The following is a 288,358-nucleotide window of genomic DNA, read 5'->3' as shown; positions in this document are numbered from 1 at the left end:
TAATATATCAATTTTTCATCTCCAGTCACTAACCTGTCCAAAAACGGTGAGTTACGTTCACGAGAGTTCAGAGAAGTGCAAATGTCCACTCTTGCATAAGATTGGCTTCTGTCAAATCATGGGGACCCATTTTCCAAGTTTTGACACCTTTCCAAGCTGTTGCAGATGACGCTGTACTATTGAATGGGTTGAATTAAACTTCTGTGCTAGTTCTTCAACTGTTACAGCACAGTCTTTATCAAGTGTAGCCAGCAGCAAGTCATCATTAAACTCAACAGAACGTAGCGAATCACTTTAATTGTAGTCACCTGATCTGAACTTCTCAAACCATCTTCGACATTTGCTTTCACTGAAAGATTTTGCACCATAAACACCTTGAATATTTCGTGTAGTTTCTGCTGCACTATTACATTTTCAAGCTCATAAAGCATTATATGCCTAATGTGCTCCTCAGACACATTCATCTACATAAGGGTTTATTTGATTAATGACCTGAAAAAGTGGAGTTGGGTTAGTTTCTTTTATTTGTCTCAACATTTTTATACACGTCATACTACATATTTTAGTCATTAAAACCTTTTACAAAGACAGAAATGATGATGCACTTTCTGTATTAAATTTGCGGACGTCATTTATGGGGTGACCTGATATATATATGAATCACCAGTTATAAATCATAATTCTGTGATTTTCTTAAATGAAACCGAGTTCTCATCATAGAATAATATATTATCTTTAGTATTTATAAGTAAAATATCAGATTTACGTATCACACGTATTAAAAGCTTTGTTTAAAAACCTTCAAAATACACTAAGAAACTATTTATAAAAACTTCTTAGTTTACAAATAAATGTTAAACTTAGTCTTTTATGGTAAATTACACACCATGAATGTCAATTTCTAACACACCTTATGTCTCATCGTAACCCGATGTAAAATAGCTATTATATGTATGTAAAGTTATATATTTAACAAGCACACTGAAAACATTTGTGAACTAAAGTTCTAGAAATATTAATATGATATTTCCGAAAACTTATTAGTATATAAAATAATAGAATAACCTAAGTGTAGTAATATCTGCCATGTATTAGTTACCATCACTCAAACATAAGGAGCAAGTAATCAAAGTTTATTTATTTTAGAAACTGTATGAAACATTTCATACGTATGAAAACAAAACTGCCCGTTTTGCTAACTTTCATATGTATTACTACTACCTACAGATATAATGAAACTGATTTATCTTCTGTACATCACTACATAATAATTTTTGCAACTAAAACAAACTGTATATCCTTTATACATTAACTAAAACAAACTGTATATCCTTTATACATTAACTAAAACAAACTGTATATCCTTTATACATTAATTAAGACAAACTATATATCCTTTATACATTAATTAAAACAAACTATATATCCTTTATACATTAACTAAAACAAACTGTATATCCTTTATACATTAACTAAAACAAACTGTATATCCTTTATACATTAATTAAAAAAAACTGTATATTCTTTTTCATTAACTCTGACAATGATTTGGTATAAAAAAATATCTTTTTTTACATTTACATAATTTTGCAGAAAGTTAAATGTACATTCACAATATTTAAGGGTTTAATAGGAAATTATTTTCTATTTTTACGTTACTATTTTGTGTTTTTAATTTAGAACTAACATATTTGTCGTTTATATATAATTCACAAAGTTATATAGGGACATACAGAAATATCAACATTGTTTATCTCACTATTTTGAAAACTTTTGTCTGAGGTTCAAAGTCTGCTGACAACATAATAAACTTTGATATTTATAAATAGCACAAATGAAATAAGTTTTATATTAAAGATTACAAGGCGATCAGAAGGGAAGGGAAAGACATTTACTATGATTTTGTGGTCATCGATATCTTTTCATGGTAAACTGATAGAAACTTTTTGATCACATTATATCACTGATGTGGTTCTCAAAGGTTTAGTTTATATGTTGTTATTCCATAATAGAAATTGATCAACTGTAATAAAGTGTAAGTTGTGATCTCATTCAAACTAATGTTAACATATTACATAAGAACGAATTAATTATAAAGAATGTAATTAACTATCGAATTAATAATTAATTATATTCATGTTGAAACACGTATTGTATGAGTGATTGTATCATGGTTGCATAGTAACACATTCTCTACTTTATAATATTATTACGTCATCATTCATCATGGCTGCCTTTCTTGGCAGCCTAGTAACGCGCCCCTAACGACACGCCCCTGGTGTTAAAGTTTCACATCATTGCCACCTGCCATCTTAACAACGCGTACCTACAAACATGTACCTGGTAGCAACTGTAAGAAGTATGACATCTTTATCTTGGATGACATCTCCTGTACCCTCCCTGAGGCAACCAATCAGCGTGAGGCGGCATCTTTGAACAGTGAAGTGAGGAGACAACTACTCATAACAATATGTTAGCAAGAATGACACAAAAATTTAAACCGATTATAAAATGTGAGTTTTACAAAAAATTAAAGGTGTTTTGAAGATTTTATAAAATAAGCTGCAATTTTGAAACAAACAAACAAAAAGACATTAAGATCGCCAAGGAAGCCTCTTTCGTTTGATAATGTGTTTTTTCCATTCTTGCTATGGACCATCCACTGGACTGTGAACGACTTAGGCCTACACGTTTTTTATCAGTTTATTATTATATTAATTAATCTTTCCCCCATACTCATTGCATGTGTTATTAATCTGCTATTATAACTGACCTCTCACAGGCGATTTTCTCAAATGTCTAACAGTTTCAGATACTTGAATCAGGTCACTACAACTCGTCAATATTCCAAAAACAAAAACACATTTAAAACTTTAAGATGTCCTCCAGGATCTAGTTTTTCTTTTAATTGTATTTTAAAAGTATTTAACTTTTATTCCTCTAATAATGACACCAAAGTTAAGCACAATACCCTGTTTTGAGTTTCATTAAAATCTTGTAATAGGTTAAAATAGTTTTATGTTTTTTAACTTCGCGAAAAGCAACACTAGAGTTATTTATCTGCACGAGCCACTTCTAATTTAGAAATGTGACGCTAGATGGGCTAATTTTTTATCAACGAATAGTAAGATTGACCATCACATAGAACGCTCCTACGGCTGAAAGGGCAAGCATATTTGGTGTGATGGTGATTCGAACTCGCAACGCCCTAGCTACCTGGCTATGCCGCAAACAGTTTTATTACTCTAACATTAAAGTTATTACAAACACCTTAAAAACCAATGATTTGATAAATCATAAAAGGAGATAAACCCATTTCACACTTATGCTAAGTATCATTCAAACTGATTTATACAAAGCTTTTCTAAAATGACCTACAACAATAGATTCCAATACCTCAGTAACAACAGCTGTAATAAACCCGTTTCTCTATTGCTCTTTTTATATTCTCAAATATTATTTTTAAAAATAGGCATTCATTTGACAATATTACATCCATTAGAAACTGTCTTGATATTAAGCAACGTTTGAAGTACAACTACAAATATTCAAACATAGATATTTCTATGTTGTCGATAAATTTCTTGGGATTCAGGAGTTGCATTCTTAGTGTTTCCAATGGGATTTTCTATTGCAAAGAAAAGACAGAAGTTATAAAATAACTCATTGTCTTAATCAAATTAGGTTTCTGTATTCTTTTAGTTTACTATTAGAGCACTGAAAAATATTAAGTTATTTACTCAAATTACTTTCTTCCATATTAATGGCGTGCGACTCGTAATCTGAGGGTCGCGGGTTCACATCCCCGTCGCGCCAAACATGCTCGCCCTTTCAGCCGTGGGGGCGTTATAATGTGACGGTCAATCCCACTATTCGTTGGCAAAAAAATAGCTCAAGAGTTGGCGGTGGGTGGTGATGACTAGCTGCCTTCCCTCTAGTCTTACACTGCTAAATTAGGGACGGCTATCACAGATAGCCTTCGAGTAGCTTTGTGCGAAATTCCAAAACAAACAAACAAACCATATTAATGTTTCACTTTGAATCTTAAAACCTCATATTATCTTCAATTTTCACTTTACAGTTCACGTGATCATAAAAAGGAACAACTTAGAGCTGAGCACCTTTTAGTCCTTCTTAGAGTTAACAGTATTTTTTGTTTAATTTTAAACAAGATGCATTCTCTGTTTTACCAGCAAGCACGTCATTTTGAAAAGCAGAATATTATAATAAAAATAGGTTTTACTTGTTTGTTTGACATTACACTCAAAGCTATATACAATGGGTTATGTTTGCTTAACCAACCACAGGTATCGAAACCTGGTTTTTAACATTATAAGCTTTGGGACTTACCGTTTTACTACTGAATAGGAGAATAGAACCAAGAGCATAACCAAACACTTGCAAATGTTATGAAAGAGCATAAACAAGTAAGGAAAACCATAAACATAAAGTTAGATGGATGTTATTGGAGAATGAAGAATAATCCAACAATGGATTTATGAAGATGTTACAGTACAATGAACTCGCAACAAAAGATGAAATCATCACAAATATACAGAAGATTGTAGAAAACATCATGGATTCTAAAATAGCTATCAGAAAAAAAAAGTACAAAATATTGTTTAACAAATTAGAAAAAACAAAGCTACTACTGTGGAAAGAGAAGTAGCTAGCCAATATTAACAGTGTCTGGAGAGGTACAGGAAATATCTTGTCAAGTTAAACTCTTGTTGGGTTAACCAGCGTACTGTTCTTTTCAAGTAGTATCCAGAACATTTATCCACATTATTATAAATATCTCAGGTTATAACGGGACTATTACAATTTCAACGGACATGTCTCTTATTGCTGAAGATATCGTATTAGCTTATCCAGTAACGCCGTACATGATTGAAACTGTTTCTTAGAATACAGAAGGTTATTTCCATTCTCCTAAGCTTGTTTTTGTTTGTTTGTTTTTTTAAATTTCGCACAAAGCTACTCGAGGGCTATCTGTGCTAGCCGTCCCTAATTTAGCAGTGTAAGACTAGAGAGAAGGCAGCTAGTCATCACCACCCACCGCTATCTCTTGGGCTACTCTTTTACCAACGAATAGTGGGATTGACTGTCACATTATAACGCCCCCACGGCTGAAAGGGCGAGCATGTTTGGCGCGACCGGAATGCGAACCCGCGACCCTTAGATTACGAGTCGCACGCCTCAACACGCTTGGCCATGCCGGGCCCATTTCTCCTACGCCATAAAGAATATTGTTTGTTTGTTTTGAATTTCGCGCAAAGCTACACGAGGGCTATATGCGCTAGCCGTCCTTAATTTAGCATTGTAAGGCTAGAGGGAAGAAAGCTTGTCATCACCACTCACCGCCAACTCTTGAGCTACTCTTTTACCAACGAATAGTGGAATTAAGCGCCCCCACGACTGAAACAGTTAACATGTTTGGTGTGAGGGGAATTCGAATTCGCGACCCTCAGATTACGAGTCGAGTGCCTTAACCACCTGGCCTCGCCGGACACATATCATAAAAAAATTCTCATTACAAAATACTGTGAGAAGTATATATTACCCAAGGGAAAATGGTTTTCAGTTAAATGGTAGAGGCATTAACTAGCAAGCTATTCGTATTGATTTCTATCTAAAACTGGCCTCTCTCAATGTCTCAGTACGGCGCAAAAAATCGAGGTTCGATACCCATGGTGGGCACAACACAAATAGCTTATTTTATAATTCTGCGCTCATCAATGAGCATTCTAAAAGAAAATTTATTATCATAATATAGTTGGAATTATTAACAATCATCAATATCTGCCTCACACAATCAGGATGGAATGAGACACCAAAAAAAGATGCCTTGCAGAAACTAAATTCAAGTTGGAATTAAGCATGAGTGCTGATAACAACTTTAAGCATCTGCTCTAAAGGACAAAATCAAGGCAGGTGGCGCTGCTTTATCCTCTGGCTCAAAACATAGCGCTTCATCAATCTAGAAAGAATAATCCGGATTACGTCTTTCTCCGTGAAGAAAGAGTGTGTTTTTTTCTTATAGCAAAGCTACATCGGGCTATCTGTTGAGTCCACTGAGGGGAATCAAACCCCTGACTTTAGCGTTGTAAATCCATAGACTTACCGCCGTACTAGCGGGGGATGCCATGGAAAGAAGCCACATAAGCTGACACTCGCTTTATATGAGACTTTGGAGCAGTGGAAGATATTAGTTATTTCAAGTTCATCCGAAAGGGAGTTGTAACCAACAAGTAATTTATATCCACAAGTGCAAACCCCCCCAAAAATAGAAATCCATGGTTAAAAAAAAAAGGTTAGAAAATTGTGCTAAAACTCTACTAAGAGCAATTAAACAAAGGGAAATAATTATTAGTGTTGCTAATTAAATTAAACCGAAAAATATGTTTCAATTGAACTTGTGAGAAAAAAATTCAGATGGGATTAATACAAGTGCTCTGTTTTTAATGAGAAATTCGTTAATTAAGAAGATTAAAATAAAATACCTTCGCTCCGCTGTGGGGTTCAAAGAACCTCTCATGATTCACAGATGTTTCTTGTTTGTTTAGAATTAAGCACAAAGCTACACAATGGGCCGCCTGTGCTCTGCCCACCACATGTATCTAAACCAGGTTTTAAGTGATGTGAGTCCACTGGAAGGCATTCACAGAGGTTCCAAGCTCCTCCGTTAACCTTAATTACTTCTACAGCTGTTCCAAGAGTAGTTTGTATTTGAAATAAACACCTGTTCAGATATTTGCCTGTGGTGCCTAAGAATACATGCCAAGATTGGTCCCGCTAAGTTGTGAGTGAGGTTTAAAAAACAGCACCATCAGGATCAGAGGGTGAAAGGAACATACAAAACCTAATGTTAGATTCGATTTCAGAGTTTGTAAACATACTATTAGATCCATAACACTTCGAATCCCCGTAACACCAAACATGCTCGCCCTTTCAGCCGTTGGGGCGTTATAATGTGTAGGTCAATCCCACTATTTCTTGGTAAAAGTGTAGTCCAAGAGTTAGCAGTGGGTGGTGATGACTAGCTGCTCCCCTCTAGTCTTACATTGCTAAATTAGGGACGGCTAGTACAGATAGCCCTCGTGTAGCTTTGCGCGAAATTCAAAACAAACCAAGATTCATAACATGTTTTCGTGACATTCTGGGCGCGTTTCATACCCGTTGAAACCCCAAATACATTAGGGTACGGAATATGCCATATGCATCAGAACACCACCGGATCACCCTGATATCGTTCTGCTGGATCTAAAACTGTGTGAGGAGTTCGTGGACAAACACTTTATGAACACTCAAAGTAAATTAATATGGGATTTCCATTGGAAGTAATGCTAAGGTTCGTTCATGTCTTTTGTTGATTGTTAAGCACAAAGCTACACAACAGATAAAATGTGCTGTGGTCACCACGAGCAACGAAAGAAACTTTTTAGCGTTTTAAGTCTTTAGGTTTACTGCTGAGCCACTAGGAGTGGATGCTTAGGGGTAAGAAGTCAGTTTAAACAAATCTGTTTGGATCTTTCCATTGTAATTTTCCCTGTATGCAATGTGGTGTGTCAGCCAGAGATATGGGAAACAAATAGCATCTTGAGAATAATATTCGTGCGAGAAAAATTTTAGCCAAATAATTTTATGGTTAGGAGCAAAGAAAATCCTGGTACCTTGCGTAACAAGCGTTACACCTAAGAATCAAAATAAGTAGTACAATCAAATATATAATTTCTGAGGTGATAAGATAACGTTCCATTTATTGATCAACAGAATATAAATCACATTTTAGATATTATGTTAAGAACTTTAGAATATTGAAGTTAAGAACGTGAAATAGATTAAATATTGAACGACTACAAGTTCCCTGTAGTCGTGATAATTGTTTGAGTAACTTCAAAATCACAGCAGTTCAATGCAATGATTTGTTATTGTTACTTTATAACAAACTTTTGAATTGCATTGAATTTCTGTGCAATATAAACATTTGCAATAGACGTCATTGGTTTTTGTTTGGCATAAATGAAATTATTTGCAATCTCTAAAACTCGTCATGCTTTTATTTCCATATAATTCTTTGAACAGTTTGTCTACCCTCCTCCTCTCCTAATGAACTTTAAGTACTTGTGATACGAACGTCTTGTTGATAAACTAACATAGGTAGCGCTTTGCTGAATCGCGGAACATACAAACTACATTAATGCGTGTTTGTTTGTTTTGAATTTCGCGCAAAGCTATTCAAGGTTTTACATTAATGCCTTTGGTTTCTGTAAATTAAAATTATAAATTTATTAGTACGTTTACTTTTGATGTATAGGAACAGTACAACTTTGGAAGATACCAGCCAAGTAAAAGCAACAAAGAGGGAGTTGTGGCAAATAGGTAAGTTATGTGTACAAGTTCCTTGGTTTTACAAAGTGAATTGTATAAAATTCATTATCAGTGAAAGCCGTTGATAAATTTTGTAAGTTTATTTGTTATTGAATACTATTTTATGAAGCATCGCGTAAATATTCTTTAAGACATAACTTCTAGGATGTTATATAAACATATAAGGAAAAAGTCTGATAGAAACATCTGTCCTGTTTGTAATTAAGCACAAAATTACACAATGGGCTACCAGTGCTGTGCCTATCACAAGTATTGAAATCCGACTTCTAGTTTTATACGTCCGCATTACTGCTGTGCTACTGGAGAGGGGTAGCGATGTAAAAGGAGATCATTGATTACTTCTTGTACACGTACCATTAAACCTGGTCCACTTCCAAGTGTTATAAACTACCAGTAATAACAATAATAAATTCAGTAGCACAGATCTAGTAACATACGCAACACAATCCTAAAATTACGACGGTAAGATTGTAGTCCCTCGCTTAATATCGGCAACATGGATACTTATATCATACGAACTTAATTTAGACGGTACTATTACATGGGTGATGAATTTCAAACAGCGATCACTTAGCATTATGATTAAATAAAATTGAGTAACTTTTACTTTCCTGAAACAGTTCAGCGATTTTTGCCTTTAACGAGAATTTTTGCTCAGTTACACAAGCACATTTATAGAAAAGCGTACGTGTAGTTTGAAATTAATAAACATTTTAGTACCAGACATTGTGTTAAGATCGAGTATCAGATATTTGATTTCATTTTTCCGAATTTAAAATGCAATATTAAAAGGAAATCATTTAATGCACCTACATGTAAAATCAATTACAGCTTTTTTACTAGTTGAAAAATAAACTCATTCAATTTAAATTTTTTCTTTTGTTTCTCGCTTAAATTTCTATTGATCTTCACAAATAATTAAAAATGAGAAATTAAATTTCAATTTTCACACATTTTTATTAAAGCTGTAACAATCTTTCCATGTTTTATTACTATAAAAAATACAACAAACAACTGAAATTCTAGTATACAGTTTTTCATATAGAATACATAGCTGAATCTACATTAAAACAAAAACACGGTAATAACAATTTTATTAATAAAAAAAGAATTATAAAATTAACAGTAGTTAACTTCTCAAAGTTCAGATTATAAAAATATTTTTAGAAGACCAAACTTGATTGTTCATTTCAAATAACAGATGAGGGCCTGTCGATTAAAAAAAAAACTCAACCAACAAAAAAACCTTTCTCTCACAGTAACTACCTGGATACTTACAACTATATATTAAAAATATTTTATTGTTTTATTTTAGCTTTGCGCGACATTCAAAACGGACCAAAGTAAACTGTTCTTAAGTAATTTGATTATTCGTAAAATACTTGTACATGTAAACTTTTGTTCATATTTCATCCTTCCACGTTACGATAAACAGTACAATGTTAAAAAAGTACTTATTAAAAATACCACAAACTAAAATATGTCGTGTTATTAACTACGAAAGATTTATTTATAATGCAAATTTTGCTTAATGATCATTTAAACAATCATATCACTGAGGTTGATTTAACACTTATCTTTATGTGAAGTAAACGAGTTAGCTGGCTTTATCCTTAAATTACGTCCCTGATGTCTCGTCCGTAAGATTAATGGCTTATATCGATAACATTCTTAGTTCAATCCCTGCATTGTACACAATGCAGATAGCGCTTTGTGTAGTTTTGTGCTTAAACAAAATAACCCTACTACATGCATTTAATATAAGGGTCACTAGATTTCAGTCCAACTAAGACTAATTGACCTTCATAAAAATAATGTTATTTAATTTATTTTTTTTACAATATTTGATGTCATTACCATCCAGTAATTTAAAATGTGTGAATAACTGTTGAATTCTACATCTATATTCACTTTTAAACGAAGCGTTGATAGTTTATTCATTAGGCTTCTCTGTGGAATTAAAAAAAAAAGAAAAAAAAACTCCTAATGAGGTATTTCGATTAATACAAGTACAAAATCTGGCTCAATAACGGTATATGAAATTACACAATTCGCCTTAATTACATATATTACTGGCTCTTTGATTAATGACTTTTTGTTGTTAAGTTACTCAATGGGCTAACCCGAGTTTAGCGTTGTATGCCTGAAGACTTTTAGCCACTATATGGGGATGGAGGAAATCATTAAAAAAGGCCCACTGACAAACTTTAAAATGGCTTATTGTTTGCCTCGAGATTTAAAAGTTTGCCAATAAGCTGATTTTAATGCTTATTTTTCTCTATACGGCATCAAATGAGAAAAAAAAAAACCGTAATGGTTTGAAAAAAATGACATAATAATGTTATGGGTTGAGCGTTATTCAATTTTAGCTTTTTGTGAATTTATGATTCCTACTCGTTTCCAACCAAAATACAAAATCTCGCTCCACACTTTTAATAAATTATCTCTCTACGATATAGAATATAGTACAGATATTTTCAACTTAACAGCTACATTACGAACTAAAATATCACGTACGTACACTAAAATTAAACGGTTTTCGTTCTAAAGGTAAATTTATTTATTAATTTTGCTCATTTCAGATAAAATATTTTCTACCCTTTAACAATAGTGGAGAATACTTCGATCTCGGTCAAAACTGTACATATATATTTAGGCTTATGGTACACAATGCCAAATAGTTGTACTATTCTTAGTTGTATTTGTTTGGTGATAAATAAATATACTTAGCTTTATAACTACTTACAGTAAATTTAATTTTAAATAACACTGCTAAGCTGTTGTAAGAGTATTTTCTATATTTGGAATGATATTTTTTTGTTTATCTGTTTAATAAAAGAGGCATAATACCATAAATTGAAATTACTAGGTTGTAACTAGTTGGTTTCCTACAGCGTGGCCTGGCATGTCCAAGCGCGTAAGGCGTGCGACTCGTAATCCGAGGGTCGCGGGTTTGCGCCCGCGTCGCGCTAAACATGCTCGCGCTCGCAGCCGTGAGGGTGTATAATGTGACGGTCAATCCCACTATTCGTTGGTAAAAGAGTAGCCCAAGAGTTGGCGGTGGGTGGTGATGACTAGCTGCCTTCCCTCTAGTCTTACACTGCAAAATTAGGGATGGCTAGCACAGATAGCCCTCGAGTAGCTTTGTGCGAAATTCCAAAACAACTCAATCTACAGCGTATTTCTTGTGTGTTTTATTTTTCCATACCTCTAATACAAAGTCTGTGCTAAATACATCGCTATTACGTGCACGTTTTCAACAATATCAAAACGTATCTCGAAACACGATACGCGTTGTTGTTTTAGACGTTTATAACTGTATTTTTATGTTTAAACGTCAAAAACGTTATGATAAATATCTAAAACAAAATTAAGACAAAAACAATATACAAGGGCACTAGTAGGCTTTACTGCAATACATTATAACAGCAGGCACACCCTAGTTGTGGTAGCGGTTCTAGAAAATCGTCTGGCTTTCTGATGGATCGTTTGTTGGGTAGGCTTGTGAACCGCTGCCAAGTGTTTTCATGTTACTGATTTAACAAAAGCATGCGCACTACTAAACACTGCAATGTTTTTAATCCATGGATTAGCATTTTAAGTGAGAGTTTAATTGCCGCATATGGTTCACAAGTAGGGATTTTAACACGCAAATCTTACGGTGGCTTTGAACTTTTATTTCATGACAATTTTTGTTCAATATTAAAGAAAATGAAATTATATAATATAAAAATCACCAAAGCATGTAGTCCAGTCTTCCAAAAATATGGCATATTTTACTAAACATATATAATCTGTCATTATGAAAAAAAAAGTATTGCAAACGAAACCTACCCTTTCATTAATAATTATTAGTACAGCAACACTAAAGAAAAAAAAAAGTACATATCGCACGGTTTACCAATGGGTCAACGGGTACGTTTAGAGGCTTAGAATTAAAAAAATCAGGGGTTCGATTTTTAGTGGTAAACAGAGCACAAATACCCCATCGTGTAAATTTGTATAAAAAAAAACAAACCAAATGTTGATTTTCTTTGGGTTTTAGGCGCCATCTATTGGAATTACCTTTAAAAATAAATTCTCGTACAAGCGATAAAAAGCCAGAACTAAATATAACTGGAAAGCTGAATTGCTTCAACATTCTTTCGCAATTCTCTTAGAAGCTTCACTTTCAGAAGCTATTGATATAATTAAATCAAATTAAATTCCAATATTACTCTAACAAAGTAAATACAATGCAAATCACAGTATTCTGGCTGGATCTTTTGCGGGTGAGGTGTCTCACTTAGCCGCTATTACCACTATGAAAGTTTAAGATGGCCTGTTGAGGTAAAGAAAAAACAAAATCCAGACAGGGTGATAAACATTGAAAAATACAATAATTAATAGATTAAATTAAAAATGAATGCCTTAAACTGATAACTTCACTCAACTCAAAAATTAAAATAAATTGTAGCAACACACACACGCATAATTAGAAATTAAGAGAGCGAGATGTGGGTGTATCCTTCATAGCAGGCAGTGAAATGTGATATAGATGTGGGACGTTGTGAGCTTGAGCATCCACATCTCACTCTCTTAATTTCTATTTTTAATTCTATATCTAATACCACTCTTTATTTCTTTTGTGAGACTGGTGAATGGAGTTTAAGACTGGCAGACGGTGTATCCCAACCACAATGTGGATCCTATTCTGAGTCACCTCCAAAACATAGGGTATATTTTATCTCGCATTGTAGCTTGTATCCTGGGTCTTTTCAGTTGATGCAGCATTTCTTGTTTAATTTGTTTTTCTTTTGGCCTGTTTTTGAGTTATAACAAACTAATATATATCAATTAGCCAGTAAAAATAAATTTATTCAATACACATTGAGGATAAGCTATTGTATTTCAATTATCTAAAATGTACTGAAATGCATTTGCCAAATCTTTAACCCATACTAAGCATCAAAAACATAACTTTTGGTGTAACGCAACTATAGCTTTATCATATTCGATTAGTGCAATTACTTCATGTGTAGCAACAATAGGATTTCATACTTCTTTCAAAAATAATCTTTTGTATATTGTAGGTATAATTCATGGATTCATTTTCCACACTTTGTTCTGGTCTATTTATTTACACAAAACTGATTCCATAGACAAATGCACTTAACTCTTAATTCGAGTGAAAAAGTATTTACAGAAAAATTATGCTATAATTCTTCAAAACTAAATATTGGGTGGTCCATAAGTCCCTACCCATCCATATATCTTATGTATCCAGTGTATCTGTGTGCTGTCCGTCATTCTTGCTGCATAATATTATGTGATGCCATGTTCTGTGAGACCTATTCCTCAACATGGGCTTACATCGGCCATATTTCTCTGAAAAAAAAGAAACAAATGTATAATACATGCGTAATTAAATATAACATAATAACATATGGATGAGTAGGGACTTATGGGCCACCCTGTATATTTGTTATGTAATTTTTTTTTTCATTACTAAGTGTGCAAGTTTTTCTATTTAAAAAAAAAACAGGATATTTCTTAACACACTTTTTTGAGCCTTTCAGAATTGTTAGCAAAATTGCATCTTTTGGAATGAGAGGATGACATATAATAAGTTCTGTCAGTGTTCATCATGAGATTTTAACTCTCTCATCTGCTTTATTGGGTAGGCCTTTTCATCGTTGAACTGTTTGTCATCTGTACAATTAGTGTGGATTCTTATAAGGAAGTCAACAAGCTTTTCTTTGTTTCAAAAAAGCATGTCTAGAATTGTTTTGGTTTGTTGGGATTGGCAACAAATACCTTTTTAAATGAAATAAAATACATACCCAATATTCATGACTAAATTTAGTAACATTATATTCTAAATCTTTTCAATAATTAAAATGTTTCATAAAAACAAAATAATAGTTTTTAATGTTTCATTTATTGTTACTCATAAATGTGATAAACTTATATATGAGAATAAGAACAGCCACAAACAACAGCAATATGCAATAACACTTAATAATCAATACCTGTGTAGAACTTTGTACAACTGACTGGTCTGTCATTCATCACTTTCAGTAAAAATTGTTCGAAGTAAGAGAACACTAAATATTGCCTTCACACCAGCAATTGTTAATTTAAAAATTTTCTTCTGACTTGTTACCTGTAATAAAAGAAATTAAAAGTCGCATCACTTTATTTTTTTATGCTTAATATATCAAGTTGGGTTTATTTCTTACCACTAAACACAAACATAATAAAAGTTTAATTATCATATAAAAATATATCTCTATTTATTTGTAGCCATAAGCACAACATACATTATTACCCCATAAAAAAAAAAACTAAAATGAGAAAAAAACAGATAAAAGGTAAACAAGGTAGAAGCTGTAACAAGATAGATACCATGGAATTGTACTAACTAAATAAAAGTAACAGAACACAAACTAATATACTTCACTGTTTCTCAGAAAATGCACCTTTCCTCAGCAATATCAGGAATAAAACCCATTGTGAAACATACTTTTCAATATCAAAGTTAGGTTAAGCCTAGCTTACAATCTTGCCATTGTAAAACTATCCACAACTTTTACAAAAACATTAAGATTTTGAAAATGGCAAAAGCAAGGTATGAGTCTAAAAATATATGAATGTGATGGTAACATAGTTTGAGCAGAAAGTAACTATGCATATGACATTAAACAGAACTTGTAAAAATTTTATGATGAAACTTATCAAGCTTATTTATGCTATTTTGTTTTTTTGCAGTTTCCTATTGTACTGGCAAACTTAACAGTGATGTATAAAGATTGGATGTTTAAATACTGGCTTTTCTTTTGATACTGTAGTCCTCTGTGTCACATTCACTATTTATAAAGAACACAGTGAATATAACCGAAGAATATCAGATTTTACTGTAGATATAAAAAACCTCAAATTGAATATTTCTTTTTTCCTTTCACCATATTCATCATAAGCCTCAAGTTCTGTGGGTTACTTGTGTATCTAATCATTACAGAAAAGTAATGATGATCATGTAGATCTCCAAGCACTTGCAGTGAATATTAACTTCATATCATACATATTTAAATGTTTAGTTAATAATCATGTGTTTAGAATATGTTTTTTAGCAGTCCATTTCTCTCAGTTGTATTATTTTATTCTCAGGCATGGCCAGGTTGTTAAGGCACTCAACTCATAATCCGGGGTTCGCAGGCGTGAACTCCTGTACACCAAACATGCTCACCCTCTCAGCTGTGGGGGCATTGTAATGTGACAGCCAATCCAACTATTTGTTTGGTAAGAGAGTAAATCAAAAGTTGACAGTGGGTGGTGATGATTAGCTGCTTTCCCTCTAGTTTTACACTGCTAAATTAGGGACATCTAGCTCAGATAACCTTCGAGTAGCTTTGCGTGAAATTAAAAAAAAACACCACATTCTCAGTCATAATACTCTTGTCTGTGACATGGCACCAAGCTTTTCTTTTTACTTAAGAAGCTACCAAATAAATACAAGAAATAATAAAAATTGTTTAACAATTTCAAATGAAACTCAGTTACTGTGCTTTAATTACCAGAAACAATACATCTCTTCAAATCCATTTCATCATTGTAGATGCAAATCAGAGGCATCTAAAAATAGTATTAAAAATCTATCTTTTGCCTCCCCCAAGTCATTGTCTAAGAGGCCTTTCAATCAATACCAAAATCATTGGTTAAGCTGGACCATGAAACAAGATTTTCTTAAGTGCTATTATGGGTGTGTGTGTGTGTATATATGTGTGTGTGTGTGTGTATATGTGTGTATATATATAAGATAAATGTTTGAACAATATTTGAATTTAATGTAATTTTTATGATAAATTTTAGGCTTAATGATAAGCTTTGGCTACTAGAGTGAATGTTATGAAAACGTAATAAGCCAGTAAGAAAGAATCAAAAGGTATGATTAAATGCTAACCAGTATAAAGCAGTAAACATTACTGTGAAACAAAAAAACTGGAGAAGTGTAGAAAGCTCTTGTACAGAGCTGAAGCCCAAGATAACGAATGGGATCCAACACCTTCTGGCAGTTCGATAGATCTTTACTACAGAACATCAATCCTTTCTCAAAGAGGTGGAAGAAAAAACACAGAGGTTGTTTAGTGCCTTGTGCACTTGATGTGCAACTGCTTGATGTATGGAATGAAGTCAGCTTACAGTCAAATACAAGCCACAAGAACTTCCCTCAAGAAGCACAACTTCACCAAGACGGATCGATGTGAATACCTCGTTTGGTGGTAAAAATGTAAGCAGACGGTTTTAGAAAGATATTTGGTAAAACTATCTGATGTGGTCCACTTCAGTAAACGATTGAGGGCAGTCTGTAGTTGCCATTCAATAAACCTGATGCTCAACAACTAACATAAAATGTAGAAGTTGTCAATCTACAATCCATTTGCAAGTGCAGGAGAGGAGTTGTCCACTAATGGCATTTATCTTTATACTGAAAAAGTGACACTCAAAACACTGCTCTGAAAGGCTCCAAGTTGCTGTGAAAAAGTGTCGAATCTACACAAACTTGAATTGCTGGTCCATTCCAAAATTTTTGATAAAAATGGACAAATGGCCATGCAACCCACATGAGTGGAGGTCTGGCAAAATGCCAGTTGGTTGGTTGATTGGTTTGGCATTTTATGGTACAAAGCAACTAGTCTATCTGCACCAAACATCAGGTAAAAAGTTAAAATTTAAAATTATTAAAATTAATAAAAATAAATTAAGGTAAAGCAAAACAAAGTTGAATTTTTGATTTAAAAACATAAATAGCATTAAATCCAATTTTTATATTTAGTTTACAGCACTGAGAGAGAAACTATAGTAATACAAGTTGTAAAGGACTTTCTGTAGCATAACTGTAATTATCATAACTTGCCCTGGATGACTAAGAGTTAAGTTCAAAAGTCGGCATTAGTTACCTGAACTGGCCTTTCCAGTCCTAGTTTCAAGTTATTTGACGTTACGGTCATTTACTAATTTCAACATTTGGGAGTTGTAATAAGCCATGGTGGGATTAGCTGACCAGTGGATGTAGCAATGTTATCTAAGGACAGACCCCATTTATCCAACTGTGCCTGATAACGAAGGCCAAAAGGAACAATGGCAAATCATCTGTTCAGAAGAAGCATGGTCCACCGAGGAAGGAAAGCTCAATCCTAGGTGGGATGCTGTGGTTGGGATTGAAATTTTGAAGCATATAATAATGGCAGAGGAGATTCATGAGACTCTTTGTACAAACTCTGGACTGGAAAAGTGCAGAAAGCCCTAGTGCACAGCCATAGTCCCTGATGATGAATGGAGTCCAGCATCTTCAAGGCCAAGGTCCTAGCATAGCCATAGACCAGTGATCCATAGTTGAGTTTTGATCAAATAAGACACAATATGTCTTTAGCACAAAACAATGATAAGCTCCCCAAGTGGTGGAAGAAAGAACACAGAGGATGTTCAGTGTTCTTATATATTTGGCATCTAGCTGATTGTTGTGTGGTATAAAGGTCAGCTTACAGTAAAAGATAAGCCCCAAGAACTTTATATCAGGGACTGCAGGCAGCACAACTTCACAGATACAGAGTTCAGGATCTGGGTGAATACTCTGTTGGCAGTAAAAGGCCATGGAAACAGTTTTAGAGAATGAGAAGTTAAAACCACTTGCTATGTTCCACTTCAGTAAACGATTGAGGGCAGTCCGTAGCTGCCGCTCAATATTCCTCATGTTCAACGACTGACATGAGATGTGAAAGTTATCAACATAGAGCCCATTTGCAACAGTAAGAGGTAATTATTCAGTGATGGCATTAGTCTTTGTACTGAAAAGTGTGGCATTCAAAACACAGCCCTGAGAGACTCCAAGTTCCTACAGAAAAGGACAAGAAAGTGTTGAACCCACATGAACTTGGAATTGCTTATCCATTAAAATAATTTTAATAAAAATGGGCAACTTACCACATAACTCATAAATGGAGGCCTCACAAAATACCATACCTCCATGTGATATCATAAGCCTTTTCAAGGTCAAAGAATATTGATACAAGATGTTGTCATTTCAGAAAGGCTTCTCTGATTGAAGTTTCAAGTTCAATCAGGAAGTCCATGATAAAGTGCTATTGTTGGAACCCACACTGGGTGGGCGAGAGGAGGCTGTTTCATTCGAGAAACAAGACAAGCATAAACTCTCCACTCTAATGTCTTACAGACACAGTACATCAAAGCAATTGGGGATAGTTTGAAGGAATCTTAGGATCCTTCCCAGACTTAGAGAAAGGTAGAACAATAGCCTGGTGCCAGACATAAGGAAAAACATTCTCCTGCCAGATCTGGTTAAAAACAATCAGAAAAACAGCAAGAGAAGCAGGAGAAAGATGGTGCATCATTTCATAGTGTACATTGTCAGGTCTGACTGTTTAACTGCCAGACTAATGAAGGGCTAGTTTGAGCTCCACAGTGTGAAGGGACAATTATAGTCATAGAGACAATCAGCTGAAAAGGAAAGAAATGATCACTCTGTCTGAGTCTTGATGGCTAAGAAGGTGGAGGATGAAGAAGTGGTAGATACCCAGCTAAAGCTTTCTCCTAGAGTATCAGTGATTCTCCAGGTATCAACTACTTCTTGGCCATCAGAGAGCAAGATCAAGAGGGGGTGAGAATTACATTGCCTACTGACCATTCAAATCTTGACCCATATGACATTCGAACTGGTAGAAGATATGCTGGTTGTGAACTTAATCTAAGATTCCTTCTGGCTTTGACATCTTACCCATCGAGCATGTGTACGGGCCTACTGGAAAGAGATGCGGGTTGAGAGTATGGGATACCTACGAAAAGTATCCCAGGCCCATTTTTGAGCCTTCCATGCCATGTGACAGGCAGGATTCCACTACGGATGAAGATATTGTGGAAAACCTGTTGAGGTTTTAGGAATACATTGTAATATGTATAATATGGTCAGTTACTGCTGCTACACAGTTGTCTATTGATGACTTAACAGATGATGACAGGATCAGGTTCTGCAAGAGCAGTGGAAGAGGGTCATTTGGCTTGATCCAGCTTCCATCAGGACATGCGGGTTGGATGGTATCAACCATGGCCAGTCTCTCTCGAAATTATAGGAAAATGATCACTGCTTCATGGGTTATTGTCAACCCTCCGTGAAAAGTGGGAAAATAGTGAAGGGGAGCAAACTGAGAGATCAATAGCAGTAAAGGACTGACTAGGTGCAGGAAAATTAGTATAAGAACCAGTATTGAAAAGAGAAAGGTTGTGATTTGAAAGCATACACTCTATGGAGCAACTCCTCCCATGAATATCAGTACCTCCCCAAAGAAGATTGTCCATTAAAGTCCTGCAGGATTAAAAAGGGAGATGGAAACTGTTCAACAAGAGCATCAAGGGCTAACTGATCATAGGTCTCTTCAGGAGCCAGGTAGAGAGAACAAACAGTGTGATGGTATGACCAAAAGAGACAGATAGCTATGGCCTCCAAGGACGTGTCGAGTGGCAAAGACAGGGTGAGCACATGCTGATCAACCAGCAGTGCAAGGTGACTGTATCGACAGGTTTCAGAAATCTTTCCTGTAAGGAAAGATATACAGGATGGTAGGAAGCAGTCAGTGTTTTGATATCATCCAGATTAGAATGTAAACCTTGACAGTTCCCCATTGTATTCAGGTGGCCATTTTTATTTATGAGTAGGTGAATTGGGTGGAGAGCCCTTCTGTTTATGACCAAAACTTTTTTTTTATTGTATTTATTCGAGGGAGGTTTGTCAACCTTCATGGATCCTGCCCTGGGTCGATTGGGCAGGTCTTTGCTGTTGGAAGAGGATTCCAGTGACTGAGGACATGAACAAATGATCATTTTGCATATACCCAGAACCAAAGGAAGTGGATCTTGGGGTTTGCTGGAATAAATGTTAGAGACAGAGATGGGTGATGAATCAACGTTTTTAACCATGGAGGTTAAAAAGACTTTTCATACGGTTTGAGAACAATTCTCTTGGAGGCACAGAGGTGTGTAAAGCAAGATAAAACCGGTTGTTAAAATTTTTTAATCCCACCACTGGAAGTACCAATATCAGAACCTAAAATACAATTAGTGATCACTGCAGTGTAGGAATACTAGAATTCCTGGATAGAGATGAAAGCAAGAATCACATACTATGTGAAAGAATTCAACAGGTACAGGTAGTATAAGAAAAAAAAAATGGACTTACTGCATGTTTTATGTATAGACACTGGTATACTGCATTGTTCAGTACAAGTGAAAGATACTAATGTATTTGCATAACTCATTTCTTTTCTTTTGCATTTTCTGTAACAATGTATTGTAGTAATGATACGTGGACAATTTAGCAGCAATAACTTATTGTTTTGACTTGTTAGTTTCCATACTTGTTTTCAAAGCTGTGTACTTGAAAGTAATGACCTCTTAATTTGTGAAAAAAAATGTTTTCAAAGGTGTATATCATAAAGTTGTATAAAATTTAGGTAAATATGTTTTACAAAATCGCATATATATAATATATATATATATACACACACACAGAAATATAGTGCAAAATGTACATGTGAAGAGCATAAAGCATGGAAAATAAAAGCAATAAAATAAAATTTAGTGTAGATAAATCTATTATGCTATTCTGTAATGTATACAGTTTCATATCCTATTAAAAGGCTTTTGTACACTGTTTTATCATACATTGTTTCACTATGAATTTTAACCTGTGTTTAAAGTGAATAAAATGGACTTTTCACTTTGTTTTGCATTGTGTATTGCTTCATTTCTTTAATCCAGTCAGGTAAACAATTCAACTCCAAATAATGCTTTATAACATGTATTCCACTATTATGTCTTGCAAGTTTATCAGTAAACCTCTGCTATTAATAACATGAGTTATTACACATTGTTCTGTGTCAGTGGCTCTCATTTCTTCTGGTGTCACCTATACTTCAAGATCATAATTCCATTGAGTTAAGTTAGGTTTCAAATGAAATCTTAATTGGAACAGAAATTAAAGGTTACAGTAAAGCCTAGCTTAAGGGGGTGATTTGCAAATATAAAACTAAACCATCCAATATAAAGATTTAAATCTGTTTTTGCTAATTGTACAACTTTCTCTACTTAGCTACACATTCTGAATGAACAGGATAAGCCTAACATTCTAATCCTGTCCCTAGGGATATCACAAACAATTACAGACTTGGCCAGACACTTCTTTATATACACCTGCCCAACTTAAGATAATTTGTTAAATTTGCATTGGTGACTTTCTAGCACATTAGTTATATTTGAAGATGGAGCTATTTTAAGTTCTGGTTCTAGTTTTGTACTAGACACCCAACTAACATGGTGGCATTTGGCAAGTCCAAGTGGTTCTTATCACTGAATATAATTCTAACCAGTTATTTCTCAAAGTCACATGGCTATTTATACTGCATACTTGTCTCAGATAGATTTTGTCTTGCTTTTTCATTTTATTTTTTGAATTTTACACAAAGCTGCTCAACGATTATAAGTAAGCAGTAGCCATCCTTAACTCTGATGTAACACTTTGCTAGGGAACAGTGGGATTGACAATCACATTTTAAATCCCAACAGTTGAAAGAACAAACATGTTCATTAAGAGTTTTGATTTCATGACCCACATATTGAGAGACACATCCAGGGCTTGATATTAACAGTCATCCAAGATGACTAAAAACTTCCTCTGACAACTAACTTTTGTTCTGTATTGTCCAAGTACTGACTAGTGGCCTGGAACAAACCCTTACTGCAAACAGCATTACAGTCTACTGTGCACTTATCCAACCCCATGTTACGCATGTAATGTTGATTCCAATCCTTGACCAAGATCGTTGGTAAATCTGTAGCTGCTGTGATGGGTTTACTATTATACATTTATTTTAATATTGATGTTTGTTTCAGTAAAAATATAGATTTAGAAATGCATGCAACTTACACTATTAAATGTGTATTGTAATATTCCCACCTATTTACTAAATTTGTAGAAGATTCTCAAACATAAGAATTAACAATGCGTATTTGTATGTGTAAATATCAGTATTGTTGCCTTAGCTGAAATTTTTAGAAAATTTCATTTCAAACTTCTAAAAGGTTACCAACACAACAAAGAGACAATAAACAAAGTTTATATTGTTAGTTTGCTACAGCTGGTATGCTATAAGACGTAATATAACTTTGGCTGCAAAAAACTAGTGTGATTAGTAAAGAGGTAGCTAGCTACCTGTTAAGTGAACTATACCTATATAAACTTGAAAGTAGTCTTTTTTCTTAAACAGAAAAATGGGCCAAGAAATGTACAAGTTCTGTATAGAGTTCAACTGAGTGTGAATGGCTATGTGTGGTAACACATTAGTGTGCACAGCTCTGTTAGTTATATAACCATACATTGCACTGCACAATATTTGTAAGGATATATACACACATATATTGTCACAGTTGAAATGCTACCTTTTCAGTTATGCACATAAAGGCCTAAGGATAACATGAACCAGATATAATTAATCAAGTCTAGGAAACATGAAAGGCCTAGCTACTATAAGAAAAGGAGGAAAATCCATGAATTAAACAAAACATAATAATGATAACTGCAAGAAAAACGTTTTTGAAAGTTCTTGTCCATACAAAACAAAATAAAAATAAATACAATAAGGCTAGCTTTGCATCTCTCAAAGTTGATACAAACTACAAGTATGAAAGACAATAAGTATCAGCATTATGTTTGTGTACATGTGCAGCACTCGGGCATTGTGCACATATTATGGTATAGTAGTATGTGTGAAAGTTCTAATGCAAGTCTAGTCTCACTACCAGTTCTAATTTACTGTAATTGGCCAACAGGTCAAGTTGATTAGAATGAAAACACTGAACATGATTGGTTAAAATCATTATTGTGTTACATTTGACAGATCATTGTCTGTTTGTTTCCTGAAGATACTATGTGACATTAGCATAGTTTAGGTTTGTTTCTTCTAATGTGACAAAATTTCCCAGGAAACAAGGAGTCAAAAATTGAAAAAAAGAAGCAAAACTGCAAACTAAAAATAAATAACATAAAAATAAACATGTCTGCAACTGGGTCTTTGTACATCAATATTGTTGTGACTGGATCTTTGAGGGTCTGTGTTTGAGAAGACTGTTCGAATGACAACTTGGAAACTTTGAAATGTTCACCAGTTCCTTTGCCTTTGACTCAGCAGTCAGCATTACACACAGTTGAAATGATAATTATATAAGACCAGTCTGGAGATCACATGCTCACATATATGTACCTTTACTGTGTGTATATTGAAGAAATTGTTTTTAACCAACTTTGTACCACTCTATTCAAGTCCTAATAAACCATTTGTTATTGTGGTTTTGTAGCTTACATCTTGGTTTTAAATTTATAACATAACTATTCAGGTTTCTATATAAAAATGAATAGTTGTTTGTTATTAAGCACAAAGTCACATAGGGCTGTCTGTGCTCTCCCCATTATGGGAATCAGAGCCTAGTTTCTTGTGGTACAAGTCTACAGACATTGCACTGTGCTACTGAGGGGCTAAAATTTGTGAAAATAGAAATGAAAGTTTTGAATAAATTAAAAAATAAATACAATATACCTATAGGTCACAAAGTCTTTGTAGATTAAGTTTTAAATAATACCCATAACTATAGCACAAAATGCATGGTGTCATGAGATTGAATGAAGATAAACTTAAAGACAGTAAAAATGTCCACAAATAAAAAGCTACAAGTTCAACAAAACATGATGAAGGGGAAAGAACAGATTAAGATGAAAGACTATGGAAAAAAGCAAAGTTCATTTAGTCTGTCAAACAGATGAGGAGATCCCTTTTTTTTAGGTTTAAAAAGTCTTAACAGATCATGATATTTAGGTGTGCTGAATCTCCAACAGCTAATAATCAAGTATCTACATAATTAAGGATTCCAGAAATATTACACAGATTAACATTTCAAAAATGGAAAGCAAAATAATACAAGTGAAACAATTTTTATTCAAGAAAATAAAGCAGTAAAATCTTTTCATTTGATTGTCTTGCTTTTAATTCAGTACATGACTTCTACTGGTTGTAGAAGTAGAGAAAGTTATGGAAATACTCATCTTTTACATTACACCAAGATCTACGGTATTTCAAAAATCATTTGATTACTTTTCCAGGAATAGAACCTCCAAACACGTACCATACTGTACATGTATTTGTAATCATTCCTTGAAATGGGTATCCCCAATCCAGCGAGCAGATATAGGGTTAAGCTTTTATTGAATAGCAATTGCAGTATGTGACTTTTACTAAGACAAAAAGGCTACACATATTTATGGCCTTTGGAGATCTAGTTTACCACAAAAATGCTAACTATATGTAGAACTGAATGTAACTTCTAATAATTATCTAAAGATCTATTACATACTAGCTATGGAATTAATGCCATCACAGGTTTACAGATATCTAAAGGAATTTCCAAGGAAGTAAAACTATGTAAAAAACAACAACAAAAAACAGGACCCCAATAAGGAAAGACATACAGTATTGTGGCAATAATTTTAGATTTGCAACAGAAATAATTTGAAAAAAATAACAAGCCTGAATGTTTATTAGGAAGTAAAAAAGTTTTTTTTTGTCACTTGCATATGAGCATGGATATGATGAATGTTAATAATTTAGGCTTACACTGCATCATGTTTTAAAGACTTAAAAACAAAAGTTGAGTTAAGTGTGCTCTCATTAAGAGATGTACTTGATGAAGAGATTTGTAATAGTTTAGATAGATTTTCTTTCCCTTAAAATAAAAATCAATGAAATGTCTCTTAAAGTTTTCTGGTGTTTCATAAATAAAGTATTGTGCTTATATTTTGAAAATAAAACTTAAATGTTCTTTTTTTATATAAATAAAACAAAACTGTTCAGGAATGTTAGAAAGTTGAGATATGTTCATTCTTTCTTAAGTGCATTATGTTATGAAATTATTTGTAACAGCAGCAGCCAGTCAAATTTAAGAAGTTTAAAATATAGTGTTCAGTTACATTAGTTTATACTTACTGTTTTTGTAGCTTATTAAAAACTTTATTTTGAATGTTGTCTTAATATTACTCATAGAATGAATGTTAGTCTTATAGGAGTGCAATTACCTATAGTATGTTTTATGTAAAGGAGTTATGTGGCTAAGTTTTATTAAAATACTCACAAATAAATCAATTATTTTTATTAAAAACATTTGTCTTCTATGCTTTGTAAGTTTTAAAAGTAGAAATTTATTAAAAATGTACAACTTGTTAAATACAGTAAAGTTCAAATGCCTTTTAACAATATTTTAAGAACCAGAACTTCTAAATCTAAACTTGCATTACAAATAAACTGATTATGATGGTTAATAACTTAAATGATCAGCATTCATAGTCTTTACTACTACTGCTCTACAGTAATTAGTTCACATCCGACAATTCAGCTGCTAACATTTGCTACCAACGGCAGGAAAATGCTGAGAAGTTGGCACAACCAGATTTTCTGACATGTACACCAAAGATCAAAACCTGGCCCATGCACCCATATACAGTTCTCAGGATCTTCCTAAAAGACAGCAAAAGCTGACAGAATATAGTATTAAAAGTGATTAGTTATTTATACCTATTAAGTAAGAAACTAGAAACATATTAGATTTAGATTACTGTAATGGCCAGAGGTCCCCAAAGTTTTTATTTTGAGAGTTCCTTAAATTCTTGGATGACGTCTTATACTTAATGATTTAACATGGGCTATGAAAAACACACAAATTGAAATGCTTTACTTTCATTACAATTCAGTTGTTGATAAAACAAATCTCATATATAAAAATATTTTGCAATAAAGAAATTCTTGCTGAAAATATTACTTTGTTAATGGCAGAGAAGTTTTAAAGTGAATACTTCTACATGTGCTTATTAGGCACACCTGAAACTACTTCCTGAATCCAAATTTGGGGATAATGAGTAGTTGCTTGATATCTGATCACTACAAGTTTAGTGTAAATACTAAATAAATACAGTAAACTTCTGATATGTGAACTACCCACATATTGGACAGTATTCTCTGTTAAAAAAACAGCAATACACCCTACTTTGTATTGTGTATACATGTACAACTGCAATTTTAAGCTTGGATGTAATCTACAGTATCTCTTCAGGTATGTATTCAAGTGATTTAGTTGTACTAATTGCAGGGTAACATTGGTTCTCTGATAAGAAAACTGTTTCCATGAATCAAATAACATAAAATTAAGACTGTCAATTCATGTGAATTGGAGTGTTTCCTTGGTGAATATGACACGGTCATCTACTGAAATTATTTTAAGACCAATGATGAATGTAAACTCAGTATATAGTTTACTCATTCAGAAACTGAGGTCAGAGAGAAAAGTATTTTCTGAATAATTATTAAACTACCTTCTTTTCTGCTTTCAGAAATAATGAATCTGTGTGTGCTGAATTTGTAATGAGCTTTTCATTAGTACAAAAAATATATCATTTGATTTCATTCATGTGTGCTTTGTGCTGATTTAATCCTCCACTACCACCAAAATCCCAGTTCCATGCAATTAAACTTTCTAAACATGTGATAAAACATTCTACAATATATTGTATCAAAAGCCTCTCATGTTGTTTGTTAAAATGTTTCAAAAAATTATAACACTGTTCATAATACACTACCTAAAATATTTACAATAACACAAGTAATTAAACTATGAGGTATTATTGTAACACATTTCTTAATTTGATTATAACTCAAAATTATAAATTTCAATGCATATTTTCTCCAAAAATAGCTTTGATATATCTATAATATCAAAATGTTCCAAAAACCCCTCAGCAAACCAGATCATCTTACAATTGTACACATGGATTATAAGCATAGAATTCACAATAACGTTAAATACACTTCATCATTCAATTTTCTTCATGTAATTAAATACTCTAAAATAAAAATTAATAATACAATAACCAATATAACAGAATATGTAAAAATGAAAGGAATATTATCCATTTCTTCTATCTTTTTCATTGGTTTTGTTCCCAGTAATCCATCATTGATGACGACGACGAACAATTTCAGGATTGTGTGGATAGAAGAGAGTAATGAATAGTGCTAAAATGAATGAATGAATTTTATTCAATGTAATTTAAATTTTAGCATATATTACTTTACTAATGATAAAGACAAAGTATTGTTCGCTTATCTAGTTTTAACATAAATCCAAACAATAAAGCAGATAATTCAAAATATTTTTGAAATACAAAATTATAATTTTAATTATTTTAATATTTGAAGAACAAGAAATCAAGCATTATCTAAACTTGACAAAAAATAAGAAAAACCCTCCAATCCTTTACATTTCATCATCTTCTCAATTTTACAAATGTATTTTGCTTAAACAGCTTTTAAAAAGGCATACAGTACTTAATTTGATGCATTACATAATAACAGTAATCTTACACACACTGCAGAAATTAGATGCAAAACACCCCAAAAAAATTAACAAAGCCTGTTGAATAAATAAAAAAAAATTAATTAAATGGCCTCTTCATACCTGTTAAGCTCATTCCACCAATAAAAGAAAAGGTCCCAAACCAGCCAAAGCTGTTTTGTACTTTTTCAATAATAAAAGCTCCAACTAAAGATGAAAGGGCCTACAGTAACAAAGTTAAAACTTATTAAAAAAAAAAATCACATGCTTGCAATGCAAAAAATAAACAGTTATAAAATTTGCATTTTTTAAAAGATAAAGAGTATTTTATGAACTGATGATACACCATAAATATAGATATAAGAAAACACTAAAGACAGTAACATTAAAAAAATAATAATTAAAGTTACGAAAATATAAGTACAGATGTCTCACACAGACAAATTTTTCTGTAGGTTAAGACTTGCGAGCCACCCCAACTTTAATATTCAGTACATGCAAGATGAGTCACTAGTACAAAATTCCCTACAACTGAAAATACATATGTTAACACAGAACATTTAGAGAGAGAACTTGAATAAATGTATACTGCTGTACAAAATATATAAAAAGTTACATACAAAAGTTATTCAAATTAAGCTATTTCAAGCAAGTTTTAAATACATATTATAATTGTACTGACAAGTTGTTCTTATTGGCTCCTATCTTCTAACACCTCAAAATATGAAAAAAAAAAAAAAACACCAGGAAGTTGCAGTACTTACAGGTGCAGTGAAAATCAAGCCATAGTTGGTTCCTGAATATGTAGGGCCAAATGTCTGTGCTGTTGTTGTTGGGAATAGCACAAATAATCCAGAAAATGTAAAGAAAATTAGCAAAACCCACACACTAAACATTACTTTTTCTCCTTGTGGAGTAGCAATAAAGCTCATCATCAAAGCACAGAGTATTCCACAGAGACACACCATACATGTCTGAAAACAAAGAAAAATACATTAACTTCTGAACAACTAAATCAAAGATTTAACTGGACTTTTAAAGATAAACATTTATATCTAAACTTAGAATTTTCAGCTCAGTTTCATAAAAGTTCATACATCCAAGTTGCATTGTTGAAGTAAAATAATAAAACTTGAACTTTGTTCTTTGAGCTAATAATGGACAAATAAGGTAAAAGCTACCACTTTTAAAAATCTAATTCATGGTTTAATAAATGAAATATACAAGTGACTGAAGTAATAATAGTAACCATTTAAATAATTTAGTTGATCTTGGTTTATTTAGTGTTTTATACACTGCAAAATACAAGATGAAGAAAATTATTCTCATATTTTTACAAACAATCTTTGGATCATCCACAAAACAGCAGGTTTTCAGCCTTTTTTTTTTTTTTACTAAGAGTTATCAAGGCAACCCAAGTATAAGTTGTTTGTTTTTTTTTACCTTGTATGAAGTTTTGTCTTGTAATGATCCCCAAAAAATTCGACCAACAGAGTTAAACACAGATGCAATTGATCCCACTATGGCAAGGAAATGATCATCAAAGATGAAAGTTTGACCAAATGCCTGAAAAAATGAAATTAGAAAATTTGATTTTAGAAATTTGGTATTCATCTGTTAATTACTATGTTGTTTGCAATATATCTGTAGTCCTACTGTTTCTGATCAAATTAAAATTTCTGCCTCATGAACCTTCTGTAGCTAGTAACCAGGAAAGTGGATATAGAAAACACACTATTTAAACTTTCTGTTCCTGGGATAAAAGATCTAACAAATAAAAAATTTAGCTCTTACATTTAAAGTTCTACAAAATAATTTTCCAATATGTTATTTCATTTTTTGATACTCAAAATGAATAATAACTTTATAGAAAAATAATTAAAAGAAACTCAATATGTTTAAGAAAAAACACTTTTTGTGCAAGAACTAAAAGATCCATGAAACATATCTGATCAAGTCTTAAGCTGTTCCTCACTGTCATCCATAAATTTACCATTAATAAAACATTACTTCTCAAGTACTTATATATTGATAGTTGTACAAACAAAGAAATAAATGTATTTAATCATAAAACAGCTTTATTCTTCAAATGAAAATCTACCTTGATCATGAGCTTAGCAGGTGTAATTGCAATGTATTCCAAAATAAAAACAATTTGTCCTAGTCCTGTTGTTTTATATTTTAAGGAAATGCATCTTTCTTTACCTTTAACAACTAATCATTTTACTGTTAACAGTCAGAAAAATAAGTATTCCATTATAATTATGTTTTTAATGCTACAAGACTTAAAATAACAACTAATGAAAACATTCTACAAATGTTAAATGATATAAAGATGGCAGTGACAAAATGCACATGTACAAAATAGTTATGAGGTCAGTCAATTCAACTGACAGAAAGGAAAGTGATTCCATAAGATGTTTATTACAGACTAATCTTGGATTCTTTGAGTAAGAATTTTTTTAGGAACAAAAAAGTAAATATAAATATTAAAAACTACAAGGACAGTCTTCATCAAATACAAGCAATGTGTCTTTACAAAACTGAAAACCTGTTAGCTCTTCAAATTAAAGCTGTTGGATTCAAAAAGTGTTTAAAACAGATGGTTCTTCCAAAGCTTCATATCATAAAACTGTAAATAGAAAACTACCTTTCCAGGTTAAATAGCATAACTCATATGACTAGTTATTCCCATTTGAAAATAATGAAGGTTGTAGGCCTTTAGCCATAAACACACATGCACACAGTGTTGTATTCACTTTTTAAGAGTACCTTACTATATATAAAGCTGATAAAGCCCTCCTTTCTCAAGAACCAATCATATGAGAGATGCAAATATACATGAAACACAAATAGTTTAAATTTCTTGTATGATAACCTTTTCCATAAAATTAAGTGTCAACTACTTAATCTGTTCCTCTTAGTTCTCAATAAGCTTTCTCACTGGTTTACACTTTAGCTGACCATTATCTATATGTAATTTGTAGACTACAGTGCATAAAGTGATTACTTTAAGATAAAAAAGAACTTAATTTAACTTCACAAGATTTAACATTTAAACTAAAAGTTGCGACATGATGCACAAACACATGCATATTATATATGGGTCTTTTATAACCTTAATGAAAACTATACAAGCAACAAGATGAATATACTATATTTAAAGAACATACAAACCCATGTACTAAAGCTAAGTAATTTAAGATACTGATGCCTACTTTATACATTGTGTTGGTAAACTGGACACACTGTATATTAAGAGCAAAGGTAAACCAAAGCATATAAAATTCTTTGGTCTTAACAGCTTCACTTGGTGGCAAGTCACTTATAGCTTTCTTAGTTTTGTAATCCATGATATTCTTCTCCTCGTATACTGTAGTATCCTGAGCATCACTATCGCTGTTGTTTGAAGATTCAAGAAGAGCAGTTTCATCCTGAGAGAGATAATAAAATCATTTGTGGTAGATATATATAGATAAGACAAGCACTTTGATTCAAGATGAATATTAAAAGTACACTAAGATCTGCTAAAAGACAAGAGAAGCAATTTGATATTTTGATTCAAAATTAACTAATACTTAAGATACTTTGTAACCTGTTAAAAGAGCAACTGTAAAATTTCTACTAAAAACAAAACAAAGAACCCTAAGTTTATCAACCACATAGGATCTGGAAAAACACATGACATGAAAATCTTAAGACTTTCAACAATAGATACATGTAGAATATACAGTATATGAAATATCACAAATGCATTTGGGTGCTATGATTACAGACATTATCTATTATGACTTAAAGATGATAAAAAGCTGGCAATGGACAAATTATTTTGATTTCTTAAGCCTCTTATGTTTTTCTTGTTCTGTATTGAGTTTTCTTTTATAGTGTTAATGTAATTGCTTATTTACAATTAATGTATTTAGTAGCATTATAATTGTTGATTTATATATATATATATTCCAATGTATTGATTCTACAGGGTGTTCGGAAAGTCACTGTGCACTTATATATTTATTAACAGACATGTTTCAATATAGAATACAGGAGGTAAATATGAATGACAATTAAAAAAAATGTTGAAAGTAACCCCAATTGGCATCAATACAGGCCTAGATCCTTCTTATTTTGTTTCTAAACACTGCTATCAATTGCTGGCTTGAAATAGACTGAATAAAATATGATTACAAAACTGCACAGTGACTTTCTGAACACCCTGTATGATACTGTATGAATACACACAAAATGTTAATTTTTATGTTATTGATAACTCAGTTACTTTTCTAGATAAAAACAATTAAGTGAAATCATTAAATATTTAACTAATAAATTTCTGTATTAAGTCATTAAGGAAATAAATTATATAATTTATATTATGTATCAGTTTATAGTTCATTTAATACATTTGTGACCTTTCACATTAAAATTAGTAAAAAAAAAACAATATAAGAGAACAGCAAGACTTCAGGAGAAGCTTGAACTACTACACACAAGGATATGTCAGCTAACAATGCATTTCAGGAGATCAGAAAGCATACTATTAGAGTAAAAAGTAGTGAATTTAGTTATGACCCTCTTCTGTTGAGCAACAAACTTCAGTCCTTGGCTTCTGCAGATGAGGAACTATTGGAAGGAAGGAAAACAAAGGGCCAGAAAAAGATGTGGATGATAACAAGGTTATAGGAGTTATAGGTGATTCCTTGACAAGGAATCCTGATAGAATAGTCTGTGGGGTAAATAGGAAGAGAATCAGACTATACTATTGTATTATTTTGCAAACATACACATAGATTATCAAAAATCACAGTATGATTACATTCATGGATGCTTTTGTGGTTATGAACTGGATATATTTCACCCAACCCATGATGGAAGAGTTAAGAGTAAATAAAATGTTAAAATGAGAGTGCAACCATTAAGGGATGATAAAGATGGCAAGTACCTGATGATTATGAGAAGGCTGAGCTATTACATTTTGCTTTTTTCTTCAACTTTTACTAAAGAAAATTTAACTCTCTCAACACTAGCTCAGTCAATATGACTGACCATGTGATCTCTTTGTATTTGTTTAAAGTCTTTAAAGATTTAATACCTCTAACTTTCAATACAGTGTGTATATCCTCACAAAATGTGGCAGTACTTAAGTTAATGTTTTTTACATAACAAAAATCAAATTTTTTAATAAATTATTTTAATAAACTAAAATAAATAATTGTCCATTCATATACTGCATATTTGTTTTGAATAGCCTGTGCAAAATGTAGTTTTTCCTCATCTCAGAAATCTCAAATTTCCTTTATGTAATTCCTAAAACCTCCTAAATAAATTTCAAAAAAAGAGAACTCTCAGCAAATCCTGAAAGAGAGAATGGACACGCAGGAGGTATGATTTTCCATTCATTAGCTTTGTAACCACACATAACTGAAAGCTATAAAAATTATGGTTTACACGAACAATCAATTTTATAATAAGCAAGTTACATTTAATTTTGTACTTTTTCGAGGGGTGGTGGATAAAACAGAGAAGCCAAGAGAAAAGGTCATTTGTGTCACACATGGGAAAGTTAAGAATTTTTTTTAAATATTGCCTTGTAGAATTAGGAACTTAACACTTATATACTACTAAAATATGGATTATTAATTAAAATTTTATGCAATACTAATTGGTATAATGTAAATAAAAAAACAGTAGAAAACTTTGTCATATGTAGTATACGATAAATGGGGCAAGAGGGTTAAAAGACGTCTACAATAAATAAAGAATACCCACTGTTCAACCTCTGTGTAAGTAACACTTGTTATTTCTCTCAATTGAATGATGTAGTTAGGAAATTTATGTAAAATGTAGTGTATTGAGTAAAACTTTAAAGTAAAGCACACGTGAGCACATTTCCTATAACATTTTACGTGATAATTTGTTGATCATATTAAGTAGCATGAAGAAGAATATTGTTGGTCTAATTCAGCTTATTTTGATTGCTCAGAATGAAACATTTGATTCTTTTGATCTTTTGTTATTATGTAAAAGAAATTAAGTTTATATAACTACATATTACAGAAACACGTCACAACATACCGAGAGAATTTCAGTAGGTGGACTGAAGAGAATAATGCACCCTATTAGTTCTATTGCAGCATACACACCTCCTAATAAAAGAAACATCTTAGGAACACGATCTAATATTTCTGCATCTTCAAAATACCTATCAAGTGAGAACAAAAACACCAAAAAACAGCAATTTGTAAATATTCTTCAACATAAAAAAATGAACATTATAAGAATTAGTACCATTCTGTTTTCTTAAGGCTAAATATCTCACCAGGTAAACAGTTTGTGTTAAATATGTCTAAACTTTAAAATTTTATACAGCTCAGTATAAACAAAACCCTATAGTATATTGGCAAAAACCTGATTTTGAGGCCTCTTCAAGATAGAAAAAAGGACAATCACTTTTTTCTTTTTATCTATGAAATAGATATGAAAAATTTGTTCAAGCTGTGTTTTCTGGTACATTTCTCCAGTAGCTGATATCATAGATGTAACAGAATTTTTAATAGTTGCTAGATGGGGTAATTAGATTGTAATCCAACATCCGTAAAACTTGTTGGTAGAGATGTTTTTTTGTTACATATGATTTACATATTTTAACACTTTCCCTCTCCATAACAAAAAACAGCATCCAATTTCTTCAACTAGTTTGGTGAAAGAATGCTTATTAACATAACTGTATAGACATAAGTTGGGCATCTGTGTCTTAACTTTAATTTTCCTTTGGAAAATCTTATTTCTTATATAAATGTATTAAACTTTTAACTAAGTTGGATCAGTTAAGAAACTTATGAGAACATTGAGCCATTTTGCAACTATCTGCCTCCATTAAAATGATGAAAATATCCTCTTGAAAGATTTTATTTTAATGCTTCATTTCCTATTGCAGATCACAGATGTTTATGTTGGAAATGGTAGAAATTTAGCAAAGACATGCATAACGTAAAAAGGATGTTAAAAGTAGTCAAACACTGCTTTTTTTCTACTCATGAAAAATCTTGATCATAATATCAATTAGAAATTATCCAAAATAATATACAGAACTAAAAATAATGTCAAAAGAAAAACTGTGGAAAATTCTTTAATCCAAAGACTGCCAAACTTCAATGCCTCCGAAGCTCACTTTATATTGAAAAGCTGAACACCTTTCTTACATCATATGTCATTTAGATATTCAGAGCTTCCATTATAAACAGTGTGTCTCACAAACAAGTGGACTGAAGAGAACACAAGTGTTAAAATTTGGTTGTACACAAGTTTGGTGTGTTGTTCTGTAACAGTGGGATTATACTTTATTTCACAAGTTTAGAAAAGCAGAAAATGAAGACTTCTTCTTATGGTTATTTCAAGTTTGACAGAATGCTCATATTCACAGTTGTTACATACATTACAAATATTACACTACTACTACAATTTGAAACAACATTTATTCAAGTATCATGAATAATATATTTGAAAGTTGTAATAAGATCTCGAATTATTATTAGACAAACATTAATGAGGTTATGTCATTTTATCATCTACTCAATTTGACATAATTCATGGATAGCATGATATTTGTAACTTGCTTGTATGTCATGGAGAGGAGAAGTCTTAAAGGATATAAATCATAAGCAAAAGTTACCTGGTACCAAACTCTCTGCTTGCCCCTTCTAGCCATGAAAAACACTATTACACATTTATGGTACTGGTTACCACAGAAACATGTCAAACACAAATATAAATAAATAACATCTTAAATTTACTTGGCATCTAAATTAATTATAATCATGTTTCACCAGCTTTAAATATACATTCACATAAAATCTTTATATATATATCCATTTTTTTCATGTATAACAGACAAAGTTATTACAAATAAAGGGTTGTGTTTTGTTCAATCACAGGGAAGGGTATTTCAAAAATAGTAGGTTCTCTTTCGAGATTTGGCTGTCACACAATTACTTGAATTTAATCATTGCACAAAATGAATCTGTAAATAACTAAATATTATTTTTGAAACATCTTTAAAAATATGCAAAAATCTACTATCAAAATTAAAATTAAACCTTAACACACTTAATATTTTTTTTACAGTCATGTAAAATAGATGTGATTGTGGCTTCACTGTTACTGTAGAGATTTAACTAATTTTAACTGAAACAAAAGTAAAATTTCAGTTTTTTGTTTGCACTCAAACTTTAATAAAAGTTGACTTCATAGAATAAGATGAACTTCTTACAGTTGTTTATGAAAAAGAATAAATGGTTTGATTCTTTATCCAGCTTACCCATCGTTTTCGGGCGACTTGTTTTCTGGATTAAGAAAACCTGTCTGAATCTGATTGAAAATTAAAGCTCCAAGTCCAAAGCCACCAACAACAATCCCATTTACAAGACCTTTTCTATGAGGAAACCACTAAATGATAAGAAAAGCTGTATTAGATAAAATATTTTAAGTAATTCACTAAATGAAATAGCTGATCTGACTTCTATTTTTCACAAGCATTATTAGCTATGCTACTAAGATACCTATAACATACATAATTATGAAATATAAACTGATTAACAAATCAGTTACACTAATATCTACCCTAGCTCAAAAACTTTCAAAGTTATCAAATTTCTGCATCTTCACTTTTTTAAAACATAAATAAGCATTGATTACATTTATATAAAATGAAAGTAAAATAGCTTTAGATATAACATTTTACAGGAATTAATTCACCTTCATTCCATTAGCAAGTGGAGCAACATAGGCAAATCCAAGACCACAACTGGATAAAAAACCATAGACAGCAGCCGTTGCAACAAAACCAGATTTTATAGCAAATGTTGAAAGTGCGATGCAGCTGCTACAGATAAAAATGATGAAATGAAATATAGATGTGTATGGAATAAATAACTACTTAACCTTGTTGAAAACTTTATACAGCTGCTGAAAGTTTCATCAAAAGATTGAACTTTTGTTGTTATTTTTATAAATTACCAATTTTATTGCCATATTATCAATCATTTGCTCAAATTTAAGTCTTGTTAAAATATAATCTTGATTGACCTTTACCACTGAACAAATACATTCAATGCCAGTTTCTCTCTTGAAGAAATAAAATTTGTTTCTCATAAAGGTCGAAAACTTAAAAAGGTATAAATAATCAATTTAGAAAAAAAATTGAATGTTTTCCCTTACTATTTGATTATGAAAACTCAGCTAGTTGTAAAAGGCTTACAAAGTTTGTGATGTACTGAGAATTTATAATGATACATGCAACTTAATCATATCATAAACTCTAACAAATAAAATTAAGTTAATGTAGCAGCAAAATACTAAACTAGAAACATTTAAAAAATTTATTTTAGAAAAATGATATAAGCATTTTTCTTGCCTGAAATTATATTTTAGATAAATACCTCTCCATAAACATGACAGATGTAACCTCTTGCTTTTGCCAAGAAATTATTTTCCACATTCAACTGCAGCAGTCTGTCATGAAATCAGCAACAGGAAGGAAATATAACCTCTATGCACAGTAAACCATGTGAGCTTATGCCTTAAAAAAAATAAATCATTTTTGATGAGGTCAAAGAAATATAAAACTGAAGTAGGGAGGATGGGTGAGAGACTCTGTGGAGAGGAGAGTATCTATTTAAAGTACATTTTCAGCTAAGGAAAATGTTAACTTCAGAAATACTACTCATCTTTCTGTATAACTGATATAGAATCCCACAGTGATATAACAGTAGAAAGACTAGTTTAGATAATGAAATTTAAGACAATGTACTTACTAAAAATAGTGTCAAGAAAACAGAAAATCTATGGAGCATGTCATCCAATTAGGGGATGTGAGCTAGTGACGAATACTTGGTAGGAATCTGAATCCATCTCTTGCAAGAAATACAGTTCACACATTAAAAGTGGTAGAGAAATAAGTACTATCAAAAGAACCTCCTGTGTGGTGCTAAAATGTTGCATAAATGGATGAAATGTAAAGATTGCTCAACTGGTCAGTATATATCAGATGGTCAGCAGAGCAATATGGCAGTAAGCCAGACCATATTAAAATAAGAAATGCATAAAATACTTACTAGAATAAGCAAATTCCATGAAGAATGATACCAAATCTGAATCTAGAGGTGAACACAAAATCTATGCAGCTGTCATGAATGCTGAGAAAGATGTGGTTCATAGTGATTTGATTGGTTGGTTGTTTGGTGTTTTATGATGCAAAACAACTTGGCTATCTACATCAAACAACCAGTAAAAAATAAAAAATAAAGTTATTAAAATTTATAAAAAGGAGTCATCTTAAAAAGTCCAATTTTTGAATGAAACAGCATTAAAAGGCCAATGGCCCTTAAAAAATTAAAAACATTTGTGAAACTTGTCATTCCCAATGACACTGTCCAGCATCAGGGAGTAAACCTGTGGACAGAACATCTAAAATGGTGCCATCGTTCAGTCATAACAACGGCATGATGTTAAAATGTGGACTATTGTAACTTGAGTGTCACACAGTCCACATATTGGTGTACAAGTCTCAGATAAAAGAAAATGACGAGGATTAAAAACCATAACCAATGCGTAATCTACTAAGGGCAACTTCCTCTTTCTGATCCTTATGGAAACAAGATGGCTAAAGTCTAACAGAGGATTTTATTTGGAAAAGCTTGTTATGATGTTGCTCACTCCAAGTTGACTGCAAACCGGTGCAGAGCCGAGCCTTTAATACTGGACCATAGTCTATGTATGAAACAGGCACGACAGTCATAGCACCAGAGCAGGCAGACTTAGCACAACTTCACCTACATAGTTGCAGACTGAAACTGTGGAATATCTACGAATGGTATCCCAGTCCTGTTTTTGACCATTCTGTGCCATGTACCAGGTAGGCAGGATTCCACCACATGGAAAATGTTGAAATTTTGGGTAAAGATTGAGCAACTGCTTTGACAATACAGTCAGTTACTACTGCCACACAGTCATCTATCAATGCCTTACATATGACAGCAGGATCAAGTTCCGAGAGAGCAGTGAAAGAGGGCCAGTTGGGCTGGTCCAGCTTCTGCACGGGGCATGGGGGTTGGGTAGCACTGACCTCCACAGAGGGGATTATGTCCATTAAAGTCCCTCAGGGTTAAAAAAGAAGACGACAACTGTTCAACAAAAGCATCAATATCTGACTGACCATAGAGCTCTCCAGGAGTCAGGTAGATAGAACAGACAGTGATGATGTGACCCAAGGAAACAAAGATGGCTAAAACCTCCAAGGGTGTATTGAGTGGCAGAGAAAGAGCTGGCACATACTGGTCAACCACTAGTTCCACACCTCCATGCACTCATCCATTATACAACCTGTAATTGTGGTATAAAGGAAACTGCCAAAAGGTGACAACCATAGCTATAAGTTAGGTTGGTTGGTTTGGCATTTTATGGAACAAAGCAATTAGGCTATCTGCACCAAACATCTGTTAAACAGTTAAAATTAAAATTATTAAAATTCATAAAAATAAATTAAGGTAAAACAAAACAAAGTTGAATTTTTGATTTAAAAACATAAATAGCATTAAATCCAATTTTTATATCTAGTTTACAGCAGTAAGAGAGAAACTACAGAAATACAAGTTGTAAAGGACTTCTGTAGCATAATTCTAATTATTATAACTTACTAGGATGACTAAGAGTTAAGTTCAAAAATCAGCATTAGTCACCTGAAGTTATCCTTTCCAGTCCTGGTTGAGTTATTTGACGTTATAGCCATTTTCTAATTTAAAATTGAACTAGACGTACTTTGATTCTTAAAAGGGAATCACATTAAAAAAAAAAGTCTAATGTATAAATTAAAAAACTTAAATAGCATTAAAAAGATTAATGGCCTTTATAAAACTAAATATATCACCAAGGTGGACAGTGTCACCATCACCAATAACACTGTCTAACATTATGGACAAACTTGGGACATAACATGTTTAAAATGGTGCCATTGTTGACAGTCATAACAATGGCTAGAAAGTAAAATGTGGCTTATTGTGACCTGAGTGTTACACAGACTACGCAATGATGCATCAGTTCCAGATAAAAGAAAACGATGATTTAAAAAACTGTGACCAATGCAAAGTCTAGTCAAAACAACTTCCTCTTTCCGATCCTTACAGAAGCAAGATGGCCAAAGTCCAATATAGGGTTTTATTTGAAAAAGCTTGTTTTCACTTTGCTCACTCCAAGTCGACTGCCAGCTGGCATGGAGCCGAGCCTTGAATACAGGACCATAGTCCAAGTATGGGACAGGCACAGTGGTGATAGTGACAGAGCAGATAGACTTAGCTGCGGTGTCAGCAAGCTCGTTCCTGCAAATACCAACATAGCCCAGTATCCAGAAAAACTGGACAGAAGTAGATGTTAAAAAAAAAAAAGGGCCAGTTGGTTTTTAATATCGGCGAGAACAGAGTGTGAACCAATGTGAAGCAATTCCAGGGCCACTAGAGAACGAAGCAAGTCGGTATAAATAGTACAGTTTGAGTACTGCTAAGCATCTATGTGATCCAGGGCAAGAGAAATGGCATACAATTCCGCAGTGAACACAGAAGCTGTAGAGGGGATTCTGCACGCAGCCTTCAAACCACAACAAACCATGGTAGAACCACCACAGTCACCTGAGTTCAAACTATCTGTATAAATAGGAATGGAAGGATGGTTCAAAAGATGTTCAGCAAATAACAGATGGTATTTCCAATCAGGAGTATCTGCTTTTCTCAGATGACTTAAAGAAAGGTCACATTTGGGAACTGTAATAAGCCATGGTGAGATGGGCTGACCAGTGAATACAGCAATGTTATTCAAGGACAGACCCAATTCATCAAACTGAGCCTGGATATGAAGGCCAAAAGAGCAATGACAGATCATCTGTTCTGAAAAAGTATGGTCCACTGAGGAAGGTAGACACAACCCCAGGTGGGTGGCTTTGGTAAGAAACAATGTTTCAAAGCATATAGTAACAACAGTTGCAAACAGCAGAGGTGCAGAGAAGCTCTGAACTGGGGAAGTGCAGAAAGCCCTGGTGCAGAGCCGAAGTCCTTGATGATGAATGGGGTCCAGCATCTTTAAGGCCAAGATCCTGACAGAGCCACAGACCAGTGACCCAGTCTAGTTTCAATCGAATAAGAGCATGATGTATCTTCAGCATAGAATATCAATCCACTTCCCAAGTGGTGAAAGAGAGGAGGATGTTCAGTGCTCTTGTACAATTGACCTATAGCTGTTTGATGTGTGGTATAAAGGTCAGCTTACAATCAAAGATAAGCCCCAAGAACTTTGTCTCAGGGACCAGAGGCAGCACAACTTCACCAATATGGACTTCAGGATCTGGGTGAATATTCCATTGGTGGAAAATGTGAATGCAAACAGGTTGAGAGAGAGAGAGAGAAGTTAAAGCTGTTTGCTGTGGTCTACTTCATTAAATGATTGAGAGCACTCTGTAGCTGCTGCTCAATATACCTCATGTTCGATGACTGACATGAGATATGAAAATCACCAACAACAGTAAGAGGGAGTTGTTCAGTGATGGCATTAATCTTTATAATGAAAAGTGTGACACTCAAAACACAGCCCTGAGGACTCCAATTTACTGAAGAAAAGAACAGAAAAGTGTCAAACCAACATGAAATTGGAATTGCCTGTCCATTAAAAAATGTTTAATAAAAATGGGCAAATGGCCAAGTAACCCATATATATGGAGGTCTCCCAAAATGCCATACCTTCATGTTGTATCATAAGCCTTCTCCATGCCAAAGAATATTGATACAAGATTTGCTGTTTGAGAAAGGCATCTCTGATTGATGTTAGAGGTCAAAATCAGGTGGTCCATGGCAGAGAGCTGTCATCAAAACCCACACTGGGCGAGTGAGAAGGGGTTGTTTGATTTGAGGAACCAAACAAGACAAGCAATAACCATCCTCTCCTAGGTCTTACAGAGATAGTTCGTCAAAGCAATTGGACAGTAGTTTGAAGGAATCTTGGGATCCTTCCCAGGCATAGAGAAAGGTAGGACAACAGCCTAGTGCCAGGCATCAGAAAAAACATTCTCCTGCCAAAACTGGTTAAAAACAATCAAAAGAATAGCAAAAGAAGCAGGACATAGATGGCATAGCATTTCATAGTGTACATCATCAGGCCCAACCAATGTACTGCCAGACCAATAAAGGACCATTCTGAGATCCACCAGTGTAAAGAGACGACTGTAGTCATAGTGACAATCAACTCAAAAGGAAAGAGGTGACTGCTCTCCCTGAGTCTTGATGGCTAAGAAGGTGGAGGAAGAAGCAGAAGCACTAGATACTCAGCAAAAGCTTTCACCAAGAGTATCAGCAATGCTCTGGGTATTAGTTACTTCCTGGCCATCAGAAAGCAAGATCAAGAAAGGGACAGAATTATATTGCCCACTGAACTTTCAAATCTTGTCCCATTTGACTTTGGAACTGGTGGTAGAAGATTTGCTGGTTGTGAAATTAATCCAAAAATCCTTCTGGCTTTCATGTCTTACTCACTGAGCATGTGCACGAGCCTGCTGGAAAGTGATGCAGCACAAGAGTGTGGGATACCTAAGAAAAGTATCCCAGGCCTGTTTATGAGCCTTTGGTGCCATGTGGCAGACAGCACTTCACGAGAGATGAGGATATCATGGAAAACATGTCAAGGTTATAGGAATACACTGAACAGCTGCCTGTATAATACAGTCAGTTACTGCTATCACACAGTCATCTGTTGATGGCTTCCTGCAAGAGCAGTGGAAGTTTGCTTGATCCAGCTTCCATTGGGACATGCAGGTCAGATGGCATCAACCATGCCCACTCTCTCTCAAAATTATAAGAAAATGATCACTGCCTTGTGGGTTATTGTTAACCCTCCCTGAAAAGTGGGAGAACAGTGAAGAGGAGCAAATGAAGAGATCAATAGCAGTAAAGAACAGACTAGGAGCATGAAAATAAGTACAAGAATCACTATTGAAAAGAGAAAAGTTGTGATCAGAGAGCCAACCTCACAAATAAGTTGGAGACTTTCTTTAAAATACAATGATCTATAATGATACAAGGTAGAGTATCATACAATTGATTGAGTACAGAACTACAAAATGGCCACCTTCATTCCATCTATCTCATGAAAGCATACTCAGACTAACATTGTAAGTCCATAAACTGATTGCTGACTCATCTTTAAATAGGATCCAATTGAAAACATATGAATCTAGATCAAACTTGAAAGGAAAACTTGGAATTAAAATTTCCAATTCTTGTAGGCAAACCAAAGGAAGCAACAAATAAAAGGATAAAGTTTAATGTGAAGAAATGAATCCAAAATGCTGACTCTATTCAGCCATAGCCCAGAAAAAAAAAATCATTTGAGAAAATTATCAATCTTGAACCAAGGACTGATAAGAAATTGGTTCAATTATAAATCAATGACATGATAATCAAGTACCCACCTTTTTGGGAACAACATAACGGTGTTACTCCAGCATTCATAACCTGGAGAAACAGTTCACCCTGATCCAAGTGCTGAAGATAAAAGGGATCTGAGGGGAAGTAGAAAAAGAAGATTGTAGAAATAGTGAAAGCTCAGGAGACCTGTTTTACCCAATAGCATTTTACAAAAGGAGCCCACAGTTCCACAAAGCATAGGTACATGGCTTTCATCAGACTGCAAGTGAGGGATAGCTCCAGAAGTAAGCAACATCTGTAATCCTTGACAGATATCCCTCTAAGAAAGAAGGATGTCAGAAAGTACTGAAAGGATAAGGAGCAGAAAAGGAAGTGATCATACTTGTCAGGACCCTTGAACCAAGCAAAGTAGAAAATGAGCAGAGATAATTACTGATGAGCAACAGTAATTATCTTACTGTTACAGTCTTACTTTTCAAAGGATAAAGAAATTTCTAAAAATACCATTATAAACAAAACGTGCCAAAGTATTTTGACCAAGCAAATCCAAGAAATAAAGAAACTAAGTTCACTGAGACATTGCAGATTTTGAAAAATTTGTGACCAAGATGAAAAACAAACAAGTGTGGTTTTCTCTTCGTGAAGCTGTCCAGGTTGCAATGTAGAGCCTTTAAAAGGTGAAGTGTGAAAAGAATAAAAGCAAAACAAGATGAAGAAAAGCAGACCAAGGATAAGAAATTGGGACAACAAACAAGAAGATGATGATCCTAAAGATAAGAAAAGAGAATCAATGAACTAAAGTTCAAGAAAAGACAAAAAATTACAACGAAAAATCATAAATTAAGATTCTTAAGGTTTGAGAGGACCAGAAAGCTAGGGTTTGGTATATAGGTAAGACAAAAAGGAATTGTTATGAACACAAAATACCAAGAAAGAAATCAAAAGACTTTCAGAGGAAGAAGCTTTATGCAGCAAGGTGCTCATCTGACAAAACAGTGAAGTTTGATCATCACTCCCACAACACACACACAGCCTCAGAGTAAAGAGCACATTTTCTTTGGTAACCAAAGGCAAATATGTAATATTCATAAGATGTACCTCAAAATTAAATCTAGTGTAGCTTTGAAGGAAGCAATAAACAACTGAGAATAAAAGGGAAAATGTCATACCTTTAGAAACAACACAGCAAAGCACAGAGCTTCCTTATAAAAGAAATATAACCATGTGGACAGCAACTGCCTGTTGTAAAAATACAGGTTTAGAGGATGACATTTTGAAAGCTACAATGTTTAGTCTAAATCTGTGTATGGTATTGTCAGTCTTTATTCTAGTGGATACTATAAATACCAACAACACCATACAAACAAAGACACAAGATGGAAGATTTTTGAAATATCGTACTCGAGACGTGTTTTTACAACAGGCAGTTGTTGTCCATTCAATCAAAATTTCTTCAAGAATACTCTGTCTAAACAATCTAATAAAAAATACAAAGATTTCTGTTTCTTGTTTTAAAAGGAAGAAACATTAGCAGATTGCAAGAACAATAGCATAACATTATCCAAATACTAGTATTAAAAAAAAACTGTTAGAGATCTCAAATCAAAGAACAGATTTGAACCAACTTTCTAGTGCATAACAGCAGTAAAATAACTGTCATTGTGCTTCCAATCATTACTGAAAACAGTAAAAGGTGACTTGTTTTAGAATGGCAGGACCTTGCAAAGTGGTAGAAATGAAGATGGTTTAACTCATAGTTAAGCTGATATACAGAAACTTATTTTTTAAATATTAATTTTAAGCAGGTCAGATGTGTATATGTTGGCCTTTGTCATTGATGTAATAATGAATTAGAAATTAACTGTCAAAACCTCGGCACCTAGTGGATAACAAATGTGTATTATTAAAATCATATAAATTCAAGGGCATGCATCCCAATGTTCTGTAATTTGATTTAAAAAAATGAAATTAATACAAAGAAATGTAAGAATTCAAATTAAAAGTTCTATCTGAATGTTTAAAACTTAGGATTTTTTTTCTCAAAATTGAACTGTAAAAAAACAATTCTTGTTATTTTTAAATTTTATGTCATGTTATTTCATAAAAAAAATTGTTTCACAATCAATCCTCTACTTTGTGCTTTTAAAAAATTAATAAGCAGGGTTCTCAAAACCTTTCATGAAAGTCAGGCTGTTTACTCACAGGGCTGTAATATTAGTGTACATAGTTCTTGTGATACCTGTTCAAATCTATTCATACATGAGCAAAGTAGTTCAAAAAGTAATGTCACAGCTGTTAGTTTGGATTAAAGTATGGTTTTATTTCTGTGATAATTAATAATAAACTGTTTTATTTTATTTCATATGCACAAATGAGGGTCAATATTTGCATTATTATGCATTTGATGCTCTTGACTATCAACAATGGTTGGGTTATAACAAATACCAAATACAATACATATGGAAACTAGAAATTTAGGTAATAATTGAAGGTAAGAGAGATTATTCAAAATGCAACTTGCATTTATGATTATCCTTCAGAAGATCATCTTGCACTTGGTCTGAGTATGAGTGTATTTTCTTATAGCAAAGCCACATTGGGCTATCTGCTATATCCACCTAGTGGAATTCAACCCCTGATTTTAGCACTGTAAATCTTTAGACTTACTGCTGTACAAGCAGGGGACCAGTCCGAGTCAAACTGACTTTCATATTTCAAAGTTAAATTTTTAGGACAAAAACTTCAACTGCAAACTACTTTGAAATAGAACTATGAACGTTTCCAAATTTAGACAAAATAGTTGAAAGCCATGTAATACATGTCATAACTATAATAAGGTAGATTTTATCTACATTACTTTCATACTTACATATGTTAGGCTTTCCATATTTCATGTTATTTGACTTATCTAGATGGATTATTTCTATCCAACCATTTTTTAGTAACATAAAAACACCTGTAAGTCAATACAATAGGCTAAAGTCATTAAGAGATAAACATATATCATAAAAGTATTTGATGTCCTGTGACCAAATACAAAATAAATAAAAAAGGAAAGTTTACCTGAAAATTAAGCAGCCAATGAAGCATGTAACACGAGCACCATATCTGTGTTCCAGCACTCCTCCAAATGGCATCATGAGTCCCTGACCAAATATCATAACAGAATTAATCCACACTGACTGACTGTAGGAGACGCTTTCATCTACTTTGCTCTTTATATAAGACATCATGTAAGTGTTCATATTACCAAAAGTGTAAAATGTTCCCAATGTAAGATGTATGAGGAAACTTCCACATACTGCTAAATAACCATAAGATTTGAACATCATGGATTTTTTTTGGTCAACAACACCTAAAAAAAAAGAAAACAAATGTAATAAATGTAAGTGTACATATTTTACTGAAATATACAAAACACTTTTACAATAGCCAAACATAATTATGGACAAAAACATGCCTTAAAACAAATGTAAATACAAATAAGTAAATATGCTATGCTATTTAGAAAACTGGCCAAAAAGAATACTAAATGAAACAATCCATAACCAGTTTCTGCACACAAATAAAGCATGTAAATTAACAAAAACCACAAATAGGCTTTATGTTTTTTAAAGTTTTTATTTGTATTTTTCTATCCTTTCCATAAGAGGAAAGAAAAAAAAATGTTCACATAACTTCATTTACCATCCAATTTTTCACACTTAACAGCAAGAATTATAGAATTAGGGGACACAAATATAGATTTAGGCAAGATAAAAGCTGTCTTCAGGTAAGACAATTTTTATTTTTCAAATAGAGTGGTTGGCCACTAGAATGGGTTGCCTTTGAATCTTGTGGAGACAGTAAACTTAAGTTTAAAAAGAAAGCTTGATGGATTTATGAAAGATATAGGTTTGCTTTAAATTTTTAAGTTTTAGTTTAGTAGCTTAGAGGATGGGACAACTGAAATGGGCCAATAGGTTCCTTGTTGTCCCTAAACATTATGTTAACTAGCAACTGGCCACAACAAAAATTTGTATGTAAAGAAAATGCTTTAAAATTTTAAAATGTTGTCTTAAATTATTTGAACAGTTTCTTCCAGATACATACACAAGTCACAGTAGCAGCTGAAATGTGTACTGGAGTTAAAATTTATCACGTCTAATTTAAATTAAAAAAAAATCCTGATCTTAAATTGCCAATACTAGAATAAACAACACTTTATTTGTAAAATGGGAATAACCATTCTATCAATATTATTTGGCACATCCTAATTATTCATCCAGATGTTAAAGTAATTTTTTCTGCCAATGAATTATAAATATGCATTCTATTGAAAAATGACAGTTTAAAATATTACTTGTATTATACACTTACAAGGTTACTGATGAAGGATTTAATATCATCATAATACTTCCATATGGTGGAAGCTAAATAGCCTCACAGCTAGAAACACATGCTAAAAAACAAGTTAACTGGCCTGATTCAAGGTATCAGTTCAAAGATAAAAAAGGGGGTCTATTTAACCTTTAGAGGGCTCTAATACAAAGATGTCATTAAGAAGTGGGGCCCAGCAGTTTCCTTCAGCAATTTTTATCTGTAATCTTCCTTTTTGTTGTTTAAATGTAACTTACAGCTTTCATCATTTAAAATTAATAGTTCATTATACAACTTTTTAACACATCAGTAATCTTCCATGCATAAAATATGTCTGCTACCCTGTTCTATTTAACAAAGTACTGTGTCATTTCACGTCTTTAAAAAACAGTTTTCTGCATACAGTTTTATTCATTTTATCATAAAGGGCTCTCTACGAATTAGGCTTTAGAAGTACTAACTGTTCAAATAACAGTGGTCATCAAGACAGATAAATCCAAGCCTGATCTTGTTCAACCAAATGTAACTTCACTTTTAGGAAAAGAAAACATTAAACAAAATCATACTGTCAATTAATATGTACTCATGCTACAATTATTCTTTTTTTTTTTTAAAGTTTCCAACATTTGCAAGTTATTGTTATTAAAAAATTATAGTAACATTTTAATACAAACATTTTGAATAGAACACTTTCAATGACTTCCTGTGGTAGGTTTTATCGCCTACATAAATTTTACTTTTTAGTATAAAATTACTGATGATTAAAATGTAAGACTCAAAAGCCAAAAAAAAAATTTACCTTGAAACTAGATCTAGTCCATTTATTTAACCAAAGTTTAGTGAGTAGTACCAGCTCCATCTTTTATTTTTCAACTTTGACTTATTTAGCACTACTACGCTAAGAAAATTGCAAATTTAAAAAAACAACAAAACAACTGATATTGCCCTCTGGGAAACTGGCAACTATACTTTAAAAAAAAACAAGTAAATGCACCTCTCATATTACACCAGTTTCATTTTAATTGCTAAACTATTTTCTGAAGGGGAACTTTACCCTCTCTTACCTCTACAAAGAATTCTCCCTATGACCCCCCATAATGAAAAGGGCCCCTTCTCTGGTTTTATTCTAATGCCTTCCTACCATAAAAATTGATGAGACTCTTGTTGGTGGTGGTGATTATGATAATTTCCTTACTTAATTCATTGGTTTGGAGAAAGCAATAAATAAACATAACAAGGGTATAATCTTTTAAATTGTGTTACTGGACACAAGAAACAAGATTGTGGTAATTGTGGCTTGCAGTTACAGAGCTTCTGACTAGAACAGGTTTTCTCATCCTGGTTAAATATTTCATGGTTACTATTTGTAGAACCCAACACAGACTATTTACTTTAGATCTTTTCTTCATTTAAGACTACCACTATTCAAGACTAAAATTAAGTAACCAGTACATTCTGAAAAGGCAGACATAATAAGTGAAAATATATCAGTAATGTTCAAAAAGATAAAAATAAATTTTACAAAATGGTGAAATTTAGACATCAGCCTTTTCTGAAATGGATGGATATGAAAAAATATTAACATGTCAAATTAATCCACAATACCATATACACATGCAGAGAACTTGACAGCAGATCCCAGGATTTAAATCAGTAATTACTATGTGCATAACAGGAAGCATAATAACTCGGACAGGTTTTAGGGATAGAGAAGAATACCATGTCAAACAGAGACGAGACTAACAAGTTAGACAGCTTGGATTAGCATTACAAAACTCTGAGTTCTCAAAGGCTTTATTTGGACTACTTAAATTAAAATTAATTGCAGTAAAAAGAATTTTTTACATTAAAGCAGAAATAATTTGTATAATAAGAATAACACAATGTAACAAAATTTTTTACTTTTTCTTGTTCCTGGTCAGAAAGTGAAATTTCCCAATTGCTTATGCCTAAAGTAAAGGAAAAAGACCTATTTTTCTCTTCAAACTTTGCTTTTGTGACCTGGAAGCATATAAGGAAAACATGATGGGAGACTGTATTTGGGGGCTGATACGTGAAAGTGATTTGCATTACTGTCCTAAATCTCGAAAAACTACTCACTTCTAAACATTTTTGTAGAACTTTAGTATAAATACATGTAAATCTTGATTCATATGTTGTTTTATTTAGACCTTATGTAAATGAAAGTGTGCAAATTTGCCAGTTTTTACATAGATCACAGGTTAATTTCTAAATTTCGTTATCCGGGTCACAGAAACAAAGTTTGAAGGGAATGATGGCCATTCTCTATACTTTTACAAGATATGCAATTAAGAACTAACACATACTATCCAGGAACAAAATTTGTGTTACATAGTGTAATCAGTAAAATGCATTATTCATTTCTTACATGAAAGTTAGAAGGTCAAATGAAAAAATTGGTATTAGAAATGGAAACTTTAATAACCAATATTATTGAGTTATTAAACCCTAAAATTACTGGGAAGGTCCATATTAACTTCAGTGAACTTTTTAAAATGCATTTTCTAAACTATTTAAGTATCAAGTTGCTTGCAAGTCCATGAATATATTGATTAAGTACCTAATAAAATAGAATGTGCCATATGAAATTCAAAAGCAAAATGCAGTAAATTTAAATTTATCCCACTAATTTATGCTGGGTTTTTCTATGTAATTTATAAGAAATTAAATCATTTCATCTACTTTTTTACCCAGTTATTTAAAATAAGTGCTGTAACAGGTAAAAACACAAAACCACTCAATATGATGGTAAATTATTTGTAAATAAATTTGCAATTTAAAAATCAAATAAAAAAGTAAGAAAATGAATGTTGTAAGGATTAAAACAATTCTTCAAGGACACAAACAAACAAAAAAAAGAAAGATGATGTTGATCAAAAATAGAATGAGTACTTTGGAGATTTTTGTCTGGCTTGTCAATCATTATTACATGATTCATAGCAAAGGATATGTTCAGGCAGCTTACACACTGTAAAAGCACAAGTTTCTAATGATAAACTACATGGTAAAAAAATCCAGGAAATATATTCACCTTACAAAGAGTTAAAGGGTTTCCTCACTGTCAGTGGAAATGCTAATTTACCTACATACTTTTGGTTTCAGGCTCAGAAACAATTATAGGTGTTCAAGAGCATGTTTCTAGCAATAAAACAAATACAAAAACAAAAAAAACTACTTGTTCAATGGGCAAATAACAAATTTTGCCATTCATTGGGCAACATGTCTTTTTATGCCAATTAGGGTCCACCCTTAAAAATTATTCTTAGTGGTGTAGTGTTTTGTGCCAACCAAATCCTAATCATTTTCCAACCCTCACATGTGCACATATAGGTTGAATTTCAACAAGATACAATTCACAAAATGCATTATTTATGTAAATTTTAAGTCATAATTTGAAATATATATTCTATTATTTTTAAATACACAATCTGAAATATGCAAATATATTTATATATATCTGCACATCTAAAGCTTATTTTACAAATCCATGCATTATAATCATGCCAAGGGAAAGAGTAAAGGGGAGACCTACTACTCCAACTCCACTATACCATTGGTAATTCTTTTCAATCAAATATCTAACAATTTAAAAAAAAAAAGAATTAAATTATTAATAAATCTTTACACACCACAAGGAATAAAAGCTTAACTGAAAACAGAGAAGAAAATGCAATATGTGCTAATCCAACTTTCACTGATAACATTACCAAATTATTAGTCAATGAGAAAAATAACAGTCTCTAGCTTGTGATTCATAACAATACGAAAAAAAAAAAAAAAAACAGTTGCATATTATTACGTTAGTGCATTTCAAGACTATGTTATATCCATAAACATCATGCAAAGCTACAAAATGTTCCACTCTCAATGTAAACCAAAGATTAATGAGAAAAAAAAATGGTGTTTGTAGCAACTCTATAAAGTGCTACAATTATAAATTGTAATAATACTTTTTTTTTTCATAAAATATGTTTGCAAACAATAACGAAGAAACTACAATGGATCACTTTCACACTCAATCCATTAAAATTTTATACTCAACTCAATTTAACATTGAAGTCTGTATATAAGATTTAAGTAATTTTTGGTTTATAGACTTTAGTTTGATCATTACATGGTTAATAAGGGCATGATGCATAAAACAGTTCAGTACAAATACTGCATTTGCTATCACTCACTTCAACTAGCAATTACTATTATTAGTATTACTATTAGTACTAAAGAGCTTAGAAGAACACCTGGAATTTAGAAATACCTGTAAATTTTAAGTTAACACAAAAACTATAATATAAAAGAGTAGTAACACTGTAACGCACAATTTATAGTCTTAAGTTTCTTTATATATATATAATTCATCAGCTAACTCAAAATTAGTTGCATCAAACATGTATTTTTCCATATCTATCTTTCTACATTTAGTATCGTCGAGTTTGACAGATTTTCTATTATTTACATGTACGTCTAGCAACGTTCACATCCACTTCCCCAGCCATTAATTACACACATACTTCTTTGTTTTGTTGTTTTTTCACAACATTTGTACCGTAGCCGTGTTGTAACAGTTCACGCTAGGTATCTTGCGAGCCAATCAAACAAATTGTGGTAAAGATAACAATTTCCAACTTGAACTGATGTTCATTATTGATATTAAATAAATAAAGATTTATTGTAATTATAGTTCGAAATAGATTTGCATTATACCTTCCACACTGACCACAGACCATATATATTTTTGCGTGACTGCAAACATTACATTTTTAATTTCGTTGGTTCATCTATCAATCAATATTAATTTAATCTTAAAATAAATTTGAGATATTTTATTAGGTAAAGCAACATAAAATGTCTCAAAACATACGCTAGAAAACAAAGTTTCTCCCTCTCTCGGGATTTGGAGATATAATCATATGTACCTTAGAGGGTCGGGTGCGCTTTGACCTCTTCCTCCTTCCTTTACTTACATGATCATGCAGTGTAGTTTGGTATGACTGTCTACTGCCTTAGGGTCAGAGTGGGCTGAATTTCTCTGACCCTTTCCAGAGCAATGACCATGTACTGGTTTCATACATTTATAGATATTATTTGCCCTATCGGTAGGAAGTCTAGTTTGATGGTGGCCTCTTTTTTTTTTATCCCTTATATATATCCCCCGTTAGTACAGCCGTAAGTCTACGGATTTACAACGCTAAAATCAGAGGTTCGATTCTGCATTTTCTGTTTTCCAAGAAGTTAGATAACCAGCGAATAATTTCACGCGGTAGTTCCATTTCTTGCATACGGAACCATAGACCATTGTGTCATGCAGTGTCGAATGCTTTCTCAAGAAACAAAGCTTGTGGAAGTTTAGAAAAATGTTTGAAGTTGAAACATGTCTACCTTGTATGGTGTATTATACTTAAATATTTTTATTTTATTTTTATAATATAACACATTGGTTAACAAATATCCATTAATGTATTTGAAAAATTTCCCTTTCCTAAACAAAACGGATAATATTAGGGTTAAGAATGGACTTTACATGAAAACCTAAAAACTTCATTAATTTAACTTTCTTTATGTTACTAATAAGCGTAGCAACAGCAAAGGGAAGTTGTACAGTAAAGTGCTCCCGATAACACAGGGACTTACACTACTAGAAACCGAGTTTCGATATTCATGGTGGGCATAACACAAATAACCCTTTGTGTAGCTTGGTGCTTAACCAACATAACAGTGAAGTTGATGCCAGATTAATGTTATAGAATATTATTATTTTATTTAAAATATTAGTCAAGTTCACGTTCGTAAACTTCCGCTCTTTTATTTTCACCCAGTAACACCATAGCTTATCCATAATTCTGACGACTTGTAGCGCTATAAATCGGCCTTTTATATCAATGACAGGCAGAGTATACGTAGTCTATTCTGTAGCTTTTAGCTTTGACAGCAAACAAATACTTTTAAATCTAGAATAGCCCCCCCCCCGTGCTAGTACAGTGGTAAGACTACAGATTTATAACGCTAAAATCAGGGGTTCGGTTCCCCGCGGTGGACTCAGCAGATAGCCCGATGTGGCTTTGCTATAAGAAAACATACACACAAACCTAGAAAAATAAAGTATTTAAAAAATTGATTACAAAATCTTCTCTTGACCTGTATTATAGTAGCATCAAATTCAAAAAAGGCGCACTCTTCGGTAACAAAATGATAATATAATATTTTATTCTTAGTCTGAGTTTAGTGCTTATTTTTTAAAAAGTTCTCTCTGATCTTAGAGTTTTCTGGTAGGATATCGAAGGCAAGTTTACAATTTGTAATGTGTAAGGAATTCGATCCCCATCTGTGGACATAGCATATAGCCTAATGTAGTTTTGTTCTGAAACAAACAAACTTTTGAATTTTGGAATTCCATATTAGTAGCTCCATTTGTTTTAGAGTAAAGCTACACGAAGCTATCTGTTATCAGAGAATCGAAACCCGAATATTTAATTTTCATAACATCAGACTGTTCTACATTATTGGTAAAGTCTGCTTCTTTAGATTTTTGACTTCAGTTATTTAGGTAAGGATATCAAATTATCACTTAAGATGTTTAAAGAGAGTATTTCCATACGAATGGTTTGTTGAGTTTAAGTTGTGATCTTTTCTTTGATATACGAATTGCAAACAGAGCAAAACTGTCTGTTTTGTATTTGTTATTGAGATAATTAAGTGTCTCGAAATAATTATGATGCCATCTTCGAAGCTTTAATATTGATGTGCAAGACTGGTGCATCTTCGGTGATTTTTATTTCGCTTATAACCTTTTATAAGTAAGTATTCTATATTGATGAGCTACATTAGTACCAGTAGCAAAACATTTTTGTTCGAAATATTTTCTTAAGAGTAGTTTGTAAAACATATTTTATGACCTCGAGTCTTATCTGTTGGTTTGCGTTTTTTCCTGTCCAGAATTATAACGTTTAAATATAACCTAAATTTGATATACAGGCAGATTCCTAGTAGTGTACATTTGGTTTACTTTAATCGAACCAGTCATGTCTTTGACTATGGTGAGCGAGCGTTTATTTTACGTCTTGTGTGTGTCTTTTTCTTATTGCAAAGCCACATCAGGCTATCTGCTGAGTTGTCACGTCTTCCTAAAGAATATTGCAGTTAGATTCGTTTCTGATTTCACAGTTTAGCTTAATATTCTTGGAAAATTTTTCCGGTTGAATAAAGTCGATCTTAAATTTAATTTACTTGGAACAAGAATAGTATTATTCTTAGAAGTACCATAAACCATTGAGTTATGTCACCTATAAGATACCTCCATAAAGTACAACCCTTTGTTGTTTGCTGCTGAGAAAAATAATATACCCAAAATAGTAGGTTATCGTGAACATTTAATTTGTTTCGAATTTCGCACAGAGATACACGAGGGCTATCTGCGCTAGCCGTCTCTAATTTTGCAGTGTAAGACTAGAGGGAAAGCAGCTAGTCATCACCACCCACCGCCAACTATTAGGCTACTCTTTTACCAACGAATAGTGGGGTTGACCGTCACATAATAACGCCCCCACGGCTCAAAGGGCGAGCGAGTTTGGTGTGACGGGGATTCGAACTCGCGACCCTCAGATTACAAGTCGAGTGCCTTATCCATCTGGCTATGCTGGGCCTATCCTGAACATCAGATTTTCGTAGTTCCATTATAAGGCAGATGTGGGCAAATCGAAAAGTTTGGGTGAAACTTAAATAAAAATAATCCTTGTTTGCTGGCATAAGACTCAGGCCAGACATTTAAGCATTATGTTGATTATGTAACATAGTGTTTCTTCTGTCAAAAGCCATGTTTGGTTGATTGTGTAACACAGTGTTTCTTCTGTCAGAAGCCATGTTTGGTTGATTGTGTAACACAATGTTTCTTCTGTCAGAAGCCATGTTTGGTTGATTGTGTAACACAATGTTTCTTCTGTCAGAAGCCATGTTTGGTTAGAAGACAATAGGATTTTTTTTTGTTTTTTTCATGTTCTTCCATTTGACTATTACATCCTGTGCTAAAGTTTTCAATAACTCCACTTATCAGAGGGGCAAATCTATAGTTTTAAGTGTTGCTGCTAGCTTTTTTTTTTTTTTTTTTTTTGTAAATAGTCATATTATATTAGCGTTATATTATTTCGGAAATAATTGCCAATAATGTAACGACAAGATTAATATATAAAATGTAGTTTCTCGAGGTCCAAAACTTGCTATATAACATTTCCATAATTTTTTCTAGATCACAAACTTTGTTTGACTTAAGTTTAGATACTTTTTGTTGTGGTATTTTCAAACTGATTTCCTTTAAAATGACAAGATAGGTCCACAAAACATCAAAAGAGTTGACCAAGATATTTCTTACGAAGTAATTCCGAGTTCTCTGAGTTACTGAACTAAAGAGAAAGAAATAGACAGACTAGTTACAACTAAAAGTTCACAATAAACAATCTTTGTACAATGTATGTGCTTTCTTTATACAACAGGCAGTCGCTTTTACTGGATCTAGTCTACTTTCTCTCCAAGTTGCCTTGACTAAAATATTATTCCAGATTGGTTGAATTTTATTATATTTAGTTCAAATGGTAATGTCAGACTTATTCAGAGTGGTTGTGTTACCTATATGACTGGTTATTCTCATTCATACATAAGGGAAGTTTTAACGCCAAGTCACCATCTGACTTACCACTGGTGAACACTGTTGTCTATTTTCATGTACAAAGGCCAACTGTAAAGCCATGCCTTTGTGATCAGACCAGGTTTTATCTCAAAAGGATCACAAAAAAAGTAGTTAGTACGAAAGCAACCTAACGATTTTTTGACACATTTTATGAGCAAACTATAAATATACCTGACTGATAGACAAATCTCAAAAATTCTTCTTAAAACAAGGAAGGAGAAAACGCATGTTATTCCCGCATACTATGTTTTTCTTCCCCTTCTCACTCCAGGCACTTTCTTAAGCCAAAATTAACTGTAAAGTTTACAACCAATGTATATTTATACAAGTGCATGCCCCGATCAAGAAGTTCTATAACCTTATCACTTACAGACGACATATTCTCCACAGTCTTTTAAAATACACAGTTTTTCACATTATAAGACATAATATCGTATCTTAACACACGAATTAATACCTTAGTGTGAAACCTTTAAAAATGACACAATATATACGGTAATCAATAAGTATGTGTCGCCAGAGAAACAGTTTACACAAAATAATGTGATAAAAAGTACAAAAAATCACAACAAAGATCCTTTAACAATGACATGATGTCACAACACAGTGGGCCAGGTAGTTAAGGTACTTGACTCGTAATTCGAAGGTCGTAGGTTCGAATCTTCGTCACACCAGACATGCTCGCCCTTCCCCCTAGTCTTACACTACTAAATTAGGGACGACTAGTGCAGATAACCCTCGTGCAGTTTCGCGTGAAATTCAAAAACAAACAAACAAAACACTGTACATTATAACCTTTAGACATAAGTCAAATGAAAAGTAAACCCTTTAATTACAGTGCAAATTAATCTAAAACATACGTTAAAATTCAAACCCTTTGAATACAAATAAAGAATAATCCAACAGAAAGACACGAAGAAATTCGTCAACTAAAATATTACAATACATCAACCACAAAAATAATATTAAATGAATTCTTTATAATAAAATATTTACATGAAATGGTATTTTCAGATAAAACTAATTACCCTTAGAATACCAACTTGTTGACTAATATTAAAAATAAATTGTTGGACTGAATTTTGAATGTACATCTATAAAAAAAAGTCGTTTATGTGTGTGTTTTTTATAGCAAAGCCACATTGAGGTATGTGCTGAGTCCATCGAGGGGAATCGAACCGCTGATTTTGGCGTTGTAAATTCGTAGACTTAGCACTGTACCAACGGGGAACTGAAAGGTCGTAACCTGCGCACTTTGACCATATAATAACTATAGGGTTCTCTACTTTTTCTAGCACGTGTTATGTGAAAATTGCAAATACTCCTGAATAATTAATAAATTCCGGAAAAATTCCACATCAAGACAAGAAAGTAAGAAATGTATGCATACCACACTGTCATACTGAATCTTCAGATATTTTTCTATATCAAAATACAGAAAAGAATCCATAGTCTACTTCAATGTTCCAACAACTGCGTCCGGTATGGCCAGGTGGTTAAGGCACTCGACTCCTAACCCAAGGATGGCGGTTTCGAATCCCCGTCGCACCAAACATGCTCGCTCTTTTAGCCGTGGGGGCGTTATTATGTGATGGTCAATCTCACTATTCATTGGTAAAAGAGTAGCCAAAGAGTTGGTGGCGAGTGGTGATGATTAGTTGCCTTCCCTCCAGTTTTACATTGCTTAATTAGGGACGGCTAGCGCAGATAGCCCTCGCGTAACGTTGCGCGAAATGCAAAAAACAAACAAACCAATAGCTGTTCACCGGCATACACAAATATGAAACTGGAGTATTATAAATATTTCTAATATAATTCCAAAATAACCACATTAAATATATTTAAATCCTCGTCAGTGAATATTAGGTTTTCTATGTTTTACTTTTATGTTTTTATGTATTTGAGATTTTTCAACTTGGTGGCAGAAAGATTTTGTGTTTACGGTGGTTGATATTTCTTTTCACGTTTAAAATATTTACTTGGAATCTAGTTATTTAAAAGATCATTGTCAGTTCCTTACAATAAACTCCAACAGTCTGAAAGTGATTTTCTTTTTTTTACCCTCAGCATCTCAGTCAGTCTTCTCTAATATTCGGATCATTTGCCAATAGTGTATTTTTCATAATAATCAGACCACCTACTAGAACCAAATCAAATTTGTTTTTGCTAGTTTGACTTGTCCACTACTAGGAGATAATTATTAAGATCTAACGTTGGTGAATATTTTGTGTTAATGTGAAAATACTTCATGTTTTTTTTTTTTTTTGCTTTATAAGAAATTAAAAATATTTACTCATTCTATGGTTTAAATGATCGATCTAAGAAAACTGAAACAAATATATTTTTAATATTAACTTTGCTCTTTTCTCATTAGTCGTACACATCTACTAAAATGTGAATATTCTGTTGGAGATTAACAATGATCAACATTTTTAAGCTTCAACACAATAAAACAATATTTGGGTGACACCATATTTCAATAATTTTGCACCAATATCATTACCCCTCCTCCACCTAAACAAAAATATGTTCTCTCTTTGTGGAATGAAATACCTCTTTATTCACAATAAAGTGTAAAGTTTTCTGGAAAAAAATTTGGAACATGAAATTATCATTATGACCCATGTCTGTCTCATAAACAATATCTACATCTTGCGAATTCCTATGGTCTTGTAACCGTGTAAGTTTATTTTAAAAACATTGCAATAAAGTACCGCATACGAAAAGGGTGGTATTATTTTTAAACTCTTTATGCATTTTGGGAAGACTCCCCTGTTTATAAAAGATTATTATTTATTAGCATTTATTTACGAATTACAGCTATTGTCTGAGTTAATGCCCTTTTATCTTCCTAGTTTCATTTTGTTAAGAACAGTATATACACTTTTTTGGGGGGTGATGGTGAATATAACAACAGATACATAAATGATAAGTGGCCATCTACTAATCACATACTGTTTGATACTTTAGTTTGAAAATAATTCTGATTCTCATGATCCATACTTTTGTATGACTCACTTCCAATATTTCATCTGCCAAGAAGTTCAGATTTCATTACATGTCGGTTATGCTGATTACGTTAATGAAACCCAGAATCTGGCGAAACAACTCATCCTTATTTGCCTCTTTATTTTTATTTATTTTTAGCAATCAAATTATTTTCGCATTTCTTTTTTCTTGATTTCAAGTATGGATGACATTATATTCTTTGAGTTTAGAAATATGTCTTGTCACTTCTTTCAGTTTTACTTTTATATCTGAGCCTATTTTGTTAAAATTTTTATTAGATGTTTTTGACTTCATTTTAAACTAGTTCCAATCAGGTTGAAAAGACATTATAGTATTCACTGTATTTATTCTCTATGATTTGACTTATATTACCACTTCTAATGCATGTTTCTGGCATTAATTGTTGTACAATGTTTTATCATGCTTTAAGAGGAAATAATACTCATTCGAATATACGCTAGCATAGCGAATATATATCAATATCATCCATCTATCGCACAGAAAATGTTCACGATTTTTCATCAGAGAACACTTAATAACATTACATGCACTTGACAGAACAATAGACATATTATATTGGGAAAGTCTGGTTTAAAGGCAAGTTAACTATGTTTTCTGCCAAAAGATGCTTTAGCTTTTCCACTCATGGTCATATTAGTCACTCAAGATGGGAAACTTCAGATTTTGGGGTGAATCAAAATTTTCACCAAACTCACAGTTTTGTATCTCGACGCATTTCACCAGCTCAACCTTCGAATCATCTGTGGTGAGGTGTGGCCTTGTAGTTAGTGTATCAGAATGCAAATTGGGTGGTTCAAGGTTCAAGCTCGGTATACTGCTGAACAAACTCTACACTTAGAGTTGTCGGCATCATTTCAAAGTTCCACTCAGTTTTGATATTCAGCGTTAAAAGCAGTGAGTACCGACGAGTGGTTGCCCTCCCTTTGGTTAGCAGATCTAAATTAGACACGTTAGTGCCTAAACCTTTGTATCTCTAATCTGATTGACTAATAACATGTGTAGTATAAGAGGCCGTTAAAGTTTAAAATAACAACTACCAAATTTTTCTGGTCAAAAGTAAATTAATTACAAGACCCGAACTAAATCAGTAGCTCATACTGTATGGCAGTTTTATCACTTAGTTGTTACTGCTAGACTTAGGAATTTGGTTCAAGGAACAATGTACTGCCTAAGATTTAGATAAGGAAAGCTTTAGCCATTTTCAAACAAACAGGTCGTTGTGTTTTTGTTTTTACAGGAATATTTTATTTTCTAAATATTTGTTACACAACCGTATTTGTTTTTTATAATACTTCTGCACACAGAAACATATATATATATTTATCCATCAGTTTTTGAGGCAGATAAAATATACAAAAATAACTTTTTAATGACTACATGTATGAAGAAAACAAATATTTGTTTTATTTATGACAAAGCTACCAAGACTGTTTGTCGTCATGTTTAATTTTGAAGTACTTACAAGAGGGAAGGCAGCCATTCACCATTTACACTAAAGGATGAATCATCATTCCTGTAACTCATTTTTCCTTCTTTTTAATTTTCAAATGCTTCTCCCAAAACACCTGGTTTACAGAAGTACTCCAAGCAAATATTCATAAAGGATGAGATAGTCCAAACATCTGACACAAAATTCTATAAACTTTTGGAGATTAAAAATAAATGTTCATAGATAGTTTTCATCCCTATGAATGACATCTAGCTTCATTTCTTTATTTTTCAAAATGTCCTGAATGAAATGTTTCACGACAAAAGAAAAGCATTTCTGATAGCTTCATATTTGTCTTTATTTAAATCACTTGTACTCTTTCATCTTCTCGAGGAGCTTTTCCATGTTAATTTTTTTTATCTAGCCTCCTTAAGCCTTCTCTCATTCGTTTAATTTTTTGAAGCAACCATTTTGTAGTAGAACAAGCTGCTAAAAAATTAAGATGTTATTAAGCACCATCACCTTAAGTACTTATGCTGGAACATGATTCTTCAGAGAAAACCTAAGCATGAGTATGCATCAGAGTTTCTGAAAACAAATATTGTTTATTTTATAGCTAGCCACCGAAGACAACAATTTTTTACCCCAAGATTTAAATAATATGAGCACTTAAATGGAATACTGTTCTGAAAACAACAAAACTTTCAGGTCTAAAAACATACATAAGTGAACTAACTTAATTCTTTGGTCTCGCTTAAGGTTTGATTATACTTTGTAAATATGAGTAGCAATAGTGATCTCCGCTAGTACAACGGTATGTCTATGGATTTACAACGCTAAAATCAAGGGCTCGATTCCCCTAGGTGGGCTCAGCAGATAGCCTGATGTGGCTTTGCTATAAGAAAACACAGAGTATCAATAGTATTAAATAAAGCCTTAATAAAAGCTTAATTATTAATGATTCTTATAAAACAGTGGTATTAGGCTTATTATATCTTTAAATGATTCATTCTTTATAAGTTATTTTAGGTATAACAACCACAACATGACAATTAGATTCACATTTTTAGCCTTAACAATGAAACATGCTTATTTATGTTACAAGTATGGTACGTTGTCAAGACTGGAAATGTTGGCCGTTATTGCCACACAATAAACTTTGGATTCGACCTTTAAATAACTGAATCTAAATGCATGAAGATGACAATAGTAATTGTTCAAAGTTTTAAGATAACAATTTACGAGGCTACTAGTATTCTTTTGTTGTTATTGTATTAACTCAGATAAAAATACTATATTTGTGTTTTAGTTATAGGCTATCACTTTAAGTTTATATTGCTTTAGAAATGTTATTTGCCATTTGTGTAATAAAGATTTTTTTTTTAATTTTCCAAAATATTGATGCTTATGACATAGCATTTTTAATATATTTATTCTTGACTAAATTAAGAATTCCTTGTAATGAATTAATTGTTGTAATTCTCAAAAGAACAGCCGGAACCAAGGGTGGTGTAGCACCGCTAACTTTTATGTATTTGACTTATATAGTAACAGTAAATTATATTATTATATTGTGTTTTTGGTGGGGTATGTCCCAGACCTCCCTGGAATAAGCTGCCTTTGACAATATGGACGTGGTTTTAAGCAGCTAATACTTTCAATCTCTCATTGTAACACCTGCAGGTTTAACCAAGCTCCCTCGCTTTGCAACTTCTTCACCATTGTTATATGCACGTTGTCAGAAACGTTAGGACTGTAGAAACAAGATACTTGAAAAACTACTAATATATTTAACTTAGAGTTTTTGAAACGGTTACAAAAGAAAACAGAGTTCATTTTAACAAAATTAGAAATAGTGCAACACAAATTCAATTATTGAATGTTGAAATCACAGCAAATCAAACTATTCTACAAATATTATCGTCGCAGTACCAGAATTTATAAGTAACTTTAAAAAATGAAATTCGATTGCTACAGTATTCACATTTAATTCGGTTAATTGAACAAAAAGTTCGCAAAAATTAAACTGACGCATTTTAAAAAACTCAAAGAAAATAAGTTTTAGTTAATTCTGAGGGCCCGACATGACCAAGCGTGTTAAAGCGTTCGACTCGTAATCCGAGGATCGCGGGTTCGAATCCCGGTTGCACCAAACATGCTTGCCCTTTCAGCTGTAGGGGCGTTATAATGTGACGATCAATCCCACTATTTGTTGGTAAAAGAGTAGCCCAAGAGTTAGCGGTGGATAGTGATGACTAGCTGCCTTCCCTCTAGTCTTACACTGCTAAATTAGGGACGGCTAGCGCAGATAGCCTTCGAGTAGCTTTGCGCGAAATTCAAAAACAAACAAAACAAACTTAATTCTTAAATGACTCAGAAAAAGTAATTCATAATTTTTTAAACTATACAATGCAACAAAATTTTTACTTTTTCTTGTTCGTGGGCAGAAAGTGTTATTTCCCAATTGCTTATGCCTAAAGTAAATGGAAAAGACCTATTTTTCTGTTCAAACCTTGCTTTTGTGACCTGGGTAATGAAATTTCCAAATTTACCCATTTTCCAAAACATTTCAGATATCTTGATCTACAAAGTCGAATGCCGAGCTTTTGACGTCTCGGCTCAAGGAGTGAGGTTTCTTAGATGAAAGTGTGCAAGTCGCAAGTTAGAAGAAGCGTCACCGACATTTTTCAAGCTTCTTCACTCGTCAAGATGAGCTCTGCTTCTGCCACAATGCATCCGGTCTGTGCGAGGCAGTTGGAATTGCCTGTAACCCGAACGAGTGGCGCCTCTTCATTGATAGCTCATCCAGAACCCTCGAAGCTGTGCTGCTCTATAACGGGAATTATTCGTTTCTTCCCCTGGCTCATTCGGTGCACCTCAAAGAAGAACACAACAGCGTCAAGACCTCGCTAGAAGCCTTAAAGTATGATGAGTATGGCTGGGAGGTTATCAGAGACTTCAAAATAGTGGAATTTCTGATGGATCTCCAAGGAGGCTTTACCAAGTTTCTCTGTTATCTTTGCCTTTGGGACAGCATAAACAACGCAGCGCACTATAACAAAAAGCACTGGCCACAACGTACCCAGTTTTCTGTGGAGAGGCACAAATGTCACGTGTGAACCACAAGTGAACCTCCAGAAGGTGTTGTTCCCACCATTACACATAAAATTGGGTCTTATGAAACAATTTGTCACAGCTCTTGATAAGAAGTCTGCAGCCTTCAAGTACATTCGAGACTTCTTCTCTAAGCTGTCTGAGGCAAAGGTCAAAGCTGGTGTCTTTGTTGGACCACAAATAAAGAAAATCCTAGAGTGCACAGAATTCCCCAAGAAGCTCAGTAGGAAAGAAAAAAACTTGGGGCAACTTTGTCGCAGTGGTTCGGGGCTTCTTAGGCAATCACTAGGCCGAAAACATGTGGAACTGGTTGAGGCTCTAATGAAGAACTACGACAAAATGGGCTGCAGGATGTCCCTGAAAGTCCATATCCTTGACGCTCATGTTGATAAATTCAAGGAGGACATGGGAGCATACTGAGAGAAGCAAGGCGAGCGCTTCCACCAAGATATACTGGACTTTGAACGCCGCTACCAAGAAGCGTAAAACGAAAACATGATGGGAGACTATATTTGGGGACTGATACGTAAAAGTGATTTACATTACAGTCGCAAATCTCGAAAAACTACTCACTTCTAAACATTTTTGTATAACTTTAGTATAAATACATCTAAATCTTGATTCGTATGTTGTTTTATTCAGACCTCATGTAAATGAAAATGTGTAAATTTGCCAGTTTTTACATAGAAAATAGGTTAATTTCTAAATTTCATTATCCAGGTCACAAAAGAAAAGTTTGAAGAGAATAATGGCCATTTTCTTTACTTTTACAACATAAGCAATTAAGAAATAACACATACTATCCAGGAACAAAATTTGTGTTACATAGTGCTATCTTTTAAATCAATATTTCTCAACCATTGCCACAGACTGTCGTCGGCCGTCACAACTATCTTGCCATTACGCGGGATTTCATACAAACATACAAAAACGCACACAATATTCATAGACACGTTTTCAAAAATTTTTGCTGTACTTGCATATTTAGTGGTTCGCGACAGTTTAGGAAGGCAACAAGCCAGTTTCTGGTATCGAAAAGGTTAAGGAATAAGTTACATTCCTGGTATATTAATTTGATTTTCAGATACATTAATTCAATGTAGTTTTTTCAATCAACAGCATCGACTACAAATGGAATAAGTTTATCTCTTTGTTAAAGTAAGTATGGTACTGTCAAATGGCCGGATTGCATGCTTCTATAGTTAGGAAATAATATACCTTTACTCCTATATATTCAGGAGTTGGAGATAACAGTCGCTTTAAAACGAGAACTTTTTTTAAGTGGGGCTAAGTGGTTATAAGATAGATACAAGTAACTCACAACTGGTAAAACATTCACTGCACTGGCTTCCTCGGAGCAATAGAGATTTCACCTGCCAGTGGCAAATTTAGGTAGGGGATTCAGTTCTGTGGTCTTAATGGAGGCCCAATGACAATTTTATTCTAAATAAAATAACATGGAATGTATAGCCCACAAGAAAATATTACCCCCTGGACCCCCACAACCTTAAATTCGCCTCTGTCACTAGAACAGAAATACGGTAGATGCAGGATATAGACATTCAACCTTGAGAGAGTACTTGGTTCCTTCAGTAGTAACTATCTGAAAGAAAGAAGGTATGACAAGGTTCTGTGTTGATTTTAGACGGATGAACATGGTAACTCGCATTGATTTAAACAATGCCTGAGCGCTATCCTCTCCATGACAAGCCAGCAAGCTCGGTTAGATAAAAACACTGGTGACAATAACATGGCCCGGCATGGCCAAGCGTGTTAAGGCGTGCGACTCGTAATCTCAGGGTCGCGGGTTCGCATCCCCTTCGCGCCAAACATGCTCGTCCTTTCAGCCGTGGGGACGTTATAATGTGACGGTCAATCCCACTATTCGTTGGTAAAAGAGTAGCTCAAGAGTTGGCGGTGGGTGGTGATGACTAGCTGCCTTCCCTCTAGTCTTACACTGCTAAATTAGGGACGGCTAGCACATATAGTCCTCGAGTAGCTTTGTGAGAAATTCAAAAACAAAAAACAAACAGACAATACAATTAGGGTGATATTATCACAATTGAAAATGAAATGGAATGTGAATAGGGTATGCTAGTTGTACGTTCATAACTCCTAAATGCACACAAATTATGACAAAGAAAGAAATGCTGCAAGTTGTTGTATTCCTTAAACAATATCATCATTACATGTATGGTAGAAGGTTCACCATCCAGGTGGAATATGCTTCGCTTCAGTAGCTAATGAGCCTTAGAAATCCAGAAGATATGGAATAACAATGTTGCAAAAATATGGTTTTATCATAGTGCATTGATCAGAAGTGAAGATGAATTATCTCATCATATAGTGAGATCATATCGATTTGTGCAATCTCCTAATCCTGAATACCATGTGAGAATTTAGACCACAGCAATTTCCACTATGGCAATGGAAAGTCATGCAGTAGGAAATTATACTATTGAATATATGCCATTATTAACACTCGAAAGAGCAAATAAGGAATTCTAGCCTAATATGGGTGCTTATTGTTTTGCAGTAAGGTAAAGCCCGCGTATTGCAGCATGAATGCATGTAACCTGTGATGTTTGAATGGTCAAATATAAGTTCAGGAAGGTTTGATGCATCTCCACTATAAACCACTAATGAGTGGTTCTCAGATCTATAAGGCAAGAGATTCTCCTGAAGTTACATAAGAATCAAGACTGTAGGGCATGAGGTGAGTCTTCTGGCTTTATTTTAGTCGGCATATTCAATGCTGATGTGTATACTGTACAATGCGGATCTCTCAGAGAAAGAACTGACTAATAAGGAATTGTTGGGTCTCTTCTGAAGAGATTGACCTTGAAAACGCTAGTCCACTCCCATAGATTGAGGGGAATTATTAATACATATTTAATTAAAAGCAAAAATGCAAAACCCTATAACCTTAGCACTTTTGAAAGGCGGATTTTTGTTCACTATTTTGTCCTTGATGAAGAAGGGCCCAATTATTGAAAGTAGTTTTGTTATGCAATTTCGTATTTTTTTACCTTTAATAGATTTGTGAACATACATATTTTCCTAACATCATGAATTAATACATACTAGTCGCCATTGGCTATTTTATGAAGAGGATCAAACTTATTCATTGCTCAATACGTCAGCACAGTCCATTACTGATTTGTTGATGGAGCACTGGATAACTTGGTTCAGAGCACCAGAAGAAATACGTATAGATCAAGGAGACTACTTTAACAACCAAGTGTTCTCTAAGTTGAGTAAAAATATACACTTCACCTTACCACCCTTAGTGTAATGATTTGGTAAAAACAATGGGCAATATAGATTACCACGTGGATGCTTGCAAAATTTTATAATCCTGGCTGAACCAACTGTAATTAAAACTTGATAGATACGATGATGTCATGCAGATTAAATAAACAGAGATATGCAGACTGTTCGAGAAATATGTTTATATTTAGGCAGGAAATACTACTCATTGCTGATGTGACATATGATCATTTCCATAAAAAGATATGCCCAATGTTTACAGGAAAATGTGGAGTGACTGAGGTCTACAATGGTCAATATACACAAGTTAACCCAAATCAACTAGAAAAAATCACTTGAAGAGAAAGATGTCAAGATGTCAAAAATGGATTTACACTGCGGAGATTTGGTATGGTTATGTTATATGGTGGTTTCACCAAAGAATACTTTGTACTCTGGCACATTGGTTCATTGATGTACAAGTTACAGTGAAAGTGAAGGATCCAAAAGTGCATGGAACACACCAAAAAGCTCTGTCCATGTGACATACGATCATCTTTTATAAGTCTGAAGTTGAAATCAGTACTATTTCAAATCATATAAATTCATCCAATGAGGAAAAAGAGTTAAAGACATTTATCTGGCCGCATGTAATAAGCCATTTGAATAGTCACTGGAGACTGACAGTTCTGACATCTGTCACGTCTACTTCAATCAGCTTCACCATCAGTATGGGAGGAATTAATCAATCAACATCAGTTAGAAGGTAAGATGTTTGAAAGACAACAGACTGAAAAGACACGCTTGCTTTCTTACACATCAAGTGGCAGCGTAAGCCACAAAGTATGCATACAATTCTCACCTATGTACCTGGAAAATATCCCCATTCACCAAGCAGAAAGGAAGTTGTTTCCTCTGAGTGTCTATTAAGATACTGTAGTAAAAGCTGAATCATTAAATTTAGCTGATTAAACTTTTAGTTTGCTCCGATTTTGCCAGTGATATCTGAAATGAAAAGTGAGCCAAGTTTAATCTATTATTATTGAAGTAATACTTGCAAAAGCTGGGGACAATCTATTATAAATTATCAACGTATTTGACAACATCCAGTGGTAATATAAATATATAATAGATATACATGTGTGTAATCTTACATGTATGAACATTACACAGTCATTCGCGAGTGTTGTATAACACAAATGAATTAATTACATAAAGAATATAACAGTAAGAAACAAGGTCATAGAATCAAAGCATTTTATCAAACCTTGAGAATTTATGAATATGAGGCTAACTATGATAGCTGAATTGAAATGTATTATTTGGAAACACAGTGCATCTGCTATTTTTATTAATGCTATAAAGAACAGGTTTTAATTCTGAAAGTGAAATATTCAGCAGGTAACAAATTTTCATGGAAAAGATAAAAGTAACAGAAGATTAACATTAAGTCTGAGAGAGAGAGAACAGTTTTATCTTGTGTTTCTCATAAAAATCTATGTAAAAATCATGTTAAAATATTCACGAATAAATGAAATTATCAGCAGCAAATTAAGTTAAGAGACAGAAGCTTAAATATTATGATGTACCTAGTGTTTTATTTGGTTCTGATAGGAATATTTCCAATTATACAGATTAAAATGTTTAAACAAGCAAATAGATTTCTAAGTATTTTCTTAGCATTATTTTAGTAGAAAGTGCAGTATTAAAACAATGCAGCTCGTAAGTATATTGTCATAGTGAAAGCTTTGTAAATTATAACAAAAACTAAATTTGTAATTGAAGAAAGGTTCCAAACAAAAGAGAACAGGATTGGTGAAGGAAAAGTCATAGGTAAATAAATGGTGCCACCCAACCCGAGTCAGTTTGATTGTGTAGGAACATGTCCCAGTCTCGATAAATGGTGTCACCCAATCCGAGTCGGTTTGATTGTGTAGGAACATGTCCCAGTCTGGATATTCTTTTCTTGTTATGGGAACCAGTCATTATCTACTTGCTAACTAGGTAGAAAAAGAAGTATAGGGCTATCCTGGAGGGTACTTAGTGTGTTCCAGTTATCTGGCTGGAACAACAGAGGACAACGCAGCTACACTTATCTCGTTAATTTGTTATGTACAGACGCTTAGAGGTTGGAAAGTTCTCAGGTTTTCCAGATTGAAGAGTACTCGTATGCCATGTGTTTCAGCAGGAGCAACAGTGGAAAGCATGGCTACAGATAGTTTGTCAATCTGAGAAAGCCTGTGGATCAAGAAGTTTTCAGATAGCCAGTATATGTCTTTTATCGATGATATAATGAACGAACACAAGCAAGTCTCTTTGCCTTTGTAATTAAGTAAAAAGCAACACAATGGGCTACTCATGATCTGCCCACCACGAGTATCTAAAGCATTATTAGAAACCTGCTTTCTAATGTTATAACCTCGCGGACATACTGCATAAATAAATCCAGAAAGCCGTTGCGTTGTTTTCCTTATAATTACCTAGCTTAACCTTTGTCCATTTACCGTTCTCTAACAGATAGTATCTACTTTGCCCATAGTAATATTGTTGCAATTTCACAAATTGTGCAGAACAGGTAAACGGCAGCAATGTCCTTCACTAACCGATTAGATAATACACACAGTCACTATACGTTACATGAGAACGACCAATCATAGGTAAATCAAATATTTTCTGTTAATACGTTATATCAAGTCTCTAACGTGAATTAGTGTACAGGAAAAGTCTATTTAAGCATGCAAACTGTGTTTCACTTTAACTGTTCTATCTAGTTCTATTTTCTTGCTCACAAACTGCATAATTTAGGTAAACCTAGATTTACTTTGTAATTTTATTGTTAGATCTTCCTGTTATAAAGTGATCCATCTTGTAATCATGCAGAAATAAGTTGCACCTGAGAACACCACACATACACTCATAAGCAGTAATGCCAATCTCTAAAATATTTTTACATTCTAAAGGTAGATCTTAGCTGATAAAAATATGTATTCGGTTAGCTATGATAAGATGCGTTGAAAATTTTAGTCTAGAATGATAACATTTTGAAAGTCCATCTTCATAAGAGAAAAGAAGACTGTTAATAAGTTTTGTAAATTTTACTTAACAGATTTTAAAAGCAGCTCATTCTTAATTATTGAAATAGTATATTTATTATGTATTTTCTATTTATTTTATGTACGTTAAATTATTTGTATTTTAGAAAAATGTAGTCAAAATATACATAACTAGTAATACTTTATACATTCTCCACTCTATATTGCAATACTTAGATCTTTGGCGTTTCTTGAAATACCACAGTACAAGGAGCCCAAGTTTACTGGTAGTATACAGGCAATAAAACAAACTTTAAACGATTCTTAAACTCTAGTGTTCAATTATAATTACATTTTTTATTCTCCACTTTATTTTAATTTTACAGTGAATTTGGTTAATGCAACAGCAACAGACGTTTCTTTTATGTTTAAGGTTACACATGGGCCCCAAATATGGTCCAGCCAAAGTAAAACATTTTGCAATATAAAATTTTTTCAGGGTTGTGTTTACACAAATTCCATCTCATTGAATAAATATTCAAATAAAACAACATATACTGTTACGTACCTGCTTTTTTATTAACGTATTTTGGGATTGATTTAAGCACTTAATTATTTGAGTTTAGTGAGGATACAAAAACAGTTATTGTTTTTTTCCTACAAAGCTGCAGAACTGGCTATTTGCACTATTGTCCACCACAGGGAATATATTCCCGGATTTTAGCAGCTGATCTGAAACTTAAATAAGATTAAGGTCGAATGTGTGTGTGTGTGTGTTTTCTTATAGCAAAACCACATTGGGCTATTTGTTGAGCCCACCGAGGGGAATCAAACCCCTGATTTTAGCGTTGTAAATCCATAGACTTACTGATGTACAAGCGGGGGTCAAGGTCGAATGAAGAAGGATGTTAGCGTTGTAAGACCTTTAACTTACCGCAAACCACTGAAAGATTAAATCGCACTTGCTTATGTAAGAATTGAACAGAACAAGGTGTCAAAGTTTCTATTTTGTCCAAACATAAAAACACACAATTTGTATAAATTATAACAATATTCAGGTAGCCAGCACATAAACATCATGAAACAAGAAGTGATAACACAAACTTCACGTATAAAAACTTGTCTGATCATCCATAAAGTTCTAAAATGCCAAATTCTAAGAAACAAATAGTTTAAAATCGAAATTAAGTACACAATGTTGGCTTTCATTCAGGGCAGCCCAGCACTTATTATTTCACATTATAAATACAAACTCGTAAAATCTTATCTTACAGGCACGGATTTTATAAATGGCTATATGGTTGGAAATATGACTAGGATATCTGTGGAAGATGTTCCACACTTATTTCTGAGCTCTTCATGCCTTTTGGCTGTCAGGTGTCCATCTTGAATGAAGATCATAAAGAGAAAACGTAACTCCTAAAAACATCATGAAAACATGCTTGATAACTTACTTCTTCAATGGATAGAGGGACCACAGTGTGAAAGTACGACTAATAGAAATACAAAAGGCAAAGGCTTTCAAGATGTAGTCGGGACAAGAGTATGTTGATCAAACAGAATTGTTACACCATTATGAATCCATCTCCCTTCCTTCTGAATAATTAATACTGTCAAATGTTCACAGTAGCAACAGATTTCTAGAGAATATACACATAGAATGATAAGAATTGACCAAATCCTTATTGTCTTATCAAACAGAACTAAAACCTTGACAATTCTGTTGCAACAGCGTGATAAGTTTTACCTACCCTGTTGAGTAAATCTACATGAGGACCTTTCATTTTGACTTGCAACCACGTTTCTTTATATTAAGTTTATAGACCTCTATGGATATACTATCAGTTTAACTGGATAAAAGAGAGTGAGAACAAAAACAAATACTGATCTTACAGTTTGTAAACAATGAAACTGGTCCACATTACTTCATAGAGATAGTGGTAGGAACAGAGATCGTATTGAAGGATACTTATCCACTTGTTTATTCATGGGGGCAAGAGTGTGTGCAAGTGATTGGAGAAAGACTAAACACTGAATAAATATATCGGTTTGCACTCTTATTAAGACAGTGCAGTGCTTTTTAACTGCTTTGAAAGAGGTGTTACCATGTTCTTTGCCTACTCATTTAAATACTTGTTGAAGAATCCGCAAGCAATTGCGGCCCTATGTTCCTAGATGGAATCTAATGGAACATCTACTATATCACTTCTGGTTCTCATGTGCATAATGTCTAAAGGTGTGATTCTAACTGGTTTATCTAACTCCACTAGCATAAATCGAAACCAACTTATAATTAAAATCAGTATGCTATTGCTACGGGGACTCGCAAACATGCCCCCCACACATTTGTAAAAAAGAAAAAAAAGTGCTATGAGATTAAATCTGGAAGCAATTTGGTATGCAATGTAGCTTTAAAATTGCACACACATCTTATGAAAAGCCAACAGATCATCATTCTGTTGTAACAATGTACGTGGAACTAGATTTAAATCAGCACAATTGTTTTACATAACAAAAACAGGGGGTTCTGCAGCTTCCCTCGTATGTGGATAGTAAACTAAGTTGTTTCTGGTTGTTTACCAGACAATATTTCTCAGTGGCGGCACCAAGGGGGCTTGAGCCCACCAAATATTATCATCTACATATATTCATGGTAAATTATTTACCATCTATACTTCATATTGATGGCATTTTGGGAAGCCCCTCCACAGTTTACCTCATTTTTTATTATTTATTACTTTTTATTATTGGTGTTTTTATTATGAAATGAACAAAGTAATGGTCAGTTACTCTAGAGGCCCATAATTCATCATAAACATAATGATGTAATTACAACGCCACTTGTATTAAAAGTTGGTCCATTACAACTTCTTGGATGCTGGTGTACACTTCTGGGAGAATATTCCTTCTTTATTCTTTCCTTGATGGCACTTATTTCGAATAAATAAATTCAAGCAACATCATAAAGCCAGATTATTCCATAACTCACGGCCTGGCATGTCCAGGTGGTTAAGGCATTCGACTCGTAATCCGAGGATCGCTGGTTCGAATCCCTGTCACACCAAACATGCTCGCCCTTTCAATCGTGGGGGCGATATAATGTGAAGGTCAATCCCACTTGTTGGTAAACGAGCAGCTGAAAAGTTGACGGTGATGACTGTCTTCCCTCTAGTTTTACACTACTAAATTAGGGAGGGCTAGCGCCGGTAGCCCTTGAGTAGCTTTGCGAGAAATTAAAAAAAAAAAGTTCAAGATGAGTGACTAATTAGATAGCCTTTATTTAACACTTTGGTAGCCCAAAAGTTGACGATGGGTGGTGCCAGCCAGTTGCCTTCTCTTTGATTGGTTCCATTTTTGTAAGATTACAATTATCGTAGACAGTAGTAATCTAAATGTTTAAATTTTATTACTCAACTGCTAACGAGCGAGATTAACACTAAAAAAGTAATCGATTAATTTTGCCCAGCTCTACCTGGATCTTACTTGACATGTCAGCTTCTACACTGTTTGAAGTAATTACTTAAGCTAAAACGAATTTTACAGTCGACGAAAATAATATACTTTGTATTACCATAAAGGACAGAAGAATTGTATAATGTTAAGTCAGACCAGTCCTTGAGTGGTACACTCGATAATTATGTTGTGCCACATTTGTAATTATGTAAATTTTACTACTAAAAATTATCCATCCTAATTAATAAAATAATCTATATTCATTAAGCTTTAAACTGTTATATTCTTAATGAAGTTCACATTTTAATTTGCACTTTCTATATAGATGAAATGTGTGAACACAGAGAAATCTGAATATAAAACGTAATTGTGCATTGTTTTCTTCAACTACTACATTGTTATTTCACACACCTTTCAATGGATTTGATGCACAAAAACTTCTTTCATGTTTCTTAACGCTGGAGAATAATCAATTTTAAACACCTACAGTTCACTTTTTCCCCATTGAAACACTCATTTTAGGTAAATTAATCCCAATACTGTAAAAGTGCCACGAAAATTTCAGAATGTTACTGATTTATACTCCTACTGACTCGTTCTTTTGCATACACACATTTCGTATTTACGAACTGGATGTTTTAAGTTCTTTAGAAATTGAGCACGTTGATTCTATCTTCTACTGAGGAAGGTGACCACATAGTTTTTTCTTTCTTTCATCTCTTAACATTGTTATTTAATTCACTATATACTAAATTATAAGATTACTTTTCAGTTAATATATTTTAATTTCATTACTTTCACTGTTTCAATAATGCAGTTTTTGTTTTAAACAATTTTGGTATGAGACTTAACCCACACCGGTAATTTTAACTAGTATTCTTATTAAAGATATAGGATTATCAACGACAGAACAAAATTAAAGTGAAATAATGTTTGTAATCTTTAATTATTTTGAAATACAGGAAATACTGATGAATTTCAGTTTACAGCAAGTTAAATTAGAAAGCTTTTCTTTAGGACTTTTGTTCTATTTCAAATATATTTCATCTTGGTCTTACATAATTGAATCTCCTTCCTCTTTTTAGGTAAAACAACAACAAAAGATACACCAATTTCTAGTAAATTGTGCAAGTGTTTTTCCTTTTTTCTTATAAAACTTTTTCCGAATAGTAATTTTTCAAATACCAAGTAGAGGCATGCACTGATGGATGGACATTATTCCTGCTTTGATGAAGTAGGTTTTTAGTATTAAGAAAGCTAATACTTTCAGCAAAATATATATCTTGCTTTTCATTATTTATTCACACATTATTATAAATTGTGCATGATGACCTCTGGGAACCATTGTAATCATATGTTCACTTTCCAATGGATTAGAAAAAGTGGAAGGTCTCTCTCAAATCTTGTGGCTACTTAATTGGTTGTAAAGAATACTGATAGGCATTACTAAGGGTTAAATACATAACAATGATAACTAAGTAGTCCATAAAGATTATGTTTCTCCAAATGGTACAACTACCAGAATGAAAGTAGTTTTGCTAGAAATCAATAGGCATTGGCTGATGTACACAGAAATAGTCTAATAGTCTTTTTTTTTTTTTTTTTCAATATATTTCACTAAGTCACTAGTTTCCAAGCTGTGAGGTATCTCACATGGTGGGGAAGGGGGTGTAACAGTATTTTGCTATGAGAACCCAATAATAATAATTTAGAAAAAATTTAACACTTAAATTTTACTACTTATAGTTAAGATAAACCAATTAAAGAGAAGCAAAGAAACTTCAGTATTTGCTGCTATTATTCTTTGTGAAAGTTATTCAGTATGAAGGAGGGAGGTCTCAAGAAAAATAATCCTGAGTTGAGGTACCACTACATAAAGTTTGGAAACCACTAAGTTAAGTGATCCACTCATTTATTCAACACATTTTTTCTCTTTTTTCCTCCTGTGGAAACCTGTTCATTTAGATACCAAACAATTTCAACTTTCAAATTATTCTTTTGTTGTGTCCTTCATACAAGAGTGATTTTGGCATCATTTCTGGATAACTGCAAGCCTGAAGTATAGTTTTAATATTTTCAACCTAACTGGCACCTTATGTAACAACATAGACAAAATAGCAAGACAAGAGACTTGTATGATTCAGACAGACATTTTTACTTTATAACAGTTGATCAGAAAAAGAACAACCAATCAACAGCATCTACCACCTATGCAGCTGCTCTTGAAGTGTGAAGCATGTTCCATGTCTTATCATGACTCAACCTTTGAGCCTTCCAATTCACAGGTTGGTAACAAACAGCCCAGCCTAAAGTCAGCAATTTTAACAGCACCAAATTTGCCATAGTAGTGACCTCAATATTCAGAACACATTACATGCCTTTCTATAAACTTATTTTAACTTTAATATTAATAATTTTTTAAATTACTGATCATACTTTTCAACATTCTTCAAAATTTCTGTCAAGTTTTCCAAATTTTCTACAATATTCTTCTGACTTTTACATGTTTTTTCTGGCAATTTCTCAGGATTTTACACACATTTGATTTTTAATGATGCTCATGGATACTATACTTAGGTTCTCAAACAATAACAGAATATATCTGTACGTCCCATTTTATCTACAGACATGGACCAATTTTAGCAAAATAATAAGGAATAACATTCTACATATATACACAGAGTTTCATTAAAATCCAATCTTTTTTAACTGAGCTATAGAGAAAAGGTATATGAAGAACTGATCCCCATGTTAACATGAATTTTTCTAATTTTCTTTTCTTTGATTTTCCAAAAACCAATCACTTACTAAGCTGGGTCATAGTCCAAATGCATACACACCTGTCAACAGTATTTAGTCATGAAGATGCAAGTTTAAGGAGTTGGGTAGATTGTGTTTCTCTTGCAAAAGATAGAAGTGTTCATTCTGGTATACAGCAACAGGCCATACAAAAAGTACTATGGCATATCAGAACCTAGCTGGTTTAAAATGTAAAAAAATATTGAGTCTGAAAAAAATGCTTGTTTGGAACTTTTCAAAAACACTTGACAATCCTTATGTAAAGGGTGATGATTATCTTCAGTTCTGAATGACCCTTGTCCTTACAGCTTTACAAAGTCAAGGAAGCTTATTTTTAGCTCAGACTTCAAGAGATGTCACATTACAGAAGTCCAATAATGATGCCAATCATAGTCCCTTTTCATCCCTGGCAGTGCTCATTACTGGAACTGATCTCACTGGTTTGTTGAAGCAGGTGTCTCAGCAAGGTAACCTTATTTGTTGAGTTCCAATGGGATTTCCTTATAAACCTCCTCTGTTCTGCAAAATTTTCTTCACAACAGAAATACCATCATGACTACAATCACACCTGCTATACTTAAGCAGTGAGTAAGCCTTTTTGAGGCTTCCTTGGCCATTTTTACAGAAAGATCTCAAACACAGTAGCAAAAATTGGTTTATGGAACTAACAAACCAGATATTATAGTGTAATACATGTTCCAACTACTGTGTTTTGTGGGAGATCTTAAATGGAATTATGGGTTTTACTCCATCACAGCTCAGAAACTAGTGTGAATTCAGCCATTCTCATAGATAGTTCAAATTCAAATGTCATAAGGAGTGTAAATCTCTGTTCAGTTTATATATAAAAAGGAGTACCAGAAAGTTTTGCTTGGGAATCAGAATGAAAAATGTTTCCTTGACTTTCAAACTGGGCATTAAAACCTCCCAAGTCCAATAAATAATCAAATTTCACTTTTTTCTGCTTATTAATAGTCAGAGTTCCACATCTGAATTGAACTAAGCCTTACTAATAGATCCAGTATTTAAACAGTAATTCATTCAGTTTTAGCACATGTTTATTTCACAAAAAAATTAGTTTTCTAATTAAAGAAATGGATCATAAATAAATATAAAACTATTGATAAAATCAAGGAACTATTGCAGGAAGTTTAATATGCCTGATAATCTTAGAGCATTTATCTGACCTAATTTACACTATTATACAAAAGTTCAAAAACACTGTATGCTTGTAATATATAATTTAAAGGATGGGGGAGAGATTATTTACAGTTAATTGTGAAGTGTCAATAAAAAACAATCATGCACAATATTCCCAATTTTAGGATCAGTGACAAACACTGGCATTAAAGAAACAATTTTGTGTTCAGATTTCATATTTATCACTAGAAAATAAGTTATTATAAATCCAGATTCCAATGTGTTATTTGAAATACAGAGACAATTTTCATCTTTGACATGGCTACTACCGGCATTTTCTTTTTAAAAATGTATCTCTGTGTAATCAGCAACCTTTACTTTTCAGTCAGTTACCACCACAACAGAAAACTAATAAACATAAATACAAATAGTAAATTAAAACTACTTTTACAAGAGGTGTTGATGTATGCGAATACTGAATGGTTTACTATTACAAAAACTGTACATATAATGCTAAAATTAACCCAATATGCATTTACATCCTAAAGTGTGTGTGTATGTATGCAACATGTGTGTATAGAATAAACATGATTTTATATGCCACTTTTGATAGTAACATAATTTTAGAACAAAATTCCAGGTTAAAGCTAGTCATAGGATGACTAACAACATTGCTTTCTGATGCTTTTTTTCTGTACAAAAAATTCACGCTATACATCAGGTATATTAATTTTTTTTTTTTAATTTCTATCAAATATTCATATACATTTTTTGAAAGTGAAAACTGATAACAAAAAGAAAAAAAATATATCTTTTATTAATGTGTAAATAGTTGAAGTTTATTTACAGTTACCTTTGGTTAGTGATTTATTTTCCCAAAATCTCGAGTTGTCTTGACTTGATTTATGTACCATTTCAATCTGACTTCTTCTCATTCACTAAAGGAAAATAAATTTCCAAACAGACTCTTACCAAAAAAATAAAAATTTCTTAAATTAAAACATTACTAATATTTGCATTCAGACCTTCAATAATGAGCTTAATACACTATATCAAAATAATTAGATGTTTTGTAAGCTGTAATAAAAACTAATTTATTAGATTAAAACAGATAATTTCAACTTGCAACAGTACTTCATAATATCTCCTAATTAAAATAGTTTCAGTTTAACCTTGTTTGAACAGACTTTAGAAATTTCTTAAAAATAGGAATAATTAATTATATTACTAAAAATAGGTCTGGTATCATGTAAAAACTTTTTAAAATTTAAACAATGTCAGAAATGCCTTTTCAAACAGTCTATAGATACTCTTTGAAACTAAAATGTGTGATGTTAGATTTAAGATATTTATTGAAGCTAAAACAATTATTATTAGAATTACATTTTACCACAATTTTTTGTTGAAATTGTGTGAAACAAGACGAGCTAATTAAATTTTATCAATGTTACATAAAAGTGTTACAAAATTGACCAAAAATGTCAAAAACAACTGTTAGAACTGAATCATATGTCAATAAGTATAATTAAAGTTATGCTAGAACTGAGGGGAAGTGCCAAAGATGTGTTAGCACTGTTGCAAACAAGCCTGAATTGTCTAATGATTAAAACTTCAGATAGAAAATAAGTACATGTGAGATAAAAATGTATGTTGTATACACATGTAAAACAATAAGACTACAACAACAAATTTAAGTAACAAATTACAGACTGCAATTATTACACTTGTATTACAGATATATATATATTTTAAAATATTTAAAGGAACTAAAACAAAAACTAATGAAATTTTACATCTGAAAGATTAAAATTATTTATAAAGTATTCAAAATCAGTAATAAAGGTAATGTACGCTGAAGAAGTGGCTGATGGATTAAATTATCTTTTTTAAGTAGGTAAAGAAGTTACCATTTTGAGTTCACTTTGCATTACTTCAACTACACGAATGCTAATAACATACAATTTTTATGTTAGTAAGAAATATCCATGTTTTATACATAATAAAAATTATTCATTTTACTGATTTACACAAATTGATATCACGTTAAAAATACATTTGTTGCATAACTTGATGATTAAATAATAATTACAAAATCATGCATTTGCATTATTTAAGGAAGGGAATACTGATTAATAAATACAAAATTACCAACATGGCTTTTACAACTATTCTTAACTTCAATACTACTAATGTTTTAACAGATCATTAGTAACAGTTTTATATTTAGATTTTTAGCTACTTGCCCCTGGGGCTGCTGAGTTAGTTTTTGTTTTGATTTTTTACTGGCTAAAAACAATTTTTGTGGCCCAACACTACATCACACATGTATGTATGTATGTATGTATGTATGTATGTATGTATTATATATATAATAACATTTAGTTTTATGAAACTTCTCATTTTATCTGCAATCTGGGAAACAGATGACATGTGCAGATTGTGCCATTTTTTCAGTCATTTTCCAAGTCAGATGAGACTTCCACTCCATTCTAATTTTTTGTCTTCTGTTTTTTTTTTATCAATATCCTTGTTTATTTCAGCACTTTCTTGATGGATTGTTGTTGCTTGAGCACTGAAAATCTGAAGTTTAAAAGATTAGCCATATTGAAGGAAAGAACCCCACTTGCATTGTATCACTGCTTAGGACCAGATTATGACTGAACAAGTAGGATGACTGGCTGAAAACTTTGGGTTACTTCAATTTTCCAGGATTGAAGATAAGAAGTTAAAAAAAAAAAAGAAATGAAAAAGTTTTTTGGTTTTTTCCACCCTTTACCATTTTAGGATACTGGCTCATTTTACCAAGTTTATAAAATGGTAGTTTTATGTTTGACTACCACTAGTTCAAAAAAGTAATTGGACCAGTCAGGCTTATGATGTTATCTTGCTCCAGGCCAAACTATAATTTCTGAAAGCCACAGCCTTGTGGGCCTTTGTAAATAGCAAACCATGAGCAGATAATTCAAAGCCTTAAACTATTAATATTACTACTACTAAAATACTTTGGATATTTTATTTTTAATTAAACTTTCAAGAACAATTAATCTCAGAATTAAAAATAAATAACAATGGTGGTTGTAAACACGTTACTTTGATTTCATTCTTGGACATTCCTGATATAAACTGTTACCAAAAACAGGATAACACCATCCTTAGTAGTACACCCGTTTACCCACTCAACTAAACTAATACATTGGATAACAAGTGTGACAAGCTCCTATGGACAGATAAAATGTGTAAAGAAGGTTATTGGATGTAGCAACTTATTTCAGGCAACCATTTCATAAACAGACTAGGTGTAAAGTACTACAAAAGAAAGAAAGATTGGTGAATGAGCCAATGAAAAATACTGCCTAGATGCCCAAAAGTACTCTCCCCAGTTCATCTGAACTGTGAAATGTGTTGTGGGACGAAATTGCAAATATATCACAGAATTTTATTAAGAGTTCATGCGTGCACAATATAGATTCATCACAGACAGAATTTCACAGAGATGGATTTTAGTGTTTAAATTGTTTATCACAGAATAAGCTTTCCTGGTGCCTTCAACTTAAAATCAGGTGAAAAAATTAATAAAAAAACACCTTGCAGAAAGTTGAATCTTGATACAAATTGTTTTCTTTCCAAGATGAATGACAGTTCATCTACCAGATGTAACCAACAGTTAGTAACAAACATTAGAACAGAGTTCAGGACTGATGCTAAAATTATACCACTTCATAGCACAGAAACAAAATATTTTTCTCAATGTGTGCTGCCCTAAACTTAAGAGTGTACCTGTATATATATATATATATATATACAAATGCAAATATTAAATATGCATTTATTTTACAATTTACTATGAACTTGTGTTTAAAATCTCTTATTTTCTCAAAAACTTTTTCACTACTTTTCTTCACAGACATTAACAAAGTAAACCACTTCCTTATACACAAGATACACACATTAACTTCCTTCCAAGCAAATATTTTGTTCTGAAAGAAACTGATTAACAATAGATGATTATCAGCACATTTTCTTAGCAAAGTTCAGATTAATACACAAAAAAGCACCTCAGTTTCTACAAATAATTGATATGGTAACTGATCACCCTTGAACAAATGTCAGAAAGAAAAATACAACTAATAATAAGACTATCCTAAATGATTTAGTTAATTTTCTATCTTTGTAAACATGCATAGTTTGCTCCAATTTCTTGTATATGTAGCTACTGAGGCATAAATGTTAGGTCGCCTATAAAAAGCCATTATTACACATTTAGTTTATTATAAGTCAACTTACACAACTAGTCACTTTATCAGAACCAACAACACATTTGTAGAACACCTTAAAATGTAAAATAGACCATTGCTTGATGTGTTGGAGACTGTTTAAGCTTTATAGTGGTCGTCATGTGATGGTTCATTTAGATAATAAAAAACAGTAACAAAGGTTTCTTCAACTTTAAAACCACACTCCTCCATAAACAGGTTAAAACTAAACAAAACCCTTACTTGACATTTTGAGGAGTTTATATCATGCTGACTGCAGGTTGTTATTGGAGCAAAAGATGGTCCAACCAAACAGTGAGAGGTTTTGATAAAGTGGCCAATCAGCATAATTTTCATATAAATAGTGTAAAGAAAGAAAAGTTAACATCATTCTTAGGAAATGATGCAAGAAAGATATAAAAGAACAGAATTCATGTTTGTATCTCAGAAAAGCTGGTATGGATATTAACACTTTTATTCAGGTTAACCTAAAGATGATCTAGAAAGGTCAAAACATTGTTCTCTGGTTATCAATAAAAGTTTTAATACCCATACCAACCATTCCGAGATACATTTTTTATTTCAAGGGGGTTTCTCATCATCAAGGAATTCACGTTTCTTTATCTGTTAATCCACCTTCCTGATTCTATTCAGGTGTCAGAGTTAAAATAACCTTACCAGATGATATCAACAAAGAGTTGAAGTATTCTTGAACTCCATTAATTCCCAAACGGTTGCATTCTTCAAAAGCTTGATTTGCATGAGTAATATGTTCTTGGGACAGCTCATACAGAATAAACTATTGGTAGAAAGGTTTGTGTGGTTAAAAGATTCATACATAAGACAATATTAGTAACAAACTCTCTATCAAACAGTCTTTGTAAAATGATATTGAAGAAGTAAGAAATAGTCATTCTTGTATTCACTGTCTTATTAAATTGGAGTTATAGGATTTTTAACTAAAATAAAATCACTAAAACATACACACACATGTATGTATGATTAACAACAGTTATCACAGTTTTTAATTTGTGCCAACAATATTGAATAGCAGAGACGTTAAAGCTGTTCATGATGCACAACATAAAACATTCCAACTCAAAAGAAATAAAAAGCATTTAAAAAGATACTTATTTCCTTTTTCCCACTTACTATACATACTAAAATGATGGAAACAACACATACCATTCAAACTCTTACAAATAAATTTAAAAAACATTAAATTAAAAATGTTTCCACATTTTTATACTGCAAAGAAACAAATTTATTTTACTCTTACATTCTATATAAAACTATATAAAACATTCAACAATCATCTACTGTTAGCTACCCTTACTGAGATTTAAGTGTAAGCTTGAAATATTCAAAAACTGCAAGCACTTAAGTTTCTTCATGAGTTACCACTTTGCTTAGATCCAGTTTAGTAACCAACTTCATTTTATGTATTTTGCATTGTTAATTATTTTTATACAAGATGTGAAAAACCAATTTCTAACTTTATTGGCACCACATCAAAGGATAAATTTAAGGATATGCTCACTGCATTTTATCATTGGAATATCATTTTAAATGGTGATGTCAATACTAATACGTTAGCTATATTCACAAAGTTAATTGTTTAATGGATAAATAAACTCATTTTCCCACCATCCAATTTATCAGCATTCTGAACAAATTATTGTTGAATTTGAGCTCAAACAAAGGTTACTGTTTTGTTTGTTTTTTTAATTTCATGCAAAACTACTTGAGGGCTATCTACGCTAGCCATCCCTAATTTAGCAGTGTAAGACTAGAAGGAAGGCAGCTAGTTATCACCACCCACTGCCCACTCTTGGACCACTCTTTTACCAATAAATAGTGGGATTGACTGTAACATTATAATGCCCCCACAGCTGAAAGGGTGAACATGTTCAGTGTGATGGGGATTCGAACCTGCAATCCTCAGATTATGAGATGAACATCTTAACCCACCTGGCCATGCCAGGTTGGGTTACTGTTTTGAGTATCGCTAGTTGTAACTACAGAAAAAGCAAATTTGTTATTCACAAAATATTCAGGCCCAAATTTACTTTTTAATTACTGTAAAGGAGTTTATCTATCAAACAGAATATGTTTCAGGGAAAAATGAAGTTGATGAGCAGGTCATTTATGCTATATTTCCCCATATTCAAGATATAACTGAAATTTTCTGATCCTGAGAAATGGTATGGGATTAAATAAACAAAAACTGTTACATTTTGATATTTCATCTACAAGAATAAAATCAGAGCTACAAACCTCTTTCCACAAAGAAGCACAATATGGCAATATTTGAACTGCTTGATGATAAAGCTGATGGACCTGTAGCCACAAATAACATGAAAATAAAAAAATATTACACATGCAGTTCTTCACCACAGAAAAATCTCGCAAATTATTACAACACACTGACAAGTAAAGTTAAAAGTGTTAAAATTAATATTTTTACTAACATTTTGAAAGTACATGTTGTCATCTGAGGAGATATTCCAGTTCTTTTGGATGTGCCAGTTATAGTCATTAGTGTTTCTTTCAAAATATAGTTACAATAAAAGGTTACACAAGTACACTGAAAACATACAACAAATTTCAATGACAGGATAGTGACTTTAAACATGGACTTCCTGATTCAATCTAGTTCACAAATATTGAGACCATTTCCAGCGTATACGTTATGGACAACATAGGTTTAAAAACACTTAAGATTCCTGCTGCACATACCTTGTAATAAAATTGTTTAAAATACTCTTATGTTTTCTGGGAAAATATCAGAAAACAAAAAGTTATTTGTTTATATACAGTCATTGATTCAACAAGCATAGAAATCAACTTCACTAAAGTGCCTACAGACTAAGCCCTGATTGCAGTAATTAAGTCTTATACAGTTTGTATAACCATATTATTCATACTTCACTACAGTTACACATGAAAATTTTCAATATAATCTAGCTATCTGTTATTCTTCAAAATTATGGGTTGTATTTTTCAGAGCTCAAAGCAGATTGAATTCGCTTTGGAACAAATTGGATTCAGATTTACTTCCATATAAAAAAAAGATACTAAGTTTCACATACTACTTCATAGCTTACTAAGACAATGTTTATACAATACTTGCCTACTATTACCTTGTGTTTTTAAATAATTGAGCTTGATAGTCAGATTATATACAAGTTTAATTCAACAAAAAAATTTTAATTACTCCTTGAAGAAACATAAAACTTGTTTTGGAAATATCCAACATTTTAAACTACTTTTCAATTTAAAAGAAAGTAATTTTTATGAAAATTTCAAAAACTATTTCATATGTAAATTTTATACTAGTACACTTAAATATTATCCTCATGGTTCATAACACTACCCAGTGTGAAATAAAGTTCTCTTAATGCCACTGTTTAAAATATTTCTTCCAGTTTCATTTACTGATAAAACATTTCTCTTCAGAAGGTGTCAAATGAATTATTTTTTGAATTTGTAGAAGTGATAATCAGCAATCTGATAATGATTAATTCTATTTTTGTCATAAAAGTTTGAATAAGATATTTTATTCCCCTTAAAAATATAGCATTATTATGATTACAACAGAGATTTCTTAATCACACAGGTACAGTGAATACGTAATGAAACATGTGCTTTTTTAAATTGATAAACTGTTAAAGCTGATGTTTTTTGATGCATGTAATGTCACACTTATGCTCAATCTGTTACCAAAATGAATAGTCTATTGGATCCACTCATTTGAAACATTACATTAATCATGAGTATAGTAGAGATTCACAAAGTAGAAATTTAGTAAAAATATCAAGTTGCATTGAATAGACTGGATATAAAAACTGCTGCAGAAGTTATTCACAGCTACACTACATTTTCAGAAAAAACCCCAAAAAACTCAGCCTAAATTTGGCATATTTTAAGTAGACAAATGGATATAGGCAGGCAATGCATAAGAGGTATTTTTACATACAGATGCCTTGTAGCAGTTTTCTAGTAATCATCTAGCAATTGTTGCTTCTGAAATCATATAATATTTTAAGCATTTTGCTGAAGACTGGCTTGCAAGTTAAATCTTAAGAGAATTGCTCAATACTCTTCTCTCTACAGGCATTGAATTACATACTGGCTCCAATCATGGTGAATTAGGGTGGGAAAGAAGGTTATTATAAAATGTATATTAAAGAAAATGTGCAATGCTGACGTTTTGGTGATATATAATTCACAACAGTTATAGTGGATTAATCCAACTTCTGACAGCATGTAAATAAATTTTTCCAATCAGCATGAGACTTAATATTCACTGAAAAATGATAAACTGATTTAAAAGATACCATTTATTTAACACAGCATTTTAGTCTGTAATATTTTATTAATGCTATAAAACTTTAGTCTTTCAAAACATGTTCTATTTTTCAAAATTCTTTAACACAATAGATAAAATATCATCATATTCAAACACTGAGATCTAAATATCTCACAAAAATATTTTGTGATATTCTATACTAATATTTGAATACCTCCTCAATCTTCCAATAGCAGAGGCAATGTTATTGAAGCCAATTATTTAAAACACTTCATAACATCACAGAGTAAGAGTACATTCTAAGTTTTCATAGTGTAAAAACATAGAATAGCTTTTATAGGTATTCCACAGTTTTGTTTAGAAACTTTATAAAGCATTTCATATATTCCCCAAAAAACCAAAAGGGCCTGAAACAACAAGAAACCCTCAAGTAGGGTCATGATTTACCTTCTTGTTGTTTTATTATTTTCATACAAAGCTAAACAAGATAGATTAATAAGAGATAGCTCTTTGAAGCCCCTGGAGCTCCTGGACTTTGAGCATTTTGTATTAGAAAAAGATGCATGATGTCACTTTTAAATTTCTCTACGTACGAATAAAAATCACTTTTCTGAAATACAATGCTGTAAACTATACCCTAATCAAGAAAAAAAAAAAAGCAAACAGTCTATCAATTACCACATGAAACAAAGTTTTATAACATGGTTACTTAATTTCTTCTAAGCTAAAGCTAAGATAAAGATAAACTTTTTCATATTTGATAGTTGCATTATAATTGCAAATAAGTCTCTACAACAACTTTAGTAAGTTATTTCAACAATAAAAGTTAACTAAAATCAAATAACTTTGGACAAATTCACATATTTGCTTTAAGTGTTATTTTTCTCTCCTTTAATTGAACCTGATGTAAAACAAATACAGAAGAAATAATTGTTTATTTACTTCATGGTTTCAAGCTCAACTGAATTACATAGATTATTTCAATTTGCTACTAAATGGAATTCAGTTATATGGTTAAAAAATAATCAGACCTGAGCCCACTATCAAACTGGTGTTGTTATAAGTCTTTGTGGTCATTGATGAGAAGAAAAAAGCAATGAAAATTATAACTAAGCAAAGATTTCCAAAAATACAATACAACTTAACGAATATGCTAACTCAATTCCAACTGTAATTTTTATTCGGAGAGTAATTAATATTTACACTTCCCATCTGCTCCAGTAAGGCTTGTCAAACTACGAAAAAAGCTGCAAATATGTTTTTAATACATGCCTGTTGCTTTTTTATTACCTCAAACACTTTAAGAACAATATTTTTTTTTATAAAGCAAAAACCCTAAAATACAAAAAAGGGAAACATCTAAAACTACTTAAATTGAAAGCACTAATTTGAAAGCTGGGATTACTTTCTTTAAGACTGTTTTTCCTAATACGGATGTGTAAGTTTCTAAACCTTTAAGATATTACTTAAAAATTCTTTGTTGACTGCATGCTTTCAAATAGCCCAGATATATCATGGTTTTGTTTTTTGTATGTTACATAAAAATAACTTCTTTAGTTGCTACGCTTCTTTATTTTGGCAATTTCATTTCAATTTGTATTTTGATAAAAATTCCCATAATTTGAAACTATGGAGCTTGACAGTGAATTCTACCCCTACATGAACCAAGATTAGTGTGGAGTCCTTTCAGAACAACTGTACACAATTTCTAAAAGGATTATAGATGTAAATTTTATAAATAAGATACTAAGACAAAACTATTTATTTATATCATATTTTATAACAAACGTTTTTTTACAACGAAAGGGGCTAGCGTATAATATCATTAGTCCTGCAACTGTATTTACTGCTAATGAATGTGAATGAAACGTGGCTTGCAGGTCAACTGTTACAGGGGTGTTAAATAATGGCTTATTTACTATGTATACTGTATCTTTTCATATCATCATAAATTGTAAATTTAAAAACATTCAAAGTTTGGTAATATGTTCGAATCACTTGCAAATACCACCATATCTGAAACACAAGTTATAACTTTTTATAAACATAAATGGAAAAATGTCTAGTATAATTCCATTAGGATAAAAATAAAAGTATATTTGCATGGGTGCGTATACATCAAAATACAAATTTATTTTTCTATTTGTATACTATTCAAGTACAGTGCGAGTTTATTTAGGCCATTTTTCATTCATTATTATAAGTAATGATGCTAAATAATACCTTCTAATCCATAATTTGTTTCAAGTTTAACTGTTACACACTTCAGTAAACATTTCCTTTGTAAGATATGTTGTTAACTTTCATTCATTTCTTTCAATAATTCACATTCTCGCTATGCCTAATGAACCTATTTAATATCTTAATTACTCAGAGAAGGAACAACATTGTAATAAACCATTAATAGTGTTTTAGTAATTGCACACTGTTTTTTCCACTAAAATGACCCAAGAAAGAAATTCTTAAACAGCAAAAATGAGATTTTACACTGAAAAAGTAACATTATGGAAATTAAAAATTCTTTAAAAATACTAAAAGTAATGGTTAAAAGTTTCAATTCTGGAAATACTTTAATTAATATGTTTTGTTTATTCTAATATGACAAGAAAAAAATTGAATTAATACCAGTGTTTCTCTGTTAACCTACCTTCTTATGATTTTGGTCTTGTATAGCTATGTACACGGCCCTGAAATGAGAAAAACATACCATTACTGTTACATAATTTTCAGCATTGAATCTTGTTTTTAAATGTTCATAATTCTAAGCTGCCATCATCAAAGTTGAGTTTTACACTTGGGTGATACCTTGTTAATAAAAAAATAAATAAATGTGATTATAAATCAAAACAAAATCATGACAATTTTGACCAAAATTGTACACTATGAATCTAATAAAACTCACAACTGAAATCTTCCTTTCTTCAAAACAAAAATCAAAGTAAAGCATAATGTTTACATCAAAATCAAAATATAATCTGTACATCCAGGAAAAAATTTAATTTGCTCAAAATTTGTTCATCTTTAGGACCAGCACACACACAGGAACTATTCTCTTACAGAAGACCAATATTAATAAAATCATTCTGGTTATTTGTAAAGATAGATTTTTTGAAAACCATTTAATGAACTCTCACAGGACACTAATCATTAGTTCAATCTTGTGAAATTATTATATTCATGATCAAGAATATTGCATTTTAATATCATTACATAACTATGAATGATTCATTACATTTTCTATATTCACTACTCAGTAATTCTTATTTCTGATCTATGGTGATAGCATGTTTTGATGACAAATTAATGATAATTCAGTGATCTTCCTAACTTCCCAACACCCTTATTTAATGACAGAAATTGTGGTATGTGCAAAATGTTTTCATGTGGTGAAAGTGCATGTTTATTCCTGTTTTATTCTTTTGGCCATTTGCACTTTGGAATACATGAATTGATATCCTGCCCTACTGCCTTGTTTCTTTACATTTTTGTCCAAAAAACTTCTCAGCAAAATTTAAATGATGGTAATGATATAGTAAAGTTAAGTATTTGTATTAATTTCATTTAAAAATATTAATGTTTCTTTCACATATGAGAACATATTCAACTATAAAGTGTTAATATTTCCTGAGAAAGTATAAAGTTGCCTGTCATTTTTGGGAAAGAATTGAAAATAATATATTACAGACAACATAAATACATCAACATCAAAATCATTCAGTTATTGTGATCACGGGCATGATCAAATAGGTTGAGCATACTGTGTCAAATTGATCCCTATCAAGTCACCAAAGCACCAGGTAATCTAAGACCTTAAATACACTGAAGTCTCTAAACAAGTACTTACCAGTAGTTGCATCTATCCACAAGCCTAGTTGCTCATATAAAAAGGAGCGTTAACTGATAACATGAACTGTTAACATGATAAAAACTTAAAATGTGAGGAAGGATCAATATCTGAGTTCCAACATAATCATTTAAGTCCAAACCATTTGGAAGAATGGGCAATGGATCAACTGAATGGGAAGTAAAATCAAACATTTCATTCTCAAGTTTCTTAAAAAGCAGACTAAAACATTCTGTTTCACTTTTTATATGCAAAAACGGCTCGTTTGGGTTGAGAAAATATTTTACATAGAAGAGTGAACAACGTTTCGACCTTCTTCAGTCATCGTCAGGTTCACGATGTATTAATTTCATTTAAAAATATTAATTTTTCTTTCACATATGAGAACATATTCAACTATAAAGTGTTAACATTTCCTGAGAAAGTATAAAGTTGCCTGTCATTTTTGGGAAAGAAATGAAAATAATATATTACAAACAACATAAATACATCAACATCAAAATCATTGTGAACCTGACGACGACCGAAGAAGGTCGAAACGTTGTTCGCTCTTCTATGTAAAATATATCCTCAACCCAAACGAGCTGTTTCTGCATATAAATTTCTCAACAAGTGGGTTTCTCGACATCACTGATTCTGTTTCACTATTTTCCTGAGGTCTGAAAATGAAGTAAATAACCAAAAAACCCATAAATAAAATTAAAATCTCATAGGTGTCATGAATAGTATAAAAATATGGTAACACAATGCAGCCTGCACAATATCTAGTGCTTTGAACAGATTTTTAAAAGGCTTGATATTTTTCATTGCTTTCTTGGATTAACATGCATGTGCATTAAGTACACTGTTTGTGACACAAGTCATATAACATGGTATAGTTAGGTCATGCAGACTGTCAAACTTCAAAACTAATTTTGTGCTTCTATGCAAATGAATTAAACAATCAAAAGAGCCACACATAAATCATGCTGCCTAAATACATATATTTGACATGTTGGTAATAGGAGAAGCAAACAAGGGAGCAACACCAAAACGTTTCCTGAAGTTCCATGAATGGGTTTTAAGAGTAATAATAGCAAGTAGAATACCACACCTCCAAGTTGCACTCATCTTTAAAGGGTTTGAAATAAGTGAACCAAAAACACAAATGAAAGTTCCATTCTAAAGTATCACAAATGAGTATCGAGAAGGCACAAAACTGTTTACAACATCTTATGTATTTAATGCTGTTGTTTAACACTTGACAACAAACAATACAGTTACCAAAATAATTCAAACACACAAATCTTTCATGTGAAACTAATGGTTTCATTTTTATCCAAGCACCAGATATGTGGAGTGAAACACATCATGAAGGATGACACAAATGTACTATACACTGTTTTTTAGAAACTTCAACATATATATAGATGCATAAAATCTATCTGTCAGGTTGAGGTATGATGGAAATTATTGTTTAGTGCAATCACATTAATCCAACTGCAAATCCAGTATATGCTATGATAAAAAATAAAAAAATGAACAAACTGAATATCCAACCAACCTGAAAAGTTTGTTTGAGAATAAATAACTGGTAACAAGTGAGATGAAACTCCCAGTTTAATGACACCAAAAGCAATTTGCAACATATGGTAAAATATTTCTCTCAACCAAAATTACAAAAATACTTAAATAGCCATGGCATCAGGTTTGTAAGTCAAATGACAAAATGGGTGAGAGATAATAACATTTGTAATGTTGTTAGTTGCACTACTGTCTCAGCAAATGAATCTACAAATACCAGTCCAGCCTCTATGATTTAACCTACTGACAATACACAAATCAGTGGACACTGCAAAATTTTCAGGTGGCAATTATCAGGGAAAGTTTGTATTAACTGAAAATTATACTCTTCAATAAAGTTACAGACTGGTTTTGTTTTCTCTATTGCTTCCTTTTGTATTTAAGCACTTTCCCCATTTATAAGCATATAAATTTCCCTATTTAAGAAGCCCCAAGCCTTATTTTCTAAATGATATAAAAATCCCTGTAGGAGGAATAGAGAAACAAGTCAGCATAAATCACCTAAAAAATTATCTTTACAGCCCCATGGCTGTTCCCAACATTTTAATACTTCAATGAATAATAAAAAAGGATCTTTTTTAAAACTCATGTTTATCTTTTAGGAATAAACAAATATTTAAAAGCAGTTTAGCAATTTAAAATATTTAAGTTAGAGCTTTCACTTCTACTTGTAAGTGCACACACACACACACACACACACACACAGAAACAAATTTTTTCACTTCATATTTATGAGTCTTAGAGCTATAATACACATCAACACACACACTTTAATAAACCTAATAAAGTACCTTTAAGACTACATATAAATAATACTTTTCACTCAGTTGCTAGATCTCAAACAGGTAATAAATCAATAATAGTATATACAATACCATACTTCAACTGGTATACTTTGGGTGATAACAAAAATCTTTGTTTATTAGAGCAGACTTCAAACAGTATGGTACTACTAACATATATGTCAGCTCTATAATACATATGTTCTGTATTACTCCTCGTTCCTACTTAAAATTCTAGTTCCACAACAAACTTATAACTACTTAAGATAATACTTTATTGAAGGAGGTCATAAGACTAACAACCAACAACAGAAACCTGAACTCACATTTTCCACAAATTTCTGTTTGATACTTTGCTGTGAAGGTGATGTGACAGCAACACTTCTGCACCATCTAAGTCACCCAACAAGAGGTGAGTATGCACAGTCCTGAAAAACAACGAAAATAAAGTATACATGATTTTTCATCTACCTGTAAACAGATAAACCTAAAAACGATGTTAAGTATAATCCCTTTTAAGTTTAACAATATGCTATGGAAAAAAATTTCTTATTCACATGAACTTAATAATTCAATCATGCAAGCTAGTAAAACGTACATAAAATCCATGTTATACAACTTTTGAATCTACAGTTACAACACTGAACAAGTGTTACCTATTGCAAATACAAGGCACAAAATGTTTTCATCAGATAAGACATTATAATAAAAAGTACTAGGTTAAACAAAGAAACCAGTTTAACAAATTATTAAAGATAAATAACATTCTGTTAAATAACAATATTTAATTTTACAAAAAAGAACATATCTTTTACATACTGGCAGGCCATTTAATATATGTAAAATACAAAAGTTGAAATTTCAACTTTATTCAAATACAATCTATATATAATTACAGAAACTGTTACAAGGTGAAAGTGAAATAAATATACCTAGCATTATGTCTTAGAAGCACAAGTTTATTCACTAAGTGCAATGATGTTGAGAAACAGTGGCATTTCTTCACTTTTAAATTCCATTTGTTAGAAATCAAAATAAAACTTCCAAACAACTTAAGCTTGGGTGTTAAAATCATACGAAATCCCAAAATATAAATGGCATGGTTAAGAAATGTTTTATTATAACATTGAATACGAAATCTGAATTATTTTGTAATACTTATTTACTTTCACAAAATACTTCAGCACTCAAAAATGTTTCAGATCTTAAACCTGAGAAAATGTTTACACCATTACACTGGCTTGGTCTGAAGTGTTTTGCTGCTAAGTCATATAGGTTAGCTGTATCAAACCAATTAAAACAAGGGAGTTAAAGTTAAAAGACAGAACTATAGGAATGTGTGACAACCAGAAAAGCTATTTTATACAATGTTAAAATATCAAATAGAACTAAAAATTTTAGCTGGTAAAAACATTAAAAAATGTCATTAATGTTATCCCTGATAATTAACATCATTGCTATCACAATTAAAAATATGTAAAATATTGCACAGTATTCAGAGGTGGCAAGCAAGCAACAAGCAGGAAACTGCAGCTTGAGCCTCACAAACTACACTACAGTCAATACATAGCCTTGTGGGGACCTCTCTCTCTCGCCAATTCCTATGCAAACTAAATGGTCAATCATTAATACAAGGTCTTATCTGGAAACGCTTATTCAATCACATTACAACTGTCAAGAAGTCCTGCCTTGATGATTTACTTTAAAGTTAAATATGCAATAGGTAAGGTTACAAAGTTACCAGTGGAGACAAACTTGGCCATGATGTCAGTGAGTTTGTTCCTTCAGATTCTGACAGACATAAATAACATTAAGCCAATTGTTTCTTAATATCTAAGAGAACTGAGTGAAAACTATTAAGTGATTCCACAGCATTCAACACTGAATCAGTTCAGATGGTACAGTTACCTTATCACTTTGCTTTATTTAATCCAGGGTGAGTGATATTGCATATAACTCATCAATGAAAACAATATTTTAATGGAGAAGGAGAATCATGTAAAGAATTACAGAACTGCTAACAGGAAACATTCACCTAATTTTGAGCCATCTATAAACATTGGAGAGGAAGACTACTTAAAATGTGTTGAGTAAATACAAATCTGTATTTCTAGCCAGGAGTATCTGACCTCTCTTCTGGAGATTCAACAAAAGGTCAGAGGTTGATGACAAAAAGCCAGGATGGAATTACGCCAACCATAAGATACAGCAAGATCATCCCACGTTAGACCAATATCAGTTAACTTTACATGGATACGAAGGCCAAAATGTTACGACAGTAAACTGTACTTGCAAAATATGGAGTCATCATGGCATGAAGAGATGCCATGGCAGTGATCACAGCTCTACAGCATTCTGCAAAAAAGTCCACTTTAGATTGAATGAGGACACAACAGAACATCCATCTGCTCCTAAAGAGGTTGAAGACATGATGCTAAAAACATTCAAAGTCCTCGTACACTTGACTTTAAACTACTTTATGGGTGGAATAAAAAGTCAACTTATTGTAAAAGATAAGTACTAAGAATGTTGCCTCATCCACCATGGGAATTTGTGCATCTCCCAGATGGAGCTGTGAATGAAGATACAAACCCAAATGCCAGCAGAAATGCAGAATTTCAAAACTTAAAAAATTATACAACATATGAACAGTTCACTCACAAAACTCACTGAAATAAGTTTTAATATAAATAATTATTTGATGACTAACATGAAATATCAAAGTTGCTGACACAAAAGTTATTTCCAATTGTAGTAGGAAGCTATTCATTGATGGTACTGATTTCATGTTATAAACTGACATTTAAGAAACTGCATTGAACTACTACTGAGTTTTTATAGGAAAAACAGACAGTTGATAGCATATGGACCCATAATATTCTCTACTAAAATTTATAGATACAAATACATAAAGGTCCTGTAAGAAAACATTCATGTTATGTCAAGTCTTCTAAATATCAAAAAAACAAGGTGATACCTCCTGAGAAAGGATTCCTAAATGAGCTTTCTGTCAAATAAGGTGGTCCAAAGTGTGCTTCTGTTTGTAAAATCAGATTAGGTATTAGAGAAAAGAATATTTAATAGAAGGAAAGTTCTCTGCAAGACTTTATAAAGATAGCTAATGAAGTAATAAGTATAAAATACCAAGAAATTTTGGGATCCTTTATAGGATTGCAAAAAGGTATGACAAATGCCAAAGATGTTCCTTTTCCTGCCATATCCAATTAAAAAGGACAAGAAAATCAAGAGATGTACGACAGATAAAGTACAGCATCACATAACTGATCTCATCCAGTCTTACAAATGTACTGCCAGACTGACACAGAACATGTTTAAATTCTACTACAGTGAATGGTCTACTACAATCATAAATTCACATTGGACCAAAAAAGAAGTTGGAATACTAAAAGTTAGTATCATAATGGCTAAGAAAGCAAGAGTGTTTGAAAGGTGAAAGAAGCACTCTATAATGGAGTTAGCAACATCCTGTTAATCCTGACTACTAGCATCCTTTTGTGTGCATGTCACAAGATTTTAATGAGTTATGTTCAAAATTTTCTTTCCTATCATGATATACCAATAAATGTAGCACATAAACACAACTAATTATCCATATTTTAATGGTATACAAGTTTTAAAATCTTAAGCTAATAATGCAGTGTTAAAAAAAAATCCTGAATTTCTCTTCCTAGAGAATTTTAACATTTTCTCTCCAGTCACATGCTCTTCTATAATTTATCACCCTTCCAAAAACTGTTAAATTTAATATCAATTACTCATTTCAGTGTTATCATCACTCAGGCAAAGCATAACTTGCATAGCTATCAATAATATTTGGATACAGAGCCTTCAAATAAAAAATCAGATGCCTCTTGTCACACCACCTGTCACATTCTCTCTTTCACAAATAGCAAATGGTTCTCTCTGACATTCAGTACAACATTATTTATAACCAATAGAAAGAAAAGATTTTGATCTATAAAATGACATTACATTAAATTACTTTCTCTAGAGAAATGTTAGTTTCCCTCCCAGTTCAAGCTTTATTCTCACTGGAAACATTTTGACAAGCTAAACTGAATTTCAAAGAGCTCTTGTAATTAATTAGAAAACCAGGATATTTGTAATAGTGATTGGATATAGTCTGCTTTATTTATTTATTATTATTTTTTGCAAAGTAATATCCCATATTCTTTTACAGTTTATTTAATTAAATAAGTTATTCAGTGCTGTAGTTTTTGGCATTTGATAGAAAAAAAAGGACCTAAGTCCTTTATTTGGAATATAAAAAACCTTTTTAGATTAAATAGGTAAAAAAAATTATTTTTTTACAAGGTACATGAGTAGTCCATGTATTATGTAATTTGATAGTGTAATGTAAGCTTTACATTTACCACGATTTACAACTTATATGCCACGAACAGTAGTTAAACACAGTCTAAAGGGAAATGAAACATTAAAACTTAAGTATAAATAAATGTATACTGTTACAAGTTTAAAGCTACACAAGATACACAAATGTAGTTTCATATTACAATTTATTGTCATTCTAGAAAGAATAGACAGGGTAATATAGATTTTGAATTTCTTTTAGGTGATTACAAATATTGTCAAATTGACCAATCTTTTAGAGTTAGGGTAGAGAAAATATCAGATAAAATATTAAAGTTTTACAACAAAAAAGTTTAAATTTGAAGAGTTTTAAAAATTAATCAAATGAAATTTGAAGTTTTGAGAAGTATTTTTAATCTCAACATGAAAATTACTTTGCACATGGCCTAATCAAAACAAATACTTAACACATTCACAGACAAATTATTTTATTAGAAATACCTCACTAAAAATATGATTTTTTGTATATTAGAAACTTATAATATTAATTGAAATACTTACAAATTTTTAAAGATATACACCTTATATTGAAAGTTAGAAGTAGTAAATTTAAAAAGTCTAAACTACAGAGGTCATGTGGTCAGTCACATGGACTGAGCCCATGCTGACAGACTAAATAAAAATCTCAAAGACAGAAGATAAATTTCAAAAACTTGTATTAAAACTAAAAAAATAAAATGTTATTTCTAACCAAGTATACATCCAGATTACACGTGAGATCACACAGTAGTATTCTATAGTCTGCATAAAATACATAAAGCATATGTATTAATAAGATCTACTGTATTTAAAATAGAGCCACACATTTATAAATTAGCTAGTTTTTAAATAAATTATTTCCATTTACAAAGAATGACATTACCATCAGAAATTGTGATTTCTTCAATTTCATCTAATCACTGAAATTTTATCTCTATACATTACCAGTTTTAATGAGTCCTTATATATTAATATACTACTAGATGAAGTTCTAGAGGTCAATCTAACAACAGGTTTGAAACCAAATACTACCATAAACCAGCAATTCTGATCTGTACTATCATTTTAGTATTTTCTTTCTATATGCATGGGTGCATTGTGTCTAACAGAGTCAAAGACTGTTGCCACAAGCCTAATATCAAACACTTCAAAATAACAGATTCAGCAACAGATGAATTGACATTAAGAAAACAGGAATGCTCCCAATTTGAAATGTAAAATGAAGTTAAACAATCAGCTAACATCACCATTGCATCTAAAACTGTGATAAATTTATACCTGAGATTGGCAAAAAGTAAAAACTGGCCTAAACAATCAAATGTTAATAGCTATCTAAAATACATCTCTTTCTCTTTAAAGGCATACACACAATATTTAAAATTTTAATCAATTCTTGTGCATCTATAGTCATTTGCTGAAGAGCAGTGTCAGCCTCAAAATCACTTCCAACCAATTTCAGATATTAAAAATTAGTTCTCTGATCTTGGTGGTCCTTTAATATCTTTAATACTCAAGAAAATCACTCCTCTTACATATAAATACACTTTTAGTTAAATTTTGTTCAGACAACAACAATGAACAAGCTTATTTTGGTATATTTTTTTACTTTAGGGGTCAATAATCTTTTGTATTAAGAACTATGTTCAGGGACTGAATGTTCAACACTGCATGACAGCATTCACATGCCTTCGAGCTGAAGCTGTGTGAAATGTTACATATGCAATTAACTTCCAATATCATTTTTAATAACTTGTTGTATAACTTTTAATAATACTTTTTTTTAAATTTAATCCTACCTCATTGAAATATTCTAAATTGATAGCAAATTTTTAAAGTATTACAATAGTCATTATTCAGCTATATTAATATTCAATATAGCAACATGGCTGACAACATAAAAATACCCATTTACAAAAAAGGAAGAAGTCTATTCAGCTTCTGACCAATGTTATTTTGTGCCTGAGATAGTATTGCAAGTTTTAACCTTAGATAGTAACAGAAAAAAATTATGGGTAAAAATTTCTTATTCTTACATATATTAGTTTGCAGCTGAAAGTGCACAATAATGATATCAAATTTCTTAAAACTATTACATGGAAAAAGCTATACACTGAAGAATGTACTGCAACCTGGTACAATATTCTAATTCTTAGTGATGACCAAGTTCAACAAAGGTAATCATCTTATTTAATAAAACTATTCAGAACAAAGCTAGAAATATAACTATTCATATTTGAAGTCTGACGTAACAAACCTTTCTAATAAGTCAGTGTTTACTGGCATCCACCTGATGAACATATCAAGTGCAGCAGATTCTTCTTTCTTATCATTCAAACATTGACAATACAAATCCACAACTGCATTATGGAAAATATAATTATTCCACTGCTTACTGTGCAAATGAGGAAATGTAAATTTTGTTGTTATTGACATCAGACAGCGATGCACTAACTTAGTTAATGTTCTCATAGCAGTTTGTTTGTTTGATGTCTTTCCAATTAAGGCAATTTGGAGAAATAAATATCTATAGAAAAATAAATCATCAGTAAATCATTAAGAAATATGCATATATGCACACATTCACAGCACAACCAGCAGTTTTAACCTAAATTAGCTCTCATTCAGAAATGAGAAGTATTGGAGAGCTGTCATTCATGTTCCTTTATTTTCTCTAACACTATAAATACTTAGCGAAATTGTACAAAACAAAAACTTAGGTTTGACATAATAAAATTTATATAATTAGATTTAGTCTTTCCTTTATTTTTTAAATTGTAAAATTTCAAAAATCTTATTTCACTTTTTTGGAAAAAAAACCCCATTAAAACATTAAATATTTCCCCTTATCTTAAAATTTCAATATAAAATTTTCCAACAGTTCTTACTTTACTGATTTTCATTAATTCTCTCAGTACAGGACTTAACTATATGTATTAACATTCAAAATTAAACTATTTTATCATCACTGTACAAAATATTTTTACTTCAATTTTATATGTGCTCACAAGTCAGCACAAACTTACATGGGTTATGAGAAATAATACACATTAGAAATTATACATACTCCCACCATATTTCCCTGGAAGAATATGTAGAGTTAACACAGCTTATAGCTGTTTCAAAAACTTCTGAAATCTTATCACTGCTGACATCTTGGCACTGTAAAAGGCATCTAAGAAAAGAAGTAAAACAAATATACAAAACTTTCAACTACAGTTACTGAAAAACGAAAGCAAATGTAAGGTCTATTTTAAGAATGTTTCATCATAAACTCTAGCAAATGACAATATAAAATATATTAAAATTCTTAACACTTACATGTAATTTAACCACAAACTATCAACTTCTTCTTCCAATAATTCTTTATCAGTTTTCCTTTGTGGAAGTAATTGTGACTCTGAACCTGGCTGACCCAACAGCTTACTGAAAAAAATAGATATTTGACAAAGGAATAAGAAATGTGAATATATTTTTATAAACCAAAAAAAATATCTTAATTTTATTATATATATAATTACACTAACAATGTTTTGAATATAATATTCATATACTAATCACTGGTAAAAAAAATACACCACTCGGTCACAAAAAAAGTTAGGTAAATTGATTGATTGATTTAGTGTTTTATAGCACAAAGCAGCTAGGCTATCTGCCCCAAACATCTGGTAAAAAGGTAAAAATAAGGTAAATGTAGTTAAATACATAAAAGGAAATGAAGGTAAAACAAAACATCATTGAAACAGAGATAAAGTAGAAAACCAATGTTGACACCTAGTCTACAATGTCAAGAGAGAAAGCAGAGTAAAAGAAGTTGTAAAGTACTTACTCTAGCAAAATGGTAATGAGCATAACCCACCAGGAAGACTAACAGGTAAGTTCAAGAACCACCGTCAGTCACCTGAAGTTGGCCTTTCTAGTCCTGGTTCTGGGTTATGTGTCATAGCAGCCATTATCAAAATGTAAAATAATAGAAGTTTTAAAAGACATATAGCAAAATTGTAATAATGAGTAGCTAAATGTCCAGTAAAAAGGTAAAAGTAAAGAAATATGTAGTAAAATTTGTAAAAGTAAATGAAGGTAAAAACAAAACAGCAAATAAAACAGAAAATGGCATAAAACCAATGTTGACATCCAGTCTACAAAGTTGTAAAGGACTTCCTGTAGCAGAATGGTAATAATCATAACCCGCCAGGAAGACTAACAGGTAAGTACAAGAATCACCGTCAGTCACCTGAAGTTGGTCTTTCCAGTCCTGGTTCTGGGTTATGTGTTATTATGGCCAGTACTAAAAGGTAAAGTAGTAAAAGTGTTAAATGACATGCAGCAAAAGTGTAATAACAACTTGCCAGGACGACTAACGAGTAGTTCAAACAGCAGCGTTAGTCACCTGAAGTTGGCCTTTCCAGTCCTGGTGTCGAGTTATTTAATGTTCTGGCCATTTTCCAATGTCAAATTGAGCTATAAAGAATGAAACTGTAAAAAAGGAACCACAATTAAAAAGGTGTAATGAATAAATATGCAACACTTAAATGAGATTAAAAAATTAATGGCCATTAAAAAACTAAAAACTTTATCAAGGTGGACAGTGTCACTATGACCAATAACACTGTCCAATGTTACAGATACACCCTGGGAAAAAACATGTTTAAAATATTGCCATCGTTGAGAATTGTAATGATGGCAAGAAAGTAAAATGTGGTTGATAGTGATTTGAGTGTCACACAAACTACACATTGGTGCATCAGTTCCAGATAAAAGAAAACGATGAGTTATAAAACTGTGACCAATGCATAGTCTAGTTAGAACAACTTCTTCTTTCTGAATTTCACAAAAGCTAGATGGCCAAAGCCCAATACAGGGTGTTATTTGAAAAAGCTTGTTGTAGTGTTGCTCACTACAAGTGGACTGCCAGCTGGCATGGAGCCGAGCCTTGAATACAAGACCATAGTCCATGTATGGAATAGGCACAGTATTGATAGTGCCGGAGCAGATAGATTTAGCTGCTGTGTCAGCAAGCTCATTCCCGCGAATACCAACATGGCCTGGTATCCAGAAAAACTGGATAGAAGTAGCAGTTAATGAGAAATAGGCCAGTCGGTTTTGAATATCAGCAAGAACAGGAAGTGAGCCAACGTGTAGCAATTCCAGGGCCTGTATAAAACTAAGCGAGTCAGTATAAATAGTGCAGTTGGAGTACTGCTCAGCTGCAATACGATCCAGGGCAAGAGATATGGCATACAGATCAGCAGTGAACAAAGAAGCTGTAGAGGGATTCTATGCACAACTACCAAACCACAGCAAACCATAGCAAAGCCCACTGAATTACCAGATTTGGAACCATCTGTATAAATGGGAACTGAATGATTGTTTGAAAGATGTTCATTAAATAAAAGATGGTACTTCCAATCTGGAGTATCTGCCTTTTTCAGATGACTGAAAGAAAGGTCACATTTGGGGGCTGTAATAAGCCACAGTGGGATGAGCTGACCTATGGAATCTGCAATGTTATCCAAGGACAGACCCAATTCATCCAATTGCGCCCAGATGCGAAAGCCAAACGGAGCAATGGCAGATCGTCTGTTCTGAAAAAGTATGGCCTACCGAGGAAGGAAAACACATCCCAAGGTGGGATGCTTTGTTAAGGAACGAAGTTTCGAAGAATATTGTAAAGAAAGTTGCAAATGGCGAAGGTGCAGAGAAGGGTCATGAGATTCAACGTATAAGCTTTGAACTGGAAAGGTACGGAAAGCCCCAGTGCAGAGTCAAAGTCCTTGGTGATGAATGGGGTCCAGCATCTTTAAGGCCGAGGGTCTGGCAGAGCCACAGACCATTGATCCATAGTCGAGTTTTGATCGAATAAGAGCACAATATACCTTTAACATTGAACATCGATCTGCTCCCCAACTGGTAGTAGAGAGGACATGGAGGATGTTCAGTGCTCTTGTGCATTTGACCCAAAGCTGCTTTAAGTGTGGTATAAAGGTCAGCTTACGGTCAAAGATAAGCCCTAAGAACTTGGTCTCGGGTACCACTGGCAGCGAAACTTCACCGATATGAAGTTCAGGATCAGGATGAATACCCCGTTGGCAGCAAAAGTGCATGCATATGGTTTTAGAGAGAGATAAATTAAAGCCGTTTGCTATAGTCCACTTCAGTACACGATTGAGGGCAGTTTGTAGTTGCCACTCAATATATCTCATGTTTGACGAGTGACATGAGATGTGAAAGTCGTCGACATACAGCCCATTTGTAATAGTGAGAGGGAGTTGTTCAGTGATGGCATTTATCTTTATACTGAAGAGTGTGATACTCAAAACACAGCCTTGAGGGACTCCAAGTTCCTGTACAAAACAACAGGAAAGTGTCGAACCCACACGAACTTGGAATCTCCTGTCCATTAAAATAGTTTTAATAAACACAGGTAAATGGCCATGTAACCCATATGTATGGAGGTCTCGCAAAACGCCATACCTCCATGTTGTGTCGTAAGCCTTCTCAATGTCAAAGAATATTGATACAAGATGGTGGCGTTTGAGAAAGGCTTCTCTGATTGATGTTTCAAGAAGAATTAGGTGGTCTGTGGTGGAGTGCTGTCGGCAGAACCCACACTGGGTGGGCGAGAGGAGGTTGTTTGATTTGAGGAACCAAACAAGACGAGCATTAACCATCCTTTCTAAGGTCTTACAGAGACAGCTCGTCAAAGCAATTGGATGGTAGTTTGAAGGAATCTTGGGATCTTTCCCTGGCTTAGAGAAAAGTAAAATAATAGCCTGGTGCCAGTCATCAGGTAAAACATTCTCCTGCCAGATCCGGTTAAAGACAATCAAAAAGACATCAAAAGAAGCAGGAGATTGATGGTGCAGCATGTCATAATGAACATCATCAGGTCAAACAGATGTACTGGCAGACCAATGAAGGGCCATTTTCAATTCCACCAGTGTAAAGGGACAATTATAGTCAAAGAAACAGTCATTTGGAAAGGAAAGAGGTGAATGCTCTGTCCGAGTCTTGATGGCCAAGAAGGTAGAGGAACAAGCAGAAGTGCTAGATACCCGGCAAAAGCTTTCACCAAGAGTATCAGCAATGCTCTAGACATCAGCCACCTCCTGACCATCAGAGAGTAAGATCGAGAGGGGGACAGAATTGTAGAGCCCATTAACCTTTCGAATCCTGTCCCATATGATCTTGAAACTGGTGGTAGAAGATATGCTAGTGGTGAACTTAATCCAAGATTCCTTCTGGCTTTGACGTCTTACCCACCTAGCATGTGCACGGGCCCGTTGGAAAGCAACGAGGTTTGAAAGTGTGGGATATCTATGAAAAGTATCCCAGGTCCATTTTTAAGCCTTCCGTGCTAAGTGGCAAGCAGAATTCCACCAGGGACGAGGATATCGTGGAAAACGTGTCAAGGTTTTAGGAATACACTGAGCAGCTGCTTGTATAATACAGCCAGTTACCGCTGCCACACAGTCGTCTATTGATGGCTGATTTACGATGGCAGGATCAAGTTCTGTGAGAGCAGTGAAAGTGGACCAGTCTGCCTGATCCAGCTTCCACCGGGCCCGTGGGTAGGGTGGCATCGCTCACAGCCAGTCTCTCTTAAAAGGCTAGGAAAATGATCACTGCCTAGTGGATTACTGTCAACCCTCCATGAAAAATGAAAGAATAATGAAGGGGAGCAAACTGAGAGATCAATAGCAGTAAATGACTGACTAGGTGCATGAAAATAAGTGGAAGAACCAGTATTGAAAAGAGAGAATTGTGATCAGAGAGCATACGCTCCACAGAGCGACCCCTTCCATCAATAGCAGCACTTCCCCGGAGGGCATGATGTCCATTGAAGTCCCCCAGGATAAGAAAAGGAGACAGCAACTGTTCAACTAGAGCATCAAGGTCTGATTGATCATATGTCTCTCCAGGGGACAGGTAGAGAGAACAAACAGTGATGGTATGACCCAAGGAAACACGGATGGCTATGGCCTCCAAGAGTGTGTTGAGTGACAAAGACAAGGTGGGCACATGCAGATCAACCAATAGTGACACATCTCCATGTACTCGTCCATCACACAGCCTGTCATTTCTGTACAGAGAAAACTGCCAAATGGTGACTGTATCAGCAGGTTTGAGAAATGTTTCTTGTAAGGAAAGACAAACAGGATGGTAGGAAGCAATCAGTGTTTTGATATCATTCAGATTAGAACGTAAACCTCGACAGTTCCATTTTATCAAGGTGGCCATTTTTAATGTTGGGTAGGTGAAGTGGCTGGAGAACCCTTCTGTCTACGACCACATCTTTTTTCCTTATTGTCCTTAGTCGGAGGAGGTCTATCAACCTCCATGGATCCTGCCCTGGCTCAATTGGGCAGGTCTTTGTTATTGGAAGGGGAATCCAGTGACTGAGGACGCGAACAAATGATTGTTTTGCCTCTTGGGGTGGGAGAAAAAGATGTATCAGAAGAAATGCCTGTATTTGAAACTGAAGGATGTGGATCTTGAGGTTTGTTGGAATGTATGGGAGGAACAGAGATGGGTGTGGAAGTCGATTCGTTTACCTTTTTAACCATAGAGGTCAAAAGGCTTTTCATTTGTTTTGAAAACGATTCTCTTGGAGGCACAGAGAGATCTGTCTGCACTCCCACTGTAGTTGTGGAATGATATGCAGCAGCATATGTCTGAGATGGAGTGGTGGGCAACAATTTCCAAGCCTCAGAATAACTAATGTTATGTATCGTTTTCAAAGGTTGCACCTCTTTTTCCTCCAACCATTTTGGGCAAGAACAAAAGTAGGAGGGGTGAGAACCATTGCAGTTGACGCAATGTGGGTCCATGTCACATTTATAGGCATCGTGGTCCTTGCCCCCACAACGAGCACATGTCAGGGAACCACGACATGATGTCTTTGAGTGGCTGAATCTCTGACATTGGAAACATCGGAAAGGGTTTGGAATGTATGGTCGAACCCTGCAAATGAGATAACCTGCTTTGATGGTGGCAGGTGCAACTGATGAAGTAAATGTCAAAACGAGGGTATTTGTTGGCAGTGTAACTCCATCTTTGTGAGTGGAGATGCACCTCACTGCAAAAACTCCTTGAGTGGAGAGACCAGCAAGAATCTCCGACTCAGGGATGTTCTTCAAATCCCTCTCAACAATAACTCCTCGTGAAGAATTAAAAGTAGCATGAGGTGTAACCTCAATAGGTATATCCCCGATTGCCTTTGATTTCAAGAGCAGTTCACTGTGTTGGGATGTGGATGTTTCAACCAATATATCTCCAGATCGAAGCTTCTTTACTGACTTTGAAGAGCCAGCAAGTCACTCTAGTCCCTTCTGAATAAAAAAAGGGGGACAATTGCCCTAAAGGTTTTTCCGAAAGAGAATGTAATATAAGAAAATGAGGTACGTGTGTTACAGATGTTGAAGATTGCTGTTCAGTCTTCAAGATGTGGTCACTTACCCATTGACTCTTTTTTCACTATTTTATTTAAATTTTTTGAAGGAGGATTCATAGAAAAAAAGGAAAATTTTGGTACCCACTGACCCTACCCACCATGGAGCCCTACGAGGGGACGCACAACAAAGTCATGCAAGGACAATGCAGCAATGCCAGGGTTTCATGAGCAATATACCCAAACACCAGCATCAGGCACAATGTCCACAACACCCGTTGAGAACTTCCAACACTGGTACTTGATTGACTCTAGCCCAAGTGGATTGGCCGATTGACCCAAGGGGGGGGGGCACCCAAAGGCCGCCCGTCTACAGGAATTCAAGGCCAAAGTGGTGTGTTAGGGTTGGACCCCTCAACCACCAGGATCCTCTCCTCCCCTTCACGGGTCGCCACGCATGGCAAACACGTGGGTGGATGTTGAGATCCCAGAGAAGGTAGTCAGTTAAAAAAAAATTTTTTTTTTTCTTAGGATGTCAGGTGTATCACTGATTTTCTCAATATTTCTAAATTAACCCATTCACTACAGGCTCAGTATAGTATACACAAGTTCATCTACACATTTAAATATTAAGAATTAGCACTACAACTTTTAATACAGTATGTATCTTAAAATTTCCTAGACTTTTAGTAAATATTACAGTATTATGTGTACAAAGAATCAGATATCTTAGTAAAATATTCTTTATAAAGATTTGTTTGTGAAAATAAAATCTTTTTCATTACAAGTCTGAGTGCAAATTGAATTCATAGTATGATTAAAAACTATTCTTTGTCCCAAAAGCTTCAAATATTATTTGCATAATTTCTATTATCTCCTAAATACATTTCAGACATTTGTTTCCAGTAACACTTCATATTTTATGTTGTGTTCTAAACTCTGTGTGGGGTCTGTCACTTGTAACCAACCTTGTAAACAAAAAAATAAATATAAATTTTCTTTTTGTGCTAGAATGACTACATATTATAACACAATACAAATGTTTAGTCTTACATAGACTGTCTCATAACCCTTCTATTTCATATATTTTTATTTATTTTATTATAAATTGACCTTCCAGTCATGCCTAGCTGACATTATATAACTGACATTGACACAGTGCACATGCACTAATGCTATATACCCAATAATATAAAGCTGACCTTTAGTCTTTCCTGTCTTGGCTGTGTTTTAGTATGCAGTATTTTGTAATATACAGTCAAATTTCAATTATTACACATTACACATATGTATATAGGTTATAACTATTTGGTATTAAATTATTAACAATTATCTCTTCTTGCTATGACCTTTATGCTCAGTTGCTGCTGGACATTGGTTGCTAAGCCTTTGAAAATCTTGCACATGGTTTGATTTGTTTTGAATTTTGTGCAAAGCAACATGAGGACTATGTGCACTAGCTGTCCCTAATTTAGCAGTGTAAGACTAGAGGGAAGGCATCTAGTCATCACCATCCACTGCCAACTCTTGGACGACTCTTTTACTGACAAATAGTGGGATTGACTGTTGCATTATAATACCTCCACGGCTGAAAGGACGAGCATGTTTGGTGTGACGGGGATTCAAACCTGCAACCCTTGGGTTATGAGTCGAGTGCCTTAACCATCTGGCCATACTGGGCCTTTTGTATATGGAGGTAATTAAATGTGTTTTTACACAGAAACATAACCACAAAAGTACAGAAGTACAATAATGCCATAGAAATCCACTATAATTTAAGTTTACTGGCTAAAATCTACTTGGTTTTATAAAACATGAAACTTCAAGCAGACTAAAGACACAATCTTCCTTCTTGAAATCATGGTTCAAGTGAATGTGGTAGCCTTCTCACAGATTAAAATGGCTGAGAAAACCACTCTTAGGACATTCTAAGCTGTTGACTGGTTATTCCTATGTCATACTGTAGTAAGAGTATACAAGGGACTATTTAAAAATATGGAAAGAGTTAAATAGGTCCACTATGTAAGATTCAGTACATAAGCCATATCTCAGCAAAATACAAAGATACAAAGTTCTTATTTTATATTCTAGCTTTTCAATATTAATGATTTGAGTTCCTAATTTATACTAAACTATATACTTAGTATTTTGACAATACAAACACCTAATTTAAAATATTACTGCCTTCAACATACGTGACTCACTCAAATCTGTATTCAGATGTGTTCTTTTAATATTTACTTTTGAATTATAATCTATAATTTGACTCCAAACTTGTCAACTTGAATTCATTAATAGTAGTACAATAAAATTTTGAATCTAAGCCAACAAAAACAGTGACATGGACTTTTACCTGTGACCTATCGTGAAAGAGTTAAACCAAACTAGTGTTCAAAATTAGCTTTACAGTTGTGTGGTTAATGTTCTAATTGTTTAAAATGATACAATGAATAAAAAGTAAAAAAGTACACAGTAAAAATGACAAGTTTGTTTGCAATTACCAAACTGCATAATTATGCAAAAATTTCTCTTATACAATTCATACTTGTATTTGTATAAAATTAGTATGAATCAATTAATACCAGTATATCACATTTCAGTAACACTTGTTTAACTTATAATATTCTTTTAGATTAATTATAATTTGGAATAATACTGATAAACAATTCCAAAGCAGCTTCTAATATGCTATAGTGTATAAAATACTCAATTTTAAATTCTGTATACTGTGAAGCAGCCATTTTAACAACAGTTCCTTCACAGCATCAATCATCTAATTAGAAATAAAATTAAAAATTTAATTTTCCTTTCACCTTATTTGAAAAACTAATGTTTTTAATGGATAAGAAATGTGATACAACATCATATGTAATTTACTGACCAAGAATGAATCTGATTTGGGAAATAAGCTTGAATTTTAATTACAAATTACTTGTTAAATGTTGTATGTAAACTGTGTGTGTGTGTGTTTGTTTATATGTAGTTACAACAAAATGAACTGTACTGAATATTATATACCACCAATAAAACCAGCTTTCTGCTTTTGGATAACACCCACCTGTACAATGCTTCAGCTTGGAGACAAAATGAGCTTGAACTACCATCTTCATGAGGTATGATAAAATATTCCTTTACACAGTTATACAGATACTCTTTGACATTTTTCTTGTTATTCTTACTGATTTCATACAGTGCTGCTGCATGGCACAAGCGAGGATGATAAGAAAGACTGGATATGGCCTCCTGGAAAACCTTAAGAAAGCAACATATATGTCAAACATACTGAATAATTACTGCAATTACTTTTCTTCCTACTATTCACCACAAACCCTATCAAAAATGTTTATAACTGTCAAACTTCAATCTGATGAAGTAAAAACATTAAGATACAGCATCAATTTGTTATAAATGGAGCTTCTGTTCATAAAAGTTGGTAATTAAAAACAGATTGAACACATTAAAAGCTTATTTTTAAATATCAACTTTTTTAATCTTTAAATATAACCATTACAAATGATTGAATGTATTTCATAGTTTTGTTTTAAGTGGTGCAAAATTTTCATGTCATTATTTAAAAATAAAGTACCTGTTGTGTTTCAGCATCCATTGACTTTTGTGCATACAATCCTGCCAATATTAACCACAGATCTACTATTGTTGGGAACTCTTGTAGCAGCCGTTGACAAATACAAACTGCTGAGCTAAACCTAAAAGTAATACATTCACAGTATATTTCTTCAGTGTGTCAAAAAAATTAAATACAAAAATATCAAATTGCAACTTACTATGACAGGGGTGGCCAAACTGCCACTCGGGAGCCACATGCAGCTCTTTGACATACTGTGCAGCTTGCAGAAACATGCTGGCTGAGCTTCTTTTTGTGTTATAATTAATATAGAAGGAAAATAATTTTTCAAACTTTATAATTATTTACCAGGTATAAACTGAGAGTCCACTGGATTAAAACATAAGTTTAAATGTTCATGGTCAGTAAATATATTTAAGAATTAAAATCCTAATTTTAATTCTAAATTTGACTCAGGAATTAATGAAATCTCAGATCAACAAGGATTACAGAGGAATTGTGCTGGAGAATCGGTAATTGTACAAGCCAGTTCTGACAGTGTTAGTGTGTGGCTGTGTTGTGGGCAGTGAAATTAGCGGAGTGTTAGTGTGATACTAGATGATGCAGAATTTGGTTGCATTGCACGTATTGAAACTTATAGTTTCTTTTCACTTTAATTTTTTTAGAAGTGTCTGTGAAAATTTTGTGAAGGAAGATGGTGTCATCGAATTGTAAGAAACAAAAGTGTGAAGAAGAAAATAGAAATGTTAAACCAGTGTAAAAGGAAGATTTTGCATTCACCATTAAAGGAGATAAACCTTTGCGTCTTACCTGCAACATGTTACTGTCATTACAAAACCAGTAACTTCAAATGCCACTATGAAACAAATTACAGAAAAACAAGTTAAATGCGTTAAAATCATCACTAAATAGCCACCAGACACTGTTAACAATATTCAGTAAGGAAGTTGATACAACAACTGAAGCTAGTTTTGTTATATTGTGGAATACTGCTCACCCTAAATGCCCATATCCTGATGGCAAATTTGTTAAGAATATAGCTGAAGTTGTTGCAGTGTTAGATCCATGTAACACAAAACGTCAGCGACTAATAGCACAAACTTCAGCTTCAGGCCACACTAGAGAGAGGCGTATCTAAACTAGTGTGTTGCAACAGATGGAGCACCTGCAATGGTGGGGAAAAATGCAAGATTAACTGCACTTATGAAAAGTGATCCCAGCTTTCCAGAGTTTCACCCTCTTCATTGCATTATTCATCATGAACACTTGGCAGCCAGATACTTCAAGTATGAAGATGTTATGAAATTTGTTCTTGAAACTGTCAATTTCATACACTTAAATGGGAAGACCCATTGACAGTTCAAAAATTTTATTGAAGAACTGGAGCTTAAAGATAAACCCAGTGATGTCTCTTTCTACTGCATTGTGAGGTGGCTGTCAACCAGCAATGTCTTAAATAGGTTTGTGGATCTGTTGGGGCCTATTATTACTTTTCTTGAAGAAGATAAAAGATTCTATCATCAACTGGGAAATGGTGAATGGAAGCAATGTCTAATGTTCCTTAGTGATATAATAAATCATCTACAAACCCTCAACTTGGCACTCCAGGGGAAGGATAAGGTGGTTTCTGGTCTTACTCAGACAATTTTCAGCTTTCAGAATAAAATACTTTTTCAAAGAGAGATATTGTAAAGAAACTTCAGTTACTTTTCCAATCTCAAAAGGAGAGTAAATACATTCCGTGACATTGAAATAAAAGACCACAAACTGGAAGAATACAAAGATAAATTACAAGGACTGCTTGATAATTTCCTGAACAGGTTTGAAGAGTTGCAGAAGCTGAAGCTTTGGTTTGTCTTTCTTGTAAATCCATTCATGGTTCATGTGATCACTAATGGTTGTTCAATTCTCACACCTCTGGTAACAGAATCATCTGCTTTGGAAATGGAACTACAGGAGGACCTAGGTCTAAAGATGACCCATAAATCCCATTCTATAATTAAGCTCTGAAAGCAAGTTCCAGAAATAAAGTATTCTGAAGAAAACCAGTGTGCAACTCACTTCAATTTTCAGCACAATATACTTCTGTGAATCACTGTACTCTGAAATGAAGTTTGTGAAGTCGAAAGAATCATGCAATCCTTAGAAATTAACATCTGATGGAGCTAATTTGTACAGCCTTACAACATATCAGCTGAACTTTCAATGACTCACAACCAAGATGGAAACTCTCAACATCTCTAGTAACACTAAATAGCCTGATAATTGTACCAATGTCTGTTTGTGTCAGAGAAATATTATAATGAGACTAAAATTTTGTAAGGTAGTATCTGATTAAAATATCTCCAATTTCATTGTTTTACATATTTTCCTGTATATTTTGACCAGATATTTACTAAGACAAATAAATATCTGTTTTTACCCCTTTTATTTTTGGCAGTCTCATTTAATATTAATGAAATGCAAATTTGGCTATTTTTCTTAGTTGTTTTCATAGTTCATTACCGTATTAAGTATGCTCAATACAGTTAAAACAATAATCAGCCACAATTTTGAAAACATTTGGTATATACATATCTCTGTGTGTGTGTGTGTGTGTGTGCATGTGCATGCGTGTACTTTATGATTAATGAAACTACTACAAATTAACAGCTTAAAAACTACATACATGAATAAATATTATTACGTACATATAACAATAAAAACGTGTGTGTAATATATGTCCTAGTCTAGCAGCTCTCAAACATCTGAAGTTTATCTTACGTGTCTCTTACGTTAAGCAAGTTTGGCCACCCCTGTACTATGAATACCAACATTAGTTTCAACATATTTTTAAAATGTACAAATATTCATGGATGCTAAATAAAAGTGATAATTTTATTTTAACATGTAATTCATACTTCCCTTGTACAAATATAAACTGGGGAATAAAATGTTGGTTTAAAGTTTTTCACATTTATTCTCTCATAATATAAGAGCTCAATCTGACATCTTTCTGAACCTACTGAAATTCTACTATATTCTAATCATATTTTATAAGATACAAGATGATAGAGGCAAACACCATCAGAGTTCCTGATGAGAAGAAAAAAAAACAAGATCAGCCAAATTAAACAGAAAAAAGGAAAGTCAGTAGTTTAAAGAGGAGTCTAAGGTGGTGTCACATTATGAATTATATGTTTGTTTGATGATCAACACAAGTATTCATCCCAAAAAACAATGAAATCATAAAGAATTATCATTTATTTCCATGAAATAAAGGAAGGAAAAAACAAAAGAATAAAAAAGAGTTTAGAAAAGAGTGCACTTTTCTGAAAAATGTAGCCAAAATTGCAATTTTCAAACAATCATAAAATTTTGAATATTTATACCTTAAAAACCAAAAACAACCTCAAAAAATTTTTTGCTACTCTATTTTAGTACCAAATACCCTATTTCAGTGTTCAAATTCTGCAGTTAATGTTCTAATGGCTACTGGTAAAAATATCAGGAAATTTTGCCACTTTGAGGTGTCCCCATTGCTTTAAATACCTTTAAGCATGCATTGCATTATGCCTATACAATAACCAACTGAGAACTGTGGTTTTGAATTCTACTTACTCTCTAGTTAAACTATCACAACAGCAAAAAAAAAGTCACTAGCTTTATATAACTTAAAAATTTATATATCTCTATATTCAAAGTTTAACAATATGTGACAAAGAATAACCACCTTTCAAAATGTAAGTAGGTGTAGAAAATAATACCTGGAAACTTCTGGTTAGTGTTGCAGTCTTCCTACGAAGATGTACAAAGCACTAGAAAAAACTCTTGAACTTCTACCCCTTTTGCAACAAGTACTTCTTTCAACACTTATCTGTGCAAGTCACTGTGTTACATTCAAAGTTAAATTCTTTTATTCTCAATATACGTAAATGAAATTCATATTATAGTGCATATTATGATTCAAAGTCTTATGCTAAGTTTTAAGACCTTTATTTCAAATCTTTAAAGTTCTTAAAACTTCAGATGTATTGTCATGTGACCCACTTTACTATGGCACTCCATATTTTCAATACTACTGTGACAATTGTGTAGATATATCTCTAAACTAAGATGCTTGCATAACCTTCCAACTTGTACATTTCAAAGTTCTATGAATAAATGCAGTAGCTAAAACTAAATTTTTTTTTTTTAACTTTGATAAGCGCCACACTTACCTTCAAAAAATTTGTTTGAGCTTTGCAACCTACAAGTAGGTGTTACACATGTGTATAGATATAAGAGCTTATTTCACACAATAACTCAACAGTTATTTTGAAAACTGGCCTGCAGCTTTTGTCATAGAGTACTTGTAACTGACTGTACTACTGTTGGTTGCTTGATCGACTACACAACTAATGGTTGTTTCTTACCTAAATATGTTATGGTTAGAGAAACAGTAACTTGTATTTAGGTCTTACTTTTATATTGTTGTCACTTATGTATTAGTTATGTTTAAAATACATAATGGAAAAGTTTAAACATTTTTTTAAATATACATTATGCTTTGTAACTTCTCAATTCACACAACAGTGTTATAATCTAAATACATAATATATATTACTTATCATTACAAGCTTTTACTCTCATTCACACATTTACAACTGTGTGTGTGTGTTTCTCTAAAAGTACATTTTTACGAGGTTCTCTTCCCACATTTCAAATTATGCCCACAAGTTATTGAGAATGAAAACCGTTCTACAAACTTTCAAAATACAACTAAAAGCTCAAGTATCAAAATCTTTAAATATCTTGTATACTTCATTCACACAACACAAACAATTTAAAACACAGCTCTTTTCATATTGAATATAACCTTTAACTAACCAGGTTAGTTTTGCAAAATTTATTTTAGTTAGCTTTGAAATGTGAGGTTAGGGTATACTATGGGGTGTAAGGTGAGAATACTTGCCTTGTCATTTCTGATGGGTTATATTTTAGTTCACAGAATAATTATTGGTAAAAATCAGTTAACTTCTAATACATAGAAAAGCAAGAGCTTTTTGGTAACACAATATATAAACAATAACTTTATGTCATGTCACTTAGCAACAAAAGTTTAACCAAGTACTGTTATTTGTGCATGTATTAAAAGTATAAAATGAAGCTCACAGATAAAAAAACTGGATGTGTAATTATTGATTTCTAAGTTTCTCAGGAAGAAGAAAGGTCCACTTTTCAAAATCACTTGGGTTATATGGTTTTTATCCTTTTAAATCAAGACTTCTTAGATTATGTGTTTTTCTACATCATGAATATTTATTTCTTAATTTAGAGTGTCTGTTGATTTTTTTCCTTTTTACTAGAAATTTTGGTGATATAACAGAAAACAGTTTAATTGAAAAATGGCTTAAGAATGAAACTGTATTGATAGTCTCACTTTTATGATAAAGTTTATGCACTTGGCTCTACGCTAGGTAATTCCACACTATGCCTTTACTTTAGACTTATTTAACCAACATTCACTACACTTACAGGGTTTTAGAACGCTTTCACACAACTCCCTTGCACCCTTGCCATTTAAATCATAATGGGCATACAGTAATTGAACTATTCTATCTGAATGAATGTATTGTGACACACACTGGCTTTCATATGGGTTAGTGACTATAGTGCAAAAAATACTCTACATAATTCTATAAAACTGTAAAACACTCTTCCATGCAGCCCCCTTGCATCCCCTGCCACTTAAATCATAATAGACACACAGTAATTGAAATATGCTATCTCAATAAATATACTGACACACACACAGGTTTTCATATGGGTTAGTGACTATGATGCAAAAAATATACTACATAATTTTATAAAACTATGAGTTAATTAAGTAAACATCAGTCTTACTATGAAGTATTTAAAATCATTACAGTTCATCTTACTGTATCATGTATAATTTATAGCTGATTATTATAACAAAACCTATTTGAAAGAACCAATACAGACATAACAGAAAAGCCTAAGTCCTAAAGTAAAAAGTAATGTTTTTTTTACCTATTGCAGTTTATTTCAAGAAAGATCAAATTTTGGTACAATGGTAAACATATCTCAATGTTTCTTTTCCTTGACGACCAAGAGGAACAAGAATGTAAAGCATCTTTAAATAGTTTTAAGAGAGAATTGTAGGATGTCTGAAGGGGTGAGTGATGATGCCAGGGAATCAAGAAGGGATCCTAAAAAAAAATGAAATCTACTCATTGTTGGATCTTTCTTGTTTTGAGTTTAATAATATCACAGAAAATTATACTGAAATAAATACTCTATACGTCTGTAGTTAGCAAAATGATTTGTCACAATATACTTATTACTATCATATGGTACAATAAGCTTTCATCTTTACAAGTTGAGAATAAAACAATAAAGAAACTGAATAATGTAAAATAAGGAATGAATATAGAAGTTTTCCAGTAATTTATAACTACAGTAAGAGTAATATAAAATGGTTTATTCTTTTCAGCATCAATTCAACCACTTCTCTATTTACACTTATAGAACTTAATTCAGCAACGAAACTACTTAAAATACAAACACTTCAATCCTACAGCATGATAAATCATTTATCATTTTTGATCTCAATTAAATTTGTTAACCAAATTCAGATTTCAGAAATTCTTAAAAAAAATACAATAATAGGCTTTATGATATCAGGCACAAGCCTACTTTGTTATAAGGTATTTTCCAACAAAAGGTCATGCATATCATTAACTCTACTTGAAGTATATATTATACATATCACTATTTTATTTATAAGTTACTTCCACAATTCTTTAGGAAATTGTGTGTTTCAAAAATAATTATTTTTCTTAAATTCAGGACACTATTAGTTTGAAATTTTATGCAAGTTTTTATAAAATAAAAAAGTATCAAATAAGCAGGAAAACAAATAAAACTGATTTATTCCTTTACATATCTTAAATAAAAAGAATATATTTAGATTGATAGTGCACAATCACAAAATGTTTGCAAGTATCAACTAAATTTACAAACCACATAAGGAAGAAAAGAAGCTTTATGGCACAGATTGCAAGATTAACTAGCTTTAAGACAAAATATTAATGATTTTGTTAGATTTTTAAACTTTGAAGTTGTAAAGAAAAGAAACAAATTAAAGTTTAAAAATTCTATTGCAACCAGTTTCAAAAATTCATTGTTTCAAACAGTCTGAACTAGAAATAAGCACCATGTAAGAAGACCATACACTTGCAGTTTTGTTGTGAATGGTGACTAATTTTTATCTACAAATACAGGAAATTCAAACATTTGTACAACCCAAATAAAAATATCAAAATAGAGGAAAATAACATACATTAAAATTATTATGTACTTTGTTTTTTACTTCATCACAAGTACGGTTTTTAAAAGGTTTTCTTTTTGTATGTTAATTGACCTTGTGAAATATATGATAATGGGCAATAAGAGTTAACTAGAAAAAAGTAAAGCACATAAAAAATTGATATTTGAGAAAACCCTATAGCAAGGAATGGAAACACCTTCAGTTATTTCATGGTGTAAAAGATTAAAAAAAAACAGTTCTTAATACATGTTCATACTTCTTTGACCAAAAAAATTAAATATATGAAAGTACTGGATAATATCTGGTCTGTCAATTGATCTACAATATTCCAGCCAAGCTCTCATCAATAATGATCAACTACTTGACAAGACATATGCCCATATATTTAAAAGCAGAGTCTTGAGCTACTAATAAATTGTATTTGATGACTGCATATTCTATAAAAGCTTATAAGAGAAAAAACTATTGTTTGTTGATGTGCATTAATATTTAACACCACATTCAAATTCAAATAAAAACAATAATGTATCACATTATTATTATGTAATAATAACTGCAAATATTATGTAATAAGCTTTTATTACATTTAATATCAGTTTAGAAACAAATATACATTTGCATACTGAATTGTTCCATCATACTATTTTCATGCAATGAAGTTTAAATTGTCTATTTGAAAGCATGACTACTGTAATCACAAAGTACTACATTTAATGACAAAATCCATTAGTCTACAATAATAATAATAATAAAAAATCTCACCTTACAACCCAGTCTACCTGGTGCATCTTGATCAATGGGAAAAAGAAAAGATGGGAGGCTATGAAATTCAATAAGATGAATATAACACATCCAAGCTAAGCAAAGGTCTTCTGGCACCATCAATTTTCTAAGTGGGTTGTATACATTTGTAACAGGCATTCTAGAATATTGGCCAATATCATGCTCAGACATCATGTTTTCTTTATATCCACAATTATTTTCAGTTACAGGTTCTTCTTCAATAAAAATTGAACTATTATTATTGAACTGTTCACCACAGCTATTTGAAAAATAAGATTCATTTTCAGACTTCTTATCATTTATTCTTAATGAGGGCACTTGTTCTTCTAAATCACCTTCAAAATTAGACTTTTGATCTTGTTTGTCAAGTCTCAGAGTTTTCTGTAAGAAGTAAAATATTTTATTATTAAGATTCTCTTTAATTAGAATTTTTTTATTCCAGTCTCAAAACTTTAAATAATTAGTCTTAATAAGATTTTTTTTTAAATAAGTAAATGAAAAGCAATGTCATTAATGGCTCAGAAATAATCAAGACCATGTAATACAAAGTCTGTGTGAAAGCACATACATTTATTTGAGACAAATACAAAAAACAATTTCTATCAGCTAGTTATTTTAGCAACTACAAAATAAAGTAATAATGGTCAATGACCTTAGCAACAGAGTCAACATGACCAGATAGCACAAATCTTACTCTCCTAATAAATCTTTCTATATTATAACCTCTTATAGTGGATAAAGATTAAATTATACCATTAAATATAGAAATTTTCTAAAGAAATATACACATGCTGGTTGTTGATACAAACTGCAAAACCTTAATAACTTTAAATACATTTTTGCCTATTGTTCACTTTAATATTTTTGAAACAAAACCAACAAGTTATGAGTAAATCCAATCCTTAAAAGTTAACAGGTTTCATGTATGATTCTTAAGATTTCAAAAGTTCACAAAAACTATTTTAATATCTAGATAAAAATGAAAATACCTCCAGGAAGTCTACAGCATTTCTGTAATGTCCACTTTGAACATTTAATTGTGACTGAAATAATAACACTTCCAAAATGCGATGAGAAAGAGTACTTTTATCTGTATCAGTCATTTGTTGTTGCTCCGAAAGTAAAAACTGGAGAATTTGGTTGCAAATTGCTTGTTTCTCATGATATCCTTCAGCTAACTGAAGATACTATGTAAGTTGTGGAAAAATATGTATGAGCAAATATAACTGTCAAACATACAATATGATTTTTATTGATAAAATTAAATATTTAATTATCTTCAAATTTACAAATAACAAACATGAAAATGGAAGTGTTTCCTGAATTAACAAAAACAATGGTTGAATAAATTCACTAATATATAGAACAAACCAATAAATAGTAAGGTACATTTAATATTAGGTGACATTCTCATTCAAAATATTGGAAAGTTGCCCAGGAAGTTACAATGAATGGTGGTTAGATTTAAATACCAAACTACCTGTAACTCACGGTTATACCACAAGTATGTCCTCAAAAATTGGTAGATATAAAGAGAATAACAAGGGGAATACGTAAGAATTCCAAGGGGTGACTTTTGGAAGTCAGATCCAATGAATGACCTACACACACCACTCCTTTGCAGTCTTTAGTGCATGTTCCAATATTGAATAAGTAAAAATACCGAAGGTGTAAAAGGTAGACACCGAATGGATCCCTACATATATATTTTTGAGGGGGGAAGGGAGAATAACATTAAAATGTTAAGTTTGATTTATGCTGTTCAAATCTATCGTTACGAAAAGCAGATAGACGTTAGAGACTGGAGAGTAGCAGTCAGATCCAAATGTTAACCCCTATCTGATATTCTCCAGGTAACAATAACAATGCACATAAAATTTGGATGATGTCGATCAAAAAAAAGGGCATGAAAGGTAGTCACCCCTTGTATGAGGGCAGAACGTGGAAACAGGTTCAAATGCTAACCTCCCACTAATACTATAATAGGCCCTAAGGGTACATGTCTAGCTTGACTGAAAATGGTAAAAAGATAGGCAAGAAACATAGACAGACAGATAATATTTTATATAATGAGAATAAAAAGACCAACTTCAGATAGTTTTACTGATCTCAGTTTATCTTGACTATACCCAACTCTTTTGTGGAGGGTTTGTTCTCATGAACCAGCCCTGTAACAATTTTGCACTTGTTACAGTTTTCATACTATAACTTTTAATACAATAAGTATATTTTCACAAAATTAAACATAACACTTCAGTAAACAAAATATCATATTTTTAAAGTAAATTTTAAGATTTTCAGCAATGTCTAACTAACACTGCAGAATTTTCAATCACAGTGCATGTGTGTTACAGAATTGGATACAATAACACTGGCAGTTACAAAGTGATTTGTCTTGGCTTCTTTCTAATGGACTAGTATTTTGTTAAATAGTTACATTTCAATTATAATACATTACCTGTGAATATATATTGTTACTATAAAAAATTAATTCTTAAATTTCAGTTATTTTTATAAAACATTAAACAGCAAATAAAGAAATGTAGAAAAAACAACTGTAAAGGAAGTTTGTATGCTAAGCCTTGCTGAATTTCACACATGGAGTACGTAAAACAAAACATCTCTTTCAGGTTTTATATATGCATTTGGAAATAACAAAAAATTATAGGTTACTCTACCAGTATCACAGAATTCCAGTGTAAATTCGACTTACCAGTTTGGCTTTATTTTAGTCTAAAAAATACTGTTTTTTGAGCACCATTTTCACTTACTCTTTCCTTTTGAGAATAAGAACAAAAAAATAAAAATAATGGGACTAATTTTGGAAAATAAACACCTAAAATAGACTGAGAAAACCATGAGGAGGGATTCAGAGCTTCTGATTGTCTATAAATACCTGATTGAGCAAAGCAAATATTTCCAAAAATGAAAGAGATGGTTAGGGCCACTGTGTTTCATTCAATAAATATAGTAATATCTCAGGAAATAGAAAAGAGGTTCTTATTTTATATTCTAGCTTGTCAATATCTGTAATACAGGTTTTTAATTTGTATTTGGGCATCACAAACATCTAATCTGCAAAATGAGGAGGTTAAGTGTGTAATTACTACATAGCTATTAAGGTAAGGGTTCATAGTTTAAATTACCAACATTTTATAATTGCAAAGGGTGGAGTTGGGAGTTATACAAATGTTGAAATATAGGGTAACTTATTTTTTACCATTAGCTTATTTTAACATCTGTAATCTAGGTCAATATATTAGGGGGTGATTGTCTTTCCATAAATTATTACAGACAGCATTACATATCTTCTGTAATGGCTTCCTAGTATGACACTTGTATTTGGACCATTCTGGTAGATGAAATATCCCCAATGTCTTTGGGTGCTATGACCAAAGTTAAACAATAATAACAGTAACTGATAACAGATTTTATATATTTTATAATACACATTTTAGTTTTGTGTGTGTGTGTGTGTGTGTGTATCTATACACATATGAACATCAAAGACAGCTTTTACTCCTAAAGCCAGTACTATTCACTCGGTTCCAAATTCAAATAATATAAGCACAGAGGCTATCATCACCTACGACTCTTAAGAGGCAATACTCAAACTGTTTAACTGAAAAAGGGAAGCCAATAAAAGCAACAACTGCTATGAAATAACAGAATAATTAAGATGTACCTTCCACCAAACTTCATAATGAGGACAAAAGTTTAATGCTTGTTGACATAACTGTAGAATATCTTTACTCTGATCACGTTCAGCATACAGAGTCAGATAATGTCTCCACAGCTCAGGATCAGCTGGGTTACTCTCTAGACCACGTGAAAGAATATTTAGAGCCTGGTCAAGACTGCTGATATCTTTTCTGGAAAAAAGAGAAATTAAAATAATTTCTCATTACACAATCAGTTATTGGTATATACTAATTCTTTTTATGAAAGTGCTGCTTGAAAATAATACTTTTTAACTAAGTAAATCAAATTCCATTTATGTACATCACTATTAAAATTTATAGATCAATATGATTTGCCATATCTTCCCTTACTATAATACAAAAGCTTTTGTTAAAGTTTTAAGATCACATAAATAACAATAAATCTTGTAATGTATATATACAACTTAATGTCCCAAAATTAACTTTTAAACATTGTAAATCCTCCAATTTCAAAAACAGAAATTAGAATGTAGGATTTACCATTTAAAAAAAATAATCCATAAGTAGTGAAAAAACTCATTTCATAAAGTTTACTTATAATAAACTAGTCAACAAAAACACAGAAGAAACTCTGTTTCTGTAATCCAACAATATTAAGACTGAAAAGCTGTACTATTCACAGTAAAAACAAATGTTTTCAATGTTATTTTTGCTTTTTTAAATCCAACGTGGTACCTTATATGATTGTGAAGATGGTGATATGCTAGTTTCAACCACAGCTGAATGTTGTGAGGACTTTCATGAACTGCAGCCTCAAGTCCTGCCAAACCTCTGCAATCTGATTTAAAATAGCGAGAATCAGATTCCAAAATTACAGCATCTGGATCATAATCAGTCCTAGTCAGCTGTAGTCTTTCTGAAATGCATAAACGTTTTCTATTAAAATAACACAAGGGAGTATATAATAAACTTAATGGGATAAAAACACTTCAAGACATAGCAAGATTTAAATGACAAAAAGCTGAAGAACATAATTAAAATCACAGGATGATATATTCATACTAATAAATATGATAGTTAATGTACATGTATTATTATATTTGTAAAAATGGCTCATTTAGGTTGAGAAATTTTTTTTACGTAGAGGAGCGAACAATGTTTCGACCTTCTTCGGTCATCGTCAAGTTCACTCCTACATTAAAAAAATTCTCAATCAAAAAGAGCCGTTTTTACATATATATTTTTCTCTACAAGTGGGTTTTCTCGACATCACTGATTAATGTACATTTATTGTTTACATTAATTTCTAACTTTTTACTTCTATCACTCAATCTTGTTACAACATTTAATTTAGCTTTTATAAAACAAGAAACATTAGTGTGACAATGAATCTTTTATACACACTAGTTTTTTTTAATCAAAGTTATAAATCATACTTGTTATAAAATCTCACCTTCTGTTTGTTTTATATTAAGCTTCATTGTTCCATCCAATTCACTATAATTCTTATTTAAATATCTTGGAAGAAACTTTCTTTTTTGAAGAATAACATAGCTTGTTGGCCCTAATTCAATTGAACATTTTCAGTTACTGCAAATCAACATATTACATCATATATCCATTCATATTAGCAATTTTATATTTTACCACCAAAATTCAACCTTATACCCTATAAATCTTAATATATAACAATGCTTAAAGTTACGTACAATACAGTACAGACATTGATGCAGGACAACAAAACACTGTATGCTTGTCAAATTATTCTCAAAAATGTGAACATTAGCATCTGTACAAATGATGTAATTTTTTCAAAAGTTGCATATTTAAGATTTCCATTAAGAAATTTTGTAACAGCTTTTGTTAGTAGGATAAATTTACTCCAAAACAACCTTTCACCTCTAATAGTGACACAATTATGTACAGCATTCAAAGTACAAGTACATTCAACCTACAAACATATCCAATCAAATACTCTGGTTTATATAGTAGCTCCATCTGTTTTTAAATATAAGTAACTTAATACAAATGCTCCTCCTGATGTTTTATGAATGTTAAGTTCTAATTCTTAGTTTCTCCATAATAATGGTTTATACATTTCAATCAACTTACAAAAATACAAAAAACTATTTATAGCTATCTTTTTCAACTGAAGAAAGGAATCAAAAAGAAAGTACAAATAATAAAATATTATTCTGAACATAATGGACAGTAAATACACAAATACAAGGTGCAATTACTGGATATGTTTGTTTTTACTTAACCCTTTTGGTGAGGTTGGTGACTGCAGTCAACTTGAAGGCTCAGCGAGGCAGGCGACCTTCCTTTATTCCTGTTATTCTTATGTATTGAATTTAACATATATAGTATTGGATACAATCACTCAATATTTCAGGGATTTTTGTTCAGTTATTGCCGAGATATCATGCTTTTAGTACTGAAACTGTAATCAGTTGAAGTATCAATCATATATGTTCAGCACCATGCCAAATATTAAAAGTTGTTATTCAGCACTGAAAGGGTTAATACACTTATTTTGAGAAATTGTAAACAAAGCTCACGCACTATGTTCTAAGTATTTTTATTTGTTACTACGCATATGAGATCAAGGCAAATATTTATCAATTCCTTTTGTGTCAAGCTTTTTATGGAACTTAACTAAAGAAAGGCATGTTTTTACTTTGCTTTTTGATAGCCTAGTGTAATACATAAGGCAAAAAATAAAACAATACAAGGAGAATTGGTTTGTCCAAGTTAACTTGGGCAAATATTTCTTGACAAATGGAGGGTAGCAGGGTTTCCTCAGGCAAATCATAAAAGGGATTAATATATAACATGTACAGAAGCATTTTTTAACTGTGCATACTATAATGACCCAACCTTAACAACTCAGACTTCAATATATTCCAATCTACTTACCATTTTGTAGTTCTACATTAATTCTTTTCACAAGTTTTTCACACTTCTCCTCTAATGACAGATCTGAACAAGATTCACAGAATACTTCCACATACTTTTCTGTAAAATAGAGTAATATACTGTAATGAACCTTTGAAGCTTCTTTTGAACTAATAAACTATAATATAAATTTCACTTATTATTCAGTTAAAAACTTTGTATTCTTTCCTTTCATATTTATTACTTATAAAGTGAAGGTAAACAGAAGTAAATTAAAAAAATAATTAAAAACTGAAATTTTAGAAGAAAAACTTACAATTCATAGTAACCAAATACAAACCCCTTCTATATCATAACTAAAACAACACATTTCACAGTAGAATTACAGAAGGTTGAGAAGATTATACTGAAAATGTTAATAAGCAAGTCATGTGACAACCATAACCAATATAAGATGATTGTGAAATGGCATATATCCAAACTACATTTTGATATTATATAGTTATTTGATAGTAGTACAATGTCACTTAAACATTACTAGTTTTGAACAAGGTATCTAAACAGCAGGGTTTGTTTGTTTTAAGTTAAGCACAAAGCAACACAATAGAGTATCTGCACTCTTCTCACCACGGGTATAAAAACCCTGATTCTAGCATCACAAGTCTGCAGACATACTGTAGTATCACCGGGAAGCATAACACCAGGGATTTGAATTTTCAAATATTGAATGAAGTGGTGTTTATTGGTATGGAAAAATAAAGGAAAAATTATGGATCAACCTGAGGCATCAAGAACCATCCACAAAGAGGAGTATAGTAAGATATATCACAGCCATGGTGAATAAAGTGAGAAGTCTTGTAACAAGGTGAATGCATAAATACAAAGGCCAGTGGTAAAAGACTTCCAAATGCCCTAATCAACAAACAATAAGCCGCACAATTAAGAATGATCTCCATCTATAAAGGGCATCACAAGCATAAGTTGTTTACTGAGAAATAAATGACCAACTATAAAAACTGTATGTAGATGAGGGAAGTATGTGGTGATCCTTGACATTTCATATGCATACCTTAATAACTGTGAAAATGTCTGGTGTTATTGTCTATAGGTCAATAGTGAAAGAATTTACACAAATGGTAAACCACATGAAATTATCTCAGAGCAATTTGTGATAGTTGCTGATAATATGTCAGGTACAAGTTGGAGATCAGTAGTATTGATTTAAAGGTCAAGATGAGTTCTGCCCACAATAAGACTAACACTCGAGATTCTCTGTAATACACAGAAATATTAGCTTTAAACAGAAACAAGAATAACAAGGTATGTGTCCACCAATATAAAGTTTCTCATCATGCCTACCATACAAAAATTACAAATCTAAAAAAAAAAAAAAGAGAGAAAAGGAAAATGAAATGGGTATTTATGCTTTTCCATACAGATATACCAAGCAAGTTACCAAATGCAGCATCTATACAATTCTGAGCAACTAGACTGTTGAAATAGTGCTCAAAAACCATCATCTTCATATGTTAGATAGCTTCTGGAAAGTATGCATGAATGAAATGTGTGCTTTGGACACAACAGTCTTAAAATGGAGCCTTTTGAAATGGAAAAATATGCTGCAAAACTAGTGTTAGGATGCATGATCATCAAACAGAGCATAATTTGACACAATAACATATTGTTTGAATGTGATGTAGTCAACAGTTTCATTTAGTAGATGAAAACCTTGACTTCCTGTGAGTTATACATCATATACATAAAATTAAACACAAGAGAGAACTATTAACAAATCCCAAAAAAGGATATGACAGGTGGGGTCAGATTTTCTATTTATTAACTTTGTAACCAAACAAAATAGAAGGCTATAAAAACTGTGGTTTTTCTGAAAAATGGCAAATCTATGGTGAGTTATTTAGATTTATTTTGTATTTTTTCAAGAGGTAGTGGATAAAACAGAGAAGACAAGATGCCTAAAGAAAATGTATCACACTAGAGGTAATTCAAGATTTTAAAAATAAACTTGTAAAATTGGGAACTTAAAACTTATAATATACTATTAAAATATGTATTAACTAACATTTTATGCTATAGTAACTGGTATTATCATTAAGAGAGTAGTTTAATACAATTTTGAATGTAAGGTTAGCACTGTGTCATACATAATAAAGGACTAAAGCAAAAGGGTCAAGAGAGATGCTCAATTTGAATAAAATGTTTTAAGATTAGAGAAATAATAAAACATTCTTGTTAAAACACCCATTGTACTGTTATCACAATGTTAAGTTACATCTACATGAATAAACACATTTCTCAAGTTTTAAATGCACATACTTAGTTTATCTAGACTGTCTTGTGTGCTGTCATTTTCAGAAACTCCACACAGACTGGGACAATAACACAGCAGGTCCAAGAGAACATCCTGAGGTAAAGTTTTGTAATTAGCTTCATGCTGCCTGTGAAGAAAATGAACGAATTATAAACCACTCTTAATTTCTACTATATAGCTTGTTTTGAAAGTTATGCGAGTTCACTTCAAAAATGTAGTCATTCTGTTTCCTGCATATCTGTCATTTACAAACTTATTCACTATCCATACCTCTCTGGAGAAAAAACAACTTGTAAGAACATACAACAGAATTACAATTTTTCAGAAAATACATAAAAGTGTATATTAGTCTTTTGTATCAACATGACATCACGATATGCCTAATTCCAATATATCAAAGCAACTTATAATAATTTGCAAATAAATTCAAATATTAAATAAAGTAGAAGATTTATAGAAATATAATTAAACAATTATTTAGAAAATTGTTTTTAAGTGAAATTCCTGATTTTAGCAGCAATTTTTTCTTGCTTAAAACAATGTATTCAAGATCTCCATGGTATGTTACAATAAAAGTACTTACAATATATTTAATTATATTAATATAGCAATAACACCATATTTGCTAGGAAGTGTCAACACAGATAATATAAGAAATAATTCAATGAGTACTAAATTAAAAAACAGATTAAAGTAATAATTTGTTTTTAGATAATTTCCAAAATTCATAGAATACTTTTTTACTTTAAAACATTTTTAGACTTGCACTAAATATCATTAAGATGCATTTTTATTCACATGCTCTCTCTAAAGTAATCATGTTTAAAGCACAGAATACTAATCATAATTTTTGTAACTTTTAATTTCACTAATTTTTTTTTAGTCAATCTTTATACAAACCTTGTGCACTGATCATCATTACATGTTCCAAGAAGATCAAAACGACATAAGTGGGTAAGTGGATTTATCTGATTTGAGTACGTTGAGCTACTACATTCCTGGAACATGTGTGTTGAGAAATGAGGGTTAAGCCTGAGAAAATAAAATCATTAATTTTCCTTTTTTATATTTCTTGAATTGATTGACTGAATGAGTATTTCACAATTATAACTGTGATATGCAAAAGTTAATCCTATTTTATTATAGAGAGACTGAATATCAAACTGGAGAACATTTACATTTATGTTTATTCGGTCTTATATATGTATATATAAATAAACCAGCTTTGGATATTGCAAGTACTAACTCATAATATTTGAGGAACATGTCTAACAAATAATTCATAAAAATACTAATAATTTAATAAACCTTTTATTTTTTGGCAATCCAAAACAGAACAAAGAAGTTTAGAATCCAAAATACTACTACAAAATTGTTCTTTATAATTGCTTCTATAAAGAAAAAATGAGTAAACACCCCTAAATTTCAATTTAAACAAATATGAAATTTTCCCGACCCATATTTTCAATAATAGGCATTTTAATTTAAAACATAAATACTATTACACTAGATACCAGTTCTGTATTGCCAATAAGCAAAAAAAAATAAAAAAATCAATCCTCATATAATTCAGTGCCTATATTACAACCCTTTTAAAGTTGCATTCAAAATTTAATTAAACTAATTTATTAGCAATGTACATAAATGAAATTGGTATCAAAACAGTTTATTATTCAAATTTAATTTCTTGATTTCAAAAGGAAGTGTTCAACCAAATTTTCAATCTTCACTCATGTATCCCATGGTACTTCTTTCCTTACTCCAAACTGCCCACTTCAAAAATTTTATTCCTTTATTATTTTCTAAGCATCCAAAGTCTTAAAACACTTACATATTAAATAAACCCATGGTAAAATAAAAATAGCATCTATTTTCTTTCCCTCAACCCATTACACAGTTTTCTCCACAAGTCAGAGTTACTTTCAAATTTTAACTAAACACTTATACAATCAATGTATGTAAACAAAATTAACTTTAAAATACAAGTTATGATTCAAAGTTTTATTTCATCTTAGTTTTAACTCCTGTATTTCAAAAGAAACCTTTAAAAACTTAACAAAAATTCTCTACTTTGCATTTCATTTAAATAATATAATGCCAATTATGTAGAAGTATATTTAGACAAGATGTTTACTTCAACTATTAACACGGGTTTTAAGGTTCTCTGGATGAATGCAGTTGAAACAAGTAATACATTTTATCAATCGGGTTGTTCATGACAGTCTACATGAGAGAAATGATTAATAAAAAGAACAAAAACAAGTCAGCAAACTCTTAACCAAAGAAAAGCTCAAGCACTACTGGCCCATGCTAAAAGGTGTGATTTCAGGCTCATATATACAAACATTTACCTACTCAGAATTATACAACTACATAGAGAAGTGATGCCTGTGTTTGCAAAGCTGTGTACAATAGCTCTACATATAGCTGTTACAAGTGTTGAGTGCAAAAGGAGTTTCAGTGCTCAAAATAGAATGAAAAACAAATACAGATGTTCACTGAAAGCAAAAATTCTAAACAGTGTTTTGAATATTTAAATGAGTAATATTCAATTATGAAAAGATGATCCAATTAGAGCAGTCAGATTAGGTGTTAGAAAAAAGGGGCAACTTTGTCAACCATATATGCTTAGGATGAAGGAGACAGTGCTTTAGCACCCACAGGAGTTGTTCAACAAATACAATATATTAATTTAACGTAGATATGTTACAGATGTTTATGCAGTTTAACATGTAAATATGTGAAAGTTTTAAAGTTAAACAGTTAAAGTTCTTGGTAATCATGTACAGGAAGTGCTGGAATCTTTTATATCTAGTCACAGTTCAGGATATATTATTCAGCAGGGGCAGAGCTGCAACAGATGTGCACAGATACTAGTCAGTTATAAACAGTTATTCATATTAATTCAGCTATGATGTAAAGACTTAAATTAGTCATACCAGATTCTGTTCAGGCTAATCAAATATATACATCAGTTTTGTAATATAAGCCTACATAAGAGCACTTTTTTTCTATCTTTAGACTGAAGATTGTATTAAAGCAATGTCAATATAATGATTTGTAAGTGTACAAAAACTTACACATTATAAACCATAAGCCTTAGGCTTTATAACATGTAAAAATAATGTCTTAAGGAGAAAAAAAAAGGATTTAAATACTCATTGAAATTTTGCTTTTAAACTTTGAGTTGGATTTCATGGGGCAAATACTCAATGACAAAATTTTATCTAGAGCTCTGTGAAGATACAGTTCATTATACTTAGGACTTATATTTTAATTAATTATGTATTATTTATTTCAAAATGCATAATTGAATGACTCAAGCAGTTTTTTAAATAAACATCAGTTTTCAAGACTTATAATAGTATGTGGTGTATAAATATGCCAAAAGAATGCACATCTCTCTGAGATACTATATTACCTGAAAGCAACACTGACTTGTCTACTACCATTTATTATTAATTTCTATATAAGGAAAACAAAACACTAAAAATTAAAATAGATGAAGAAAGGTATTTTTATATTTCATATTATTATTCTGAATTTGAGTGCAAATAATTACTATAGATAACACTTTTAGTATGGAGACAATTAAAATGTCATTTTTGTCTACAAGATGCTTACTTTTAACAAAATAATACTCAATTTGCTGAGAATATATCAGAGTTACCATATATATTTGTGCTTCACCCTCTCTTTCAAAGCATCATTTACCTCATGCCTCATATTCAAACTTTCATAAAACTTTGTTTTACAAATTAGCATAGCATAAATCATAGTTAATAATCCATATTTTAGCAGTATACAAGTTTAAAGTTCTTAATTCTATAAGTCAATATTTAATAAAATCCTTAATTTCTTCTAGTGATTTGTGACATTTTCTCTGGGCATCTCCTTTCTTTTACTCACCACCACTCCAATATGTACAAAACGTAACGTAAATTTTTCATTATAACACTATCACTGCTCAGACAAACCATAATTTTTATAGCCTTCAATATTGTTTGGCTACAGAGCAACCATCAAACAGAAAATTAAACCCTCCTGCCACACCCTCTCTTTTAGGACTTGTTTATGCTTCTTGCTTACATTTAATTATATCTACAACTAATAGAAGCCAAGGTTTTTTATGTATTAAATGATGTATTATATTACATTATTTTCTGAATAAAGAATTTCCTACTTCTTTGTTAGTACAAGATTTGTCCCCATGAGAAATATAATGACCAACTTTGATCAATCTCCAATGGCTTTTGTCAGAACAATTGTGAATGTTAGAGGAAATTGCCTGCCTTTTGCATGTTATTATTTCTATGTTCCTTGGTGCACTATTTATTCAAATAAAAGTTATTTAATGTACTACTACTATCAGTATAAAATATGTAGGCTTAGGTATAATTGAAATCAAGAAAAAAGAATATTGTGAAAGTAATTGTTTCCTTGTTTTTCATGCATGCAATATACATTCTTAACTTTACATTTAGACTGCTGTAATGTTGAAAACTAGTTTATTCCGTAATCAAGATCTAGTTTTGCCAATAGAGAATACATATTTGTGGCATTAATTACGACAGTTTATCCTTAATAATACTTTCTTCAAGCAACTTTTCAAATATTTCTCACCTATATGACTTCATATGTACAAGTGGGCTACTATAATGAACCCCGTTGGATCCTAATTTCAGTCTTTCACTATTACCAGTTGACTCATCTTGCGAAGGAACTCTCACTTCATCATTCTGAAAAGCAACATATGCCTCAATAAGTTAAAGCTATTCTGCACACATACTTCCACTACAGACAGAATAATACCATTATTAAGCTTTCAGCATCAGTTCAACTTATTTGATCTAGTAAAAAATTAGCAGTATAACAAATAGCTAATGAGCTACTTATTCAAAATCAATAGCTTATTATACACTTTTCCTCATGAACACAACAAGAATAATAACAGACTATCAACAATCGTTAAAATACAGGTCTGACTGATTAGTATAATCCAAATCACGTGCACTCTCTTTTCATCATTTGCTTATTGCCTTAATATTGTAGCCTAATATTATGCAACTTTTTAAAGAATGCATCATGGGATACATAAGTGTAGTGTTATTCATTCATATTATAGAGGAAATGACAGACAAATTCTCCTTTACATAGTCACTTTCAGAGGACTCCTATAAAGAATACTTCTTGTAAGCTTACTATCTCTATTCAAAACATCTCAATTTCACATCACAATCATTTCAAGGATACCACATTTTTATAGTCAAGATAATTATGGGGAATACAAGGGCAAAGAAACAGGAATGGAAAATAGTTATCAAATGCAAGATAAATACAAATTAAAAACGGTTTCAGAGTTTAGACATTATTTCAATTAACATGGTCGTACATGCAAGGTTTTAAATATTATTTACAAGTTATATGTGATTTTCATGTAATTATAGTGTTGAAATATTAGCATGTGTTCTTTAATAGATGAGTTATGCAGTCTTCATGATGAACAAATAAAGGTAAAATGGGCAGTAATTGCCCAGTTAAGAGTGACACTTTAGGATATTCTTGGAGTATTAATCTACAAAAAATCTCAAGTGTAAAGGACAATGATTTAAAAAGACTTCTGTCTTCAGGTCTAGCATGAAGATGAAAAACTAGTATTTCAAAATGTCATCCTTTCCACTTGAGCATAACAAATCTCAATAAACAAAAAATTTTGATGTTAAAAGTAATGTATATTGCTTAAACTTACTTTGAAACTATAATCAAGAGTACTGTAAATGTAACTTCTTCCCAATGTTTTAGTTGCAATAAATAAAATAAGCACTACAAAGTTTCAAGCTCCTCAGTGGCAGAGTGCCAGAAACCAAGTTTTGATACCTGGTGTGGGCAGAGCACAGGTAGCCCTTTGTGTAACTTTGAGCTTAATTACAAACAACAACAAAGTTTTGAATGACCATATTCACAATATATTTCACCCATTACTTTAAAGTCCATATACATTTAGCTTTTGAGTTATATTAGGTTGTCCAGAAATAGATGCCTGAATTCTCATGATGACATTTAGAAGCCAAATATTGAGTAACTTATCATTGGTTGGTTGAATCCAACATTTGTTGTGTACAAGATGTCTTAATTGTGTGCTGTTTCAACTCTACTCAGAGTAAGTTTAGCAACCCCCAAGGCAGCATAGACAAGGACTTTTGTCTGATTTTCCTCTACTACTTCAAACGTGGACGAAAAGCTACCAAAACTACAAGGAAAGTCAACCAGGCAATTGGCCATGGATCTGTTACTGAATGTACAGTTCAGCATTGGTTCCACTAAGGTTGTAGAAGAAAGCCATCCTTCAATGAAAAGACATTAAGAGAAGCAGTTGAGACAGACCCTCACACGACAGTATGTGAGCTTACATAAAAGCTAGGCATAAGCAAATCAAATATTACCAACCATCTGAGTGCGATTGGAAAGACAAAAAAGTTGGATAAGTGGATTCCATATGAGCTAACTGAAGATAAACAAAATCAGCATTATGAGACCTGCTTTATGTTGCTACTAAAGAACCAAAATGATCCATTTCTTGAATGGATAGTGACATGCGATGAAACGATCTGCACAATGGCTCGCCTGCAAAACAACCCCAAAACCCAAGTTTCATCACAGAGATGTCATGATGACTGTTTGGTGGGATTGTGGTTGGCATCATTCACTGCAACTTTTTGAATCCAGGAGAAACAATCACAGTTGACAAATACTGTCAACGACATTTATTTCTGGACAACCTAATATATGGCATGCTATTTTCCTGTAACTTGCCAGTGATGTGCTTGTATGCATCTGTTAATAAGGTACACAACATTTTTGTAGGATGCAATCCACTTTTTAATTGCATAAAAATAATTTAATAACTATAAACTACATATAGTATGCATGAAGTCTACCTGTACTTTAAGATGTACACACAACATTGACTCCATCACCTGTTTATAGCTTCAGATATTCAAGTGCATAATAAGCTACTTGTATCTTTAGTTAGGTTACATTAGTTTGGGATAATTACTTTATTGCTATATTTAACCATTATTTCTTCACTTTTGAAGTCTTATAACAATTACCAACTTTCTAAAATCTAATCACATTTACTTTTTTTGCTAGTACTGAAGAAGCAGCTTAATACTTGCTTTTCACTATTCCATGTTTATTAAACGACAGTGGTAAGTTACATCATATTAGTTGTGTTAAACATCTTAAGGAATGTTTAATATATTTTTCTTTTTTATAACATACATCATGATTACAGTGTAATTAAAATACTCATATCTTAGCTTTTTTTTTCTATGTTTTACATTTTCACTTATTTATTATTTTGTACCATTATAAGCATTAGTTTTTTTTTAGCTGTACTGTTGGTAGTTTCTTGCTATTTGGCACCATAGTTAAACAGTAATGTGTTGTGGTAACTTACTTCAAATGTCAGGCTACTGGTACAATTAATCTTGGACTCAGACTTTCACTAGCTACAATGCATTGTTAGTGTGAAGTTTTACTTACACAGAGTTATACAGATGTTAATTTATTCACAATATCTTAAACCAATAATTTTGAAGCTAAAACAGTGCTTATATGTCCTACAAGTAGGAAATAATCTATTTTTTCTTTATTATTATCACTGCACATCAAAAATTGTCTTTGCAACTTTATTTTGAAATGTGAAATAGCTTAAGCATTTTGCATTTTCATGCCTGCTGTCTACACAACTACACTAATTGATTTTATAAATTGAGGTGAAGGAACATTTTGCCAATTTTATGCACAATATAAATTTAACTGCTTAACACATAACATCATGAAGGTTATTTTGCATTATTAGCTTTGTTGGTCTATCCTAAATCTAATTAGATAACCTTGTAAGATAATACTGACTTTACGGGAAAATATTCATAGTGAAAGTACCAAAGTATTGCATTTAATCTTTATAAGTATGAATTAGCTATACTCGTTACTAGGTTGATTTTTAATGTTGCTCTGGAAGTTAATAACAATGCATAAGATTTACATTTTTTAAGCTGTTGACTATATGTTAGTGAATTATAAAAAGTGTAACAGGCATACAATACATCTTTAAAGTACATTTCATCATTTTCTATATTCATTATATGTAACTCACTTGTTTTAAAATAAGCATTTACCTGGACAAAAAAAAAAGCAATAAATGCATTTTGTAGGTAACTACTATGAAGGATGAAAACAGCTACCATTTTCCAGCAGCACAAATGGTCTCTCAATTAGATGAAGTTAGAGATAGTATTGCTATGAATAAATAAAACTGCATGTTTACAAGTTCAGTTGATCATAAATCAATGAACAACACTGCTAGATTACTAAACAAATAATTCTTGGAGTCTTCCACTTGTACTGTAGGTGGGAACACTACTGGAGTACCCATGCATTAAAATCATGTACTCAAAAATAATCTACAAAACAAAGTAAATTGCAAAGTTAAGCCTAAATCTTTTACCTAACAATACTAATGTTGAAGCACTAATACACACACACACGCATATATATAAACACACATATGTATTAGTGATCATAGATATGGTTTGTTTTCACTGCAAACAGATACAACAACAAATATATTAAAAACATAAATATGAAAGGTATTACATACTTGATGAATTCTGGGATAAAAAAACTGGCACAGCTGATAAGAATGTATAAATGTTGGACAGATGAAACCACTCTGAACTGAAACATTTTTGGCACTTAAGCTTTGCATTAATTTTTCCAATTCTTGTTTAGATACTGCTTGAGCCTGATGAGAATAAAATTAAAATTCAGCAATGGGAAAGAAACCAACATGCACAACACTAATGTCTGCAATATTTCATTTTAAAAAACTATATCATAAAATTATACTAGGTTCTTTAACACAACATAATGCAATATAACTAATTTATCTTTATGTTCCATGTCACATTCATCATCAGGATTCACCTTAAAACAGCCAAATAATTAACTAGAAGTTAAACAACATTTTATATCTTAAGTTTGATTGAAACCTTGATGCTCTTAAACAGTTTACCTTCAATAACATTTGTGGTAATTCATTAACCAATACACTTTAAAGATTTAATAAAAACACTATCAAACAGTTTTTCTCATGCATAATGTAAAGGGTCATTCCATGTCAAATCATTCAGATTTTGGAAAAATTTCCAGGTGACCCCCTCAAAATGCCTTGAAAAAATTCACATGTGCTCATCTACCCATATAATGAAAAACTGACAAAGATTAGATCAATATCTCCAATAGTTTCTGATTTACAGTCCTGTAATATTTAATTTTTTTTATTTTTGGCAAATTCATTTTTGGGCAACTTTGGCTGCTTAAAGCTGCAAAAGTAATGGTGGTAGAAGGCTGACATTTGCTACACTGACTGAAGTAATCTCACAGAATTCAAAAATGGTCTCAAACCAAGTTTATCTCTCTTAGGATTTTCATAGTGAGGCTGTAAAATCACCTGAAAACCCAAAATCGTAAAAAAAACATTGGTTTATTTAATAAGCCATAGCTCTAAGACTTAATATGATACAAAGCTAAATTTTGTTTTCAAATTTCCTATAACATATCAGTTGCTAAATCAGTAATTGTAATTAAAAGTCTATTAGATCTCCTGTAAAAAAATTTAGTTGCATGCAACTTTTTATGATTTAGCTAAAATGGCCCTACTTCAGGCCACATGTCAACAGTTATTCAGCCTTTTCAGATTTTTACCATGTATTCTTACATCTCTAAATATAATCTACAAAAAAAATCAGGACGGTGTTCAACCTACTTTTTGAGTTATAATTTTTTAAATTATCCTCTGACCATACGTTGTTTACTTGAAAAAAAAAACCTGCAAATCTTATTATTCTTAGGGGTATTACTTAAGTAAATAAAAATGTTGTGTGCTAGTTTCATCATAAAAATAAGTAGACTTAAATTTGATTAGCAACCAACATAAAAAAATCTGTTTTTCATTTATATTATTTATTGTTATAAAACTAAAATGTAAAAATTAGAAATATTTGCTTAGATAATGAAAAATCTTAACAAGGTATGTTCACTGGTAGATCGTGCATTGCATAATTCAATAGAGTAATAAGAACTAAAAATTTGCAAAGTCATTTACAACTTGTGTGGTAAGATAACTTAGTTATACACAGTTCACAGAGCAATAAATATAATAAAATTACATTTAAACAAAAAGACTTGAGGTTTATGTTATATTTGGGATAAACAACTGTTTTTCCTGTTACAGCCTCTAGTCATTCTACTATGCATGCAAGTTAGATTAATTTAGACTTTTTTATCATTGGCTGCTGGGTTAGTTAAATCAACTGAGTCTCTATAGTGTATTGAAAATAACAAAATACAATTTCACTGAAAAGAAAAAAAAACTTTATACTTCAGAGATTTTTGAGGTTATACAAATTTTAAAAAATTTCAGATGAAGAAAAGCATTTTTATATCAACAAGAAAATCACTTTGTGCTCATAGTAGTGAACACTGGCCTCATACAACAATATTGAGGGACAAGAGACTGTTGGATAGGCTAGGTTGTCACATCCATTTATGTAAAACTATTCATAATAATACAACCTCAAAGCTAGCCTTTATGATTCATAAGTTTATCAAGCCTTCCCTTAAACTTGTTTAAATTTACTGCCTTCACCACATCCAAAGGTAATCCATTCCAAAAAACAACTACATTATTAGGAAAATAAAACTATTAGATGAAGAAGAGTCTTTTCCTGCCAAAATTTATATTTCTGGCCCCTAGTCCTATCATTATTACCAACAAGTAAGAAAAAAGATGATGTACCAATACTATCAGTTCCCTTAACCTTTCCTTTTTTCAAAATAAAACACTTTCAAAGATCATAACCTATCATAGTATATCAACCGTTTCGTCCCAGGTATCATGCTAGTAGCCCTCCTCTGAACCCTATCCAACAAACCAATTTTTTTTTAAGGTAAGAAGACCAAGACTGAACACAGAATACAGAGTAACAACTGGACAAAACAATGAACCTATTACCTCTTTAGACTTTATTTGATATTTCTGTATATATGACCTAATATCCTACTTGTCCTATACTTATGAAAGTACACTGACTGGATGGTTTAAGAGACTGATCAACCACTACCAAGTCTTTTCTTTCATAACACTAAAAGTAATTTAATATATGAATAATTTAAATTGTGATAACCCACATGCATCTTGCATTTATTATAATTAAACCCCATCTACCATTTATTTGCCCAACTCATTAAAGTAGAAGCATCCTCCTTACTGCCATCAACATCCAATACATTAACAAATTTTGTAAAGTACTGATCATTCCTTCATTTGACATTTATGTACACCAAAGATCCTCAAGACTGAGTCCTAAGGTACTTCACCCTTAACATTAGTTCGGTTTGACTAAACTCCTTCTACAACAACTGTACTTTCTTCCATTCAGCCACTTTTCTATCCAATTAGCCAACTTACCCACTACACCTACACACATAAAAAAATTTTTTTCTTTAGAAGCTTTTCATATAGTGCCTTGTCAAATGCTCTCTGAAGATCCACATACATCAAATCTACACCCTTTATTCTTATCTATATAAGCAGTAAATTCTAAAAGAACATGAAAGATTTTATAAGCAAGATCTTCTCTCAGTGAAACCATGTTGACTACCCAGGAAAATCCTGAACTTTGTTAAATGATTTTGTAAAGCATCTATCAGTCTTTCCAACATGTTTTCCACAATGAATTTAAGACTAACAAGCCTGCAATAACTGGAATTAACATTAGACAATTTCCTATCCTATTGCACCTGCCCCTTAGTCAACGTCTTACAAAATAGTAGCAAGCGGCTCCCACATTCAATCCTAAACCTTCTTCAAACCTTTGTGAAAATATCTAGCCCAGGAGGCTTATCATTCTTTAAAATTTTCAATTTTCTCTAACCAAGATTAGAATTAATATAATCATCTTGTTTCTGTCTATCATCTCTTCGAAATGAGGATTATTGATTAAATCTTCCTTATTAAAAAATAAAAGGCAGAACTTAATAACCAAGCAATCTCAAACATCAAATACAAGCCTTCCTTTATCATCCCTAAAAAGCCCACTGCAATCCTAACATTTTGTTCACCCTATTTAAAGAAATCCTTACTGTTAATATTTACATTTTCAGCTAATTTTTTCATAACCCTTTTTAATGTTCTAATTTCCTGTTTGATGAACTTTCTTGATCTTCTATAATATTCTCAGTCTTCCAACACGTCTTTTAATTCTTTAAATTTGATACTTTTCTTTAATTTTACTCTATATACCCTTTGTGAGCTAACCTGATTTTCTTACTTGCAGCAACTCTTCTTTTTATAAGGAATGTTTTTCTTGCATATTTAAAAATTTCTGTATTTGATCAGTGTACCAGCAATTCAGTTGCCCAAACCACAACAGGAAATTCTTGTTGCATCCTTTCAAAATTTACTTTTCTCAAATTTGTTACTAAAACATTATTATTCTTGATGTCCATATGCAGCAAAACATCAAGCCTAATAATCACGATCCTTTGCACCCAGATGTTCTCCAAATTCCATCCTCTGTAAGTTCACCATAATTCTAAAATAGCATTATTCATAACAGGTTCTTTGACCAATTAGTGAAAAAAACACCTTGAAATGTTTCTAAAAACCATTTTTCTAATGCTTGATTCTAAACACTTCTCAGTCTGTATATTCAGACAGATCTTTTGTAAAAATACTTAATTACAAAATACTATTTTAGTGTAAAAAAAGAATTGTAATGTTTAGCAAAAACTTGTCAATTTAGTCATTATTCTGTAGTTACAAAGTTGGTCATATCAACTATCCCCATGTAGAAAAAGTTAATGACCTAATATCTTTAACTGTATTTAGAAAAATGACCCATGTATTACTCTAACAAAATTTGTTATGCAGGCTCTTTTTTCTGGATTCAAATATAATTGTAAAGATAACTGTTCTTTTAAAATGACAAAATCCCATAAAAATACATGCTATCTTTTATGTACATTAATCTTCATAAGTGTTGTGACAACTGACTTGAATTATACACCCACTTACCTCAGAATGTTCAGTAAATAATGGTGATGTGTTAACATAATCACAGGACACTAAGGACTTGTCTTGATCCATAATGTTTTGTACTGGAGTAATATTTTCATCTTCATCTATTTTCACCTTACTATGACTAGCAGAGTTACTATTTGTTTTACTTGTCACATGTTGAGATAAAACATTTGAAATTACTTTCCTCTTGCACAAGTTTTTCTTTTCTTCAACTATTTGTTGTTTAGAACCCAGGCGGGCAGGACTGCTTGGTGTAGAAGAAGAGTTATTTTGAATATTTAACTTCATTTGCATGAGCTGTGAAGCTAACTCTCTTTCCTTCTGCTGAAGTTGTCGTTTCTTTTCTGCTAATTCTTCAGCACTATAGATCTGTTTAGCACTTTGTGAATTTATCTTCTTTTCAGTATGATTAGACAGAGTGCTTAATCGAGGTTTTTTTATTCCCTATACAAATATAATACCAAACTTAATTTACATGCATTCTTAACATAAAACTTTCACTTTTCCTTTTCAAACAAAAATTCAACTAAAACCTTTTATCTGCCAGTATTCTAAAATGTTATACAAATATGCCTAAAAGTTTATGGAAATCTCTAATAAATATAACCAAAGTCTGGCTTTATGAATGTAATAAAACACTTAAAGCACCTAACGTGTAAAATATTTTCTAACAGCAATAAGCTATAGAAATATAAAGAAAACCTAGTAGATGTGCTAAGGCCTACTAGCAAGAGATAGCATGGTGTTATTGCTGCTTAAGTCTTGCAGAAAGTCATACAAAGTAGTGAATAATTGATTTGTCATTTTAATAATTAGTTTAAATATCACTGGAGAGATGAAACATCTATCATGCACATGGCAACAATACACGTGGTTAAGTTTAAATTATTCATTAAACACGCAAAAAAACAGGAACAAGATCTTTGAGGCTTTTGCATCCCAACTTTACAACACTGCTGATGGCTATAATTATATGTTAAACATTTATACCCACTGTGGAAAAATGGCACTAAGAAACTCAAACATGCATGGAAAACTAAACTTTAGTTTTAGCTAAACATTAAGTCACTATCTTTGCTGTAGCTATCATATTCTAACATTATAATAATAATAACTAACAAATTTAGGGTGCCACATACTTTAAAAAATTGTTTTTCTTGACTTTCTATGTAAAATTCCAGATTTTCCAGACCATCATACAAACATCAAAATACTGATATTTCAACTTTTCTTCATAATTCTACCCAATTTTAAATTTAGTTTTCAATTTCATTATTAAAGTTAATAAAACTTCAGAATATACATACTTCAGACTATGAAAATTTTCAAAAAGTAACAATGCAACTAAATATAATAAAATAAGTTTTTGTTTATAAAATAACATTTGACCTAACTTCTCAAGAAGTATAATAATTATTTAATTTTCATGAAATATTTGTTTACAGGTTATGGTATAATTCTTAAATTTTCCCTCAACTTTTGTTCCCATTTTCAGCTCCTACTTTTCAGATTTATGGACACCTTGCAACTGCATAAACACTGTGACAATTCTCATTCTGTAGTTACAAAAGAATATACGTACATATATACTTCATTGTTTCCAACAAATAAATCTTCAGGTATATGTCAACATGTAATACTTAGTACGATACTAAATGTGCCTCAGGCAGAAAACAGCAAATTGTCAGAACATATCGAAAATGTACATGAACTTCATTATATGTTTAGTGGAGTTGATTTAAACCTTATGTAATTAGCAAACTACACCTGCTGAAATACAAGTCCATTACTTACAGATAGAATATGGAAAGGCAAACAATTATTAAACTTCATTTTTCTGTTTACCTAGACCAGAAAATTAAGAAAGACACTTAAGACTTACTCTAAATCTTCTCATAATTTTATTCTGTAATATTTTACTAGATCTCAAACATATCTTTAATACAAACAATTTTTATATTAACATAGTTACTGCAAACTAGTTCATGTACAACTCTTCAATAGCATTACTAATACAACTGGAAGGAAGAAAAGCTAACAGCCTTCTGTACAAATAACTACTGCCATATTTTTACTTACAGTGTTACTGATGTTGTTCATTAAAACTACTCTCCTTTTCATCACTGGAACAGCAGAAACATGAACAGTTACTGGAAGATCTTTATAACTGCTGCTGGAACAAAACCTTTCTAGTTCCTCAACTTTTGTAGCCTCACTCTCTATCTTACGTTCAACCATGCTAATCTGTCCACAACAAAGATCACAAATCATTTCCATTCAACAAAAAATTATAATATTTGCTATCTAACAGGTAGTTCTTTAAATGTGTCTTCCTATTACAAATATGGGTAGATAATTAATAAAAACAGTTAATGAGAATACACATAACTCATGCTTTAAAATAAACATAACAGAAAAGATAAAGACTTAGAAAATAATGAAATAATTTAAAGTGATCAAAATAAATAAAAACACAAAGGCAGAAACTATATTAACTTACAACATTTTAGACAGAAAGCCCTTCATCAGGCAGTTTTAAACTATGTTACAAAGAAAGACTTAAACAGATTCATTGAGGGATTAAAATATAGAGATTCTAAATTTTGTAGGTACAGCATGGTGCACATTAACAAAAAATATTGTTATAAGATGTAAACACTGTTGATGTACTTCTATAAACAATTAAAAACAGAACAAATATTAGAGTAATGAAAATTGGATTTTAGAAATTAAAAGGAAATACAAAAGTAATAAACATAAATTTGAAAAATGGCATCTTAATAATAAAGGAAATATATGTTAACAGAAGTAGCAATGACAGACGAAAACTAGTAACCACTTTAGAGAAAAATGTTCATTAATTTTATGTGGTGTAAAACAATTTAGTTTAAATATAAGCTTAAATTTTGGGTTTTTGCAATCATACTTGTCATGGGGGACATGAAATGAGTACACTCATGTCATCAATTCTGTTGTGATCAAAGGTACGATTGTGTAAAAACCCAATCCAATAAAGTATTCAAAAGAAATACATGTTAAGAGAGCAAAATGTGATTGCTCATGCCCACAATGTCCAACATCTATATCACCATTCACTGCCTGCAGGCTGTTATGGGTTGGTTGGTTGGTAGAGTTTATTTGTGCAAAGCAATTAGGCTATCTGCATCAAACAATTGGTAAAAAAGTAAAAATAAAAGTAAAATTATTAATATACATAAAAAAGAATCATGTTTAAACAAAACAGTCTACTTTTCAAATTAAAAACTTAAATACAGTTAAAAAGGCCAATGGCCCTTAAAAGTTTAAAAATACAACTGAGGTTGACAGTGTCACCATTGCCAATGACATTGTCCAATCTCAAGGGTGAACCCATGGTAAAAATATGCTTAAAATGGTGCCATCTCTCTTGGTTGTAACAATGACACAACAGTAAAATGTGGGATATTGTGACCTGTGTCACACAAACCACACATTGGTTTGATCTGTTATCATGCTGCTCAATCCAAGTCGAATGCCAACTGGCACAAAGCCAAGCTTTGAATACAGGACTGCAGTCCATGTATGGGACAGACACAACAGTAATAGTACCAGGTTGGTTGGTTGTTTTGGTGTTTTATGGTGCAAAGCAACTAGGCTATCTGTACCAAACATCCAGTAAAAAGTTAAAATTAAAGTAAAATTATTAAAAATATAAGTAGCATTAGTTCCAATTTTTACATTTAGACTACAGCAGTAAGAGAAAAACTACAGTAATACAAGTTGTGAAGGACTTTCTGTAGCATAACTGTAATTATCATAACTCGCCACACAATGACTAACAGGTAAGTTCAAAAATCAGCATTAAGTCACCTGAAGTTGGCCTCTCCAGTCCTGGTTGAGTTATTTGATGTTACAACCAACCATTTTCTAATTTCAAATCAAACTAAATATACATTGATTCTTAAAAGGAAATCACATTAGGAAAAAGGTCTGATGTGTAAATTAAAAAAACTTAAATAGCATTAAAAAGATTAATGACCTTTAAAAAACTAAAAACATTTCTAAGGTGGACAATGTCACCATCGCCAATAACATTGTCTAACATTACAGATAAACCTGGGGACAAAACATGTTTAAAATGGTGCCATAGTTGAGAGTCGTAACAATGGTAAGACAATAAAATGTGGCTTATTGTGACCTGAGTGTTACACAGACAACACATTAGTGCATCAGTCCCAGATAAAAGAAAGCAATGAGTTAAAAACTATGACCAACGAGTAGTCTCATTAGAATAACTTCCTCTTTCTGATCCTTAAGGAAGCAAGACGGCCAAAGTCCAACAGAGGGTTTTATTTGAAAAAACTTGTTTTCACTTTGCTCACTCCAAGTCAACTGCCAACTGGCACAGAGCCAAGCCTTGAATACAAGACCACAATCCATATAAGGAACACGCACAGTAGTGATAGCACCAGAGCAGACAGATTTAGCTGCAGTGTAAGCAAGCTCATTCCTGCAAATACCAACATAGCCTGATATCCAGAAAAAGTGGATAGAAGTAGATGTTAAAGAGAAATGGGCCAGTTGGTTCTGAATATCAGCAAAATCAGGGTGTGAACTAACAAAGCAATTCCAGGGCCAGTATAAACAGTGCAATTTGAGTGCTGCCTAGCTTCTACATGATCCAGGGCAGGAGAAATGGGGTAAAGTTCAGCAGTGAACACAGAAGCTGAAGGGATTCTGCATGCAACCACTGAACCAAAACAAACCATGGCAGAGTCCACAGTCACCTGATTTTGAACCATCTGTGTAAATAGGAATGGAAGGATGGTTCAAAAGATGTTCAGCAAATAACAACAGTATTTCCAACCAAAAGTATCTGCTTTTCTCAGATGACTTAAAGATAGGTCATATTTTGGGACTGTAATAAGCCATGGTGGGATGGGCAGACCAGTGGATACAGCAATGTTATCCAAGGACAGACCAAATTTATCCAACTGCGCCTGGATACGAAGGCCAAAAGGAGCAATGGCAGATCATCTGTTCTGAAAAAGCATGACCCACTGAGGAAGGAAAACACAACCCCAGATGGAATGCTTTGGGAAGGAACAAAGTTATGAAGCATACAGTAAAGACAACTGCAAACAGCAAAGGTGCAGAGGAGGTTCATGAGACTGTGTATAAGCTTTGAACAGGAGAAGTGCAGAAAGCCCCAGTGCAGAGCCAAAGTCCCTGATGATGAACAAAGTTCAGTTTTTTGATTGTATAAGAGCACAATATATCTTTAGCAGAGAACATTGATCTGCTCTCAAAGTGGTGGAAGAGAGGACATGGAAGATGTTCAATGCTCTTGTACATTTGACCGGTAGCTGCTTGATGTGTGATATGAAGGTCAGCTTACAGTCAAAGTTAAGCCCCAAAAACTTTGTCTCTGGGTCCACAGGTAGCACAACTTCACCAACATGGAGTTCAAGATCAGGGTGAATACCCCATTGGCAGCAAACGATTTTAGAGAGAGAGAAGTTAAAACTGTTTACTTTGGTCCACTTCATTAAATGGTTGAGGGCAAAGACAGCAGGGTGAGCACATGCTGATCAACCAACAGTGCCACCCCTCCATATACTCATCCATCACACAGTCTATCATTTCTGTACAAAGAAAAATGCTGAAACGTGACTGTACTGGCAGGTTTCAGAAATGTTTCCTGTAAGGAAAGACATACAGGACTGCAGGAAGCAACCAGTGTTTTGATGTCATCCAGATTTGAACGTAAACCTCAACGGTTCCATTATATCAGGGTAGCTGTTTTTATTTACGTGTAGGCAAATTGGATGGAGAGCCCTTCTGTTTATGACATCTTTTTTTGAGGAGGTTTATTGACCTCCATGGATCCTGCCCTGGGTCGATTGGGTATGTCTTTGTTGTTTGAAGAGGATTCCAGGGACTGGGGACGAGAAAGAATGACATTTTTGTATCTTGGGGTGGGAGGTGTACCCAAGGAAATGCCTGTACCAAGAACCAAAGGAAGTGGATCTTGGGGTTTACTGGAATGCATGTTAGGGGCAGAGATGGACATTGAAGTTGATTCATCAACTTTTTTAACCATGGAGATCAAAGGACTTTTTGTTTGGTTTGAGAACAATTCTTTTGGAAGCACAGAGATCTGTCTGCACTCCTACTGTAGTAGTGAAACAATGTGCAACAGCATACATCCAAGATGAAGTAGTGGACAGCAACTTTTATGTGTCAGGGTAACTAATGTTTTTAATTTTCTTCAAACACTGCACCTCTTTTTCTTCCAATCATTTAGAGCAAGAACGAAAGTATGACGGATGAGAGCCATTGCAACTGATGCAGTGAGGATGTGTTTCACACTCATAAGCATTGTGGTCCTTGCCATCACAACGAGCACACATCAAGGAACCATGACATGACATCTTCAACTGACCGAACCACCAACAGTGGAAACATCTGAGAGGGTTTGGAATGTATGGTTTTACCTTGCAATTAAGACAACCTTCCTTGGTGGTGGCAGGTGTACACAGGGCTGTAAATGTTAAAATGAGGACATTGGTCCGCATCATAATTCCATCTTTGCGGCTGGAGATACACCTCACTGCATTAACTCCTTGGGTGAAGAAATCAGCAAGAATCTCTGACTCAGGAATGTTCTTCAAATCCCTCTCCACAATAAATCCTCGTGACAAATTCAAAGTACCATGATGCGTAACCTCAATAGGTATATCCCCAACTGACTCTGAATGCAAGAGGAGTTCACTGTGTCGAGATGTGAATGTTTCCACCAATATGTCAGTAGTGTGAAGCTTTTTGACTCTCCAGTCAATTATGAATGAAAAAAGGAGACATTTGCACATAAATGTTTGTATGAAAGAGAATGTAGTATAACAAAATGAGATGTAGTAGTTACAGATGAAGATTGCTGCTCAGAATCTTCAAGACATAGTCGTTTACCTGTGGACTGTTTTTCACTATTTTATTTAAATTTTTATTTAGAAGATACATAATAATAAAAAAAAAAATTTTTCAGTGCCCACTGACCCCACCCACCATGAAGCCCTACGAGGGGACACACTGCAATGCCAAATAAGAACACTGCAGCAACACCAGAGTTTGGTGAGCACTATATCCAAACATCAGCAGATACAATGTCCACAACACCTGTTGAGAATATCCAACACTGATACTTAGTTGACCCTAGCCCAAATGGACCAGCCGGCTGACCCTGGGGGGAGGCACTCCAAGGCTGCCTGTCTACAGGAATTTAAGGCCAAAGTAGTGTGTTGGAATTGGACCTCTCAACCACCAGGATTCTCTCCTACACTTCACAGGTTGCCATGCACAGCAAACATGAGTAGATGTTTAGATTCCAGAGGAGGTAAACTGTAAATACAGAACCTTCTCTGGAAGATCCCCTCAACACATTCAGGAATCCACCTTGAGGGCACAGCTATGGGAAAGTGACTGCTCTTGAAAGTAAAAGGAAAGAAGACAACAAGGCACCACCACCCAAGGGTAAGATAAAATTACCTCATAAGGTTGCCATTCTAGTCTCCATTATATTGGTATGATTTTATTTCATTTTTTTATGAATTTCTTCATGTGAAATTAGCAAATGGAAGTTAAGATTGATAGGCAGTATTTGAGCTTTTACACACATACACAATCAGACAAATTAAATTGCAAAACTTATTTAATTAATAACTGATGAAATTTACTAAACTGAAAAAAATACCTGAAAAGTTAATCGATCAACAAGACGTTTATTTGCAGCTACTACCCTTTGTGCTGCTATTACACGCTCCTGAAGTTTCTGCACTTGGATCTCAGCAGATAAAAGTGAAGCCTTTTTATCTTGTGCTCGTTTTTTTAGTGATATTAATTTCGACTGTTCAGCCTGTAACACAGACCTGCCCAAACAAACAAATTGTTAGTTTTAATTATATCATTAAAGCAATATATGAAATGAAATTAAAAGTGAATGATAATCCTTTTGTTTTAATCACAACTATAAAACAGACCAATTCTGTAAAAAAATGTTTATTAGACATCTATAATCACTTTAAAGAAACAGTGTATAAAATTTTCTGAATATATCATATATTTTGTAGTAGAATAACAATTTACACATATTTATCAACTATATATATGATCAAGTTATGTAAGACTGATTAGGAATAATTCCAGATAAAAAATAAGCAAGACTAAAAAATAATGCAAGTTATTTCTATTTAACTAACCAGAACTACATACACACGTGATGTTATAAATCACTGCATACAACAACCTAAACCTACAAGAAAGCTTTTAATGACAGTACCAAACTTTCACTGTAAATGCAACTATTTTTAATACAGGGTGGCCTGCAAGTCCCTACCCATCAATATGTTATTATGTTATATTCAATAATACTAATGATGAGTTGAAGGCAGCTGTTACTGTGGCATTTGGAACAATAACCCCTGCTATGTTGAGGAAAATGTCTCACAGAACATGGCGTCGGATAATATTATGCAGCGAGAATGAGGGACAGCAAAAATACAATGGATACATAAGATATATGGGTGGGTAGGGACTTACAGACCACCCTGTATATTATTTTCACTTTTTTTTACTGGGAATAATTCAGACATGAAATTTTGAAACTAAACACCCCATAACATCTTTATATGATGGTACAAACTATGCAACAAGAGAATAGTAATTATTTATTGTATTTCAACAGAAATTTCAAAGTATTAAGTAGCCATTTTATTAATAACTTCATCTTTAGCTGTTTTAAGTGTTTAATGTGAGATCTACTGATTGTACTGGCCAAAGAAAACTGAACTCACAGTCATACTTTCCTAACCAATTTTGGGTATAAGTAGGCTACAGTAAAATCTCATTAATCTGAACATATCTGTAATGAACTAATTTATCCACATTACTGAAAAATCTGGATTTTCAAATCAATCATTTCAAATACAATGGACACCATTAACATGCATTATCAACTAAGAAATGTAAAGGTTAAAACTAGTAAGGATGGACATGAAATTGGTAAAAAAAAAAGCAACTGTATGTAAAACAAAAAAAATAGTTTATTATTCTATACATTGTCAATAATTATACAGATTGCATAATCTAAATACCATTTCACCATCTTCTCATAAATATCACTGTCCAAATTAGTTATGTACTTAGAGAATACAAAGTGCATGGTACTGGTTAAATATCAACAAATCACTTTCCAAAGAAAGAAAAAAATCACAGTCTGCTTCTGAGCTAGACTTTCTTTTGGAGCTTTCATGTAAATATGTTGTTCAAACCACATGATCATGTTTTTAAAGCTAGATTGTGTTTCATTCATTGTGTCTCAGATTCAGTGTCACCATACCCTTGAAGATACACCCCTTGATCAATTAGTTCTTCCCAGTCAATGGTGAGTCACTTACCAGCTGATATAGCATTATTACTACTTGTTATTGATGTCTAGATATGGGTACATCAAAGTGTGCATGTCGAACATTTTTAGAAAACAGTTAAACTACTTTATTATCAATATATACTAAAAACTTTCATCAAAACCTAATTTATAAATCAAATTTTGATGTTTAATTTCATAATTTAAAAATAAAATTTAAAATTCTCAGTCATCACTTTTATTATATAATTCTTCTTTGCTCCAAATTGCCCACTTCAGAATTTCTTTCTACCACTGCATTATTTTCTAATTTTTCAAGGATTTACACACTTATGTTAAATACCTAGAGCTACAATGAAAATACGTAGTCAACTTCTTCCTTTAACGAATAGCATGTCATAAACTGAAATTCACATCTCATGATCCTCCTAGCACACGCTGTCTTCATAAAATGCCAGTAATTAAATTATTTATTAATAACAAAAAAATTTATTCAAAACTCCTTGGATATAGGTGTGGAAAAAGATCAAAATAGAAAACATTCAGAAATGGAGTAAACTCTTTTACCTATTTCTGCTCTTCTGTCAGTGCAATGTATGAGTGGTGGAATGCAAAAATTGGTGAAACAGGTTATCCTCCAATACCAAATGCTCTCTAGTTTCTAATATTTTCCCATCCCTACAATTTTAGATTAAAATATTTTTGTTACCACTTTCTGCACTTTTAGAATTCCAAGTCTTGGTTTCCAGTGAGGTTGTAACTACGAGGTTGAAGGTACAATTTCACCAACCTATTTGATTCTATTCTATAAGTAGCTTTAAAATACAGATGTTAGTTCTTGAAGTAAGATAAGTCATGATCTGGACACTGCACGGCACACTTAGGAGTACATGGTAGATCACCTACATTCATATAATGCACCTAATGACTTACTGATAAGAGACTGTGATTTGCACTTTGGGCTGTAACTAACCTCATGAGGATCACTTAGTATTCTAGGTATGAAAACACACATCCCATGGAATAGAAGTGTTTTCGCATGCAGGCTGGTCATAGACACTCTGTGTTTATGAGTTACAGTTCACAGGGTAGAAAAATGTATTTGTTCCTTTTTTTTTTTTTTTTTTGACATTAAGGAAGGTTAGTTGAACTTTAGAGGTAGTTTTTTTACTGTATTAGTAAATGCCTTTTCAACTCTATCTCTATGATTGGGTTTTGCTGACATCCTGGCATATAAGCTCCAATACACAATGTACAGACTTATCCCTACACAGGGATTGCTACTGTTTGGATAACCATTGAAAAGACAAATTTTAATTTACTACTTTACTTATGACATTAGCTTGTCCTCAAACCTGGCTTTGAATTATTTAGAATCAGTTTCAAAGTTTGCCATCTTAAAGCTTAACCAAAAAAGGAAAATATTTTAAATACACATATAACTTAAGCCTTTAATAGACTGCAATATCTGTTGAATGAATTAAGTTTAAAAATTAAGCATTAACAACAAGGGTACATAAAAGTCATTTCCAACATAAAATATTCATACACTAAAATCATAAATACTTCAGACTGGAGAATAAAAATTTCCATGATGGAAGTGTTCAGGACATTTAACTGTTTCCATAAGAAATTAATGAAGACAAACAACTTTGGAACTATTTTTAACCATGAAACTATACATAATAATTCTAAAGTGTACTTAACAAAATTTGGCAAGATTTTAGTAAATATTAAAGGTTTGCACACAAAAATATTTTTAATCAAGTGTTTTTACTAAATATCTGCCTGTGAATTTACAATGCCTTTACCAAGACATCCTAACTGTAAAGCAGTTTCATGTTAAGAATAAAAAATGCTTATTTTCACATCAAAATTTTTATATTTCATTTTCATAACCTCTAGAACTTCCAAAATGAAGGTTTTTCTTATCAAACAAAATATTTAGCTTTTTTTTTTCAAGTCTAAGTGAAATCAATGTACAGTGAAAACTTGAAAAAGATTAAATAAGATGAGCTTTCATTTTTTTAAGAGTATTACAGATTGTAATAGTTAATTACAGTTACTTATCCAAACAGCCTCAGCTTCCAACCTTTACACATCTCCTTCCATTTCATTTTATAGTTTTGTTACTAGTTACTATGCTTTTGGACACATTACTGCACATGAAAGGAAAATAAATCACAATGAAAGCCTATTTAGGTGTTTCTGGTACAGTGTAGGATAAACAAGTGATTAGGCCTGTCATGTGCATACCACAGCTTGTCATTTTTCATCAACTGAGCATACAAAACTTGAAACATTATTTTAACTACTGTAACCATGAAAAGTTTTTGTTTGTTTTTTTTTACATTTTTGCTACTTTTGTTGAAAACTACATAACACACAAAAAACATATATATATATAAACAGCACTTAATTCAGGTTCCAGCCAAGTCCACATTTAACAAAATTTTCTGACTAGGTTGAATGTACAAACAACAAAATGTAGCTTTCAAGCATGCTTACACATTTTTTTCAACTTGTTTAACTGTCTACACATACCCAACAAAACAAAATAACCATAATGCACTTTATTTAGAGAAGAATTTGCTCTTTCTATTGGTTATAAAAAAGTCCATCAGCTATGTAGACATGATATATAACTGTGCCAGAACAGATGGGACTTTTCAGGTGGGTTTGACAAATTTATTTATATTTTAACAAATCAAAAAGGTATGTTTTTAATTTATATTTTTGCCTTTAATTACATAAACATTTGTGTTTCTAATTGTTTGTTCACTCTGAAAAACCATAATATTGAAAATATATAGTTAAAGGAGAGAATTCAGAATACAGATGCATTTCATGATAACAGAAAATTGAAGACTGAAAATTTACATTTCCCTTTAGGGTTTAAGACTTGTATAAGTATTAGAATTATGACCTACAATTTGATGTCAAGTTGTTGATATAAATTGATAATAGTAATTTAATTAAACTTTATATGTTACATGCACTTAGACCTAGCCACACTTATAAGGTTAACACATTTTTGAACTGACAATTTTGATAGATTTTGTACACAAAGATATTTACCATAAATATCTAGATATTGCTAATCATCAGTGTCTAAGTCATTTTGCATTTTCTAACAGCTTGCATTTTTGGAACAACTCAAGCAAAGTCAAGAGTTTCATGTGGGTTTTCTTAATATCTTTAATGCCAATGCAGAAATTGTACAACTGTAATTTCTCAAATCACTTCATGTAATTAGTCATATTCTTCCCACAGTTTGTCATTGAAACATAAGTGAAATGTGCTTTCTCACTTATATTTGAGGTATGCAGTTCTAAAGATTGTTTGTTAGTTAAAAATTCCTGCAAATAATATGACCACTGTTGATGGAACTAATCAAATGTTATACAATCCAATGTTTGCTATACCTTTTCTCTTGGCCAGTTACCATCAGTTCATAACCAAGTTTGTTTTTTTATAGTGGCACAAGTGTTTCATTCAACAGTCACTACAGATGAACTAATAACATATCTGTTTCATTAACTGGTCAAAGAGCAGTATTCAAGGAGAATGTTCTAAGTGGACAAACAAAATTGTGCTCCTATGAAATTTTTTAATTACAGCTATGCATATTAATCACAATATCACTAAATCCCTGAATATGACTCAATTACCTGACAAGTCACATTATCAGTTTTGTGAATATGTACTTAGACTGTTATACAATTGTTTGTAGGTCCTAAAAAAGTGTCAAGTCAGATTACACTGATAAAGTATAAAATATCATTGTCAAAATGACAAACTCACCAGTAAAGTTGTTGTCAAGAACATAACTTTCAATGCTTACATATTACCCCAGAAATACCTACTTGTGGAACTTTAAGTTCAATTCATGCCTCTTGTGTGCCTTTCCAATAAGCTGTTTTTGTTGTTGACCTTGATATTCTGAAAGGGAATTGCTGGTTGAGGTAGTAACATTTTCATCCTGTTTTGAAGTTAGAACTCTCTTAGCAATTTCAGCTTTTAGTTTTCTGTACTCTTGTTGCTGAGCTTCTGATAACTTTGACACTGTCACAGAATTATTGTCCTGGTCTGAAGTAGATACCTATGTGCAGTTGCAAGAACAAGAATAATCTTAATTTAAGAGCAAATAGTTTAGAACATGACCCTACATCATAATATTCATTAAAATGGTTATAAGTAAAAACAAAATATTTCTACAGACCAAGTGCATTATACTAAAACAATTTTGTAGTCTCACCACATCATTATAGCTCATGAAAAATTGTGTTCTCTTTGATGATTTTGTATCTTAACAACCATGCATCGTAGTTTCCATGGTGTAAAATACAGTTGTGAAGATGACATGTCTAGAGCACACACCACTCCCTTTCATGTTTTCCACAGGTCATCCAAGGGTAAGAAGCAAATGGTTTCCCAGTGTTTGCATCAACAACCTGATCACAAATGATGTGTCTGGCCACTTCATTAGTATATTTTTATATGAAATAGTATGAATACCCAAATTTTCAAGTTATAAAAAGTATAAAAAAAGTTCAACATGTACATCATAGAAGCAACATTTATAGCTTTTGCAGATAGATTCTTCTTGATTATGTTCTCTTTTGTTGCCTCTTCCATGTGAATGGCTTTTACCACCAAACCGTGTTTGAGGATTGTCGTTTGTTACAGATTGCATTTCTGTGCTTTCTACAGATAGGGTACAACTATTTCAAGAATTTTCTGGATAGTCCTGGCTCCCCACACAGATCCATATTCTTTTTTTTTTCAATGCCATTAAGTACAAAGGATATCTGAACATCTCTGAAGACTGAGTGTAAGAATATTTTGTATCAGATAGGGCTGTTATATATCTTTCCTAAAACACAAGACATGTTTAGTGACATCACACTACTTATTAAACACTAAATTCTGCTCTGATAGATGTTGTTATACTGTAATTTTGTACTGTGGGCAGTTTTCATTTGGTTCACTGACTTCCTTATTCAAAATATTTTAATATCACATACTTGGTCTCTGTGTGTAACAGACACACACAGGATATGAGGCTGAATGAATCTTTAAATTTCTCCAAGCAACATCATCATCCAGTGAATTTATTTGAATATAGTATGTTCTCTCACTAATTCAATGAGGTCCTACTCAGTCTAATGATAAGGAGGTTATGCTCATTACTAGAAGTTATGGCTCCAATTCATTCACTGAGGTCCTTACAAATTTTAAAAATTGGTGCTCCTGGCTTCTTTGTACTTAAGAACATGGTAGTATTGTAGCAGTGAATCAAGACTATTTGCTTTACAATACCAGAGCAAAATTTTCAACAAGCCTGCAATACTGCTCACAGTTCTGATACTTTGTGGGAATGCACCTAAGTAAGTCCAAATGCCACAGATCCATTTACTTCATAGAAACAAAAAATGAGGAATTAATCTGTACATCTCAACTCCATTGCATCAAGTACTTGCAACTACAACACTACAATGTATTCAACCAATCCGGTTCTCAAAGAGTTGAAAATTAAATATTGAAGCATCTCGAACATTCTGTAAATTGGTGATCATATCTTAGTATTTGAAATTGAATAATGTCATTCTGAAACTTAATGGTGCAAAGCATTGAGCTTTAAGTGCCACAACTTTGCAAATTAAATTGATAAAGTAAGATAAAAGTATAAAATAAAGAGGGAACAACAAGTTTGTTTTTTTTAATCTTAGACAAATGAACCTTCTTTATACAGGCTCAGGAGATTACATCAACCTCCTAACCCCAAAGTAAACACCATCAGTTTCTAAACCACAATTTTTCAATAGATTTTGTGTGTACCTTCATGAAATGTTTCAAGCATTTAACTAACACAAGTCTTGCACAGATAATAAATCAGATTCTTAATTAAGTATTTTTACTAAATAAATTGTCTACAAATATATGATGCAAGAGTATTGAGTGCTCCAATGTCAAAGCCACTTTTACATTAAGATTAAAATACTTTTCATACAAATATTATCAAATTTCTCAAAAATGTCAAACATTTTTTCCCTAAAACTATTATTATTTTCTTTAGCCTAGAAGCATACTTGGTTCAGACAAATCAAAGTGTAACAAAAGAGGTTAAGAAATGATATTACTTTTATATCCTTCTAAGTCCAAACCAGACTTCTAATGCACTTATAATTTCAACTTCTAACCTTTTCACATCTATTTCCCATGTTTAACATAATGGTAGCAACTGAAGTAGAAACCTGCTGAATATAAAGCAGTGAATCACAGTTCCTGCTGTTAAGATTATGTGACACTGTACTATATAGAGTGCATGTATGACACATAAGAACATTTCCTATAGTTGATTGTAATCCTGGTTCCAAGAACACACTGGGGTAGGATTTACTGACAGTTCAATGGTTGCAACAAGAATTGTCTCAAGTATTAAATAAAGGGAAAAACAAATCTTTGCAAAATGGCTACATACAAAGTCTGGTCTGAACTAAAAAAGCTTAGTAGAAATTTGGATGTTAGTTACCCTCTCAGGATGGCCAGGATTTAACAGTGAAGGTGTAAAGTTGTGTAAGTGTCTCTCTACATCCTGTTTTCTGTTCAACAACACCAACTAAAAATTACAGCAATAAAACTATATACAGTCAATTTCAGTTTACCTAATATTTCTAACTTAGTGGTCTCACTGAAATACAGAGTTAATAAAGCTTATTTACCAGATAATCTTAAGTTCAACTGTGTTTATGAACTATTACCTTCAAGTAAGTAATCACAATATATATGGAATTTCTTTAATTAACACCTTTAGGATTTTGTTGTTTATCAAGTTCAGTGTAGCTGCATCTAAATTTCAGCATAGCATCTATTTTGGAAACTATGATTCATACCACAAAATATATATTACATGTAAAGCAAAAATACTCATATTTAATGATAAACAACATAGAATAAATGTAATACACATGTAATGTTTTTTATTCCCCTAGAAATGGCACAAGAACAATATTACATATGATTGGTGTAATCCACCAAGACAGCAGCAAAAGAACTAAACAAGAATCTGCAATTGAAAAAAGGACATTCATGTCTTTTGTCTGACTATTTCGGAATCTAAAGATAACATACCACCAATCTAACACTTAGAAACAGAAAATTATAACAAAGAAAGTAAATGGTAATTATGTTTCTATTATTGATATACAGATGTAACAAGTGCTTTCACGTTGCACATTCAACAATAGAATATTTAACATACAAACTTTACACTGCAATTAACAGAAAACCATAGGGAATTAATAAAGTTTTCTTTTATTGTGCCATGTTTACAAAATGTGTACTAAAGACTGTTTTTCAAATATGACATGGGTAAAAACAAATTACCAAATGCATTTAATAAATTTATGACAAATTACTGTATTGTTTTTAAAAATATTTTGATGAAGATTAAAAGGATTACCTGAAACAAAATATAACATAAATCAAAACACACAAATCAAATGTTCAATAAATAGTTACTTCACAGTAACAGAAAAAAATTGTAATAATTACACTAGACTTCATTCTTGCCATTTTCAAAAACTCATCCAAACCAGCAGGTATCTCTGATTTCGTTGTAGGCTCTTTATACATTTTACAGCTGGATTCAACATCTGAATTGTCACTTTCTGAGTCATCAGCCAGGTTGATTACCAGAGGTTTGTGAACAGGATAATGGAGCTGAAATTTTATTTCAATGATTCAAATCAAAAGGGTTGAGAATATGTAACAAAAAACATTACAGAAGCAAATCATTTCATCAAGACACTGAAGGCCTATTTCTTTATTTCCTGACATCTGATTATTGTGAAAACCTTCATGATATTATATATAAAATGTTTTTGACTTTCCATTACTACTCAAAAATTTTCCTTTAGGAACAAATTTAGTTATAATACACTTCAACAACAGAAATTCCCCATCATATGTACCTGTGGATATTTAATCATTTTCTGATGGATATTCTAGGAACCACATCATCTATTGCAAGTTATATTTTCCAACTAAATCTTGAACACTAATTAACTAACAAAGGCATTTTCAGTAACTGAAAACATTATGGAATCACATAAGCAATAGACATGCAGAGGTAATAAAAATAAAAGTCCTGAAAACTACATTAATGTATTAATGGTTCAAAACATTACATAAAAAACAAATGAAAAAACTGATAAAATGTATATTGTACTAATATTTTGCAAGTGAGTCTTTTGCTTCACACAGAGTATTTTATTTTGCTTTAATATTTATCAGTGTACAACCATGGAATATTATTCCAAATATCCTACATTATTCCCACAATCCAACTATAATGTTTGGTTATCTTTTTACATAAGCCCATACAGCTTTAAGAATGGCCATATCAGGATCTGTACAGGCCAAGCTATCAAGAGATTCTCTACCATAAATATATTTTTTTCATTACATTTGTTTGAAGTCATTATTTTAAGAGATGGATCCCCACCCAGTAATTTATGTTTTGAATAAAAAGAATAATGAAACAGGACCTCCCTACTTTTCAGTAGTTAGGGAGGTGTTATCAATTTCATGTAGATTACCTACACTGTCAAATCAAGATACAGGTAAAAACCTTTACCAATCCCTCACTATGTTTCAGCATGGATGTTAGATATTGACTATGATACTTTTCATCTCTTTGTCCTCACACAAATTGTTCCTGCTTGTCACAAATATATTCATTCCACTGTTTACAGTCCAATTCCAATCTTTTGGTTTGTTCACTCCACAACAGTCTTGTAGTAATCACATATCTACTGAAAAACTTCATGCTTATAGACTAGAGTTGAATGGCTAATTATATTTCTAATTAATTAATCATGCCCCCTACTACCACCTGACAATCAAAGGTAGCTTATGATATTCTTCTTTTATACATTTTGCAGAAGGTCATTCTTTCTAAACAAAATATTTTACCAAAAATTTGCTTTTAAAGACAATCTGGTCACTTTGTATTTAATGAATGAATTTATAATGTTTGACTACATTTCACCACACAGTCACCTTAATTTTAGTTTTTAAACATGCAGTAATTCCCCACTGATCTTCTATTCATTACGTTATTTGATAATAATGAAAATATCTTTAACTATCAGTGATAATGGTAATAATGTTTTCATTTAAAGCATGATTAACATTAAGATTTATTAAGTTGCCAGTTAGCCAATTATTAATGTATATTGTTTAAACAGGATTAATAAAAACATTTAATAAAATTGCAAGTCATCAGAACATTCTGCAATCATCTACCATATCCTCTAAACAGTAAATTTAACCATTCTGATTTTATTTTGTTTGTGAATATAAAAAAAGCTTCATTTTCAAACATTAAAAGTCAATAAAACCATAGTATATCTATTAAAATATACAAGATTATTTTAAACACAAAACCAAAACAAGATACCATTATTAAGCCTTTAACAATCATCAATCATGCAACTTGTTTTATAGTGTGTGTGCACATGTATTCTTGAATCTAGATAAACTAATTTTAACAGATAACCATTGCTTCTCCAAATAATGCCCAATTCTTCATGGGTTAAACTTGTAGTAAAATGTTTTGTTACTCATTTAACCCATCTCTAAACAGTAAAAATGATCAAGTTATCTGACATTTTCTCAACTGGAGAAAATTTCCATAGCTTTCAAACAAATATAATTCAATACAAATATTTTCATAATTCACAAACAGGAACTGTAAAGAATGTGTAGAGAAATTATAAACACTTAAACCTATATATTTTTCTTATTATAGGATAGACTAATTGTTGCTCTATCCCTTTAGTTTTTTTCAAAGCTGAGTTTTATTAGTAAATGATCAATTGTTTGATGCTTAACTATAACAAGATTTCAATCAAAACCTGTACAAAAAGGGAAATGCTTAAAAATAAAACAAAATGGGTAATACTCTAAAAAGGTAGTGTAATCTTATCAAATATAACACATGGGTGGATGTTTAGATCCCAGAGAAGGTAACCAGACAGTACAGAACCTTCCCTGGGAGGTCCCCTCCCCACGTACAGGAATCCACACCAAGGGGTAGTATTTTTGAATATTCTTCAAGTGGCTTAAATTTAAAGTCAAATTGCACCAATTTATTTTTCAAAGTAAAACTACAGAGAGCTATAACTATCTTACGACATTTTAAAACGATTAAGGAATGAGCAAGACTAGAAATTACATTCACATAATTAGTATTACTGTATTAACAAGTAACCAAATTTAACTTTATTTCATACCAGCAGTAATATTTCATTATCACAATGATGATGTCATATTAATCAGCTTTTTAAAAGTAAGCTGTATAACAGTGTAGTCAAAAAAGATACTTCCACTAGAGTAATATACTATTTTGAATTAACCAATGTTGACTGCACAATCATAAAGTAACTTAAATCAATTAAACAAAGTTAAAATAAGTTAGCATATTTTGTAAATAATTAGCTTGGTTAGATTATAATCCAACAATTTCAAAGCATGTATCTATTTCTAGTCATGTGATTGATATGAAAATAAAAAATAAGCATTTGAATTTAAGTAAAATTAAAGTTATAATTATCTATAATCATACTTATAAAAAAAAAAAAAAAAATATAGCACCGGTAAGCAAGATGCCTGTTCCTTTTTTTTGTTTGTTTGAAGTGATTACTTAAACATATGCACTTTCACTTTAACATTAATACCATGAAGAAACATTTCTCTCACAATAGTCTTAACTTCTAAGCAATGAAAAACTGATTCTCTAACAAACTTTACACTGAGATGTAGAAACCTTAACCATCCAGACCCCTAACATCAGCTTTCCAAACCATTAGGATGTAATAAAAAGAGCATACCTGTTTTACAGTGGTACTCACAACAAATCTATTATAAAAGCTTAGAACAGAATCATATTTCAAATTCTTTGCAACTTCAACACAAATATTCTCACAATTCACAAACAAAAATTAATGGGTCTAATTGTTCCTCACAGTCTTTTAAAGTTAAATAAAATGTATTTTATAAACCCCTATTTCCTCTAGTGTGAGAAATGTGGCACATTTTCTGTAGGCATCCCATCTTATCTATTTTTCTTCTGAATTTTCTTTTCCCAGTTCTGCTGGATTCATTTAGTTATGTATCTGTTTTACAACAAAACCCCAAAATGCAACATTTTACCTTATACACTAACCAGTATAGGTGCCTGACATTGTGTTCTTCTCACAAACTCAATTTCTAATTACATAAACATAGCTATCAATTCTTAACATTATATATAACATATATTCACTAGATAAGCCTGATGAAGAGAATACACCCAATGCATAACAAATAAAACAAGTTTTTGTTTTAGATACCTTCTGTAATTTTTCTAATATTTCTTTGTTATAGGAGATACTAGCATCCTTAACAATACTTTTGATGAAAACAAATCTGTATTAGTCTAAATAAATTGTCATTGTATCAGAAAAACAAGCCAAGACAAAAATAATTTACTATGGCAATTTTCAATTGACATTTATATTATTGCATTAGCTAAGAAATAATTAGTTATTAGGTGTGGCCATAACAGAATTGCAGTAAACTCCAGCTGCATTGATATTACAAACCTCCAAACATTTATTTATGGTAATAATTAATCCAATAAAATAAGAGTATTTACCCCCTAAAATTTCAATTTTCGTACTATATCTAGTCGTTTTTCTATTCCAAAATAATAATGAGGAAGTGTTGAACCCCCTTAAATTTGCATGTACAACATTACAACATCAAAATGAAGGTGTCTGTAAACTGTAGACTCCCATACTCTTATATCTATGTCTGCTTATACATTAAATAAGTTAATAATTTGTGAAAAATGGGTGGAGGATGGTGGGCTTTTGAGAAATAAGGAGGGATTGGAAATAGTTAAATCTATCCAACTATTACCACTTTGTACTTTTTAAAACAGCATTTATTTTGTTTTGGATACTTCTTATAGCAATTCTACAAATTAATAACAATTCATACTTTCCATTAAAATTGTATTTTATTTTTCCCATACACAAGACCATTAAAAATGGTAGCCTTCCTTAAGAAAACATTGGATATGATTTAACAGAAGGTTATCTCGTTCAAGATTATTCTCTCAAAACTTTGTCTTGGGGCTTTGATATGACTCACTTCAAATACAATTTTAATTTATATTAGAAACCACAAATGTAATGCACAGCACACATGTTTATGCATAAAATTAATTTGTTAAGAACTGTATACAGTACAGTACAAAAAATATGATAAACACTTAAAACATACATGCTATACCTAATGATTTCAATACACACAAACTAAAGTTGAAGGAACTTACTTCAGGTAAGTATTTCTTCTTTACTGTTGTAGCTAAACCATAAGAATCATCTTCATTTTCATCTATATCATCTACAGTAGCTTTTAACTCTAAGGCATCATGTTGTTTCTCTTTAGGCTTTTCAACATAATTTATGTTTTCAGTAGATGAGAAAACTTCAACTGCATCACCCAGTGGTCTCTTATACACCATGCAAATAAATTCATTATGGTCATTCATAACAAAAACTCAATATCAAATATGTAAAAACATCTTTGAAATTATTAGTACTTCAGAAACTGTTTCCAGTAGATACAGTAATTTAAAGCCAAGCTGATTTTAATGATTCTTAACACTCAGTGTAATTAAAAATATGTTAGACAAGTCTATACATCAGGTAGTTAAAATAACTATTTAACCCTCTTGCAATGGTTGGGTTTAATTGTTCCTCACGGTCTTTTAAAGAAAAACAAAATGTAGTTTGATCAAATTTTGAGTATGTTATACTGATTAGTATAGCATAAAATCATAGCTAGTAATGTACCCCTTAACAGTATACAAGGTTTAAGTTCTTAATTTTATAAAGCAATATTTAAAAACCCGTATTTCCCTAGTGTGAGATATGTGCCACATTTTCTGTAGGCATCCCATTGTATCTATTTTATTCACCATTCCTCCAATAATTTAATGCATTACTACTATTAGCATAAAAAGAAACCAAGATTAAGTGTAACTGACAGCCAACAGCAAAAATAAAAGAATGAAAAAATCCAGGTAAGTACTTTAATTCTTGTTTTTTATTATTATAAGTGAGTAAAATATATATAAGAATCTCTTTAGGTTAATTAAGGCTAGATTAGGTAAAAATAAATATAATAAGAAATGTTCTATGAGGCAAACATGTGAGCAGACTGGAGTCAGAGCAGCTTGAGGATAAGTAATTTGATAACATAACATGATCTCAAATTACCCAAGTAATTTACAACTTACAATGGCAAGCAAAGTAGTAGTTATTTGTTCAAAGGGCAATCACAAACCAAAAAACAATAAAATTTAAGTATAAATAGGTGTATACTGTTATGAATTTAAAGCTACTTAAAATAAACAAATGAAGTTTCATGCTAGTATCTGAAGACATTGTAGAGAAAAAGAAAACTAATTTAGATGCATCTCAATTCTTTTTTTGGTGGTTACAAAATTGATCAATTGTGTATAGAGTTAATGTGAAGAAAACAGATAAAATATAATGTTTTGCTGAAAAGAAATGTTCAAAATTATTTAAGATGTTTTAGAGATTAAATGATAATCGATTTTTGGAAGAGAGAACATAGCATTAAAATCATTTTCTACGTAGACTATAATGAAACACTTAACATATTCAAACATTTAATACAAATGCTTCATTAAAAAATTTGATTTTTTTGTGTACACAAGACTTCTAATGTTTGCTAAAGGTCTACCACATTTTGTGAAAATACACATCTTACACTAAAAGTTATAGTATAAACACTTTACTATGGCAAATAGGTATACAAACTCATGGATTTTATACCAAGATTGTTGTAGCAGGGTTAATTCTTTTATTGGAAAATATGGATATTAAAAGTGACCTTTAGAACAATATTCCTCAAACTTTGATATGCATGATACCCTCCCCCCCAAAATAAAAAAGAACAGCAGGTGCTTAGTTGCCTTACCTCTAGTATACAGTTTAAACTTAATAACAGTGGCATACAGCCTTAGTAGCTATGTTGTAACAAAGACAAGGTAAGCATGTTTGGTAGCAATATTCTGAATAATTTAACACAGGAATAATTGGAAACAAATTCTGAATAGATGATTACTTTTGTAACAATCAACTTAATCTTAATTTCAATCAATTTTGGAAATAATTAGAAACTAATCTTAATTTTGATTAACAGAAGTTTACATGATACTAATCAATATAATTGCTGCTACATCTTTTACATCTAGTTCTAAAAACAGTTTTCTCTAAAAAAAATTTTGTAAACAATTTGTCATAGGAAGCAGTTGAAGTCAGAGGCACTGGATAGATGCATCATTCATGTCAAAAGTAGTTTCATCAAGTGATTCCCTTTCTCAAACTACAATTTTATAAACTGTTGTCCTTGTAATATTGAAATATGAATACATATAATGATTTGTAAAAAAAACAAAAAAAAAACACTAATCAGATGCTATCATATAACTATAAAATATTGCTTGTTGACAAATAAATATATTAAACTTACACAACAGTTTTCTCAATATTTAATCAAAAATATAAAACTTAAGCCCAATGTTACTTTTCTGCATCAAACACAATGAACTCAATTTAGATGCACATAATATTACTAATTTTAAAAAGAATCCTAAATTAACATGTTGATACATTATTGTAATTAATAAACTAACCACTGGATTGGTTTCTTTCAGTAATTTTCTTGTAGCTAAGGTACTTAGAAGCTGTCTTCTAAGAGCTACTTCATCAATGTTATCTTCATCAGTATCTACAGTTGAACATTCCTGTGAACCACCACTGAAGTAGACACCTGTTCCTATCTCTGAGGGCTCTATGGAATAAAAAAAGTTTCTAATTTTAACAGTGTATGTTGTGTCAAAATATTTCATTTAGTTTATTTTAAACTAAAAAAAATTTACTCAACATATCAACAAATTTAAGCTTACCTGTAAACATTAATTTAGCAAAACTCAGTTATTACATTTTACAAAGTGTACAGAACAGGTTACAAAGATGTTAAGATGCCAGCCAGATGCAGCTATCTATTAAATTAATAGAAATTATTGAATTTCATTTCACATCCAGTTCTTTTTTATTACAAAAAAGCCAAAAACATATAGTATTTTACATTTTATTAAAATTAGTGATTCAGTTTAATGTATTAAAAAACCAAGTTACTTATAAAAAACATTTAACAAGAACAATTTGACATAACACAAAAATCTATTGAAAAGTTAATTATATAAGAAAACCACTCTCATGCCAAGTCAAATTCTTTAACTCTCCCAATACATGCGAGTGGATTTCCAAAATTACTCATAAAGCAGCTATATTGTAACCTTTCAAAATGTATACATATCTTTGAAAGTTATTCAAACATTGCACGGCATTTGTGCACAATGCGTCAGATTTTCTAAATTAAGTTTTAATATTTTTAATTAATAATTTCATCATGAATTTTTTTTAATTTTCTAATATTGCTTATCCAACATGCAAAGTAATTTTAATTTTAAGAAAGTACTTTTATGTATCATAAAACTGTCAAATTCACATGCAAAAATCTCGATAACCTCCCAATATCCTCCAGATAATCAAATATGTTTCTAGAAAAAAATTGTTATACTTTATCTGTCACTTTCACTTTCTTTGTATGGGTTTAATCAATTCTACAAACTTTATAACCACAAAGATCTAGTTGCACTATTTTCATTATAGAATTACGACAAATTATAGCAAAACCACAAATGGTTAATCTAAATAGTTTAAGTCTCATACCATTTTACATATGTAAAAGTTTATTTTTATTTTACTAACCCTCCAAGTTTCTGACTAATGTTGCAGAAGTTGAATGACAAGATGCATGAACACTCATCTTACAGTATCCAAGAATATACGCGATCTTCTTGAGAGCATTCTAGTACTCAAGTATTTTGTAAAATACAGTTGTCACATTTCAGTTATAATACATTACTTTTGTATATACATTACTATTTGCAAGAAAATTCTTAAATTTTAATCATATTTACTTGAAACACAGAAAAGTGACCAAAGTACAGAAACAATCATTTATTCTAGTTACAAACTTTGTACTCAACAGCTTCTCACTGTAATTTACTAAGCTTTATCAAATTTCACACATATAGGATGTAAAATTTTTAATATGCTTTTTAAAATTCCAAAATCATAAATTATTATATCAATACCAGTAAATTCCACTAATTTATCACACTTAGTAATTAAGCTGTACTTCAGTTTAAAAATAAAAAAGATAGATAACTAAATAAAACATATATACAATTCCCAGGTTAAATTTATAGGTTCAAGATGCACATTTCTTCTTGTAATAAGACAATTTTTTCAACCCATAACAAAAGTACCACCCACCCACACTTAACTTTCAAGGCAGTTTTCAGAACTGCATGTTCCTGTTTGACATGCATGTTCATAAACAATAGAAAGAGCTTGTTTTAAACTTTAAGCCTTCAACAGTCTTTAAATCAGTAAAAATTTCACTAGGTACCTGTTGCTATGCCAGTTGATGCTCATGGTATTTAAATTTTTACTTCAAATACCTGAGTTAAAAACCAGTTAAATCAACTGTTTACAGACATTACAGCAACTTTTGTATTATGATTTAACATGCATACTTAAAAGGTAAATTAGCTTTTGTTTTGCCAAGAGTTAGAAAACAAAAAGAGTAGTGTTATAACATACAAGTACACAATTTAAAAGACACACATGCATGTACACCGTTACAAAGGAATTTTTTCCAATGTGAAATGTCATTATTCAGATATGAAAAACTAAACATCATATAACCCAGCAACAAAAATATTAAACTAAAATAAATATGTGGAAAAATACGAAGTTGAGATTCTTCAGGTAATCAAATTGAACATAAAGTAAAAAAATTCATTCAAAAAAAGAAAAAAATTGTTAATTTTATCTCAACTAACAAAACTTCACATCATTGTAAACTGTCAATTTAGCTATAGTTAATGATATGGTAAATAAAAAATAAAAACTATAAAAACCTTAAAAAACACTTTTGATAATCATTTAGGAGGTTCTAAAGATTATGAAAAAAAAGAAAACTTCAAGATGAAAAAACTATTTTTATTCTTAGCATAAAAACCACCTTGTACTCAGACTGACTTTGTGAAAGCTTTTACAGAAATATTTTTAACACAAATGCTTCACTGAGATATCTGAATGTTTGTTACAAAATACTTGTATATTAAATACATTCCAAATTTTATAAAGATACCCTCAGTAATTTCAGAGTTCTTGTATATAAAGTATCATGACAAATACATGCATGGAGGGTTAACAGATTCTGGCATTTGAAGTATCTTCAAAATTACAATAATTCAATACTCCAGTTCATTCGTAATATACTCTTCACACACTTCTGATTAAGAAAATAATGATGGCCCATTAAACACTGAATATTATACTTTTTCATACACCTCAAAACAGTTTTGATCATTTGATAACACAAAGAAATACCATATTGTACATAAATGTGTACTTACTTCCACAAGCTCTATGCTCATCATCACTTAAACTATCAATATCCATTTCCACCATTTCGTAATTGTCACTTGAAAGTACCTCTACCTGTTCTGGAGGTGGATGTGTAGGTGGTGGTGGTGGTTCTGGAGGAGGAGATGATGGAAGTGGTGGGCAAGAAAGCTACATTTACATAAAGATACAATATCAACTGCAAGCATTAATCCAAAAATATACACACATAATTTAAGTTTGCAAAGGATTTTAATAACTGAAAAGCAGTTTGAGCACTGTCATTTATACTTCAGTTAACAAACATGCATACACCTTTGGTTAAATTACACATACAACACACTCATACAAAAATTCCTTATGTGTACATATATTTAAGTATAAAATATCCCAAAAAGAATTTAAATTGTACCAATATTCTCAAAACATATCCCCTTACAAAATAAAACTCAACAGTTCAACAGTATAAAATCAAAATTACCTCGGCAGTTTGAGAAATATTTGCAAAGTGCTTGTCACTATTTTCATTTTTGTGGTCTTCAAGTTTTTCCATTTTCTCATGATTTTCATTTTTATCTAGAAGATTTATTTTAATGTTAAACTGTATAATAAAAGAGCCCTCACTTTTACTTTCCTAAATAATTAAGTATTAATTTGTTTTCATGAACATAACTAAATTTATCATTAGCAATAAATTTGACAGTTTAAAAAACATTTGTTGATTTACTTCCTTTCACAAACAAAAACTATTTTGATATCCTACAAAAATTGACATCTAAAGTTTTTAATTTTGCACATTTCAGAAGTGTTTTATCTTTTCTATTAGTTAGATTTACTAATCAAAAATAAATTATTTTTCAAATTTAAATAGTTAATTTCTAGAAAAATTTTCCTTATGAGTTGCAATGATTTTAATGCAAATAGGAATATTTATTTTTCTCAATCAAATATCACTAAGAAAACCTTCACCTTCCAAGACGAAATGTTTCTTTGTGACCTGGCGTGAATAGGATTGTAGAGCTATTTGTCGAAGATTTTCTAAATCTTCTTCATCATCATCATCCCCCTGTTCATGGTGATACAGTTATCATCATGTCACACATTAAGTTTTATAATAACTAAACAAATACCATTTAAAAAATACTTGTAAGCAAAATCATAACATTATAAAACTAAAATGGGTCTGACTATGGGTCAGAGTCTGCTAACATATTAAGCAATAAGACAGGTATATGCAATTTATTTAAAGTTCTTTCAGATACAAAACCTTTTTACTAGCCAAAAGGATTAGTTGTCTAATAATTTTTACAGGGATTAATATATTACATTTATGAGCATAAATCTGAGGCTTAAGCATACTTTCAAAATCAAATCTTATTTTTTCCCTGCTAAAATTGATTCTAATTAAAAATAATTGAGCTCTGCTTCCTTAAAACTGATTTTTCATGTAAATACAAAAACTTAAAATCAAAATGTTGACAAAGTACAGACAGACTTTCTTGGTAAAGGTTTAAATACCAGAGTGCATCAGGAATCACTGAATTTTACAAATTCTTTTTTATCAATCCGTGTGAAATTTCATTTACAATAAATGCACGTTTTCAAGTAACAAATTTGACATGCCTTTCCAAATTTTCAAAGATCAATCCAACAAAAGATCATTATTTCAAGTGAATTTTAAAAAAGTAACACTTAAGCAGATAATTATTTGAAAAGTAATGGTAAAAGTATAATAAAACTAAGTGTGATGGAGATGCTTACACTTTTGTCAGGCAGTTTAAACCATAGCAAAAAATAATAATTTAAATAAAACTAATACACATACTTTCACTACTTATATTAATTTACTGTTAGCACAGATGATGGGCAATGTTTGACTTCAAAATAATGTTCTATTAAATTAAAAGTGTCAGAAATAATATACTTTAAATATTTTTTTTCATTTTGGTATACCAAATGCACTTGATATATTATATGCACATAAAAATTCAAAATACTTAAGCACAAAATAATTAGATGGACAAGAATCCAAACACTGGAATCCTTTACTCTAAAACATTTAATATAAAAGTTACATGCATCTGACACAAAAAAACTCATGCCATTCTCTGTATATGAACATTCTGATACCATCCATATACTATAGTAAATAGTGTATATTAGTAATAGTTAATTACTTTAATAGGTGCTGTGGATGCAGGTGCTTTACCCACAACATCTGTTTTATGTTCCTCATCTTCTTGAAGAACTGGAGATTTTCTTTCAACTAAATCTTTGGATTTGTAAGACTTCGACTTATTCTCACTTCTTTTGCCCTAAAAATAAAATCAATGAAGGAATGTTAAATAAAAAAATTACACTATTTTAAAGATTCAGGACAATATATAAAATAATTGGGTAACACATAGCTACTGACAAAGCATTCTACTTGAAAGCAAATCATTCATTAGTCCAATATAAATGGAAATACAGATATCTATATAAATGATCCACAGATAATAGTGCACTTAAAAAAAAATAAAAGAAACAAGTACATAAAAATGTTACCAAACAAATACATTAATATGTAACATCATACAACAATCTTTCAAAAATAACAGAGAAAAAAATTCAGTTTAATAAGGCATACACTTAGGCTATAATAACTTAATTATGTGTTTAACACATTCTTTTAACACATTGGAAGATCCGAGTGATTTACCACATACAGAAATGCCAGGATGTCAACTATATCTGAAGGCTATATTATAACTGAGATCATGTTGATAAAATTCACAAGTTTTGATCACCATTTCTTTTAACAGTGTTCTATTTAAACATTAGTTTTACAAAACAGTTGTTCATTGTTCCTCAAGATCTACAGATCTCGACCAACAAAATCCTTCTTGGATATGATACACAGAGAAATAGGTCAATATACAGGCACTAAGTGACACCATACACTGCATACAGTATCACAACACAACTTGACAGTATGATACACATGACATGCAAGTATAACAAAATTTTCTTCCTTTCATAATTTTATTTTTTTACTTCTGTATCTACTATACTTAATATGGTATCCACAAAAATGAAAGCTAACAACTCAAAATCCTGAATAAATATAAAAGTTTTAAAATTCATCAATATAAACAACTTAGGACTATTATGCAAACAGAATAAATAAAAGACAGTTTTATTTCTAATGATGGTTCACTCTGAAACCTCTTAAATTCATCACTGCATAAATCTAACATATTTCAACAGCAACTTAATTTTCCTTGAATGTCTGACCTGAAAAGTTGTTTTTTTATACTTTGACATTAGTTTACAGAGCTTCAAGAGAAACAGCACGAGATCACAGGCAGAAGACAATGCTATTACTTTTTCTTCCTGGTTAGACAGGGAATAATTCAGACTCACAATATTCTCAAGCAAGGCACTGTATGCTATTTCTTTCTCAAAACCATTAGAAAGATCAAAAGCAGTTGCAACATAAGTGAACTCTTCACCTCCAACACAATGCTTTTTTTTCATCTTTTGTCATGTTGGGATCATTCTCATTTTCAATGAATGAAATTGTCAGCACCATCTTCACACAAAACTATTGTAGCCACTTTAAACAGCTTCATCAGCTTTGCAATGTTTTCTGTTTGTTTCACATCAGGTTAACCTCGGTATGAAATACCACTGGAATACTTTTTAACCTCCTTTAACATTGGGGTAGCAGACAGCTGCTAGTTTCTCTAAGAAATGGTCAAGTACATGAAAAGAATGAGATCCATCTCATCACAACATCTTGTTTCACTTTGTGTGTAGAAGTTCTAACAAAACTTCCTTTTCTTTGACTTTAGTTGCAACTAAAGCAGCTATGGAAGGAACACACAAATTCTTATCTTTTCTAGAAATTTTTAAAAAGTTGAAACTTTAAAGGCTCCAAGATGCTAACTTCAATGTATGAGTAAAGCAACAAATGTGATGGTAAACTTTAAAATTTGTTAACTGCCAAAGCCATATTTGTTGCATTGTCATTTACCAAAGGCTTGTCTCTTATTTCCACTCTTAAGTGGCACTGTTTAAAATTTTTGCAATGTTTACTGCTATGTTACTTTTTTCCATTAACTTGTGTTTGCAAACCATAAGACTTCAACTCCCATGAGAACTTTGGAACCAAACAATAATTTACTTCCACATACAATTACGTGGCTATACTAGTACAGAAGTGTCTAGTTAAAGCAACCAGTTGATACCATTTATCATTAAAATAGTCCTTACTGCAATCCTCCCTTGTATGTGGAAGGTTGCAATTTCTATTCAGGTGTGCCCACTCTTTGGACTAAAGTTTGTGTTGCAAGTTGATCTAGGCCTAGACCCCTTCAATGTTTTGGCAATTTTAAACTCAGAATGATCAGCAATAAAAAGCCCAGACCGGTGCAGCTACACTTTAAGCCATATTTTATGAATTACCTTTTTACAGTCTTTCAGACATCCAAGATATTTTCACACATCCCTCATATTTTGCTAGCAGACTGATAAATTCAAATCTTTCTTGTTCAATCATTTCTTAGTGTACCTCTGTTATATGGTAATATTCCAACCAAATATTCACTTTCAGAAGTTACAGAATCCATGAGAATTTTTAAGCACTATGATTGTTAACTTTCAATCTCAAAATGACTTAGATACTGCATCTCTTTTTTTAAAAAAATATAAAAAACACCAATTAGATTGTTTTAATTTTATATGGCAATCTCTTCTGTATTCTCCCTTTCAATTAGTAATTTCACAGACTCATTTCTTTCTGGATCTAATATGTCTGTCACATGATGTCTACAACACAATGTAAACAAGGCTTCATAAAACTCACGTTGTTAAATCTATAAAGAATGAATACGGTTAAATGCATCTCTAAGTTTAAAGTCATTAAAACATTTTTTTAATTAAAAATAAATTACGACTACTACTAATATTGTAGCCATTAATTGTCTAATGTTTCCTTGCCTACAAAGTAAATTCTAGTAAATTACAAGTTCAGAGCTAAAGGAGGTATCAATCCTTCAATCCTCATGAACTGATGTATTAATACTCATGAAAAGATACATCAATAATTATTAACATATTGTGACATCTTGACAAAACTGCCTACAAATTGGAAGCATGTGGTTTTGTCTTGGGAAAAGAATGGCAATTAACAATGCTCCTCTTTGATTTAGACCAACTTGTAACACATACTTCTTGAAAAACTTAAATCAACTGAGAACAGTGATCTGGATAACCTGATCTAATTCTTGGCACGGTTAACTTGAAAATTTCTTACTACTTATTTTCATTACACTTATGCAGTGAATGTCTTTCATTTTCAAGTACTCACTATTTTGTTTCATGTATGTTCTTTTAATGCATTTTGTACCTCATATTTAAATAAACTTAAGGTTATTTATTGTTTATCATATTTTCAACATGCTATTATACAAATCCATTAGTATTAGTATTTTACAAACAAAAATGCTGTGAAAGATTGGAACTAAAATTTCCCACCAGAACATCTTACACGTGTTAGGTCTAAACAGGCAGATAAGCAACTACTAATTTTAAATTATCAACCAGATATAGTAGTACCTGCTAAAATGAGAACTTTTGTTTGGCTTGTTGACCCATATAATATTCTGAACCCTGTGAACAATATCCTGACACACCAACTACTATGCTAAACAGTTATTTTTCAAACAAATTGGTTGTTTAGCACTTGACAATTTTACCTCACTGAACAGATCTGAACAATCATTTTGAAAATCAAAGAAAATTCTTATGCTATCAATTACTTTGCAATGCAATTATGTATAATTTTAATGAGCTTTGCATATGATGAAGTGCATAATATTACAAAAAAGAAAAACTTTTTAAGAAAAAGTTTGAAAAGTATACAAATGATAAGGGCTGGCTTTATGTTTTTTTGTTAATTTAGCGTATAGAACAGTTGAGATTGACCAAGAGGTCCCACATTGTCATGTTACATCTTACATTTCTGTTTGAAATCAATCTATCATTAAAAGAACAAGTTTACTGCTCAACTACCTCAAAAATGCTGAGAAAACCACTAGGACATTCTGAGCTTTCAATTGGTTATACACACATTATTGGGCAACATGTGTGTATGTAAAAAGTATTTATAACAACTTAGGGCTATCTTGGTTGATTCAATAAATGTATTAATATCTGAAAATAGGAAAAGATAGGAAGTTATTTTATATTCTAGTTCATCAATATCAATGATTTTAGTGCCTGATTTATAAGAAACTACACGTTGTATTTGGATGTTACAAACATCTAGTTTAAACCATGCTGCATTCAACAAACATGACATGCAAAAATCAATATTTAGGATTATCATTTACACATTTTTAAATCGAGAAATTTAACTAATGTACAATACTAAGATTAGAATTATAATCTGCAGTTTGGTACCAAACTTACTGACATATTTTCATAAACAAGTAGTTCAAAAAATTAATGTGGATCAATAAATGAGATTACATGCCCTTTGACCTATGACAATAGGGTTAATTATTGAAAACAATAAAGTAATCTTGTCCAAGGATTTAAAAAATACAAAATGAATCCAAAGCCAGTAAAACTGAAACAGCCATAAAAGCATTACAGGTATAAATGTATTTAAATGTGTCTGTAGCTTATGGTAAAGTTACGTATTTAGCTGTATTAAACAAGACAGTGGATTTTGCTTATACTGTAGTTTACATTACTAAAAAGTTCCATACTAGCAGTAATTAGTGGTTTAATCCTTTAGTTCAGTTTATAAAGCATTTTCTTGGTATACAAGTCCTAATTTCAATCTTGACTTGGATGCAAAAATGAAAAATGTTTGCTAAACAGAAGCTATCAATATAAATATTTAACTATACTGTTTTTAGCAAGACAAATTGATTTGCTGTGTAACATAAGACTTTTGAATAATGCTATGTGCATATGCAGTTAAAAAGTACAGAATGTTTTGCCATTCCTTGGTGTGGTTAATATAAAAATTCACAGCAATAATATATTCCACTGTTTAGTATGATTAATATTACTAGTTGTCACTGAATTATATAATAAATATAAAAATAAACTGACAGCATAAAAGTACAGTATGTACTTCTGTCATGGTTTAACTTAGGTTAAACAATAATAGAACTCATGTTGCCAGATACAAAATAACACCACCATACTTACCAATTTTAAAACTGAATATGACCGTCTCCTTCCCTTATATAATTCACTGAATTATATAATAAATATAAAAATAAACTGACAACATAAAAGTACAGTATGTACTTCTGTCATGGTTTAACTTAGGTTATACAATAATTGAACTCATGTTGCCAGATACAAAATAACACTACCATACTTACCAATTTTAAAACTGAATATGACCGTCTCCTTCCCTTTCTGACTTGTGGAGAAGACTGTCGATTTTGAGACAGGTTTCTAGAAAAATTCTGTTCATTTTTTTTAGAGCATGCTTCTTTGTTACTAGTATTTTCCAAGAACGATTTTTCCTCCTGACGACGCAAGTCCTCCAGCTGGTTTTGAATTTTTTTATATTGTTCCAAAAGATCTTCATAGCTGGTTTCTTTACTTGAACATTTGTTTGCATACTCGTGATGTGGAAAACATGCTGTCCAGCTTTAGTTAAGGCAACACATACAACTATACAATGAATACCATGTTCTTAAAAAAAATGGTGATATTAATAAAAAAAGCAATGTTATTTCATTACAAGATTCTGGTCATGAATAATTTATTTCTTGACTTTAATATGAAATATTCACCAACTCTTAAATTTTAAAAAAAATGGATCACATCCATTAAAATTTCTATTATTAATGCATATACAGAAATTCAAAAACAAATTAAACAGACAGAGCTAAAGATAAACAAATTATACTATTGGGATGATGCACATACCACAGCTATAGTATGAAAATATACTTAAAATATCAAATTTAGCTTCCTTGATCAAGTTGGCATACATTTTTACAGTATGATACTCATGTTTAATCATACACATTTACAAAGTGAATTTAATAAGCCTCTTATCTGTTAAGTGAAATGTATGAAGTAAATATGAAATAGAATAGGTTTTAATCCAATTCATTTTAGTTTTGAAAAACTACTTTTAGATGTGAATATACACATTTTTATAGTTTTAAGCAATGAAAATTTTACATTAAAAAGTTACACATGTATCACTGCATACAAGAACTGTGAGGAAGACCTTCAGAAGTATTCCTATGACTAATAAAACATTTATTCAACAGGTCCATTAATTCACTATTTATACCATCTAGAAAACAAATATTCTAGCTACTTCACAACTTTCCATGTTAAAATTTGTTTCCCAGCTGATCCATTTGCTTAAAGATCAGGAAAAATTCTTTCCTTAACTTCTTTTATAACTGAAGCTACAGCTATTTTGGGAAAACCTGTGATAACTTTCAGGAAATCTGCATCATACTTTTCATCCCGAAAAGGAACAGACAATGACAAACCTTTAGGCAAAATGAAGGAATATATTGTCAAAGATACTTCAGGTAAGAATTAGTAAACTGACATTAAATAAAAATACTCAAGTTGGTTTTGGAAAAAGATTTTATTGTTTCATCTCATTTTTTTTTATGAATTTTAGTATGTTAAAGAACATCCTAGATGTTGAGTTTCAGGTAACTTTATATATACTGTTCCACTGAAAATTAATTGATAACTTAATCTTTCTTAATCTAAAAAAAAAGTGATGATTTATATAACTAAATGATTAATGGTATTTCTAAACAGGCCAATAATACTCAAATGTTGCAAGAGGTATATTACATAGAAATTTCATGAAATGAGAACCTGGATGAAAACAAAACATTAGTGTAATACATAAATATTTCTTAAACAGATAGTATTTACGTGTTGAGCCAAGGACAAAAAAATAATCAGCTTAATAGATGTTTTTCATATACAGGTGTTTGTAACTATACAGTATTTCTACCTCTTATCAAAATTACTACACTGTATTACCTAAGAATCAATACAGGCTTATTCAGTATGGTAGTGCTTACTACAGAGGAATGTAATAAAACAAGATAGCAAACATGAATATTGCTAGTCTATAACTACTAGTAAAACATTTGAATATTAAAACAATGACTAATTTACAATATTGGCTGAGTAAAATTAAAGCTTATTATTGGGGTTCCAACAATTCTTTTTTTGATAACTTAATCTTTCTTAATCACTATGACTGTAACTATGACTCTCTTAAGGTAGCCAAATGCCTTGTCATCTAATTAGTGACGTGCACGAATGGATTAACGAGATTCCCACTGTCACTATCTACTATCTAGCGAAACCACAGCCAAGGGAACGGGCTTGGAGAAATCAGTACTAGAAAATGTCAACATAGGTTGATAGAAATCCTCACGAGTAATAAAATCAAACTGGGTATACATGAAGATTATATTTGGGGTTGCTAGCACACAAAAATATAGCTAATAAAAAGGGAACAAAGTGTAACACAAAATGTTAATTTTATAAAGACAACCAGGGATCTACATATATACACACACACACACACAACCTAGGTAAATATAGTTATACAGTTTTAATGCCACAAAAAGTACTGAAACAAGATAATCAAAACTACAAGATTTGAGTTACTTAAAATTAAAAAAAAAACCATTTATTATCACTTTGGCCTAAACAAACATAATTACAATGATTTGCCAAATTAACAAAAAAACTGTTATACTTATTATGGTTTTACCTTACAAAATTTTAAATCCTGTAAAGAGTTAATAACATAAGAGTATGAGATGACAGTTTTGGTGATATTTCAATTTTTAATCCTTTAATTACACTCTTACAACTTCTGAATATATGCATATGACATCATTTGACCTTTTTCTTTTAATCACCTCACCCAAGGTATCCTGGTCTTACATTCAAAATTTTATTAAACTACTTTCTGTTTATACTATACTAATTAGTATTGCATAAAATCTTTAAATAATACATATTTTAATAGTCTACAAGTTTTAAGTTATTAATTCTACAAGGCAATATTTATTCATGATGACTAGAAACCCACTTAAAGTAAAAATGTATTTCTAAATCTTTTATTAAAATAAAATACAGAACAATATTTTCAGTTATATCCCTCTTTACAGAAGTTCCAACCGCTGAAGCATGCAAGATAGCCTTGGAACTCTATATCCGAGACCCTAACCCATACATAGACATTCCCAGCAACCCTCATAGAATTCACCACGATGAAGACAAACTTTAACAGTTGTTCAACAACCACAACTATACATAAACAAATAGCCTAAGCATGGGCAACCCAGTATCACCAGTTCCAGCTAACATTTTTATGACACAAGTTGAAACACGAGCAATTAACACAGCATTACATCCACCACTTTCCTGGTACAGATATGTAGATGACACGGTTGCAGGATTCACATCTACGGAACATGCACTTTTTTCGATCACATTAACGCTATACATCCCAACATCAACTTCACATGTGAATAAGAAAGCAATCAAATATCATTTCTTAACCTCAAAATTACAAGCCAATACACAATTTAAAACAGATATCCACCGAAAAATCACCCATACTGGACTATACATTCCTTGGGACTCAGCACATGAAACAAAACAAAAACTCAAAATACTAAGAAACCACATAAACACAGCCATAAAACTATGCTCACCAGGTAAAATTAATGATGAATTAGACAAAATAAAACAATACTTCATCAACATCAATAAGTTTCCTCCACAAACTGTAGAAAATATTATACGCGCACATCTAGACAAAAAAGCAAAATCAACTAAAAGTAAATATATCTCACGAATCAAAAAATAACGAAACCATATACTGCTGCATACCATATATTCCCGACATCAGAAAAAAATAACCAACATTTGGCAAAACTAGTAACAAAATATGACATTCCAGTTAATAGCAAATTTATTCAAACACCAGGCACAAAACTGAGGTCTATACTATGTAAACACTACACTGACAAACACCACACCAACATTATTTATAAAATACAATGTGATAACTGCCATGACTTCTATATTGGAGAAACAAGTAGAAAAATGGAAACCAGGTTCAAAGAACACAAAAAGTCACCTTCACACATTTGCGAACACTGCAAGTCAAATAAACACAACATAACCATAGAAAACACTCAAATACTAAACAGAGAAACAAACATAAACAAATGCAAAATTAAAGAAGCCTTTCTTGTACAACAACTCAAACCCAAAATAAACCAATATAAAGGAACACCTTTATACCTAATAAAAATAATAATAATAAAATAATATAAAATTATATATTCAAACATCTAAGCATGCCCTCTACATTCTAGCACTCAATTACACAACCCCTTTCAATGATCAGTTACCTCCTCCTTTCTTTGTGAACCTGACGATGACTGAAGGTTGAAACATTGTTCGCTCCTCTACGTAAACAATTTTCTCAACCCAAATGAGCCATTTTTTACACATATATAGAACAATATTTTAATAAAAGTTTTCAAACCCACACCAGCAGTCTTGAGATAGAAATATTTAGAAAAATTCTGAATTTTCCCTAATCTCACACATTCTCTCTAGGCATCTTATCTATTCTATCCATCACCCCTTGACAAAGTATGAAATTAAATGTAAATTACTCACTATAAAATTGTCACTGTTCAGACAAACAATAACTTTCTCCTCTAATTTTGTATGGTTACAGAGTTATCAAATACCCAATAGAACCCTTCTTATCACATCCTCTCTCTCTTTCAAGATTTGTTAATAATTCTCTCTTACATTTAATTATGAAGCACCTATAACCATAAAAGTTCAAGGTTTTTGTCTATTAAATAATGTATTGTATAACATTGTGTTCAGAACAGATAGTGAATTTCATTTTGAGCACAAGCAATGCTCCTATGAGAAACTTGTATACCAGCTTGGATGAATTTTTAATGGCTCTGATGACAGTTACAAAAATTAAAAGTTAAAAGAAATTGTCTACATTTTGCACGTTACTACTCCATGTTCTTTCATGTATTACTGAATTAAAAATTGTTGAATGCATTACCACCATTAGTGTAAAAAATGGGCTTAAATCAACAGCAAGATAGAAGATTGGGCAAATATTTCAGTTCTTTTGCTTTTCATGTTTATATATTTTTTTATAAAAGTAAAATGTAAATATAGGGACTTTTTAGGTTGCTTTAGATTACACAAAATAAGTAAGAGTAAAAATGTTTCATGAGGCATACACATCACATGAACAGCACCTAGTTACTGTAATTTGATAGTGTAAAGTGTGCTGCTTGTGCCGTAAGTTATTTCTTTTATATATTATATATACTTACAATATATACTGAGATGCAATAAAAACACAACATACATACAGTTAAACAATTTTAATATGCTAGTTTAAACATGTTTTGAACGTGCATATCATGAAATAACACGTCTTTGCACTACACAATATTCAAATTTGATTAGAAACTGCACACAAACAGTTTAATCAGGATTTCAACACCCAGAATACTAATAACAGATATGTCCTCCATTTGCTGCCAGAAGAACCTGGATCCTGTGTGGCATAGATGCCACCACATTGTCAATCTTCCTCTGGGGATGATGTCCCAGCCAGCCAGAAATGCTGCATGTAGTTCAGTGAGAGAACTGGGGCCAGTATCCCAATGACAAATGCACTGATCCAGAATGTCCCAGATATACTCAATGTGATTCATATTAGGAGAATATGGAGGCCAATACAGAACATTCACATTGTTCTCATTCAAACAACTTGTGCACACCCTTGCTGGTTGCAGATGTACATTGTCATGCATCAAGTAGTACTCCAAAGTGTGCCACGACACTGGCTGGTGTCATCCCTGTCATTAGCATCCAGACCGCCTGATCTCTGCTTTCTTGCATCAACTGTGGCATCTTTGTGGTGAAATTAAACTTTTAAAACCTGGCATTTTATAGGCTGAAGGAACAATGTGTACTGCATATGAAAGTTCATCCATACTCTCACATTATGTACAACAGCAAGGGATGAAGAAGTTTTGACTGGTTTAAATATTGACATGTGATCACGCTGATTAAAATAATCTGAGCTACTGAATTGTTTTCAGAGAATACTCATGATTAAAATCCAGATGTGTTTGTACCATTATTGCTCAACCTGTATGATACAACTCACTTTATTACTGTTGCATTTTTAAGTTGGTCTTTCCAGTCCTGGTTTCAAGTTATTTGATGTTTCAGCTATTTTCTAATTTCATATCAAACTAATTGTGCTTTAATTCATAAAAAGAAATCACATTTAAAAAAAAAGTATAATTTATGAATTAAAAACTTAAATACCTTTAAAAAGGCCAATCACCTTTAAAAAACTAAAAACATTTGTAAGCTGGACAGTGTCTCTCGCCTATGACACTGTCCAATGTTATGGATAAACCTTTGTACAAAACTTCCAAAAGAGTGCTGTTGTTGAGAGTTGTAACGACAGCAAGACAGTAAAATGTAGCTCATTGTGACCTGAGTGTCACACAGACAACACACTGGTGCATCAGACCTAGATAAATGAAAATTATGAGTTATAAAACTGTGACCAATACATACATAGTCTAGTTAGGACAACTTTCTCTTTCTGATCCTTACAGAAACAAGACTGCCAAAGTCCAATAGAGGGTTTCATTTGGAAAAGCTTGTTTTCATATTGCTCACTCCAAATTTACTGCCAACTGGCACAGAGCCGAGCCTTGAATACAGGACCACAGTCCACGTATGGAAGAACAGGCACAGCAGTGATATCGCCAGAGCAAACAGACTTAGCTGCAATGTCAGCAAACTCATTCCTGCAAATACCAATATAGCCTGGTATCCAGAAGAACTGGATAGAAGTAGATGTTAGAGAGAAATGAACCAGTCAGTTTTAAATATCAGTAAAAATAAGGTTGAGAACTAATGTGAGGCAATTCCAGGGCCAGTAGAGAGCTAAACGAGTCAATGTAAAATTACAATTAGAGTACTGCTTAGTTACTATGTGATACAGGGTAAGAGAAATGACATACAGTTCAGCAGTGAACACATAAATTGTAGAAGAGATTCTGTGTGGAACTACCAAACCCCAACAAACCATGGTAGTGCCCACAGAGTCACCTAATTTTGAACCATCCACATAAATGGGAATGGAAGCATGGTACGAAAGATCTTCGGCATATAAAATACGACACTTCCAGTCGGGACTATCTGATTTTCTCAGAAAACTTAAAGAAAGGTCATATTTGGAGATGGTAATAAGCCATGATGGCATGGGATAACCAGTGTAAACAGTAATGTTATCTAAGGTCACACCCAATTCATCAAACTGTGCCTGGATACAAAGATCAGAAAAAAATCATGGCAAATTGTCTGTTCTGAAAACGCATGGACCACAAAGGAAAGAAAACACAACCCCAGGTAGGATGCTGTAGTATGGATCAAAGCAAACAGTGAAGACACTTGCAAATGGCAGAGGTGTAGAGGTGGTTCATGAGATGGTATAAAAGCTCTGGACTGGGAAAGTGCAGAAAGCCCCACAGCAGAGCAAAAGTCACTGATAATGAACGGGTCCAGCATCTTCAAGGCTAAGGTCCTGGCAGAGCCATAAATCAGTTACTAGTCTAGTTTCAATCAAATAAGAGCACAATATATCTTAAGCACAGAACACTGATCCACTCCCAAAGTTGTTGAAGAAAGGACACAGAGAATGTTTGGTTCCCTTGTACATTTGGCTCATACCTGCTTGATGTGTGGTATAAATGTCAGCTTACAGTCAAAGATAAGTCCAAAGAATTTTGTGTCCAGGGCCATGGATAGCACAACTTCACCGACACGGAGTTCAGGATTGGAGTAATTCCCTCATTGGCAACAAAAGTACATTCAAACAGTTAAGAGAAAGAAAAGTTAAAACCATTTGCTGTTGTCCACTTCGGTAAATGATTGGAGGCAGCCTATAACTGCCTCTCAATATACCTCATGTTTGACAACTGGCAAAAAATGTGAAAATCATCAACATAGAGCCCATTTCCAACAGTAAGGAGTTATTCAGTGATGGCATTAATCTTTATACTGAAAAGTGTGACACTCAAAACACAGATCTGAGAGACTCCAAGTTCCTGTAGAAAAGAACAGGAAAGTGTTGAACCCACACGAGCTTGGAATCCCCTGTCCATTCAAAAGTTTTTTTAAAAAATGGGCAAATGATTATGTAACCCATTTAAGTGGAGATCTTTCAAAATGTCATACCTCCATGTGGTATCATAAGCCTTCTCAATGTCAAAGAATATTGACACAAGATGTTGTCACTTGAGAAAGGCTGCTCTGATTGATGTTTCAAGTCGAATCATGTGGTCCATGGTGAAGGATTGTCATTAAAACTCACACTGGGTGGGTGAGAGAAGGTTGTTTGATTCCTTAAATCAAACAAGGTGAGCATTAACCATCCTTTCTGAGGTCTTACAGAGACAGCTCGTCTAAGCAATTGGATGGTAGTGCAAAGAAATCTTGGGATCCTTCCCAAGCCTAAAGAAACGTAGGACAATAGCCTGGTCCCAGGCATCAGGAAAAACATTCTCCTGCCAGATCTGGCTACAAACAATCAGAACAGCAGCAAGAAAAGTAGGAGATAAATAGCGCAGCAACTCTTAGTATATATCATCAGGTTCAACCAATGTACTGCCAGACTGACGAAGGGCCAATTTGACTTCCACCAGCATAAAGGGGCAATTATAGTCATAGAAAAGATCAGCTCGAAAGGAAAGAGATGGTCACTCTGCCCGAGTCTTGAAGGCTAAAAAGGTGGAGAATAAAATAGAAGTGCGAGATACCCAGCAAAAAGTGGGAGAATAGTGAAGGAGAGCAAATTAAGAAATCAACAGCAGTAAAGGACAGACTAGGTGCATGAAAATAAATACAAGAACCACTATCGAAAAGAGAAGGGTTGTGAGCAGAGATCATCCGCTCTACAGATCGGCCCCTCCCATCAATAATATCACTTCCCTAGAGGGGATGATGTCCATTAAAGTCCCCAAGGATTAAAAAGGGAGATAGTAACTTTACAATGAGAGCATTAAGGTCTGATTGATCATAGGTCTCTCCAAGCAACAAGTAGAGAGAACAAACAGTGATGGTATGACCCAAGGAAACACAGATGGCTACAGCCTCCAACAGTGTGTTGAGTGGCAAATACAGTGGCCACATGTTGATCAACCAACAGTTTTACCCCTCCATGCACATCACACAGCCTCTCCTTTCTGTATAAGGAAAACCACCGAAAAGTGACTGTATTGGCAGGTTTCAGAAATGTTTCCTGTAAGGAGAGACAAACAGGATGATAGGAAGCAATCAGTGTTTTGATGTCATCCAGATTAGAATGTAAAACTTGACAGTTCCATTGTATCAGGGTGGCCATTTTTATTTATGTGTAGGTGAACTGGGTGGAGAACCCTTCTGTTTATGACCACATCTTTTCCTTTACTGTCATTATTTGAGAGAGGTCTATCAACCTCCATGGATCCTGCTCTAGGATAACTGGGCATAATCCAAGATGTTCACTAATTATAAAAAGTGTTAAATGTGCCTATTGTTTAACATATTTAAATTAAAATCCTCTGAAATACAACCAATGAAAATAGTTTGAAATGTCTAATAATAATAACAATAAAGGATACGTAAGCTGATTTTAAGGCTGACTCCAAAATCATCCAATGGTTGTTTCTTGTTACTTGTGTCAAACTTTGCTGATCTATCATTTTGCAAGTTCTTGCCATACACTGGAAATCTTTTAGTTAAATGTGATGATTCTCTTTTTGAAATACGTGAAGAAATTAAATCATAAGGCTTTCTTTCTTCTTCATGGTCCATTCTTTTGTCTTTAAAACTGTAAAAAAATTCACTGGTACGATCATCCTTCCTCAGTTGATGAGTGCATCTTCTTCTTGAACTGAAAGTAGTATAGTTTCGTCTTTCACCCAAATTGTGTACATTACCACTACCTATTTTATTTTTATCCTTACATCTTTTTCCTCCAGAATGTTTCTTTTCCTGAAGCCATCGACTTTTAGTAGAACTTTTAACATTATTCAAAGTATGTGTCATACTATTTGTGTATGACCTATGCTGAATATTAGGTTTACCATCCTTTCTAGAAAAATGTGCATTATGCTCATTGTATCTGTAAGTTTTACCGCTTAAATTTTTTGCATTTTCATCTTCTGTTATGCTTATAAACGAGCCCACAGATTTTATACACATTTTACCATTTTCACTTTTTAACTTGACTGCTTTTCGAAGATCTGTATCTTTTTTTCCAAACAGCTTAAAGTGGTTTTCCAAAATTACCATTGGACTAGTAGTACTACTAATAGTACTAGTGCTATCTAAACAAGCTATACAACTATTAGTACTAGCATTAGGCTTAATCGAAGGAGCAACAAGCTTAGCTCTTGGATTAGGCTTAGTTTTAGGTTCTCCATCTGGCATTTCAGGTGAAGTAACGTTAACGGTAGTATTACTATTAGTACTTGTAGTAGTATTAATATTATTAACCGTACCAATACTTTTATTATTTGTGTCACATTTGGATTCAGAGATGGATAGGTCCAAATCCACTAACCGTTTTTTATTACTTTCACCATCTTTGCTTTTTGGAATATCGTCTGTAATCTCTCCTTCCTCTAATTCTGGTTCTTCTAACTCCTCATTTTCCTCCATTTCATTTAATTTTATTGTTGAAAAGCAATCCAAGTTAAACTTTAGCTAACTACTTGTGGCACTAAAGTTCGAATCTTGTCTCTATTTCAGCTGATAATAAAATAACTCAATTTTATGGCGTAACAGATAATATTGAGTCAACATACCAAACTAACACACGACCAAAATCTTGCACTAAAACAGTAATCAGAACTAATTCACAGTTCAAGCCACTGAAGGGCGTGACGGACGTTTTCCAATAATAATTTGACGTCATCAATCAAACCTAAACCAGATTCTCATGAACGAAAATTAAATTATAGTTTATAGTTTAATTTATTAAAAGAAGTACAGAACTAGTTAAATTGGATTAATAGCTTCGTTTTAATTTACTTAATGATAAGTATTACTTTATTACAAGTTACACCTTTTATAGTGAAGAAGAGTATTTTTAGAGCATGTACAACGCTTTCATCACGAGTGTGATCATTTTCATTTGCAGTTTTAAGCAAGTTTTAACTGTAAAGAATCTTTATTTACATAGTGGCTACTTAATTATGCATCTGCATATAGTACGTGTGAATTAACAGTTATTTATTTATATGGTCTGTCATAGCTAGGGGCCCGGCATGGCCTAGCGCGTAAGGCGTGCGACTCGTAATCCGAGGGTCGCGGGTTCGCGCCCGCGTCGCGCTAAACATGCTCGCCCTCCTAGCCGTGGGGGGTGTATAAAGTGACGGTCAATCCCACTATTCGTTGGTAAAGAGTAGCCCAAGAGTTGGCGGTGGGTGGTGATGACTAGCTGCCTTCCCTCTAGTCTTACACTGCTAAATTAGGGACGGCTAGCACAGATAGCCCTCGAGTAGCTTTGTGCGAAATTTCCAAACAGAAAGTCATAGCTAGGTGGTTATGGTGCTCGACTCTTAATCTGACTCTTGCGGGTTCTAATCTTCGTCACACCAAATATGTTTGCCCTTTTTATCCGTGGGTACGTTATAAAGGCATGGTTAATGCCACTATTTCTTGGTAACAGAGTAGCCCAGTAGTTGGCAGTTGTGGTGATGACTAGCTGCATTCCCTTTCGTTTCACACTGCTAAATTAACAATGGTTGGTGTAGTTACCCCTCTTGTAGCTTTGCGTGAAATTCAAACAATGTAAGTGTGTGTGTTTCATAGCAAAGCCACATAAGGCTATCTGATGAGCTCACCAAGGGGAATTGAGCCCCCGATTGTACCAGCGGGAGACGAAATTCAAACAAACAAAGACAGTTCATTTATGAGTTTAAAAAATGAATAAATATGAAAAGACGGAAAATATTATGCGAAATATTACCATAAGATTACTAATACTTTCGAAAGTAACAAACACAAATAGGTATGTTTCTACGTATTTGTTAATTATGGAACTGTTTGATTTTACTGAAAGAATTCTCTGATTTTTTTCTATGAATATCGAAGTACTTGTTTTAATACTGTGATATTCTGTCCAGAAAAATTGCTGTTATTTCTGTGCATATGTTGAAGGGCTTTGGGATGGATTGTTTGGTGTAATTTTAATCTGATCTTCAAGTAACTTCGTGTTTAAACAGTTTTAAAGGATGAACAGCTGTTAAACTTTATTGTGTAGATGTTTCCTGGTGGCATGGGATCGTTCTATAATTTCCTTGATATGTGTTTAATTTTTTCCAGGGTTAAAAATAAATCTGGATATTATATTTATGTGTTAGTCTTTTTCAAATTTCTGATTTGATTATGCTAATATTCTCTACGTGTGGAATGCTGCAAGCGATTAGGTTTCCTTTGTTTTTTAGAGTATTTTTGAATGTCTAAGTGTCTCTTGCCATTGTTTTTTTTAAATCGTTTGTTTTTTGTTTGTTTGTTTTTGGAATTTCGAGGGCTATTTGTGCTAGCCGTCCCTAATTTTGCAGTGTAAGACTAGAGGGAAGGCAGCTAGTCATCACCACCCACCGCCAACTCTTGGGCTACTCTTTTACCAACGAATAGTGGGATTGACCGTCACATTATACGCCCCCACGGCTGGGAGGGCGAGCATGTTTAGCGCGACGCGAGCGCGAACCCGCGCCCCTCGGATTACGAGTCGCACGCGTTACGTTTTAAATCGTTAAATTAGTTTCTGTATCTACTTGAGTAGAGAACTGGTTTTCCGTGTTGCAAATATTACGTGCTAAATTAAGGTTGCTTTTTAGAGTGCTTAGCTTCAGGTGAATTACATTATTTAAAACCAGTTTATGTAATTTCAGTTATATGTGTTGTTTTTTTTCCAAGAATTTTAGTGGTTAAGACTTGGGGATTTGTACGGTGGTGACGTTTAAAAATTTTCATGTAGTTGTTTTCATTTTCAGTTGTAAACTGTATACCTTTATGTGAATTACTTATGTGTTGAAAGCATTTTGTTTGTTCAACTTCACAAGTAAAGCCTTCCCCCAAAACCATCTACATATCTAAGCCAAAATGTAGGCTAATACAGGGTGGCCCGTAAGTCCCTACCCATCCATGTGTTATACTAATGATGAGTTGAAGGCAGCTGTTACCGCAGCATTTGGAACAATAACCCCTGAGGAAAATGTCTCACAGAACATGGCGTCGCATAATATTATGCAGTGAGAATGAGGGACAGCACACAGATACACTGGATACATAAGATATATGGATGGGTAGGGACTTACGGACTACCCTGTGGCTATAGCATGTTGTTCTATGTGATGTATAAAAAGAATAACCAAAGTAATTGACCATGGATTTCTCATTGCAAGTCTATGTAACTGAAGGAACTACAAATTGTTGTATCTAAAGCACAAAATAAAGAGAATCAAAATAAAACAGGAACACCTCATCAAACTGTTACAACTAATCACATTTTTTTGCTTGTGATTTGTAGTAACAGTTTGATGAGTGTTCGTGTTTTATCTTTATTCTCTTTTTTGTGACCTGTGAAATTTCTGTAGTAAATTGTTCTGCCTCATGACAAGGGGTTTGAGGAAAAGTTTAAGACACCAAATCTAGACATAGTGGCATTGATATCTAAATTATGTAAGTGTTGGGGAGGTGTGAAGTATTTTCTAATTGGTTACTTATTTTGGAAGTATAAGTTAAAATATTTTCCAAAGTTGTACTTTAAAGAGTTATAAGAAGATATAACAGGTTGAAATGTTGAGTTTTTTATGAACTTTCAGTAAACCACGGATGTTTGTTGTTCTTGGTCAGTTTGCATGCAAAAATTATAAAGTTTAAAGGTAATAGTTTTTTCTTTTAATAATGTTTTAAGTAGTTTGCTCATTTTTCATGTTGAATGTTGGATAAAGGTTGTATGTGACTGAGTAAATTTATACATATCATGCAATATATGTCTGTGGACTTACAACACTAAAAATTGGGTTACGATACCCGTAGTAGGCATAGCACAGATAGCTCCTTGTGTAGCTTTGTCCTTAACTACAAATTTAAAAAAGTAAAGTTCTTGAAATGTTGTACCTGCTTTAAAGAAAGAAGCATAACTTGTAATGAAACAGTATTCAACTACTAACTATTCATATTGCAATACAGCCAATGGCAGTAGATTTTTTATTTATAATAATGTGTTGATAACATTCAATTTATTATACAGGTTGTTCAGAAAGTCACTGTGCAGTTTTGTCTGTTGATAAATGTATAAGTGCACATTGACTTTCCGAACACCCTGTATAATCTGAATGCATGCAGGTTTCACAAAATATATAGTGAGATTAAATCAGTTTTGTTCTAGTTGACTTTGTTTCTCAGTTGATATCTTTTAGATAATACCTCTACTACCCAAGAAAAATATTGTTACAATGTGGCATATCATGCAAAGCCAACGACAACTGTGTTCTTTAATGTTGTTCAGGTGATACCTATAGACTATGGTTTTAACTATATTGTAATGAAAATGGTTAACCACGTGGGAAGTGTTAGTTATTGTGGGTAATTGCAATGTTTCTTTCAGACTAAGAATTGCATGATTTAGATTTTAGACAGTCTGGAACAGGGTCTTGAAGAAGAAACAGTTGAGAATAGCCAACAAAATTTACAGTCCTGTTTAAAGAAAAGTAAATACAAATATATTGTATAAATGTTTAGTGTTGTAATAGATTGTTCATCTTACATTTCACTTTGTGTCCAATCTTATTATTCCATTTAATGTCATTCATTAATTAGTAAAAGATTTAGAATTAATGTGTGGTTGATATATTGACCAAATATCTACACAGTTAAGTGGACATATCTAACTGATCAATTGTTAACTCAGTTTCACCTGAAAATATCACAAGAGTAGATGGGTAAGAAAAAAGTGTTGGTGTAATAACTATAGAATATTGTATTGTGAAGTTTGTTACATTTGCAACAGCATTTAATAATATTTACCCCTGTAGTTATTTGGTACATTTAAAAAGGATTCATAGTTAAGTAAATGGCATTTTCCACAACAAGAAAAACTTATAACCAAGAGAAAGAGACAACTACTACTGCTGTATAGGCTTATAACTTCTGTTTTGCTACAACTAACAATTCAGGATGAAAAAGTAGCCAATACATGGTGTGCCCAGAATAGTCCAGGCTCTTCTCCTGAGGACTGACTTTAATGTAAAGGAAAGACAGGGAAATAAGAATCATCACAGTGGTGTGAAATTTGGTTAATCTGAGACCAGACTAGTACTCTAACCCCAAACTTACACCAGTCAGAGAAATAAAACTCAGGCCCAGGTTGAAAGCATTTGAGAACATAAGAGAAGGAGACATTAGCAGAGCCATGGCTGGACAACATTTCCTAAATGGAACTCTCTCTTCAGAAGCCAAGACAGCTGGCATCAATCATTAAATAGTAAAGTGAATGGATAATGAGGCAATAGCAAGCATCTCTGAACCAGAAGATATGCTGGAATGATAGCCATGGACTACTGAACTTGAATGTGAGCAGAATTAAAGTAAATGTTACCAAGCTTACCTCAACCTTCAACCACCTCACAAGAAAGTCCTACCTCTTTCCAGAGTCTCAGGATTGTTGGGAACCTGTACCACACTATGCTCATGATGTATAGTGAAGTTTGTCACGTTAGCAAAAGTGTCTAATGATCTTCACTCTTAATCTTAGTTGATATTTTTGAGAGAATGACTGGGAAACCAGAACAGCAAGAGTATGACCATGATCAATGTTTCCAATTAGTAATGCAAAGCCAATTTTTCCATCAACATTTTAAATTTTAAAGTAGGGTTATAGCACACACTTCACCTTATCAATCTCTGTCTGAAAGTTTGATAGAATAGTTGATACAGACTATTAAGTGTACTCTTATTAAGTTTTTTTTTTATTCCAACCAAACAAATTTGGAGAAACGTTTAGTATTGATCTTTGTCTGATAGTTTGGTATAACAGTTGATACAGATTGTCAAGTGTACTCTTATTAAAATATTTTTTAATCCCAATCAAACTAACTGGAAGAAAAACTACCCTATTTCATGATGGCATACTGTGCCAGATCAGAAATCACCTGGTAATTTGCCAAATATGTTCATGTCTGGTGAAAAAATCTTAATCATTGTGGAGGTACTGTATGATTCTTCATCTAGATTGTATGTCCCCAGAATGCTTAGAAGAATATGAGGTGTGGTTAAGATCTGTGGTTTGATGTGCACAAGTTTGCAAGACAACAACTATGAAAGCCACTTGCTGATATCTGCTCTTAAAATCCAACTTTGAAAACTTTTTTTTTTCCAATACAACATCCAAGGAAGAGTTATTCCTCGGGAGTGAGTATACATTCTTTTTTGTAATTGTAATCACTTCCAAATAATTCATGCAGATCATTGTGAAACCATTCTTTTTCTTTAGAAGCACAGGAGGTGATGCAAAGAACTAGTATTCAGTTTTGTCTGTTCTTATTTCTTCATGGCTGTTAATTCTCTGAAATTCTTAAGCTGTTTTGCAAGTGGAAGTCACATAGTTAACTGACAGATTTAGATTGCATCTCTAGGTTTGAATCTTGTGAGATGATTTACTTGTTTTGCCAAAGTTATGAGGTTCATTGGAGAAAATGTCTTAATATTCAACAGGCAAATTATATAGTACAACTTACACAGCTTCATATCATGCAATCTACAAACTGATTAAATGCAGATGCTATGGTTTGATGTATTTATGACCCTAGGCTCCTGGTGGGGCAGCAGTAATTCTATAGATTTGCAATGGTAAGATCTAGGGTTCAATTCCACGTGGTGGGCACAGCAGATAGCTCAATATGGCTTTACTGTAAAATAAACAGACAAATCATAGCCCTAATGATGATATCTGTATTCTCAATCTCCACAAAAGTTTTACCAACCACAAGAATGTTTAATATGTTGTTTTTTATTTCAATTTAATTTTTTTGTATTTCAGTTACAGTATCCAGGGTTCAATTCCATATGGTGGGCACAATAGATAGCTCAATGTGGCTTTGCTATAAAATAAACAGACAAATCATAGCCCTAATGATGATATCTGTATACTCAATCTCCACAAAAGATTTACCACCTACAATAATTTTTAATGTTACTTTTCTTTTTTTAATTTTTTTTTTGATATTTCAATTACAGTATTGTTATTAAAACTATTTATGGCACGATTTTAACATTACGTTTTTCTTAACATTGCCACAAACATCAGTTTTTTTACTGTAAACATTTCTCTGCAGCCTAACTATACAACTAAACAGTGGCATGTTTTGTACTAATTTTCATTAGATTTCAGGCTGCTGTAAAGTACTGTTGAAGTTATTTAATGTACTTCATTTGTCAATAAGCAATGTTAGGAAGGATTGTGTAAAGTTTTGTATATATGGATGCCAGATTATTTAAGGAACTGTATTTAGTAGCATATTATATATCCTTGGGCAAGCTCTTTTGGAACATTTGTTAAAATAGTACAAATTAACAATAACAAATTAATTTATTTCTTTAATGAAGGTTTGCTGAAGTCAAGACCACTTACAGGCTTAATTTCATAAATACATTTTAATATGAACTAATGTAGATATTTAGTTTGTTTTGAATTTTGCGCAAAACTACAGGGGGGGTTATCTGCGATAGCCGTCCCTAATTTAGCAGTGTAAGACACGAGGGAAGGCAGCTAGTCATCACCATCCACCGCCAACTCTTGGGCTACTCTTGTACCAACTTATAGTGGGATTGACCGTAACATTATAACGTCCCCAAGGCTGAAAGGGCGAGCATATTTGGTGCGACCGGGATTCGAACCCCCCAACCCTCAGATTACGAGTCAATGGCCTTATTCACCTGGCCATGCCGGGCCTTGGAGGTATGTTTTCAAGTATAACATATCAAAATAAATTCCAAGACTAAATATACTCAAGAGATAAAATTAAAATGTTGTATGTCAAACCACCAGGAAGTTAACCACCTTAGTAGAGCCAGTGTGTGTATCTGTAATGCCCCAACTAAACTTATCTCCAGTTACTTAGACTTCGTAATGGCTCCCGTAGTCAACTCACTCTCCACTTGTAGTAAATACACTTATGCTCTTATTTTCTTCAAAAATGTTACTTTTAACCCCAAGCCAAACTCGGAAACATTCGTTATGTAAGTAACTTCTATTATTCATTGTCTCACACGCATGACACTTCCGATTCATCACTACCATTCTTGGATAATCTTCTTTCTATATTGTCTGATAAAATAACAACCAGTGTTAATTATAAACCCACAAATATCCACAACTACTTGCACTGTAATTGTAACCACATTATACATATCAAAAAGAACATCCCAAAATCCCACTTCATTAGGCTACGTAAACTGTGTAGTGAACCTGATGATTTCAATGTCTGATGAACAGAACTGGAATCATTCTTCCTTGATCGTAAATATCCCAAATCCAAAAAACATTTTGAAAAACGCTCTCAACTTTGCAACACAAGACTACAACTCCTCTTCATCTCTCACAGTAACAAACTATAAACTCTTTTACCAGGTCACCTGTTATCCACATATACCACACTTGTAACAAACAAGGTAAAGACATTATTCTAAATAATTTTCATATTTTAAGGGAATCTAAGACCACTAAACATAGTTTTCCAAGACCCACTTAATTTCCTGTCATCAGAATACCAATCTTAGAGGGTTCGAATCCCCGTTGCACCAAACATGCCCTTTCAGCCGTGAGGGCGTTGTAAAGTGACAATCAATCCCACTATTCGTTGGTAAAAGAGTTGGCGGTGGGTGGTGCTGACTAGCTGCCTTCCCTCTTGTCTTACACTGCTAAATTAGTGACAGCTAATGCAGATAGCCCTTGTGTAGCTTTGCGCAAAATTAAAACAAACTGCACATCAAAATGTATTATATATTTTTCTATGTGCTTATGTTGTGCAAAATGATAAATAGGAGAAACCAGTATATTATTAGCTGAACGTGCCCGAGAACATTTTAGAGATGTAAGGAATTGTAACGCAGATAAACCATTGGCCATACCATTTCAAAATACTTGTTTTGAAGAAGGCTCCTACAAACAAACATAACTGTAAATTACGAGAAGACAAAATAATTTTAGAACTGGAAAATTTCCTTCCCAATGGGCTAAATTAACATTTTAGTTTCTTGTAGTATTTTTTGCTTTAGTTTTACCCACACTTAAATGGTTTTATACAGTAATTTATGTATCTATCTATTCATATTGTAAAACTATAATATATATATAGTGGGGGTATCGTTTCAAATTTTTGTAAGCATTGTTAAACACTTTCGTTACATTGTCACACGACATTCGATTTAGAATATTTTCGTTTGTCGGTTTACTGTTAAAAAGTATATATTCCTGTAGATTTGGTTTGTTTTTGAAATTCGAGGGCTATCTGCGCTGGCCATCCTAAAGTTTGCAGTGTAAAACTAGAGGGAAGGCAGCTAGTCTTCACCACTCACCGTCAACTTTTGGGCTGCTCTTGTATCAACGAATAGTGGGAGTGATCGTCACGTTATAACGCCCCCATGGGTGAAAGGGCGAACATGTTTGGTGTGATGGGGATGCAAACCCAAGACTCTGATTACAAGTCGAGTGTCTTAACTACCTAGCCATGCCAGACCTCGCTGTAGGTAACAACATTTTTTCTTTTATCTCTTTCAACCACTATTAGGCGTAATTTCCTACTCATATCTAACAGACTGAACTTAGATCAATAAACAAACATGTTAATTCACCAATTAAATAATGTCATAATGGGCATAAGAACTCCGTCTATTAATACTAAATAATTTATCTGATTGTGAACTGAATAACTACGAAGATTACTCCATAACTTCTTTAACTAACCGCTCCACTAATTCTCGTGTCGATATCTTACCCTTTTTATACATATTACATGATATTTCCAAATTTACATAGACCTTGACTTTCCACACATGTATTATTATTATCGTTATTAACTTCTAGTAAAAAAAAATGATATAAATTAAAATGTTAAAAATATATAGCTTATGGCATGGAACTCTTCTTGAACCATTACATCCTTTTAGTACACCAGAATAGTTTTGAGATATTTTATTTATTCAGCAAAATGCATGAGGTCCACTGGAAGAGATCTTAATATTCCATGATCAGATCATGTAAACTCTGCTAATATATAGCCTTAAGACGCTCACAATTCTGGTCATAGAGTTCTAATTAGTTAGTTGGTATGCTGTAGGGATTTAATATCAGACCCCCTTGCCTTAAAGGTAGTTACTTGTGATGGTTTTTGAAATAGAAATAGTATCTATACAACTTCATATCTTGCAATGTCCCATCCATAATTTACTCCAGTTTCATGATCCTGGGGAATTCATCTTTATTTTTTATTTGTACGGAAGCTCTTTCATATATTAAACCATTAGTACGTACTAGAGGTGAATCTAGTTTTTCAGAAAGCATTTTACAGATTTCACTTAGAAGTCTTATTAAAACGTTATTTCTCTAGATCATTCTGCTATTACCCAGTCACAAGCTGAAGCGTTATTCTTAATAAGTTCTAGTATGAGTATCTCATTTCTTGATTGTACAATGAATGCTCTCCTTGTTGTCATCAGAAGTTCACCCTCTGATTTAGTCATTTTCCTGTAGTGTACAGGAAGTTCTCGAAGCTAGCCTAACCTCGCGTCCATGTCTCTACATGAAATCAGTTCACAACATGCATTCTTCCTCAAGGCCAGTTGCTCAAACACCATAAGATCTAGATAAACTTCCTTAAGTAAGAGTAGCTTCCAACTTTGCTCTTGCTAGAACTTTATCACCACTCTTTGTTTGCATCTGCTCATTATATTTCTATAACTTTCGAGGAATTTCCCTCCTATCATTATCAAGTTCAATTGAACAGTTGTTGCTATAGAACCAGTATTGATCAACATATAATCACATTTCCTCTCAACAAACCAGTAGATTTGGAAATTGGTGTATGTAAATAATCAGCTTCTTATCCTATTTGGAGCAGATGAAGTATTCTAAGATGAACTTTATCTTATTAGCCAAATTAATCTTTTTTTCAACCTGGTATAGTTTCTTTCTTTGTTGATATTTGGTCTGGTTGGTCTCAAAAACTCATTCTTTGGTACTGTCCCCTTGATATATTGAATTGCTAACAGTTTTGCTTGTAAAGGCAATATTTCACATATTTATGACAACTTAATTTTATAACACCATTTGGAAGGAGTTGTTATTCTTTACAAACTTTTCTCTGCAGTTACTGGCAGCATGCCCTTTCAAGTTACACCTATTATTTTGTGATTGATCATCTTCATACTCTTTAACTATTTCTTGAATTTTTTTTTTCAGTTTTTGAAGACTATCATCAAAAGGAGTTGATATTTCAATACTACACAAGCTAACAATTTAGTAGCTTTTGGGTGACATCTTTAGTTGCTTATTTATGAATTTAGTAGATTCAAGCTCCTTCATTATCTGAAGAGCTTCCTTTAGAGATTTATATCAACTTTGTTTCAGCCTAATTTGCATATCCTCATTTCTTATGACACCTATAAACTAGTCACATGGCAATGAATCCATCATTTGACGTACAACATCTGGGTTAAATAAATGAGTAATCTTTTACAAGTCTCTTACAAGTTTGTCTGAGGTCTCTTCTTTCCTTCGTACCCTATTTCAGAATTTTTCTAGATACTTCCTCCTGGTGTGTCACTCTGAATATGTTGGATAAGACAGCTACCAGTGCCTCATAGTTATCATGGCTCTCAGAAAGTTGTTTATTGTGAAGATGGTCTTCTTAAAAAGGCAATAAGGTGGATGGCCTGTTGTTCATTATTAACATAACATTAAAAGATATTAAGGGACCTACTGAACCATCTAGACTATCCTATTAACTTAATTAACTAAACTCTTCAAAACCGAAGATCAGCCCTAATTATTCAAGAATTTTCCAATCTTTCCCTTAGACATTATTAAATGAACTGCAACTACCACAACCGAAAGCAACCAATTTTAGAGGTCAGTTACCCTGTAAGAAATATAAAGTTGTTTTAACTGAAGCTAACTTCTTCCCTATCAGAATTTATACTTGTGTTCTCTAGTTTTACTATTCTCATCATTAAAATGAAAAAAGATGATGCATCAACATTATTGATTCCCTTAACAATCTTAAGCACCATAACCAGATCCCCTCAATCTCTTTTTTTTTTTTTTTTCAATAGAAAATAAGTTTATAACTTTTAACCTATCTTAACATGACGAACTTTTCATTTCTGGAACTGTCCTAATAGTTCACCTCTGAACTTTTTCCAAACATTCCATGTTATTTCTAAGGTAAGGAACCAAAACTAAAAGCAATACTGAAAATGTGGCCTAACCAATAATTTATGCAATGTCATTAGACTTACGTTGAATATTTCTGTAGATACAGCCTAAAATCATCTTTGACCTACCACTAGGAACAGCACATTTTCCGGATTGCTTAAGAAAATGATCAACCAAAAAGTACTAAGATCTTTACTTCCGCAACGTTTTTAAAGTTAGAAATGAAATAAAAACCCTATAGTCCAAGTGCTTTCGAAAGGCGGGCCTTTCTTCTTCAGAGGCAAGCTGGCTATTATAATCAAAATTATAATTATAAATCAAATTGTGACATTCCACATGCATTACCTACATCTAAAACTTGCTGTCATCAGCAAGTTTAAATAATCTATTGACCATTTCTTCATCTATTTTAGTGATGTAAATCAAAAAAAGCAAAGGCCCTAACACTGAGTCCTGAGGTACTTCACTTGTAACATTAATAAAGTTTGATTGCAGACTTACAATACTAAAAACCGGGTGTTGATACCCGTGGTAAGCAAAGCACAGATAGCCCATTGTGTAGCTTTGCGCTTAACTTCAAAATATACACCAAATTGACTAAATTAAATTTATAAGAGCTCTCTGCTTTCTTCCTCTATTAGTTTCCTATTCAATGGGCCAAGCTGTCTTTCACGCCTAGAGAAATAATTTCTTAAGAAGATTTATGTGGCATCTTGTCAAATGCTTTCAGAAAAACTAGATTCACCAGTGCATACTTGTACCCTCATTTACTTAAGCTGTAGTCTCATCAAAAAACATCCAAAGTTAAAAACGGCACGAATTTCTCTCCATGAAGCAATGATGTATAATCAACAAAATTTTAATTAAATGACTTTGCAAAACGTCTTTTACGAAACTTTTAAAAACATTTTCTACTACTGATATAAAACTAAAAGAATAATAATTATTGGGACAATTATTGTCATTTTCCTTAAAAACAAGAATAACATTAGCTAACCTCCATGTTGTGACACTTGCCCATTCTTCAAGGACTTAGAAAAGATAATAGCAAGTGGCTCACATATTCAATTCTTAACCTTTTCGAAATCCTTGGGTAAATATTATGTGTACCAAGTATTTTATCACCATTTTAAACTTTCCCATTTCTTCTTAACAAGCTTAAAATTAAAGTGATCGTCTTGTTAAACCTTGTTTACATCTATCAACTGTTCAGGCTGAGGAATGTTGTTTACATTTGCATAAGTAGTACTGATTAAAAGGTAGAAGTTAATAAATTCATAAAATTTTAAAGGGATAAAAAGGAGTTTATTTACCCATCAAGAACGACTCTTGCAGTTCTCATCTATAACCACTCCTTACTGCTCATGTATTCATCCAATTTTTCTTGATGTTCACCTCGCTTGAAGTCAGTTCATTCCAAAAGTCATCCATCCTGTTTGAAAAGTAATACTGTCTAAACTGCAAATGAGTCTTATGCTGCCAAAATTTGAATTTATGAAACCTTGTCCAATTATTTTCGCTCCTAAACACAAAATAGTTTAATGAATCTATATTATCAATACTATTAATAATTTTAAACACTTCACTCAAATTTCCTTTGATCATTCACCTTTCCAGAGAAAACACGTTTAGAAATTTTAGTCTCCCCTCATAAGACAATCTCATCATCCCAGGCATTATCCTACTGACTTTTCTCTGAGCCTTCTCGAACATTCAATGTCCTTTTTGAGGAACGAAGTTCAAAACTGTACTCAGTACTCTAAATGAGGCCTTCCTAATTATCTACACAATGAAACAGTGATGTTCATTGTCTTGTATTCAATATTTCTATAAATGCCCCAAATCCTAGTAGCCCCATTGATAGCTACAATACACTGTTTAGAAGACTTCGGTTATTTTTGTTATCACAACACAAAAAATCCTTTTTTTCAAACAGTATTTCATGCATTCCCATTTAAAATGCAATAATAACGAACTGTGAAAATATACATGCATCATCTTCCATTTTGGATAGTTAATCATCACCTGCCATCCATTGACCCAAAACATCAAATGATATAAATCTCCCTGTAAGTCTGCAAAATCTTTGATACAGTTAGCCACTCTAAAAATCTCAATGTCGGATGCAAAGTTCAAAAATTTGTTAGTCATTTCACAATCAATGCTATTAATATAAATTACAAATAGCAGAGGACCCAGCACAAAGCCAGAAGCACACTGCTTGTAACTGTGATTCAGTTAGATCTAACTCCATTTATTACTATTCTCTACTTTCTACTCTTCAGCTAATTTTCTATCCAATTCAGCCCTGAATATAACCATTAAGAAAAATAAGCACGTGCTTAGGGTACCAAGAGAAAGGGGGAAACACAGAGTTTTTCCCTAGCTATCATGCCCTTAACTCGTTCACTGCCATACTTAACTTTGGTCGACTATTTTGTAATTGCCCTAATCTGCCGTGTTCGACTTTATTCTGCATTGTTAAAATAACATTTTCTTTGGTTCAGTGAGTGACTAAAGTTTCGAGAAACTACTAAACTATGTATCTAAAGTAAAAAGTCATTGTTTTTCGAAAGATTACTGTAAAGAGCAGTACAAAATTTTAATAAAACTTCAGGTAAAAGATGATTGTATGTTATGATGTCTGACCTTGAAGATGAAATATTTTTCTCAATCCTTCCTTCTGTTGTGATTATTTATAAGAAATTATAAGCAGTGGAGCTGTTTTGTTTTACCTTTAACTGCTTTATTCAGTCACATCTACAGAAAAATAAGAGTACTATACCACAGAAACATAAGTCAAACGAAATAGTGACATGTTTACAGAGATGTGGCTAGTTTTATGTTTTTCGACTTCTGTTTTCGTACCTAATATTTGGGTTATTGTCTCGTTTGTTTTACTTTTATTTGCGTCAGTATTGTACTATTCATGTGTGTTTTGTAATATTTTTATAAGTGTTTCTCACTGAAGCTTTACTGAATCGTAATTTTTTTGGCTTCAAACAACTTACTATTAAAAAACCTCCTTTATGTGTGAGTACATGTTTTGAAATTTATCATACCAAAAAAAAATTAGAAATGAATGCCACTGTAGCAATGCCATTGCCCATGGATTACATGTAACCTATAAGAACATTTGTGCATGTATGTATTCCCTTGTGTTTATGTAATAATGTAAACAGATCTGAAGCTGAGATTTACTTAAACAGGACACCCGTGTTTTTATCCCCATTCATAAATAGTCAAAATTTTGTCAAATATGCAATTTTTAGACCCAAAAATGGAGATCACAATGATATTTTTCTTACTTCTTCCTATCCTGACGTCATAATGCCCCAACCAGGCCCGACCCTCTGGTGATATTTCCTATATGACGAACGAATAATCCGAGACAGAAACGCAGAGACAACGACGACAAACTTTTAGGCGTAATTCAACTGTTTCGAGACTATGAATTCAGATCAGTATGTACTCTATTACATTTCTGAAAAGCTGGGGAAACAATTGACTGATCGGAGCAGTCTAAAGGCAATAATTCGACCTTTTAGGTCAAATTACGTAAGACTTCGACAAGTACTACAAGATTCTTAACGTTGTTATGTATACAGTATACAACTAGTAGTGTGGCACCGTGGCTATACAAAGATACTGTAAAGAATCGACAAATCAATTTAGGATTGTCTGAGAAGGTGCATGAATTAAACAAGTTCATGTGAGCAAGGCTAGTACTGATTAACATTAGTGGCCTCAGTTGCAAGGTATTAGCATTAGGCGTAACGTTAATGTTATTATCTGAGAACTGAGTGACAATAACACTAGGCCTAAATACAGTAACTAGTTCAGTGTAAGTACAATGGAAACGCTACTGTATGTAGCCTGAAATAATGAAGTGGACTATTCCCAGTTTAAGGCCGTCGTTTTGAATTTGCTTTCGCATCGAGGCATGCAGATTAAGTTTCAGATATATGCCTATTTTGGTGATGTACGGTTTGTTAGCTCATTTAAAATCCACAAGTCAAAACTGAGCTCAAAGTGGGAGTTACAACTCGTTCTTCAGATATTTGATTAGGATTAAGGTATTCTAGCCTAGGCCTAACCCAGTATTTTGTAGTTCAATATGCAGTACAGTTTACAATTAATTATATGTTATGTATGTGCACCAGTACAGAATGATCACTGTGTATATACGCTACTACGGTATGTGTTGTTGATCACAAATTGTTTTGGAATACTTTTTGGCTCACAATGGATTTGCATGTTACCATTGGCATTGCTTCTTGCATACAGCTACCATAGCTTAATGAAATAATTGCAATGACTGAAAACTAATTCTACTAAAATGGATTGAAGCCAGTTTTGAATGGTTTTTCAACCAATCAGAATGCAACAAATCAATAAAGGCATTTATGAATTCATGTTTATGTACTGATGGACCTAGGTCCTAGAATAACTTTCTGACAATCGTTGTCTAAATGTAGACCTAGAATTTAGTACGTTTGACTGTCTTACCAACGTTTTTCTTTGTAAATTACAGTGTTTTTCTAATCATTATAACTATATGTGATCCATATTCTCTTGTTTATTTATTTATTTTTGTTTCTGTATTTTTCAGACTGCAGGATGAAACGTGTTCAATTAAGTGGCGCACAAAAGAGAAAAATGGCAAAAAAGAACCAACAAAAGGCTTTGGATTTAGTGGTCAAGACTGGAAAGTTGACTTTTTTTTTTTTTCACTCGACTTACACAACATGATCTTCCAAATCAAAACCCATCCCCACCATCAGAAGTCACTTGTACGGCATGAAACTCTGACAAGATTGAAGTTGAACCAAGCTCAATACCTACAAGTACCATTTTGTCCACGTCAAGGTTAGAACATCATGATGGAGGTGTCACAGACTGGCGCAACTGGTACAAGTCTCAAAATTGATCTCACTTTGCCTGTAAATACTCCTGATATTTCTAGTGTTAATGTTGATGCAAGTTGCTCTACAAGACAATCTGAAGTTGAAATAATTGCTGAAAATGAAAATCTACTGGACTATGGTAAAATGCTTCAGTCTACAAAAGATGAAGAAACTAAAGCAAAAGATCCAGGGTTGTTGTTCGAGTTCTTTGCTGATGATGTGGCTTATTGGATTGCTTATGGACCCACTGACTGTCAACACCACAATGGATCATTTGGCAAATGTTGCTGGACTTTCAGTAGTAGCAAACCAACGTGATACTGTTCGCAGAAACTTTTATTTGGGGTAAAAGCCAATGGTGGCAATACAAGAGAGAGTGGTTATTGTATTCAACATCAACAGGGTCAGTTTACTGCTTTGTTTATAAACGTTTTGCCCCCTAAATTTTCCTCGCGTTTTGTTGAAAGAGAGGGGTTCAGTGACTGGTAAAAAAAAATTGTAATTTATCATCATGAATGAAGTACTACTCACCCAGACTCTATGCTAACGTACTTAACTTGCAGACAAGGTTTAGGCTTGCGACAAGAGTTGGAAAAACAAATTAAAGAAGAGTGCAATTACTGTGAACGTGTCTTGAAGCGTGTAATGATCTATTATTCGTACGTCAGCTGAACGTGGCCTGGCTTTTTGAGGAACAGATGAAAAATTTGGTTCACTGCAGAATGAGAATTTTTTAGGACTGCTTGAGCTCATAAGTCACTTTGATCCATTTTTAGCAGGAGACATTTCAAAATATGTAAATTCTAGAAAAGGAAGTCCTTCTTACTTGTCCAAAACCACCTGTGAATAACTCATTGAACTAATAGCTCAGAAGGTCCACACGTTTACTGTTGATGAAGTAAATTCTTCTGGTTATTTTAGTTTGTCAGTTGACCTAAAGATCAGTTAAGTACTGTACTTTGATACTTAAAAGATGAGCAGCTTACTGAACGCTTTTTAACCTTTCTGGAACTGAAAAGCCGTACCAGTGAGGAAATGGCAAACCAGGTATTGCAGTACTTACGTAATGTTTGAAACTTAATTTTTCAAAATGTACGGGTCAATTTTACGACAGTGCTGCTAACATGTCTGGGCGTTATAAGGGGATGCAGCAAAATATTTTAGAAGAAAATAAGTTTGCTATATATATGCCATCTGCAGCCCATTTTCTAAATCTGGTAGGGAGAAGTGCTGTTGACTGCTGTCAAGTGGTAGTTTTTTTCTACAGTGCATTTGCTCTATACATTTTTCAGCCTCAATCAGGCGGTGGAAAATTCTTAAAGCTTGTCTTGGAAATGAAAGTGTGTTAGCATCCCTCTTTGGCCTGAGAGGCACATGCTATGGCAACAACAGAATTTATAAAATAATTTCAGAAGACAAAATTGAGTGTGCGTTTACAAACGTAGACGTTGCATTGCGTATATTTTTAACATTAATGGTCACAAATTGAGCAACTGAGCATTCATTTTCTCAGCTTAAGCATATTAAAAATCCCGACAGAACGACTATGCGACGAGACAGGCTGGATGCCTTGTCTCTGCTAAGTATAGAAGTAGACTTGTTTTGCCAAATTAGTTTTGAGAACTTGATCAAAGACATTGCAATTAAAAAATCAAGAAGAAAACCTTTTAAAACTTAAATAAATATTAAGATGAATACTTGAATAATAACAATTATTATAATTATAATTAAATAAGTAATTTGCTTTCAGGGTTTTAAGTTCAAAGTGAGAATTTGTCAACATCAAAGTGAAAATTTTTTGTATAAAAGGGTTTTGAGTAAATTTTTCGTTTTTGTTTACATCAAAGTATGAATTTGTGAACATTAAAGTGAGAATATTTAGCATCAACGTGAGAATTATTAACTTAGAGTGAAAACAAATATACAATAAAAATACTTATTTTTAATTATCATTAATCAAAGAAGTGATTTCTCTCATCATTTCTAAATAAAAGACCTCAATCATTGCTTGATTTGATCCATGCCCAATCTGTTAAGTAAGTGAAATAAAAAAGTTTTTATTTAATAGTTGTGGGGTCTGACCTGGAAGAAAACTGAAGAAGGGTTATAAATTTTTAAACTTTTATTTCACTTTCAGTACTTATTTTGTCTTAATGCCGTTTCATTTAAGCAATGGAGGGACCAAGGGGCGCCATTGTTGGGTTGTGTTTAGGGCATCAGTTGCCTTTAATCTGGCCCTGATCCAATTAATAACATTTTCCTGATACTCATAGATTTCGTTTTTGTAACAAGCCTTTTGTGAGGCACATTATCAAATTCTTTCTAAAAATCAAGGTAAACCAAGTCTGCAGCTTTTCTTTCATTAATTCTTGCAGTAACATCGTCAAATAATGTCAAAAGATTTGTTAAACATTACTTTTCTTTAGTGAAACCATATTGACTTTTTAACACTATATCAAACTACTTTAATTCACCCTGCAATGCATCATTACACAAACTTTCCAAATTGGTCCATAATTACCTGGATAGTTTTTATCATCTCCTTTAAATCTTATATTAACATTATCCAACTTCTATCTTGTAATATTCTTCCACTATTTAGTGACTTATAAAAATATTATCATCAGATATTACCTTACTGGTGTTATCCTTCAAGGATATCACTCACATTCTAATATTTTGATTACCCTTTACATATTTGAAGAAATCTTTATTATTTACTTTTACAATTTCAGCCAAACGTTTTTCATGTAGTTTTTAATTTCGGCCCGGCATGGCCTAGCGCGTAAGGCGTGCGACTCGTAATCCGAGGGTCGCGGGTTCGCGCCCGCGTCGCGCTAAACATGCTCGCCCTCCTACCCGTGGGGGCGTTATAATGTGACGGTCAATCCCACTATTCGTTGGTAAAAGAGTAGCCCAAGAGTTGGCGGTGGGTGGTGATGACTAGCTGCCTTCCCTCTAGTCTTACACTGCTAAATTAGGCAATGATAATTTACATTATACGAGATAAAGGGGAAGAAACCCCAACTCATACTAAATTGTACAAGTGTCTCTCGTGGTACCACCCGTTGCAAGGAGTAAGATTTAACTTCAGGAAAGAATTAGGAAAAGCAAATGTGAGCCTTATGGAACATCGTGACGTATATATTTTGTCTAAGGTTTATGAAAATCAAAAACAATTGCACAAATATTTTGATAACAATTACCAGGAGGTAGATTCAGATCAAAGTTAGATGTTCTGAGTCTAGAGACTTTCACTTTTATTTTTATTTTGACCAAGTTAAGCATTTTTATTGTACTATTAAGTTTCATATTCTTGAGCATTTAATTATTTTTTAAAATTTACTATTGGTAATTTAATTTAATTTTCGTCCATTACAAGGTTTATGGTTAACAACAACAGTATCAGATTTCTGCACAAGTATAAATTTTTTGTTTGCTTGTGGACAACCTTTAATTATACACTAAGATGGAACACACGCCTAAACAACACATTCAAAACAGCCACACAAAAAATTAATTACCCCAAAAACATTGAGGGATGTGCGAAAGAATGCCACCCCCAATCTCTCACATTGATCTACAAGATGTATATAGGACCACTCATCGAATACGGCTATTTAAAAACCTTCTACATGCCCCAACACCTGTACACAAAGTATGAATCAATACAGTCTGAGGCGGTTAGGATAATCCACCGCCTACCCAGTTACAGTCAGCAAAGTAAAATCAATATAACAGAGATTCACCGACCTCGTTACAACAATCCATAAACCGTAATAATCTTGCAGTACGATTTTATAAACTATTATACACTTCGTCGCCTTGGCACAAATACACCTCACCTTACCAAACTTATGTAATACTCCCATAAACACGCAAGCCACTTTGATACATAGTGTACTTGGTCACTGACCCGGTTTTGTTTTGTTTTTTGTATATATCTGACGAAACGGCTCGACTTTATTATGTTATCGTCCTTGACCACTCATCCCTACACTACTCCCACAATCCCCTGATGATCGTTTCAACTGTAGTCAGATTTCCATCTTCCTAGAAGCCCCCTCCAAATATGGAGTACATGTATTCATATTTCTATGTGTGTATGTGTGTGTATATATATTTATATGTTACTACAAATTGTTAAAACTATTTTTCTCTCCTTTATAAGCTAAATTCACAAAGTTCTCACTTGCTTCTTTCTCTTCCTATTTCAGTCAATCAAATTATGTAAAAATTGTGCACTTTATTGTGTTCATGCCTATTAAATACAAAATATCCTTTGTCCCTTCGCCAGATGGTGCGTCAGCGGTCTATAAAAGGAATGCTTGGTCTGCATTTTCCCTGTTCAACCATTGCTTCAACAGACCAGAAAAGAAATTTGCTAACATCGTGTACTATGATCTTCCCACCTCCTCTCTAAGGTTCTGACAATAAAATAATTGCAACCAACCAAGAATATATCACTCCATAAACTTGAAATAAAATAGCCAGGAATGGGGCTAAGAACAACTTCCTGAGCACCCCTGACTCAAAACCTAAATGCCTACCATGATGATTTTGTTGTTGTAGTTAAGTACAAAGCTATCTGTACCCACCACATGTGTTAAAACACATCTAGTGTTGTAGGTTTGCAGACATAAAGCTGTGCCACTGGAGAGCAAACTATAAGACAGGTAGACCTAATAACAGCAGGGTAAACCAGGAAATTGTGCAGTATCCTCTATTTGAAAATTTGACTGAGTTATATTATGTGTAAAATAATAAACCGATCAAATTTTGAATGAAACAAGTGTGATCTTTAGTGTAAACCAAAAAGAATATGCAACATGTGCATTTGCTCAAACAGGGCTACAATCCATCTACAGAGTAGCATTAATTGATTTCTTCTGGATTTGTTTCTACAAAAAAAACAAAAAACAACTATCTCAAAAAAAAACGACAAACCGTTGACTAACCTCATAATTAACAGATCCGACCGTCGATTAAACACAGACGAGAAACAACTACTTAATAAAGGACTCAACTTCGCTATAGCACCTAGGTACATTCCAACCATAGAAATCAAAACATGTTTAGAAGACCTAGCCAGGAGACTTGTGATACTTTCTACAGAGAACAAAAACAACCAACAGAAAGAAGACAACTTAGATAATTTTATTCACATCCAACAGCCAAACTTCCCAGGTAAAATTACAAATTTATATTTTCCAGAAACACCTAAAAACAACATCTTAAACGATTTTTTCAAAGAATTTTCTCACAAAACCATCAACATAATTTCACAAAACAGAAAACTGAAAACAACCTTACAAAAGAGACATTAATTGCATTAAAAACCTAAAACAAGACAAAAACATAAAAATTCTAAAAGCAGATAAAGGTAACGCTATAGTCATAATGAACACGAATGAATACATCCAAAAAATGAATAACATCCTATCAGACACGAACAAATTTAAACCAATACACACAAATCCAACAAAGACACACGAGACGCAACTGAACAAATTACTACTACAAATGAAAAAAGCCAACACAATTTCACAAACACTTTATTCCTACCTACGTAAAACCGACTCACGCACACCGCAAATATACGGCATCCCCAAACCTCATAAACCAGATTGTCCATTACGACCAATAATGTCCACATATGAATCGTTTAATTACAACCTTGGTAAATACATAGCATGGGCATTCTCCAAATATGTAACATCAGCCAGCTCATTTATCAAAGACTCTTTTAATTTCAAGTCTAATCTAAATCAACTTAATCATAAAGCCTTAATGGCCAGTTTCGATGTTATATCCCTCTTTACAGAAGTTCCAACCACTGAAGTCTGCAAGATAGCCTTAGAACTCTATATCCGAGACCCTAACCCAACTATAGAAATTCCCAGTAACCAGTTAGCAACCCTCATAGAATTCACCACGATAAAGACAAACTTCATGTTCAACAACCAAAACTATATACAAACAAATGGCCTAAGCATGGGCAACCCAGTATCACCAGTTCTAGCCAATATTTTTTATGACACAAGTTGAAACACAAGCAATTAACACAGCATTACATCCACCACTATACTGGTACAGATATGTAGATGACACGGTTGCGGGATTCAAATCTACAGAACACATACTTAATTTTTTCAATCACATTAACTCTATACATCCCAACATTAACTTCACATATAAATTTCTCAACAAGTGGGTTTCTCGTCATCACTGATTATTGACTCGTTTTAACTTCAAATACTGCGTACACATAACGTAATGTATTGAATAAAAATAAACAACTTTTAATATTTACGTTGCAACTACACGTGCCATGAAAAAGTGGTCAGGTCGGGAACTGAGAAAGCATATTTTTATTTATTCAATACGTAAACTCGTTTTTCTGTCTAGTCGACAGCGTGACATTGCTTAATACTTTCTACTGCAGTTTGCAAAATTTTAGTTTCTATGAAATTGGCAACTCAAGTTTCAACAAACGTTTGTTTGTGTTATAAATAACATAATATCTATTAGAATTATTTTGTAATTTCTAAAGAATACGCTACTGTAGTAAACAACTTGATTTTTTTGTGATTGCACTATACGTTTTCTACATATTTTTATATGCACTCAAAAAACAAATATTAATGTATAAGGTGTAATATTTAACATTTAGATCTCTGTCCTTGACTGCAATTCTTAACATTACTTGTTTGTTTTTTAATTTCGCACAAAGCTATACGAGGGCTATTTCCACTAGCCGTCCATAATTTAGCGGTGTAAAACTAGAGGGAAGGCTTTGTTTGTTTGGAAATTTCGCACAAAGCTACTCGAGGGCTATCTGTGCTAGCCGTCCCTAATTTAGCAGTGTAAGACTAGAGGGAAGGCAGCTAGTCATCACCACCCACCGCTAACTCTTGGGCTACTCTTTACCAACGAATAGTGGGATTGACCGTCACATTATACACCCTCACGGCTGGGAGGGCGAGCATGTTTAGCGCGACGCGGGCGCGAACCCGCGACCCTCGGATTACGAATCGCACGCCTTACGCGCTAGGCCATGCCGGGCCTCAGAGGGAAGGCACCTAGTCATCACCCATCGCCAACTCTTGGACTACTCTTTTACCAATGTCACATTATAACGCCCCCACAGCTGAGAGGACGAGCATCTTTGGTGCTACGAAGATTCAAACTCGCGACCTTTAGATTCTGAGTCGAACATCTTAACCAATCATCTGGCCGTGCCGGGCCTTCTTAACAGTAACTGTAGGTTTTGTTTCAATTACTTTGGCTCGACTCACATTCTGAGAGGGCCCGGCATGACCAGGTGGGTTAAGGCGTTCGACTAATAATATGATGGTCAATCCCACTATTCGTTGGTAAAAGAGTAGCCCAAGAGTTGGCGATGGGTGATGATGACTAGGTGCCTTCCCTCTAGTTTTACACAGCTAAATTATGGACGGCTAGCTGAGATAGCCTTTGTATAGCTTTGTGCGAAATTTTAAAAAAACAAACAATCAAATTCTGAGAGTCGCGAGTTCAATCCTTGTCACATAAAACATGCTCACCATTTCAGACGTGGGACCGTTATAAAATAGTGATGAATCCCACTATTCGTTGGTAAAAGATTAGTCCAAGAGTTGTCATTGGGTTGTGATGACTATTCTACCTTCTCTTTATTCTTACATTTCTAAATTAGGGATGGATAACGTAGATAGCCCTCGTGTAGCTTTGCGCGAAATTCAAAAGAAGCAATTCAATAATTTGATAAACACAGCGAAGACACAATTAGTAATATTTTCAAAATCTACGAAACATCAAAAAGTTCAACCCCAGATTTACATGAACGGAGAGCTTCTCCAGACTGCTACATCTGCAAAATTTTTAGGGTTAACATATGATTCTAAACTTACCTGGATAAAACATGTAAGTAACATAAAAACTAAAATTTGGCGAAGAAGAAACTATGCTAGGAGTCTAACTGGTAAAAACTATGGAACAACACCAGAAAACATTATTAAAATATACAAGACATACCTTAAACCAGTAATAGACTATGCAGCTCCTGCATGGATTAATGTAAGTGAAAAACAATTACAACTCCAATCATTACAGAATACACTAATTACATCAGTATACAGAGTACCTAAAACCACTTCTTCAAAGTTCATGCACAACTACTCAAATACACAAAGAATACCAGATAGACTTCTACACAGTACAATAAAATATTTTGATAAAAATTGGCGAAAAAAATGAGTTGTTATGCGAACTAGACAGATATTGTATATATGATGAAGAGAGACCTAAACACCTCTCCCCATTAAACTTGTACATCAGATCTTTAAGATAAAATCAAATTTAAAATAATAATAATAAAATACTGTTAAAATAAAACAGGCCACCTACGTTCTAGACTTTTGTAAAAAGTACTAAAAAATGAAAGAATAATATAAATGGACATTGCCTTGAAAAGGACCAGATTTAAAGTTATGGCATTATCTAAGGCATTTTGTATTTACTCTAAACATATTAAACAGTCCAACCCAACCCAACTAAGTAATGGAAGGAGGAAGAGATCTAGTGACCCTGACCCTCCTGGGTATACAAATATATATTCCCAAACACCTAGAGAGAGAGAAAAAAACAACTTATTTTACCGTCATAGGGTGAAATACATCACTGATTACTTTGACTGAATATTTAAGCACAAGACGACTCCATAAAATATTTATGATATTTTCCTTGTCTGTATACAAATAGTGAGTTAACATTTCGTACCCTAATACGTTATCTTGTCATGGCAGACTGTATGAGATCATGTTTTCGGAGATGTTTAAACGCACCAAACTCTGCCGTTGGATATAGCATGATGGAAGAATGTACCGATTTGATAATGTTAGACACAAAACGTATGGGTAGGTGACTTACATTTCTCTCAAAATGTTGATCTCGTGACAGAAGATCACGGTGGCATACTTTACAAGTATAATTGCATACATACAGTTATTTGTTTCTAATTGCCGTCTAAGTATTTTGACCATTCATTGAAATATTCAGACTTGAAACTAAAAGTTGAATTTGAAATTAATCGAAACAAAAAGTCGAGCGTATTTAGTGAAATTTGAGTACGAAAGAGTAATAAAACTAAAACTAGTTATTTTTTTAATTCTGTTTCTAGCCTCTAACTGGGTATTGCTCTTTACTTGGATATTTTCCGGAATTGTATTAACAACTTGGCTTTACCTCAAAAAACAGTTTTTACTTATTGCTATTAGTAATATTGATGGTGTTAATAGTAAATAACGAAGTGTGATATTACTAATAATACTAATTAGTATTGTTATATAATTAAAGAAGCCTAAAGTATTATAGTTGAATGTAATAATAATAATAACAGTGACCATATCGTATACAAATCTAAGATTATTGCTAAAACCCTATTGAAACTAAAACTCCTATGACCACTTTCTGAATATATTTAACTTATGTATATCATTGGCATTCGTAAGACTTTGATTTATGCAGGTTTTGGACCGTTGTTTAATAACTTCAGTAACTACTTTGTAAAGATTTGGTATCAGAAGTTAAACTATTAACATATTTTACTTTCATCAGGTGAAATACATTTCTGATTACCTAGGTGTTTTGATAACAAAGTGTTTGGCTGAATATGTTAAACTCAAAATGACTCAATAAAATACTTGTACTGCTTCCCTTGTTTTTGTACAAATTGTGAGTTTATATTTTGCAACATAATACATTATTTTATCACTGCAGACTATCGGCTTATAGTGACTACAAATACAAGTTTGGTGTATCTAATAGCTTCTAAAAACATGATCTCATACATGTCAAGGTATTGTGGCATGAAATAATAACTCTCTATTTTCATACAAACAAGGGAAATGGCATAAATATTTTAAGCCATTTTGGGTTTAATATATTCAGTCAGTGTTACATGAATATATGTAACTTGTATATGTTCTTGGCATACATATGTCGACTCATGCATGTTATGGACCATCTGTTCAATACACTATTTTAACTACTTTCTGAAGTTTTGGAGATACAGACAAAGTCTCGCCAAACAGTAGCTCACCTGCTTTTGGAAAAAAATGACAATGTCTCACCCAAATATTTTTTATATAGTCTACCTTTTTCTTTCTTTTTTAAGAGATCTTGAAAGTTTCTTTGTTTCAAAGTGAGAATCTAATTAGGTAGGTAATTTGGTAATTATAACTTGTATTTTTCAAGATGAGAAATTACACTTTGTTGCAAACAATTCAGCACTTTGTTACATAAAATTGGCATCTGAATAGAAAGAAATGGTTATATTTCAATCAAACAATTGACTAAAAATTTTCAAAAAAATGATTGGAAAATACAAAAGATATATGAAAAAAGTTGTCTGAACACACAAAAAGATGTGATGATTCAATTCAAGTAAAGAAAAACTTGGAGCATTTGCCCACAATTGAAACATTGTTCAAAAACGTCTTGAATATTCATAACAATTATAGAAGTTTTGGTGGTCAACTTCATTTTATTACTGCATTTAAGTCTTACAGTTATAGTTTTTCACAAAATATGCATTTATGCTTTATCAAAGTAATGCAAAGTTTTTGCAAAAATCTATTTATGAATAGGAATGCAACATCAAGAGTTGGTTTGTTTTAAAGTGGGAGTTAGGAATCACTGAGGTGAGACATTGTCTTAGATCCAAAGTTTTTATCTTAAAAGTTAAAATTTTAGCAAGTTGTGAAAAACATTGAGATAAATTATTGTAATAACAAATTGGTTTAAGTTGGATAAAGTATGAGGCAATATTTAAAGTATTTAATTTATTTTGTATATAGAGAGGAAGAATTAAAGGACTTGATTCAGTTTTTCAAAATACCTAAGGGTATTAAGTTCCTAAGACAGTAAGAATTCTGTTTGTATAATGATTTGGTGTGATTTGTGTTTGTAAAATGACCTTAAAATTCTGTTGGCTAGGTATATGAATGTAACTTGGTATGTGCTGAAAGGTTCCATTTTTATGTAATTCATGCATGTATTTAAAAGGCTTTTGGTAAAGCTCTTCACAAAAAGTTACTAAGTTAGGTTCCTTTTTATTAAATAGACTGTAAAAAAAGAGAGAAGAAAGAGCTTCTTTTATAGGTTTGACAAATTAATTGAAATCTCTGCAAACCAAAATATGAGAGTTTACACTGAGTAGTTAACAGAAAATGTTTATAAAAGTTTCAGTAAACAAGTATTAAAATTCTTTTTAATTTTTCATCCATAATTGAGTTTTAGAATATTTACTGTGATTTTTTTCAAGTGGATTCTGATTATTCATAAGTTACATCATTTAATGCAGCTACAAAATGAGCAAAGTAAAAAGAGGAAGTTTGGAAACTTTATTCAATCCATGAAGAACAAATATGACTGATTTTAGTGTTTTTTCGCAATAATGCTGTTACATTTGAATGCAAAGATTATATTTAGAAACATACATACAGGGCTTAACATCTCAAAAATACAGAAATATGTTTAAAATGCAAGGAAATCCCAGAAGTTTGTTGCACTTTTTATTATATACATATGACAACCCTGAAAATAAGGTAATATAGATCAATAGGAAGTTACATTCCATATTCCATTGTAGGCTAACTGGAATCTTTATTAAGGCTATGTCTGCTAAGTCAATAATGAATACCTTGAAGTTGGGTAAGCAAATAATTATAGACAACACTTGTGATAGAAGTGCAACTAGAAAAACCTGACAGTGTGTAGAGTTCACAGAATTTATTATTTTAAAATTGAAGTTGATATTGTAAATATAATTAATTGTCTAGGTGGTCTACAAAGTTTTTACTAAATTGTCTAGCAGAAAAGCTGTTTGAAGTCTACAATAATTAATAATAGAGTTGTAGTTATGAGTAATAGGTGAATTACAAAAGATTTTATGACTGCTTTGCCATAGGACATTAGTTAAATGTTCTTACTAGCATCTTTAACTCAAAAATACATTGTGAGATTAGGACAGTGTAGTAAAATTCTTAAGTACAGAAGTGGAATTGGCACTATATTATCTTTTGGAAAACTGGATGTTCCTTTGAGAAACTAGGTTGGATCTTTCAGTGGTAGTGGGGGTTAATCATTCAGTTTTGACTGATAAAATATAAATTTCCATGACTTGCTTTGTTAGGTGTATTTACATGATCCATCCAGATGCCTTAAATTGCTGCTGTAAACTTCAAACTAATTTTGAAGACCTAAGAGGCATGAATAACCATTTCTGTTTTAAGGCTAAATGGCAAAAACCCTTGAGGAAGTCCTGTAATTTTCATTTGGTAAATTCATAAAATGTTGTTAGTTGATCAAATTAGATACTTGTTGGTGAAGCAATGAGCAGATAGGCTAGTTGGCTAGTATTGCAGCTGTATTATGTGCTTATTGTCTTTGAAGATTCTACACATACTAATATACTTGTTCTTTCCCAGTTACAGAAACCATATGTGAAAGTTTTGCTTAAGCTTTTGAATTACACACAGGGCATTTTCAGTTCATTTGACATTCTATTTCAAAATGATGCTCCACTTTTCTGTATATATGAACAAACTTGCAAATAGGGTTAAAATAACTTAATATATTTTGTAGTTTCAATCATTGTTTTGAATCTTTTTTCATACATGAGAAAAATAATTAACTGATTGAGTTTTAATAGTAATAAAATTGAGTAAGTGGTTAAAATTTATAATAAAAATTGTTATGAAGTAACTGTAGTAATTTCAGAACTTATTTCAGGAATACTAGTTGATTTTTTTTTAAATACACACTACTAGGAATTAAACTTTCTGTATAAGCTCTGAAATTGTATTCAAGAATTAATTCATAACAGTGTGATTTCACATTCTTGAAATCCTTATGGAATAAGACAGTTTTCATGTAAGTGAGATTTGATTAAAAAAATTGTAAATGTATTTTATTTTTCAGGTCAAGATGTGGTGCTTGTGAAAAATGGACATAGAATTTGTGGAAGTGGTGGAGCCCTTGCTAATTATCCGATCGTACAAAATAAAGCTTATTTTGAAGTGAAACTACAGCAAAGTGGTGAGGACTTTCTCTGCATGTTTTTAAAGGGTACATGTGAATATAATTATAAAATAGCTAAAGAAAACAAGTCTATTAATATGTAAAAGGTTGTTTACTAGATTTTAAATTTTGAATATCTTATTAATGGAATACTTACAAAAAACACTAAGACTGAAGAAAGGAAGAAATTTCTTTCATAAAACTTAAATAAGGATTCAGTTTCCATCAGATTTAAAATAAAGATGAACTGAAATTTGAAAAGAATGATAAATTTTAAGATATTGCAAATTTTTGATGAAGTTTTCTATTTTTGAAAAGCTGTTGGAGAGATTAGGTCTTCTTCAAAAGTAATTTAAAATCAACTGACTTTCTGTTTGTGAATATGGCCAGATTATCTGACAAGAATTACATTTATTGGTTTTACAGATCAGTTCTGTGTGTTCCATACTTTCAATCAATTTGTAAAAATGTAATTCTATTGAAACTATGTACTCTTATTTAGCATGTGCATAACCAGTTTTCCTGAGTCTCTATTAACTATGGATAAAAGGTTTTTTTTAATGCAAATATGGGGATTACAGTTTTTTCCTTCACTGACATGATATAACTTTTACTTTGATATGTATAATTCATCATGTTAAAGGCTCAAACACACACAACAATTAGTTCATTTTACAGTGACAAACCAGACTGATTTTAAATTACATTTTTGCCTAAAAAAATCATATTTCTAAGTGTGTATTAGCACTGAAATTTGCCTAGTAACACTTCTTTTCATTTTCAACTTTTTCAGCTGCAGCAAATCATGCCCAAAAGCATCAGTTTTATCCCTTTCACAACAGTCACATGTCAAAGGCCACGTCATCACATTTGTTGATTTGCATTTGAAATTTTATTGAACTACTATTTTATGAATTTGTATTAATAAATTTAGAACCAAATTCTAGATTATAATGCAAACTTTATTATTACATATGAGTTATGTTTTTTTAAATTTAAAACTAAGTATTAAAAGAACACAGTTAAATATAGATTTAAGTGAGTCACTTGGTATATTGAATGCATCACTGTTTAAAATTAGATGTTTGTGATGTACTTTTGTAAAAATTAAGTACTCAAATCACTAATTTTGACAAGCTAGATATATAAAATAAGAACCTAGTATCTTTTGATTTTGCTGAAATGTGACTTATGTACTGAATCAAACATGGTGGCCCCATTTAACTCTTTCAATTTTTTGAAATGGTCCCTTATATGCTCTTACTACAGTATATGGCATGTTAATAACCAACCAATAGCTTAGAATATCTCCAGAGTGGTTTTCTCGGTCATTTTAATCTGTGGAAAGGGTACCACATTCTTTCAATCCAAATTTTTAAAGAGGTAGGTTGTGTCTTTAGTCTGCTTGAAGTCATATTTTTTAAAAATCTAAATAAATCTTTGTTACTGTGCTTAATAAATTGTAGTGGAATTCTTTGGTATCATTGTAGTTATTAATGTTTTTTGGTTATTCGATTGTGTATATAAAACCTTAAAAAATTTGGGAATTAGATCACTGTACTTACAGATTGGGTGTTTTTTTTTTTTTTAATTGTCTTGTGAACAAGGGAAAATTTCCATGTCAGATCAACATCATTATAAAAGTTAATAGTTGGAAACCACAGGAGAAGCTACAATATTTTCAATAATAGCTAGCTTTAAGTAGTATGAATTACCCTTTGTTTAACATGATAGAAATCTTCTGATGGTTGCTATTTGCATATTTTGGAACAATAGAAAAGTTTTTTGAGGTGAAAACAAACTATTTTGGTTAAAGTTCTATTAAAGATAATCTGAATATTTTTACTTGGTAAAATCATGATGTCAGCTTCAGATAACTGTGCATTCCAATTATATAATCAGAATATGTAGTAACCCCTTGTTGATGTTGTATAAATCAGAATTTAAATAATTAATACATGATTTACAATCACAGTACACAAATTACAGTAAAATTGGTTTTATTTAATATGTATTATGATGGTAATTCGAAAGAGGTTGCCAGTTAGCCAGGTTATTTATGTATCCTGTTTAGATAAGATAAATAAAAATATTCCTTAAATAAGGATTTGTGTTGTGAGAATTTTTTGCTTTCAGTTACCATATTTGTTAAATCCAACTAAGCTTATCTGATTTAGTAATGATTTGATTAGATGAAAAAGTTAAAAAACAACAACTCATAGTTAGAACTATTGCAATTCAAAATGTATAGTATGTCTCTTAAAAACACTAATTTTAAACAAAGAACCAAATAGTAACAAGTGTAAAATCAAAGAAGCCATTTTAATTGAAAAACAAAGACAGCCTTCTCTCTAAGCCAAACACTCTGAAATGCTAAGATACTTAAATAAGCTGTTAAACAGCCTCCAGTCTTTGTCTTATCAGTGCTGCAGATAATTTGACATGATTAGTACAGTACTGATAAAATGTTGCTTTTGTCACTATCTGGGAAGGTGATCAGTAATTCTGTATCATGAACAACCATCTGTATGCTAGTTTATGTAACAGTTGAAAATTTATAAGAGTTTGGAATTGTTAGTGTGTTCTTATTGTGTATTAAGCCTCAAGAAAACAAAAACAAAAACATATGAAGCTTATGCAGTTATTTTTATTTTTGTAATTCTGTGTTTGCATGATTGTGAAAGCCTTGTCTTTTTCTGTTCTTAGCATTACCCTACAGAATTGTGATCATGTAATAAAACTACTAGGCCTAACATAACAGTTTTCATTAAATAGTATCTTTTCTGCCTTAATAGAGAATCTTAATGTTCTCGTGAGTCTGTTTTGTACACAAAAGGCTCTTTCACAATCAATGGTTGTTATATAGAAGCATAAAGCTAACACAATTTTTAAATGCTAGGAAATTGATAATCATACTGTTTAATAACCTTCGTACATAAATGTTCAGTTTTGAGTTTTTGTATGCCTTTCTTGTACTTACCTGTTAGTCTTCCTGGCAGGTTATGCTCATTACCATTCTGCTACAAGAAGTTCTTTACAACTTTGTAGACTGGATGTCAACATTGGTTTTACGCCATTTTATGTTTTAATTGCTGTTTTGTTTTTACCTTTGTTTCCTTTTACACATTTTACTACATTCACTTCACTTTTACCTTTTTATAGGACATTTGGCTAATTTTTATTACAATTTTGCTTTATGTCTTTTAACACTTTTCTTATTTTACCTTTTGATAATGGCTGTTATGACAACATAACCCGGAACCAGGACTGGAAAGGCCAACTTCAGGTGACTGACGGTGGTTCTTGTACTTACCTGTTAGTCTTCCTGGCGGGTTATGATCATAACCATTTTGCTAGAGAAAGTCCTTTACAACTTCTCTTACTCTGCTTTCTCTCTTAACATTGTAGACTAGGTGTCACATTGGTTTTATACTTTTTCTGTTTTTCAATGATGTTTTGTTTTACCTTCATTTCCTTTTATATATTTTACTACATTTAATTTATTTTGACCTTTTCACTGGACGTTTGATGCAGATAGCCTAGCTGCTTTGTGCCATAAAACACTAAATCAATGAATCAATCAATTGTATGCCTTTCAATATGCTTTTGAACCTAGACCATTAATTATATTCCAAATAATGGTTATTAAACATGGTAATCATTTCAGTTTCAATTTTTCCCTGCGTCATTTGAAATTTATTGGTTCTGTAAAAATCTGCAGCATCAGTATCATCTTTTAGACCTTCATAAAAAAAAAAAAAGTCACAAGTGTGGATCCTTGATTATGGATAATATTTTTATTTTATTGTGTTAGCCTATTAGTGATATTCTTGTGAAGTCTGTATGTTTGGTACTTTACTTTTGAAGAAGTCCCTCATAAGACACAGAAGCTTTCTCTGTAACCTATCATAGCAGCAGCTCCTTGTATACATAAGCTTACTGTTTCCTTTCACATCTACTCCTAATTAATTAGCTATTCTTCAAATGTTGGGTAATTGTAGGGGTTTTATCATTATCCACCTTTACACTCCATAAATAAGATGTCTCAACATTGCCTTTGTGCACACATTTTACACAAATGGCTAGATTTTTTGTTTTTTCTTCAAGTCCTAGGTCACATGATTCATCTATCAGGACACTGTAAAACTCTTTGGGGACATTTATAGTGTTATTATGTAAACAGTTTGATATGACCTTCTGCATTTCAGTAATTAAAGCCAACTTAAATTTTTTATTTTAGTTTCCAAAACACTTGGGGAGTAAAAATCTAGTAGTCTGTTTATGGTTTCACATTGAAGCTCTGGCTTTGCACAAAAATAAACTATTTGAAACACTACCTTATCAGACTCACTCACTTTATACTCAGATATACAATTCTCAAAATCAAGTTCATCAGTATCACTGTACTGTGTGTGTTTTTTGTTTTGTATTTGCTGTGAAATTTTTAATTATCTCATCATGTTAGAATTTACAGCCAAAGTAAGTTTAGAAGTTTCCACTGTGGATGTAAAAGAATTTCAGTTCCATATCTGTTTTAACAGGAAAATCTTAAATATTGAATCTATGCATGGAAGTTTAACAAAACAATTTCAAAATGATAATTAGTTGTAAAATCCTTGTATTGTTTAGTGATTTATTTCATAAAAGAAGCTGTTACAATGTTTTACTTCTCTTATATAGTAAAAGTATGTAAATAAAAAATTAAATCATGGTATTTTTACTATGTTTCATTTTATATTAATTTGAATAATTATAAAAAATATATCTTTGACACATATACCTCCTTTCACACTTTAGCTTTAGCCCTCTCTATTTTGGCCATCTGAACATTGATATGATTTTTTTCTTATTTTGCTTCAGTCTTGATACCATGCTAAATTGCCTATAACGATTTTAATTGTATGAATTTTTGTACCTACATCAGTGTCCTCTGTACCCAATCTGTACTTAAGCTTCCCATTATTACAGATAATTATAAAGATGGTCTTATGTGTTTATTGTACATTTTCTTGAGTGCTATTACTACATTTGCAACATTTTCTTTTGAATTATTTTAGATCTTTTTCATGGGACTTGAGCCTTTGTTTATTGTCTTGATTTGTAACATATGTACATAAAATAGTTTTCCAATATCCCTCCTCTACCACCTCATGAGTCTAGTGCTATAATATTACTCAGGTGTTGAGGAGCACCTTCTGCAGAGAACATAAAGTTTGTATGTGCAGAGAGCTAGAGTCTTGCATACAGTCTGATGATTTTTTTCCTCTTGGCTCTGAGGCTGAATTTATGGGAGACTGAATGCAAACTAGTGAGAACTTAGACTATTTTTCTAGCACCTTCCTTTTCTTAGAGAGCTGCATTAGATCTGAGCAATATGCAGACATAAAGTTCCAACAAGAAGAAAGAATTTACCCTTACTGTACAAATTTTGTCTTTCCTTGTCAATTACTGACACATCACTTTGAATAGAGGTTTTTCTCATAGTTTTTAATTTCCAGTTCACTGATATTTTATGTTCATTTTCTCTGTGCATTAATCACTTCTTTTTTCAGCTGTAGGTCTGTCAATGATTTCCTGCCTTTCATTAGCAAAATAGGTCAAACAGCTATTGGTGTAGAACTATTGTTGATCAACACACTAAAAGGGTTTTTCAATCAACAAACGTATGGACTCATGGACACTTTTTCACAAATAATGAATTTGTCATCTTATTTGGGGTGGATGAAATTTTCCCATTGCACATTGCTCCATATTTCTTTAAGTGTAATATCTCTTAATTCTTTTCTTAAGTTCTCAGTTCTTATTTCTTGATGTTTTAACCTTGTCTGTTTTTTTGATCTTATTTTAATGCTATGCCTCTTTCTGTTTGTTTTTCTTTCCATTTTTCTGTATGAAATTTCCTGTCTTGCTCTGTGATTGTGGGGTCCTCTTGAAAGTTGAAGTTTGGTCAAAGTTCTATTTTAACTAAAATAATTCCACTTCTGCCACAAGTATTGTAACATTGTTCTGTTGTTTGGTGGATTCTGTAAAATTATTTGTTTCAATCTACTTAACAATAACAAACTGTTTTTTTTTATAATAATTACTACAGTTTATATTCAGGCCTGAGTGCGCAGCATGTGTTTGAAGTAAAATTCTGAGTCTGTAGTAAGTACATCTAATTTATAACTAAACTTGCATACAGAATTTCCTTGATAATAGATACAGTAAAGTTTATTTTTAACACTAAACTATGAACAACAACTTTTCTGACACTAAACTTATGCACTCTCTGAATACTCAGTAACTTGTCATTATTAATTTTTTTTTTCATTTATAAACAGTGAGCCATTTCTCTAGATACTGCATAAAAGTACTAGTTTACAACAGTGTGTAATCTATTGTAAAATATGTCTATATTATTTTATATGAAATGAAATGCATTGTAGTTGCAAATTTGTTTTTTTGTTGGCACCTTAATAACATAATTAATGTAGCATTGAAATTCGTAAGTATTGGTTTATTGATCTTTTTTATTGTTTATGAAAATCAATTGCTACATTTATATTTATCATATTATTAAAAAAGCTGCATTTTTTAAAGTAAATAAAGAATGCTGCTTTGTAGGGCACATTTACCCCATAATCAAAAACTTTAGTTTCTAAATGTACCAGAATACAAATTCATTGTGTAAAAAGTAAATTTCTACTTTGTTTAACACTAATGAACAAAGTTATACAGGTAAGAAGGTAAAATGTTAAGTAATGCAAAAACTGATTTTACACTTTAATCAACATTAAAAAATATGTTCATGCAGTTACAAGTTAAAAACATAACACTGTTAAAAAATCCATTAAATTTACACTTTATTTAATACTAATATGTAATCCAAGAGCTGACACTAGGTGCTGCCATTCATTTGTCTTTTCTTTAGACACTAATTCAAAATTAGAGATAGTAGGAAATAGCTTATAGCTTTAGTAGCATTGCCATTGTAAATAAAAATATAAAAACCCATGTGATTTTCAGGAAGAACAAGTTTGGCATCAGTAGGTATGATATTTGAGTCATGCTATCCTAAATTTGGACAATTTTATACTGTTAAAAAATTGGGATAAAGTTTTGATACCTAGGGTGAGGAGAGTGCAGCTAACCCATTAAGCAGTTGTCAGCAAACAAATATAAGGGTAATACTTGAAATATTTGAATAGTGGAATAATCAGAAATAATAATAATCGAAAATTTGAGTTTCTATTAGTCATCTGTTCAGTTACCTTAACTAGATATGCCATTCAAATTAGTGTAGAATATTATAAATGTTGTTTGTATAATATATGAAATGATCAAAATAGCTTTTTTAATGTAGTAAATGTATTTTTAAAATGAAAAGCTCTAATTATTTATAACCACTATACATAATTTTGGTTTTGTGTTATAAAGGTATGTGGGGTGTTGGTCTTGCTACTGATGTGGCAGATCTCAGTCATGTACCACTTGGACAGGATAGTCAAACGTGGGTCTTGACAAGTGAAGGAACAATCACACATAAAGGAGAAGTTTTGCATAAACATGTGGAAATACCACAAGAAGGTGATGTACTGGTAAGACAAGTTACCACTAGATATCCTTATACAAAGTTGCTTTAGATAGATATAAACTAATTACAAATTCACAAAGCCTGACTTACCTCTTTATTTACACTGAACTGGTTTTAACTGTTATACTAAACCTTTTTTTCTTGTTAAATTATTTAAGCAGTTGTGTGTTGTTTTGTATATGTGATTAATGTCCATTTGTAATATAATTCTTTAATTAACCAGTCATTCTAATGCATATTTGTCTTCAAACCAAGGCTTCTTTTCATATTTGATGTGCTTTTGTGTAATAATATAGAAAATATTGAAAGGAGTATTTTGAGGTGAAAGATTTTAAACAAACTATTAGAATCTGCTGTGTCTTTTTTATGATCCAAATATGGTAATTATCATTTATATTTTGACCTGTAATATTCTAGGTTAAGAATCTTTAAGATGACAAAGACAGAAATGTTTGTGTTTTTATTCTACAAGTTTAAATGTCATAAACACTCTTTTTTTCTTTTGTCTTTGTGGTTTTTTTCAAACTTCTTTGTTTCAGTGAACGAATGACTGAGTTTATAAATGTATACGTTGAAACTATTGTGCATATTTCTATGATTTTATTTTAGTATATACCATAAATGCTTGTTTGGTATTTTGAAGAACTTATGCTGTTCTTATTTTAACATTTAACTGATTTCAGCTACTGTATAAATAAAGTATCCTACATTTCTTTCTTTGATTATGGCTATTACTGGACTTCCACTAGAAAAATAACTCTCTTAGCTACTGTGACTAAACAAAGTAATTTTCTTTTAGTCACAGTGACAGTCGTTTAACCACAATTTTAGGTCGGCAAAAGCTGTGGTGCGTGACTTTTAATATGCATCAATTCCATCCAGTGAAAAATAGTTGTAATTATGTGAAAATCTACAAGACATTAAGTTTCGTAGTATTTTTTATTCCCCAGTAATCTTCCCACCAAAAAAACAAAATAAACATGACAAAGAAGAAAATAAAGAGATATATTTCTCAAAATAACACAGAAACAAAAAATATTACTTAAAACTGGAATACAGTAGCATGACTAGTAAGTAGATAAATCCAATGGCAGCAATTCAGCCAAATCATTCTCAACAGAAGATGTGGTAGAAGTTGACACCTGAGGTTTAGAAGCACATTTCTTCAACAGGGCATAGTACCCACGTCTGTTTTTGTGAGTGACCCCATATCTGAATGCAGAGCCAATGTTTAAATGGTCTAAAGGTTTGGACTCCATGGATAAGTTCAGTAACATTTCTGTCTTGGCCACAAACAGACTGCTTCTGGCATCTGTTTTGATGCTGTTGTACCTGCTAATTCCCTGCTTACAGTCAACAGATGTAACTGGAATTATTAATCCAATTGCTGTAAGCTGGGAGAGATTTGGAAAAGTTTGACGGGTCTGGTGGATGTATTCCTTGTAGAAGCTCTTCATGTTTCTGTTTTTGTGAGCATTCTGTTCCATTATGTTCCTTTGTAGCAGCCATTCAGTCAGTGCCTCATCCTCATTGATGAAAGGAGAGAAGTACTAGATGAGTTTCTTCAGATCATCCTCATCAGATACTGCTCTGCTGTGACATGGGCTAAATATTGAAAAAACTGACATGATGTTAGTGTCTGGGAATGCTACTTGTAATTTTGTGACCACCTCTTCAACAAATGACTCAGCAGCTGATCTGTACTTTTCACATTGTTTATCAATATCTTTGATGTCATGGCCTCTGTAAGAAGTGTAACCACTGGCATCAGGAGCTTGTGGGAGTTCCTTTAGTGCAGTGTATGTGTAAGGACCAGGAATGTGTACCAGCAACTGAATTGACAGAATTGGCCCATCAATAATTGCTTTAGCCTGATCATAAGATAAATAAGCTCTGTAGAGATCTTGACAAAAGTCTGAGAATGCCTACAGCATCAGTCAAAAAATGTGTCATCATGACAAAGCTGTAACATGACATTTGCTGGACTAGACCATGTAGCAAAGCTCGGCCTGGAGTACCACGTTCCATTGCTACGACCTGCAGGCAGCTTATCACAGATGCAATACAGTTGACTAGTGCTTGAATGGAATCATTAAAAGAGAGCTATCATGTAAAGAACACTTGCGTGATTATGTTTCTTTTCTCTCCATGCAATGCTTTGCTCTCTTCCATAACTTAGGAGAATATTTCAGGCTTTTTGCAAACTGGTTCAAAACTGAAATGCACTTCACAAGGAATGGCACCTGGTTTGCTGCCTTTTCAGCTGCCAGCTGTAATCTGTGTGCCAAACAATGACTTGTTATTATCCAGGGTCATTCCTCCTTAAATTTTGTAGCAATACCTGTTCTTATTCCCACCATGACTATTGCATCATCAAGTTGCAAGTCCAACCAAGTCAACATCAAACAATCCTCAATCTGCCATGACTGAGCACATTGTGTTGTAGATAGAATCAGCCCCAGTGTTGGTCAGCTCACACACAGCAAGGAATAGACTTGTAATCTTACCTAATGATGAAAGATACCTGATATAAATTATCAGTATAAAGGTGTTGCCATCTGTACCTGAATGCCACCTTTACACTCCACATACACACTAACAGCAGCAGTTGACATGTTCTTCTTCAAAACTTGAGATGCTACTGCACTGCGATGATCTTCTGACCGTGCATGCTTCACCAAGTCGTGTTTTTTAGGCTTAGTAGCAGTTTTCCCAGTGGTAGCATTAATATTTGTCTTCTTGTTGTCCCTGCATAATTTGCAATGAAATGTATTTTGTTGAGAAACATGTTCCAACCAAGGAAACTGTGAAAACCAAGTTTCTTTAACAACTCTGTGAAAATCGCGGGTATATTTTTTTTCACATCAACAGTCTGATCACTGCTGCAAGCTTCAGTTTCTTCAAACACATGTCAAATGAAACTTGGGATTTCCACTTTGATACAGCCCATATGTAGGTTTGACGAAAGTCAGGTTTTCTCTGATTACTGTTTGTGTACCACTGGCAGAATCAGACATGTAGCACAAGAAGTGAAAATAAAAGAAATCATCAGCACAGCTGAGTAATAATTTTTTAAATTTTAATTTGTTAGTTGTCATATCCCTGAAATCATAAAAATACATATATAATGAAAATATATATTACAGTCAGTGGTAGTTTTTAAAGACGTTTCTTGTTTTTTCAACTCGCTGGGGGGGCTCCTCTGGTCATTTGTCATAATTAATGGTGTGGATGGCGATAAAAACCACGAAAGCTGTTCAAAACGGAAACTTGAGAAGAATAAATAAAGGAAAACCATCCAAGACCAAAAAATTATTATCTTTTGCCACTGTGGCTAATAGCTAGCGGAAGCCTAGTATCATATAACAAAAGAATACTTCAGTCCTTACACTGATCATAGCTATTATATAACAAAAGTATACTTTAGTCCTTACAATGATCATAGCTATTTTATAACAAAAGTATACTTCAGTCCGTACACTGATCATAGCTATTATATAACAAAAGTATACTTCAGTCTGTACACTGATTATAGCTATATTATAACAAAAGTTTACTTCAGTCCTTACACTGATCATAGCTATTGTATAACTAAAGTATACTTCAGTCCTTACACTGATTATAGCTACTATATAACAATAATATATTTCACTGGGTCACTCTGAATGCAAGAGGATTTTCATGTTAAGAATTAAAATACTGTATTGATCCAGTTATAGTGTGATCTTGAATATAAGGGGGCTTTCTTATATTGTTTCACTCCTTCCAGTGAAGTATGGGAGTCCTAGTTACAAGGAACTAGTTACAGTGTGCACATTGGAAGTTTGTTCTCCTGAGTGTGCACAAAACAGATATCAGTGGTGTGATGCCCTTCCAACCATAAACCTGAGGTAGAATTCCAGTTGCTGCCAGGTGTTGGATGTAGCATTCTGCCATAAATAAATATATATATATTTACAAATAATTAACAAAAAATGCAGTTTTCCCACACATCTGAGACATTTATTGTTCCTACCATCCTCTGGATGTTGATTCCTGGGAATTGTGTGTTTGTTGGAGACAGTCCTCATACATGATTGACTGATACATCCTTCATACCACAAACTGGATGCTAAATTTCCTATATCACCAGGTTTTAGACTGTAAATGTAACCACAGAATTGTGTTCCCTCTTTCTGTTGTCCACTGGATGTTGGTTCCCAGTGAATTCTGTGTTGGTTTTAGTTGGACATGACACATAACTTCCTATTTGTGCAAGGCTGTTTCCCCCTCTCCTACCACTGACTGAATGACTCATTCACCAGGTTTTGGACTGGAGATGAACACCTGCCTGAATTCTCCTCCTTCCTTCCATCTGCTGTTTGTCAGTTTCTGGTGGATCTGATGTTAGAGGTGCACACATTGCTTGAGGTTAAACTCCCATTTATAGTCTGCCACACTCTAGCCACTCTAAGCCAGGGGTTTTCATTATTTGTATATTTTTTTCTTATTTTGAGTCTCTTCCACATTCATTTCCTTTATGTTTTGCTGATACATTACTAAAGGGCAAAGAGTATACTTGTCTTGGATGTGGTATGGTCTCCCAATGGGGTGTTGGTTTTCATTCCTTGTCACACCTAATGGTCTTCAGTTGGGCATATTCTAAAGGGAGATCATCTTTTCACCCTGTCTTGGATGTGGTATGGTCTCCCAATGGGTTGTTGATTTTCATTCCTTGTCACACCTAATGGTCTTCAGTTGGGCATATTCTAAAGGGAGATCATCTTTTCACCACTCCTCCTTCAGTTCAGTGTGGGATTTAGTTTTTTTCATGAATGGAGTGGAGTTACCATATCAGAAGTTAACATTTTACTAAACTGAAAATGTGCTTGTGATAGATACTTACTCTCGTTCATATTTCCCACCCATCTTTCCCCCTTCTGGTGTGAATTGGTTTGGCTCATTATAACCAATCTCAAAGTGATTAACTTGTGCATGAGTAAGAGAAGGCACTAGTTACTATAGGAATAGTGGCTCATACACTTAGTGGTGAAGAGTAGCTGTATGATCATTTGCATGTTGGTATTTAGTAATAAGTGGGAGTAACAAGGCTAGTGGCAAATTAAAAATTATGCTAGAAGAGGGTAGTACAAATTAAAAAAGCTTTTTGTTAGAGGAGGTAAGTATCTGTCAGAAATATATATTCATGTATTGATGAATAATGTATCTGAGCAACCTAGCATTTTGACAGGTGCAAAGTTAAAGGCTTCATTCCTGTTGTTTGTAAAAGCCATTAACCAAGTCAATTGGTGCATTTGCCTATTAGGCCTTGAGTATTTTACTGGATTTTAATTAGGTCAGTGTATATGAATACTTTTGTGTAAATTACCTGGATGTTACTAGATACTAGTGCTTTTAACTTCCATGGCATTCTTATATTTGTTAATTTTTTGTACCATAGATGTCACTTTTTATTCCCAAAATTTTTAGTTCCATTCTTATTAAATTAAATTTATAGTCATATATATCAAAAAAGCATGTTGCAATCATTTATATTTTTCTTACATGCACTGCAGGGGTGGATACAGGGGAAGATTCTGAAAAAAAACTTACACCATTTAGCAGTCAGAAACATTCATCCTTTTCTAAAAATTCTGTAATTGTTCCTACACTGTATTTATATGTAAAAAATAAAATGATCTTGTATAGGCTGCAAAAATCAATAATTCTTTGGTATGGTCATCCTGTAAGCAGGAAAAAAAAATTAGTATAAATACATACAAAATAAAAAAGAAAACATTGATATTTATTTACCTGTAATCTGGCTTCAGTGATTAGAATTAGGTGTGGTAATCCTTGAAACAAGATACAACAAAATCTAAAGTTACAAGATGGAGAGAAGAAATCTGATTGTGTGTTCTGGCTCTACATGTAGGATTTTGTAATGCCAAACAATGGTGTTAGATGTCAAGGTTGTGTTTGCCAGTTGTACAGGCCATCTATCAAAGAAATTATAAAAATCTTTTAAAAAATAACAAGTTTTGTTGAAGGTTTTATATCAGAAAATTTTAACAGAGAATCAGTCAGTTTACCTTAGTTAAAAACACTGTCCATGTTCGTAAAACTTGTTGATAATGATCTTTTGTTACAGGGTATCACTTATGATCATGTGGAGATGAACTTTTACATCAATGGGAATTCTGTTCATAGTCCTATAACAGGAATTAAAGGAAAGGTGTATCCTGTGTTGTATGGTAAGTTTCATATTATTGAATTGATTGTGGTAATAAAAGTTGACTTGTTGAACTGTCTTTACACATCTGCTTCCTTTTAGTATACTGGAATAATAATGATTAAAAAATCCTGTAGTTGTTACTTTTATTTTGTGATTTTTTTATATTCACAGAATATAAGCTTAAAAATGCTACATGGTTTAAACTTGAAACTTGTTTTTTGGTTTTTTGAATTAAGCACAAAGCTACACAATGGGCTATCTGTACTCTGCCCACCACGGGTATCGAAACCCGGTTTTTAGTGTTGTAAGTCTGCAGACATACCGCTAAGCCATTGGGGGCAACTTGAAACTTAAAATAGTTGTATATTCAAGAGTTCAGTAGCAGCAAGTGTGTGTGCCACATAAACAGTGCTAGAAATGGGGCAGAATTACCTTTTAATTGGTTGTAAGCTTTTCAGAAAGAAAAAGTTCAATAGAGAATGCAATAAATATTTGAATTGGCAAGGGACTTCAAAAAGAAACTGTTGTTTTCCTTAAAATGTCATGTAAGAGAAAGGTAGGAATGAGATAAAGTGGTACACAGATTGAAGGAATAAACCATTTGTTACAGTCTAGGTCATTGTGACCAAGTTTGTAAACACAGTTTAACTGTCAGTTTCTATATTATAATTCATAACAGTGTACACCTTTTTATATTTCATTTTATTGTTTTATTGCCCTTTGAACTTTCGTGCAAGTTGTAAATCACTTGATAAGCATTACTATACCAAATTATGTTTGAATATGTTTTTTACTATTTTTCATTATCTTACTTAGTCTAATTAATAGGTTTGTAATTTTCACATTTCAGTTACTTTTATAATAATAAAGAATAAGCATGATAGTAATGTAGTACTCAGTTTCAAATATTTCACAAACCTCTATCCCACATCAAGTACTGCACACTCACACACACACAGACACGCATATCACAGTGTATAAAATAATCTTTTTTAAGCTGGCAGATATCCATAAGATTGGTATTTAAAGCACTGTCATATTGATACACACTTAGTTTTACTGTAATTTGTTTCTGGAAGTACACACTACTTTTTCATAAATCTCATTGAGTAGAGTATTGCATAAATGTAGTGAGTTTCATAAATATTATTGTTTAGGGCAGTGCACAACTTATATAATGGAATGTGTAGTATCATTTTGATTTGCCAGTTAATAAGTGAAAAAATAAATTTCAGTAAAAGGAAAAATATTTGTTGTGTTACAGAACAATTAATTAAAATTCATTTTATAGAAACTTGTAAACCTTAAGTGTTATCTTCAATTAATTAAAAGTGAGTGTCAGGTTTAAAAGATTTTTCTACCAAACTTATAAACTGCTTAATATTTGTAACAATTATTTTAACTTCTGAAAAATAAAATTGAAGTTACATTGAGAAGTAACAAGAAGAATAAATCTATACTTGTAAACTCATTGAAACAGTAGTTATATTGGTAAGTTGCAAATAATAAGGAAGGGAATTGACAGTAGTTACAAGTTTGGATGATGCCAGTCAAAGATAACCCAGATGTTCATAACCACAGTTAGTGATTCTCAAAGGAGTACTGAATTTGAATTCTTACTATCTACTTAATAAGACAAGCTGAATTTTATAATTTGAATCTTAGTATATATAATATATGTATGTATGTATACAAACACACACACACAATTCATACAGTTAATATAGTTAACTGTATTTCTAAAATTTTGTATGAGTGGAATACAGTACAATTTCATACAGTAATCATTATCTTTAAACTGAGAAGAACATTTACAGAGGAACAGTGTTAGTAGTATAATGTGGTTTATATTAAATCAACTCTATGATTTTAGTATTCACTAGTTTAAACATAAGTGTTACAGTCTGGTTGTATTGGAAACAGCCAATAAATCCAATATTTACATTTTTCATATAAACATGCTATTATAGATGTTTGCATTTTATGTTATTATAGCATACTAAAGATGTGTTTTTGTCTGTATATTGTGCAATTCCTAATTGTAGAAGCTTAAGATATGACACATGATCATTAAACTGTTGGAAAGAATTTACAAAAAGTGAATTTATCTGATTTTTCTTCTTATGCACGTCAGATATTTTTTTGTTTGTTTTCAGTGTCGTTTTATGTGAAGGTCTGTATAGTTACAGGTTTAAGGGATTATATCTGTACCTTGATTTCTAATTATCCATTTTTTATTTGAGAAATCCTTAGGGCAGTTTTCCTCTTTTTTTATTCAAAAGGGATTAAAGGGGCTTGCTGGCTCCCCTAAGTCAGAAAAGAAGTTGCACTCTGGAGACATTTTGGTGGGAACATCTTCACCACAACATACCAAACTCCTCTTGAAATTGAAGACTATGGAAAATATACCCATGGAGGTTACTTACTCCCTTTACAACTTTTAATTCTTCCAGAGGAGTTATAGTTGAGAGCGATTTAAAGAACATTCTTGAGTCTGAGATCCTCATTGGTTTCTCCAGCTAAAGCATTTCTGTGGTGTGCCAAACCTCCACTTGCAAAGACAGAATTATGGTGCCTACTGATATTCTGATATTGACATTTACATCACCACATCCTCCTGCCACAGTCAAAGCAGATTATCTGAACTGTAATGTATGGCCATACATTTCCAACCCTCTCAGATGTTTCCAGTGTCAATTGTCTGGTCACTCAAAAATATCATGTTGTGGTTCTTTGACATATGCTCGTTGTGGTGGCAAAGACCATGATGCTTATGAGTGCAAACTAGAATCACGCTGTGCTAACTGTAGTGTTCCACACCCCTTTCATTCTATTTCTTTCCCTAAATGGGTGGAGGAGAAAGAGGTGCAATGCTTGAAGGCTATAAATAATATCTCCTGCCAAGAGGCTTGAAAATTATTATTCCCAACTCCATGCCAGACATATGCTGCTGCACTTCATTCCAACTGTGGTAGTGACAAATTTCTTCGTGCCTCCAACATAGTTTTTTCTACCACCAGTTCCAAAGTCATATGGGACAAGATACAAAAGGTTAGTGGATAGTATACTTCAATCCCATTTTCAGATTTGCTCTCTGATTGCCAGGAAGGTGCTGAAGCCCAGAGCATCACCTCTTTTCTTTTGAGCTGATCGTATTGATGATTATAATCGCCTCTTATGCTGGTGGAACTCAAGCTTGCTTGTCATAGGTCTGGCAGTACCTAAGTCAGATTCTGTGATATTCATTACGAGATGCTGCACTGTCTCTCTTCTACCTCTCTTGCTATTCTTCTGGTTGTTTTTAACTGAATTTGGCAGTTGAATATTTTTCCTGATGCTTGGCACCATGTTATTGTACTCCCTTTCTCTAAGCCTGGGAAGGATCTCAAGCTCCTTCAAACTACCATTCAGTTGCTTCGACAAGCTGTCTTTGTAAGATCATAGAGATCATTGCTAATGCTTGCCTTGTTTGGTTCCTCAAATCAAACAACCTCCTCTTATTCACTTAGTGGGGGATCCAACAACAGCACTCCACCATGGACCACCTGATTCGACTTGAAACGTCAATTAGGGAAGCCTTTCTCCAGTGAAAATATATTGTTTTTGTATTTTTTTTACCTTGAGAAAGCTTATGATATAACGTGGAGTTATGGCATCTTGGGATATTTCCACTCATATGGGTTACATGGCCATTTTCCCATTTTTATTAAACATTTTTTAATGAACTGACAATTCCAAGTCGTGTGGGTTTGACTCTTTCTTGTTTTTTCCCACAGGAACTTAGAGTCCTTCAGGGCTGTGTCTTGAGTCTAACAGTTTTCATTATAAAGATTAATGCCATCAGTGTACAACTTCCCCTTACAGTTGCAAATAGTTTCTGTGTTGATGACTTCCAAATTTTGTGTCAGTTTTTATGGATGAGATTTAGTGAACGGCAGCTACAGACTATCCTCAGTCACTTACTGAAGTGGACCACAGCAAACGGTTTTACCTTTTCTTGCTCCAAAATCATTTGCATGCACTTCTGCTGCAAATGGGGTATTCACTCAGATCTTGAGCTCCATCTCAGAGAAGTTGTGCTTCCAATAGTCCCTGAGGCAAAGTTCTTGGGGCATCAAGAAACTATGTGTCAAGTGTACAAGAACACTGCACATCCTCTATGTCCTCTTTTCTGCTTCTTGAGGAGCAGATCGATGTTCTGTGCTAAAAATCTATGGTGCTCTCATTTGATCAAAAACTGGACTATGGGTCTCTGGTCTGTGTCTCTGCCATGACCTTGGTTTTGAAGATGTTGGACCCTGTTTGCCATAAGGGGCTTTGGATCTGCATAGGGGCCTTCTGCACTTCTCCAGTACAGAGTTTGTACACTGAGTCTCATAAACCTCCTCTATACCTCTGCCATTTACAATTGTCTTTACTGTATGCTTCAAAACTCTTATCCTTACTACAGCGTACCATCTGGGCTTGTGTTTTCCTTCCTCAGCAAACACTGCTTTTTCAGAATAAACAGTCTGTCATTGTTCATTTTGGCCTTTGTATCCAGGTGCAATTGAATAAATTGGGTTTGTCCTTTTATAACATGGCAGTATCCACTGATCAGCCCATTCTACCATGGCTAATTACTATTTCTAAATATAACATCTCTTTGGGTATCTGAAGAAGGCAGATACTCCCATTCTAAGTGTTGCCTTTATCTGCTGAACATCTTTCGAACTATCCTTCCATATCCATATATACATGTGGTTCAAAATCATTTACTTCTATCCAGTTTTTCCTGATACCAGGCTATGTTGGTTATTGCAGAATGAGTTCGCTGACATTGCAGCTAAATCTTGTCTGCTCTGATACTATCACCTCCATGTCTGTTCCATACGTGGACTACAGTCTTGTATAAAAGGCTTGGCTCCATGCCAGTTGGCAGGCAACTTGGAATGAGCAACATGATAACAAGCTTGACTTTGGCTGTCTTGCTTCCATAAGGATCAGAAGAAGGAAGTTGTTCTGGCTAGGCTGTGCATTGTTCACAGTTTTTTAACTCTCTGCTTTCTTTTATTTGGTACTGACTCACCAGTGTGTGGTCTGTGTGGCACTCAGGTCACAATAGCCCACAATTTACTGTTGTGCCATTGTTAAGATTGAGAGTGACAACACCATTTTAAACATATTTTTACCATGGGTCCACCCTTAACATTGCCAATGTCACTATCCACCTCAGTTGTGTTTTTACATTTTTAAGGGCCATTGGTCTTTTTAACTCTTAAGATTTTAATTTGAAAATTGTACTATGTTTTATTTTGGTATCATTTCATTTTACATATTTTAATGATTTTACTTTTTACCTATTAACTGGTTGTTTGGTGCAGACAGCTCAGTTGCTTTGTGCCAATAAATGCTAAACAACCAACCAACCACACTTAACGTTTTCTCTTTTAATGGTAACTACTATAAACAGATCTGTGGGAGGGTCGCTGTGTATACAAAAATGGGTCCTTTTTTTTAAATCTCTGATGGATACACCAAAAATTGAAGGCTTAATCAATGCTGTGGATCAACACCCATGATGTTTTCAATTGATAACACAAAAGGGAATGCATATGAAACTTTAATATACCACATATACTTTTTCATCCTTCTGTAAAATGTAAGTGACAAATCTCCGACACAACATTGCTCTTTCTGAAGATTAACAAATAAATACAAGATGACTGACCACTAGAATACATCATATCAGGGATGGCCAAACTTACTTAACATAAGAGCCACATATGATAAACTTCAGATGTTTGAGAGATGCAAGATGTGAACAAATATTACACACACATTATTGTTACATGCACATCTTGTTACATAAATGTTAAATAAATATTAAGAATTACATGTACGTAATAATATTTATTCATGTATATAGTTTTTAAACTGTTAATTTGTATTAGTTTCAATAATCTTAAAGTACACACACATATATGTATGTTTGAAAAAACCAAATGTTTTCAAAATTCTGGCTGATTATTGTTTTAACTATATTGAGCATACTTGATAAGGTAACGAACTACAGAAACGTTAATGAAATCCAAATTTGCATATTTTTCTTAAATATTAAAAAAGACTGCCAAAAATAAAAATAAAAGCAGTTAAAACAGGTATTTTCAATGATATTTATTTGTCTTTGTAAATATCTGGTCAAAAGATGGAGGAAAGTATGTAAAACAAAAAAATTAAAGATATTTTACTCAAATACCACCTTATAAAATTTTAGTTTTATAATATTTTTCTGACACAAACAGACGTTGTGTTGTAAACAGGCTGTTTACTGTTAGTAGAGGTCTTGTGAGTTTCCATCTTGGTTGTGAGTCATTGAAATTCCAGCTGACACATTGTTAAGGCTGTATGAATCAGCTCCATCAGGTGTTGATTTGTAAGGATTGCACAATGCTTCAACTTCACAAACTTCATCACAGAGTACAGTGGTTTACAGCAGTATGTTGTGCTGAAAATAGAGATGAGTCTCACACTGGTTTTCTTCAGTTTAGGATATTTTATTTCTGAAACTTGCTTCCAGAACTCAACAGTAGAATGAGATTTATGGATTGTCTTTAGACCCAGGTCCTCCTGTTGTTCTATTAGTTCCATTTCCACAACAGATGATTTTGTAACCAGATGTTCAAGAATTGGACAACCATCATTGATCACATCAACCATGAATGGATTTAGAAGAAAGGTGAAGCAGGGCTTCCACTTCTGCAAGTCCTCAAACTTGTCTAAGAAATTATCAAGCAGCCCTTGTAATTTATCTTTGTATTCTTCCAGGTCTTTTATTTCAATATCAAGGAATGTATTTACTCTCCTTTTGAGATTGGGAAACTAATAGAAGTTCCTTGACAATATCTCTCTTTGAAAAAGTATTTTATTCTGAAAGCTGAAAATTGTCTGAGTAAGATCAGAAACTGCCTTATCCTTCCCCTGGAGTGTGAAGCTGAGAGTTTGTAGATAATTCATTATATTAGTAAGGAACATTAGATCTTGCATCCATTCATCATTTCCCAGTTGAGGATATAATTTTTTATCTTCTTCAAGAAAAGTAATAATACACTCCAACAGATCCACAAACCTGTTTAAGACATTGCTGGTTGACAGCCACCTCACAATGCAGTAGAAAGAGACATCACTGGGTTTATCTTTAAGCTCCAGTTCTTCAATACAATTTTTGAACTGTCAATGGGTCTTCCCATTTAAGTATATGAAATTGACAGTTTCAAGAACAAATTTCATAACATCTTCATACTTGAAGTATCTGGCTGCCAAGTGTTCATGATGAATAATGCAATGAACAGGGAGAAACTTTGGAAAGCTGGAATCACTTTTCATAAGTGCAGTTAATCTTGCATTTTTCCCCACCATTGCAGGTGCTCCATCTGTTGCAACACTAACTAGTTTATCCAGTGGGATAGCATTTGTTAAGGCTCTGTCAAGCACATGTTTAATGTCAACACCTCGAGTTGTTTTTTTTAGTGCCACTAAATCCAACATCTAGTTTTTCACAGTTACATCAGAGGAAACATAATAAACAAATACCACCAGTTGTGGGTGGCATTGTATGTCTGTAGATTCATCACAGGCTAAGCTGACTACAAGAGAATTCTTTAAATCATTTTGTATTTTACCTGCAACATCAGCACTGTCCTGGGAGGTACATCTCTCTCTAGTGTGGTGTGAAGCTGGTGTTTGTGCTATTAGTCACTGAAGTTTTGTTATTTGGATCTAATACTGCAACAACTTCAGCTATATTCTTAACAAATTTGCCATCACGATATGGGTGTTTAGCACGAGCAATATTCCACGATATAACAAAACTAGCTTCAGTTGTTGTATCAACTTCCTTACTGAATGTTGTCAACAGTATCTGCTGGTTATTTAGTGATGATTTTAACATTGCTAACTTGTTTTTTCATAATTTTTATTTAGGTGGATAATCAGACAAAAAATTGTGAGTTGTTTCACCCATTATTAGTTACAGATGTGATACAAACATCAAAGAAATTCTGGTACACAGAAATTCTAACTAAAGGCAATGTGATACACCACGTACTTAAACATGTAAACAAAATAGGTGTGTTACATATACATACATAAACAGTACCACATATATACATGGAAAAAATTAAACTTTCAGTGTAAGACAGTCATTTATATGTGCTACTGGATGTATAATTTAAAATTAAAAAAGTGCAGTAATTTTTACATTGGACAAACAGGTCACTGACTGAGCCTGTGTACATCTAAACCATATTAAACTACAGAACTGAGAGACATCTGTAGGAAACAACAAACATACAGTTGTGGAATTTTTTTGATTCTGAGAGTCATGTGTGTTCCAACAGAGATTCTTCTAAAATAACAAATAACAACATATCATTTAAGTTAACATATTTTCACAAAGTATAAATGTTATCTGTGCATTTTCACTGTAGTCTGTGTTACTATGTTTATCATGCTACTCAATCAACTACAGTTGTTTTTTAATATATTGAAATGTTTTTTACAAGGAAGTTACGTTTTTACTGCTTGGTGTTTTTAATCATATAAATTTATAACAGCATTTTACTTGTGTGTTACCAGCTTCTAGTGTGTTACGTGATTAGTTACATGGCAAAATTTGTGGTGTATCTTTCTGTAATTTCATAATACCTTAGTTTCTGTAAACAGTTAGGCTTTATCTTCAAATATAATGATTATTATTTATTTGGTTTTCCAATTTTTTGTCCTTCAAAATAAGAAGAAAAAACAAAACAAAATATTTCACACCTCATATTTTTGTGCTTGTTGAGGTTGTTAAAATAGTTTTTATCGCAGTAGTATAAGGTCAGTTTGATCAACAGTTAATATTTATTTTAATTAATTGAAATTAATTCAAATAATTATTAATTGAAGGAGCATGGCATCACTTGTAATGTTAATTAGCTTCATATATCTATTTCAATTTACCCCGAGAACGTTCCAATTTTCTGTTGCACATTTTGAAAAAGTGAACATGAAGAACTTGCATTATCAGATCAAAACTTTGTCTTGCACATTGAACTGATGAAGCTTATTGCCTTCAGATCTAGTAGAAAACTTTTGTTTGTCTTCTTACTTGTAGGGCCCGGCATGGCCAAGCTTGTTAAGGCATGCGACTGGTAATCTGAGGGTCACGGGTTCGCATCCTGGTTGCACCAAACATGCTCGCCCTTTCAGCCGTGGGGGCGTTATAATGTGACGGTCAATCCCACTATTCATTGGTAAAAGAGTAGCCCAAGAGTTGGCAGTGGGTGGTGATGACCATCTGCCTTCCCTCTAGTCTTACACTACTAAATTAGGAACGGCTAGCACAAATAGCCCTCGAGTAGCTTTATGCGAAATTCAAAACAAACAAACAAAATTCTTACTTCTAAGCATAGAGGGCCTCTTTCATGTGGACATCTTGATAAGAGGTTACAAAAATTTGTGGTTGGAATTTTGAGTGTAAGCTTGTGCATGTGATATAAATTTTTTTATATAATATGAAAATTAATTTTTTTTAATTATAAATAGAGGTGAGATTTGTGAAGATGCACCATTAGCAATAACATTTTACATTTTGTTCTACACAGTGGATGATGGAGCTATCCTGGATGCAGCTTTTGATAAGTTTTATCATCAGCCTCCCCAGGGTTATGACAGAATCATGGTGGAGAAATCTTTATTATAAAATAATTATCTTTTCTTGATTACTTTGTATGAAGTTTAGTCACAAGTCAGCTCCAGTGAAGTGTGTCTTGTACAGGAACTGAAATGTTGATGGATTATACATTGCCAGTGTTACCATTTATGGTTAGGAGGTATCAGAATCCATGAAACTTCGTTTTTCACACAGTATATGATGTGGTGGTGAAAATCTGGACTTAAAGAGTATTTTTCTAATTTTAAGACAGTATCTCAGGTAGCTATTGATCAAAGATAGATGATACCCCCAAAAAAAAAACACAAACATAAATTTAGTGTAACTTCAAATGTATTGAAGCAGTATTTTATTAAAATGATTAAAAACATTTTTATACACAAATTTCCTTAGCAAACCTGTAAAAATCATTTACTATAATACAGCATCAGTGAAATGTTAAATAATATTCTGTGATTGTACTAAAACATATAATGGTCATACTTATGCATTTTCTTTGTCAGTATAGAGAGCATACTTACTGAATATTGATATGTGCACTTTTGTTTTTGGTGTAAGTAGCAATTTTTTATATCATTTCAATGGGTAATAACTCAGTTTTATACAATTTTCATTGTGTTTTGTGTTAATGTAATATTATATTACCATAAAAATTACCTTAGGAGTTGTTTCTGGTTTTCACTAGCAAATATAGTTTACTACTGTAATCCTATATGTAAGAATGTATATTACATATACTGTAGCATATTAAATTTTGGCCATTTATAGTACTTTGCTTTTAATTCCCCAACTCTGCTGGTGATTTTAAGAAAGAAATGCTTAAATTTCGTAAACCTTGTATGAATTAATGAAACAGGAAGCAAGAAAATGTACAGTAAAGGGAATTAACCTGTTGTGGTTATCACATCTGATTTTCTGGGTAGTAAAGTTTGTGTTTGGTAGGTTAGCATGATAGAATAAAAGTAGGTACTGCTGTAACTAATAGATTATCATAATGAAATGATTATTTTTAATCTTACTTCACCTATGTTTATTTCATGTGTCATTTAGTAATTATTAAGTTAAGCTCCAATCAAGGCAAATTATAGTAATGTATTCCAGTGAATATTTAATTTTGTACAACAGTTTCCTCAGAGAATAATATTCATCAAAGACATAATTTCATACCTCCTAAAGTGTTGGTCTAGTCAGTATATTGTGGAATGTACTTATCATTCTGAGTTTGTTTTTTTATTAGTCTATTCAGTATGAAATACATCTTCTGTTATACCAGTAATTAATTTTTATTACAATTTTATTATCAGAGCAAGCTACATATGTGTATCAAAATTAAATGTTAATCCAATATATTATTTTGCTAATTTAATACACCAGTCTAACTAGGAGTATGCAGTGTCAAAGAATCATAAACTTACAATGATTAGCTTGCATTAATTACTTTCACTATGCTTATAATTTTTATTTTGTCTGCTTAAAATTGTCCATTCATAATTTCAAAGTGTAATAAACTTAAACCAACATTTGTTTAAGGTTCTGATGATAATTACTACTATCCTTTTATTGCTTTCTGATCAGTTTGTAATTATATGTGTATAATTTTTTAAAATATTTTCTTGATAATTAAGTCTGAATAAAACTATCATTTTTTACTTTAGAATCAGTGTTCCTTTTCTATTTTCCCAAAAATAAATCCTGATTGGTGTTAAGGAAATTTTGAGGATAGCACACTGTTTTGCTAAAATCTTTCAAAAGAAGTGAAAATCAAGATGGGGCAAAAATTGGATATTCAGCTCTGGTAACATCAGTAGTAACTCTTGAATTGAAAACCTCAAGCTAATTTGCTGCATTCGAGAGATAGTAACTTAGTTGGTATTACATCTGTATCTGTATAATAGTTTGAGTAATTAAATAACTATTACCTTTTTTGACAGAAAATAGTCTTATTACTTAACTGTTTTATCAAAGTTTTCCTGTTACTTGTAGAACTTCTAATAGTCTATATTGCTGTCAAACTTGAACAAAAATATAATGAGAATTTACCTCATTACAAAAGAATAAACTGTTCAGTTCTGTTGAAGGATGGAATTAAAAACTGGTTATATTTCGTATCAAACTTTATGTATTCATTATGAGCACATTGATTTATTTTTAAATTAACAAATTAGAAATTAAAATATTAAAGCAACTTTTGTTTAACTTGTAACCTTTATTCTGGATTGAGTTACTTCAGTTTTGTTGTATACATACAAAAGATAAATTTTGTTGTTAAACATTCAAGCAGTGAAATTAACAAAGGATCTTTAAAGATGTTGATACATAACTGAATACCATATTTGAAAAAAAAATCATTAATAACTTGGTTACTTCAGACATTTTTTGGATGAATGTCTCATACTGTGATTGTAATTATGTTGAAAATAATAATGATGCTGGTGATTTTCATGAAATGAAAAACAGACTGTAGCTGAATATAACTTTCAGTTGTGAAATTATTTTTAAACATAGAATTGTACTTTTTAAATTCATTATTAACCATAATGCCTTAGTTTGGTATCATACAATTTGTGTATTATAACTAAAATGTTATGATGAAATTGTTTGTCGTTGAATGTAAGTATTCAAACTTTGGTCATATCTTAATAATGAAAATTGGATGAGCAAGATGTAAGGGTAACAAAGATAACACTTGCATCAGTTGTTACTTTTTCATCAGAATCAGCAAAATTTGATTACTCTCAAATTCATATTAACATTTAAGCTACTTTGAAAAAATGTTTCTGGTAGATTGTATTAAGACACTGATTTTGTGAAATTACTGCATAATAGCACTGAATAATTATTAGTTTTACTCTGGTAGTAACTTGCTATTTAACGTTGGTGTGTTTGAGGAATTACAAAGTATGTGAATAAAAAAATATCTAATTGCTTCACCTACTATTAAGCTCTGATATTCTCTCAGGCTCATCAAAATACAATGAGCTAATGTTAGTGCTTTCTGTAATGCATTGTAGTTTGGTAATACTAATTCAGTAACTTGTCAGTATTGTATGGGAAGATACTGTAGTGAAGTATATGAATTTAGTATTTTTTTTATTACTACTATACATTAATATAGTTTTACATAGTATTAAAATTGTAAAGAAAATTCTCTCAATAAATTTTCATCTAAGTACGGGTGATAACTGTGTATAATATAGGAAACATTATTTTGCACAATACTACTTGCATTGACAATCCTTTAGTAGTTAAAAGTACATCTGTTTTTGTCAAGATTTAGGGTTGAAAACTAATTTATTTTTGTGTTTCTTTGTAATAAATGGTTCTATGTATCTAGAAAATCAATGGTTTACAGTGTTATAAATTTTATCATTGCTACTGTATATGGGTCTGATTATACCACATTTTACAACAAGAGGTTGCTACGTTGAAATCTAACAATCTTGGCAAAGGAATAAAAGTTCACTAAGTTTGGTTGAAAAAAAAACTACTTGATTCCATATTAAAAATATCACACTGTTTGGTTTTGGTGTCCAGCTACAGCTTTTTGTGGGTTACATAATAAAACCAGTTTGTATAGCTTTGTAGAGTTATGAAAATGTTATGGTTTAGCATGTATAAAGAATGTGTTGTTTGGTTCTGCACTCCTGAAACAATAACTTTCTCTACTTTCCTGATCAATTTTTATGTTTGTGAATAATAATAAAAAAAAACCCAAACCAAAGGTATGTTTACTACCTTCACAGTGACCATGATGCTTCTGAATAGTTGCTTATTTTGCTTTTGTTATTGTTACACATTTTGGATTTTGAGAAACTGGGAAAGCAAAGTTTTATTTAAACAATGACACATTTAAGCTTAAATTATTTCCTTTTCCTTCAAATGTTTGAAGATTTGATATTTTATGTTGTGTGGATTTTTTCTTTTTTTATCCTGTGAAGACTAAAGTTAAGCATTTTTTTGGTGTATGTTTCACAAATTTATATATTTTGGGAACTTTTTATAATGGTGAGTTCAAGATCTTTCATGTATTTTAATCATTTTTGGTTTGAGGAAACATAGTTTTAGCTAATTTTTTTCTACTCCCTAGAAAGGCAAATAGAATTACAAGCTTGTTTAATGTTAAGTATCAAAAGTATTGCATTTTTTATCATGTAGTTCATAAACATAAGAATGTGTTGCTGAATAATTAAGAATTACAAGTTATGGCTGGACTAAAGTTACATATTTTTTAATAGTCTTACTGTGGTATATTTATTGTGTAGGTGAGCAGATGTTAAATTATATAAATAAATATATTGGAATGTTTTAAGGTTTCCTGAATTTTATATATTTTAATAGTTTTCATTGAAATCTTGCTACACATGAAAACAATGACAAACCATGCTTGGACCCTTTGAACTGTATTGAGAACTTCTAGAGTACTACACGTATAAACGTTATGTTGGGTCAAGTAAGTCATAGTATATAAATCACAGCTACAGTTATATATTTACAGTGGAACCCCTCAGATTCGGTCACCCCTTGAAAGTGGTCATTCAATCACAGTCCCTATTTTTGTTTACATAATCCCTAATTATGTACAGTGGAACCCCTCTAATCAGGCCAGATTGTCTCAGTCCCGAAGGTGGCTGCTTGAGACGGGTTCCGCTGAACTTATTTTCACAAAGTAATCCTGTATTAACCGTGAACACTTCATCCTTCTACCCTCTTGGTCTTCAGTTTACTGTCTTGGTAACAACCAACTTTTTTTTTTTAAAAAAAAAGGTCAGTTAATTTCCTGTGTTTGGGTGTTTCCTAAAATGCCTTGAGTGCATAATTGTTTTCTGCACACTTCCATCTTTCCATTAAGTTAAGCTACGGATGAGGCAATAGCCTAGTCATGCCTCGGTGTAGTTACAGCAATATAAAAAATTGTTCAGAAATCAGAGTATACTTTCACCTTGTGTTTTGTTCTAATGCATCTTTCAATTCATAGTATGCAAAATCAAATATGTTTAATACATTTACACATACTAACTATAGTTAATTGTATAAAAATTCTAGGTTTCTTTGATTAGAAATATGCTTGTCTGCACTCTAGTATATCTTTCACTATTAATTTTTATTTCTTATTAATAATGAAACATTTAGAAGTGTGAAAAACAGTTTTAAGTATACAATTGAATAATTACAAGTTTATTATAGTGTTAAACTTTTTTGCCCCTTCCCGTAAGTTATTTATGCTTCAACTTTACGTGGATCATGTCACGGAACTGAGAAAGAATCTTGTTCTCTCGTTTCTGCCTCTCTTCCTTGTTAAACATAGCAAGAGCTCGTTTCTCGTCAGCACTGTATATCTGGTTTTCTTTACGCAAACGTACGGCTTCCATACGGCGATGTCTGACAAAAAAAAGAAAAGCAACTGCTTCAGAAATCAGATATTACCATAACACCAATAACAATCTTCTGATATTGTCATTTAAAGACAAGTTTTATTCATATAATGACAACTTATCTCAATTATACTTTTATCCAAAACAGTGTTCTGTAACCAGGTGTTATTTAATTTCAATCACATTATCTCGATTGAAACACTGAAATATTTCATTACTTTAATTTTTCTAAAATTGCATATCATGTTTTGAGATATTATAGGTATTAAGTTCTCTGAAATAACCCCATTTTCACATTTTACTGAAATTTTAATACTTCTCACAGGATACCTGAAAAAACATTGGTATATTCTGCAATTTCTTGATGAGACTTACAGTACTGGGAAATTTTTAATTCTTTGGTTACATTAATGGTATGTTAGAAAAATTGTTATAAAGTATTTTTACAGTATTTTATAAAGAGGACATGAACAACCATAACATAGAACCAATAATGATTTCAGGAAAGTTATTTTCTGGATCAAATATATTTTTGGAATAAACATTTTTTAAGCTAATGAATATTACTGGATTATAAATAACTAGATTTCCAATCAGATTGTGAACAACAAACATTATGTAATGAAAGAAGTATATACATATATATATATATATATATATATATATCTAATAAATCATTGAATTATTTCACAATTGCTCATGATTTGAATCTCAAAATCTTGGTTGCAAGTAACCTTTTGATCAAGTAAATCACGGTATTAGTTCTAGACGAATATTCTTTTAATAAAAGGTTTTTGATTTCCTTTTTCTTAAGATCTTATAGTAGCTGGCAAAGTCCTTCACCATCTGGTGTACTTTTACTTATTGTTTTTTAAAACATTTTATTAACCATTATTAGAAGCTGAGTTTTAAGCCATAATCTAGTACACAACAAATATGCTTTGATGGGAGAATTGTGGACTTCAGAAATCAATGCATCAGAGAAGTAGAGCATTAGACTGTTTCATGAGTCATTATTCCTTGTTAATGTTGCAGTATTCAAATGGCTTCCATTTAAAATGCCTCACTGATGTAAAGCATGACATTATTACACTTCATGAAGAGAAGTAAGCAGCTAAGAAATATCTTAAAAAGTGGGATTTCACCAAACTACAAACCATCAGAAGACTTGTAGGAATACTGTCAAATACAGATCTGACACTTACAAACAAAAAAGGACTGTCAAGGACTAAGTTCACAACAGACTGTTTATCATTAGAGTGATGAATCTACTTTTGCATCTCACCATAAAAAGGTGATATTTATGAGAGCTATGTTGGAAAAAAAATACAAGCCATTTGGAACAACGGTAACATTTATTCTTTTTTTAATATTAATTTCATAAACAAGTATATTGTTAAAATGTTTTAATACATATTTTTCTATAATAGGAATAAATGTTTGCATTGCTTACTATGTGAATTTAAAACTAACCAAAGCTGGTCAAACTTTACAAGATGCATTTTGGGTTATGGCTGAAAATACTGTTAATAGTGAGGGTATCCATCTGATGGATAAACACATTTTAATTATTATAAATACGAAAAAAAAAGTCACATTAGTATATTAATGAGCTAATTTGTAGTTATCTATGTTTTAATCAGAAATTAATGATAATAGAAGAACAAAGATTGTCTCAAAAATATTAGATGTATATAAAATAACGTGTCTTATTATGGTACTGTGACAATTTTTTCTACACTTAATGAGGTTTCAGTTTGTACTTGTACAGTATCTGTTCTTACTTAATTTTTATCATGCTTGTAATATATTCAACATCTGTTTTAGTCAATGAATTTAAATTATATTTATTCTGAAAAGAAATTTCATGTTATCGTATAATTACAAGTGAATAATTCTGTGAAAGTAAAAAAAAAAAAAAGTTAAATAGTGTAATACACTTTTTGCAACCCACTCTACATTAGCTGCAGAATTCAGCAAAGTTTAATGAGTTGAAGCAAAAACAACTAAGAATATATGATGTACTATATTTTTCAAAATGATTTGAAACTTATTTTATATGGTAGTGTTAAATTCAAATGTATAACATTTGTATGAATGTAACTATTAGTCAAGTTTAATATGTTTGCAGCCATGTGCTCCACCAGTGGATCACAAACACACATTTTAAAGCCAAATTTCTCTTGCAGCATATGAGTTTAGGATACTGTGACTGCTCCTTGGCACCTTTTTAATGTTTACATTTTTATACTTAATACATTATGTCACAGCAAACATGCTAATTATTAACTGAACATCACAAGCAAAAGAAAAACACACCTGCTACCACTCATGACATATCCAACCTGCTCAAATGATTCTATTTCTTCACTGGTCAGGCCAATTTCACCACGTCTGGGTATTCGTTTTCCCTCAGCAACATATGCTGCCATAGCAGCACCTTCTCCAGGCAACAAGGCTTTACCATAACTGTAGTGGAAACAAAAACTGAACTAATTCAGATAATGAAAAACAATCAATTAAATATAACAATACCACAAAAGCACTTTATAAACCCACCAACCTACTTAGAGCCACAGAGCTAAGTCAGATATGGTGAACAATGCTTTGGTGCCCACTTATGAAATTCTACAGTTTTCACTATCTTGTATATGTATTCTTACACAGGAAGAGGGTGGAAGACACAAAAATAAATTGAATAATACAGGAAAACAAAATAAATATCTTATTTTTTGATGATTTAAAAATAGAATGTATTATTTTAGTGTTTTGTTAGATAATAATTTTAAATGCACCAAAATAAATTTTGGTTCACTTTCTTCTTTCTCTTGACAAATTATTCATATACAGTGAGTTTTTTTTGTATTAAAGTATTTTAAATATATTCAAGTATTACAGATAACACCTTAAATTAACTACCAATATGATAGACTTTACTTCGTACCACAAAATAAATCTACTTTGTGATGGAAAACAATTATGCAATAACTATGTTCCCTCATAATTCATACTGTGAAGTGTAACATTGTAAAAATTTGGCAAACGAATGATCAATACCTCCAGATTAAAAAAATATGTATTTCCTTTTACCCATTCATCAAGGATAACAGCTATTGACAAAAGTTGTTGAAATATGTAAAAACCACACCAAATACTTTTATTACTGCTGCAACAATACAAGTTTCATTAATTCTGTAATCATTAGTTTTTTTTACAGTGTATTAGCATTCCACAAGAGTGATTAAAAAGTTGAAAGAAAAATGAAATAATAATTGTAGAAATTTATGAACCTTATAATATACAGCAGTGTGCAAATTTATTAGAACAATCCATCGCTTCTAATGTTGATTTGTTGTTCCTTTTAAATAAAATTACTGTAGATTGTGATATTTAAAAAAAGCATAAAATTAAGCAAATTACTGATTTTGTTACATTATCAATGACTTTAATAAAATGTGTAACATATTAATTTTCAAGAAAGCAACACATATCTACAAATAATTAAATGCACTGGATTGTTTTTTAAGAGTCCTGTTGTTCAATATCTGATCCTAAATACAAAATGGTTCCACCATGTCACACAGGATTGTCTTTAGTTTTGGTACTTGTCATCACGGATAAAAATATGAGATCTTCATGCAGGTATATAAATATATACAAGGGACTTTTCTTTCAAAACATCATCCATTACAGCTAATATACGGTAATGTTACTAAAATGTCAAAACACAAGGAATTTATACCCTTTTATACTGTTAGAGTCAAATATTTACATAATGCTGGGTGGAGTTTAACCCTTAAAACAGAGGGAATGTTGTAGGTAGCAGTGCACCACAGACATAAAATAATTCTTAAACATATTCTTTAACATTTTTATTATTAATTTGCCTCATATTAAGCCTCAATGATGGCTTCTTGCCACTTTTTACCAGATACGAGGTAATAAGAATTCAAAACTGAAATATTAGTTAGGTGAAAAAAAGACCTTCTTGTGCCACTTCTTACTTTTACAAAGACAGTCAATTTGACCAATTTGCATGTCACTTTTGTCAACTAGTCTCATGTTAATAGTATAATTTAAAACCATATCAGGTTTAGTTACTGGTGGTTTAGTTTTGTAATCATCCTTTCAACTGTATTTCATTTCACCTTTATGTATTGTATTAAGCAAAGTAACAGGATGCTTGTTTTTCCATTAGAGTGCTAAAAATTCAGTTTGTATAATAATTATCAGTATATAATATATAATCTTTTCCAAGGTAGTCCTTTCATCAATTGCTTGACAACTGATCCCAAAAATTCTAATCATGGATCTTTGGGGGCATCTACATCACTTGTAGAATAGATAATTATATCTATTACAATTCCTATCTCACAATCACATGATACAAATATTTTTATTCCAAATCTATGGTGCTTGTTTGGAATGTATTGCTTGAAAACAATGTGACCCTTGAAAAGAATCAAAGATTCATCAATAACTTCTTTTTGAAATGAAGAAAAAGATTCCTCAGCTTTATTCCTCACCACTGTAAACACTTTTCTAACTGATCATTTGCATCCAATTCTTCATTATTTACAAAGTGGAAATATTGAAGAATTTCCCTGAATTAATCTCAAGTAATGTATTTTGGAAAAATTGGGGTTTTTATTAGTGGATCATAACTCCAACACATGCTTTTTTACATGTGGCATACACATCACCAGAGCAAAAATAGTATACATTTCCTCAATAGTTGTATCTTTCCATTGCTAGTATGTTTGTGAAAAAGTATACTCACTCTTTTGCAGACAGTTGTACATGTGACTTGGGTAATGGTCCCACTGTATCATCATCATCATCTTCTTCATTATCTCTGTCTACTGAAAAACGTTTATGTAAATAAGGCAGGAAACTCTCTCATAGACTGATAAAAAAATCATATGGTCAATGATACTACACTGACATATGTATCTTAAAAAAATAAATCTTTGGCCACATCTTCTTATAAAAATACATTAAGTTTTTTAATACTTCTTGTATTATTATGCATTCAAGAACTGTTTAACTTATGTATGCAATACCATGATAAATAATAATTAAGGTTACCTTTTCTTTCTACCCATAAAGCAAGTTCTTGTTTTTCATCCTCATCAGAACTGTCATGGCTGCTACTGTTTTCTGTACTTGACACTTTTTTCTTTTTCTTGGTATGACTGTGTTTTTTTGCCCTCTTTTTTTCTTTTAGATGTTTACGCTTTTTTTTCTTTTTTTTGTGTTTCTTCTTTTTTTCATCTACATTGCATATTTAAATAAACTGAAATCAAAATGTACACTTACACAATTTTCAAAACAAATAAATTACACATACACTAAACTTCAGACTACTAATCACCCTAGCATCTACTGACACTAGATCTTTTCTTCTACAAGGTTAAATTGAGAATGAATTAATTCAAACATTTTGTCAAACAGAGCTTCATAAAGCAACTGAATTACTTGGTTTTTTTAACTGTGGTTTATTTTCTTGTTGTTACTACTTTTTATAAATGCCATGAATGAACATTAAATATACATCCTTTCTATAAAACATGAACATTTAATACCACTAACAAAACAAAAATGTAGTTTATCTATACAATAAAATAATAAAGGTAATATTGAAGAGTGTGGTTAAGTTTTACTTTAAGAAAATATGAAAATGTTACACTTTTCATTTACTTCTACTGTAATAACCAATTAATATTACAAATTTCAAATTATTTAATACCATTTCACATGTTCCTGTACTTTAGAAATTAATACTTTTTTCTGTTAATATTAATAAGTGTTTACTGTATCTAAGGTAGTTTTACCATCTTGTACTAGTAAAAAGGTGATTGTACACTACAAAAGCATAAACAAATAAAATTACTTAAATAATATATTAAACACAGTTTCTATAAATTTAACAGTCCCAATTTTCAAAAGGTGGCACTCATATTTGACTTTCAAAATTTGATCAATTGTGCGTTACATATTTTCCCCAGATATGATGAGGTTACTGTATGTTTTATAACTATATGGAAACTTTTAGCTTGTAAAACCATGCAATAATTTTGTGCTTGTTATAGTTTTCCTGCTGTAATGTTTAATACAATAAGCATATCTTCAGAATATTCTTCAATTTATTAGTAAACATTACAAGGTTTTTGTACAGAAAATAATCACTTTTTTTTTAAGTTTTAAGATTATTTAAGTAAAGTTTTTCTTGTGCATTTTTTCTTTCTGAATGTTGACTATCCAACATGCAAAGTTATTTTGATTTTGAAATTAGAAATACTTTTATGATGTCAAAAATTTTCAAATTTCACATGTGAAATAATTATAACATTCACATAATTATCAAACATTTATCAGAAAAAAATTATTATTTTCACTATTGTATCTTTGTACAGGTTTGGTTGATGTAACCATAAAAAAAAATAGAAGTGTATATAAATTATGCTTTGTCTTTCTAGAATGACTACAAATTATAACATGAAAAAAACAAATGTTTAGTTTAAGCAGCTTAAATATCACAATACTATACATAATATATATTTATTATTTTTATTATACTGACCTCTCAGCCATGCCTGACTAACATTTACAGTGACTGCCTGTGTTCTAGTGGACCAGTATTTTGTACAATAGACCCATTTTGGTTACATTATATATGTTATTACTATTTACAAATAAGTTATTAAATTTCAATTATTTTTCATAACACGTACAACAGTAATTAAAGAAGTATAGAAACAACTACCTCTTCTAGTTACAAACTTTGTACTCATTTACTGCTTGTGATAGTTATTAAGTCTTATCAAATTCCACATGTGGAAGATGTGAAACAAAATAATTTCTCATTTGCCTTTATATATGTTTTTAGAACTAAAAAGAAAATTATAATTGCTATATAAATGCCATAGAATTCCACTATAATTTATCAAGCTTAGTAACTAAGCTGTATTTGACTCTAAAAAAAATTTTTTTGAGCTCACTAATGTCTTATTTCACTTCTTGGAATCTAGCATATAAAGAAAGTTTCCTACACAAATACTTTAAACAGGCTAAGAAACTATTAGGGGTGCATTCTGAACTTTTAATGGGTTACACATATATCATTGGGTAATGTAGTTATACATATGCAAGTATTTTCAAAAATGAAAAAGTCGGTGAGGCCACCTTGATTGGTTCAATAAATGTATTAATATCTCAGAAAATAGAAAATCCTGATGATTTTTATATTCTAGCTAGTCACTATAGTAATTTGAATTTATAAGAAACTATACTTTTTATTTAAATTTCACAAACATCTCATTTGAACCAAAGCTACATTTATCATGCCACGACATACAAAAATTAAATTTTTTATATTTGGGTCATTCCATTCCAACTAACACAGAAAAAATAATTTTTCCCAGTGCATGCCATAAATTTTCCTTTAAAAAATTCAAGCAAAAACTTCATTTTGATTTATTCAGCCATGTAAAATCCTAAAGCTGTACTGCATGGCTGAATAAATCAAATGAAGTTTTTGCTTAAAATTTTTCAAGGACATCTATGAAATGAATTGGGAAGCCCTAGGTGAGTGAGCTGACATGGAATGACCCATTTCCTTTTTAAATTGAGAAACTGACCAATTTATAATACAAAAATTTGAATTGTAATTTACAATTTGGTACCAAAGTTATTGACATACATTTATAAAATAATAGTCCAATAAAACTTTGAATGTTAGTTTACAAATATGATGACATGGTCATTGACCTGCAACCATAGGAAAACCTATCTTGCTAGGGTTGATGTAAACCACTCAATATAATATAGATATTACTCAAGTCATCAGTCTTATTTGTCTATGAAGTAAGCTAGAAAATCAAACTTGTGTGGCATGCCCACCTGTCACATTCCATTTTCACAAATTGTCAACAGTTTGTTTTATACTATATTATTTATACCCAATAGAAATTCTGTGTTTTAATCTACCAGTTTGAGTATTATACTGCATTATATTCTGTACAGATAACTGTCTATTTTTCCTCCAGTTTGAGATTATTATCTATGAAGTTAGCTTAATTTTTAAAGGCTCTTGTTGAATAATTAGAAAGAAAGAAAAACTGCAATAGTTACATGACATTGTCTGCTTTTTGTGTGTTATTATTCTGGGTTCTTTGGTGCATTATTTATTTAAACAAAAATTATCTCATATAGTAGTATCACTGGAATAAAAAATTAGGAAGTTTTACTAACAGTTGACAGTAAATACCCATGTAAGTACTATATATTTTATTGTATGCATCCTTTATTTATTTATTATTATAAAAGTAACTAAAATGTAAAAATTATAAACTTATTGCATAAATGAGGTAAATTAATGAAAAGCTATAATTTTCCTAAATGAAAATATATTTCTGATAGGGAATAACAAGATTAACTTTTCTCCTTCTGTGCTGCCCTCTAGATGAGAACGTTTTATGAGCACATACCACAAGCCTTCAACCTTCCCTCTATTGGAATCCAAAGTACCAACATATCTCTCATGTAAATCACTATGCGTCACTTCTCCACTAACGGGAGAGCACTACTATCACGACACATGTGATTACCTCTATGTGCTACCCTGAACTATCACTTCAAAGTTTGGCAGAAGGTGTGAGCATCAGAAGATGGGGAACAGGAAAGGTGGGAAGTGTGATAGGAAGAAAATATCTATCAAAATACATTTTCATTTAGGAAAATTATCACTTCCAAGACAGTATTTCTCTCTACACTCACAGAGTCAGCTCGAATCCCAAACTGAATTGGAAGAGAAACTTGTGAAACTTTGAAAGAAGAATATCTGCAAGTAGTTATAGCTATCTAAGTGGAATTTATTCAGAGTACAATATCTGATCAGACACCACTTGCCACATTGCCAAAGTGAAGCTGAAGCAAAGAAAAGAAAGCATTAGTAAAGATTCACTGTGTGTCATTGCTATCCTGAAGTTTGGAGAATAGCCACAGGTGGTAGGTGATATCTGAGGAAGCAGAAACAGTGATATGGTGTAGATGGTTGTAGATGAATGTGTGCAAAGTTCTATTCATGCTCTATAGTAGAATGTGACAAGAGGCATAGAAGAAGGGAAGGTAATGTGGTTGATGACAGGAAACATGAAAGATATCACACCAGGAAGACAATGAGGAATAAGTCTCCTGGATCAAAAGTGGGTAAGCATCATGGGAAGGGGAAGGTTGAAAAGGGAGAAACTGGTGAGAACAAGGGCCCTGAAAGAAATCTGTGTTGCCAATATAATATGTAGGGCACAGACAGAACAAAGAAATCAATCTGGATCAGTAGTAGGGCAGAAATGAGAACTGAGGGTAGGCCTGAACATCATAAGCCACAGAAGCTGTAGCAATGAAAGCATGATCCAGATAAAGAAGAAGTGTTACAAGGACTTGGTAACATTAAGTATAAAATTATCCAACGTATGATGACTATAAACTGGAAGGAGAAAGATGTATGCCATCAAGGAGAGAAGAGAAATAGGGAATACACAGACAGAGGTTCAAATGAAGGTAGGGTAAAGGCATGAAGGACCATGTGAATGTCCCAAACCAAAAGAGATGGATGCCTCAGTGATCAATGCAGTGGAAGGAAAAGAATGTGGGAAAAAACAGGAAAGGCAAAAACCATAAGGAAATGGGAAAAAAGGAAGGTAGGGAATAATGCTACCCAACATCTGAAATCAAGGAGACCAAAAAACCCCTGACAAAGAGCCATGTGAGACACTCAGAGATACAGGCAATCACTGAGTAAGAAACCTGGAAATCCCAAGTCAATTTACAGGAATGACAAATTCTCCATGTGCATAAATAAACAGTCAAAGAAGTGTGAATGGAACACACTAAATATGAAGCTACTCTGTGAAAGAAACCAGAAAACTTTGCCAAGGACCTATTAAAAGCAGGTGTGAAGATGGAGGATAGAGCACGTTGGAACAGAAGGGAAGAGGAGATAAACATAAAGGAACAGATGAGCTTAATCCTAATTAAAGGCAATGATAGTCAAAGTTTGAGAAATGGGAAACAGGGATCAAAACTGAGGTAATTTAGAGAGAATTGGTTGGTTTGATGTTTCATGGCGCAAAGCAACTAGGCTGCCTGCACCAAATGTCCGGTAAAATGTTAAAGTAAAATTATTAAAATTCATAAAAAGGAATCAAAGTAAAACAAAACAAAGTGTAATTTTTGAATTAAAAACTTTAATAGCATTAAATCCAATTTTTATATCTAGTTTACAGCAGTAAGAGAGAAAGTACAGTAATACAAGTTTTAAAAAACTTTCTATAGCATAACTTTAATTATCATAACTCCCAGGATGACTAACGGGTAAGTTCAAACATCACTGTTAGTCACTTGAAGTTGGTCTTTACAGTCCTGGTTTCGAGTTATTTGATGTTACGGCTATTTTCTAATTTCATATCGAACTAATTGTGCTTTAATTCACATAAAGGAATCATATTTTTTTAAAAAAGTCTAATTTATGAATTAAAAACTTAAATACCTTTAAAAAGGCCAATGGCCTTTAAAAAACTAAAACCTTTTGTAAGGTGGACAGTGTCACCCTCACCAATGACACTGTCCAACATTATGGATAAACCTTGGGACAAAAGACGTGTAAAAAGGGTGCCATTGTTGAGAGTCATAAAGATGGCAAGACAGTAAAATGTGGCTCACACAGACCACACACTGGTGCATCAGTCCTAGATAAAAGAAAACAATGAGTTAAAAACTGTGACCAATGTGTAGTCTAGTTAGGACAACTTCCTCTTTCTGAATCTTATGGAAACAAGATGGCCAAAGTCCAATAGAAGGTTTTATTTGGAAAAGCTTGTTTTCACATTGCTCACTCCAAGTTGAGTGCCAACTGGCAGGGAGCCAAGTTTTGAATACAGGGCAATAGTCCATGTATGAAGCAGGCACAACTCTGATAGTGCCATAGCAAACAGACTTAGCTGTGGTGTCAGCAAGCTTGTTCCTGAAAATACCAACATGGGCTGATATCCAGAAGAACTGGATAGAAGTTGATGTTAAAGAGCAATGGGCCAGTAAGGTTTTAATATCGGTGAGAACAGGGTGAGGACTAACATGAAGCAATTCCAGGGCTAGTAGAGAACTAAGCGAGTCAGAATAAATAGTGCAATTTGAGTACTGCTGAGTTTCTTTGTGATCCAGGGCAACAGAAATGGCATACATTTCAGTAGTGAACACAGAAACTGTAGAGGGGATGCTGTGTGCAACCACAACAAACCATGGCAGAACCCACAGTGTTACCTAAATTTAAACCATCTGTATAAACAGGAATGGAAGGATGGTTCAAAAGATGTTCAGCAAATAAAAGACTGGACTCCCAAGCAGGAGTATCTGCTTTTCTCAGATGACTTAAACAAAGGTCACACTTTGAGATTGTAATAAGCCATGGTAGGATGGGCTGAACAGTGGATACAGCAATGTTATCCAAGGACAGATCCAATTCATTCAACTGTGCCTGGATATGAAGGCCAAAAGGAACAATGGTAGATCATCTGTTCTGAAAAAGCATGGCCCACTGAGGAAGGAAAACATATCTCCAGGTGGGATGCTGTGGTAAAGATCAAAGTTTAGAAGCATTCAGTAAAGACAATTGCAATTGGCAGAGTTGCAGAGGAGGTTCATGAGATCCTGTGTATAAGCTCTGAACTGGGAAATTGTGTATAGCTCCGTGCAGAGCCAAGGTCCCTGATGATGAATGGGGTCCAGCATCTTTAAGGCCGAGGTCCTGGCAGAGCCATATACAAGAGACCCATAGTCTAGTTTTGATTGCATAAAAACCTGATGTATCTTTAGCATAGAACATCAATCCACTCCCTAAGTGGTGGAAGACAGGACATGGAGAATGTTCAGTGCTCTTGTACATTCAACTCAAAGCTGCTTGATGTGTGGTAGAAAAGTAAGCTTACAGTTAAAGATAATCCCCAAGAGCTTTGTCTCAGAGACCACAGTAAACACAACTTCACTTACATGGACTTCAGAATCAGGGTGAATATCCTGCTGGCAGCAAAAGTGTATGCATACAGTTTTAGAGGGAGAAAGTAAAACGGTTTACTGTGGTCCTCTTCAGTAATCAAAAGAGGGGAGTCTGTAGTTGTGCTTAATATACCTCATGTTTGATGACTGATGCGAGATGTGAAAGTTGTCGATATAGAGCCTGTTTGCAACAGTAAGAGGGAGTTGTTCAGTGATGGCATTAATTTTTATACTGAAAAGTGTGATGCTCAAAACATAGCTGTGAGGAGTTCCAAGTTCCTGTTGGAAAGAACAAAAAAGTGTCAAACCCACATGAACTTGAAATCATCTATCCATTAAAACATTTTTAATAAAAATGGGCAAATGGCCACATAACCCATATAAGTAGAGGTCTTACAAAATGCCATACCTCCATGTAGTATCATAAGCCTTCTCAAGACAAAAAAAAATATTGATACAAGATAGTGTCACTTGAGAAAGGCTTTTCTGATTGACATTTCAAGTCAAATCAGGTGGTCCATAGTGGAGTGTTGTCATTGGAATCCACACAGTGTGGACAAGAGGAGGTTTTCTAATTCAAAGAACCAAACAAAATGAGCATTAACCATCCTCTCTAAGGTCTTACAGAGTCAGCTCATCAAAGCAATTGGATGGTCGTTTGAAGGAATCTCTGGATCCTTCCCAGGCTTAGAGAAAGACAGGGCAATAGCCTGGCACCAGGCATCAAGAAAAACATTCTTCTGCTAGATCTAGTTAAAAACAACCAGAAGAATAGCAAGAGAAACAGGAGATAGATGGCACAGCATCTCATAGCATATATCATCAGGTCCAACTGATGTACTGCGAGACCAATGAGAAACCAGTTTGAGTTCCCACAGGGTGATCACAGTCACAGAAACTATCAGCTTGAAAGGAAAGATGTGATTGCTCTGCACGGGTCTTGATGGCTAAGAAGGTGAAGGATGAAGCAGAAGTGCTAGATCCCCAGTAAAAGCTTTCAGGAAGAGTACTGGCAATGCTCTGGGTATCAGCTACTTCCTGGCCATCAGAGAACAAGATTGAAAGAGAGACAGAATTATACAGCTCATTGACCCTTAAAATCCTGTCCCATATGACTTTGGAACTGGTGGAAGAAGAGATGCTGGTTGTGAAGTTAATTCAAGTTTCCTTCAGGCTATGATATCTTACCTGCCAAGTATGTGGAAGAGCCTGCTGGAAAGTGATGTGATTCAAGTGTGTGGGATACCTATAAAAGGTATCCCAGGCCCATTTTTTAACCTTCCATGCCATGTGGCAGGCAAAATTCCACCACTGATGAGGATTTCATGGAAAAGGTGTCAAGGTTTTAGGAATACATTGAGCAACTACCTGTATAATACAGTCTGTCACTGCTGCCACACAGTCATCTACTGATCGCTCACAGACGATGGCAGGATCAAGTTCTGCGAGAGCAGTGAAAGAGGGCCAGTTCACTTGATCCAGCTTCCACTGGGGCACACAGGTTGGATGGCACTGACCACAACCAATCACTCTCAAAATGACAGAAAAATGATCACTGCCTCATGAGTTACTGTCAACTCTCCTTGAAAAGTGGAAGAAAGGGAGCAAACTGAGAGACCAATAGCAGTAAAAGACTGACTAGGTACATGAAAACAAGCATAAGAACCAGTACTGAAAAGACAAAGGTTGTGATCTGAGAGCATATGCTCTGCAGAGCAATCCCTCCCATGAATATCAGCACCTCCCCAGAGGAGATTATGTCCCCCCAGGGTTAAAAAAGGAGACAGCAATTGTTCAACAAGAGCATTAAGGTCTGATTAATCACAGGTCTCTTCAGGACACAGGTAGAGAGAACAAACAGTGATGGTACAACCTAAGGAAACATGGATGGCATTGTCCTCCAACCTCCTGTGTTGAGCAGCAAAGACAGGGTGGGCATATGCTGATCAAAAACAGTGTCACCCCTCCTCACACTTGTCCTTCACACAACCTGTCATTTCTGTACAAAGAAAACTGCAGAAAGGTGACTGTATCACCAGGTTTCAGAAATGTTTCCTGTAACGAAAGACACAGAGGATGGTAAGAAGCAATCAGTGCTTTGATGTCATCCAGATTAGAACATAAACCTCAACAGTTCCATTGTATCAAAGTGGCCATTTTTATTTGTGTGTTACTGAAGTGAATGGAGAACCCTTCTGTTTTCTACCATGTACATTTTCTTTATTTGAGGGAGGTCTATTGACCTCCATGAATCCTGCCCTGGGTTGAATGGGTCTCTGTTGTTGGAAGAAGATTCCAGTGACTGAGAACCTGAATGAATGATCATTTTGCATAGTAGGGTAGGAGAAGAAGATGTACCCAAGGAAATACCTGTACCCAGAACTAAAGGAATTAGATCTTGGGGTTTGCTGGAATGAATGTTAGGGACAGAGATGGGCATTGACATTGATTCATCAACTTTCTTAACCATGGAGGTCAAAAGACCTTTCATATGGTTTGAGAACAATTCTTTTGGAGACACAAAGAGATCTGTCTGCATTCCCACTGTAGTAGTGGAACAAAGTGCAGCAGCATATGTCCTAGGTGAAGTGGTAGACAGTAACTTTCGAGCCTCAGGGTAAGTAATGTTTTGAATTGTTTTTAAATGCTGCAACTCCTTTTCTTCCAACCACTGAAAGTAGGATGAGTGAGAGTTGTTACAATTAAATGCAATGAGGGTCTGTTTCACACTTTTAGGCATCGTGGGCCTTGCCACCACAATGAGCACACGTCAAGGAACCACTACATGATGTCTCTGAGTGACTAAACCACTGATATTGGACACATTTGAGAGGGTTTGGAATATATGGCCATACCTTGCAATTAAGGTAACCTGCCTTAATGGTGGCAGCTGGACACTGTGATGTAAATGTCAAAATGAGGACACTGGTCAGTAAGTGCAGGTATGTCTAACTGCAGAAAGTCCTTGAGTGGAGAAACCAGTAAGGATCTCTTCTTCAAATCCCTCTTAACAAGAACTCCTTGTGACAAATTCAAAGTTGCATGGGGAGTAACTTTAATGGGTATATCTCCAATTACATTTAAATGCAAGAGTTCACTGTCTTTAGGAATGGATGTTCCACCAATACGTCACCAAAGCAAAGCTTTCAGATTGACTTTGAAGAGCCAGCAAGTCCCTCTAGTCCATTCTGAATACAAAAGGGAGAAATATGCTATAAGAGAATGTAATATAAGAAAATGAAGTACAGGTGCTACAGATGTTGAAGATTGCTGTTCAGAATCCTCAGGATGTGGTTGTTTACCTATGGACTGTTTTTCACAATTTTATTTCAGTTTTTATTTGATGGATCCATAATAAAGAAAGAATGTTTCAGTGCTCACTGACCCTACCCACCATGAAGCCCTATGAGATGATGCATTACAATGCCAAACAAGGACACCAGAGCAATGCCAGGATTTCATGAGAACTATAACCAAACCAGCATCAGATACAATGTTCACAACACCAGTTGAAAACGTATAACATTGGTATTTGGTTGACCCAAGCCCAAGTGACCTGCCAAATGAAATGTGGGTTGATCACCCCAAGACTGCCTTTCTATAGGAATTAAAGGCCAAAGTGGTGTGTTAGGGTTTAACTTCTCAACCACCAGGATCCTCTCCTCCCCTTCACGGGTCACCATCCATGTGGATGGATGTTTAGATCCCAGAGAAGCTAAACTGAAAGAACAGAACCTTCTCTGGGAGATCCCCTCACCAAGTACAGAAATTCACACTGAGAGGAATTTGGTGTGAGAATAGTAGTAAAGACAACAATAAGAGGCTCTAGCCAGAGGCATCAAAAAATGGCAGAATGAATACACCACATCATGGGTAAACAAGAATCAGACAGGACAGACAACTAACCAAGAAAATACCCATAGTGCAAAATCACAGGATTGGGACCTGGTGCCCCTGGGTGATCAACAGATGCCACCTGGTAAAAATGTCAGAATGAATCATAACCTGCTGGTGGCTGACAAAAGAAAATAAATGATCCAAAGCCCAGTAAACAACCAGGAATTCAAGAAAAGTGAAGTGAAATCTCCTTCACATACCAATGACCTTTGGCAATCAACCCATTCATCCATGCTCTGAAGATAAACATCCATAAACAGGTGTAATGCAGGCAGTGGAAGAGAAAGTGACCAGTGGAACCACCTTCCCTCCCCTTTGATTGTCAGTCTTCATTAGTGTTGGACAAGGCCCGTGTATTGCCGAGAATCCCACTTTGTGAATACAAACATCCAAGGGATCCCATGGGAGGTTCCACTGGTCATGAAGAGCTCACTGAATTAAATGCACATGAGCTCTTTCAATGGGTACAACAGGTATCAGAGGCAACCCCACACTCTAAAAATTATAGAACTTTTCCAGTAAGAAGTAAAAAGCAGAGAAGGCAGTCCAAATGGCCATCTCCATAGAATGGAGCCTGAGATAGGGTAGGGACTGACAAATAAGTGTTGAAGAAAACACCCAGATGTACAAAGAATTGGGGAATATGAAAGAAGAACCCATCCAATGTGATTAACCATCCTACTCACACAGCATTGAAAAGGATCTAACAAGTAGGACTGGCCTATTCTCATTCATAAATAGCAGAAAACCAATTATCCATGTACATGTGGAAGCAAAGTTTTCAAAATATAAACATGCCAAGCAAATTTGCAAACTACCTGACAAAAACATACAATGCAGAAGCAAGACCAAAGGGCAGGGCTCTAAAAGGTATAGCATTCCATGATGGGCAAACTGGTGGGAGTAAATCCTGCATGGAGAAGGTAAAGGACAGCCTCGAATAGACACTGACATGACCAGATATTCTGAGGAAGAGGAAGAAAACAGTGTATTGCCATGAAAAAAGGCAAACAGCAGAACCAACAAAACGAAAATAGACAGGACTGGAAAAATAGGATCGAAAAATGAAGGCAGAGCTCAGTTGCACAGAAAGTCACTCATGACAACAAGGACACAGTAATTGTGTCATGCTCAAAATGTCATAAAAATAGGCCATAAAAATGACCGGTATATACAGAACCAGGGAATGGGTCCATGAGAATATAGTTTTGCAACTCTAATAAAAGAATTAAAGAGAAGTGAAACGTGTGTACGGCCATATCTGAAGACAACAAGCAGCCAACAGTGGAAGGGAATAGGTGGAGAAATGTTCATAGAAACCCCATAGTATTCCTGAAAAAAAAATCAGATAAGAAGAGGAAGGCCACAGCAGGAAAAGGAGGTACAGTAAGGATGAACAGCAAATTTGGGATCCATCTTCCTAAATAGGTGAACTAAACCCACAATTAGTGGTCAAGAATGTGCAACCCTGCCAAATAAGTTGCAAGGGCAGACCAACCCAAAACCCACAGGGAACAGGCATTTCAATGCCATTACCAAACAGGATGTCAAAAGCACAATGTAAACCCAAACAAAAAGCAATAAAATAACATATACCTGAGACATAAGCTCTGAGACAACTGATGAAGATTGAACAGAATCCTTAGAAAGATGTGGGAAGGTTAATTTTACTAGCATAACTGACATTTTGAGCACTGAAGGTACCACACAAGTTTGCATGAGCCTTAACAATTTCTTTTAACTTTCAAATTGTGCTTGTAAAATTTCAGTGACCTCAACATTCCTTTCACCAATAAACATTATATTCCAATGAGTATTTGTATATAAATTTTATATGCTTATATTCATTTTGTTTGTTTATTAATTTGTAAGCATAACGTACTTTCCTATACAAGTACATAGCTACTTAGCACTAATGAACAATTTCCAAACAACCAGCAAATTTAATATTAACTCAAATGTTTCAATGTTCAGTAGCATACAAATGTATCTGATGTATTGTGGAGGTCAAATGCATATTTCACTTGTTTACCAGTTCAGTTTCTCTATTATTAGACTGGTAATTACTAAGGCCCTGATACATTATGCAACAAACACAATTTCTATTTTGTACTTTTTTTTATATTATGATAAATAAGCATGTTTTGAAATCAAAACAGCATACAGTGTTTTATTATACTGAAACATACTTTTATACTTGTCTATCTAATACCTTCTGATCAAGAGTATTGCTCTTGGCAAAGGTACCTATGTGCATGACTAAACGGCACACATGTTCCTACTGCATATCTTAACTCTCTCACTATGGGCCTAGTCAATTTGACCAACCACGTAGCCTCTTGGTACTCATTTAAAGTATTTATAGATTTAATACTTCTAACAACTTCTAACTTTCAACATAGTGTGTATATCTTTACAAAATTTGTCAGTCTTACAGTTAATATTATAAAAAAAATCATATTTTTGTAATGAAGTATTTTTAATAACTAAAAGATTTGTACATGAATAATATAAAGTATTTGTTTTGAATAGTCCATATACAAAGTAATTTTCATGTTAAGATTAAAAATACTTTTCCTTATCTCAAACATCCCATATTTCCTTTGTGTGATTCTTAAACCTCTTAAATATATTTCAAACAATTTTTGTTTAGTATAAGTTTATATTTTATGTTATTTTTCATACCCTATCTTGAAACAGGATTGATCAATTTGAGGGACCTTGTAATAACAAAAAAAAATAATAAATCAAAATTACCCTTTTTTCTAGAATGACTTCAAATTTTAACATGAAATTACGTTAATCTATCCTAAATAGCTCTAAGTTCATAACAATATCTATTTATAATTAAATTTTACTGTTTTATTACCCTTTGAACCATGTCTAATTACTATCCACATCATTATAGGCTGTAATGCACTTGTGTAATGTGCAGATCATGTTATGCTAACAAATTACATTACCCATGAGCTACTACAAGCTGCTCACATGTGCACTTCATGAAACCCTCTTATTATTTTAACCAACCTAATCTTAACTAACCCTATTTTTATATTTTAGGTACTTTTATAATTATACATAAAGAATAAACATGAAAAACAAGAAATAAAATATTTAATCAATCTTCTTTTTTTTTTTGCTTCTGATTGTCAAAGAAAGTTAACCCTAACTTTTTATACTGATGATAGTAATGCACTTAATAACTTTTATTTAATTAAATAATCCATCAAACTGACAAAAATCAGACACATTCCCTTATATCTCAAATGTTTTCTGGCTTTCTAAATATGATTAGAGTAATTACAAATTAATTTAAGGTAGAGTCAAATTGACATTTAATTGTTCAGAACATAACATTATACAATATGTCATTTTATAGACGAAAACCTAGACTTTCTATTGGTTATAAATAATATAGTGTGACAGGTAGGTGTGGCATAAATGATTTGACTTTCTATTTCATAGCTCTACAATCAAACAAAATTGAGGACCATAAAAATATAGTTTATTTGACCAACAATGATTTTATAGAAAATAACCTACATTCAATTTCATACATTTTCAAGTGGTGGTGGATAAAATAGGGAAAATGACATGTTAAGAGAAAATGTGTTGTGTCACACTAGACAATATTCAGGATTTTAAAAAATATTGCCTTGTAGAATTAAGAACTTAAAATGTATATACTATTAAAATATGGATTATTAGTTAAGATTTACTGGTATTCTAATTTGTATAATGTAAACAAAAGGTAATTTAATAAAACTATGAATGCAATACACTAAAACCTTGTATCATACACAGAAAAGAATAGCCATGGCAATAGGGTTAAACAATTCAACAATTAATATGAACGTTACAGAGTTAAATAAAATAGTGCAATTAATCAAATTTCAATGTGTATATATAGATGCCTTTTTTTCAAGAATTGGCTCTTAATAAAAGAAATGTAATGCATCCTTAACAATTGCTCTTTTTATAATTTAAGTCAGAATCATTCTATACTGTGTAATCGCACCAAGCCAAAATATTATATTGTTTTACTGTACAACATCAATTAAATAACTAAACATAAGTGCATGAAAAGAATTACTAAATATACCATACTTGAACTTGAATCTGTATCAGACAAAGATTTTTCTTTGTTTGGAGAACTCTCCTGGGAACTATCATCAGATCTGTTTTAAATTAGAAAAAATAATAACTAAAACTTCAGTATAAATGGATAATCTAATTACAAAGATGACTATTACTGGCTTATCCCAAACTTGATATATGATTTTATTTTATTCAACTTAATCATAAAAATTTATCTTATTTAATATAATATAAAACTGACCTTATTTTCTAGTAAAGTAAATGTACAAGTATGAACTACATTATAAAAAAACAAAAGTGCAATATATATATAAATTTAATATAATCAATTACAGAGTAAAGTCATGTAAACCAAAAAAATTACACCACTTGTAAAACAGCTTTAAAAGATGTGTAAACATGAAATTCTTCAGTTTTTTCCATAAATCTTATCCTTTAGTTACTTGCATAAGTTTATTATTATTCTTTAGTTACGTGCATAATTTTTTTGCTATCAGTAGTTTTTAGTTACTTGCATAAGTTATTTATTATTGTTCTATTGTTTCTTGTATGATTTTTTTATTGTTGTACACCAGTTTTCATCTAAAGTTTGTATATTAAAAGATTGGGTTATTGCTTGACACCTTCTGGGAGTAATTTACATGGCTATCTTACTCTAATTTATAACTCTGACAATTGTTCTGTAGAGGTATAATTTTTTTTTAATTTTATGAGATTTGTTTTTGTTCTGAAAGATGTAAGTTTACTTAATTGAATAATTATGTTAAAGTATTTTCATAAATTATTTATAACATTAATTTGTTACCCATTTAATATTCATGTTTATAACTTACATATACAAACATCCACACACACACAGACTAAGGTCCAAATGCTCAAGACCAGAGAATTTCTTCTAAATAAAATGGAATGATTACTAGACTCTCACTTGCACTTAACTCTTTTCACAGCACACAGATAGGATATTATAAAAGAAAATAGGAAACAAAAATCACTATCAATACAAACTATCACTACTGCCAGTGACATTTTTACAATTCTTGCAAAACACTCCATTGTAGTGCTATTTACTATGTACCATACACCTCTTAGAATATCATTTTGATTAATAAGTTGTTTTTATTGTAGATATTTAAATAAAATGCTTATTAATTACTGTACAGTTAAGTCTGATATTATGCTATAAGTGTTGATAAATATAAAAATGACAATGTCAAAAAAGCTCAGTAAAGGTGTCCACAGTTGGATCGTTACTTAACTAAAAACATCGCCAGCAAGGTGTTATTTCCTAGCTGTGCATTTATAAAGAATTTATGCAAAACTGTGGAGAAGATAAGGTGAAATTAAGAGCTTTATATTAAAATCACTAAATGAAAGAATGAAGGTAGCTAAGGCAAATAAAGATTGCTATACTAAGCTAACATCCATATAAGAAAGGTAAAAAACACAAGTTGAAGAATTGTTCAATTTCATTCAAGAATTAATATAACTACAGCAAAGACTTGCAAAGTTCAGGTGACAAGGAAGCACTGTAGTGTTGACCTTTTGTTAAAAAATGTAAGTAACACCAGATTTTTAGTATGAGCCCAAACACAAAAAACTTGGCAATAAAGGCTAGAAACTGGCACCTTTTACACTAGAGTTAAAACCTGAAATTTTTTTATACTCATAGTAGATAGTATTTGTAACAAAAATCAGGTAAGAAACTCCAGACTGCAATCACTCTTCTATTAAACTGTTAAAAAGAAACATTAAAAAGCATTTTACAAATTTCCCAATAACTGGACTTTAAATCCTACAGAACATTTATGTGAAACCTGAAAAGGCCAAAGGAGGAACACCAATCAACAAGTCTCAATATGCTATGGAGTGTCATACAAGACTGTTGGAATGATGTTGATTAATGCAACACTTAATCCAAACAGTTACAATAACAAAGAGAGGTTACAATAATATACTGACTTACATTCAAGTTAATTGTATTATTGTTTATATGTCTTATGTACAGTTCAGATATGCATAACAACTGCAAGGCACTAAAGTGTTACAATGTTTTTTTCTAGACTCATATGTTTAGGCCCCACTATGTAATGAAATATTCTACTTCAGCATTTAAACAAAATATACAGTTCTATTTGAAAAGCTTCAAGATATATTAAAGTAATTTAATGCAGTTTCTTAAAGTTATGAATTTTGCTTAAACTGTTTCAAATCTTTTGACCAACTAGAGACTTACTGTACACAAGTATCCTCTGTATAAAATACAAGTTCATTTTTATTCTAACCACAAAACTCACATATTATCAGGTTGTCTTTCAGGAGAATGCCCCCAGACATCACTGACACCAATTTCACCAATTCTTTCTCTTTCTTTTCTTCTCCTAAATGGAACAAAAATTATAAACACATATATTATTAACCTCAATAATTTTATTTTCATGCAATTGCACATGGTTTTCAATAAATAATTAAAAAATTTGGTAAGAAACAAATTAAATGAAGAAAATTTCTTGAAGAAATAATTAAAGTTAACACCTAATTAGTACACTGCTGAATTCAGTAGAATAATATACTAACTTTCTACTTCTTCCACATTATTAAAACAAGTTTTTACATCACATAAATCAGTGGTTGGCAACCTGGATTTTGTGAAGATAATACCATCTCATTGAACAAGCAAGTTTTCAATACTGTTGGGTTTTTTTTTTGTAGATTCAGTTATATAAGTATTGTATTTGGTAGTAAAAAGTGGGAAAACAAGTGAATTATTAGTTAATTTAAAACAGTTTGTTGGGCAAAGGTGTTACAGATGTTGAAGATTGCTGCTCAGAATCTTTGAGACATCGTTGTTCATCTATGATCTGTTTTTTTATTATTTTATTTTAATTTTGAGTTGGGGGATCTATAATAAAGAAAGAATATTTTGGTGCCCACTGACCCCACCCACCATGGAGCCCTGTAAGGAAATGCAGCACAATGCCAAACAAGTACAATGCAGCAATGCCAGGGTTTCGTAAGCACTATACCCAAACAACAGCATCAGACACAGTGTCCATAACACCCATTGAGAATGCCCAACACTGATACTTGGTTAATCCTAGCCTAAGTGGAATAGCTGATTCATCCTGGAAGGGGCCACCCGTCTACAGGAATCTAAGACCAAAGTGGTGTGTTAGAGTTGGAGCCCACGACCACCACGATTCTCGTCTCCTCTTCATGAGCCACCACACAAGACAAATACATGGGTGGATGTTTAGATCCCTGAGGAGATAAACTGAAAGAACAGAATATTTTCTGAGAAGTCCCCTCACCACATACAGGAATACACACTGAGGGGCAGATCAACTTGTGTGAGAAAAGCCCCTGCAAAAAAAATGAAGAAAAAAAAGAGCATTTACTCACTCAAAGAAACACCATGGAGTAAAACATGGTGATCAGAGGAAGAAAAAACCCTAGGAGAAGAAATGACTAGGTAATGAAGATAACGAGCAGTGAAGATATGGAGGAGTGGTCCACATACTGGCACTGATGATGTTCTTTAATGGATGAGAGAAATGAGAAGTCAGGGGTATGATAAGGTGATAAATTTAATGTGAAAATACACATACATAAAAAAGGACAGCAATCATCAGAAAAAAGGTAAAAATAAGCCAGTTGAATGCAGCCCATAATGATAATGACAAAGATCACAGGACTGAGAAGGAATCTAAGGAATAAATAACTGGGAGCAGAAACTATTGAAAAAATAAGTGCATGTCACTTAACCCTTTCGCAACAGGCTCAGTATAATATACATGAGTTCATCTATACATTTGCACACTTTAAGTATTTGTACTATAACTTTTGATACAGCAGGTGTATCTTTACAAACTTTGATACACGTTTAGTCACTTCACCAGTCTTGTAACCATCATAAAGAGATTAAGAAATAAATACAAGTTAAGCTTTTTTCATGCTAAAATGACTACACATAACATGAAAATACAAATATTTTGTCTAAACAGCTTAAGTCTCATTGTGATATATGTGAACATGCATATATATATTTTTTTTTTTATTATAGTGACCTTCCAGTCATACGTACTTAACATTTCATAACTTGCACTGACATGGTGCATATGCACTCAGGTCACATATCCAGTAATATAAAACTGACCATTAGTCTTCCCTGTCTTGGTTGTGTTTTAGTGAACTAATATTTTGTAATATACAGTCACATTTGAATTGTTATACATTATATATATGAAAATAGATTAATGCTATTTAGAAATAAATTATTAAACTTATTTTTCTTTAAATATAAAACAATAAATTATGAAGCAAACAATTATCTATTCTCACTACATCCTTTGTACTTGGTTGTTGCTGGACATAATTGAAAATTTTGTACCTGGAGGATATCAAACAAAAACTTTTTTTAGGTTTCATATATATATAGTTGAATAACCAAAAAATCAAATAAATACACTGATTCCCTAAAAATTCACTATAACTTACTAAGTTTCTAACTAAGATTTATTTAGATTTTATAAAATATGAAACTCCAAGCAAACTAAAGATGCAACCAACCTCATAGAAATCTTGGATTGAAAGAACATGGAAGCCTTTTCAAAGATTAAAATGATTGAGAAAACCACTCTGGGAATGTTCTAAGCTGTTGATTAGTTATTCACATGTCATATATTGAAATAAGTGTGTATAAGGGACTCTTTCAAAAAATGGAAAGAGTTGAACGGAACCACTGTGTTTGATTCAGTACATACGACCATATCTCAATAAAATAGAAAGGATACAAGGTTCTTATTTTATATTATAACTTGTCAATATTGATAATTTGAAATACTAATTTGTATGAAATTATAGAATTACTATTTTGACATCAAAAACATCTAATTTTAAACAATGCTACATTCAGCATACCAAGGGACTCACTGAAATCTATATTTAAATGGATTCTTTTAATATTTACTTTTAAATTAACTCATATATAATATTAAAGTTTGAATTATAATCTACCATTTCATTCCAAACTTACTGATATAAATCCATGACATACCCTTTAACCTGTTGCAAAAGGGTTAACAGTGGAGAGCCTTAACAGTAGAAGGGAGATAGGTGTGAAGGCAAAATTATCCTTACAAGTGACCAAAGTATTGGGCAGGAAAGAATGATCAGGAAAAAGGACAGCATAGGAACAGTGTAACAAGGTGCAGTGAACATACACTTACCAACAGGAGAAGAAAAAGGGTCTTCAAAGAGATGTGGTATAAAAAATAGGTTTACAAGGAAAAAGGGTAAGAGCATAAGGGATGACATTGAGGATCTAATCTAGGAGAAAGGTAAGGGAAGAAGGGCTGGTGAGCTAGAAGGAAAGGAACAGGAGCAGCAAACTGAAGACAAGGGCATAATGTGTTAAATAAACAAATGGCTGATAAAGCCACATGATAGCTCATGATGGGCGAACCTAAAGACCCATGTGAAAGAGCTGGGATAGAAAAGAAATAATGTAGAGAAGTTTTGCTCACTTGGCCAGGGACTGAAGCCTAAGTGTGGGAATGGACAGATGACATACACTGGACTGGAAAAAGAAGGTGAGTTGACATCAGTAGTCAGCACATAAGTGAAAACAACAGCTAAGTCAGCTAACATGAAACCATTAACAGAACCCAACATGGAATGGTCTAGATGATGGAAAGGATCAGGAGAATCAGATGAATGGGAAGGTAGACATAAAAGAAGAGACCTTGCCAATTCAAACTGAGAGCATATGCTCCAGAACTAGCAATGGAGAGGTAAGAGTGAGTGAGACACAGAAGCAGATTACAATAGTATGGGAGAAAGAGACAATCAAGGAGGAAAGGGAGGTATGAAATTGGGCTGACTCAATTGGTACAAAAAATATGCTACACACAAATCACACAAAGAGGAGTGTGGCAAACAAATCAAAGAACAAAGGACATTGACCTAAAAGATTCCTATAACAGTTCAACCATAGTTCCAAAACCTGAGGAGAGGTATGCTAATGTGGACAAGAGGAGATTCTGAGCCTCCAAAGAAAACCCTTCACAGGAGTAATGAATAGTTTTAGACAACAGATGTAGAGAGGACAAGAAATAGAGAAAGACAGACAGGGTGAGATGAATAAAGGGAAAGGAAAATAAAGTACTCAATCATATCTCTACAAAGGGGCAAACAACTCCAAATGCTGAGAGTCAAAAAGGGAAAATTAGAATAATGATATGCAAAGGCATGACCATCCAGAGTATGGGGTAGTGGTGGTTGAGGCATACTGACAACTGAACACAACTGGTTCCCAAAATGACTTGTAAAAACTCCAATATCCAGAAAGGGGGAAAACAAAATATTGACTTAATGGCAAGTCACTGAGAAAGGCAGAAGTATAATCATAGGATATTGAAAATAAGGATAAAACATAATATACTTAATTAATTAAATCTAGAAATGGAGATGCAGGCCTAGGTCCACCCCTCAAAATGATGAGTCATAAAAAAGAGGGAGGAAGAAGCTGTACAAATCCTCACCTGGTATGTGAAGACAATAATCAAGAGACTCAGAAGACTACATATAGTAGTTAATTCCCTACAAACCAGAGTTATGACTTCCTGAGCAGATAAAGTTTGCTCAAATGCCATAGAATATGTCAGAAATTCAGCTATAATAGTGATAGTAACTGTGGTACATGCTACATGGAATTGCAAGTGCATTACCAGTAGAGTTAACCAGGAAACAAAACTATTGTCCAATTCTGTTCTGAAACCATAAAAAGTCAACAATATACATATGCTGCCTATTAATAATAAGAAATGTGGTCAAATGAAAAAAAACTGTCAGTCATAAAATAAAGCAAAAACACATTCTAACAGTTAGACTATGAATAAAAAAGTGATTTGGGACTGCAAGAAAAGAGGACACCAGTGACTACAGGAGTTGTAATGCATTCCTATTGATAGAGTGTTGCTTCATGATTATTTGCATGACATAATGCAGACATCTCACATTACAAGATGGATAAACTTTCATTCTTTTTCTTTTCACCCACTTGTTTTTTACAAGAAAATATGAGAGAATATTCCTGGCACTAACTGTTCTATGGGAAATACTGACCTTATTAATCAAGTAGATATTAACTTTTTGGTATTAAATAGAAAGAATAATGTATATAGATCTTAGAGCAATTAGAAATTTTCCCAACTATACTAAAGAAAAGAATAAATATATGAGCATCTCTCTCATTTCTAGTATGTCAATGGGCAGGTGTTTGATGATATGGGAGTTGCTAATGCTACTTCTAATTCTTAGCTAATAAAAATTGCCCTAGAAATTAGAGATCAGTTATTTTTTACTTTTATAACATGAAAAAAGTATAAAAAATCTGATAAAAGCTATAAGAAATCATTTACTGAAACACAATATAAAAAATAACATGGATTCACTGGGGGGGGGAGATTATTGTTTTGCTAATCTGTTATTTCTTCTCAAGGGTGTTGTCTGCTACCTTGATGACAAAAAAGTAAGTGGATTTGATATACTAATATTTTCAAAGAGCTTTTAGTAAGGTGCAACAAAAAAGATTAGCTAAGAACATCACACTGGTAGGGATTTGGAAAATACTAGTTAATTGGACTGTAAATTGGTTTGATTGGAGAAAGCAAAACTTTGTTACTAATGGAGTCCAGTTAAACTGGACTCTTGATATTAATGCAGTGCTACAGAAGTTAGTACTTGGAACTTTACTTTTCTTATTTACATTAATGGTAATGATAATTAATAAAGTTTACTGATGGCATTAAACTTTTGGATATTTCTGGTTGTAAGAGAATGTTGAGATGCCACAGAATGACTCTGACCAAATGGAGAAACATCCTTTAATTAGACTAAGTGCAATGTAATGCATTACCTTTACCATACCTTGGATCAAATGTTTAATACAGATAAAAACCCACTTAATGGTGGTTCAAGAAAAAGATCTTAGTATAGCGATGCATAATTCACTCAAAATCACTAAAGCAGTAATAGTAGTAAAGCTATTGGAATTTTGAGATGTATTTACAGAAATTGATTATAACTTGAATAAAATATTTATTTCTCTGCACATATCAGAAATAAGGCATCAGTTGGAATAGTGTATTGTTTTAGTCTCCTTGTTCAAGAAATGATGTGAACTTATTGAAAATGACAGAGGGCTACAAGGATTATTCTAGAATTAAGATCTACTTATGCATTTTCTTTAGCAATAAGTAGGGTAACACGTGATCTCATTGAAATTTACAAGGTTATCAGTGGGGTTGAGTGGATAAAAAAGTGATTTCTTTGTTATTTATTCTGAAGATAATAGAATGAGGAATAAATTTAAGATTTGAAAAGGAGGCTAAGTTCCATGGAAGAGTTTTAATTTCTTTGCAAGGTGACTTAATTTTGAAATGAATTGCTGTAAATCTGTCCACAGAAGTGGAAAACCATATTTTACATGCTTTTTTTCTCAAGAATGAGCATGCAAGAACAATTTTGAAGGTTCAGAAATTCTCATGTTGTCTTTATATTAATAGTGCAAGTAAACAACTGTTAGATTTCAATTATGAAGTCTTGAAATTATTATAATTATAAATCAATCAACATGATCTACCTGTTGATAAATTCTTCACTCAGTGCATTTGTCTTTTCTCTGTGATAGGCTTGAATATGTTTGCTAATGTCAGAATAAGCATTTCTGCGTGGGTGAGAGTCTGATAAAGATTCTGTTTTATGAGATGAATTTCTTTGATCTTCCACGCTATATTTGGATTTCTTTCTAATATGGTCATTTCCATCTTCAGAATCATACCTGGAGCTGAAATTTCTTTTCATGTTACTAGCATACCCTTTCTCTTTTACATAATGAGAAGGAGAAGATATATTATTTTCACTTTTATTGTATGCACTTTCCCTTTGATTTCTGGATAAATGATGGTTGGAAACAGGACTTTTAGATCGAGACCTTGAATGTCGTGTCATCTTCATTAAAATTCCAGGTTACTATTAAAAAAATTAATAGTTTAATTATAAGTTTGCATAGAATTAGTACACTTTTCAATGGTAAAAAAATTATCGGACCATCAAATTTTAATTTACAAGTTGGTAAAATAGAACAGAAGTAACTTTGAATGTATCAACAACAGAACTGAAAAAATTAATTTAAATTGTTCATTATTTGTTAAGCTCATTAACTGAATATGTAAATTATTTTCATAAGATGTCTAGAAATAAAAACAACCCCAACACATTGATACTTTTACAAGGTGATTAAATAGACAAACTTATACTTCTACAAACTAAGTTTCAATATACAGACTAGGCAGAAAGCAGCAGCATTCTGCTTAATAATAAACATAATTGTAATATTTCAGCTACTTGAATAGTTGAAATACTTAAAAACAGTAATAACTGGAAATGTTCATTTTAATTAATTAGTTGCTTATTTTCACATGATGTGACCATAAAAGATTAAGCTAAATAAACTTGGATTAATAACAAATTATAATCCCAATATTTAGATCATTAGATGGTTGAAATAATCACAAACAGTAATAATATGAGACTTTGATTAGTTTATGTTTGTGAAACTAATCATATTAATTGTAATTTCAATTAATGGATAGGTGAAATAATTGAAAACAGTACTCTTCAAAAATACTAGTTTGTTGATTTCACGATACTAAGCAAATTAACCATAATTTAAACTTATGAATTATTTTATGTAACACTTATTAAGCTAACTGATGCACAAAGAAAGTTAATTTAACTACCCAAATCTGATCCTAGTCAATGTTTCTGAAATTAAAGTCTTCCACAATTAACATATCAGTATCTTTTACAGTAAATAACCTAATCTCATTATGCAATTTCTAACTGACATCATCTGCCAATGTGTATCCTATAATAAATGCCATTCAACAACTTTCTACCCTTGGAAACTCTGACTGTAACATATACAGATTCAACCTTTTAACTACCTTTGAAAGAATGAATGGGAAAACATTGCTTTTACATTTTATTTTATGCATTACATGTATATTTAAAAAAATCTGTGAAAAAACATAAATGCTTGAGTATACAAGCACACATAGTACTTATGCCACTGTTATATTAGCCTTTATGCTATCATAACTTCCGAGATACTCCAAGAACTGATTTACATGTTTAGAATCAACAAATATGATGAAAGAATCATGAGTTTGCCCAGGACAGTACACAGGTTTACAACCTTGTTCTTGATGACTAGAAACCCACTTGAAATAAAAATGTATCTCAGAATGGCTGGTATGGATATTAACGCTTTTATTGATAAGGAAAAAAAAACAAGATTTGACCTTCCTGAAGATGGCCAGCCATTCTGAGATACAGGTTTTAAACCTGTAGGTCAGTCTTTCTGTTTTTAGGCACTATTTTTCATGGCAACACAAACATACTAGCAAATGGTGGTGCTAATCACAAACCAGTTCTTACACCTTCAATTTGATCACAAATGGTGCCAAACTATGCTAGCTGAAAACAAACCTAATATATTATATTGAATGTGATGCAATGATATATTGAACACAACTTAGAATTATTTAAGAAGATAATGGAACGAGTATTCTGCACATAAGACATTTTTCTGATCAACTGAGTGAGGCCACAATTCAACGATAATAGCTCTGTGGTGAATCTTTTACTAAATAAAAGTTAATTGCTCAATCAGTTCCACAAATTATTCAGACCTTTAAACAAAAAAAAGTTCATCTTAGTAACTGAGATACAGTAGAGAAGGGGCTCACAGAGATACAACCAAACTTGAGCAAACTTTAATACTTGATTTTAATTCAATTACATCTTATTGTAATTACTCATTCTCCATGTTGAAGCTTGTCAGGAACAAACTCTGTACCAACACGATGAGAGTTGACTGAAATATGACAAGAGAAGTCAATCATGAAAGTTGTGTGTTATTCATGATCATTTCTGGAATCACTTTGCTATTGATCATCAGTGATAATAGATTTTCACTACACGTATTGTACACAAGTAATATGTTGTATTTACTATTACTGTATAAATATCACATTATGTGCACTATACATATTGTTTTGTGTAGTATATATGAATCATGCAAAAGGTGTATACACAACTTTAAAAAATACATTCCCCAATATTTTCTAAATTTCCTCTGACCATTCACATTATGTAAACATGTACCTCCACATAGGATATTAAGCTTGGAAATCTATACATTAACTACTGTAAATGAATTATTAATCTTATATACTAAATGTAGCAGCTACCCAATATATTTCTGTTAGTGATTACTGCTGGAAAAAAAAAAGATTCTTCAACTTTTCCACATTGTTCTTCACTATACACCCTGGCAGTGGCATATTAAGGTTGGGATAGAGTGAGCTTAGCCTCAGGGTCCACAGTCTTGATGGAAGCCCATTGATAATTTTATTCTATGTAAAATTACATAGGATGTAGGATCTACACAACTTTAAATCTGCCACTACACCTTGATATAGATAGAGATATTTTGGACAACAGTGTATTGCTTGTTCTTTCTTATTGTATGACTTGTCAGTTTACATAGTAAATATGAAATTTTACAGATACATAGATGTATAAATATATATATAGTTCACTATGTGTGTGTGTCAATATATACAATAAATATTATTAGGTACTTGGGCTTACCAACTTTTAATGTCAGATGCACATAAAACCTACATAAGATAAACTATTATTCCCTATAATTATGTTTCTGACATGTGAAACACTAGGTGCTGTAAGAGTCTTGAATATTTTCACAAAAAAGGGTTCAAATTGGTAAAGATCAAGTTTCCATATCACTGTTTTAAAAATGCTGTGCTTGATTAATGAATGAGAATGTTTTACTTAAAAATTTATTTTACATAGATATTTATGTCAATGCTACTTTTAATTTCATACAGGCTATTTTATTAATATATTCAGTACATACTAAAGCAGTTTTACACTTTTCTCCAAACTTACTCAATTTTTTCAACATCATTAGTATTTATTTTACACCAGCAATACTGTAGTTATAACACACAAACAGTACTTTTCTGAATACTAAATAGCCTTATGTTTACTTTTATTCCCAGTGTTTCACCAGGTTTACCTGGCATCAGGTGAAATAATTTACAACTGTGGCTAACTAAACAGAATTTTAATTTAATCCAGTTCACTTACATTAAACTTATAGTTACAAAAACATAATATTTTTATTTTAAACTGAGTCTCAAAATTAAAAAAATAATATATTATTATTAAGTTAGTTAATAGGCCTATTCTTTAAAAGTTTATCTTTGAACTAAAAATGATTATTTTTCAACTTTCAAGGCTGTATTCCTCTTTGAAACTTTTTGGTTTTTGTAATACTTTACTAATACTAATATTAATTAATGGTCATAAATATTTGGCACATATGAGATTCATAGTAATAGTAAATATTAAAAACAAGGTAATACCAGAAACACCTTTAATATAGGGATTTCACAATTTCCTTAAATCCCATCATCAGCATTAATAGCTCAAAAACATTAATTCACACAAAATGAACTATAAAACACAACATTAGCATTGGGTGAGTTTTCATATTTAATTAGAAGTTCAGAAAGAAAAGACGTAAATGGTTACAACTGGATATATATCAGAATGCATACACATTTAATACATAACATTATTAAGAGAAACTATTATAGAGAAAGGCTTAAATACAAGTATAAACACTGGATCATATAGAATAAACGGTAACTAAAAACTGAGATTCCGCAATCGGTTACATTAAAAGTTTAATGACAACAATGCATTTATGTTATTTAGTGTTGGGTAATCATTTAACTTCAAAATGGAGAAGTTCCCTTTAACAGTTTACCAAAAACTAAAAAAACACGAAAACTCACTCATGGATAATGTTGTTTTTCGTAATTACAATATTATGAGCTAACGTTTTTCAGATATTAACATTAATTATGGTATTACCGAGTTTTTATTAATTATAATCAATATCATTTCTCACCTGATAATATTGTTAACACTAATACTGTAACTCAGTGTAAATAGGATAATAGTCGTAGCTCCCGCTTCATGAAACACGAAAAAATTCAGTTGTTCGTACAGATGTTTGTGAATACTTTATGAATTAAATGTATTAGTTTGTACTTGCCTTTCTTTTCTGTTGGACTCAGTTTTTGAGTAATGTTAATATGAACAAATAAAAAATCTCATCTTAAAATATAATAAATCCAACTGCAATACTACCTTTACACAGTGAAATATACTCACTCTTCTTTAATCTCGTTACTAAACTTACACTGTTTAGTGTAGTAAGGTTTAGTATGAATTTTACCAGAGGTCGTTCTAATTATATTGCAGTTATATATGCCACACAGATATCACATACAACACAAAACCTTGGCCTGGCATGGCCGAGCGCGTAAGGCGTGCGACTCGTAATCCGAGGGTCGCGGGTTCGCGCCCGCGTCGCGCTAAACATGCTCGCCCTCCCAGCCGTGGGGGTGTATAATGTGACGGTCAATCCCACTATTCGTTGGTAAAGGAGTAGCCCAAGAGTTGGCGGTGGGTGGTGATGACTAGCTGCCTTCCCTCTAGTCTTATACTGCTAAATTAGGGACGGCTAGCACAGATAGCCCTCGAGTAGCTTTGTGCGAAATTCCAAAAACAAACAAACAAAAACACAAAACCTTTGATATGCTGCATGAACATACATATAGTGTAAGAATGTAGAAAGTAAACGTATGCTTATATATCTGGCGTGCTAAGACACTTCTTTTTTATTCGATGTACCAATCTGTTGAACAATGCCTTAAAAATGTTTTTGAAATTTTAACTTCGTTGTTGTTGTTGTTTTGAATTAAGCACAAAGCTACACAATGGGCTATCTGTGCTCTGCCCACCACGGGTATCGAAACCCGGATTTTAGCGTGTAAGTCCGCAGACATACCGCTGAGCCACTGGGGGGGCTTTTAACTTCGTACTAATAACCTTTATTGCAAACCATTAAGGCCCGGCATGGCCAGATGTGTTAAGGCGTGCGACTCGTAATCTGAGGGTCACAGGTTCGCATCCCCGTCGCACCAAACATGCTCGCCTTTTCAGCCGTGGGGACGTTATAATGTTACGGTCAATCCCACTATTCGTTGGTAAAAGAGTAGCCTAAGAGTTGGCGGTGGGTGGTGATGACTAGCTGCCTTCCCTCTTGTCTTACACTGCTAAATTAGGGACGGCTAGCACAGATAGTCCTCGAGTAGCTTTGTGCGAAATTCAAAAAACAAACAAGCAAACCATTATAAAATCACGAAATACTAAACAATTTTTGGTGTTTTTATTAAACAAAAGCATATATTGAATTAAAATGTGACTACTAAATTCACTTATTTATAGATACTCACTGAGCAGAAGTAAACTTAACTGGGTATCGCTAAACAACGGAAGTAGCTTTGATATCTTTAAGTGAACTATCTCCCAAAAGAATACATCAGATAAGTCTCCATATAACAGAAATTTCGGCAATATATCGTGTTTCTTTAAAGCAAATTGATTTAATTAAAAATGAAAAAACAGGTTCACTAAATAACGCACATGAAATATATCAAGATATATACTGCGAAGTATTTCTATGTTCTATCATTAAGTAATTACGAGAGTAAATGCACAATTATAATGACCAATCTCTTAGAATTCGACACAACGAAAACGTATCAGTTACTTCCCACAACGGATAATTTTCTTTACTGAAAAGCTAGCTCTAATGATACTCTATATTGGCTTGTAAAAAAATATAACTTTGGTACTATCCTGTTCCAAGCTGAATAATTCTCGTATTACTTACTAAAAGCTTAAATTAACTCGGACTTACACAGAGCAACTAGTACTACCCATTTCACTGTCATTCCAATTTAAATATTTAGGGAGGTCATTACATAATAATATCATCTGACTGCAGTAGAAAATATAACTGTAAATTCACAGAGTGTTAGTGACTTTTCAGCTATCTTTCCCACTGGAAGTCAATAGGTTTACTTTATGCGAATGGCACAGAACAGTATATAGCGAGAGCAAAAGGTAGTTAACAAACTTCTTGACCAATGCATTATTTAGAAACTGTATATACCTGTAAAATGATTAATTTTGAAAAATTTCTATATGAATAAAAGTGTATTATTCATTGGTAAACTGCAAGTGTCAGATATATCTGCGTTACAACGGCAACATTGAGCAGAAAATTGCAAAGCAATCTGAACCTATATAAACAATAGAATTTTAAGATGTAGGAGATATAAATAGATTGAATATTTAGTGATGTCGAGAAAACCCACTTGTAGAGAAAAATATATATGTAGAAACGACTCGTTTATGTTGAGAAATATTTTTTTACGTAGAGGAGCGAACACGACACTAAGTTACACAACCCCTTTCAAACATGTGGTCAGCTTCCAGTCAGTTACCTCTTTCTTTCTTTGTGAACCTGACGATGACCGGAAAAGGTCGAAACGTTGTTCGCTCCTCTACGTTAAAATTTTTTCTCAACCCAAACGAGCCGTTTCTACATATATGGATTGAATATTTGATCCAAAATAGAAACAATATTTATTTGTGACACAACAACAGCAAAATATATATAATATACTTGCAAAAACAAAGAAATGATTACATCTTTAAATTAGTGAGTGGATTGGCAACTTTCTTTCTGTCTAAACAGTTGGTTGTCAAACTAAACAATTCAGAAGCCAAGTGAAACTAACAATAATCAATGCTCCTTACAAAAATAAGTAAGTAACCTTGGTTTTAGCCAGAATTAATATGTTTTATCACGAAGGCTATAACTTATAGACACCAGCCACTTGGCCAGTGAATGGAATTGCTGTCAATAACCTATTTGTACACAGTGTTTGAACTTGAATCATGTCTCTATGGACATGGTAGGTACTGTCTGCTGGAGAACAACAAAAACACAAATGGAACATAATAAAATAAGTCCTATATTTTTTAAACTGCATAGAATAGGACTAAACAAACTAACTCAACAATTTATATATTAATAAAAGACGGTAAAAAACATTCTATGTCCATACATCACACAAAGAGGTTGAAAACATAATATATTCACATATGCATTTCTCCAGTGTCATTTGTTTCACACTTGTTCTCGTGCCTTTAGCTGTAAACGCATAAAGTTTGCAAACACATATTGGCGAAGAAGTGGTTTTGTTTTGGTTGGTTTTGAATTTCGCGCAAAGTTAAACAACGGCTATCTGCACTAGCCGTCCCTAATTTAGCAGTGTAAGGCTAGAGGGAAAGCAGCTAGTCGTCACCACCCACCGCCAACTCTTGGGCTACTCTTTTACCAACGAATAGTGGGGTTGACCGTCACATTATAAGGAAGGCCTCCTCGGCTGAAAAGACGAGCATGTATGGTGTAACGGGGATTTGAACCCGCGACTCTCACATTATAAGTTGAACGCCTTAATCAACTGGCCATGCCGGGCCAAGAAGTTGTGTAATTCTTTCTCTCTTTGTAGAAATTTGTACATCATAAACAACGTAACATTTTAAACAAATAAGTTCAGTATTTTCACTAAAATACCGTCACGATATAAACAACTGTTTAGTCTAGACATTATTAATTTTCGAGGGAACAGAGAATATTTTAAAGAAATGAGATCAAAAGATAACTGAAAGAACAGTATGCGACTACGGTAATTCGCGTTGCAATTAAGTGAATTATAAACAGAATACTAGTGCGATAGAAGTAGGGTAAGGTTGTTCAGTTTGTTAACTGAAATTCAAAAGTAATTGAATGGGCCTGAGTGGACTTTTGACAAGAAGAAGAGAACCATATACTGTTTATGAGATCCCGTGATCACTATAGTGAAAATAATCTATTGTACACACGTTAAACTAGTTTCGAATATATATATTATTTTGGAATCAATTGGAGTGCATGCAGTTTATTTATCGTTGAATTTATCGCCAACAAGTCATAGACATCTACTGTAAAAAACTCCTAAGCCCAACAACAACATATAATTTATTTATACTATTGAGAAGTACAAGTAAAAGCCTTTAACCGACCACTAGCGAACACAACCTTAAAATCCGGTAAATACCTTTACCAATGAATAATGAGAGATACAGCATTTGAAGAATAACATGCAGATTAATTCCTATTGTTAATTACTTATATACAACAATACCGTTTGCAAAGAAGTTAATGTATAGTGAAAAAACAAACTTTAAAATGGATTTAGCACTGAATTACATAAAGAAATACGCCTTTCAAAATGTTTGTTTGTTAAATTTTTCACGAATCTGCTTGAGGCCTATCTGCACTAGTCATACATAATTTTGGAACAATAAACTAGAAGGAAAGCGGTTACTCAACATCATTCATCAACAACTTTTGGTTTTTTTGTTAATAAAAAGTGGGATTGTTGACAACTTTATAATGTCCACTGCTGAAAGGATGAGCATGTGACGGGGTTTGAACTTGCAACAAATAGATTGTTTGTTGAGCACCCAAACAACCAGGCCATGCCAAGATGACACATATTAAATCATATAAATGAGTTCACAAAATAAAATAAACTTTAAATAAAAAAAGACTAACTTAATAGTTATACATGAAAACACTTTAATAATGATAAGATTACAATGCAATAATGAACCATTAACATAAAAAGTAGGTGATAAAGTAAAACATTTAAAGATCGATAGTAAATTTTAATCATTTTATGGAAAACGAAAGTCAAGATAGACACTGACTAAACCAAAATAAAATAATTATTCACAGTGTATATTGATCACATACCTTTTAAACACACATCAAATGCAAAACTGAAACCCATAAAGTGCAAACAAGTTAGTATAACACAATCACCTAAATATATGAAAACATTAAATAATAACAATCGAGATCCTTTAACAAAGAAGAAATAAAACATAAGGCTGACTCCAATTAAAATACCTACAATGTATACCAATATACAATACACTTTTATTATTATTATTATTTTGCCACTCGATTCCATGAACATAGGGCCACAATCGCTTGCGAATTCATTAACAGGCTGGTTTTTAAGTGAGCAGATTGTTAGCCTACTGCACAACCCCTAACCAGGAGGAGAAACCTGAGCCATCCCTAATTTTGCAGTGTAAGACTAGAGGGAAGGCAGCTAGTCATCACCACCCACCGCCAACTCTTGGGCTACTCTTGTACCAACGAATAGTGGGATTGATCGTAACATTATGACGCCCCACGGCTGAAAGGGCGAGCATGTTTAGCGCGACTGGGATACGAACCCGCGACCCTCGGATTACGAGTCGCACGCCTAACGCGCTCGGCCATAATACATTCTATTCAATTAATATTGTTACTCTCAGACCTACAACAAAAATATTCACTAAAAACTAAACAAATGAGCAAAAATAAACTACAATATATAATTTAAGGGAGGGATAGTGAGATCCATGAATTTATGACAAAAATCTTTTAATACGAAATACAACACCTGATAAGAAAATCGTTTAACGAAGATGATTATACAAATTTTAAAATAAAGAAGACTATATTATTTATTTTACATTCCACTCTCAATACAATTCAAGGTAAGGGATCTCACCTTATTTCATTTTGAAATGATGAGAAGATCTTTTAGGGCAGCTATGGATCTTCTATTTATTACGTGGGACTCTTGGATTTTACTAGGGCATTATGGGTCTGTACCGTATCTGTGCATAATCACACTCAAACCTCTTCATAGCTGTATATTGCCTTAGCATTAGCTTACTTTGGTTGTTATCGTTAATCATACCGTTTATAGATCTGGATTTGGTTTAGAAATATCTTATTCATTATCACCATTATTAGCAGTATGGGGTGTAGCTTTATCCTCAGTCTTTCTGAGGGGCTTCACTGGGCCTCTTAGGTGGTGCCGATGTTGTGGCAGTTCATATTTAAGCACCTCCATTCACTATCAAAAACCCTAACTACAGGTGGAGTGATCATTACCAGTTATGGTTTTGCTTGTCGCAAGTATTTGTAGTGTTCGTTCAACCCTCTGGAAGATCTTAGCTCTAGAATCTTCTTTTTAAGCTTTGATATATTATTATCCCACAAAAGGTCCATACACATTTTATTCCTATGGCATTATATCATGCTGAGCCCTTTCACAAGACACTTCAATGATTGGAACCATCACCTCGTTGAGGGTTCTAATGCTTCTCCCTTTACTGTCACCAGAGGTGCCTATAAAATGACAATGTGAAATTGAATCACCTGAAGAGTTAGGGACCATCCCATCAATATCTGATAAATCGCTTAACTATGCATTCTCTTCCATTGATTCTTCCAATTCAGCAGTTAGGTTAGCTTTAGATGTATTTGGGCCAACTGTAAGATCCAAAACTCGAAACATGATATATAATTACATTTTAGATACACGATAAGGATCCTTGATCGAGTAACGTTTCTATGGATGTTGCATGTTCTCACGCACTATATTGCCTGTAGAATATACATTTCTAACATCTGTGGATGGCTCAATCTAACAAACGCACTGCTACTTTTCACATTGGCAATAGTGATATTTAATTTATGGTAGAAGGGTTTGTGATTGATAGTCTAGACTGGTCAGATAGTGCAGCAACTAATAGAGGGTATTTAGCCTGTCAAAGGAGTTAATATCTGATACATCACCCAACAACACATCTCCGTCCATTTAAACCACCAATTCATAAATTAGGCTGACGCTAGTTGTCTTGGGAATGGCTGCAAGGTCCAGATTATCACCGCTATTAAGTAATACGTCCTACACAGAATGATCTTTGTGATCTTCTTTTATTCTGAAATGGTTTAGGTTAACTTGAAGATTCAGGTACACTAGTGAAGTACAGTTAGCTACGTGAAAAACAGTATAGTTAGAAGAGTCAAAACGTGATTTTAAATATAAAGGTCAAATTAAAAGCATAAGGTTAAATGAATTATAATTATTCAGAAGTTTAGAGAGGATTAAGTGAATTATAGCTGTTCAGAAGTTCAACTAGGTATGTACAGTCATGTGAAAAAGTTAGGACACCTTATGAAAGCCTGTGTATTTTTGTAACATCTTTGGATATATAGATATTTAATCTCAATTTTAACAATACTGAGAGACTATAGGAATATAACTAAACAATTAAAACTGAATAAAATACTTTTCAAAATCTTCTGTAAATGTAATTCTAAAAAATTCATATTCTAACTGAGGAAAAAGTTAGGACACCCTACCTCCTAATAGCTAGTGTTACCCCTTTGGCTGAAATAACTGCAGTGAGACGCTTCTTGTAGCCATCTACCAGTCTCTGACATCGGTCTGAAGAAAGTTTGCCCCACTCCTCAATGCAGAATTCTTTCAGCTGTGAGATGTTTGAAAGGTTTCTTGCATGTACAGCCCGCTTCAAGTAACTCCACAGCATCTCAATGGGATTAAGATCTGGGCTTTGACTCGGCCATTCCAGGACTCTTCATTTCTTAGTTTTCAGCCAGTCCTTGGTGGATTTACTGGTATATTTTGGGTCATTGTCGTGTTGCAGGGTCCAGTTCCGCTTCAGCTTTAATTTTCGTACAATGGTCTCACATGATCCTCAAGCATCCTCTGATACACAGTAGAATTCATGGTGGATTCTATGATTGTGAGCTGTCCAGGTCTTGCTGCAGCAAAGCATCCTCAAACCATGACACTTCCACCTCTATGCTTCACAGTTGGTATGAGGTTCTTTTCCTGGAATGCTGTACTTGGTTTACGTCAAACATGTCCTCTGTTCTGGTGTCGAAATAATTTAATTTTGGACTCATTTGTCCAAAGAACATTATTCCAAAAGTCCTGGTCTTTGTCTACATTCTCTCTGGCAAACTTCAGTCTGGACTTTATGTTTCTCTTCGAGAGCAAAGGTTTCCTCCTTGCACACCTCCCATGCAAGTTAAACTTGTGCAGTCTCTTTCTGATTGTAGAGGCATGCACTTTCACATCAACAGTAGCCAGAGCCTGCTGTAGGTCCCGTGATGACATGTTAGGGTGTTTGGAGACCTCTTTTAGCATCTTGCGGTCTGCTCTCGGGGTGAACTTGCTTGGACGACCAGACCTGGGCATGTTGGCAGTTGTTTTAGAAGCCCTCCACCTGTTGACTATTTTCCGGACAGTGGAATGGCTGATTTCAAAATATTTTGTGATCTTTTTAAATCCCTTACCAGACTCATAAGCTGCTTCAATTTTCTTCCTGAAGGCCTCAGACAGCTCTTTTGCTCTCACCATGATGCTCACTCTCACTTCAACAGGCAGAAGCACACCAAACTAAATGTCTGAGGTTTAAATAGAGCAAGCCTCATTCAGAATGCCGAATAACGATCTTCTAATCATGTGCACCTGGTGTGATACACCTCTGTGTGAGTTGAGCCATTTTAAGTGGGAATAAATGTAGGGGTGTCTTAACTTTTTCCTCAGTTAGAATATGCATTTTTGTAGAATTACATTTAGAGAAGATCTTGAAAAGTCTTTTCTTCAGTTTTAATTGTTTAGTTATATTCCCATAATCTCTCAGTATTGTTAAAATTGAGATTAAATATCTATATATCCAAAAATGTTACAAAAATGCACAGGCTTTCATAGGGTGTCCTAACTTTTTCACATGACTGTATGTTGTAACTATCCAGTTACAAGTATGTCTTAGTTTATAATTACATTTCAAACATAGGTCAATAAAATTATCATATTGGTCAAGTAACGTCCTTAAGTAGCAGAGTAGTATGTTTGCGGATTTACAACGCATTTCGGTGCTCGTGGTGGGCAGAGCACAGATAGCCCATTGTGTAGCTTTGTGTTTAATTACAAACAAATGGTCAAGTACTATTTCTACATATTCTCGCACCTAATCTTGTTTACGAATATAAATCACTAATACTCAGGCTTCAACGACTGATAATTATAATTACACTCCTGCTACTACTATTCCTGCGACAACAACTAACACAATTAACTTTCTGATTCAGTCCAATTATTTCTTCTACTATTTGATTGTTACACGAACAGGGTTGAAAGTTTCAGTAGGAACGAAATGAGGCAGAGACTGTATAAAACTATAAACAGTTTCCTTTTATAACAATTTTAATGTGATGATTGAGTCACAAGTTCTGAAAATATCTGTTTAAATTTCATGTTATTTTCTATTCTGTTTTTTTTTTACATGATAACTCAAAAACCAAAACAATGATGTTAACCAACATCAACAAAAAGACTTAATTTCAAATAGAGAACGCGCATTTATAAGTATTATTAGTAATAGTTTAAAAAATCATAATTAAAGTGTAAATGATGTTATAGATTGATGATAATTCCTTTAAAAACTTAGGTACATGGTGGAACAAGAATTTCAAATTCTTGAAATAAAAGATAAGCAATAAATATTACAGTTGAAACCTCAGTGTTTCTATAATTTGTTTTATAAGTGCAACCTTCCTATGTCTATCGAAACATTGCATTAAAAACAAGTAAATAAAATATTGTAGGTATGGCTAATATAAACTTTTTTTAAAAAAAATGCAAACAAGATAATATAAGAATGGTATTTGCTTCTTCCTTACATAATAGCATATAATTAACATAAAATAATATGAATAAATATTAAATCATAATTGAATTTAATTGTCTTATTTTTGTCTGTTAACAAGGCGTTTACTAAGTTGGCGATGGGTTGTAGCTGCCTTCCCTCTAGTCTTACACTGCTAAATTAGGGACGGCTAGCACAGATGTTTTAAACAAACAAACAAACTTATTTTGTGTATTATGTAAATATGATGTAAATATCATCCCTACTATGTTGTTTGCATTGTTTTGAAAATTTTGTTATTAGCCATCCCTACTTTTGAAATGTTTCCTTTACTTGTATGTTTTAATTTCTGTATTTTACGAGGAAATATTTAAATAAATCTTCAATTTCCTCTAGTATAAAAATTGTGACATTTCTTCTCTACGTCTTCTTCTTTAAAGCCCCCAGCTAGTACAGCGGTATGTCTACGGATTTACAACGCTAAAATCAGGGGTTCGATTCCCCTCGGTGGGCTCAGCAGATAGCCCAATGTGGCTTTGCTATATGAAAAACACACACATTCTTCTTTTAAATTTATTTACTACCCTTCTTTAAAATATTGGGTTTAATGTACATGACTCAATAGGTTAAGATAAGATGATGAAAAATAATAACAATTTTTCATAAGGTATGCGTACGAGCAGATCGTGCATTACTTTATACGATACGTAAGTGAACCAAGCATTTACGAAATTATATACAGTGGATATTGTGGGAGTATTAGTTAGATACTGTTCAAAAGATAATAACGCAGTAAATGTTCATTTGTTTTGAACTTTGCGCAAGGCGACAAGATGGCCATCTGCGTTAGCCTTCCTCAATTTAGCAGTGTAAGACTAGAAGGAAGGCAACTTATCACCATCACTAACCTCCAACTCTTGAGTTATTCTTTTACCAACAAATAGTGGGATTGAGCATCACGTAATAATGCCCCCACGGCTAAAAGAGCGAGCGTGGTTTGTATGAGTTGGATTTGAACTATTACGAGCCTTGTTTCCTGATAAAGTCTCTAGTTATTAGAGATATTACAGGCCAATTTATTTAATTCTTTTGTAATGGTTACAAAGTCGATCAGATCGACCGAAACGGTACAGAATTAGGGTAGAAAAATAACTCACAAACCAAACAAATGTTTTCTATTTCGGAGTTTTCAGAAGTTACGAATATGAAATTTAAAGCTTTTCAGATGAAGAAAGATAGCCACAACAACTTTGAAGTTGCATCATGTAAAAAATTCTAGTTGTTGTAATGTTATCCTGCCCATTCCTATTTTGTTTTCTTAAATCCTGGTGCTCCCATTCTTACTTCTCAATTCTTTTTATTTAAAATATTTTCTCTTGTATTGTTATAGCTACTTGGATTAGATATTTCAATCCACATCTGTTTTTAAAAAAGTTTAATGTTTTTATTATACTTGCATATTTAACATGAAACATCATTTACAACACTGCGGTAGACGTTTCCAGAATAATATAATTTTTATAGTAACATTAATTGGAACTCACACATAATGACTTCATTATTACTATATTTAAGGACCCGGCATGGCCAGATGGTTAGGGAGGTCGACTTGTAATTTGAGGATTGCGTGTTCAAATCCCCGTCATACTAAATGTGTACGCCCGTTCCACCGTGGGGGCGTTATATGTTATGTAGCATATCGTAATATGCTATATTAAATATATGTAAGTATAGACTCGTGAAATATCACACATATTGAAACAGTGGGAAATATTTAAATGCTCAATCACATGATTACATAAATAAAACATGTCTCTATAAACAAAACAAATGGAGCACTCGCCACAATGATTTGTATGGAAATGATGATGACAAGTTTATACATTTTTTAAAACATTCAACACAGGGTATACTCTCGTAACTCATGTCTCTAGGTATATTTATTTTTATATACACATATAAAATCCACATCAAATGAAATATATAAGAAATGATGGCTAAGGGTAAAACACTGTGACAAATACTTCAATCTCTCATCATTAGTTACATGATCACTTCTTAAGAAAAGCAAGTAATGTGTTCGTTTTTTACAAAATTGACAGTAAAAACCAGAAATTGTATTTCCCTATCTGTTAAGTTCCTTACGATAAAAGAGAAGAAATATATTTTCTTTCACATTTTGTAAATCAAACGTGTTTATAATCAAAATAGGGCCCGGTATGGCCATGTGGTTAGGGTGCTCGACTCGTAATCTGTGGGAGCATTATAATGTGGCGATCAATCTCACAATATTTTGGTAAAACAAGTTGCTCAAGAGTTGGCGATG

General features: G+C 32.5%; 5 protein-coding genes across 36 annotated transcripts; 2 read left to right on the top strand and 3 right to left on the bottom strand.

The window, feature by feature from the left end:
* Window positions 1-25,623: 25,623 nt before the first annotated feature.
* On the bottom strand, window positions 25,624-52,795 carry LOC143232409 (apicoplast pyruvate carrier 1-like). Of its 14 annotated transcripts, none has more exons than XM_076467841.1 (11): window positions 52,159-52,247; window positions 51,238-51,283; window positions 46,389-46,680; window positions 36,622-36,748; window positions 36,185-36,312; window positions 33,943-34,069; window positions 31,089-31,304; window positions 29,314-29,436; window positions 28,635-28,844; window positions 27,994-28,093; window positions 25,624-27,551 (listed from the first exon to the last, which is right to left on the bottom strand). In XM_076467841.1, the coding sequence occupies exons 3-11, from the start codon at window positions 46,655-46,657 to the stop codon at window positions 27,490-27,492; spliced, it is 1,362 nt and encodes a 453-aa protein (XP_076323956.1). In that variant the 5' UTR covers window positions 46,658-46,680; window positions 51,238-51,283; window positions 52,159-52,247; the 3' UTR covers window positions 25,624-27,489. The 14 variants fall into 14 exon arrangements, with proteins under 14 accessions (XP_076323956.1, XP_076323957.1, XP_076323960.1 ...); XM_076467842.1 differs by having other exon boundaries at window positions 52,070-52,216; XM_076467845.1 differs by having other exon boundaries at window positions 51,961-52,205.
* Window positions 52,796-78,347: 25,552 nt separating this feature from the next.
* LOC143232408 (zinc finger C3H1 domain-containing protein-like) lies at window positions 78,348-184,889 on the bottom strand. 5 transcript variants are annotated; one of them, XM_076467835.1, is made up of 35 exons: window positions 183,664-184,889; window positions 174,283-174,548; window positions 169,072-169,209; window positions 167,864-167,960; window positions 167,376-167,470; window positions 166,906-167,065; window positions 164,044-164,201; window positions 161,650-161,829; window positions 156,819-156,986; window positions 155,797-155,883; window positions 153,128-153,363; window positions 147,591-147,765; window positions 141,941-142,105; window positions 139,856-140,305; window positions 135,377-135,520; window positions 131,332-131,447; window positions 127,609-127,740; window positions 126,714-126,835; window positions 124,401-124,499; window positions 122,935-123,045; window positions 122,217-122,397; window positions 121,505-121,691; window positions 118,809-119,006; window positions 117,799-118,200; window positions 115,737-115,915; window positions 109,725-109,845; window positions 109,197-109,390; window positions 100,069-100,173; window positions 99,815-99,922; window positions 99,005-99,274; window positions 92,706-92,807; window positions 88,838-88,877; window positions 84,156-84,218; window positions 82,557-82,677; window positions 78,348-78,563 (listed from the first exon to the last, which is right to left on the bottom strand). In XM_076467835.1, exons 1-35 carry the CDS (start codon window positions 184,703-184,705, stop codon window positions 78,541-78,543), a joined length of 6,435 nt encoding a protein of 2,144 aa, XP_076323950.1. In that variant the 5' UTR covers window positions 184,706-184,889; the 3' UTR covers window positions 78,348-78,540. The 5 variants fall into 5 exon arrangements, 4 of the variants coding, with proteins under 4 accessions (XP_076323950.1, XP_076323952.1, XP_076323949.1 ...); XM_076467837.1 differs by lacking the exon at window positions 155,797-155,883 and having other exon boundaries at window positions 183,664-184,872; XM_076467834.1 differs by lacking the exon at window positions 78,348-78,563 and having other exon boundaries at window positions 82,395-82,677.
* Window positions 184,890-193,508: 8,619 nt separating this feature from the next.
* LOC143232407 (uncharacterized) lies at window positions 193,509-203,345 on the top strand. 2 transcript variants are annotated; one of them, XM_076467833.1, is made up of 2 exons: window positions 193,509-193,800; window positions 201,103-203,345. In XM_076467833.1, exon 2 carries the CDS (start codon window positions 201,371-201,373, stop codon window positions 201,713-201,715), a length of 345 nt encoding a protein of 114 aa, XP_076323948.1. In that variant the 5' UTR covers window positions 193,509-193,800; window positions 201,103-201,370; the 3' UTR covers window positions 201,716-203,345. The 2 variants fall into 2 exon arrangements, with proteins under 2 accessions (XP_076323948.1, XP_076323947.1); XM_076467832.1 differs by having other exon boundaries at window positions 193,509-193,804.
* Window positions 203,346-209,934: 6,589 nt separating this feature from the next.
* Window positions 209,935-242,733, top strand: LOC143232405 (SPRY domain-containing protein 7-like). 9 transcript variants are annotated; one of them, XR_013017523.1, is made up of 6 exons: window positions 209,936-210,312; window positions 214,379-214,495; window positions 221,897-222,057; window positions 228,184-228,286; window positions 237,894-238,514; window positions 239,617-242,266. XR_013017523.1 is itself a non-coding variant. In XM_076467827.1 (6 exons), exons 1-5 carry the CDS (start codon window positions 210,195-210,197, stop codon window positions 238,490-238,492), a joined length of 522 nt encoding a protein of 173 aa, XP_076323942.1. In that variant the 5' UTR covers window positions 209,936-210,194; the 3' UTR covers window positions 238,493-238,514; window positions 239,617-242,266. The 9 variants fall into 9 exon arrangements, 8 of the variants coding, with proteins under 8 accessions (XP_076323939.1, XP_076323942.1, XP_076323946.1 ...); XM_076467827.1 differs by having other exon boundaries at window positions 238,470-238,514; XM_076467831.1 differs by having other exon boundaries at window positions 238,465-238,514.
* Window positions 242,734-243,043: 310 nt separating this feature from the next.
* Window positions 243,044-276,874, bottom strand: LOC143232404 (uncharacterized). Of its 6 annotated transcripts, none has more exons than XM_076467818.1 (8): window positions 276,715-276,874; window positions 272,024-272,412; window positions 265,677-265,760; window positions 263,389-263,459; window positions 248,422-248,607; window positions 248,114-248,195; window positions 245,653-245,802; window positions 243,044-243,340 (listed from the first exon to the last, which is right to left on the bottom strand). In XM_076467818.1, the coding sequence occupies exons 2-8, from the start codon at window positions 272,395-272,397 to the stop codon at window positions 243,175-243,177; spliced, it is 1,113 nt and encodes a 370-aa protein (XP_076323933.1). In that variant the 5' UTR covers window positions 272,398-272,412; window positions 276,715-276,874; the 3' UTR covers window positions 243,044-243,174. The 6 variants fall into 6 exon arrangements, with proteins under 6 accessions (XP_076323933.1, XP_076323936.1, XP_076323934.1 ...); XM_076467821.1 differs by having other exon boundaries at window positions 248,114-248,192; XM_076467819.1 differs by having other exon boundaries at window positions 276,691-276,792.
* Window positions 276,875-288,358: the final 11,484 nt, after the last annotated feature.

The sequence above is a fragment of the Tachypleus tridentatus genome, chromosome 11 (genome assembly GCF_004210375.1).
Source record: "Tachypleus tridentatus isolate NWPU-2018 chromosome 11, ASM421037v1, whole genome shotgun sequence".
NCBI classification, from domain to species: Eukaryota; Metazoa; Arthropoda; class Merostomata; order Xiphosura; family Limulidae; genus Tachypleus; species Tachypleus tridentatus.
The sequence above is the reverse complement of the archived record's forward strand: the minus strand, read 5'-3'. Positions and strand labels throughout refer to the sequence as shown.

Coding starts and splice junctions, on each gene's coding strand:
- LOC143232409 (XM_076467839.1), bottom strand. CDS start 52,198: ATGGCTGGGGAAGTGGATGTGAACGTTGCTAGACGTACAT. Junction 34,070..36,184: donor AAGTCGCCCGAAAACGATGG/GTAAGCTGGATA, acceptor CTCACTTGATAG/GTATTTTGAAGATGCAGAAA. Junction 29,437..31,088: donor TTACCAACACAATGTATAAA/GTAGGCATCAGT, acceptor TCATTTTTTCAG/GCATTTGGTCAAACTTTCAT.
- LOC143232408 (XM_076467834.1), bottom strand. CDS start 184,705: ATGGAGGAAAATGAGGAGTTAGAAGAACCAGAATTAGAGGAAGGAGAG. Junction 99,923..100,068: donor AGTTTGTGGTTAAATTACAT/GTAAGTGTTAAG, acceptor TTCTTTTCTTAG/ATGCCTTTTACAGTGCCAAG. Junction 84,219..88,837: donor AAGACCAAAATCATAAGAAG/GTAGGTTAACAG, acceptor TTGTGGCTACAG/GTCCATCAGCTTTATCATCA.
- LOC143232407 (XM_076467833.1), top strand. CDS start 201,371: ATGATGGAGGTGTCACAGACTGGCGCAACTGGTACAAGTCTCAAAATT.
- LOC143232405 (XM_076467823.1), top strand. CDS start 210,195: ATGGCAGACTGTATGAGATCATGTTTTCGGAGATGTTTAAACGCACCA. Junction 210,313..214,378: donor GTTAGACACAAAACGTATGG/GTAGGTGACTTA, acceptor TTTATTTTTCAG/GTCAAGATGTGGTGCTTGTG. Junction 222,058..228,183: donor CACAAGAAGGTGATGTACTG/GTAAGACAAGTT, acceptor CTTTTGTTACAG/GGTATCACTTATGATCATGT.
- LOC143232404 (XM_076467818.1), bottom strand. CDS start 272,397: ATGAAGATGACACGACATTCAAGGTCTCGATCTAAAAGTCCTGTTTCC. Junction 263,460..265,676: donor GAAAGACAACCTGATAATAT/GTGAGTTTTGTG, acceptor AATTTAAAACAG/ATCTGATGATAGTTCCCAGG. Junction 248,196..248,421: donor TTTATGGGTAGAAAGAAAAG/GTAACCTTAATT, acceptor AACGTTTTTCAG/TAGACAGAGATAATGAAGAA.